Source organism: Ylistrum balloti, unplaced genomic scaffold, assembly GCF_031769215.1.
Source record: "Ylistrum balloti isolate Yb309-2 unplaced genomic scaffold, AGI_CSIRO_Ybal_v1 Utg369834, whole genome shotgun sequence".
Classification (NCBI taxonomy): domain Eukaryota; kingdom Metazoa; phylum Mollusca; class Bivalvia; order Pectinida; family Pectinidae; genus Ylistrum; species Ylistrum balloti.
The window spans coordinates 1-252414 of NW_026781995.1; the positions used below are offsets into that span (position 1 = coordinate 1).

Sequence of the window (252414 nt, forward strand, 5' to 3'; positions counted from 1 at the left end):
CTCACAGAGATCCTGGCCTCACTTCTGTAAAAGGACAAAAATCGACCCTGTACACATCTCAAAGAGATCCTGACCTCATTTCTGCAAAATGACAATGTCGACTCTGTACACATCTCATAGAGATCCTGACCTCACTTCTGTAAAAGGACAAAGTCGACCCTGTACACATCATAAAGAGATCCTGACCTCACTTCTGTAAAAGGACAACGATCGACCCTGTACACATCTCAAAGAGATCCTGGCCTCACTTCTGTAAAAGGACAACGATAGACCCTGTACACATCTCACAGAGATCCTGGCCTCACTTCTGTAAAAGGACAACGATCGACGCCGTACAAAACTCTCAGAGATCCTGACCTCACTTCTGTAAAAGGACAATGACCGACCCTATACACATCTCACAGAGATCCTGACCTCTATACTGTAAAAGACAACGATCGACCCTGTACACATCTCACAGAGATCCTGACCTCACTTCTGTAAAAGGACAAAGTCGACCCTGTACACATCTCACAGAGATCCTGACCTCACTTCTGTAAAAGGACAAAGATCGACCCTGTACACATTTCACTGAGATCCTGACCTCTATACTGTAAAAGGACAAAGATCGACCCGTACAAAACTCTCAGAGATCCTGACCTCACTTCTGTAAAAGGACAAAGTCTGACCCTGTACACATCTCACAGAGATCCTGGCCTCACTTCTGTAAAAGGACAAAGTCGACCCTGTACAAAACTCTCAGAGATCCTGACCTCACTTCTGTAAAAGGACAAAGTCCACCCTGTACACATCTCACAGAGATCCTGACCTCACTTCTGTAAAAGGACAAATTCGACCCTGTACACATCTCACAGAGATCCTGACCTCACTTCTGTAAAAGGACAAAGATCGACCCTGTACACATCTCACAGAGATCCTGACCTCACTTCTGTAAAAGGACAAAGTCCACCCTGTACACATCTCACAGAGATCCTGACCTCACTTCTGTAAAAGGACAAAGTCGACCCTGTACACATCTCAAAGAGATCCTGGCCTCACTTCTGTGTATCTCACAGAGACTGACCTCATACTGTTAAAGGACAACGATCGACCCTGTACACATCTCACAAAGATCCTGACCTCACTTCTGTAAAAGGACAAACATCGACCCTGTACAAAACTCTCAGAGATCCTGACCTCTATACTGTAAAAGGACAACGATCGACCCTGTACACATCTCACAGAGATCCTGACCTCACTTTTGTAAAAGGACAAAGTCGACCCTGTACACATCTCACATAGATGCTGACCTCACTTCTGCAAAAGGACATAGATCGACCCTGTACACATCTCACAGAGATCCTGGCCTCACTTCTGTAAAAGGACAACGATCGACGCCGTACAAAACTCTCAGAGATCCTGACCTCACTTCTGTAAAAGGACAATGACCGACCCTATACACATCTCACAGAGATCCTGACCTCTATACTGTAAAAGGACAACGATCGACCCTGTACACATCTCACAAAGATCCTGGCCTCACCTCTGTAAAAGGACAACGATCGACCCTGTACACATCTCATCGACCCAGAGATCCTGATCCTCACTTCTGTAAAAGGACTGTAAAAGGACAAAGTCGACCCTGTACACATCTCACAGAGATCCTGGCCTCACTTCTGTAAAAGGACAAAGATCAACGCCGTACAAAACTCTCAGAGATCCTGACCTCACTTCTGTAAAAGGACAAAGTCGACCCTGTACACATCTCACAGAGATCCTGACCTCACTTCTGTAAAAGGACAAATTCGACCCTGTACACATCTCACAGAGATCCTGACCTCACTTCTGTAAAAGGACAAAGATCGACGACGTACAAAACTCTCAGAGATCCTGACCTCACTTCTGTAAAAGGACAACGATCGACCCTGTACACATCTCTCAGAGATCCTGGCCTCACTTCTGTAAAAGGACAATGATCGACCCTGTACACATCTCAAAGAGATACTGGCCTCACTTCTGTAAAAGGACAACGATAGACCCTGTACACATCTCACAGAGATCTTGGCCTCACTTCCGTAAAAGGACAACGATCGACCCTGTACACATCTCACAGAGATCCTGGCCTCACTTCTGTAAAAGGACAACGATTGACGCTGTACAAATCTCACAGAGATCCTGACCTCACTTCTGTAAAAGGACAAAGATCGACGACGTACAAAACTCTCAGAGATCCTGACCTCTATACTGTAAAAGGACAACGATCGACCCTGTACAAATCTCACAGAGATCCTGACCTCACTTCTGTAAAAGGACAAAGATCGACCCTGTACAAAACTCTCAGAGATCCTGACCTCTATACTGTAAAAGGACAACGATCGACCCTGTACACATCTCACAAAGATCCTGGCCTCACTTCTGTAAAAGGACAAAGTCGACCCTGTACACATCTCAAAGAGATCCTGACCTCATTTCTGCAAAATGACAATGTCGACTCTGTACACATCTCACAGAGATCCTGACCTCACTTCTGTAAAAGGACAAAGATCGACGACGTACAAAACTCTCAGAGATCCTGACCTCACTTCTGTAAAAGGACAACGATCGACCCTGTACACATCTCTCAGAGATCCTGGCCTCACCTCTGTAAAAGGACAACGATCGACCCTGTACACATCTCACAGAGATCCTGGCCTCACTTCTGTAAAAGGACAAAAATCGACCCTGTACACATCTCAAAGAGATCCTGACCTCATTTCTGCAAAATGACAATGTCGACTCTGTACACATCTCATAGAGATCCTGACCTCACTTCTGTAAAAGGACAAAGTCGACCCTGTACACATCATAAAGAGATCCTGACCTCACTTCTGTAAAAGGACAACGATCGACCCTGTACACATCTCAAAGAGATCCTGGCCTCACTTCTGTAAAAGGACAACGATAGACCCTGTACACATCTCACAGAGATCCTGGCCTCACTTCTGTAAAAGGACAACGATCGACGCCGTACAAAACTCTCAGAGATCCTGACCTCACTTCTGTAAAAGGACAACGATCGACCCTGTACACATCTCTCAGAGATCCTGACCTCACTTCTGTAAAAGGACAACGATCGACCCTGTACACATCTCACAGAGATCCTGGCCTCACTTCTGTAAAAGGACAAAGATCGACCCTGTACACATCTCAAAGAGATCCTTTCCACACTTCTGTAAAAGGAACAAAAACTCGACCCTGTACACATCTCAAAGAGATCCTGACCTCACTTCTGTAAAAGGACAAAGTACGACCATGTCCAATAAACTCTCAGAGATCCTGACCTCACTTCTGTAAAAGGACAACGATCGACCCTGTACACATCTCACAGAGATCCTGACCTCACTTCTGTAAAAGGACAAAGTCGACCCTGTACACATCTCACAGAGATCCTGACCTCACTTCTGTAAAAGGACAAAGATCGACCCTGTACACATTTCACTGAGATCCTGACCTCTATACTGTAAAAGGACAAAGATCGACGCCGTACAAAAACTCTCAGAGATCCTGACCTCACTTCTGTAAAAGGACAAAGTCGACCCTGTACACATCTCACAGAGATCCTGGCCTCACTTCTGTAAAAGGACAAAGTCGACCCTGTACAAAACTCTCAGAGATCCTGACCTCACTTCTGTAAAAGGACAAAGTCCACCCTGTACACATCTCACAGAGATCCTGACCTCACTTCTGTAAAAGGACAAAGTCCACCCTGTACACATCTCACAATGATCCTGACCTCACTTCTGAAAAAGGACAACGATCGACCCTGTACACATCTCACAGATATCCTGACCTCACTTCTGCAAAAGGACAAAGATCGACCCTGTACACATCTCACAGAGATCCTGACCTCACTTCTGTAAAAGGACAAAGTCGACCCTGTACACATCTCAAAGAGATCCTGGCCTCACTTCTGTAAAAGGACAACGATTGACGCTGTACAAATCTCACAGAGATCCTGACCTCTATACTGTTAAAGGACAACGATCGACCCTGTACACATCTCACAAAGATCCTGACCTCACTTCTGTAAAAGGACAAAGATCGACGCTGTACACATCTCAAAGAGATCCTGACCTCACTACTGTAAAAGGACAACGATCGACCCTGTACACATCTCACGACCTCACTTTTGTGTACACATCTCACAGAGATCCTGACCTCACTTCTGTAAAAGGACAAAGATCGACCCTGTACACATCTCACAGAGATCCTGGCCTCACTTCTGTAAAAGGACAACGATCGACGCCGTACAAAACTCTCAGAGATCCTGACCTCACTTCTGTAAAAGGACAATGACCGACCCTATACACATCTCACAGAGATCCTGACCTCACTTCTGTAAAAGACAACGATCGACCCTGTACACATCTCACAGAGATCCTGACCTCACTTCTGTAAAAGGACAAAGTCGACCCTGTACACATCTCACAGAGATCCTGACCTCACTTCTGTAAAAGGACAAAGATCGACCCTGTACACATTTCACTGAGATCCTGACCTCTATACTGTAAAAGGACAAAGATCGACGCCGTACAAAACTCTCAGAGATCCTGACCTCACTTCTGTAAAAGGACAAAGTCGACCCTGTACACATCTCACAGAGATCCTGGCCTCACTTCTGTAAAAGGACAAAGTCGACCCTGTACAAAACTCTCAGAGATCCTGACCTCACTTCTGTAAAAGGACAAAGTCCACCCTGTACACATCTCACAGAGATCCTGACCTCACTTCTGTAAAAGGACAAAGTCCACCCTGTACACATCTCACAAAGATCCTGACCTCACTTCTGAAAAAGGACAACGATCGACCCTGTACACATCTCACAGATATCCTGACCTCACTTCTGCAAAAGGACAAAGATCGACCCTGTACACATCTCACAGAGATCCTGACCTCACTTCTGTAAAAGGACAAAGTCGACCCTGTACACATCTCAAAGAGATCCTGGCCTCACTTCTGTAAAAGGACAACGATTGACGCTGTACAAATCTCACAGAGATCCTGACCTCTATACTGTTAAAGGACAACGATCGACCCTGTACACATCTCACAAAGATCCTGACCTCACTTCTGTAAAAGGACAAACATCGACCCTGTACAAAACTCTTAGAGATCCTGACCTCTATACTGTAAAAGGACAACGATCGACCCTGTACACATCTCACAGAGATCCTGACCTCACTTTTGTAAAAGGACAAAGTCGACCCTGTACACATCTCACATAGATGCTGACCTCACTTCTGCAAAAGGACAAAGATCGACCCTGTACACATCTCACAGAGATCCTGACCTCACTTCTGTAAAAGGACAAAGTCGACCCTGTACACATCTCACAGAGATCCTGACCTCACTTTTGTAAAAGGACAACGATCGACCCTGTACAAATCTCACAGAGATCCTGACCTCACTTCTGTAAAAGGACAACGATCGACCCTGTACACATCTCACAGAGATCCTGGCCTCACCTCTGCAAAAGGACAAAGATCGACCCTGTACACATCTCTCAGAGATCCTGACCTCACTTCTGTAAAAGGACAAAGTCGACCCTGTACAAAACTCTCAGAGATCCTGACCTCACTTCTGTAAAAGGACAAAGTCGACCCTGTACCCTGTACACATCTCACAGAGATTCTGCCTTCTCGTCTATAATAACAATTTAACTCAGTGTGTTGTCATCGTTAGTTCTTTCTTCTGTCTGTATGGGAGGCCGCCAGATTGTTAACCTCAATGTTGGAAGCCAAGAAGTTTCACTTTTCTTTTTCAGTTAACAGTATTAAATGAACATGTTTGGACAATAACAGACTGTAGTCTTCGGTTACATTGTTTCACACGAAATTCTGTTAAAAGGATTCGTATTTGGTGAAAGTCATCCGCCTTGGTAGCATGTCAAAAGGTGCCCTGTGTTGCGCTCGGTTTTATTGATTTTATTCCGGAATCAAACACTACATGTATTTTGAAATAGTGTCAAACGCACAGCGTTACTGAAATCATGGTCCTATTTCTAGTTTTAAACCCGAGATGAAGAAAAGAATAACGACACCGAATATTTACTTGGCCAAGAGAGGTGTCACATATATAGATGAATTGTGATAAATAAATTATCGCCTTAATAAGTCCTTATGTACGAACAAAGTGATTGATTCTAACCAGATAAAACATTGGTGTTAGATGACGTTATATCCCATATGTAACAACATTACTAATATGTATAACGTTTGCGAGGTAAAAACCACTGCATGCAACTCATAAAATGGTAGATAATTCGAGAAGTGTTTTTTCAGTTATCCTTTAAAACTTGGGTCAGTTTCTGCCAGTTTATCGACTGCTTTTGACGTTCTCTCACACATTGCCAAAATACGTCCAATCACTCTCAACCGGTGATAAATCTAATTATTTAAATGGCCAATCTAACGCTATTTTGCTGTGGTGAGTGAAGTTTACTGACGCGACTACTATGGTGAAGTTTGTTGACGCGACTGTTGTGGTCACGTTTGCTGACGCGACTGTTGTAGTAAAATTTGCTGACGCGACTGCTATGGTGAAGTTTGTTGACGCGACTGTTGTGGTCACGTTTGCTGACGCGACTGTTGTAGTAAAATTTGCTGACGCGACTGCTGTGGTGAAGTCTGCTGACGCGACTGTTGTAGTAAAATTTGCTGACGCGACTGCTGTGGTGGAGATTGCTGACGCGACTGCTATGGTCACGTTTGCTGACGCGACTGCTGTGGTGAAGTTTGCTGACGCGACTGTTGTGGTCACGTTTGCTGACGCGACTGTTGTAGTAAAATTTGCTGACGCGACTGCTGTGGTGAAGTCTGCTGACGCGACTGTTGTAGTAAAATTTGCTGACGCGACTGCTGTGGTGGAGATTGCTGACGCGACTGCTATGGTCACGTTTGCTGACGCGACTGCTGTGGTGAAGTTTGCTGACGCGACTGCTGTGGTGAAGTTTGCTGATGCGACTGTTGTGGTAAAGTTTGCTGACGCGACTGTTGTGGCAAAGTTTGCTGACGCGATCGTTGTTGTGGGGTTTGCTGACGCATTATTTATTTGTTTATTTATTCATTTCAAGCGAAGATTCATGTGCAGAAAACCATTTCCTTTCATAGTCTTTCACGGTTGAATGATTTTTGTAACCCTAATGGATTTTTAATGTAAACTACTGTCATATGCTTATTCTGTGAAAACGATATTTTATTTTTATTCCTCCAGGTACTCGCCAAAAGACCTTTTTTTATTCTTTTTATTCTCTTGAATATAATCTTGGACCTACGTAGTAAATACAGGTTTTATGATATATATTCAGCCAAATTTCGTATCTATAAATGCAGAGGACGGTCATACAGGCTGTACTTTGATTCGGGAACTTAAATCTGGTTTTACGGCTTGGGATGTTTAAAACTATTCGATATAAAAGGTTTATGCTCAAAGATGTCGAACAAATGTTGTTTTTTTTTACCTGAAATCTTTTAGTCAGACTCAGAGTTAGGGACAGTTGAACCTTAATACCAGTACAGTATTGTATAAGTACAGAAGGGGGTATTGATATCTTTCAACACTGGCACCAAAATCGCAACATTTTATAACGGAAAAATCTAAATCCAAAACATGTCAAAAGGACCCCTCCCCCTCCACATCCCCCTCCCTAAAAAATCCGTTTGTCCGACTGTGGGGAAGTATAGTTAGAGTTAACGATGAAAGATTATTATCGCTATTTCTTAGGGGAATGTTAAACTTTATTTAATTAAAACGCAGTTACTAAAATATCCACAGAGACTTGTCGCAACGGGAATTTTCTGTTATAAGACAAAGTTTTGTCTAAATATGGTATTGAAATTCTAACTCAACTGTCGTGTGACCTTTCTGGGTTTACCTTCAGTGTATTGATGGACGGATCTTCTTTTGTTTTCTGTAGTAATTAATACATGGTTCTATAACATGCAGATTTGGAAGGTACAGATGCACGATCTTCGCTATTTTTAGTCTAATCGTGTTGTGAACTCCTGAAAGAAGGCACTGTTTTTTTTTTATATCTGATCATAGATTTTCACTATTACCTGCGTGGAGTAAGCTAAAGTGAGAAAATTGGTTAGATTTAGTCTGGTGAAATAGTAATGTATAAATATATATCTAAATATACACGTGTTAACAGCTACGTACACGCCACTATGTAATAAATACTATTACTTATATGTCCTTTCTATAAGTAACATACCGACTTGTTAACCATACGCTAATGTGATTGTATCTGTCGTCACAAAAACACACCTTCCTAATGTAACACAATATCTGATCAATCTCTTTCTCACCTTCCTCTTCACCTACTGCTCTACCTTCACCACCTCCTTTACCTTCACCACATCCTCTACCTTCACCACCTCCTTTACCTCCACGACCTCCTCTGCCTCCACCACCTCCTCTACCTTCACCACCTCCTCTACCTTCACCATCTCCTCTACATCCACCACTTCCTTTACCTTTACAGCCTCCTCTACCTTTACCACCTCCTCTGCCTTCACCACATCCTCTACCTCCACCTCCTCCTCTACCTCCACCACCTCCTCTACCTCTACCACCTCCTCTACCTTCACCACATCCTCTACCTCCACCACCTCCTCTACCTCCACCACCTCCTCTACCTTCACTACATCCTCTACCTTCACTACATCCTCTACCTTCGCAGCCTCCTTACCTCCACCACCTCCTTTACCTTTACAGCCTCCTCTACCTTTACCACATCCTCTACCTTCACCACATCCTCTATCTCCACCACCTCCTCCTCCACCACCTCCTCTACGTTCACCACATCCTCTACCTTCACTACATCCTCTACCTCCACCACCTCCTCCTTCTACCTCCACCACCTCCTTACCTCCTCTACTTCCATGACCTCCTCTACATCAACCACCTCCTTTACCTTTACAGCCTCCTCTACCTTTACCACCTCCTCTACCTTCATAGCCTCCTTACCTCCACCACCTCCTCTACCTTCACCACATCCTCTACCTCCACCACCTCCTCCCTCTACCTCCACCACCTCCTCTACCTTCACTACATCCTCTACCTTCACAGCCTCCTTACCTACACCACCTCCTCTACGTTCACCACCTCCTCTACCTTCACCATCTCCTCTACATCCACCACTTCCTTTACCTTTACTTCCTCTTCACCTACTGCTCTACCTTCACCACCTCCTTTACCTTCACCACATCCTCTACCTTCACCACCTCCTTTACCTCCACGACCTCCTCTGCCTCCACCACCTCCTCTACCTTCACCACCTCCTCTACGTTCACCACCTCCTCTACCTTCACCATCTCCTCTACATCCACCACTTCCTTTACCTTTACAGCCTCCTCTACCTTTACCACCTCCTCTGCCTTCACCACATCCTCTACCTCCACCTCCTCCTCTACCTCCACCACCTTCTCTACCTCTACCACCTCCTCTACCTTCACCACATCCTCTACCTCCACCACCTCCTCTACCTCCACCACCTCCTCTACCTTCACTACATCCTCTACCTTCACTACATCCTCTACCTTCGCAGCCTCCTTACCTCCACCACCTCCTTTACCTTTACAGCCTCCTCTACCTTTACCACATCCTCTACCTTCACCACATCCTCTATCTCCACCACCTCCTCCTCCACCACCTCCTCTACGTTCACCACATCCTCTACCTTCACTACATCCTCTACCTCCACCACCTCCTCCTTCTACCTCCACCACCTCCTTACCTCCTCTACTTCCATGACCTCCTCTACATCAACCACCTCCTTTACCTTTACAGCCTCCTCTACCTTTACCACCTCCTCTACCTTCATAGCCTCCTTACCTCCACCACCTCCTCTACCTTCACCACATCCTCTACCTCCACCACCTCCTCCCTCTACCTCCACCACCTCCTCTACCTTCACTACATCCTCTACCTTCACAGCCTCCTTACCTACACCACCTCCTCTACCTCCACGACCTCCTCTACCTCCACCACCTCCTCTACCTTCACCACCTCCTCTACCTTCATCACCTCCTCTACCTTCACCACATCCTCTACCTCTACCACATCCTCTACCTCCACAACCTCCTCTACCTCCACCACCTCTTCTACCTTCACTACATCCTCTACCTTCACAGCCTCTTACCTCCACCACCTCCTCTACCTTCACCACCTCCTCTACCTTCACCACCTCCTCTACCTTCACCACATCCTCTACCTCTACCACATCCTCTACCTCCACAACCTCCTCTACCTCCACAACCTCCTCTACCTCCACCACCTCTTCTACCTTCACTACATCATCTACCTTCACCACTTCCTCTACATTCACCGCCTGCTCTACCCTCACCACCTCCTCTACCTCCACCACATCCTCTACATATATATACTTAACAAAAATAGAAAGGTTAACATGTTTCCTGGGCGAATACCTGTAAATGATTGAAAACAAAATGACGTTTGTGCAATATTAGAAAATGGTAATGTTTTACATTACAAAATCCAAGGGCGTTACCAAAATCATTCAAGCGTGAAAGTCTGTATTAACGAAAGAGCTGCACGAGGTTTTCTGCGACTAACTTGTATCTTCGCTTGAATTTCATAAACATTCAAACTGACAACTGTTCGTTAGATCCTTAGGACTTAGAAATCACCGAATCTTGCTATCTATCAACTGTATCATTATGCCCCGGCTGTCACAAGTACAGAGAGAAAGGGCTGTAGGCATGATCCAGGCTGGGGAGTCTCGCCGTCGAGTTGCACAGCATTTTGGTTGCAGTGTTAAGACAATTTGCCACTTGGTAAGTCGTTTAAACCAAACTGGGTCAACATCCGATCGTCACCGAAGCGGCCGACCCCGTAAAACGACCGCCAGGGATGACCGTCGTATACGATTGATACACTTGCGCAATCGATTCGTAACCGCAGTAGAGACTACAAGGACATTGTTTGGGCGTCGGGTGTCTCCCCAAACAGTCCGCAACAGGTTGAGGGCCTACCAATTGAAAGCGCGGCGTCCCTACACTGGACCCAATTTGTTGCGACGTCACCGTAATAATCGGCGTAACTGGACCCGTGTTCAGCGTCGTTGGGCCTTACGACAATGGAACAATGTTCTGTTTTCAGATGAGTCCAGGTTTTGTCTGCAACACGGTGACGGAAGGCGCAGAGTGTGGAGGCGACGAGGGAAGCGTTTTGCGAACTGCTGCGTTGCAGAACGGGACCGCTTTGGCGGCGGAAGTGCAATGGTTTGGGGTGGTATTTGTGGGGGACTCGTACCAGGCTTGTTGTGTTAAATGGCAATTTAACCGGCATTCGATATCGGGACGAAATTTTAAGACCAGTGGTTCTGCCATTCTTAAGACGCCATGGCGTTGGCGCCATTTTTCAACAGGATAACGCACCAGCGCACACCAGTCGTGTCAGCAGAACTTTCTTGCAGCAGAATAACGTACAGGTGTTAGATTGGCAATCTAAATCACCTGATTTGTCACCGATTGAGCATGTCTGGGACGTTCTTGGGCAACGCGTGAGAGAACGCCAAAATCAGCCGTAAAACTTGCAGGAGCTGGCTCAAGCCTTGATCGCTGAATGGAACAACATCTCTCCTCGAATTATCCGCCGGTTTACGAGTTCCATGCGACGACGCTGCAATGCTGTTTACTTCGCAAACGGTGGCCATACCCGTTACTAATGTTGTTACCTTTGAAATTGACCCCAACGTCCTTTACAGTCGAATAAAATCAACTGAACGCAAAGTTTTATAATGAACCATGACTGTAGTTTTATCAGAATTGATCAATTACTTTATTCGTACATGATTGGTAAGGATTTATGAAGGGGTTTAGAGGATGAGAATACACATAGGGTCAATTCATTTTGAAATTGATTGGGCACTCTGAGATGTTCAGAATTAAGAACTTTAGTGAAAGGCATTAAAAACATTTCGATTGAAACATAATATCTTACGATTACTGACAAAACACATTGAGTATTTACAAATACATGAACAAATTAGTATTTGAAAAAAAGATGAAACACCCAAAACATAATTGTGTTTTTATATTTTTTATATTTTTAATAAAGACTTTCTTCGATACAAACACGATTCGACATACTCCACAATGTAAGAAATAAAGGAACGCGTTTGCAAGTTTTGTTGTGTAAGAAACATGTACCATTTATGAAAATAAATCACATAATTTTCTGTTTAACGGGAAGTACCATTCAGGCCACGAAGTTACAATATAATCAGTCATTGTTGCTATATTAGTGATATATTTTATAGTATAAGCAACAAAGAGAAAACTAAAAGAATGTTTCACGTGCCATTTATAGTTATATTATCATTTCTTTTTGACAGATTCCAAGCGCAGGCTGCGGTCAGTTGCAGTACGGGGTTATCCCTCACGTGGAACGGACAAAGCTTGAAGAGTTATCCTTCTTTAATTAAAGTCCAAGTCAAATAACGACGAGGAGATAATACAACAACGGTGATAAGTTAGTGAAAAAGGTTTACATGTATAAGACTGTAAAATTATCTTCTAATATCTTCTGTCAGTGTAGTTGGTTACAATAGAAAATATTGATTGTTAGACGTATTCATTCTAAAAGTCTAAATTACTTCTCTCTAGGTGTAACATACGTGTGATATTTAAACTATTATACAAGAGGATGATAGTAAAGATATAATTGTAATGTTGATAAGGTTTAAGAAAACTGAAATATACCTAAGTTTACAGATTATTTTTACATTTGTAAAATTGTGATTTATAATAACTGTAATAAGAATAAGAAATCAGAAGAAAAAAACAAACAAAAAACAAAATAAAACAAAATAAAACAAAAATGGATAAAAACGAGAAAAAGTGTTGGTTACTTATGGGTCAGAAGCGTTTTAGTTTAAGTACGCACCGGAAAAATCTTTTGAAGCCTGTTATCTAGTTCTCTCGCGACTTTATTATTTATCTATGTTGTATCCGGATTTCTTGTCATTTCCTAGTTATTGTTTATCTTTAGTTATAAACATCCGGTGAGAAATGGACAACGTAAGCGAACTGATACGATGCATTGATTTTGCTGCCGTAAAGCACAAAGATCAAAGAAGGAAAGATGAAGAGCAGACACCATATATTAACCATCCCATAGGTGTGATTTTTTGTATGATTTTAATCTGTAGTAATGAACCTACCCAATTAACTCCATACTCACCAGTCTAAGTTACACCGTTATACAGGTTTGACACAACTCCGCATATGGGTATAATAGGCCTGTATTGAGGGATAATTACTGCTTTGAGTGACCAATTAGTAACTCAAGTTCAGGGTGATTGAAATAGAAATACAGATAATTCCTTTTAAAAATTGCAACTAAAAAGGCGTCATCTTATTAACATGACTCAAAAACCAGGTAGGTGGAATTAATGCAGGTTATGACAAGGGGCTGATAGGAGGCCATTACTGGCTGTGTTAGATAGTCTAGACACCAAGAAAGAATTACTAAGGACCATAGTTCAGCTTAAAACCAACCCCAGATTTGACGGCATCAGACAGGGCCATGACATGGCCCAGGCAGAAAGGCTAAGGAGAGATACAAAAAAGTTTGGAAAGAATCCAGGACCACAGCTATTTACAAAATAGGAGACAAGAGGCAAACTGGACACCACAGACCAGTTAGTTATACAAGTGTTATATGTAATATATGCTATAAAAATGTTTGTACTCGAGTGATTGGGCAATTGTCAAAGAACAACTTGTTAAGTCTAAGGCAGTTTGGTTTTATCAGAGGAAGATCAATTGTATTACAATAACTAAAGGTCATTGATTAGTAGACAGCAATACTGGATGAAAGTGGTAGTGTAGAATGTTGTGAACAAGGACTTCCAGAAAGCCTTTGACACTGTTCCCCACCGGAGGCTAATAGGGAAACAGGATACATATAGAATATCATTGATGGATAAAAATGGATGAAGGGGTTCCTGACAGACAAGAAACAACAAGTGTCAGTGAATGGTCAAACAACAGGATGGCGGCAAGTCACTATCAGTGTACCACAGGGGAGTGTCCTTGGTCCTACTCTCTTTGTGTTATATATTAATGACTAACCGGATATAGTAGAATCTGTTACATGGCTCTTGGCTGATGATACCAAATTGTACACTGACATTCGCGATGGGAAGAATCTGCAGGTGGAGTTGGATAACTTACAACAATGGTCAGATGAGGTTTTACCTGGATAAATGCCATGTAATGTGATTTGGGAGGGATACAAGACAAGGCCAAGATCTTCTCAGGTTTTACCTGGATAAATGTCATGTAATGAGAGTTGGGAGGGATACAAGACAAGGCCAAGATCTTCTCAGGTTTTACCTGGATAAATGTCATGTAATGAGAGTTGGGAGGGATACAAACAAGACCAAGATCTTCTCAGGTTTTACCTGGATAAATGTCATGTAATAAGAGTTGGGAGGGATACAAGACAAGGCCAAGATCTTCTCAGGTTTTACCTGGATAAATGCCATGTAATGAGAGTTGGGAGGGATACAAACAAGACCAAGATCTTCTCAGGTTTTACCTGGATAAATGTCATGTAATGAGAGTTGGGAGGGATACAAGACAAGGCCAAGATCTTCTCAGGTTTTACCTGGATAAATGCCATGTAATGAGAGTTGGGAGGGATACAAGACAAGGCCAAGATCTTCTCAGGTTTTACCTGGATAAATGTCATGTAATGAGAGTTGGGAGGGATACAAGACAAGGCCAAGATCTTCTCAGGTTTCACCCGAATAAATACCATGTATTGAGAGTTGGGAGGGATACAAACAAGACCAAGATCTTCTCAGGTTTTACCTGGATAAATGCCATATATTGTGATTTGGGAAGGATACAAACAAGAACAAGTTCTTTTCAGGTTTTACCTGGATAAATGCCATGTAATGAGAGTTGGGAGAGATACAAACAAAACCAAGATCTTCTCAGGTTTTATCTGGATAAATGTCATGTATTGAGAGTTGGGAGGGATACAAACAAGGCCAAGATCTTCTCAGGTTTTACCTGGATAAAAAAATAAATCAATGCCATGTATTGAGAGTTGGGAGGGATACAAGACAAGGCCAAGTTCTTCTCAGGTTTTACCTGGATAAATGTCATGTAATGAGAGTTGGGAGGGATACAAGACAAGGCCAAGATCTTCTCAGGTTTCACCCGAATAAATACCATGTATTGAGAGTTGGGAGGGATACAAACAAAACCAAGATCTTCTCAGGTTTTACCTGGATAAATGCCATATATTGTGATTTGGGAAGGATACAAACAAGAACAAGTTCTTTTCAGGTTTTACCTGGATAAATGCCATGTAATGAGAGTTGGGAGAGATACAAACAAGACCAAGATCTTCTCAGGTTTTACCTGGATAAATGCCATATATTGTGATTTGGGAAGGATACAAACAAGAACAAGTTCTTCTCAGGTTTTACCTGGATAAATGCCATGTAATGAGAGTTGGTAGGGATACAAACAAGGCTAAGATCTCCTCAGGTTTTACCTGGATAAAAAAATAAATCAATGCCATGTATTGAGAGTTGGGAGGGATACAAGACAAGGCCAAGTTCTTCTCAGGTTTTACCTGGATAAATGCCATGTAATGAGAGTTGGTAGGGATACAAACAAGGCCAAACTATGTCTATATAAAGACACAGAAGGAAGTAGAATCAGAGTGCAGTGAAATGAGAAGAAAGAGACCTCTACAACAAGAATGGACCAAAACATCTTTTGCAGGGAACCAGAACAAAAGAGCTGAAAGGGATTAACAATTACAGTTGAGAAGTCAAGATCTAGGCTCAACAGCAGGAAGTACTCGTTCACACAGAAAGCTGTTAACAACTGGAACTTTGCCTGAGGATGCGGTCCAATCTTCAACTTTAAATTTCTTTGAGACCTTGCTGGACAAGCTCTGGAAATCAGAAGACAGGATGTTCAGTGTACTTTTTGACAACACAAGCATTACATCATCCAGGGGTGACTACATAAATCATAAAAGACAGGAGTTGGATCTGAGTATAGAGGTCTAATGGCCAGCATTCAGAATCTACTAAGTAAGACCGTATTTTGATTGTATGTCCATTTTGCAGATAATCTACCATCAGTATTTCAGAAAACCAAGGCCATAAGCTTTCAAGCTGATGGAACAGTCTTTGCCTATTTTGACCGGGGGTGAACAAGGGTGCTTCCATTGTTTAAACTGTTGTTTGGTCTCTGGGGTGAAATGATGGAGCCATGTTTCATTCATAGTCACAAACCTCTGCAGAAAGTTAGCTGGATCTGCCTCTAAAAGGTTCAGATTAGCATGCAACAAAATCCACCTGGTGTTCTTCTGATCAACTGTCAGAAGTCATGATACCAAATAGGCTGAGAGCTTTCTCATTGCAAGATCTTCTGTAAGAATGGAATGTGCTCTTTCCTTTGAAATCCCAACTGTACTGGCTATATATCTCTTTGTAACTCGCCTGTCAGCCGTAACAATATGATGGACTTATTGACCATTTCTAGGGTTGCAACAGTGACATGCCTTCCAGGACGGGCGTCATCCCCAAGGCTGTGCCTACCATGCTAAAATTCAACCACCCACCTTTTCACTGTAGCGTATGAAGGGGCATCATTCCCTAGTGTTGGTACCATATCAGTATGGCTATCTTTAGATGCTAGACCTTTCTTATGGAAAAAATTGAATAACTATTTTTGTAAAAAAGTACAATGTCGCATTGGTTATTGGGTCATGTAAAAAAATATGATGCCTTTTTTGTTGCAAATAGAACTTTGTGTTTCTATTTCAAAACACCCAGCATTGGAGTAACTAATTTATTACTCAAAGCAGAACATGTAATTGCAGGACTATAACCCATATTAAGTTGTTAAAAGCTTAAAGTTAGATAACCAGCATGGTGCTTTACTGGGTGTGCATAAAAGTCAGAGTAATTAAAATAGAAATATATTGAAAATATCTTGTGATTTGAGACTAAATACACCGGATCTCCAGTGTGTTCTCTTATTCCTTTTATGGACATGTTGTTTAACATACAAAGGTCAAGGGTCACGTCAAGTGTCATGAAGTTTTATTTAAAGTCACATATGGTAAACAGTAAAACACTAACATTGTAGTGCTATCATTGTGGCAAACATGACTATAAAACATTGTACTATATATATGACAATGATGTTCACTTCTTATGTAATGAAGAAATATCACAGACACAAAGAGTTATCTAGGAGTTACGTGATTAATAATGGGCACTTGTATATCACATAAATGTTACAATAGAAAAAGTTAAAACACTATCAAAGTGTAAGTAACATATATGCTTATAAAGCAAATTATGAAAATTGACATAATTTACACTAATGTAGTGTGCATTAAAAGTAGACCATCAGGTCATGAGAAATTAAAAAAAAAAACATAAAATAATAGAATGATTCAAAATAGATACCAAAAGTAGCGAAAAAAAACCCACCTAAATGTACTTAATGTATAGACTTTCAAAGGGGAGTAACTTGCATAGCATTTTGTGTCCAGAGGACAGAAACAGACCTGGGTATCCCAGCTAGGGACTAGTAACGTCAGCCCATTCACTGGTCCCAGTCTGATGCTGCCTGCCACCTAAGTAGCTGCTGATGAAGTCAACAGCTTCCCATGTAACAGGTTATGTGGAATGCAGTCCAAAGCCTTGGACAGTTCCATTAGAATTACACCAACATGTTGATGGTTGTCCAAGGCCCTCCTCCAGTCTTCAAGGGCTTGAGCAGGACAGACTGCCATAACCAGTCCTGAAAGTTGACAGAAATTAACTAAAAATAGGTTTAAAAATTCACGAAGATGATTATACATGATCCTTTCAAATGTTTTTTAGCAAAGGAGGTAAAATACTGACAGGTTTAAAATTGCTTTTCTACAAAGGATTGTTTTTCTTAAAAATCTCTAAAATCTGTGTTTTTTTCAGTTCATCAGGAAAGTAACAAACTGAGCATGTCGATTAAAAAGTGATGTTATGACAGGTGTAAAAGATTCTGTACCAGCTTTTTAAATCTTAGCCGAGATACCATCAACACCGGTAGCTTTTTTCACATTAAATGCTGAGAACAGCTTTCTTACCTCCTTCTCATCTACACATTTATAGTTAAAAACATCTGTGTCATTACATGTCCATATTTCATCCTTGATTTGTACAACACTTGGGTTTTTTTTCTTTATAATAACCACAACAAATGATAGTCACAATAACATACCATTTCAGTTCAAGTTTATTTAGTTAAAAAAAAAGTACAAAAAATAATTGTATTACACATGACTTGTAGATGTGTGACAGACCATAAACCAAAATCATATATATTTATATGTTGTCAGTATAAACTATATTTTGGAAACTATGAAATGAAATATATTTCTATATTGTAAGGCCTCAGACCATTTACAATTCATTAAACTTAACTTACACAATTAACCATTGTGAAATCATGCATAGGGGAATTTATCTACTTACACCATATACTCGCCTGTCTAACAGAAACAAAGGTTGTGAAAACTGATTAATGATTTTTTCACATTCAGCTTATGATAAAGATATTTCAGCTGTGAAAAAGAAAATGCCTTCATGTATAATTATGTTTGAAAATGCTTTTGACTTGTGAAAATCATTTGACTGTAAGGTGTAGGGGTTTCATTGCATTTTCTCAAATCTTAAGGATGTTGATAATTTTATAGAAATGTCAAGTAGGACAGGTCAGACCCTAGTAAGTATAAATCTATCTCTGTATTATTCATGGACAACAATGACGATAATGCAGCAAGTGATGAACACTGAATGATGTGTGGTAAGATTTTCAGTGGCTGGAAGTTGAAATACACATGGCTGAATGGTAATGTGTAGTCTGAAGGGTTTTGGCTATCTATAATGTTTTATTTTTAGCTTGAAGAGTGTATGTTGTGTAGCCTGTATTTGTTTTCTAATCTCTAAGATAATAGGTCCATTTACCAGCATCTGCAATATTTTTATTACTAGATATGTTACAGTATCAGTTTTTATCACCCAGTGAAATCATTAGTGTGTTGATGTATTTTATTGATAGGCGTGGCAAAAATATTGACTGACGAGGCAGGAATTACAGACATTGCTGTGATCCAGGTTAGTGTGGTGTTCAGCGAGGAATTTTGTAGTAATACACAAAGCCAAAATTGTACTTTGTATGAATGCAGTGCCCACTAGCTCCCCTACTGTTAAACGTGTAATTTGTGATAAACACATTATATTGATATGGAAACATAATTCATATCCTGCAACTTTAATAACTTATATCTGATGCTATATCCTATGACATTACTTATATCTGATGCTATATCCTATGACATTACTTATATCTGATGCTATATCCTATGACTTTACCTATATCTGATGCTATATCCTATGACTTTACTTACCTATATCTGATGCTATATCTTATGACTTTACCTATATCTGATGCTATATCCTATGACTTTACTTATATCTGATGCTATATCCTATGACTTTACTTATATCTGATGCTATATCCTATGACTTTACTTACTTATATCTGATGCTATATCCTATGACTTTACTTATATCTGATGCTATATCCTAGGACTTTACTTACCTATATCTGATGCTATATCCTATGACTTTACTTATATCTGATGCTATATCCTATGACTTTACTTATATCTGATGCTATATCCTATGACATTACTTATATCTGATGCTATATCCAATGACATTACTTATATCTGATGCTATATCCTATGACTTTACTTACCTATATCTGATGCTATATCCTATGACTTTACTTATATCTGATGCTATATCCTATGACTTTACTTATATCTGATGCTATATCCTATGACTTTACTTACCTATATCTGATGCTATATCCTATGACATTACTTATATCTGATGCTATATCCTATGACTTTACTTACTTATATCTGATGCTATATCCTATGACTTTACTTACCTATATCTGATGCTATATCCTATGACATTACCTATATCTGATGCTATATCCTATGACTTTACTTATATCTGATGCTATATCCTATGACTTTACTTACCTATATCTAATGCTATATCCTATGACATTACTTATATCTGATGCTATACCCTATGATTTACTTACCTATATCTGATGCTATACCCTATGATTTACTTACCTATATCTGATGCTATATCCTATGATATTACTTATATCTGATGCTATATCCTATGACTTTACTTACCTATATCTAATGCTATATCCTATGACATTACTTATATCTGATGCTATATCCTATGACTTTACTTACTTATATCTGATGCTATATCCTATGACATTATTTACTTATATCTGATGCTATATCCTATGACATTACCTATATCTGATGCTATATCCTATGAATTTACTTATATCTAATGCTATATCCTATGACATTACTTATATCTGATGCTATATCCTATGACTTTACTTACCTATATCTGATGCTATATCCTATGACTTTACCTATATCTAATGCTATATCCTATGACTTTACTTACTTATATCTGATGCTATATCCTATGACTTTACCTATATCTAATGCTATATCCTATGACTTTACTTACTTATATCTGATGCTATATCCTATGACTTTACCTATATCTAATGCTATATCCTATGACTTTACTTATATCTGATGCTATATCCTATGACTTTACTTACTTATATCTGATGCTATATCCTATGACTTTACCTATATCTAATGCTATATCCTATGACTTTACTTACTTATATCTGATGCTATATCCTATGATTTTACCTATATCTAATGCTATATCCTATGACATTACTTATATCTGATGCTATATCCTATGACTTTACTTACCTATATCTGATGCTATATCCTATGACTTTACTTACTTATATCTGATGCTATATCCTATGACTTTACCTATATCTAATGCTATATCCTATGACTTTACTTATATCTGATGCTATATCCTATGACTTTACTTATATCTGATGCTATACCCTATGATTTACTTACCTATATCTGATGCTATATCCTATGACTTTACTTACCTATATCTAATGCTATATCCTATGACTTTACTTATATCTGATGCTATATCCTATGACTTTACTTATATCTGATGCTATATCCTATGACTTTACTTACCTATATCTAATACTATATCCTATGACTTTACTTACCTATATCTGATGCTATATCCTATGACATTACTTATATCTGATGCTATACCCTATGATTTACTTACCTATATCTGATGTTATATCCTATGACTTTACTTACCTCTATCTGATGCTATACCCTATGAATTTACTTTTATCTGATGCTATACCCTATGATTTACTTACCTATATCTGATGCTATATCCTATGACTTTACTTACCTATATCTAATGCTATATCCTATGACTTTACTTATATCTGATGCTATATCCTATTACTTTACCTATATCTGATGCTATATCCTATGACTTTTCCTATATCTGATGTTATATCCTATGACTTTACTTACCTATATCTGATGCTATATCCTATGACTTTACTTACCTATATCTGATGCTATACCCTATGAATTTACTTTTATCTGATGCTATACCCTATGACTTTACTTACCTATATCTAATGCTATATCTTTTGACTTTACTTTTATCTGATGGTATATCCTATGACTTTACTTACCTTTATCCTATTACTTCACTTACTACACCTACAACAGAATTTTCTCCCTTGTTATAGGCAGCATTACTACATGATACAGTTGAGGACACTGATACCTCGTTTGATGAACTGAACCAACATTTCGGCCCAGAAGTTTGTGGTAAGATAAAACATTTTGGTTTGTTATCAGGTTATGTTACCATTAAGCAATGTATTTTTTTTATTTTAACTATCTCCTGTTTTGTTACAGCTCTCTTTTACAAGGTGATTATAGATAATCAGTTGAAGTCACTGTCTATAGAGACAGTAACTAATACTGACTCTAAATTCCAGTCAGTTTGAATTGCTTGAATTCATGATTTTCGTAGTTTTTTATACTCAAAGAAAGTGGGTGTTTGAAATTGGTTTTCAGTTCCTGTGGTCAAAGGTTAAGGTTACTGTTACTATAGATAAAGAATCTATTGAGTTGATTACTCTCATACTTTGTTCATTGGTTCTTAAAAGGAAGTGCTATTTTTGGATTGCTTTTCAGGTTCAGAGGTCAGCAAGATTCTTGGGTTATGTACAGATACCCAGCGTTTTTATGACCTGCAATGTTAAAAAGATAATTGCCTGAAATCAAATGAGAAGTGGCTTGACTAGAGGCCTAAATCACCATGTCAAAGGTCAAGGTCAAGTTTTGAATATCATACTGGCAAATATTTTGTTATGACATTATGAAACAAAGTTGACCAGAATTAAGTCAGCTGAACACAGGTCAAAGGTACAATGTTAAGGTCATGATCACTTTATCAAATATTTTCTTAAAATATTATGAAGCATTGTTGATAATGAGAAGTTGCTTGACCAGAGTAAAGGTCACAGGGTTTAATGTCAAGGTCAACAATTATATATTTTTGCTGTAAATACTTTCATGTGACATTTTGAACCAGAACTATCAGATAAAACAAATTACAGCGCAATCATTCAGATGTTAATGTCAACATTCTATTTCTTTAAAGTGAAAAAATATATATATACATCTGTATTAAAACTGTTTGTTTATTCAATAGGCAAATCAACTTTCCTTAAGTTAGAAAAAAACTTGTTCAAATGAGTGTGATTAAAACCTGATTATTGATTACAGGTCTTGTTAAGGAAGTTACTGATGACAAAACATTACCAAAGATGGAAAGAAAACAGCAGCAAATCAACCATGCACCTCACACTAGTTATAAAGCCAAGTTAGTAAAGTTAGCAGATAAAATATACAACTTACGTGACCTCCGTAGGTGTACGCCATGTGGATGGACTAATGAACGTGTACACGAGTATTTTGTGTGGTCCTCAAAGGTAGTGGCTGGACTTCGAGGTACAAACAAGAAAATGGAGAATTTGTTGGACGATATATTCAAGGAGAGAGATATAATGCTATAATGCTTTATTATTTTATTTCAATTTTCTCTTTTTATTTAGGGTTTATATTTACCACAACAGCTGGGTTTTATTCAACACCAAAGGCATCAACTTATCTTCCCAACTGTTGTATACACATCCATTTTATTCCATGTGTATGTTTTGATGATATGATACACTTAGATTGAGAGGGCACTGAATGCACTCAGGGAAATTAAAACACACAATATTTTGTGATGATTTGATTTTTATTTGTGTTTTCTTTCCTTCTTTATACCACCAGAAACAAAGTTAGTATACTGGATTAACCTTACCCTCTGCCCGTCTATCGTTAATAAACTTTTTCCAGATGAGGATGTGCTCAGTTTACAACAGATTTAAAAGTAAAATTTTGGGAATGGCCAGTAAAATATTGAAATGTTGCCCCCTAACTGATTCTACATTCCACCATATCGTTTTTTAGAGAGTTAACCTTTATATAGCCATTTTCCGAGGATCCCATTCATTGATTTGAGATTTGGTTCACACCTTCCTTAAACTGCCATTTAACATGTAATACAGGATTTTTCCTTGTTTTTTTTCTGCAAGTTGGTTGCCATGGTAACTTTAAACAGGTTTTTCAATAAATGGCTATTACTCCTTGGTTATTCAAAAGATTTTATTAACTAATTAAAACCTATAGTAGGATAATTAGGTGTTTCAGAACTTTCGTTAATTTGTTACTTTTTTTTCATGGAGTTTTGACAAATTTTATATATAGAGGTCAGTTGAGTCTGGGGGGAGGGGGAGTTGTTATCCTCAGGATAGCAATTCTAGTTTTGCTTTGAAGATAAAAGTCCAATTTAATTATTGTTATCAATGTCGATCTGCTACAATGTCTCAATGTATTTCGGAAATTTTCATTGCATCAATATGAGTTTTTCACTAGAGTGATTACACCTGAATTGATGACATCATCAAAACATGTGTGGGTACAGAACTTCAAAATACTTCCTTTATTATGGTAAAAACCAGTCACACACACTCTCGTTGATTATTGTCCGAAACACAAGAGTGAACAAATAGCATAAACCACAAACATTTCTTGTTTACTCTATTTACCATTGGTTATTTACATATTAATTGTTTTATGTATATACAAGTGGAAAAATATCACATCAATATATACCAGTAGATGTTACTGTTTGTTTTGTTTGATAAAGGAAGATCAGTATGGTAAGTGTCAAATTTATTAGATAAACTACACCACAGCTTATTTAGTGTAAAACGTACATTGTAGATATAGAAAGTGGTCGACATATACCTTAATATGACAACAGCTTGCTAAATATGGAGTGCAGAATTGATAAAGTATTTATAAGTAGATTTGTTTATTGGGTGTAATCAATTCATCAAGATTCGATAAAGAAAATTACTTAATAAACATATATGTTGCTTGCCAGTACATTTTTTACCAAAGACAGATATTTATGTACATTAGGTTTATGTTATGTTGGGTTCATCAGTTTGATTTACACTTTTAGTTACTTGTTTCCAACTTACTTGTGATATTTAATAAATCTATATACTTGTATACATTTAAATGTATAAATACACATCATGTCTACTCTCACATTTCCAGCTAAATATCAGAGTATAACCTGCTTTAACAATGATCTTATTAAAACAAGTTCCAAAATGGTGTTTTTTACTTATTATTATTATAATGAAAGTTTCTATCAGTATACAAGAGATATGAAATACTACTAGTCTGTATTGTTATAAATATTAACAAAAAACCAGGTTTCAACCAGACATTTTGGTTTTTGCTTTTTCGTAAAATTACGACAGCATTTGGTAGAGTTATGCCCCTTTCTGTAGATATTCTGTATGGAATATTGTCAAGTAGATCTAATAATGTACTGAGGCAATATTTCTCAAGCTTGGCATGTTACATCCCTATGATGTATAGTAGTGCCCGTTTCACTTTTCATCTAAACTTTATCAAATGCTACAGTTAATTAAAGGTGTTCCTTAACTGTTACCATGGAAACACTTCGGATTGGTTGAAACTTAAGATATTATTTGATTTAGTTGAAAATTGGTATAAAAGGATTTAGGTGGATGATAAATACAATGATAACATTTTCGAAAAAAAATGTTTCCATTTGGTTGCTATGGTGACCATTAAAGGCCTCTTGGAGGAATCTTGTTGGGACAACCCCGCCAAAACTATTGTTGATTTGGGAGCGGGGGTATTAGTCGCCGCCATCCTGGCGACACTTCTAGTTATCGCTGTTTCTACAAAAGATAATTGTTCAAATTTCTTATCATTAATAGCAAAAACAGAGGAGAGAAAAGAAGGGAAAATATTCAACGTTCAAAGAACAAATAAAGATCAAACAATGGTTGTCGCCAATATTTCTAAGGAATCTCTTGTTTGTTTTTGTTTATGATTGTGAACTACACTGGAGCGTCCGTACGAGAAAACAGAAATAGACAGAGGATGAAATTGTAAAACATATAGAACATCAGGTTAACGATATCTTCATCGAGTATGATGGTAAGATCTTCCAGTAGATATTGACATACATATGGGAACAAAATATTCCTCTTTCTTGACAGATTTTCCCCTATACGAGGCTGACTTTATCGAAGAACTTTTCGAGTCCTTCAATTTTGTTTCCATTGATGACGTCTTGTCTTTAAATGACACAAATATTATTGGCCTTGTCAATCGTATATATCACAAGAATTGGAAATCAGGGACATGACAGACTTTTACATCAGCCGTTTATCTCGATCTCTTCCAACAACGTAACCAACACGGACAACATTCTGCAAAGCTGTGTGCTCTCAATTAAAGTATTGTGAATTTTCCATTTTTGGAGAGCAATCTTCCCCGATCTATTTTATTTCCATGTCGCATTTGATTCGATACTCAAGAACTTCTCAACATGATTTTCTTGCAAGATGTCGATAACTAAGACACCAACTCACAACACAGAATTTTGATAGATGCAGCTTGATGAAGCTTTAGAAGAAACAATAAGGTTGTTATAATAAACATACCGGGACATATTCGTTTTCCTTTTGCGATATGAAGTTGGAAGTGTTTGATGCGTAAAAGATGCCTGGTAGTTTATCGGTGTTCTCATTTGACAACGTGGAATTAGTTTGCCGGGTGATTTCCTTTTGTGATATGAAACACGATACACATTTTGAGAACGTTACATGGATCGGCCTAGATTTATATGGTGGGTGTTGGTGTGCTCAATTAAAGGTTAAAAACAACCAACAACAACACAAGTTTAATGTAACAGTTATAAAAAAACATGGTATATTGATGTCGAAAGGAGTTTGAAACATCTATACATGGAAAAATAAATCATTTATATAAACAAACGGGGTAGTTGCAAAGAGGAAACTTTGCTCGATCATTATTGCATCTACAAGGAAATAAGTAGGTGACACAATTCAGCCGAGAGAGTCCTACAATTGACAGTACCAGGCAATTGAAACTGTGGAGAGACACACGAACATAAACAACAAAATCCCCGACCAGTTGATCGTTTTGTTATCTGTAATGGCGGTGTCTCGTTTTTGGTATATCCGTCTGGCCTTCACACCGTCCACCTCCAAAGTCTGTATCAACAGGAATGAAAACAAACATGAAAATACGATCCTACATGTAGATGTAATAAAAAAATAATATGAATACTAACTGATTTGTTTGGGAATATAAAATTAAAACGTAAAATTGTAAAAAGACGGGCACCTGTGGGACATGATTACAAACCTATCGTCCCATTTGGTAGTAAAAAAGGGTGACAATTACACATCTTTAGTCCCGCTCAGTGCGGTAAAGGCGAGGCACTTTTACATATGGAATATGAGAGTTGTTTTGTTTCTTGAAAGGTACACAGTACAATAAATAAAATATTTCGAGATGTCAAAATTACACCATATGAGAAACACCTGTTCCTGCTTTAAGAGGGGTTATTATGAGATGTGAAGCGATAATGTTCACTAGCATTAATCAGTTCTGAAACATTTTGGTTGATGAAATAAGTTCGCTTATCTACTGACCCTTCTATACAATAGGTGTTAAATACTATCTTTGTCACACAGCTATCTAGGTTCTGTACAATAGGTGTTATATACGATCTTTGTCACATAGCTATCTAGGTTCTGTACAATAGGTGTTATATACGATCTTTGTCACACAGCTATCTAGGTTCTTTACAATATGTGTTATATACGATCTTTGTCACACAGCTATCTAGGTTCTGTACAATAGGTGTTATATACTATCTTTGTCACACAGCTGTCTAGGTTCTGTACAATAGGTGTTATATACGATCTTTGTCACATAGCTATCTAGGTTCTGTACAATAGGTGTTAAATACTATCTTTGTCACACAGCTATCTAGGTTCTATACAATAGGTGTTAGATACGATCTTTGTCACATAGCTATCTAGGTTCTGTACAATAGGTGTTATATACGATCTTTGTCACATAGCTATCTAGGTCCTGTACAATAGGTGTTAAATACTATCTTTGTCACACAGCTATCTAGGTTCTGTACAATAGGTGTTAAATACGATCTTTGTCACACAGCTATCTAGGTTCTGTACAATGGGTGTTAGATACGATCTTTGTCACACAGCTAATGGGGCGTGGTTCTATGGATCAGTTGGGGTAGAGTCGTTGATTATCACGCCGGAGACCTGGGTTCAGGGTATTCGATTGAAAAGTGTTTTTTCTCTTTTGTTTCACACAAAAAAATGCTTTGGTGGCGTTCATTTAAAAGCGCGTGTATTTATAAGTTGGCAAACACTAAAACAAAGCTAGCGTGTAAATAGGAGTACAAACCATAATCATAGTCTGGTCGTCAAATTCCCGCGTAATCTTGGCGAAGGGAGGGTCTAACTGATGTAACACAAGTTTTCCATTCTCCATGACGACGGAGGTCTGTCGGAATAAAATCAACCAATCATTCGGAGAACGATAGTGAGTAAAAGGGGACATAACAATTCATAGTGAAAGTCATCCTCGATACTCCAGGAGTTACGAGGATACTCCAGGAGTTACGAATACTACATCCTCGATACTCCAGGGGTTACGATCACTACATCCTCGATACTCCGGAGGTTATCGTGAGTATCGTGAATGTATAGTTATCGAAACCCCTGGAGTATCGAGGATGTAGTGATCGTAACCCCTGGAGTATCGAGAACGTAGTGATCGTAATCTCCGGAGTATCGAGGATGTAGTGATCGTAACCCCAGGAGTATTGAGGATGTAGTTATCGTAACCCCTGGAGTATCGTGAATGTATAGTTATCGTAACCTCCGGAGTATCGAGGATGTACAAAGTGAAAGTGATCGTAACCCCAGGAGTATCGACGATGTAGTGATCGTAACCTCTTGAGTATCGAGGATGTAGTGATCGTAACCCCTGGAGTATCGAGAATGTAGTGATCGTAACCCCTGGAGTATCGAGGATGTAGTGATCGTAACCCATGGAGTATCGAGGATGGACAATGATATAACTACTGCATAAAAGGAGAAATGAAAAGCCGGGGAAGGCTTTGCGGAAATAAGGTATTTGACAGTAATACAACAGAACAAGCAGTAACAGACCGTCCTCTGCGTAATGTATGAGTTAATGTGTTTAACTTCTTCAATCACGAACTATAACAACGAACACTTTTCATTCCACGCGGATTTTAAGTATTAGATGAACTCACGCGAATATTGCGTCCGTCATACGTCAACCACGTGCATTCCTTTCCCTCGGTAAACTGCACGTCTGTCTCTCGGAGGAGCGAAGAGGTCAATATAGACCAGTGCCCGCTGGCGACACGAATTTTCTGGCAGGGACAAATTAGTGAGCTGAGCAATCTCTTTACCCACGACACACCTATAACAATTGAAGATACATTTGTTAATGATTATGCATTCAACAAAACCAGTATATAAACGGTTTTATATACCGAACATATGGAGGGCTGTTATTGTATCGAAGTTGGTGATGATTGTGATTCTGTTTAGATATACTCATAATATAAGTAAGTAGTTTGTGAAATTCTATACGTGATTACTCCTATTTAGATATCCAGCTTGGTGTATGCTTTTCCTTGACTGAAATATAGCGTTGTCGTTCCGAAATAACCTATATCTTCTACTTGAAATTATCTTCTTTACATGTAGATATGGTGCAAGGTCTTCCAACAAATGATGTCCAATCCGTGGGAACAAACTGCTCCTCTAATGATTGACTTGACCTTGTTTTGTTCGTGATTGACCTTGTTTTGTTCGTGATTGACCTTGTTTTGTTCGTGATTGACTTGACCTTGTTTTGTTCGTGATTGACCTTGTTTTGTTCGTGATTAACCTTGTTTTGTTCGTGATTGACCTTGTTTTGTTCGTGATTTACCTTGTTTTGTTCGTGATTGACCTTGTTTTGTTCGTAATTGACCTTGTTTTGTTCGTGATTGACCTTGTTTTGTTCGTGATTGACCTTGTTTTGTTCGTGATTGACCTTGTTTTGTTCGTGATTGACCTTGTTTTGTTCGTGATTGACCTTGTTTTGTTCGTGATTAACCTTGTTTTGTTCGTGATTGACCTTGTTTTGTTCGTGATTGACCTTGTTTTGTTCGTGATTGACCTTGTTTTGTTCGTAATTGACCTTGTTTTGTTCGTGATTGACCTTGTTTTGTTCGTGATTGACCTTGTTTTGTTCGTGATTGACCTTGTTTTGTTCGTGATTGACCTTGTTTTGTTCGTGATTGACCTTGTTTTGTTCGTGATTGACTTTGTTTCGTTCGTGATTGACCTTGTTTTGTTCGTGATTGACTTTGTTTCGTTCGTGATTGACCTTGTTTTGTTCGTGATTGACTTTGTTTTGTTCGTGATTGACCTTGTTTTGTTCGTGATTGACCTTGTTTTGTTCGTGATTGACTTGACCTTGTTTTGTTCGTGATTGACCTTGTTTCGTTCGTGATTGACCTTGTTTTGTTCGTGATTGACTTTGTTTCGTTCGTGATTGACCTTGTTTTGTTCGTGATTGACCTTGTTTTGTTCGTGATTGACCTTGTTTTGTTCGTGATTGACTTTGTTTTGTTCGTGATTGACCTTGTTTTGTTCGTGATTGACTTGACCTTGTTTTGTTCGTGATTGACCTTGTTTCGTTCGTGATTGACCTTGTTTTGTTCGTGATTGACTTTGTTTCGTTCGTGATTGACCTTGTTTTGTTCGTGATTGACTTTGTTTTGTTCGTGATTGACCTTGTTTTGTTCGTGATTGACCTTGTTTTGTTCGTGATTGACTTTGTTTCGTTCGTGATTGACCTTGTTTTGTTCGTGATTGACCTTGTTTTGTTCGTGATTGACCTTGTTTTGTTCGTGATTGACTTTGTTTCGTTCGTGATTGACCTTGTTTTGTTCGTGATTGACCTTGTTTTGTTCGTGATTGACCTTGTTTTGTTCGTGATTGACTTGACCTTGTTTTGTTCGTGATTGACTTTGTTTTGTTCGTGATTGACCTTGTTTTGATCGTGATTGACCTTGTTTTGATCGTGATTGACCTTGTTTTGTTCGTGATTGACCTTGTTTTGATCGTGATTGACCTTGTTTTGTTCGTGATTGACCGTGTTTTGTCGTGATTGACTTGATCTTGTTTATTTTGTTTTTTGTTTGGATTAAGATTACATTAACATGTCAATGATATGTTGTTCTAGTAATACAACAGACTTTGTTATCACCAACGTATAACTAAGTAGTGTCTGATACATGGAATTTATAGAATAACCTTTATCTTTTGTAAAAGAAATCCTTCGGATTTCCATGTACAAAGTTGCACTCTTTTTGAACGTTATACGAGTAAGCGTTGAACGGTTGTGATATGGCCTTATTGATCGCTAGGATCACAGGGACTTGGTACGAACCCACTGTCAATATGTTTTACTGCAACAAAGTTTTTAAATACAGTGTCTGGTATGTCGTTTTCGGCTTGGCATAATTTATTATGTACTGTTATTTTACGGTAATGCATGTATATGTTATTGTTTGATTGTAACACGCTCTCGTCACCAATAAGTACATCAATGACAGCCGAAATCGCAATAGCAACGGTTGTGGCGGTATATAGTACCTATGACTTTGTCTACACATAATGTCGTTTGGTGTTGTCATGTCTCGTACAGTGTATAAACTCCATATTAGCATCACGATGGTCATTTACTTGAACAAAAACCGCCATCTTTCCTTTTTGGTCGCGGTAGTTTATGCCGTACCTGGGTCGGCCCGGCATTTAAAGGATTATATTGAATAATTTCTTTCCCGAGAACGAAAAAATAAAATAAATTTCGCATTTGATATAAAAAAAAAGAAACAATATAGATAAAATTACCAATATAAACAGGGATGTTAATCATACGTCCCTGATATCAACAATTCATTCATTCAAAGTGCCCATTTATTAAACATTGAAAACACCATTTTGATGTGTATATGCTATTTCTACAAGGTACGAGAAAGACCATCCTGCAGGTGTCCATTGAATTACCTGTAACAGTATAGTAAGTTACCTGTAACAGTACAGTAAGTTACCTGTAACAGTCCGGTAAGTTACCTGCAACAGTACAGTATGTTACCTGTAACAGTCCGGTAAGTTACCTGCAACAGTACAGTAAGTTACCTGTAACAGGACAGTAAGTTACCTGTAACAGTCCGGTAAGTTACCTGCAACAGTACAGTAAGTTACCTGTAACAGGACAGTAAGTTACCTGTAACAACAGTACAGTCAGTTACCTGTAACAGGACAGTAAGTTACCTGTAACAGTCCGGTAAGTTACCTGTAACAGTACAGTCAGTTACCTGTAACAGGACAGTAAGTTACCTGTAACAGTCCGGTAAGTTACCTGTAACAGTACAGTATGTTACCTGTAACAGTACAGTAAGTTACCTGTAACAGGACAGTATGTTACCTGTAACAGTCCGGTAAGTTACCTGCAACAGTACAGTAAGTTACCTGTAACAGGACAGTAAGTTACCTGTAACAACAGTACAGTCAGTTACCTGTAACAGGACAGTAAGTTACCTGTAACAGTCCGGTAAGTTACCTGTAACAGTACAGTATGTTACCTGTAACAGGACAGTAAGTTACCTGTAACAGTCCGGTAAGTTACCTGTAACAGTACAGTAAGTTACCTGTAACAGGACAGTAAGTTACCTGTAACAACAGTACAGTCAGTTACCTGTAACAGTCCAGTAAGTTACCTGTAACAGTCCGGTAAGTTACCTGTAACAGTACAGTATGTTACCTGTAACAGTCCGGTAAGTTACCTGCAACAGTACAGTAAGTTACCTGTAACAGGACAGTAAGTTACCTGTAACAACAGTACAGTCAGTTACCTGTAACAGTCCAGTAAGTTACCTGTAACAGTCCGGTAAGTTACCTGTAACAGTACAGTAAGTTACCTGTAACAGTCCGGTAAGTTACCTGTAACAGTACAGTAACAGTACAGTAAGTTACCTGTAACAGTACAGTAAGTTACTTTTAACAGACAGACAATTTCTTTATTTCCTCCATGCAGAGATCACATATCATGTCCTATTATACAATTAATTAACACGTTTCATTTTAATAAAATTATAAATGGAATTAAGTGGTAATATATTAAACAATCATTACTGCAAATGTTGACGTCATCAGATATCTAAGAGATGTCAGTTCGCAAGAAGAATGTTTAATTCACAAAGCATGTGTTCTACACATCGTGCGACTCCAGCAATGCAATCCTCCCATTCATCGTCTTCCATCTCTACTATCCCTCTGCTCCCTAGTAGAAACAAATACTGATCATCTTCATCTAACAAATCAAATTTGACATAATTGTTTACTGTTATCGTATTTACAATATGGTCAAGAAGCATATCTCTACTACTGAATAAGGCTGGGCATTGGATAAGAAGATGCTGTGTAGTGTTTGCTGTTGATTTTTGACATAGTTTACAAATTACACACTCTGTCACTGTCCTATAAGAGCTTAACAAGCTCAGCAATTGCCCATGTCAGCTTTGGAAACTTTAAGCTAAGCTTCCACAGAGGATTCGCGCCTATATGAGGATATATACGTCTATAATGTTCCAGAAGCACACTGTTATAACACATATTCCACCACTGACTGAAAAAATACTTTTCGGTAACGTTCTTGATAAAACGCTTCCATTGCCCCGCGCTGCATTTCAGTGAAGAAAATACAAATTCCATAAAGAATGAATGTATACCAAATTTTAGCATTGTCTCCGATACATCTGTGATAAAACTAGCTTTGTGGGATGTGTATTGTCCAAACACGAAGCTACGTAATCGAACAATAAATAAGGTTTTCCAAATTAACTCACAGCTAGCATTATTCCAGAAAAATAGTTTGCATTTTTTAACCTCACACTAAACATCTGTTTGCCCAAGAGCCCTTGTAGTTATTGCTGATGACGATGTCTTTTCGAAACCCTGACATTTCCTCGCAGCGTATTATTGCGTACGTTCTAATTCTACCATTGATGACGTGACTGGTGCTGCCCACAGTTCACATCCGTGCAGCATAACTGGTAGAATAACTGAGTTGATAATTCTTAGACTACGTAGTGGGTTGATGCCATTCTGGTGCATCCCAATATCTATAAGGCTATTAACAATTGCACGCCCCTTTCCGCACGAATTTACGATATGCTTGTCGGGTTTAAGGTTGGAACATAATGTTATTCCCGCGTATACTTTTGATGTGTCCCAGAATATTGGAGTATTTCCTAAACAACACTGAACCCCTGGTTCCTTTGGAAGACGTTTCCGACAGGTAAACAGCATCAATGATGACTTTAATGAATTGTAGTTGAGTCTCCAAGTTTTTGCATAATCATGTACAATGTCTAACTGCAATTGTAGATTCCGGATTGAAGCTGCCAATAGTAAGGTATCGTCTGCTAAGAAAACACAAGGGATATGTAGATTTTGAATGCTAAGTCCAAGAGCGCTTACCTCTAACTTAGTTGCTAAGTTATTAATCATGACGAGGAATAGCCATGCAGACTGAGTCCTTCCCTGACCGACCCCTTGTTCAACAGGGTACTCCTCGCTCTTTTGTCCATTGTATAATACACAAGCTGTCACTCCATGAAACTAATCTTTTAGTCCTCCAGAATTTTCCGTTAAAGCCTAATTTGTATACCTTGTACAGCAGTCCCTGTATCCAGACGCTGTTAAAGGCTTTTGCATTGTCAAGAAACGCTGCAAAAACTTTAGAGTTATGTTCCAGATAATGACATATCGACTACTTTACAGTAAAAGTGGCTGTTATACTGCCACATTGAGGCCGGAATCCTTGTTGAAATTTGTGCAGAAATTTAATTTTTGAACGACGCTTCACTATTCGTCTTTACAGAATCTTCTCAAGAAGCTTTTGCAGTGCTGATGTTAAAGTAATTCTCTGTAATTATTCATGTCCAGTCGATCTTTTTTCCCTCCTTTGAATAGTGTTATAACAATTCTCTTTTTAAAATGCCTTGGGTAAACCTCCAGATCAAAAATAGCTTTGAAGAGCATAACTACCACGTTTTTATAACACAATCCCTCCATGACGGATATGTTCTATAACAATGTTGTCGTGTCCACCTGCTTTTCCATTTTTCATATCTCTGATCGCTTTATCCAACTCATCCACTTCTACGCTATTCATGCAAACCGTATTCTGATTAGCGAAACGTTGCTCATACATTCCATCGATGCTGCGTTCGACCTCGTCTTTGAGTATGGCATCAAAGCGATGTTTTATCCCCGGCTTTGCTAAATCTTCATAGTGTTCTTTCCATGCTTTCCTGTTGGAAATTCCCGATTTGCTCTTTTGTTCACACTGTTAGAGTTAAAGGAGTGTCCTGTTGTATCCAGTAAGCACGATATCACCGCATAGTAGCATGGAGATCCTTAACATTGCTGTAGTTCCAGTAGGGCTTAAGGAATGGACGATATCGCTTGAGTGTCAACGAAGCATTCGCAGCCTCACGAATTGCTGCCTCAGTATATTGTAATAATGATTCCAGCTGTTCAGCATTCATTCTAGATCTCTTGTAATCAAGCATTCTTCCCAGTGTCTCATTTAGCCTGGTCACGTATACCATCTTCTCTTCGTCGGTTGCCTTTCTCCAATTAAGTGCTCGTGACATTTTAGATTGTTGGTGAAGGGAAAACAATATATCATCAGAAATTGTAACTGGCACATGATCTGATACATTAAGGAAGTGGTCATCATGTATCACAAGATCTCACCAAATCACGCTTACTGCTTTCGACGAGAATATGACCAATAAGAGAATGATTCAGACCATCGTTGGACACAAACGTAAAGTCACCACCTTTAGACCATTCTTGTGAGTTAGCTGATACGAGTTGCTACTCATCAATAAAAGTTTCCAGTAAAGTGCCTCTTTCGTTAGCGTGCATATGATTTTTAATACCAAACTTCTTTGAAATGTGTCCATTTAGGTCACCGAGTATGATAATCTCCCCTTGCTCATGATATCGGTCGAACAAATCGGAAAGACATTCGAGGGTGTATTTGTATTCGCAAATTGGACGATTTGTAGATGGTAGGAGAACTCCGATCACATATAAATATGATTTATCTTGAAGTTGCACGGATACACCAATTACTCGATCTCTGCCCTCACTTAAAAGTGGTGACACCATCAGATGGTTCTTCCAGAGAATTGCTACACCTCCACAGCCACGATGTTGTAATCTTTGCTCAATATCTTGCACCATGCGATCATCAGACCCACAAAATGCCTTTTAATTGACATCGATACTCGCTAAGAAGCTTAACTGTTCTGGGGGTAACCAATGTTCAGTTATAACAGCTAAGTCTATATCCTTTAAAACCTCTGACAGAAGAGGTGTCGCATACATAACGCCTCCTGTATTCCAGGTTAGAAGATTCACAAACAGAACGAGAAGTAGCGAATAGCACGGGCGTATGAAGTAATTGTTTACCTCCATGATGAGCGTTTATTTGCGAATCTTTCCTTCGTGTGATCCTCCCATTAGCGGATGAGAACATTCTCCGGCCAGAAATCAGGATCTGTTGCTAGAGCAAAATGTTGCTCGAGTATATCGAGTTTTGCCGTGTAGGTCAGATTTTTTGGATTATCCCAATATTTCAGGATACACCTCTGCTGGCTGCATAGGAGACAACGGAACTGATTACGTCCTCCTGTGGTGCGTTAGCAGTAATTCTTATACAATAGGATATTTTATGAACGCAGCATTGAATAGCCTCTGACATAATCATTCCTTTTTACTTTTGGTTTACGTATAACGCCACGAAATTCGTTACGCGATTCCGCCGTTCCAACACCAAGTTGTTGTTTAGTGTTATAGCCATGAAAAGTTACTTGTCGCTTAGCCATGTGTGTATCACATTGTGCCATGTCTGTATCACATTGTGCCATGTCTTTTACAGTTACTGACATCACACTTCTGGAGTCCTTACTATTTTGCTTTTCCTCGTTTCTAACTACATTGTCAAATGTCACAAATTTAGTGCGTACAAACAGCTAGATGGAATTGCTGCTACACCGCCGACGTCCTCAGCCGAGGCCATCCTTTCGACCCCTTACTCGGTACACTCTCGGGATGGGGGGTCCACAGTGGTGTTCAGTCACTGCGCGTCGGTGGTGGGTGTCCAGCTACTCTTGTCCCTCTTCATCCAAACCCAACAGGATGCCCTCTCTGCTGCCTGGGTGAGCCGCTGCACAACTATTTTGTGATACGGAGCTACTGTTGACATCGCCTCCATGTACGGTTATAACGCTTGTATCATCCTCATCAATAACGCATTCTTCGTCATTATTGGTGTGGCGAGTACCTGATGATACCTTAAGCGAGCATAATGTACCGCGTATGAAAGTGGACTACTTGCTATAGCCTGATCAATAGACTGATTCATACTATTCTCTTCTCTGTTGAAGTAAGCGTGCTTCCAATAACTAGATTGTTTTGTCCTTCGCTATAACCCTTTCTTTGAACTCTTTAACCTCTAATCGTAACTCACGTAATTCCTCTGTGTGCTTCTTAGTTAGGAAATGTTGCTGCTCTAGAATATCTTCTCTCACCAACAATAAGTACGAGTAAGTCAGCACTTACTCCTTCCAGTTCTATTTGTCTCTGCTTTTCCCTTCCGATTTCACTTGACTTCGCTCACGTGTGACTTGCGCTAGCTGTACTTCCATTACCTATTGTGGCTGTATCATGGAAGAAGTCTTTTATTGTTTCATTGCTACCGTTTGTAAGAGTCACGTCGCATATGGATTGTGAGCGGTCCATGTAACACAAAACAATTTTAGGGTCTGCCAGACTAGCTTGTCTTGTTTCTTTTAATACACAATATATTAGTGTATATTATGTCAATTTTTATGTTTTGCTATGTTAACATATATGTAAATTACACACTGATAGTGTCTTAACTTCAGCATTTAGTGATCCTGTGTGAGATAAAAGAATCCATTTTAATCTGTTTCTTTAAATATTATATCTAGGTCTAAACTAACTGTGATATGTTGATTTTGATCTCGTTATGTACATAGTATTTATATAACTGCACTGTGATATTGTTAATCTTATACCTATGTTTGTCGCAAGAATAGCACTACAGTGCTAATGTGTATCCTGTTTGTAATATGAAAATAAAACTTCTTGACTCTTGACTCTTGTCTAGTCCGCCAGCGATTTCGTTCAAAATGACAATCTCAGGTAGGCGCAATAGAGCGTGACCCGTGCGTTACCGGAGTTTCTCATCACAGCTAAATGCCTATAACCAATGATTATATATATATCGTATATATCGTATGCTACAACGGTCAATTCCAATTCCAAACAAACCTTTCAGCTGAATAAAGTATATCAGAGTACATCAAAGTCTACCTTTTCACAGCCACTTCAATCCATGAACAAATCCTCACTACCTCGCTCAGTCACAACACTGCCCAGTCAAGTAAACCACACATATTTCAGACTCTATCACGGAACACCGATTACGCGATCTACCTGTGTTCACGCCATCTTGTCTGACAATTTCTCTGTCTTCTCCTTCATTTATGTAATTAATTAAAAACATTGTTTATAAGTCAGAATAAAGTTACAGTATGTTGTATTTACTCACCCATGTATTTACAATACTGTCCGAAGTTTTCCGATCGGATAAGTTTCCATGTTCCTTTTGCAAAGTGGTCCGTTCCCTCCATGAATGAAATGTCCTGTCCTGTTCTAGCAGCAGTAAGTAGTGTGTGAAGCCTCATCGAAATCTTTATGTTTATAAACTGAATAAGGGGCTTTAGTAACGGTATCCCGTACGGGCAATCACATACTGTACAAGGTAAAGGATGTACATGACGCCGATGTGTGCTGTGTGATAATGGGTTAGTGTGTATGTATATACTTGACTTCCCTTCAGTGCAACAAGATGGAAGATGGGGGTATTATCTGTTAAACAACTTTTCTGACCGGTTGCTTTGAATAAAATTTGGTGTATTGTTTTATATCAATATTCTAGAATTTGGCCGTTAATGGTCAAGAGAAACATTTGCCAACGTGACAGGTCTTCAATAGATCTTCGTTTCCGGCCTAACTTCACCTGTTTTATTGGAACCAATAAATTTGTGTTGTTTTATATTAGTGCGACATCAGTTCAATCTTGGTCAAACTCTGTCAATCTTTGCCAGAGCTACGAGACTTTTAGTAAAAACATCAGGTCTCCCACGTCGTTTGGCTGACACAAGTACATACTATAGGCGCATTTTGCTGTCCTTGACATGAAGAGTGTGTCCCATAGTCTCCTTATCAATAAGTAGCATTTACTTATTTAGTACACGCATTCCTAAAGTGTTTCTTATCACTCAGTTGTACCACATCTGTTCACCAACATCATCAATTATTGCAAAAATGAAGTTGAGCTGAATCTGCTAGCCTCGGATTTGCTTAATCTTCTTGAATGACTTCCCCACGTGACATATTGTTTCTCAAACATATCTTGTTAATTTTAGAAAATGACTTTTGGTCCTTCGTTTATAGTGTAAACAACTGCAAGCTACACTTTCCTACATACTACTTATCACATTCCGCTTTAGATCGGTCCGTGTGTCCGTCCACCAGCCAACAATATCTATCACATTGACAGGTTCTCATTTAAAGATGACCACAATTGAAGCCTAAATGTATCTAAAAATGTTTGCATTGCTAGTCTCTTATCTTTTTTCGCTCCCAATAAAAGGTTGAGATTCAATAATAACAAGGAAATTACCAAATTACAAAGCGTTACAAATTACGAGCGTGTTACATTTTTGTTATCATTTCTGATACTACGGAGTCATAGTTCATTGTGTGTATCAATCTATAAATAATGCCATGAACAATATCTGTTGTTTAACTTGTGGACAAAAGAAACACAGGTTTATTTTCGATTGTTGTTATTATTTACATGATTCATTGATGATTAGTACATTGTTTGGGTTTCTCGATCATTACTGAATAAATTTTGATGTGTTTGCTGTCCTATCACAGACGACGTTCGCGTGGATAGCATTAAAACAATGGTGCCCAACACCCTGCGCCGTTCCTGCTCCTAATCAGTAGCGTGTGTGCCCACCTCTGGCTTCAGTCACGGCTCTCACTCTCCTTAACATTAACCCCACCAAGGTGTTTATTGTCCTTTGAGGAATATTATTCCACTCCCATACCACAACAGACCCTCCCCCTGAACATATCGCTTTCTGTTATGCAGATGTCAGAATATCGCTTACCACGACGTCGATTGACCTATTGTCCATCTGACCAGTAAACAAGCGTCTTCAATGGGCCAAACAAATCCGATTAGGTGCATGTGCAAGCAGCCACTGCATTTGACGTTGGCGTCGCTTCTGCGTAAGTGGCGGATCAGTATGGGACGTCGTGTCCTGAAATGAAACTCTCGCAACTGATTCGTAGCCGATCTTGGACATACTGGCCGATTATGAGTCCGACAACTTGGCGTGTCGTCTCCATCGACGTCTGAAGTCGGTTACTGAGGAGCGACAGACGCATGCCTCCATTTTGACGTCGCGACGTATGGGCGGGCGTCCGCTCCTGTGACGGTCACCCAATTTCCCTGTAGCTCTGAGACGTCCAGCTAAACGGGATATTATTGTCTCATGTACACCATATTACGGTACTACACGATGTTGCGAATGCCCCTGCATTGTCAGAGCTATGGCCCTTCCACTATCACCTTCACTCAGAGTCGTGGCATTTCGCTCTACCATCGCTTCTCAAAGAAATGTTTTTAGCTGATCAGTACTGTTCCAATGTTCGATTTGTAATAATTTACCACCACATATGGTGCAGGAGTAACCCGCTTTCTTGAAACATCTGCTGAAAGCATACAATGTCGAGCGGGAACATGGTCGGCTAAATTTTAACTGAGAACATTTTCATAGAGCACAGAAGTAGCTCAGTGTCATATTTAATTAAATTTCGTCACACATCTAAAAGTTCTATTTTTTCCTCATATCATTCCGGTATGAATATACCATCACCTCTAGTCCCAGAGTGACGTTAAATCTTGTCGACAGCCACGTGGTTTCTTGCGATAATGTTCGCTCTGATGTCACCTATAGATATTGATCGAGCTTTATCAGCCCATATCTAGAATATTTCCGAAACTATTTTACTTGAATTAAAAACAAGACTTGAAAGCAGTGGTTTTATCATATATATTTGATTTACACAAACAAGTGTGACCAGTACTTAGCCAACTAATAAAGGTGCACACGGCCCTCTGCTGGCTATGGTGAGGGAATTGTGCATACATCTCACCTGTTCATATTCACACCTGTAATTAAAAAGGACAACTTTCATGCACACACTATGTGACAGAGTTTTGTGAATACAGTTAGTTTGTCTTTATTGGTATTATTAGCCGGAACCGCCATTATATCATCAACTTTACCGCGTTAATTATCTTAAGATAATTTTAGTTTGCTTGAAAACACTACCCATTTATTCCTACTCCCGTACCTCACTATTGTGTAGTAATGTACATAAAAAGCCAGCTGTATTTGTCTTATTGGAAAGTGATCAGACGAAAATGACATACAAAGTGAAACAACTAAGTATAAGTCATTGTTATCTTAGAATAAAGATTGCCACGCCTGTTTAAGGTTACCTGTTTAAGGTTACAAGCCAACTGATACAAGCTATGTTGTATCACAGGAAAACTCCCTGATTTCCACACCTATCAAAATGATTGACGCCTCAGAGGAAATGAAGATATTGCCGATATCGCAATTTGTTAGGACTGTATAGGGTTTACAATTAAAGACCGGATGTACAGTTTGGTAGACGGAACAACATCCTGGCATTTGAAAAAATTCCAAATTTGTTTTTACTCGTACATTGTGTAATTAAAGATTTAGAGTTAGATACGGTAAAGTTAAGATGTTTCGTCCTTCTAGGACTTGTCAGTAATTCTAAGGGCCTAAATTTTGTAACGAAGGAGGAATACCCGAATGAATCAAATAAATGCTTTTTATCTATTTATATTTTTTATCTATTTATTTTTTTTATCTGGCAGTTTTAGACAAATGTGCCGTACGTGTGTATATTACCAGGTTCAGTGTAAAACAGTGATTTTTATTTATATCACTACCTGACAACAGTACCAAGCTTGCTATAGTCAGTACAATCAAAACCATGCTTCTTTGAAGGAGCTAAAGACTTAAAAATCAGTCCAACATTTCTCTGTGTCATTAAGTGGACAGATATGACTGTATCTCTGCTTCCATTGAGTTTGATTGCTACATCTGTATTTCTCGAAAAGACCTCTGTTTCCCACTAGGTAACAGATTACATGACTGTATCTGTTTCCCACTAGGTAACTACAGTCCATTGGGAGTTTGATTGCTAGGTAACAGATTACAGTCCTACTGGCAGATATTTAACTCTACTATGGGAGAAAGACCTCTGTTTCCCACTAGGTAACAGACTACAGTCCTACTATGGGAGATATTGACCTCTGTTTCCCACTAGGTAACAGATTACAGTCCTACTATGGCAGATATTGACCTCTGTTTCCCACTAGGTAACAGATTACAGTCCTACTATGGGAGATATTGACCTCTGTTTCCCACTAGGTAACAGATTACAGTCCTACTATGGGAGATATTGACCTCTGTTTCCCACTAGGTAACAGATTACAGTCCTACAGACCTCTGTTTCCCACTAGGTAACAGATTACAGTCCTACTATGGGAGATAATGACCTCTGTTTCCCACTAGGTAACAGATTACAGTCCTACTATGGGAGATATTGACTGTTTCCCACTAGGTAACAGATTACAGTCCTACTATGGGAGATATTGACCTCTGTTTCCCACTAGGTAACAGATTACAGTCCTACTATGGAGATATTGATCCCTACTAGGTAACAGATTACAGTCCTACTATGGGAGATATTGACCTCTGTTTCCCACTAGGTAACAGATTACAGTCCTACTATGGGAGATATTGACCTCTGTTTCCCACTAGGTAACAGATTACAGTCCTACTATGGGAGATATTGACCTCTGTTTCCCACTAGGTAACAGATTACAGTCCTACTATGGGAGATATTGACCTCTGTTTCCCACTAGGTAACAGATTACAGTCCTACTATGGGAGATATTGACCTCTGTTTCCCACTAGGTAACAGATTACAGTCCTACTATGGGAGATATTGACCTCTGTTTCCCACTAGGTAACAGATTACAGTCCTACTACTAGGTAACAGATTACAGTCCTACTATGGGAGATATTGTTCTTTATTTCCCACTAGGTAACAGATTACAGTCCTACTATGGGAGATATTGACCTCTGTTTCCCACTAGGTAACAGATTACAGTCCTACTATGGGAGATATTGACCTCTGTTTCCCACTAGGTAACAGATTACAGTCCTACTATGGGAGATATTGACCTCTGTTTCCCACTAGGTAACAGATTACAGTCCTACTATGGGAGATATTGACCTCTGTTTCCCACTAGGTAACAGATTACAGTCCTACTATGGGAGATATTGACCTCTGTTTCCCACTAGGTAACAGATTACAGTCCTACTATGGGAGATATTGACCTCTGTTTCCCACTAGGTAACAGATTACAGTCCTACTATGGGAGACCTCTGTTTCCCACTAGGTAACAGATTACAGTCCTACTATGGGAGATATTGACCTCTGTTTCCCACTAGGTAACAGATTACAGTCCTACTATGGGAGATATTGACCTCTGTTTCCCACTAGGTAACAGATTACAGTCCTACTATGGGAGATATTGACCTCTGTTTCCCACTAGGTAACAGATTACAGTCCTACTATGGGAGATATTGACCTCTGTTTCCCACTAGGTAACAGATTACAGTCCTACTATGGGAGATATTGACCTCTGTTTCCCACTAGGTAACAGATTACAGTCCTACTATGGGAGATATTGACCTCTGTTTCCCACTAGGTAACAGATTACAGTCCTACTATGGGAGATATTGACCTCTGTTTCCCACTAGGTAACAGATTACAGTCCTACTATGGCAGATATTGACCTCTGTTTCCCACTAGGTAACAGATTACAGTTGACCTCTGTTTCCCACTAGGGATTACAGTCCTACAGATATTGACCTCTGTTTCCCACTAGGTAACAGATTACAGTCCTACTATGGGAGACATTGACCTCTGTTTCCCACTAGGTAACAGATTACAGTCCTACTATGGGAGATATTGACCTCTGTTTCCCACTAGGTAACAGATTACAGTCCTACTATGGGAGATATTGACCTCTGTTTCCCACTAGGTAACAGATTACAGTCCTACTATGGGAGATATTGACCTCTGTTTCCCACTAGGTAACAGATTACAGTCCTACTATGGGAGATATTGACCTCTGTTTCCCACTAGGTAACAGATTACAGTCCTACTATGGGAGATATTGACCTCTGTTTCCCACTAGGTAACAGATTACAGTCCTACTATGGGAGATATTGACCTCTGTTTCCCACTAGGTAACAGATTACAGTCCTACTATGGGGGATATTGACCTCTGTTTCCCACTAGGTAACAGATTACAGTCCTACTATGGCTGTTTCCCACTAGGTAACAGATTACAGTCCTACTATGGGAGATATTGACCTCCGTTTCCCACTAGGTAACAGATTACAGTCCTACTATGGGAGATATTGACCTCTGTTTCCCACTAGGTAACAGATTACAGTCCTACTGTGGGAGATACTGACCTCTGTTTCCCACTAGGTAACAGATTACAGTCCTACTATGGGAGATATTGACCTCTGTTTCCCACTAGGTAACAGATTACAGTCCTACTATGGGAGATATTGACCTCTGTTTCCCACTAGGTAACAGATTACAGTCCTACTATGGGAGACATTGACCTCTGTTTCCCACTAGGTAACAGATTACAGTCCTACTGTGGCAGATATTGACCTCTGTTTCCCACTAGGTAACAGATTACAGTCCTACTGTGGGAGATACTGACCTCTGTTTCCCACTAGGTAACAGATTACAGTCCTACTATGGGAGATATTGACCTCTGTTTCCCACTAGGTAACAGATTACAGTCCTACTATGGGAGATATTGACCTCTGTTTCCCACTAGGTAACAGATTACAGTCCTACTGTGGGAGATACTGACCTCTGTTTCCCACTAGGTAACAGATTACAGATATTGACCTCTGTTTCCCACTAGGTAACAGATTACAGTCCTACTATGGGAGATATTGACCTCTGTTTCCCACTAGGTAACAGATTACAGTCCTACTATGGGAGATATTGACCTCTGTTTCCCACTAGGTAACAGATTACAGTCTAGGTAACAGATTACAGTCCTACTATGGGAGATATTGACCTCCGTTTCCCACTAGGTAACAGATTACAGTCCTACTATGGGAGATATTGACCTCTGTTTCCCACTAGGTAACAGATTACAGTCCTACTATGGGAGATATTGACCTCTGTTTCCCACTAGGTAACAGATTACAGTCCTACTATGGGAGATATTGACCTCTGTTTCCCACTAGGTAACAGATTACAGTCCTACTATGGGAGATATTGACCTCTATGGGAGTGATTCCCACTAGGTAACAGATTACAGTCCTACTATGGGAGATATTGACCTCTGTTTCCCACTAGGTAACAGATTACAGTCCTACTATGGGAGATATTGACCTCTGTTTCCCACTAGGTAACAGACTACAGTCCTACTATGGGAGATATTGACCTCTGATTCCCACTAGGTAACAGATTAAAGTCCTACTATGGGGGATATTGACAAATACATAAACAATATTCAAAAGAGGAGATTTCCGTCACAGCAATGGGAATCAGTTGAATGTTATTATTTGAAAAAAAATTCTGTTTCATCTTTTTATTGATGTTCAAACTGTTTAACCAGAAAATCGGATGAACCGTTAAACAAGCCCCTTTTCTGTGAATTTTACATAATTTTCCTCGTTCTCTGTTTCCTGTTATGATTTAGACCCATTACTGGTATAGATTTTTAAGTGTGTCGGTATTCCGGTTGAGACAAAACATCCTACACTTTGGATTCCCTAAATTCTCTCAACAATGACAGTGTTTCATTGTTTATTGTTAACCCTCAAATTAGGCCCATTTAGTGCATTACGGGTTTAGGCATCGCTAATTGTTTAACCCTCTATCTAAACCCAGTTAGTCCACTACGATGGGTTTAGACATCACTAACTGTTTAACCCTCAAACTAAACCCAGTTAGTGCACTACGATCGGTTTAGACATCACTTACTGTTTAACCCTCCATCTAAACCCAGTTAGTCCACTACGATGCGTTTAGACATCACTAACTGTTTAACCCTCAAACTAAACCCAGTTAGTGCACTACGATGCGTTTAGACATCACTAACCGTTATACCCTCAAACTAAACCCAGTTGGTGCACAACGATGGATTAAGGCATCACTAACTGTTTAACCCTCTATCTAAACCCAGTTAGTGCACTACGATGGGTTTAGGCATGACTTACTCTTGATAATTGTCTACCTCCTCTTTTCTCCAGAACCCCCAAATACGATTTTTGTTGCTGTTGTCACATGTACAATCTAGTATAGTTGGGGGAAAAAGTGGAAATGCTTGGTTTACACTATTTAATTGCTTTGTTTTATCTTTCCGTCATTTTATGAATAATAACTATCGATCTGTTGTGAATTATATATATATGATCAATGATCTGTTGTGAATCGTGGATATATATATATATATATGATCAATGATCTGTTGTGAATCGTGGATATATATATATCAATGATCTGTTGTGAATCGTGGATATATATATATATATATATATGATCAATGATCTGTTGTGAATCGTGGATATATATATATATGATCAATGATCTGTTGTGAATCGTGGATATATATTTATATATATATGATCAATGATCTGTTGTGAATCGTGGATATATATATATATATATATATATATATATATGATCTGTTGTGAATCGTGTATGTATATATATATATATATATGATCAATGATCTGTTGTGAATCGTGGATATATATATATATGATCAATGATCTGTTGTGAATCGTGGATATATATATATATGATCAAGGATCTGTTGTGAATCGTGGATATATATATATGATCAAGTGAATCGTGTATATATATATATGATCAATGATCTGTTGTGAATCGTGGATATATATATATATATATATATGATCAATGATCTGTTGTGAATCGTGGATATATATATATATGATCAATGATCTGTTGTGAATCGTGAATATATATTTATATATATATGATCAATGATCTGTTGTGAATCGTGGATATATATATATATATATATATATATATGATCAATGATCTGTTGTGAATCGTGTATGTATATATATATATATATATGATCAATGATCTGTTGTGAATCGTGGATATATATATATATGATCAATGATCTGTTGTGAATCGTGGATATATATATATATGATCAAGGATCTGTTGTGAATCGTGGATATATATATATGATCAAGTGAATCGTGGATATATATATATGATCAATGATCTGTTGTGAATCGTGGATATATATATATATATATATATGATCAATGATCTGTTGTGAATCGTGGATATATATATATATGATCAATGATCTGTTGTGAATCGTGGATATATATATATATATATATGAAGGATCTGTTGTGAATCGTGATATATATATATATATATATATATATATGATCAAGTGAATCGTGGATATATATATATATATGATCAATGATCTGTTGTGAATCGATATATATATATATATATATATATATATATATATATGATCAATGATCTGTTGTAAATCGTGGATATATATATATATATGATCAATGAAGTAATAAAGACAGTACGGAAAACAGTTATAAACTCAAGAACAGTAAATGTAGGTGTCTCGATAATCCCTTTATCTCATCAGGTCTAAATCTAGATCTGAGTCTCATCAGATCTAAATCTAGATCTGAATCTCATCAGCTCTAAATCTAGGTTTTTAATACATTGTGTTGTACCAATTAAATGACTAACCTTTTCCCGAAGGTAATATTTCAAATTTAATTACGATTTTCGAAATTTCCGAAATGAACAAAAATGATCCAGAATGTTAGTATAACGTGTGTGTTACATAAAGAACCTGCTTTGTGTTCTCTGTTTAAAGAAAATGTGAAGATATCAAATCTGACATGCGTGGTGTATTCGATATAGAATTCTAACAAATGCTAGCATTATGGTATGTCTTGTATATCAAATGCGGACAAAGATAATCTCGCGGGTTTCCATAACGATCTACTTTTGGCTGTGGTGTAGGAGCAAGCAAGCTTTACGTACCAGGACACAAGTTACGGAAATGCGTATAGCCCAAACGGAATCATGAACTTCTAAACATTTGTATAGATGCATCAAGTGTCCACTTGACTTAACAGAGGATGTTTCCTTATAGAACCACAAACTCACTGGTATGAGTGTTTACAGCTAAACTACCACTATCGCTCTAGCAGGACATCCGCCTTTTTTGTAGGTCAAATAGATATCGTCTATTACAACATTACATCATTACAACACGAAAACGGAACAACCAAGCTCAGTAAAGTCAACATGAGAACGACAAAACCATAGCACAGAATGGTGGTCTTCAATCTCACACATTGTCCGTCCATTCGCAGTCATATAGAAATGTTGATATTTGATCATTTTATAAAATATGAGCAGGAAAAATAATGAACAAAACCAATGCATCATCCGGTTCAGAAAATAAGTAGGTAATGCATAAACAAACATTGTGTAAACTTACTCGTTCATGTAAGTCACACCGTTAGAGCCGCACACTGGATCATAATCCTCCGCGCATCGGTGTGTGCCCATATCCTCGCACATGAAATGCAGCAGAAGTATTTCTCCAGCAGTTAGATTGCTGGAAAGATGACTTTCGCCGTTGCACGAACCGTCATGGGCCACATGTATTTGATTGTTCAAGCAATGGGACTTCGTGAACTCGCACCTAAAATTATTTGTATGTGTATGCTTCTAAACATTTGTTCCAAACTTAAATTGGCATTCGCACAAATTGTATGCTTATTTATTTTATCCACAGTAATCATTGTCACAGGTTGTGATACATGAACATTTTTTCGACATGATATATATATGTACATTTTTCAAGATCAGTCATTTCAAAATCAGACAGATTTCTTAATCATGAGCACACTAACGACTTCCGCTTCCGGTGTGATATAAACTTACTTGTTGTAATAGGTGTAGTTGTCCGTGCCACACATCAGATGTTCGCCGTAAGGATAACAAGCTCTGTGCCTGATTGTCATACAATACCAACCAGACCGTGTTTGTAATTCATCAAAAGTGAATGCTGTAGACAAAATGGTAAAGCTTTTATCCGCTCGGCAGTGCGGTGATGGTGCCATGAATAGTTAATGGAATAACAAAATGGACACATTGGTATTGGCATGCATTGTGTATGGTATCCAAGGAGTACTTACGGTATTTTCAGTAAATACGGAAACACGGACTTAACTTAAGAATATGTCACCATTGCTGGTTTACTGTTTACAGAAATATTGTTCAAATAACTTCAAAAATACCTGAAATATTGAAAGCCTCTTAAAATAACAAAAACGCCTTTGACTGTATCTTTTTACCACATAAATATTCCTCGATGTTTTATCAGTCAAATGTAAACATGTAATCGGGGGTGTACCGAATGTAAACATGTAATCGGGAGTGTAACAAATGTACACATGAAATCTGTAGTGTACCAAATGTATACATGTAATCGGAAGTGTAACAAATGTACACATGTAATCTGTAGTGTACCAAATGTACACATGTAATCGGGAGTGTACCAAATGTACACATGTAATCGGAAGTGTACTGAATATACACATGTAATCGGGAGTATACCGAATGTACACATATAATCGGGAGTGTACCGAATGTAAATATGTAAGCGGGAGTACCGAATGTACACATGTAATCGGGAGTGTACCGAATGTACACATGTTATCTGTAGTGTACCGAATGTACAAATGTAATCGGGAGTGTACCAAATGTACATATGTAATCGGGAGTGTACCAAATGTACACATGTAATCGGGAGTGAAACAAATGTACACATGTATTCGGAAGTGTACCGAATGTAAACATGTAGTCGGGAGTGTACCAAATGTACACATGTAATCCGGAGTGTACCGAATGTACAAATGTAATCGTGAGTGTACCAAATCTACATATGTAATCTGTAGTGAACAGAATATACACATGTTATCTGTAGTTTACAGAATGTGCACATGTAATCGGGAGTGTACCGAACGTACATGTAATCGGGAGTGCACTAAATGTGCACATGTAATTTGTAGTGTACCGAAAGTACACATGAAATCGGGAGTGTACCGAATGTAAACATGTAGTCAGGCGTGTACCGAATGTACACATGTAATCGGGAGTGTACCGAATGTACACATGTAATGGGGATTGAACCGAATGCACACATGTAATCGGGAGTGTACCGAATGTGCACATGTAATTTGTAGTGTACTAAATGTACACATGTAATCGGGAGTGTACCGAACGTACACATGTAATCGAGAGTGTACCGAATGTATACATGTAATCGGGAGTGTACCGAATGTAAACATGTAGTCGGGAGTGTACCAAATGTACACATGTAATCCGGAGTGTACCGAATGTACAAATGTAATCATGAGTGTACCAAATCTACATATGTAATCTGTAGTGAACAGAATATACACATGTTATCTGTAGTTTACAGAATGTGCACATGTAATCGGGAGTGTACCGAACGTACATGTAATCGGGAGTGCACTAAATGTGCACATGTAATTTGTAGTGTACCGAATGTACACATGAAATCGGGAGTGTACCGAATGTAAACATGTAGTCAGGCGTGTACCGAATGTGCACATGTAATTTGTAGTGTACTAAATGTACACATGTAATCGGGAGTGTACCGAATGTATACATGTAATCGGGAGTGTACCGAATGTAAACATGTAGTCGGGAGTGTACCAAATGTACACATGTAATCCGGAGTGTACCGAATGTACAAATGTAATCGTGAGTGTACCAAATCTACATATGTAATCTGTAGTGAACAGAATATACACATGTTATCTGTAGTTTACAGAATGTGCACATGTAATCGGGAGTGTACCGAACGTACATGTAATCGGGAGTGTACCTAATGTACATATGTAATCGGGAGTGTACCAAATGTATACATGTAATCGGGAGTGTACCAAATGTACACATGTACTCTGTAGTTTACAGAATGTGCACATGTAATCGGGAGTGTACCGAACGTACACATGTAATCGGGAGTATGCCAAATGTATACATGTACTCTGTAGTTTACAGAATGTGCACATGTAATCGGGAGTGTACCGAACGTACACATGTAATCGGTAGTGTGCCAAATGTATACATGTCATCGGGAATGTAACAAATGTACATATGTAATCGGGGTGTAACAAATGTACATTTGTAATCGGGAGTGTAACAAATGTACATATGTAATCGGGAGTGTAACAAATGTACACATGTAATCGGGAGTGAAACAAAAGTACGCATGTAATCTGTATTGTACCGAATATACACATTTAGTCGTGAGTGTAACAAATGTATACATGTAATCGGGAGTGTACCAAATGTGCACATGTAATTTGTAGTGTACCGAACGTACACACGTAATCGGGAGTGTACCGAACGTACACATGTAATCGGGAGTGTACCGAATGTAAACACGTAATCGGGAGTGTACCGAAAGTAAACATGTAATCGGGAGTGTACCGAATGTAAACACGTAATCGGGAGTGTACCTAAAGTAAACATGTAATTACATGTGTACATTCGGTACATTCCCGATTATATGTGTACGTTCGGTACACTCCCGATTACATGTGTACATTTGGTACACTACAAATTACATGTGCACATTTGGTACACTCCCGATTACATGTGCACATTCTGTAAACTACAGAGTACATGTGTACATTCGGTACACTTCCGATTACATGTGTACGTTCGGTAAACTCCCGATTACGTGTGTACGTTCGGTACACTCCCGATTACATGTGCACATTCTGTTCACTACAGATTACATATGTAGATTTGGTACACTCACGATTAAATGTACATTTGTAATCGGGAGTGTACCGAATGTACACATGTAATCGGGAGTGTACCGAATGTAAACATGTAATCGGGAGTGTACCGAATGTAAACATGTAATCGGGAGTGTACCAAATGTACACATGTAATCGGGAATGTACCGAAAGTAAACATGTAATCGGGAGTGTACCAAATGTACATATGTAATCGGGAGTGTACCAAATGTATACATGTAATCGGGAGTGTACCGAATGTACACATGTACTCTGTAGTTTACAGAATGTGCACATGTAATCGGGAGTGTACCAAATGTGCACATGTAATTTGTAGTGTACCAAATGTACACATGTAATCGAGAGTGTACCGAACGTACACACGTAATCGGGAGTGTACCGAACGTCCACATGTAATCAAGAGTGTACCTAATGTATACATGTAATTTGACGTGTACCGAATGTACACATGTAATTGGGAGTGTACCAAATGTACACATGTAATCGGGAGTGTACCGAATGTGCACATGTAATCGGGAGTGTACCGAATGTACACATGTAATCGGGAGTGTACCAAATGTATACATGTAATCGGGAGTGTAACAAATGTATACATGTAATCGGGAGTGTACCAAATGTTCATACTAGTATTCTTTTCCTGAGTTCCTATCTACACTTTAACATACCGCTATATCCCGTTTGAGATATGTTTGTGCCGGAGAATTGATAGTGTGTTATCTATGACTTAATGAACTCTACACTGAATACTAAACAATGTAATCAATTTTGATTTTTAACAATACATTGTTAAAATAAATACATTTACAAAAGCTAAGGATTTGAAATATGGTTCAATTCAATGACGAGAGTCCGAGAATGATGAAATTGTAAAGACGACATTTCCGCCATGGAGACAATTACAGAGGTGAACGGATCTTACTTATAACCCAGGGATTAAATCACTGAACAATCTCGTTAAAACATTCTCTTCATGAAATACTTCATTACCAATTTTTATTTCCAAGGGTATCTGAGCATTTTTCATTGGGTTGTTGTCGTTGTTTTTTTGTGTAAGGGATTGATAAATTGGTCGTAAATTAGTGAATTTGGACATGAAAATAAAATACTTTGTTGTACATGTTGCCATAAAGATTATATAAGGAAGATTCGTTTTCTAAACATTTCATTTTGGTAAATTAAATATATATCTACAGAATTAATTAATATTACATTGAAAACGTACTGATAAGATCATTGTAAATACACACACTGTTTTAAATTCCATTGACTCACTATGGTAAACATTTCACAAATTGTACCTACCGGATACGGCAACAAACATGAGTAAAAAGGGACCAAACATCTTGTGTATGTTGATTGGCTCAGTGTCGTCAGACCTAGTGTCTCTTATCAATGAATGGATGTCTTTGTACTTAGTAGTAAACTAATACAGTAGCTTCACGATCTTCTATAGCTGTTAGACCTTATCGGTAAGTTCACCTATCTAAACCACATTTACAAGTATTATACAACTAATGTCAAACTTGTGTTATAAGACCAACTGAATTCTGACCTAATATCTATTGTTACAATATTATTCCATTGCAGGTCACGGACTTTTTCATTGATTGAAAACTCGATCACATAGTACCATCGTCTAACAACAGCTGACTGGTTTGCAGTATTTTCTGCTAGTGAACCATTAGACACATGTCAGTATATTTGATATGTAGTAGGACGAGGCCGTGTGATTTCCTCATCAGTGACATGATGTGACTAGACAGCGTGCTTTACATGAGAGCTTGATAGTTCCCGTGTGACTAGACAGCGTGCTTTATGTGAGAGCTTGATACTTCCCGTGTGACTAGACAGCGTGCTTTACATGAGAGCTTGATAGTTCCCGTGTGACTAGACAGCGTGATTTATGTGAGAGCTTGATACTTCCCGTGTGACTAGACAGCGTGCTTTATATGAGAGCTTGATAGTTCCCGTGTGACTAGACAGCGTGATTTATGTGAGAGCTTGATAGTTCCCGTGTGACTAGACAGCGTGATTTATGTGAGAGCTTGATACTTCCCGTGTGACTAGACAGCGTGCTTTATGTGAGAGCTTGATAGTTCCCCTGTGACTAGACAGCGTGATTTATGTGAGAGCTTGATAGTTCCCGTGTGACTAGACAGCGTGTTTTATATGAAAGCTTGATACTTCCCGTGTGACTAGACAGCGTGCTTTACATGAGAGCTTGATAGTTCCCGTGTGACTAGACAGCGTGCTTTATATGAAAGCTTGATAGTTCTCGTGTGACTAGACAGCATGCTTTACATGAGAGCTTGATAGTTCCCGTGTGACTAGACAGCGTGTTTTATATGAAAGCTTGATAGTTCCCGTGTGACTAGACAGCGTGCTTTATATGAGAGCTTGATAGTTCCCATGTGACTAGACAGCGTGCTTTATATGAGAGCTTGATAGTTCCCGTGTGACTAGACAGTGTGCTTTATATGAGAGCTTGATAGTTCCCATGCGACAAATATGAGAACTTGATAGTTCCCATGTGACTGATATGAGACCTTGGTATTTCCAATGTGACTAATATGACAACTTGATAATTCCCATGCGAATAATATGAGAAATTGATAGTTCCCATGTGACTGATATGAGAGTTTGATATTTCCCATGTGACTAGACAGATTTCTAGTAAGCATAGACAGTGCGTTTTATAATTCCAAAAAGCCTTTACAATCCAAATGAGCTTAGATAGTGCGCTGCATAATCCCAAACACCTTAGATAGTGCGCTTTATAATCCCAAATACCTTAGATAGTGCGCTTTATAGATAGTGCGCTTTATAATCCCAAATACCTTAGATAGTGCGCTTTATAATCCCAAATACCTTAGATAGTGCGCTTTATAATCCCAAATACCTTAGATAGTGCGCTTTATAGTTCCCATAAGACTTTCAACATGTAATAGGCACTTAGTTTCCGTAAGAACAGCTAATGGATGTGTTTAGTTTCCATCACACTTAATAGTGCGTTTCATTATTGATACGCGCCGCCAGCGAAACTTAATATCTATTTACATTCCGATATTCTAGTCCTGGGTATCACAATTGTTAACACTCGTGGCTGCGACCTATGATAGAGGGTTGTACCGTACGAGCTATCGGGATGTCATCTTATCTCCATTAGCAGGTTGTCTGTTATTTCATAATCCAGCAGCGGTATATGAGAGGAAGAAGACACGAGTGACTGCCCTTACACAAACAACTCACAAAAGCTACAACGATCCAGTAAATACATGGCTTTATTAAACAAACAGTTATTTCAACAATAAGGTGTCTTAAGCTCATTTTAAACGTCATACTGATAATTAATCGTTTTCCTTGTTTAGGAGATTCTGACGCAAAACGAAAATGGCCGTGTATATCGCGTTAATGATGTGTAAGTATACGAAAATTGTACAGCAGTAAGTAGAACGTTTTATACAACTTTAGAGCTAGATACAAGCCGAACAATGTGTGAAGAATTAATACTGCAGTCGGTTTTTATATATCAAATATCCGTTAAGTTTGTAGATACTGTTAAAAAGTAATCATAAAACTGACAACATATTCGTTGATTTTTGTGGTAAACATACCAACTGACTTCATCATTGAAACAAGCAAGAAACCCTGTGTTTATCACTTTATTGCTCATGTTTCATCTTTTTTGAGATTGAGTAAGGATGTTGTTTTTAAACGTCCTTTCAGGTTTTTAGGCTAAACGTACTCAGTACGCATAGCCTATTGCGACGGCCTTTCAGACAAAATTTACCGATCCTGGCCTTCTCATTGGCTGAAATATCGAAAGAGTTAAAGCCCTCTAGCGGCATTTTTTGCGTAAATAATGCCCGCGATCTTTCAAATCGCTATTTTAAAAGCATCCAAAATTAGTTTATTTTTTTAATAACAATACGATTACTATATATTTCAAAAAAGAAGCACGGTGTGGTTGAACTATTGATAATTTTTTAACAATATATTTTACGGAATTCTCGACATGACGTAAGCGTACAGAACACTGTACGTGCGAGTTGATAAGAAGCTAGTCTGGGGGCCTAGTTTGAATTATCAACTAACAACACTATTGTAAACAAGCAAAACTTACAAGCAGAACATCAATTTTGTTTTAATCCTTGTCGTTGTGGCAAGATCGTCTTAATATATAACATCACTTTACCTCATTAGACGTCACCGAATTGGACTGTTCGTCCCACGCGCACACCCGCCGATATAACATTTTTTCAGGTTTTTCACACCCACCGCCATGACACTTTTTCAAGTTTTTGAAGATAAAAAGTTAGCGCTTCGTAGGCAAGTTACATATGGTGCTCATGATTTATGAATAATATATTTTTAATACTGTACTGATCATGATGTTGACTCTGTTATAACTTATATTTTTTGTCTTTTAGTTTTATTTGATGAAGGTTGTTTGTGCTGATTTCTCAAGGTTTGTTAATGTGTATCAAAGTTCCTTGAAATGAAAATATTCCTTCAAACAAAGCGCGTATAAAAAAAACCCCAAAATATTCATGTTTATAATTATCAATTAACTAGAACGAAATATTTCCATAACATATTTATTCATTTAGTGTGTCATGGTGACATTATCTAGTGCGTTGGAGATCAGAAATAGTAGTAGCTATAGTGAAAATATTGTAAATTTTGTATATATATGGAAGTCTGGTTTAATCTCAAAGAACTATGTCTTTATAGACATAATTACTGGAAGAAAAGTCTAACCATGATACTTTAAGGAAGATAGGCATGTAAATACATTTAATGTAATTACTTACACTTTAATCTATCTGAAATGCTGTGTACACCTTATTTACTTACCTCAACCACAAATATAATTATAATAAGTAAGGACTATTACTTTGCAATACAATCAAAATAAAGAAGTAGGTATAAAGTCCTTCCGATTTGTCTAAATCCTCATATTGATAGGATAGTAATTGCAACATCTTGGATATTCCAAAGGTTCTATTTAGTCAACTTCATCATAGAGCTATTTATCATTTGGCTTGTTGGCGATAAATATATGGTTGTGTGTATTTTGTTATTCTTTTTTACCTATTTTAATTTGTTCACATTATTGTCGTCAAATTTGAAATAAGAATTAAAGAAGATATAAAATCGCTTAAAATTAAGAAAAATAGCCTCTGGTTCTCTTATTTTAGTAATTTTTGCATTCCAAAGTGTAGGAGTATGGGGAAAGTAATATAGCTTAGCGGTTATTTGTGAACATTTTTCAAAATGTTTAGCCTCTCAGTACTTTCAGTACTTTGATTTTTTATTGATAACGTTAGTTTGATCTTGCTAGTGGCAGTGGCGGTTATCGGCTGTAGCGGTCAGTCCAACAGTACCCCGTACTGTCGCTTCATCTCCCAGGTCAGTTGTCAGAGTAAGGGCAGAAACAATTTGTGTGGGACGGATGGAATCACATACCAAAATACGTAAGTTAAACTGACATGTGTTTCTTATGAACTGTAGATAGATAGGTGTTACTTTCCGTCTGACTCTTTGATCGTGTTGCCTATCGTTTTGTTTTGGCTTCTGTCGTGTATCTTATAAACAACTCGTCATATTGCTGTCGGTACGAAAAGATCACTGAAACAATGCCTTTTGTCCCCATATTTATATTTATTTCGATTAATTGACATAAATATATGATGTTGTAGATGTTATTTACTGAAAGCTCGCTGCCTCAAATCAACAGTCCAGGTAGCTCATTCAGGACCCTGTCCTACGTCCTCCTCTGTCCTAACTGGGATGGGCGTGGTCTCCATTTCAAACATAGCGCTTGATGTTTTCTGTCTGGATCTATTCAAACACTCTTGTGATAGTGAGGAACGCCAGAACGTTTGTGGAACGGATGGAACGACATACGTTAACCTGTGAGTTGGCTGTATACCTTAATCATTGTCTTTGTTTGGGGTGTACCTTGATGTACAATTAGCATAAACTTCCTCTGATTCATCAATGACGTGGATATCTAATTTCTAGTGATATCATATCTGCAATTTGAGAGCCGGGGCAAATCCAATACAATTACGACAGAGACTGCCGGATATTGCATTTTCATCCTTTAGATAATGATATGTATTTTCCCCCGAGATCCTGATGGCGACCAAAGTGTTTTGTTCCGATACTCGACACTAAATGCTACAGACATGTTGTGAACAAGTCATGGCAGATAATAGTGTAGTGGAAAAACCATTGCAAAATGTAATTTTACTATGAAGTTCACGTGACAAAATTAGGGAAATACCCGTTTTAAACCCCGTGTACCTAAACCTGTTTGTGTGAAAATTTCCATTCTTTACGGTCGGTTGCTACCATCACTTTTGTTCCAGGTCATTGAAACACCTCGGACGGGTTTTGCCGTGTTTGTGTTTTATAATATATATGTGTGTGTACAGTCACCGCATAAAACGATTGTCATTGTCAGAAATCCTAAAAACTGTCCAATCTGGAGGATTTAAGTAATATCTGTATCACGTTGTCTATCGTACGTGGAGTAATGAACATCTTTACTGAACCAGCTTGAAAGTGTAAGGTAAGAATGTTTACACTGATAACATAATTGTCAGCCTTTGTTGACTGATCGAGTGTTGACATGTATATTTTATTCACTAGTATGTTATACAGTTTTCGTGCTTGTTTTTATTTGTGTTCGTTCAACTCATTGTGAATATGTGTTCACCAGTTAGAAAGATAATATTTGTGGCCAGCTGTATGTGATTTAATATTTGTGGCCAGCTGTATGTGATTTAATATTTGTGGCCAGCTGTATGTGATTTAATATTTGTGGCCAGCTGTATGTGATTTAATAGTTATGCCCAGCTGTATGTGATTTAATATTTGTGGCCAGCTGTATGTGATTTAATATTTGTGGCCAGCTGTATGTGATTTAATATTTGTGGCCAGCTGTATGTGATTTAATATTTGTGGCCAGCTGTATGTGATTTAATATTTGTGGCCAGCTGTATGTGATTTAATAGTTATGCCCAGCTGTATGTGATTTAATATTTGTGGCCAGCTGTATGTGATTTAATATTTGTGGCCAGCTGTATGTGATTTAATATTTGTGGCCAGCTGTATGTGATTTAATATTTGTGGCCAGCTGTATGTGATTTAATATTTGTGGCCAGCTGTATGTGATTTAATAGTTATGCCCAGCTGTATGTGATTTAATATTTGTGGCCAGCTGTATGTGATTTAATATTTGTGCCCAGCTGTATATGATTTAATATTTGTGCCCAGCTGTATGTGATTTAATAGTTATGCCCAGCTGTATGTGATTTAATATTTGTGCCCAACTGTATGTGATTTAATATTTGTGACCAGTTGTATGTGATTTAATAGTTATGCCCAGCTGTATGTGATTTAATATTTGTGGCCAGCTGTATGTGATTTAATATTTGTGGCCAGCTGTATGTGATTTAATATTTGTGCCCAGCTGTATGTGATTTAATATTTGTGGCCAGCTGTATGTGATTTAATAGTTATGCCCAGCTGTATGTGATTTAATATTGGTGCCCAACTGTATGTGATTTAATATTTGTGGCCAGCTGTATGTGATTTAATATTTGTGGCCAGCTGTATGTGATTTAATATTTGTGGCCAGCTGTATGTGATTTAATATTTGTGCCCAGCTGTATGTGATTTAATATTTGTGGCCAGCTGTATGTGATTTAATAGTTATGCCCAGCTGTATGTGATTTAATATTTGTGCCCAACTGTATGTGATTTAATATTTGTGACCAGTTGTATGTGATTTAATAGTTATGCCCAGCTGTATGTGATTTAATATTTGTGGCCAGCTGTTTGTGATTTAATATTTGTGGCCAGCTGTATGTGATTTAATATTTGTGGCCAGCTGTATGTGATTTAATATTTGTGGCCAGCTGTATGTGATTTAATAGTTATGCCCAGCTGTATGTGATTTAATATTGGTGCCCAACTGTATGTGATTTAATATTTGTGGCCAGTTGTATGTGATTTAATAGTTATGCCCAGCTGTATGTGATTTAATATTTGTGGCCAGCTGTATGTGATTTAATATTTGTGGCCAGCTGTATGTGATTTAATATTTGTGCCCAGCTGTATGTGATTTAATATTTGTGCCCAGCTGTATGTGATTTAATAGTTATGCCCAGCTGTATGTGATTTAATATTTGTGCCCAGCTGTATGTGATTTAATATTTGTGCCCAGCTGTATGTGATTTAATATTTGTGGCCAGCTGTATGTGATTTAATATTTGTGGCCAGCTGTATGTGATTTAATATTTGTGGCCAGCTGTATGTGATTTAATATTTGTGGCCAGCTGTATGTGATTTAATATTTGTGGCCAGCTGTATGTGATTTAATATTTGTGGCCAGCTGTATGTGATTTAATAATTATGCCCAGCTGTATGTGATTTAATATTGGTGCCCAGGTGTATGTGATTTAATATTTGTGGCCAGCTGTAAGTACATTCGTGAACCGCAGTTCTTATATGTTAGTGTATTCACTTCGAAAGATGTCTTTTTATAGTCATACAATGTACACAATAAAATTATAAGGGGACATAACTAAAGCTTTTGTATCGACTACAGACAATCACGATCTGTGAAAGTGGTTAACATCACCCCAAATATTTCGGTTCCTGGTTGGTTTGCTCCGTTTTAGTCTTCTTCCGCCATGATTAATCAAACGACTTGTTCCTTAAAGATGATACTGTGATGAGAGTCAAATGACTAGAATATAAGATATCTTACTGGATACGTCGACATGCATCGTAGACGCCTAAGTGAAACATACACACAAAACTGACAATGCATGTTAAAAAGAATTAATTTTGAAAAAAAAAATCCGTTTCCCAAAAGCATCTCAAAAAGAATATATCAAGTGTCAGCTTTAATCTTCCTCAAGTTACTGTAATTTCAAATGTTTAAGGTATTTTTTTCTCAGATATATATTTGTACACAATCTCTGTTTCCTTACAGATTGCTTTGAGATGGATTCCACCGAGAGTGAGCGTCTGTCCGTACTCTTGTCAACATATTTAGACAGATATTGCACAGGGACAAAGGATGATGTTGATATTAGGCAAAAAACACAGATAGTAATGGAACAGGCATTCCAGTATTCTAATGTCGAGATACAAAGGTTTTACGGTGGAAGTCGAGCTGAAGGATTCTACTTAGCTAATTCAGATTATGACAGAATGTTAATCGACAAAACGGTCGAGGTATTAATCCAACCCCGTCAGTACTTTCCTACAAAAACACGACAAACATTTTTGTACATGAGAGATTCAGACTGTCGACCTGGTTACGTAAATTTTATGCTTCGTCAGTTAGGAGAGGTACCAAGTGATCCGTTACTAAATTCTTTGGTAGAAACCGAGGACGGATATTTCGTTTCAAGCGATATCTATCGCGAACAACTTGTTTCAGCAATGACTGCAAAAGTTGGGAGTTTGTTCAAGTCCAATGGTCCTAGCTGTACGACTAACTCCTCGTCATACAATGCTGATGTGGTGTTTTGTTTCCCTTGTAAAGGTTGGCCCACAGCGGCGCAGGAATGGGTGACCCGTACACGACAGTATGGTTGGCCACACCAAACTTTGATTGACCGGATTGTACGCGATGGTTGTCATGTTGTTCCAGTGGGCGACAAAACTTTGGACACCTTGTTACATTGGAGAATATCGTTCATATCAGCAGAGAGAATGTTAGTTCACTCTTTCAGTCATATTCAATTCAAAGTTTACTTTTTACTAAAATATTTCTTACAACAACTAAAAGTAACACTAAAGCAGATGATTGGTGATGATGACATTCTGTGCTCCTATTTTCTTAAGACTGTCCTTTTTCATGCCATTGAAAATTCTAAGGACACACTCTGGCAAGACAAAAACATTTTCAATTGTTTCTGGCTTTGCTTCAACATTCTAATAGCTTGGGTCAAGGCAGGGTATTGTCCTAACTACTTCATCCCAACAAACAACATGTTCTTGAGAAAGATCCATGGACATCACCAACAACGACTAGTAGAAATCTTAAATCATTATCAAAGGTTGAAGTGGGGCTGTCTTAAAGTTGGACATTTTTTTCGTCCTACAATTATGGATTATCTATGTCATCAACCAATCCAAGACAAACTTGTACAGCCCGAACCCGTTTCGGAAGTTGTCCTCCGCCGGGACCAGAGCATTGTGCAATATTTGCGTACGTTGCATTTCCCAGAAAGGAGGTCTCTGAAAATAGTTTTAGGAATGTTCAACTTGTTATTAAAATCAACGTCAGAGTATGATGAAGTGCTGTCGTACTACTATGCCATGCATGTCCTGTACGACCTCTCTATAGAGCATGCGTATCCAAATCACACAACTGCTATTGGCAACAAGACTAGGTACAGGAGCCTGAAGAAAGCAAAACATTGGATAATACCAAGGACTTCCATTGGCACAGAGGTGCTATATTTAGCGACGTTCTTCTTCCGGATGGGGAATTTCCAAAAAGCCCTCGAAATCACCAGACAAGTTATTGATTTAGCGTCACACTTCTGGGATGAAAAAGAAACAATGACACCAGAACATGAAGCAGAGTACATAGAAGGATATTGCGGTTCAGAAAGTCCTTTCATATTCAAGCTGAGAAAATTATTTACAGCTTGTATTTCGTTTGAGTTTGAACAAAAACATTTCTGTCTTCCACATCTTCGACCAGAAATATCGCAACAACATGTTAAGTTGCTAATCCCTCCATTACCATACGCTATCTTTTTGTCCTTTATGTGCAACCACGAACTAAAAGACATCAACGAACGCGACAGAGCACTTCGCGAGCTTCTGATAGTCAAGTATGGTGGTATGCAAGGAGGACAAAAGTACTGGATAGTGCATAATCTCCTAGGGATCTGCTATGAAACTTTAGGTGACATACAAAAGGCCATCAAGAGCTACGAAAAATCTGCACAAATGAAGACAGATATCTACGAGTTGAACCCAGCTAAAGAAAGGATGGATGCCTTACGACAGAGATGTTAATCTCTGAACTTCTGCTGCATACTCTATAGCAGCGATTTGAAGGATGTCATGTGGCGTTTAAGCTTAAATGTATGACAATTAGAAAAAATAAATGAACATTCTTATACAAGTCATATTTAGTATTAAAGTCCTACTAACAGAAACAAAAGACTAGCATAAATAGTCCTGGATCACTGAAGAAAAACTTTTCTTTTTGTTTGAGTGTTGTATCGAATGCGTTATTTATGTTATCATTATTTACAATATAAAAGTTATCTATCGCCTCTTTTGAGGTTTATCCTGATGTCACTTTCTCACCAAAGTTCCGTAACAACATTGTTCTTCTTCCCGTCCTAATACACCATGTCCATTGGTTGTCTTCCTTAGCCTTGTTATATTCTGATGAGGAACTGGGCGAGTTTTCGTCCAAATATACTTCGTCAAGCAGTACATTTTTGTATATCCAAATCGATTTTCATATGCTTTAAACATGTTTGGCTGTGTATTGCTTTCCAGTGACTGGTTTATTCATGTATGTTTTTAACCTCGAGCGGTCCCCAGAAAATCTTCCTCCAATAGTTATTTTTATCGTTCTCATGAATAAGAATATTCTTCGTTCTTGCCAGAATCTATAAGATTAAATCAAATTGAACGAACAACCTATTTCAGGAACTTTAATTTAATAGGCATTAAACTGAATTACATGTATCTGACTTTTGATTTTTTACTCTTCAATTTAAAAATGTAGCACTAGCTTATGGGAATTATTCTAAAACGTGAAAATATTACTTGGATAACTGATATTTTAACCGTACTTTAAAATGTCAATGACCTGCTTATCACATTGAGAACGTAACATGACTTGGGTGTGAGTGTAATCACATGGCAGTTGTCGTTGATGAAACAACAAGCACCTATCCTGAGAACCAATCTGTTTTTTGTAAAATCTTCAATTTTCTTGCGATATTTATCTTTGTTGATTCTGAGGGTACTCTTCATCCACAAATACATATGTCCACGGGCTGTCATGACAAGAAAAAGTAACTTTATTTATCCATTTTTATCTACGAATCAAATGTCTGCAAAGTATTCATTTCTAAAACGCCATGAAAACTGAACCCCACAAAAATATGACTTTACAGTAGTATAATTGACCTTGTATTGGTGTAAATATTTCGGGTATACACACCGGTTTACATTGCGCTTGGCCTGGCTCTAATCGACCTGATTCATGTGGATGTCCAATACAGATAATCATGGCTCAGTGTGTTCGTCATCACTAGTTTTATTTTTGGGAGTCCCCTCTTCCGTATACTTATAGAACTTTTTTTCGGCAGTGGCTTATTTTGGCTCTTTTTGCCGTGAGAAAAAGTCAAATCATATTAAATTTAGTTTTTACTTTTGATGGCTACGAGTAAATATTTCGATTTGGATACCAAATGGTGAAATTTCCACCAGCAAATAACCCTTTTTGGCATTTTGTTATTCATGCATATGCAAATAATCTTAATTCATTTTTTTACTTCCAGATGTGAGTTTGACAAAGGTAGATGCATGCACAAGGAACTACGTATTGTCAAATTTGGGTCTTGCTGATGCATATTTTTCTGAATACAAAACATTTACACTGTTTTTTCTTCTGTTTTCTTTGCCAAATGATAATAATGAAAAACCAATGATACCGTATGATAGCCGATAGATTACAAGTTATCATATAGAATGTAAGCCACAAAACCTATCACATAAACGACAGATTGATAATGGAGGACGTAAAATAAATTGGTAAAGAATTGTACCAGACAATAAATTGGTAATGTGTTGTACCTTAAGATCAATTGGTAAGGAATTGTACCAGGCAATAAATTAGAAATGTGTTGTATCTTAAGATAAATTGGTAAGGAATTGTACCAGCAATAAATTGGAAATGTGTTGTACCTTAAGATCAATTGGTAACGAATTGTACCAGCAATAAATTGGAAATGTGTTGTACCTTAAGATCAATTGGTAACGAATTGTACCAGCAATAAATTGGAAATGTGTTGTACCTTAAGATCAATTGGTAACGAATTGTACCAGCAATAAATTGGAAATGTGTTGTACCTTAAGATCAATTGGTAAGGAATTGTACCAGCAATAAATTGGAAATGTGTTGTACCTTAAGATCAATTGGTAAGGAATTGTACCAGCAATAAATTGGAAATGTGTTGTACCTTAAGATCAATTGGTAAGGAATTGTACCAGCAATAAATTGGAAATGTGTTGTACCTTAAGATCAATTGGTAAGGAATTGTACCAGCAATAAATTGGAAATGTGTTGTACCTTAAGATCAATTGGTAAGGAATTGTACCAGCAATAAATTGGAAATGTGTTGTACCTTAAGATCAATTGGTAAGGAATTGTACCAGCAATAAATTGGAAATGTGTTGTACCTTAAGATCAATTGGTAACGAATTGTACCAGACAATAAATTGGAAATGTGTTGTACCTTAAGATCAATTGGTAAGGAATTGTACCAGCAATAAATTGGAAATGTGTTGTACCTTAAGATAAATTGGTAACGAATTGTACCAGCAATAAATTGGAAATGTGTTGTACCTTAAGATCAATTGGTAAGGAATTGTACCAGCAATAAATTGGAAATGTGTTGTACCTTAAGATCAATTGGTAAGGAATTGTACCAGCAATAAATTGGAAATGTGTTGTACCTTAAGATCAATTGGTAAGGAATTGTACCAGCAATAAATTGGAAATGTGTTGTACCTTAAGATCAATTGGTAACGAATTGTACCAGCAATAAATTGGAAATGTGTTGTACCTTAAGATCAATTGGTAAGGAATTGTACCAGACAATAAATTGGAAATGTGTTGTACCTTAAGATCAATTGGTAACGAATTGTACCAGACAATAAATTGGAAATGTGTTGTACCTTAAGATCAATTGGTAACGAATTGTACCAGCAATAAATTGGAAATGTGTTGTACCTTAAGATCAATTGGTAAGGAATTGTACCAGCAATAAATTGGAAATGTGTTGTACCTTAAGATCAATTGGTAACGAATTGTACCAGACAATAAATTGGAAATGTGTTGTACCTTAAGATCAATTGGTAAGGAATTGTACCAGCAATAAATTGGAAATGTGTTGTACCTTAAGATCAATTGGTAAGGAATTGTACCAGCAATAAATTGGAAATGTGTTGTACCTTAAGATCAATTGGTAAGGAATTGTACCAGCAATAAATTGGAAATGTGTTGTACCTTAAGATCAATTGGTAAGGAATTGTACCAGCAATAAATTGGAAATGTGTTGTACCTTAAGATCAATTGGTAAGGAATCAACCCTAACGAAAACAAGAAGATCTTATAGATGATACTTTTGTATGTGGACAGTTGACAAATGTTTTGACAAATTTCTAGCAGACAGGAGTTGATCTAGGATTTCAGACAGACAAAGTGTTCAGAAAAAAGTCATTGATTTGGAAATTTGTTGAAGAACATCATAATTGAAAATATATTGATAACTTCAAAGTACATTATTATAAAATATGACGTGGTTCAATGTGAATATCCCTTAACTTCAACAAAAAATATAATAAAGGTTTTGATTGTTTGCTATAAGGTTGTAAAACACCTCACTATTCTCCATACATTTGTCTGTAGCTAAACAATCCTGCTGCAATATCACATTACATAGGTACAAATGGCATGTCTGACATTCATACATCACAATCAAACAGATGCTTGAAGATTACAAGATATTCTCTGAAAACAAAATCAGATCTGTAAATTGGTCATTTTTCAATTACAATAGTTACATCTAGCCAAAATAGAACTTTGAACATTTTGATAATTCATATATGTTTCAAATATTTCCATCTAAGTAATTTGGTAATTGCTACACTTGTGTTTCATCAAGATGAATGGTGTTTGATTCACTGAGACAGGTATGTTCAGGGCATATTTATCTTCAAGGATACCCTTTGCAGGTTATCATCCTAACAATCAAGAAAAAATAATAGAACTTCATCAAATTTCAGGTTTATACAAAGTATTCATATGAACAAATCAGGAATGTATTCAGCCAATACATGAAGGGACATCTATATTTCATTTATTCCTGTGTCTGTGCAGCAGTGAAGGCAACTTTATGGCTGTGACGATGAGATATGTGGTAGTGGTGATTTCGTCGTAACAGTGGGTCCACTGGGTCTGTGTCACCAGGATCATCATACATTGTGGTTATCAGTCTTTTAGTTTGTGGTTTTTTATGTTTCAAATCCCTTGTCTTCAGCAATTTCTCACCCCTATATCTGTAAACAGAAATCAGAATATGTTAAAATATTCATATTACCGAAATATGTGAAATGTTAATGATTTACTATTTCATTCTGAAAGTTAATGCAAAATTATCTCCCTTTTCATCTCTTTATCATTTCAGACATTTCATTACATATCACATCTATACTTTCTTACAAAAAAATAAATCATTGATTTTTCTAATGAACTGACCTAACTGTGACATTATTCTATTGACAGAAATAATCAAATAATAACATAAATAATTCACATTTCTTCAATAGAATAACAATTATTCACTTATTCAACTCCTCTGAATATCTATAGCTGTAGTCTGATCTACAAATTATGCCACAAGATTAATAGTTTAAAAAAAATGAAAAATTACTACAGAATTCGTCCTGTACTGAGAACAAATCAATACAGACGTAGAAACCTTTAATAAATAAATCCATCTATTACATCACAACCCTTATTTCTACATTTAGGCAGACTGCTAGTGATACTTATAAACAGTCTGAGAGATCCTGATGGTAACAGTCAAAACTGTGCACAGAGAGCTTACATATGTATTATTTTGACAACTGTATAATCACTAATTTTCATAAGGGATCAATTTTTCTTGATTCAGTCAGTGCTCATATTCTATGAATTCATTTGTCCATGAACTGTATATAATGAGTATAAGTGGATTTATTGAGCTATCCCCAAAACCAAATGACCATAAAAGTGTATACTACCAGGAAATTTGGGCCCCTGCCTCTTCCAAAAATTCATGATTTTAAACTACTCCACATTCTAAATGATTAACAAAAAAAATTCAAACACACACTAAACCTTGAAGCTCTACAAGTTAAATTGTGAAAAATGAATAAAAGGACACAGTGATGTGTTGCCAATAAATATACAAATGTATTTAATTGCCTGAAACTTACCCAAATCCTGTTTTATCCCTAGATGTTTGACCTTCTGATTCCAGAGCATCTGCCATCCCTTTTACAGTGCATCCAAGGCCTTCACCTTCACTCCAACCCTGTTGTGTTAGAATTTTACGACCAAATCCTTTCGTGTGTTGTTCAAACTTTCCAATTTTCAATGCCTCACTACTTTGGTGTTTTGAATTAGAAGGTCGTTTTTTAGCAATACCAGCACTAAATCTGTCTGTGTTTTCCTCACCATCTCGCCGACGTGTTTCCTGACGCATGGTTAGGTAATCTCTTGCATCTTTATCTCCAACCCCTTCCTCATAGTATACACTCATATCAACATCCAGATCATCTGTTGTCTGTTCATCAAAATCTGAGGAAACAAATTTTAATTTCAATACTGGAAGCAATATATTAGTAATGTCATCTGTTTTCATTGATGAATGTAGTTCTAGTGAAAAATTCACCTTCCTGGTTCTACTTCCTATTAAAATATTTTTGTCCTGTAAAAAGCTCAGCTCAACAACATATTACTTCAGATTCAAAGTCGGGGCATCTATTTATTACAGGGCAACAAAATGTCATTTGTTGAAAATGTTACCAAATACCAACAAATATAAATTGGCTGATTCTCTGACAAAAGTTTTATTGGTATTAAACTTAAGTGAAATGTTTTTGTGGCATCAATGGTGATGGATCCAAATTCTTTTTTGGCAATCCAACTACCAATAGATAATCAGATTATGAGTGTCTCTCATGATCAGCAAAAGTGTGAGTCAAACACTGAAAATTTCTATTTTTCCAAATATCACTTCTATATCTTACACTTGTAGCTCCTATTGTCAATTTTCTTCTGTGTGTGACTTACCTCCTTCCTGCTGTTTCCAGTACTGAGCGTCGGTATAAAAGACAAGACCACTGCCACCTTTCTCCCATTTCAGCTCTATTTCCTCTTCATACAGCCGCTCTGAATTTCTCTCCTGATTAGACGGGTCATCATACATGGCCTCATGGCGCTCCCACTCTTCACAGGTATCATTGTCCTGATGATGAAATAAATCACTAGAGGTTTTAGGCTACCTAACTGCATAATGTTTCTCTTTACTTTCTTTTTTTGAGCTCCACAGACAGTTTACCTGTAGTTTGCATTTAACAATAATACATACAAATGAACAATTATTCTGACACTATGTCGAGGTCAAAGAGCAAGACATCTATCATAGTTACCAAGTTTTATCTAGGGAAGAGATAACTTACACAGATTACAGAGATGCATGCACTATAATGGTACTCACAACATGGATGCAGCATCATCATTTGATGCCTATAACAACATCACAGTTGGATATTCATCAATTTTGACACAGATTTCACGGGCTATTTATCATGACGATCACACAATGTATAAGTTATGATCATATCTTCCAATATGTTAATATTTCATCTGTAGGTATTGGAGAAAAAAATCAAACATGGGTCTGTTCTTTGAAATAGAAGATCTCGGCCCCCTTGTAAGAGTTTGACTATTCAGGGTTGAGATCTAACAATGTTGACCTGTCATACTATTACACGAGGGTTGAGATAGTCATGTCCACAGATCAGACCCTTGTAAGCACAATGCCATGAATGTGGTTTGAATAGTGGGATACCAAACAAATATGATATAAAATGGTAATTCTAGTGCAATATATCATATCTCCATACATGTTCATATAAACATAAAATGTTCAATAACAGTACAATTGTTATATTACTTAACTGTTATTTGACCAATTTTACATATGAATTTCAATAAACCATGTTTAACCTTATAAGTGCCCTGTATATGTTCACTTAAAAAATAAACAGGCTGGAGTAGGTATATGGGATGCAGAAAAATTTAAAAAGAGCAAATCTTATGGATGATGAGAGAACTATATTCTACCTTTTGACAGGCTTTAACTTGGTATAGCTAGCATCATTTCCAGAAAAAATTTTTTCCTTATTTGGCCAAATGCAGGTTGTACACATATGAAATGAAATGATTAAAATTAGTACATGCATGATTCATCTACAAATTCAGTATTGTGAAATTCTTGAAGTTTATGTCACATGATGTATATAAAACATTAAAGTGTGTACTCCTCGTTCACACTTACATCATCAGAGTCCCTGTCTTCTTTTTCAATCAAATTCTCTTCAATTTTTAATTCAAATCTTCTCTTTGTCTCTGGGTCCTGTCTAAACTTGTCTTTTGAACTTTCTTTTTCTTTGTTAAAATCACGGTTTGGATTCTGTGATGAATCTTGGTCTGTTGACTTGTCTGTTTCACTTTCATCTGAGTAAGAGTTTTCAGTTGGTATCTTATAACCTTTGGATGATTTGACCTCTGGTGTTTCCTCTTCTTCCTGGGTTTGATGACCAACATCAACAGCTTTGCCATCATAATTAAAAGGAACATTTCCATACCTTTTGTTTGATCTTGTCTTTGGAAATGACAATCCAAGATTTTTTATAATGACTGGTGGCAGACGACATTGTTTGATATATTCCAGGAAGACTGAAGTAGGAGTCCCAACATTTCCATTTGGCATAATATCAGGGGGATGTAACTCCTTCATCTGATCAAGGTCACTAATAGTAAACTGTTCTCTGTCATGTGGAACACATTTCTGTTCTGCTCTTGTTTTGTATTTGTTGCTTCCACCTGGAACATAACAAAGCAATTTCTTTGACAAATAAAAATACATTTCTGTACATCAAAATTCCTTTTTGTGTATCAGTAACTTTTGTAAGCATTTTTAAATGAGAGTCCTGAACACCATTTCCAAAATTCTGATGAGCCCTATTACTAAAGATTTAGTAGGTCCTCAAAATTTGGCAAAGCCATCAGGAGAGTTATGATCATGAGCCCAGGACTCAAAAGTCTGAGTCAAAAAAAAATTATTTATTTTTAAGCTTTGGAAGTTTATTAATTTATTTATCTAAAATGTATTTATTTATTTATTATGCTTCCAGAAAGAATAAAAATTTGTGATTTCATTGGCAAATTTGTAAATTATATTTTAATACACATCTTTACATGTCAAACATCTTATATCTGATAATAACCTATCAATTCATCCTCAGATGCCAATGTTTTGTTGAAGTGTCTCATGTGAATAAAATCCACTACTGGGCTCTCCATTTGCCAGATTTGGGGCCGAATTCCCAATGCAAAATAGTATCTTTTTTTCCCAATGTAGACCCACAAGTTTTCCAAATTCTAAGGAAAACACAATTTTTTCCCCAATTCTAAGGGCCCCAGTCCCAAAATTGGGTGTGAGAGCCCTGCACTATGAATGAAAGGCAACGCCTCCTCACAATTTTTTGGCTGCGGAAGTCCAAACTTGCAGGTCTCATATTGAAAAATATTATATCTTATACAATATCACGTTTGATGACAAATTTCCGATTTTTTAAGATAACAAGTTGAAGATTGAGACAGTTGGTGTTACAAGAAAGAAGTTTACTGAGAAATAAGGCTCATTTGAGAAGAAAGTATAAAAATATAAAAACTTTAATCTAACCCTTTAAAAAAGGTGCACTTATAAACATAGATATCATAGGGTCACATTAAGCTAACTCAAGCATCTCTGTGATTTTGTGATATCATCAGATACGGAAGTGCACTGATTATATAACATGTCTGATACACATGTCAATCATTTCAGGTGAGTGAATCAAAGGTCATACCCGTGGATATTTTTTTCAGAAAATACTGGTATTTCAACGATCAGTTTTTAAATAAATCTTATGGTATGAATGCATCTCAAGTCATTTATGTATTTCTTTGGGGCAATTCATCGACATAGCGTAGATAGTGAGAAATGATGGGGTCCACGAAATTTGTATTGATTTCTTACAAGCAAACATAACAAAAAATAAAGTATATATCTCTAATATTAACATACATACTACTTTTTTTTGTTTTTTTTAAGGTTTTTTAGTTTTATATATATATATCTCAACTACGTAGAAGTGTCTATGGATGAATCATTGGATAAATCATTGGATATTTGTCTGGTCGTTACCTATATTCTGCTCAGTTGTTCTGATTTTAGAAATAAAACATAAAGCAGGCATGACATCCCCTTTCCTATCCAGCCAGTGTCGTTTGTGATACATCTTCATGAATTCGTTGAATCGGTTTCCATTAATTTTGACGACACAACAAAACGTTCCTAAACGTCTTTCCTCACGGGTGGTTGAATTCGATGTTTCGGTGGTTCTAGACTCTGGTCTATGTTTGAAATGGAAACATTTAAACCCACTTGTCTCTAAAAACTGTGAGAAGTAGTTTCTGAGGTCGGAAGAATGGTAAGAAGAAGGTATATTGTTGATAATAGCGTAAACACAGTCCTTATTTGCTTTGGTACTCTCCATTTTGGATCTGTGTCAACCGCGCGTTTGACTATGATCAAATGGTCATGACTAAACCTAAAACCCACACGTCCTCGGGAGGGAAACCGGCAACATATTTCTAGTGAGGGTTCGGTAAGTATTTCATTAAACCACTCTTCCAATAATCCAGGATCACTTAAATTTATTCCACCACGTAAGACACAAAAACAGCGCTACGAATCCTATTGTTATCATGGGTTTTAAATCTATTGGTTGTACCGGAGTTACTGCCCTTTGTTTCACAATGTGAGCACAGCGATATTAATAAGTTCGTCGCACATTACAGTTTGAGTGGAATGTTGAAAAAAAACATACAGAAAAGCACTTCTATTACCAAGCATTGTCAGCTTAACCTCTGCCAGTGAGACATCATACAGTGTATATATGTACAATATACAATCAGAGACATATGTAACACACATATATATATGATATATACGTCTCTGATACAATGATTCATTCAGTCACCAGGAACATACTCAGTACTAAGTGGGATTCCGCAGGGGAGTGTACTTGGCCCTATACTTTTCGTCATATAGGTAAATGATCTATCAGAAGTAACAAAATCTCCAACATACCTATTTTTGGATGATACCAAACTATACCGGCATGTCAAAGGCACAGAGGTTATCCATATTTTGCAGAATGATTTAGATAAGCTTCAAAATTGGTCGTACAAATGGCTGTTAAAATTTCACTCAAATCAGTGTAAAATTCTATCCATCAAATCAAATGAAAAGAGAAATTATTTCATTTCTGGATCAGAAGCAGAAAAGTTACAATTAGAAAATACAACAAATGAGAAAGACCTCGACAAGATTATTGATGAACATTTAGATTTCATATACAAGGAATTGTTAACAAGGGGGATAGAACGGCGGGATTAATCAGACCAACGTTTGTATGTGTAGATGATACAATGTTTAAATTGTTATTCAAAGCTTTGATACGACCCCACCTTGAATACGCAGCAAGCGTATTGAATCCACACCATTTTTTATATTATTGAAAACGTCCAAAAGAGGGCTACAAAGTTAATACCTGGGTTCAAGAATTTATCTTATAAAGAATGTCTGGAAAGACTGGATCTTCTGACTCTGGAACATCGAAGGATGAGAGGAGACATGATAAACACTTTTAAAGTTATGAACAATATGTATGATAAGAGAGCTACTGAAAATATATTTGAGATGTGTACCACAACCACATCAAGAGGACATTCTCAAAAACTGTATAAAAAGCATTCGCGATTAGACATTAGAAAAACATTTCTTTAGTCAACAAACTGTAAATTTGTGGAAAAACTTGCCCCAGCACGTTATTAATGCTACTACAGCCAGTCAGTTCGAAATTTTATTTGATGAACATTATAAATTAAATCAAATTGTTATTGTTTAATGAATTCACGGAATAGCACCAGAAGTAATATTAACACAATTTTTTTCATAAATTGTTAAATATTGATATGGACATAGAGGCTAGCAAGCCTGCGTCCATCATGTATCGTAATAAATCGTAAGAAATTTCCATGTTTAGCAAGGACACAAGCAACACATTTTCAAAGAATTAATATTTTTATATGAGTTTGTGTTGTTTAAATACAACACTGTAAATATACCAAGGTTTCATTAGCTATTGTCTTGTATTTTTCTTATATTCTTCACATATCTTTGTAGAAATGTTAATTATGTTTACGGGTATACATGTGTTCCTTTTATGAACACTATAATCTAATACACAGGTTTCATCGTAATGTTGGAGAATTTTTAATTGATATCTGGAACATTCAGAACAATTCAATCATGTGAAAAGGTTGGTACTGACTCTGTTACATGTATGTTTAATGCTCATAAATTTCATTTCAGCACCAAAAGATGGACTTCAGCATAAAGATTTTAATGCAGTTGACTAGATGAGTAACTTCAAGCACACAGAAAGGAATCAAGATGGCAGAAGCCATTGAAAGATTCTTTGGAGTTTACCTCTTGTACAATGTGAATCCAAAGTTCAAGGGCAGGACTTACATCGGCTACACAGTCAATCCCAATCGAAGAATACAGCAACATAACAAGGGAAAACATGCAGGCGGGGCGTGGCGGACGCATGGACGGGGGCCATGGTACGATCTAATTTGTCAATTTATTAAGGATTGATGTATGAAAAGTTTGAACCATTTGTGGATGTACCAACTGCAAGTTTTAATAGAGAAAATAGAATTGTTATTAGATATTTCAAGTAGTTAGCAACTCTTTTATATAAATGTGTCATTCAAATAAAAATGTTTGGTGGTCCAATACTTATCATGTACTAGTTTTAGCTCACCATCATCAGCTGGTGGGCTATTCATGTCACCTTACAAAAATGGTCCTTCATTTTGCTGTTCATCTGTCTATCCATCCATCCATCCATCCATCTGTAAACAATTTTTGTAATCTATATTTCTTGAAAAGAAACTCGATGGATCTCAAATTTCATATGTAGGTTTCCCTTGGTCCCTTGTTGTGTCCAATTGATTATGGGTCTGATCAGAAAAACAGAATGTCCGATGGGCGCCTATCTTGGATTTCGACTTTGAAAGATTGTTAATGCTATTCCTTAACAACTACAGTGTAGATCTTTCTCAAATTTTATGTGTATTTTTCTCTTGATCCCTAGTTGTGCCTGTTTGATTTTGGTACTGATCAAAAACAAAATGGCTGATGGGCAGCCATCTTTGATTTCGCCTGGTAAAGATTGTTATCCCTATTTCTTAAGAAGTACTGAATAGATCTCTCTCAAATCTCTTAGGTATGCGCCCTTTCGACATCACTTGTGCCTGTTTGATTTTGGGACTGATCAAAAGAAACAAAATGGCTTCCAAGCAAAGGAGACAATTTTTGATTTGGCAGGTAAAGATTATCATAGCTTTTTCTGCAAAGGAATGTTTAAGTTTCTTATCATTAATAATAAGAGCAAAATTTGGGAAGAGAAAAGAAATAAAAAGATCTAACTTTCCATGAGCAAACAATGGTGGGTGCCAAGAGCTCTCTGGGATCTCTGCTTCTATTTAATTTGTCTTGAAACTAATTTTCCTCCAATTTAATGTTTTCAGGGAAATGGTCCTGATCATCCATGGATTCCCAAATGACATATCTGCACTCCGGGTACGATACATCTATATGTTAAACTGTTTAATTCTTTTCTATTTCTCAAAGTAACATACAATATATTTAATACAAATTAGATACAAGATACAAATGTCTATAAGATGGATGTAATACGTTACTGATCATATGTTCACCGATATAAATTACCATCATGGCTGCCGCCTTGTTTACATCAGACTCGAATCACATTGTTATCATTATTGCTAACTTTAAAATACTATTATATGTCTCCTTCAGTTTGAGTGGGCATGGCAAAATCCACAGAAATCTCGTCGATTGCGACACCTGGTAGGAAAGAAGAAAAAAGAGACTCCTTTCTTGTACCGTTTTCGTATTGTTTCTGAAATGCTTCGTCTAGGACCCTGGAATCGTTTCGCGTTAACAATACGTTGGCTAAAACAAAGCTATGTACAGGATTTTGCTCCAGATTGCAGACCCCCAATTCATATGCCGATAGCTTATGGTCCGGTGAGGATAAAAACATTGTGTAAGGACAAGACAGGCAAAAGGAAGAGATGTCGTAAACAGTCTAGTGATAGCAGCCCGGAGAAACAATCCGCCGAGTCAAAACAACCTGATATTGGCCATTTGGTGCTTCCTAGTCATAAGAGATGTTCAGTTTGTTTCAAACGTTTACAGGTAAGTGTAACTCACTTTCAAAGCTGGAAAAAGTCCTTTTGAGTTACAAATTTTGTATGAGTTCCAATACTGCCAGATATAGTGGAGTCGCAAAATTTGTAAATTCTACTGGAAAAGCATGAGTCCAGGACTGAAAAATTACTGAAATGAGTCAAGAGCAAAAACACTCTTCTCACTAGAAAATCATATGTATTCATTTGGAATTTTATTGCAGTTTATATATGTAGCCAGGCAGCTAAAAATGTTTGTTTTACCTGTACAGTCAACTGAAATTATCTCACAGATAAGATTTGGATTCAGACGAGGTATCTACATATGACTGGATGTACAAATGTGTAGTTAAATATACATATTTATGTCCATCTTGTAGAGTTACACTTTTACATGTATATATATATATAAAGAAGTAAGCAAAATGTTTGTGATTTTATTAATTTTATGCTGTCATAAGGGTTACTATGCCTGTTTCTATGTATCCTCGTATTGATGTTCGGATACCTCCCGGTAGGAAATAGGATCATTGTAAGATGCTGATACTCTACATGGTTCTTTGGGTGGCAAATGTTACAGAGAGAAACTATAGCAAAATCTTTTCTTTTTATACTTAATATCCGTCATTTCTAGGACTTCTTCAGACTAAGGTTAAAGTTCTAAGGTCATTTTATGATAGTTTTTAGAAGCTGATTTACAGAGTGAAAATAGATTTTGGATAAAGATGCTAACACTTTGCATAGAGGTTTTTAGGTCATCTGACCCGAAGGGTCCGATGACCTATAGTCATCATGCTTCGTCCGTCGTCGTCCGCCGTCCGTAAACTTTTCATTCAAACGACTTCTTCTCAAATACTAGAAGGTCTAGGGGGCTAATACTTGGCACAGAGGATACTGGCATGGAGCTCTACCAAGGTTGTTCAAATGAATGACCTTGACCCACTTTAAAGGTCACAGGGGTCAAATATGTTAAAATCTTTAAACAACTTCTTCTCATTAACCAAAAGGCTCAGAGTGTAGATATTGGGCCTGTGACATGCTGGGATGAAGGACTACCAAGTTTGTTCAAATGAATGACCTTGACCCACTTTAAAGGTCACATGGGTCAAATATGTTAAAATCTTTAAACAACTTCTTCTCAATAACCAAAAGGCTCAGATTGCTGATATTGTGCCTGTGGCATGCTGGGATGAAGGGCTATCAAGTTTGTTTAAATGAATGACCTTGAACAACTTTCAAGGTCACAGGGGTCAAATATGTCAAAATCTTTAAATAACTTCTTCTCAAATACTAGAAGGCCTAGGGGGCTAATACTTGGCCCATAGCATGCTGGCATGGAGCCCTACAAAGTTTGTTTAAATGAATGACCTTGGCCCACGTTCAAGGTCACAGGGGTCAAATATGTTAAAATATACAAAGGACTTCATCTCAATAAGCAAAAGTCTATGAGTGCTGATATTGGGTCTGTAGTATGCTGGGAGGAAAGGCTACCAAGTTTATTTAAATGAATGACCTTGAACAACTTTCAAGGTCGCAGGGGTCAAATATATCAAAATCTTTAAATAACTTCTTCTCAAATACTAGAAGGCCTAGGGGGCTAATACTTGGCCCATAGCATGCTGGCATGGAGCCCTACAAAGTTTGTTCAAATGAATGACCTTGGCCCACTTTCAAGGTCACAGGGGTCAAATATGTTAAAATATACAAAGGACTTCATCTCAATAAGCAAAAGTCTATGAGTGCCGATATTGGGTCTGTAGCATGCTGGGAGGAAAGGCTACCAAGTTTATTCAAATGAATGACCTCAACCCACTTTCAAGGTCACAGGGGTCAAATATGTTAAAATATACAACGACTTCTTCTCAACAAGCAAAAGTCCATGAGTGCTGATATTGGGCCTGTAAGATGCTTGGAGGAGAGGCTACCAAGTTTGTTCAAATGAATGACCTCAACCCACTTTCTAGGTTTGGCTTGCTTTTTGTCAGATGACCGTTAAGGCCCATGGGCCTCTTGTTTAGGGATCAAACATGGCTGCTGTTGATTCAAATAGTGAAAATAGATTAATGAGACAAGGGACATGTTTTGATTGAGTAATACTCAATATAGTTGTTGTACATTTGTTACTGATAGAGATATATGTAAGTTTACTCTGTACCCTCAGGTCAAAATCCCCATTGTCTTTGTCCATCACATTGTCATTGTGTACTTATGTCATTCTACATCTAGAAACAGTTCAGTTCAGATTATTTGACAGTACAAACATTTTTGGATCAAATTTAGATTGAATTTTTTAATCAGAATTCCTGTTTACACAATTTTTCATGAACAAAAATAGTAAAGTTTATTAAGGTTTTAAGACATACATAAAAAACAGTTTCATTAATTTTTTTTTACAGTTATAGATATTTCACCCTTGTTGAGATAATGAAAATGTAATTGTGCAGGCTTACATGGTAGCCTTAGGAAATACTCTATAACAGCCCTGGAAGTTTTGTTTCCCTTATTCGTATGTAAACAAGAAACAAAACAAAAATCATTATGTTCAAAAATTGAAATAATTTGCCAAGTCCATCTTCACCACAAAACTAAATAATATGAACATGCTCCAGAGTGATGTTGTGTTTTTAACAGACATTACGTAATCATTCAAAGTCCAAAATCAGTCATAGTAAAGTCAACACCAGGTGCTAAGTCCAGAAGAAGTTCAATGACAAGGAAGACTTTTTTCAGGCTTTGTTGATCCCCACACATAGACATATCATTGGCATCTATACCTTGGAAGACACACTGGATACTGACTTGCATCAGCCTAGAAATAAAATTAAAAATAGGAATTAAAATTAAAAAATAGGAATTGAAATTAAAAAATAGGAAACAAAATTTTCAAAAAAGAAACAAAATTAAAAGATAGGAAACAAAATTAGAAATAGGAATTAGATTTAAAAATAGGAAACAAAATTTAAAAAAAATAGGAAACAAAATTAAAAATAGGAATTAAAATTAAAAAATAGGAAACAAAATTAAAAAATAGGAATTAAAATTAAAAAATAGGAATTCAGTGAAATTAGTCATTAAATTATGATGTTCATTACAATATCTCTGAAGTGAGGGAATATTTGAACAAACAGTTAAAACAGGGGTTCCTTATTTAATACGTAAGTTAAAGTGAAGGGACATTATGCATTCTTAACTTTCAATTATGATGGATGAGATGATTTGATGTTTGCATCAGAAAATTAGTGATCTCACTGGATGAAAAGTTCTGTAATTCTTCATGATACTAATTCTTAAGTTTAGAAGAAGGAATTTCAACCTACTTTGGAGTGAATCAGCCAGCAACCAAAGAATTTTTGTGTTGTATAAACTAATTAAATTTCACGAATCTCTTTAACAGCGCAGATGAATGTTGGGTGTGTGGGATCACCCCGGCTACATCTAAAGTTACTGACATAGTATTCAGAAATATCCATTTGACATGTGACAAAGTTGCAATCCCACCTATATTTCTTCTTTTTATATGTATTCATCAAAATGCCAAAAGCAATGTATTCAATACGTATGAATTTGAACAGAACTCTCAGTGACGTTTTTCAATTCATCAAATTTATAGTGTATAACATATTTCATTGTGATGTATTACTTCATTTTGTTCAAGAGGAGTTATCACAATTCTTACATTTTCACAAACTGTTTTTACTGAAAAAAAAAGAATGAGAGTTTTTGACCTTCTGTACATTTCTGATCCTTCCTCCAAATCCTTGTCCCTGCTTACTACGAGAAATGGACACGTGAGGATTATGTCGATCAGATTCTCCATACAAGCCCCTGTCCAGGACGACATCACCACTGGCTCTAAGTTGGATGTTACTGAAGGATAAAACTAGTATATAGTGCCCCTGTATATTCCACATTCTTACTATAGGAAATTTTTTAGGAGCAGATCTTGAAAATTAATTAACAGATCTTTTGAGTGCTACATAATTTACATATTCTCTATTCTATTTCTGGATTTAACATGATATACTGAAAGAATGATAGTAATCACAACCTCGGAAAAAAGGATTGATTGAGCAATCAGTCATATCAGACATTAAACTTTAACAACTAAAAATAGAGTCGACGTCAGTTCCAGGTGTGAGGGTTGATCAGTGGGATGCTGTGTTTTGGGTACAGATACCAGAAAGTATGCCGGGTGATGAAGTAAAATACCAAAATTAATAAAGGTAGATTCAATCACAACATACCAAAGTGTCACCAATTAGTGGGTAATTTGATATGACTGACTTGTTTCACCTCTAAGAGTGAGGCTTCATCAGGACTAAAGGATTGAAGCCTCCTGCTTAGAGGTGAGATTAGTCGGCCGTAATAAATAACCATCTAATTGGTGTCACTTGGGTATGTTGTGATGGAATCTATCGTTATTAAATTAAACTTTAGGAACAATTTTTGGGAAGTGTTCAAACAAGACAATCTAATCCTCATATTATTTGTTAATCTGATATACTGTAATAATGTAGTATGATGAGCTAGTGTTTCACCTTTGTGAAATTTATCATATTTAGACAGGGTCTGCTTAATTTTCATGTTATCCCTGTTATATAGAAGCAGTTCGCAGATAAAAGATTTATCTGGAAATTGGATACCCAAGGCAACAGTTATAAAATCAGAAAATACTATGGTTGTAACATTTTCTAATGGTTGCCTGTCGACAGAGGAGTTGTGACTTAACAATGGTACACAACAGATATGTAGTTACAATGCAGATCAATAAGAAGACATGAAGTTAACTTACAGTTGGTAAAGAAGGCTGTCATATTCCCATCCCTTGTACATAAACCACCGTACACGTTCAGCGAGTCCATCATTTCTAAATTGTTGAAACATGTTGTAGCTGGGATGTTTTGTGTCAGAGTTGAAGCAGCAACAGCAACATTTCTGTTTATGAATTGAAGGAACTTTCAATGTACAGACAGCATGGCATATATAATTCAGAACATCCTGTGAATGAAAATCTGTTTCCTTAAGTGTTTATTGAATTTAGTCTCAAACTCCTTGTCTCTGTGTAAATCTTTCTTTTCTTCATGTTGTACCCCAGTTTTATGTAATTTGAGTTTGGATTATGATTATGTTGACATGTTGGTATTTTCCTCTTTTGATTGATTTCCCATATTTTTGTGGAGTTTGTCAAACCACAGACTTAGATATAATATATCTTAGCCAATTACCAAATACACTCCCCAGTCAAACCACAGACTTAGATATAATATATCTTAGCCAATTACCAAATACACTCCCCAGTCAAACCACAGACTTAGATATAATATATCTTAGCCAATTACCAAATACACTCCCCAGTCAAACCACAGACTTAGATATAATATATCTTAGCCAATTACCAAATACACTCCCCAGTCAAACCACAGACTTAGATATAATATATCTTAGCCAATTACCAAATACACTCCCCAGTCAAACCACAGACTTAGATATAATATATCTTAGCCAATTACCAAATACACTCCCCAGTCAAACCACAGACTTAGATATAATATATCTTAGCCAATTACCAAATACACTCCCCAGTCAAACCACAGACTTAGATATAATATATCTTAGCCAATTACCAAATACACTCCCCAGTCAAACCACAGACTTAGATATAATATATCTTAGCCAATTACCAAATACATTCCCCAGTAATTTTGATGGTGTTAGTCGAACCCTTGTCTCTTATCTCGGTGGATTCAGTGTAAATAACACGGTGGATTTGATCAGTAAACATTCATAGTACTCGTTTACGGATATATGACCTAAGGTTATTGAGCTAACTAAAGAGGTAAATTAATAAAAGCTATTGTCTAGTTTCTATCCTTTTGATGTTGATTTATATGCAAAACAAATACTTTGAAATATGTCTGTCATCAAAATCACATATGAATTTTCATTTTTTCTTGAGAAATTCTTCATTTCCATAAATTATTACGACAAATTATAACCAACTTCAATTAAAAGCTTCCAATACGTATACATGTATGTTACATACCTGCAGACCTCCTGAGATTCAGTGTGTAGAATTTCCCTTGTTATTGGGCTTTGTTCGAAAAGTCTAGCAACAAAGATGTCAACTTGGGGAAGGATTACTCTCTGTAGCATTTGTTTTAATTGTCGAAAAGAGTTGCATATTTGGCCGACACTTTGACGACGGAACCCTAACTCTGACAGTGACTGCTGGGAGTATCCTGTGGTACCAGTGTATAGGCAGGTTACAGCAAATACCACTATAAACACACAGAAATGTTATCTATGTAGCTGTTTCTATAATCTGTGATATTGATTTACTTAATCATCAACATTCATATCATTAGACACATGAATGACATGTTTAAGCGCTTGTTTGGTGATCTGTTAATTGATAACAGGAAACACATATTTTCTTAATCCAATTACACTTAGATTTAATATACAATACATAATATTGTAAAAATAATAGTTTCAAGAAGAACATTTGAGGGTTTGGGGGTTAGAAAGACGTTACAGTGCGTTAAAAGACTGCAAAAAACACTAAAGTAAATGCTGTGGTTGAATTAAGTCAAAGTAATGAATGAGACTACAATAGATCAGTGATGTGTTCTTAAAGCATTGAAATATAGAAGCGACTTAGCAAATACTGAAGTTTACCGAAGTAGATGTTAACAAAGCCACTTAGCAAATACTGAAGTTGATGAAAATAGATGTTAACAAGGCCACTTGGCAAATACTGAAGTTGGTGGAAATAGATGTTAACAAGGCAACTTAGCAAATACTGAAGTTGGTGGAAATAGATGTTAACAAGGCAACTTAGTAAATACTGAAGTTGGTGAAAACAGATGTTAACAAGGCAACTTAGCAAATACTGAAGTTGGTGAAAATAGATGTTAACAAGGCAACTTAGCAAATACTGAAATTGGTGGAAATAGATGTTAACAAAGCGACTTAGTAAATACTGAAGTTGGTGAAAATAGATGTTAACAAGGCAACTTAGCAAATACTGAAGTTGGTGGAAATGGATGTTAACATGGCGACTTAGCAAATACTGAAATTGGTGGAAATAGATGTTAACAAAGCGACTTAGTAAATACTGAAGTTGGTGAAAACAGATGTTAACAAGGCAACTTAGCAAATACTGAAGTTGGTGGAAATGGATGTTAACATGGCGACTCAGCAAATACTGAAATTGGTGGAAATAGATGTTAACAAAGCGACTTAGTAAATACTGAAGTTGGTGAAAATAGATGTTAACAAGGCAACTTAGCAAATACTGAAGTTGGTGGAAATAGATGTTAACAAGGCAACTTAGTAAATACTGAAGTTGGTGAAAACAGATGTTAACAAGGCAACTTAGTAAATACTGAAGTTGGTGAAAACAGATGTTAACAAGGCAACTTAGCAAATACTGAAGTTGGTGGAAATGGATGTTAACATGGCGACTTAGCAAATACTGAAATTGGTGGAAATAGATGTTAACAAAGCGACTTAGTAAATACTGAAGTTGGTGAAAATAGATGTTAACAAGGCAACTTAGTAAATACTGAAGTTGGTGGAAATAGATGTTAACAAAGCGACTTAGTAAATACTGAAGTTGGTGGAAATAGATGTTAACATGGCAACTTAGCAAATACTGAAATTGGTGGAAATAGATGTTAACATGGCAACTTGGCAAATACTGAAGTTTGCCGAAGTAGAGGTTAACAAGGCAACTTAGTAAATACTGAAGTTGGTGGAAATAGATGTTAACAAAGCGACTTAGTAAATACTGAAGTTGGTGGAAATAGATGTTAACAAGGCAACTTAGCAAATACTGAAGTTGGTGGAAATAGATGTTAACAAAGCGACTTAGTAAATACTGAAGTTGGTGGAAATAGATGTTAACAAGGCAACTTAGTAAATACTGAAGTTGGTGGAAATAGATGTTAACAAAGCGACTTAGTAAATACTGAAGTTGGTGGAAATAGATGTTAACAAGGCAACTTAGTAAATACTGAAGTTGGTGGAAATAGATGTTAACAAGGCAACTTAGTAAATACTGAAGTTGGTGGAAATAGATGTTAACAAGGCAAGTTAGTAAATACTGAAGTTGGTGAAAATAGATGTTAACAAGGCAACTTAGCAAATACTGAAGTTGGTGGAAATGGATGTTAACATGGCGACTTAGCAAATACTGAAATTGGTGGAAATAGATGTTAACAAAGCGACTTAGTAAATACTGAAGTTGGTGGAAATAGATGTTAACATGGCGACTTAGCAAATACTGAAATTGGTGGAAATAAATGTTAACATGGCGACTTAGCAAATACTGAAGTTGGTGGAAATAGATGTTAACATGGCGACTTAGCAAATACTGAAATTGGTGGAAATAGATGTTAACATGGCAACTTGGCAAATACTGAAATTGGTGGAAATAGATGTTAACATGGCAACTTGGCAAATACTGAAATTGGTGGAAATAGATGTTAACATGGCAACTTGGCAAATACTAAAGTTGGTGGTTATTGATTTGTAGGCTATGGCTGGAGTCTCAGACAGATACCTCGATGTTCATAGGAGTTCTATTTAGTCAGATTAGCAGGCAATCAGAGAACTGAACAATACTATCTTGATTCCATGGTTTCTTATTGTGTTAGAATCACTAGCAGAACAATGTTGATGTCCCTATTTTATATTTGCTAAAAGTAGGAAAAGTACTTGTGAGTATAAAAGTTTAGTCAGTTACGCCTGAACGGGTACAATTATTTCATTTTACAAAAATTTCATCATAGATATATGTACCATGACTAGAAAATATATCATTGTAAACAACATGATATTACGACTTAATATGAGAAGTGAATCATGGTTATATATATTGTGTTGTAGTGGATGACTGGTTTTGTGATACTTCTGAGTCATCTGCTTACAAGCAATTATTTTCCACAGATGAATTATCACTTTAAAAATGTCTGATAAATTTTATTTAACATTCCATAAATGCTGACAAGAGCTATTAAAATCAAATTTGTTTAACTCATTTTAGAGATGCAATTTTGTAAGTCGAAGAAGTAATTATAAAATCCATGTAGGATTGAAATAGAATACAATGGTTAGTAGTACACACACAGTATCCATATCTAATGATAATAATATTAATTGGATTTATTTATGCTTGATAGCATGTTGAACATATAGCTTGTCTTACACATGGTCATGATAAAATGTAGATGACACAATATTTACAAAACACTGCAATAAATTTGATGAAAGTTGCTCGTTGGGTACACTTAGGTCATTTTACATCTAAGTTTTGTCAGTGTGTTTATAGTATAATTATACAAATGAGACATAAATCATATTTACTCACCAAAACTGGTTGTGAATCCCATGTCTGATTATAAATAACTCTGATATAGGTTAATGTTCACTTTGAGTATGTGATGTTTTAGACCTACAAGTATGGTTGTAATTTATCTACAATGAGTAATGAAGCAGCTGAATTGGTGTTCGTCTCTCCTTGTAACTGTGTATATGAATACATCACAAATTTTCAACTGGTTGATGAACTGACGTATCAGTAAATCCACTAAACACTGAAATGTCAAATTTCTAATTATATACAAATGGTTTGGATTAATTTAGGCCACAGATAGCAGAACAGTTTGGTCATTACTCTCTGTCACATCTGCATCGCGAACAATTATATAACACATTTAAAAGATGATATAAATGTCAGGTTTAGTTTGCTGTGCAGATGTGGAATCATCCTAGTATTTTTTGTGTGATCAGAGTCATCCAAATGATAAATATAGAAATGTCACTTTGGCACCAACAGATGTTGGAGATCGTGTTATTATTCTAGAAGTAATTACAGTTATGTGACACATGCAAAGTCAGGACAGATAATGACCTGTAAAATTGACTATGATATTGTAGTGCTAACACACAAACGCAAAGGTAATCAAAGTTTTCATTGATAATTAAAACTTCTGGATCATTAATATATATATGAATGTCAGCGTTGTGGAGAATATTCGTCACCACACCAATATTCTTCTAGGATGACTGCATTAAATAACATCACACCGCTGTCAGTCTGTGCATGGCACCACGCCGCTGTCAGTCTGCGCATGGCACCACCCCGCTGTCAATCTGCACATGGCACCACCCTGCTGTCAGTCTGCGCATGGCACCACGCCACTGTCAGTCTGCGCATGGCACCACGCCACTGTCAGTCTGCGCATGGCACCACACCGATGTCAGTCTGCACATGGCACCACGCCGCTGTCAGTCTGCGCATGGCACCACCCCACTGTCAGTCTGCGCATGGCATTACTAAGGATTCTGTTAGGAAATAGCCCATTAAGCTTACAACAAAGCAAGCATCAGTATATTGTTTTGAAATTTTGTAGCAATTATTTACTGCCTTAAGCTTGAAATCATGTTAACAGAATACTTGTTAATGCTAGTTTACTTGTACTTTATTTTCTGGATGTTAAGAGTTATGTCCCCTTGCTTGTGAACATTTATGATGGACTACATACATAATAAATACATATATCCTCCCTTTTTTTCACCAATTTCTTCCTGTAATTTATGGTCTTGTAGTGTTATCAATTCTATGATGTGTTTTTTATTCTCATTCTTTATTATTCTATCATTACACATACATACCAGTTTGCCATCTAGAAAACTACCTTCTCCATTGTCGTTGACATCACCAAGAAAGATCTGGATGATTATGAATTTCCTGCAATGTGAACTATTTTTTTGTTGAAAAGGACCTCTTGTCATTCTATAGAAATTCCTTCAAATATTACACCTGTTTTTGCATGGTATATATGAATAGAACAGATAGAGATGTTCAGTGACACAGTGGTAACAAACTCGTCTTTCACTTAGACGTGCGACGTTCGATTCCTGTATCAGACATGAAAAGTATGAGGTGGGTTTCCCCGGGTACTCCAGTTTCCTATCACAGTTAGACCCCTTACGAGTTTACATCTGGGACAACAAGAGTGATTAACATAAGTTGGAAAAACTTGTTTCACAATTGTTTTAAAGAAAATAATGTTTTAAAAATATAGAACAGCCATCAGTCTGTCATATCCTACTTTGTGTTATTGTTTCAGGGTGATGACACAACAGTGAGCTGCATCCATCCCAAATGTTCGATGATTTCACATATCGTGTGTTTATCTGAAAGGTTTCTGGTTGAGTCTAAAGAAGAGACAAAAGAAATGATTCCGGTGGAAGGAAAATGCCCAACCTGTAAACAGTTGATGTTGTGGGGAGATATCATTAGATTTAAGATGGGCTGCTACCAGAATCTGGAGGAGGTAAGCTATGTTTTGTAGAATGTATGATTTTGTTTGACCAAGGTTTACATGGCGGATGTCTTCGATGTAGCTGAAGACGCTTAACTTACTCTTCTGGAACACCTGGTCTTATTCTCCTTATACTTTTTCAGGTGTTTCTGTGTAAATCTTTCTTTTGTTGACGTTTTACCCTAGTTTTATGGAATTTAAGTTTGGATTAGGATTATGTTGTTATGTTTGTATTTTCTTGATGTGTTTTGTGCCATTGAATGATACTTGATGTATACAACAATAATGAAAAGCTATGCATTACCTTTTTTGCAAATCCTGGAATATATTTCTTCACAACATGGTAACATATTCAAATACAGATGACTGCTAATTAATATATTGATATATTGATATTTCTATATTATAGTGTGCAAGTGACCAAGACCAAAACTCCACAGATGAAGATGTTTGAAATGATGTGTTTTTTGTGGGGGATAAATTCTCCACCAGCTAGCCATCGCGATGCCTGTATGATGGTAGAGAGATCGACCATTAGGTGAACCGTCACAACGGGCTAACTATAGCTGTAATCATGATTTCAAGTTACGCGGACTGATAACACTGATAACTATTAACAGTCCTGTAATGGAGGTACTGATGAACATTCACTTTGTGTATACTTTGGTAACCCTGTACATATGCAGTCAAAGTCTGTAAATCCTGTTAAAAGATTCAATGTTTTGTATAATATTTTTATCAGGGTTCAATACAACTCTTACTATTAAGATTATGTGAAATAAGTGACAGGATTACTTAAATGAAGTGTTGGTCACATTGGATTGACTAAAAGGACCCAAAATTCAAAATAATTCATACAACCCATGTGTACTCGTTTCTTACATCTTTACACGATATAGCATTGAATGCCACTTCAGGTCATGATCCTACAAGAGTAGGACGGGTCCAAATAGAAGGTGAAGAATGTGTCTATAAATACAGCATGTTTAGTCTGAACTGATTCTGTTAATAAATCTTAAGATTCACTAGAATTTTTATCAGAGAGGTGGACCTAAATCTTATAGTATCAATCCTTCATCACATAATCAACAAATGGACAAAACTCCAGCAACAGGTTGTAGGTATTTTAATCAGGTTCCATTGGATGAGCTGCATTGAGATCACAATACTAGTATCATATAAAATACAACATAATTTTGATATCAGACTTTACAATAAGAATACAGTATGTTAACATCGATTCAGATCAAATAGTAATTATCATAATAAATTTGTATTGAAATATCCAGCAATAATAACCAGAACTTTAGTGTTGTGTGGACATAACGGGGATACGGCTGGACATAACAGGGATACGGCTGGACATAACAGGGATACGGCTGGACATAACAGGGATATGGCTGGACATAACGCGGGGATATTGCTGGACATAACAGGGGGATACGGCTGGAAATAACACGGGATAAGGCTGGATATAACAGGGGGATACAACTGGAAATAACAGGGGGATACGGCTGGACATAACAAGGGGATAAGGCTGGATATAACAGGGGGATACAACTGGAAATAACAGGGGGATACGGCTGGACATAACAAGGGGATAAGGCTGGACATAACGTGGATACGGCTGGACATAACAGGGGATACGGCTGGATATAACAGGAGGATAAGGCTGGACATAACAGGGGGATAAGGCTGGACATAACGGGGGGATACGGCTGGACATAACGGGGGGATACGGCTGGACATAACGGGGGGATAAGGCTGGACATAACGGGGATACGTCTGGATATAACAGGAGGATAAGGCTGGACATAATGGGGGGATACGGCTGGACATAACGGGGGGATACGGCTGGACATAACGGGGGGATAAGGCTGGACATAACGGGGATACGTCTGGATATAACAGGAGGATAAGGCTGGACATAATGGGGGGATACGGCTGGACATAACGGGGGGATAAGGCTGGACATAATGGGTATACGGCTGGATATAACAGGAGGATCAGGCTGGACATAACGGGGGGATAAGGCTGGACATAACGGGGGGATAAGGCTGGACATAACGGGGGGATAAGGCTGGACATAACGGGGATACGTCTGGATATAACAGGAGGATAAGGCTGGACATAATGGGGGGATACGGCTGGACATAACGGGGGGATAAGGCTGGACATAACGGGGGGATACGTCTGGACATAACGGGGGGATAAGGCTGGACATAACGGGGGGATAAGGCTGGACATAACGGGGGGATACGGCTGGACATAATGGGGGATAAGGCTGGACATAACGGGGATACGGCTGGATATAACAGGAGGATAAGGCTGGACATAACGGGGGGATAAGTCTTGACATAACGGGGGGATAAGGCTGGACATAACGGGGGGATAAGGCTGGACATAACGGGGGGATAAGGCTGGAAATAACAGGGGATAAGGCTGGACATAACAGGGATACGACTGGACATAACGGGGATACGGCTGGATATAACAGGGGGTCATGGCTGGACATAACAGGGGGATACAGCTGGACATAACGGGGGGATACGGCTGGACATAACAGAGGGATATGGAGGCGGCAGCAGTATAGTCCAAACAAATCCGTTTTACTGTCCATACTAGGCATTTATATAAACATGAACACATACATATTTTTATAGATTAGACAGATATAATACATATTTTATTTCAAACTATTCTGTTTCATTTATCACAGCTAATAAAAATACAAGTGCCGCATTTGATGAAATTATAAACCAATGCAGATATGGTAATGAAATCTATTACTTTGTAAAGAATTTTTTTACGTTTTTCATTATCAAATACCGGGTAAGTAAAATTTAATGTTAAATGTCAGTTGGTGATGTTTATAAGAACATCAAATACGGCTTATATGTATTATGTTGGCACAGATTGAATTTATATATATAATGTTGACACGTGAAAAAAAAAACTATTATGCAGGTCTCTGCAAATATTTGTCAGCCACATTTTGCAGACACTGGTTCTATTTAAACACAATATTTACAATCAATTAAATCGCGTTGAAACTGTTTAATGTCCGATATAGTTAGTTACAATTCCTTAATGCTTTATAACCGATGAAGGAAAATATAACTAGAAAGGTCGACATACCTAGCAGTATGAAAATCACCAGAATTTTGAAAAACTGAAATATCACAATGCGCAATGATGAAAAACATCACTCCAGTTTATAGAGTTTCAACATTATCTGTGTTAATGACACAGACTTGAGTATTATCCTCTAGCATTTTACTACCCTTAAGGATGGTGTCCTGAATGTGTCAAATATTCATCAACAGCATAGGTAATACAATTGTGTATACAATTTTCAACAGCTAAATCATTACACTGGATGAAGTGATGAGTCCATATATGCAAAACCAGAAGTACGTATAAATTTATGTAATAAAGGTGTTACAGTATGTTACAGACTTTATGTGACTAATGATATGAATGATTCACAGAAAAACCTGATCCAGGGAATTTAATAGTCGTCTAGTTTGTAAATGATATATATATATAAAAAACAAAAACAAAAAAAATATGGAAATTTTTGAATTGGAAAAAAAATTGGCAGTGAAAGTGCAAGTCGGCTTAAAAATGAGAGTAATTTCTTCCTTTTCTGACATTGAAATAAACGTGGGATAGGAAAATGAAAGAAAAAATATGAGAGGTACCGTTTTATAACATTGCAATGGTTTTTGTTAAAGACCCCATTTATCACAAAATCACAATTTTACGTTTGTTTTTATGGATTATACGAACAAATAGAGAACAATGTTCTATTTTGATAATTTAGTATATAATTCGGACAATTATCTCAAATAGGTATGCTTTAAAACAAACGCCTTAAAGAAGCTTGTTCACTAATACATCATATAGATATATTCCTAAATGACGATTAAAGAAGTCACAGCCACCTTTCATTTCAGCGTAAATGCTGCAGTTATCTCCAAGTTAGGTTAGCATTTTCATAATATGATGCTTACCAAGGTTTAAATTACGCATGTAGTGAATTGTATTTCTCTAATCTGTTCAATTAACTACTGTTCATATTTGCTTACATTTTCAAAACCTGTTTCCCTACTGAAGGACACAGGCTTCAGACCTCGCTTGACTAGTTTGCCTCGTTAACCTCACCGCGGTGGATATCATTTGCCGTGAAGGAGGTCGTCTGTTCTCTGTCCTGGCGCTCTGTATGCGTGCTGACAATCTCACCAGGTCCGGAGTCTTACACGTCATCCGTCGGATATCCTCTTTAATGAGATGCTTTTCGCAAGATCTGCTCGAATCTGGTACGTGTTGTCGACTAGGAAAGCGTTCAATCAAATCTTTAACTGGGTCAGAAAGTTCTAAGATAAGACAAAGGACCAAAATTCGCCCATCCTCACACCCAACAACCACTGTTGTATCATCAGCACCTACAGTTAAACAAGTTGCCCGTCCATGCACGAACATGTGACCTTTCAAAAACCCATCATAAGAACGTGTCACAATAACTTCCCTGTAATTGGATGAAAGTCCAACAACATATCTTCCATCCAATGCCAAGCGTGCAGTGTTTGGAGCGAACTCCGTTTCTGACCGACATTTTGTCATGTAATTACTCCCGCTGTAAACGTTCGTCTTATCATCGAGAACAACGCTAAACTTGGAAGAAAATTGTATGTGGTTAATGTCGGTGGTTGGTTCAAGGAAAGATGGAATATGTTTGAGACAAACCTCTTTCTCAACGTTGTATAGCAATGCTCCCTTTTCAATGGTCTGTGGTCTGACAATACCCAACGTGGCGTCGAACGTGTAGCTCTCCACATTATTTCCATAAATGAGAAAGACATTGTCATTCTCAACGGGAAAAGCGTCAAGAAACTGTGATGTTTCGTTTGCGTCCGGTAAAGCATTCTGAACTCTTAGGAATATACACTCATTCCCATCATTTGAGAGATCTCTGACAAGAAGGCGTATTTCATGCCAGCGAACCGACTCCATAAAAGATTCCGGACTCTCTTTCTTCATACAGGTCTGCACGACACACATGAAATAGTTGGTCATATCTGTGGTTAGAATTTTTGGATCAGAAACAAATTCCGTGTTTTTTGGAAAGTCAAGAGATGCACTGCTGCCCGAGTCTGGTTGAAGAAGGACAAGGTTGTAGACGTTTTCTGTCCAGTCGAATTGTGAATATTTGTGACAAGCGGTCATCAAACATAGCTGGCTGTTCTTACTGAAAACTACAAACCTATTATTCTGAAGGTGATATACCTTCCTGTTGGCTGCCATGTCCCAGAGAATGTCATCTCTTAAAGTCTTCCACTCAGCATTGTCATCATCTTGGTCTGGTGTTCGATATGCACGGGTGAGTATGTACCGACCGTTTGGTGAAAATGATACTTCTTTGATTTGGTCTTCTGATTCTAGACTATGTTGAATAATATCTGTTACTCGACCGTCGTCCATGCTCATCACCTTCGCCTCAGGCACTCGACTTTCATATGCCACTACCTGTCCAGATTCAGATGAGACGGCTAAACCTATCACAGGGCCTGGAAAAACCTCGTTGGAATGGAGAATGTCTGAATCTAAGTTGTCTAAATTCCAAACCTGAAACGAATTATCTTCCAGAAGACTGACGCACTTGTTCACCGCTTCTGATGTGAACATCTTTGTGATGGGAGACACAGACGCCTGAAGAACACGAAGTGGCTCGCCATTATGGGCGCACCAAACTGCAAGATACGTGTAACGTGATGCCACTATAAGTTCATCATCAGGTGTAAATCCAGCTCCAGTGTATTGAGACAATGGATCAACAAATATTCCGTTTGGGAGTTGTTGATACTTTCTGATGATCTTCTCCGTATCAACATTCACTTGGTGCAAGCATTTTGCAGATCGCACCAGTAAGTATTTCTCGGTGTGTGAAAGAATGCACTCTTTTGTCTCAAGATCCGTAAGAATACAGTTAGTTTTGTATTTCCTATTGAAAATATCAAAGAATACAGATTCAACCATCTTGCTCCGGGTGAGGACAAAACATGTGAGAGACTTACTGATAAAGATAATATCCTGTGGGACGTCACTTGTTTGTGCCACGCATCGTCTCTCCATAAGAGGTAATTCATACAGTATCAACGTTCTCCCGGAGTTAAATGTTAAATGAGTATCATTAGGATTGATTGCAACCGCGTGCGTATGGAAGCTGAACTTGTGCAGAAGGACGCACCTTGTCAGATCAATGACGTATGGACCTGCTCCTTTTTCTATTGCAAACACCAGATACTTGTTGGACACTTCCAGGTCAGACATGGTACCAAGTCCATATTCAACTTTTCCGTGCAATTCCCCACAGTCTGACTTAAAGATTTTGACTGAGCGATCGTTTTGGAAAACGTTCAGGTATTTGCCGTTTCTTGTTGGGTGAATTTCTCCTACTGGCATCATCATGTCTGGGCGTGGATCACCTCGCGATAATTCCCACACCCTAACCCTTGAGCTGTAATAAGGTTTCGCCGTCAACAGAATGCCATCCTCGCTTGAGAATACATCGATATCTACTGGACAATACACGTTTCCGCCTACGTCGCATTCGTACTGCAGCGGACCACCCGGGGCACTGTATATCTGACATTTGGGCACCAATGGACATAACCTCTGTTCTGCAAGGTCGCATTGACGTATAAGCTGTTTGATGTACGGATAGGTCTTGATGTGTGGAATCAGTCGTCCACTTAACTCAACTCCTAACGCGTTTAAATCCATCTCCAGGGCTGATCCTGACATTCTTAGAGCATCACCAACCAACGCTGTCTGTCTGTCCTCAAACATGTCGATGTCTGTCAACAGCTGTTGCAACGAAGATGACTTGATGCGGTAATACAAATGATCGAAGTTGCAGAAAGTTTGTTCGCGAAGGTCGTCATATCGTTCGCTCTTCATTAAACTGTATGGAAGCTGTGTCATCTTACGATGATTGTATCGTTCATCCACTTCTGACGTCCCAAATAAGTGAGGTTGCTTTGGGAGTAATCGACACGCTTCACTCTCGGAGTTGGCAATATTCCGTTTCGTCAAGATCACCGATGGATAGTGGAATGGTTTTTTCCTTGCTCCACTCCACTTCCCCATGTAGTAATCAGCAATGTTTGAATGAAGCTGCTTTGAGAATTTCTCGTCGCTGAGATAGCGGTTTTCTGCCACACATGAAAATAAGGGACATTTCCAAAACATGACTAAAATGCCATCCATCTCTCGTTCTTCGATATAGCCGTCTAGTTCGTGTTTGATGACACTGAATAGCCTCGGAAGGAATCGTCTAATAGGTGGGTGCCATTCTACGTATAAATTACTTAAGAGCACATCGTCGACTGAAAGTATATCGAGAAGTTCGTTCTCACTAAGTCCTGCCTTCGAAGCCGTGATATAGCCTAACACTGTGGATACAAGAGTTAGACCATGCTTCTGCTCCAGTCGATCTAACATGGACTCCACGATCTCCTCGACACAAGATCCCAAGAGTGTGTTATTTGGGTCATCGAACGACCTCCATCGACAAACCTCACTGGAGACCAATGTGACATACAATGGCAGTGTAGACTCTTTAAAGGCATCCTTTATTGTTTTCCATTGGTCGTACGTCACTGCGAGTTCGCGGGCATTCATCAGGAGTTTGACGATATCCTCACAGTCCGTGGAACTGAATGGTGTTAGTTCGTAGATATTTGTGGGACATTTATTTGTTAAACGTTGTAAGGTGTCCTTGCTTTCCATACTTGTGGTGACAACAATTTTAATGTTGGCTGCTACACGAGAAGGGAGCCATTCCAGTTTGTGTCCATTATCACATGTAGACAAAACGTCCAACGAATCTAACAGAATAATGATCATACCCCCAAACTCGCCACGTTGAAGTAGATCAATAAAATAGAGCTTTAACGTCTTATAATCACTAGGGACTTCATGACGATATTTCCCCATGGCGAAAGCAAGTTGGTGACACACAGAGAATAACAACTGCTGAGCTGACAGCGTCTTCTGAGTTTTCCCTAAAAATCTACAGATGATGGATGTTCTCATAGCTAGATCGTTGTTCTGTATCGCAACGTTGATGTCTAAGGCGATTTTTGCCATGACTGATGACTTTCCACTCCCAGCTTCGCCGGTGATGATTAAAGGCTGGTCTGTTTCCGACAGCAAATACTCTTTGACGGCAGCTAGGATATCCGTGCGACCATGAAAGTTAGGACACATTTTAGTTGCAATATTATAGTGTTGTAACACTTCGTTGTAAAGTTCATCTTCTACTAAAGGGTCCCGTTTCTCCATTGCTCTGTCGACTAGCGTTTTCACAGAGGTGAACATTTTTCTAGATAAAGTTTGCAGATATTGCTCCCGTTTTGGATTTTTCAAACCATTTCCTGTCCATTCGATTTCAGTTTCAGTAATATTAGCACTAGGAAGAAGATATTTCAATGTTGATTTGAGGTCATCAAGTTCCTGTACACTTGCAGTATCAACTTCATTGGTGATCGGATCAATATCTATGTATTCGCTATTGGCAGTGTCTTTCATTATCTTGTCCGTATTGCTGAAATTCCTAATATAAATCAAGCTTTTATCTGCTCTGCATTCAGATGACAGTTCGTAAAGCCCTTCCATGTGTAAATCTGAAAAAGTAAGAGAAATCAATCACCTAAATAAAAGTTTCATTTTGCTGTCAGACTTTGTTGACAGTCCGTAATGTTTTTATGGCGTGATTTCAAACTCGACTAAAATGGACTGATTGTAATTATAGAGTACTCTGTAGATTATTGTAGAAGTTATACCTGAAGCTTGGTATTTCTGATAGGCTGTCTCGTTGATTGATTTTTCCTTAAGACACAGATCTGCCCCGGTCGTTAGTAAATGTTGTAACCTAGCCAAAGTGTCGGCGCTGGCAGGGATGGTACATCCTACAAGGAAAAAACGACAGTTATTATACATGTGATGTCGTTACCTTCAATTATATATAGCATCATTAAAGCACATTATCCATCACAACTATGCACTGTATTGATGATTTTCTTTGTAATTTAATCCGATCATTTCTATTTTTTTATAAGCAGATATTCAAATGCACATGAATTCAAAGGATGTTTTGGCATACGTGCCAAACGACAGCTGATTAGGGTTGGAAGGAGTAAAAAAGAATGGATTTTAAAAGTAAATTTTCAGACATAGTTAATTAGCAAAGGGACTAATGGCTCAACACTCAATCAATATTTGTATTATGCATGCCTGTGTATGGTGAAGGACATACATTTATATTGACGTCATACATAATGTTGTCAATGAGTTATGGGAAGAGTCGTTGTCAATGAGTTATGGGAAGAGTCGTTGTCAATGAGTTATGGGAAGAGTCGTTGTCAATGAGTTATGGGAAGAGTTGTTGTCAATGAGTTATGGAAAGAGTCGTTGTCAATGAGTTATGGGAAGAGTCGTTGGAAGAGTCGTTGTCAATGAGTTATGGGAAGAGTCGTTGTCAATGAGTTATGGGAAGAGTCGTTGTCAATGAGTTATGGGAAGAGTCGTTGTCAATGAGTTATGGGAAGAGTCGTTGTCAATGCGTTATGGGAAGAGTCGAAATGTGGCACATTTGACAATATCATTGTCACATCAAAACAAAGCAGTTTCCTTTACGGTCTCACTGGGTTTCCAGTACTGTTGTATTGAGGCGACAAATGTAAATATAATTTGATATTGATGTTAACTTACCCATGACGTCGACAGGGTCGGTTAAACGACGTAATACTGGTGTGACGTTTCTATCCTCTCTGTAGTACGTCTCCAACAGAGTGACGTCATGGCCGTTGTTGACCAAAGCCTCGTAGATTCTCTCGAACTCTGACCCGGGTATCTCTTCAGGAGGAAGATAACGTCTGTGCTTTTGACCAACCAACCCCTGTATAGAAATAATTAACATCAGTAAAACCGAGAATAGAAAATGATTTTATTCAACACATCTGTAACCTGTAAGAATCAGGAAGAAAAAGAGAAGTGAAGTGACCCACGGTTATTCTTTTAACTAATTAGTAATATATTGATAACGAATATATGTTCTTGACCAGATCATCGGTCTTTTTCTTTTGACAAGCAGACAACTTCTCTGGCTTATACTTGAGATCGACATTAACAAAACAGTATAACGAAGATAGAGAGGTGTACAATGATGAAGATTACATACCAAGAAGACTGGTCCCATGGAGGTTTGCCGGCAATGACGAATTTCACGAAGACAGATATTTTCAGTTGGCATGGGAACCATACCTTCTGTGTTAGCTCCCCACTTCAGGTCAACAGCCTGCGTGTAAAACAAAATGGCAATTTTCAATATGAATGATTATCATAGTCAATCCACCTAAAAAAATCCCTACATTATGTCTTTTTTATACATTCTCACTATTTCCCCAACTCCTACTGTGTTAATTATATTGGAAGCGGCTTTACCTGGAAGTCGACACCATACTGATCTCGGCAATATTCGCGCAGATCAGGATACACGTGCAGCATGAACGCTGTCCTCTCAGCCTCCGTATCTGTAACATAATGAACTCTTGTTATGTTCGTTTCCTTAACAACCGCGTGATAACAAAGGCAGAAACACGATATCCATCTTGTAACATGAACATGAAATATTGTACTCATTTTCTATGTGACAATTTACTGTGGACAGTTAGCGTTGTCAATAGCACAAATATCATTGTAAAGACGATAGCTTTTAAGAAACTTGCTAATCTATTATATATTCCCAGATTTAAGGACGTACCATATCCGGCGGAACTGACGTAAAGCCTGACAGTTTTCGGAGAGAGTTTGGGGATGTCAGCCACAGGCAGACCACCCATCAACAACTTTCCTACTGTTTCCCTCTGTTCTTTTTCGAGGTGATCGTAGCGGAGCGGGGCCTCCAATATCGCCCGCTTCTGATGAGTCTGATCACTCTCAATAACATCATCGAGATGGCGGTACCGGAAGTGACATTCCGAACCTTCATTGGAAGGACAAAAAAAATCTATTATTGACAAATATCTATCTTAAGTTTCATTATCACAAGACGTTGTCTGTTGATAGTGGTAGCCATTTAAATGTCTTTTTTAAACATCATCTCTAACAAATATCACTCGCACCAATTCATCACATTTTTATAACGGGGACAAAGAGTAAATTATTATCTATTTATATTCGTGTTGTTTGGTACCGATATTGAAACTGTTTATTGTTTTATCTGTTCTCATTTGATGACAGGCTGTTCTCGGTGAATATATTTATTACAAATTTGCTGCATGCTAAATCTGCTCGTCCTCTCTGTGGTCCGCTCATTTAAATACTTGGTCCTATTTTAGATTGTTGATACAGGACGAGATAGGTACATAGATGTGTACCGAAGTTTCTGTGACAAACGGTAAACAATAACGACTTGAAGTACAATCACACCCAGACCATCAGATCTTAACACCTTGTTGACGTTTGGCAGTGATAACACTTTCTCCTTTACTCTCGTCCGTATTGAACGAAGACAAATATTTGGTTTAGGCGAGACTATATCAAATCACATACCTGAGGCGTTTAACACCAACTTGGTGATATGGATTAGATTGTATGCTCAACGGTCATAGATGATTTTTTATTTAATTCAAAAGGCTTTGCACGGATTGGAATAGATCCATTTCCTCTTTGTTGGAGTTAAAAAACTTGCTTTCAGATAATTCTGTGACCTTTGGCCTTGCACGTGTATGTACGATACTGGCTACAATATGCATGTCTATCAGAATCTTTAAATATATGACAAGTATGTTGTTAAAACCGTCATTATTTGACAAACGAAATAATTTATCAGAAAAGGGAGAAGTTTTACAGATTTGTTTTACGTTACTTCCTTCAATTTGTTAACTTCACATATCACAGGGCGTATAAAAACCACACATTAAAATAGCCCAGTTATATTGTACAGAAATATCTATCTTTCACTTAAGGATAACAATATATTCTTAATATACATCTGGACTGCAAACTCTTCATAAGTCACACGTGTATCTATTTATAGCCTGTGCGTAATGAAATGTGATGCAGTGTACTGTTTCTAAGGGAAGACAAAATATAAACATTAAACAAATTAATCAAAAAAACAAAATTCAAACCGTCTATAAAATGATTTTGGAATTTGGTAAATATCTAAGATCACTTCTTTAAATATATTCGGGCACATTAGGTCATTTAAGCAATGAATGATATCACAAGGCACTGTATATATATCGGCCGGGAGTCTGGCCAATCCATTTGTTTTGTGCAATATAATTAAATACACATGAAGGTGTTTTGTGTACATATTTTATGAATTCTTATCAAAATGTTGACATTGTATATGTAACACAGAACTTATTCCAGTCTAAGAGGTTTTAGTATGGGGTGCATGTATCAATAACGATACATTCACCATAGAAAATTTAAATCTATTTCGATAATGCTGAATCATGTTTACCTACAACATCACATATAACAATACACAATTGTTTCCTAAATATTTACTTTATTGATTTTAAATTTACTCGTTCTTGGTAAAGAAAAAATAGGTATTGTTCTCCAAAAGCTATAAACATATTATGTTATAGTCACCGTAGATTTTACAGGGCGGAAAGCGTTCAGATTTCTTTATATTACCCGACCTCGTGATACTTATCCAGGCAGCTGTGTGAACCTGAAACAGGTCTTTGTTGGTGACATTAATACAATATTGTTATAATGGATTCGAGGAAATGAACTACTTTCATTAACATAAGAATGGAGATTTGTAACCTCTGACTTTGTCCTACTTTTTTTCACACGCATGTTCTAGGTATGATGCACTTCTCTAATCATGACTTTTGTTTACACCACTACAACATTTTAAGGTCATCGCCCCCTTGCCGCTATGGTCAAGCACCGACTTAACATTCAGTAGTAAGTCGTCGGTGTAAATATCAACTTTATTCAAAAAGGAAATACGTTGCTGCTTGGTCGGAATACTTACCTTAAAAGATTACAAGATAAAAATATCATGTTCAGATAAATCTCCTATTGTTTTATCCGTATTTCAATTTTCAATAATTGTTTTCAAAGTATATCCTACTAGTTTGATATTATCATGTGAAGTTCATCGTTCGAACAATTCGTAATTTGTAATATTCGCTGTTTCTATGTCCTCTTGTAAGTGTGTATGAGAGACTTATTAAAAATCTTGAATAAACAGTTAAGCTACACATACACCAGATAAATTACATATATCAAAACAACAAATATCCCAGCCTGCGAAAAGATTACTAGAAACCACACATTAACAGATGAAAGCCATATAACTAACTTTGCCTAGTACTTGATGTTCCATTTGTTTGGGGTTTTTTTGTTCATATTTAATATATGTATGAAAGCTTCTTCTTTTATCAAAATATAACTTTAATGAAAAAGGAATTATTCGTTATTACTTATGTACATTTTCTTTTTTTCTGTCCTTTCCTCCATCTTTTCTTATCGCTCTCTCTCTCTCTCTCTCTCACTCTCTCTAGAAACAGTACAAAGCAACATTTTTTCAACTCTTGAAATCATGAATCTGCCTTGCTTCAGTTACATGCCATGTATAAGATTATAAGTATATGCTAAAATATATGATTTCTCGTTTATTTAAAAATACAGAATATTCAAAATGTGATTTCTCTTGTACTGCTGTAAAAAATTCAAAAATAAAAAAGAAAATACAAAAAAGTATCTATTTTAATTTCAGAAAATAAAAAGTAAGCTAGGTACCAGAATAGAGAATAGTTGACTAGGATTAAAGTTTTTACTACTGACTAAGAAAAGATCACTTCGGTCAGCTATTAACTGTTTGTAATATCGCCTCAATATTCATTTAAATAAGATGCCAATAAATATCGGACATATAGCTGTTATCAAAATCAGACGTCAGTGTGATTTTGATATTCAGCCGTGTGACCAATGATTTCTATTAACAAATAATATCTGACACCTTTCTAAATATATATACATAACTGGAAACATATATGGTTTACTGGGTGGGGGGGGGGGGCATGCACTGATTCCTGTCATACAATATATGTTGTAATGTCGTGATAATGCTGTATTCGTTACTTCTAAAGAACTATAAAGCATTATTAAACACGTAATCTATCTAATCCCACTTAATCCTGGGTAAGCGGGTTATCGCTACAAACAGATTATGTTCGTCCAGATCCACGACAAACTTAGAAACCAATCAAGCGGTAAATTATATCTCACCATGAAATCAATTGATTTTATTATTGATTTCTTATCTACTTCATATTTAATCAACCCTGAAAATGTCAAAATTTGAATCGCCTTAGACTGCTTATTACACCAGACATAAACTTATACACAGCACAGGTTATTTACTACACAGGTAAACCTAATTCTACCTCGACAAATATCTGTCTGGAGGGGTTTAGATTTTTTCAGCATAAAAAGTTTCGTATATCAGAAGTTTGCTCAGTTCTTTCACAGGTGATAATTCAAATCATCAAACATATCAATATGTTGTTTATCGTGGATTTCTACGGCACAGTACGTCAGTTTATATCACACAAAACACGACAGGTCATATAACTAAAGGTAGCATATGTACCATGGTCATAAATTGGTAGTGCGTTAAAAACAAATTGGCGTGTTCACAAGCTGATCACTGTCAAGATGTACTCCAATTGGGTAATAACATCAAATTTTCAATAAAGATATGAAACCTAGAACAAACGTTCTAATACTGTAATACAATACTGTATAATAATCAACACAGACAATAAGAAAAGATGCTGGATGTGAATGGTTGGCGGTAACAGGTACAGAATGCCGATTTTAGTGTTTAACAATAGATAGTTATCAGATTTTAGATCATCATAGGAAGCTACTTCATTCTGGTCTATATTTGGGAAACATGTCAGAGTGTTTATCCTATCACAGACAGGACAAACGCTAAATTTCAGCAACACCTTTCAAAATCGCCATTTCACAGTTAGCATCTGATAGGAAAACTGTATTTGAATGGTCAATGGATTCATTAACAAATCTATGACGTATAAAAAAGCCAATGATAGTGTTAATGCCCTAGCAACTCTTAATTATATAAAAACAATACTTTGTTCTATAAGGGAAATGATTTTGTAACAAATTGCAGATTAATGGACAAAACCGCGGAGATGTCTACTTGACAAAGAGGCTGTATCGACATGTTAATTGAGATCACCCTAAGGACTAAGGCGTACCCATAGTTATATTCTATATTTCTATACAGAAGGTCAGTTTCTCTTTATCCCAGTCCTCCGAGTCTATAGACAGGAATCAATGTGAGCAAACACGGTTGCTGGTGCCATTATGATGTCGTGAGGATAAAGAATACAAAACAAAAATACAAATAGCAGAAACAAAAACAAAACAAAACATGTTACATAAAAAAAAAAACAAATACCTGTACCAGAACGACACAAACAAAAACGACCTGTTCCTGTCATTTTGGTGGATAAGCTTATGTCGGATTGACAAATATCGATTAGGACTTCGTGGTGGGATAGATATATAAAACATGCACGTGTACATGAACTGATTAATCATATCTATGTTATACCTACCGCTAACATAGGTATATCGATATGTAATTAACAACAGTTAGACGTATCGACCCTGTGTATCAGATCACGGGCCAAGGAAGGATAGTAGACAAGGCGACCCTATTGTAGGTATCAGACCCTACTGATTAATGAGGAGATATATAATTTATAATTAGCAGTAAATAATTGTGCATATACCACACACACAAAACTGTGATAATGCTGAATAATCCTCGGTCCGGTACAGCCTTAGTAGACCGTTAGGTCTATATAACCCCCGGACCGGCACAGCCTTAGATAGTCAGTTAGGTCTATATAACCCCCGGACCGATACAGCCTTAGTAAACAGTTAGGTCTATATAACTACCGGACCGATACAGCCTTAGTAGACCGTTAGGTCTATATAACCCCCGGACCGGTACAGCCTTAGATAGTCAGTTAGGTCTATATAACCCCCGGACCGGTACAGCCTTAGTAAACAGTTAGGTCTATATAACTACCGGACCGATACAGCCTTAGATAGTCAGTTAGGTCTATATAACCCTCGGACCGGTACAGCCTTAGTAGACCGTTAGGTCTATATAACCCCCGGACCGGTACAGCATTAGTAGACAGTTAGGTCTATATAACTACCGGACCGGTACAACCTTAGTAGACAGTTAGGTCTATATAACTCCCGGACCGATACAGCCTTAGTAGACAGTTAGGTCTATATAACCCCCGGACCGGTACAGCCTTAATAGACAGTTAGGTCTATATAACCCCCGGACCGATACAGCCTTAGTAGACAGTTATATCTATATAACAGTTAGCATCTGATAGGAAAACTGTATTTGAATGGTCAATGGATTCATTAACAAATCTATGACGTATAAATAAGCCAATGATAGTGTTAATGCCCTAGCAACTCTTAATTATATAAAAACAATACTTTGTTCTATAAGGGAAATGATTTTGTAACAAATTGCAGATTAATGGACAAAACCGCGGAGATGTCTACTTGACAAAGAGGCTGTATCGACATGTTAATTGAGATCACCCTAAGGACTAAGGCGTACCCATAGTTATATTCTATATTTCTATACAGAAGGTCAGTTTCTCTTTATCCCAGTCCTCCGAGTCTATAGACAGGAATCAATGTGAGCAAACACGGTTGCTGGTGCCATTACTCTGTCGTGAGGATAAAGAATACAAAACAAAAATACAAATAGCAGAAACAAAAACAAAACAAAACATGTTACATAAACAAACAAATACCTGTACCAGAACGATACAAACAAAAACGACCTGTTCCTGTCATTTTGGTGGATAAGCTTATGTCGGATTGACAAATATCGATTAGGACTTCGTGGTGGGATAGATATATAAAACATGCACGTGTACATGAACTGATTAATCATATCTATGTTATACCTACCGCTAACATAGGTATATCGATATGTAATTAACAACAGTTAGACGTATCGACCCTGTGTATCAGATCACGGGCCAAGGAAGGATAGTAGACAAGGCGACCCTATTGTAGGTATCAGACCCTACTGATTAATGAGGAGATATATAATTTATAATTAGCAGTAAATAATTGTGCATATACCACACACACAAAACTGTGATAATGCTGAATAATCCTCGGTCCGGTACAGCCTTAGTAGACCGTTAGGTCTATATAACCCCCGGACCGGCACAGCCTTAGATAGTCAGTTAGGTCTATATAACCCCCGGACCGATACAGCCTTAGTAAACAGTTAGGTCTATATAACTACCGGACCGATACAGCCTTAGTAGACCGTTAGGTCTATATAACCCCCGGACCGGTACAGCCTTAGATAGTCAGTTAGGTCTATATAACCCCCGGACCGGTACAGCCTTAGTAAACAGTTAGGTCTATATAACTACCGGACCGATACAGCCTTAGATAGTCAGTTAGGTCTATATAACCCTCGGACCGGTACAGCCTTAGTAGACCGTTAGGTCTACATAACCCCCGGACCGGTACAGACTTAGTAGACAGTTAGGTCTATATAACTCCCGGACCGATACAGCCTTAGTAGACAGTTAGGTCTAGATAACTCCCGGACCGATACAGCCTTAGTAGACAGTTAGGTCTATATAACCCCGGACCGGTACAGCCTTAATAGACAGTTAGGTCTATATAACCCCCGGACCGATACAGCCTTAGTAGACAGTTATATCTATATAACTTCCGGACCGATACAGCCTTAGTAGACAGTTATATCTATATAACTTCCGGACCGGTACAGCCTTAAAAGACAGTTAGTCTTTATTAACCTTTATCATATAATAATACAAATATGCTTCCTTTAGCTGCTTTTTACGAAAATCTTATGCCGTCATAACCTATTATCATGTCTACTATTATACGTGTAGATTCGTGTCTTTACTAGAAAGCTGGAGATCGCCGCGACCAGTCGATTACTCGAGAAAGACAATTTTCAGACATCACTTATTGTAATAAGTGCATACCATGTGTATGTTTCAATATTAATTGATTTTTCGAATTAAATGTTGAGAACTTTTCTTCTATAATTATACATACATTTTCAGTAACACAGTAACAACATCATCATCTGGTTGGTATTTTTTACTAGCCAATCCCCTACTAGTGCATAAGGGGATATCGGCTCGATAATTTCATTAAAATCCCCATGTGTCTAGGATTATACCCTTCGATTTTACGACAAAAGATCTATATTTTCATGACAAATGACCGTATTTAGAAATCAAGGTCCACACCTATCGTTGTAAAAGACATTAGGCTTGGAAGACAGTGCCTTCAAACTTTGATTTCAAAGTCTGACAAAACCGCCCATGTATTGACGATGAAGAAATCCTTCACCCTGCTGGTGTAGTGGCTGACCTTGGTGACCTTTACTGGTGATCTACAAGGATACAGATAAGCCACATAGGTCGCTGTTGGATTGCAAACATTCATAAACATCTAAGAGACTTCTCTTGAATGAGGCTTTGAAAAATCTCCCGTCTTAGGCCGAAATCGGTATCAGCGCACCAAAGTACAGATGGTTTTGTAGAGGTTTTATGTGATTAAAACGTCATTCCGATAAACCTACTGTTTATACTTACAAGGTAATGTCTGCCCTAACTATGGTATAGAATCATTTTAAACTACTTTACAAGATTGAACAAAAACGCACAAGTGAATAGCACCTATCAATGTGACAACGGATCACATTACTAAATGGTTAAATTAATAAAAGGCTTTTTCAATTATCTACATAGGCAAAATATTTCAAATTGGTGGATTTCAATGATTCAAATATGTCCTTTTTAAAAAGAATAAAAATAGATAAATTAAAAGACGACACATAATCACACTTAAGCCAATGCTAAATATATCATACTTGGAAGATCGTACAAAAGACACACAGGGGAAGAGGACCTTTTAATACAAATTTAGAGTTAGGAACAGTAGAGTCAAACGTTAAATTAAACTGCATCGTACAGCTGTTCCGTACTGACCTAATTTTATCGACAGGGCCAATAAGAAAAATCCAAAATATATCATATGTCTTAATAAGTTGATGAAATCATGCAAGGCTTCAATAACTAAACCATACAGAACCCTACATCAATGGTCGGCCATGGTAAGTGTTATTTTTCAGATATAAATTACACCTAGGGTCAGCCATGGTAAGTGTTATTTGTCAGATATAAACTACACCTAGGGTCAGCCATGGTAAGTGTTATTTGTCAGATATAAACTACACCTAGGACCAGCCATGGTAAGTGTTATTTGTCAGATATAAACTACACCTAGGGTCAGCCATGGTAAGTGTTATTTGTCAGATATAAACTACACCTAGGGTCAGCCATGGTAAGTGTTATTTGTCATATATAAACTACACCTAGGGTCAGCCATGGTAAGTGTTATTTGTCAGATATAAACTACACCTAGGGTCAGCCATGGTAAGTGTTATTTGTCAGATATAAACTACACCTAGGACCAGCCATGGTAAGTGTTATTTGTCATATATAAACTACACCTAGGGTCAGCCATGGTAAGTGTTATTTGTCAGATATAAACTACACCTAGGGTCAGCCATGGTAAGTGTTATTTGTCAGATATAAACTACACCTAGGGTCAGCCATGGTAAGTGTTATTTGTCAGATATAAACTACACCTAGGGTCAGCCATGGTAAGTGTTATTTGTCAGATATAAACAGACATATCTCAAAATGAAATATCTGTATATATCGTTTATACTGGGTATATCTGTGTACAATATATGTCGTAAATAAAAGGCGTTCCTCTATCATTGTAAGATAATGTCTTAAGACGATATTTTCCTTTCGATGATAAATATTGTGATGACTTGCCATTTACACTTCTACACAAGCGTCAACAGTTCATACACTTTTCACATTACGTTTCAATGTACGCGTTATTCTCGTGTTTTTAATTGTTTAGTATAAACATTCTCAGAGAAGATAAAGGTCCAACTGGAACTTGTGATCAAGTGAAGGAAAGATGACGTCACAGCATATTGGTCTTGTTGTGACATTAATGAACAATAGAACTTTGAATTCATACAGAAACATCAAACACACGAATACAATGTCGAATGCTTTAAGCGTACTGGTAGTTCTAAGGCAATAATTAACCATATACACAGAGAAAATCGGACCAAGTTCTGTTGACATGTTTTGATAACTATTTAATACATTGGTTCGTTCTCAGCATAAAATTTGGGATGAAAGTAAAACTTGTAAAATCGTGTCTTAATCGTCCTTTCTGATTTTAATCACACGAGACGGTTGTAAACCCTTTCATTTCCTACTCGTAAAATACATTAAAATTACTGTGTGCGCTGAGTAGAAATTAATATATGAGTATTAAACTTTTGACGTAAATATTTATATGTACCTCTCAGAGGCGTAGCAATAATGTATGCTTGTATGCTTAAACATACACTCGAATTCCATTGAGATATATTTGCCCTACTTTTTTAACCTTACTGCGCCCCTAGACCCCCTTAACCGGGGCTTCGCCCTTGGATCCTCTCTTGAAAGCATACGCTCCTAAAAATGTTTTGCTACGCCACTGCCTCTGGTTCTGTCATTGAAGAGATCTGATGAATTCCAACATTTCTGTTTTATGACATGCAATACATACAGTATGACTATACTTCTCACAGTGAGATAAACCTAACCAATGTCGATAGTTACACGTGGTGATTGAGAGTGAGAAAGAGCCACTGGCTTTGTCATTACGTATACTATCACAAATACGCGATGTTTCGTTACAGCCCTGAGTTTTATAAGAAACAAAACTGATTTAAATGTGGAGAGAGACGTAAGTCATCCACTTGGAAGTTTATCTGGTTTATTCATTTGCGTCAAGTAAATAAAAACATTAATTTAATCATTCGCGCTTGGTCAAGTCTATTGTGCTCATCAAGTATCTAGTTAATTTTCGATTATTCGCCCCGCCCACCTTACTTCCAGACGACTGTTTTATTCCGTCCTTCCGCATATCTGTGTATCAAAGCTAGTAAGCTAACTACTACTTACAGTGTCCGTCGACGCCATCTGTCGCAAAAATCACAGTCGAATTGTTTGTTTGTACCCTTTCGGACAACATCTCGACGAGTTTTTCGGCACGATCTGTTATCCTCTATATATTCTTAGACCCTCAAAGAGTACTTCCTGGTAGTGACCAAGTCACGACAAAGTTGGACTTCAACAATATCCCAAACCGCCATACTGTTCTGCGTTGTAGAATACCTACACGCACCGTTTTAATACCGCGATAAGGTCCGAGTTTAGCACCAACAGTAGTATCCTTACACATTTATTGACTTCCTTCACGCATTAGAAAGTCAATAGGGTAAACTCATTCACACACGTATGCAAACATTTCAAACTAAAGCAGACTTATATCGACCAACTTTAGCAGCCTCGCCAGTGCACTGATAAAACTGTCATACAAAAACTATTTTTTATTAAAAAATATAAAACACCCACATGTTTTTATAAATCTGTTTAGAAACGAATTGTCCCGGAGATCAATAGTGATATGGGTTGATTACGAACATGTGATAACGTTAGACATTCAACAAACAGACAGAAAAGATTTCTCTGAAAAGCAATTTTCATTTCGATAAGCAGTGTTTGACATTTGGCATAATGAGGGTGCACCATACGAGTTTTACGAATTGTGGGAAAAAACTTTCTTTATGACGACACTTGTATTTGATAACTCGACCTTCGTCGATGTCGACTTTCCATTACCGTACACAATTTTGCCTTGTTTGGATATTCTCTTATTTAAACCAATGCACAGCACACAACTTCATTAAGTAAACAAAATGTTTAGAGTGTATTATAATATGTCAATCCCTATATCATTGAGCGACATTCATCAAGAAAATTTTATTCAAACGTGAATAATAAATGTTTGTATACAGATGTCAGGTTTGGAGGATCGCGTACATATATTCAATGTCTGCCAACGTTTAGAATGTAGTCAGTAGTATTCTATCAACTATACAGAGTCCATTGCTGGTGGCTTTTAAATGGTACCTAGAAGTTGATTTCGGTATAATTTGTCACAATGACAAACACCGGGCTACAAGAGTATATCACACTACACCTTGATTTACATTAATCTGTAATCAAGTCAGTCAGATTATTTTTTCCGGACCGTCAGGTATTAAATACTGTCAGTCCAAACGTGGGAACCACAGAACTATTAGCTGAACACAGGGGCTGTCTATATCATACACAAGGATTGGTTGAAACTTCGAACCATCAGGAGATGTTCATCTTCAATATTAACCTGCATTGGTTTTCATTCCAGTTTCAACGACACCGTCACCCTGTGCTTCAGGCTCGGAATGACTGGACCATAACAATACATTAACTAGGATGGCTAACGAGTGTGACGGTATTGGTTTACAGTTAAACAGGAATACATTTTATTGTCAGTACTAAATAACTATAAAAATCAATAACGTGTTTATCATGAGTTTTCGATAAAATCGAACCAGTAGAAATACAATTTAAAAGACGAAGAGGTGTTTATTGAGGTTGTACGGTAATAGTGATCAGTTTATGATGTAAATATTACAAACCGGAGATTAATTTAAAAGATGGTTGGACACGATCTCCATAAACAAACTTCTGTACAATACACCACTTAACCAGTAATGGCGAAAAGTCAACAACAGATCTAGATGAACTGTTAGTCTCAACTCTTTTGATCATGGACTCGCCCTGTTGCGATAATACCGATATACAATGGTATATGTTCAAGGAGTTTAAAGTGTGTTAATAATGAAATAACATACGTAACGCAAAAGGTATTTCAAACTCGTCAACTAGATCGTTTTATAATTTAGATTCCACGTTTGTCATGGTATATTTGGTCTGTGTTACATTTGTCAATATACAGCTTTTCTATAAGTGTTCTCCTTGCACCCTCGGAGGTATTGTAAATAAAAATGTGCAATAACGTTTGTTTGTATAGTTTTATTGTACATTTAAATGTGAATGATCCGGAGATTGGACGGCCTGTGTTCTGTATATTATATACTCTAAACCTATCTCAATACCAATCACGGATTTATTCTCGATAAACTCGTGCCTAACATTAACGACAATTTTGTGATAATTAGCGTGTAAATGACGGATGGGTAATGCACACATTTACTTATCAAACGGCAATTACACTTTTCGTTGTTTCCTAACTCTTATCATCTACATTTTTTACATTTTTATACAATTGTCTACAACTTAAAACGACTATTTTAAGTAGCTTCGGTTTTTTTTCGCCGCTCCGATTTATCATGAATTAGTCAATTAATCAATCAATTCAGACATGATTAACGGTTCAAATAACGTGGTAGATAACGGATTTACACACACGTCTGATATTGTATATTTTTATACTTAACTAATCTATCAAGTAAACCAGCAGTGTATATTGAATCATCATTAATATGAAATGACAGTCAGAAAAAAATTCTGTCCAAACATAACATACGAGAGTTTTAGTTGTCCGCATCCCTTATTTACTTCTAATGTAACTTTTGTCATTTACATAAAACAAAGCATGGCGACACAACAATGCATTAACTATATCGGGCACCTGACATAATCTGATTTAACTGGGATTTTGATTAGTATATAGTCTGTAATTTCATGCTTTTCACAAAATTCACGAATATCATTAGATAAATCATCTAGGACTTATCATCGACATTTATCTTTAATGAAAACCTTGCGTTGCTGTCATCATTTATCATCTTCTATCACCTAATGAGATATTTCAAAATCCAACTGTACTTCGGCTCAAATAAATCTAAATTGAATTTCAATTTAATGTTGGTTATTTAAGAGTTTAATGTTTATATATGTTTCAGCATGCCTCTGAAAGATTTCACAAAATAGGTGAAACGTTTTGAAGATGCTAATGTATATTTGTGATTAAATTCTATTTTTAAAAAAAATGTAACCTAAATTATTGTTTAAACAAATAATTAAGTAATGCACATGAACACACATATATTAATATCAGTTTATAATTTCATTTCAAGAATATAAAAAATTAAAATATTAGAATGAGCTTAATATACTGTATATTGTAAATAATTGATTACTCTCATAATCCTGTCATGCCATGAATTCGTATATCTAGTAAACATATTAACAAAAGCAAAGTAATTAATGTAATGGTTTAATTAAACATCGTAATCATAAACATTATTAATCGAATTTCACAAACTTTCCTAATACACTTTAATACATTATTACAACTTTTTTCTGAATGCATAAAATTAATATGTAAATAATTACATACCGTCATCTGAAACGCCATTCATCTTCATCTCTTATTATATATATCTCCCGCCTGTGTTACATTGTGCCTTCTCTTCTGTAACACCGATACACTGACAACTATCCGCTATCTATGCCCCGTCGCGGGTTACCAAGGACGCACAAATTCCAACATGGCTGCCTCTTCAAAGGATTTAACTACAATAGGTGTACATTAAAAGCTGTAACAGGCATTCTGTTTGAACAGTGAGGCTCTCTAGAACAACAAATCGGTAATATTGTCAATGCTTCCATTGATGGTGCCCATACTTTCTGTATATTAGTCCTAATATAGATAAATGCTTGAGAGATATATGGTTTCAAAATCTATATCTACGTTTGTGGGGTCGCGGCAGTGGGAATACTGAGGACTAAACACTATTGAAACCCGTTCGAGCTCGACGGTTTAGATTTTAAATGACACAATAAGCGGATGAAATTTCAGTCAGGTCAGTTTTACATTTTAAGTATAACACCTATCTACAAACCGTGAGGTATGAACCGAGTACATTGTATATGTTTTATTGGTACAGTTATATACTACACTGTACCGGTGTACCTGTGTAGATACGGTATAAACATTAATGAGTTGATCAGATACAGTGGTAAACGATAGATACAATGGTCAACCATAATCATCTTTAGATTTGTAACTTCTAGTAAAACATGAGGTGATCGAGAAAAAAACACAAATTCGTAACATCAAAATGAAAACAGTTCAATAAATGTTTATTAGTTTTTACCTATTTTTCGTCAGTACAGTAAATATCTATTCAAAACAAATTTACAATATGCAAAACCGTAAAATATATAATTACAACCACACCAAAAGTTATCTCATGTTACATTCAGTACAGTGTAGAGACGTCTCACATCACATTCAGTAGTACAGTGTAGAGACGTCTCACATTACATTCAGTAGTACAGTGTAGAGAGACGTCTCACATAACATTCAGTAGTACAGTGTAGAGAGACGTCTCACATTACATTCAGTAGTACAGTGTACAGTGTAGAGACGTCCCACATTACATTCAGTAGTACAGTGTAGAGACGTCTCACATTACATTCAGTAGTACAGTGTAGAGACGTCTCACATTACATTCAGTAGTACAGTGTAGAGACGTCTCACATTACATTCAGTAGTACAGTGTAGAGACGTCTCACATTACATTCAGTAGTACAGTGTAGAGACGTCTCACATTACATTCAGTAGTACAGTGTAGAGAGACGTCTCACATTACATTCAGTAGTACAGTGTAGAGAGACGTCTCACATTACATTCAGTAGTACAGTGTAGAGAGACGTCTCACATTACATTCAGTAGTACAGTGTAGAGACGTCTCACATTACATTCAGTAGTACAGTGTAGAGAGTCGTCTCACATTACATTCAGTAGTACAGTGTAGAGAGACGTCTCACATTACATTCAGTAGTACAGTGTAGAGACGTCTCACATTACATTCAGTAGTACAGTGTAGAGACGTCTCACATTACATTCAGTAGTACAGTGTAGAGACGTCTCACATTACATTCAGTAGTACAGTGTAGAGACGTCTCACATTACATTCAGTAGTACAGTGTAGAGAGTCGTCTCACATTACATTCAGTAGTACAGTGTAGAGACGTCTCACATTACATTCAGTAGTACAGTGTAGAGACGTCTCACATTACATTCAATAGTACAGTGTAGAGACGTCTCACATCACATTCAGTAGTACAGTGTAGAGAGACGTCTCACATTACATTCAGTAGTACTGTGTAGAGAGTCGTCTCACATTACATTCAGTACAGTGTAGAGACGTCTCACATTACATTCAGTAGTACAGTGTAGAGAGACGTCTCACATTACATTCAGTAGTACAGTGTAGAGACGTCTCACATTACATTCAATAGTACAGTGTAGAGACGTCTCACATTACATTCAGTAGTACAGTGTAGAGACGTCTCACATTACATTCAGTAGTACAGTGTAGAGACGTCTCACATTACATTCAGTAGTACAGTGTAGAGAGACGTCTCACATTACATTCAGTAGTACAGTGTAGAGAGACGTCTCACATTACATTCAGTAGTACTGTGTAGAGAGTCGTCTCACATTACAATCAGTACAGTGTAGAGACGTCTCACATTACATTCAGTAGTACTGTGTAGAGAGTCGTCTCACATTACATTCAGTACAGTGTAGAGAGACGTCTCACATTACATTCAGTAGTACAGTGTAGAGAGTCGTCTCACATTACATTCAGTAGTACAGTGTAGAGAGACGTCTCACATTACATTCAGTAGTACAGTGTAGAGAGACGTCTCACATTACATTCAGTAGTACAGTGTAGAGAGACGTCTCACATTACATTCAGTAGTACAGTGTAGAGAGACGTCTCACATTACATTCAGTAGTACAGTGTAGATAGTCGTCTCACATTACATTCAGTAGTACAGTGTAGAGACGTCTCACATTACATTCAATAGTACAGTGTAGAGACGTCTCACATTACATTCAGTAGTACAGTGTAGAGAGACGTCTCACATTACATTCAGTAGTACAGTGTAGAGAGTCGTCTCACATTACATTCAGTAGTACAGTGTAGAGAGACGTCTCACATTACATTCAGTAGTACAGTGTAGAGAGACGTCTCACATTACATTCAGTAGTACAGTGTAGAGAGTCGTCTCACATTACATTCAGTAGTACAGTGTAGAGACGTCTCACATTACATTCAATAGTACAGTGTAGAGAGAGGTCTCACATTACATTCAGTAGTACAGTGTAGAGAGACGTCTCACATTACATTCAGTAGTACAGTGTAGAGAGAGGTCTCACATTACATTCAGTAGTACAGTGTAGAGAGACGTCTCACATTACATTCAGTAGTACAGTGTAGAGAGTCGTCTCACATTACATTCAGTAGTACAGTGTAGAGAGACGTCTCACATTACATTCAGTAGTACAGTGTATAGAGACGTCTCACATCACATTCAGTAGTAGAGTGTAGAGAGACGTCTCACATCACATTCAGTAGTACAGTGTAGAGAGACGTCTCACATTACATTCAGTAGTACAGTGTAGAGAGACGTCTCACATTACATTCAGTAGTACAGTGTAGAGAGACGTCTCACATAACATTCAGTAGTACAGTGTAGAGAGACGTCTCACATTACATTCAGTAGTACAGTGTAGAGATACGTCTCACATTACATTCAGTAGTACAGTGTAGAGAGAGGTCTCACATTACATTCAGTAGTACAGTATAGAGAGACGTCTCACATTACATTCAGTAGTACAGTGTAGACAGATGTCTCACATTACATTCAGTATTACAGTGTTTAGAGACGTCTCACATCACATTCAGTAGTACAGTGTAGAGATACGTCTCACATAACATTCAGTAGTACAGTGTAGAGAGACGTCTCACATCACATTCACTATTTCAGTGTAGAGAGACGTCTCACTTTACATTCTTTTTGGAAATGAAATTGAAGTGTGTTGCTTATAAAAGACCGTCTTTGAAGGTATTTTTAAAAATTCAATTTGCAGCATCTTTGAATAGAGGACTTTAAGAACTGTCTGCCTTTACTATAGCGTTAAATTAAATACAGTTTTACCAGGAAGGCCTGTTCTGAGTCCTGTACATAGCTTGTACTACTTTTAGTATGTATATTACCTTTATATATATATGTGTCAGCTGGGTATATATGGTACTATTACAGAGGACACATCTCATAACACCCCGGTAGATTACATTACAACAGACTATATATATCTATTAGCACATAATTTGGTTATATACAACAGTCAACAGTTGTTTTAATTACGTTATTTACTAAATAGTTCTGTAATTATGTCACAGAACAATGCCTTTATCAGAGAAGACAATAGCTGTAATTATAATAAATTCTTTACATGTTGTACTTTAATGTCAGTGGAATTTGCAGTTGTATGAACAATATCTTATATTGTTATTGACTTATAAAACTACAATTACACACCTGTCGTTTTACATACGTCGTCCACACACGAACATGCTTCTTATTTATTTTACTACTTCTTCCGAAATACTATTTCGTTTTAACGAAAAATCGTTTCGATTTTTGTATGTGTTGTGTTTGTCAGTAAACGTGCCCTTTACATATACATTACAATATAAGTAAATAGTTCGTATGTCATTATATGATAATAAATAACACTTGTAACCTGTCATTGTAATACAAATTAAAAATAAAATCAGTGTATAATTTGATTAGTTACAATCACTGGTGCAACTAACACAATGAAACTGTGTGGAAAGGGCTTTATAGAAGTTGTAAAACTCGTGCCCAATCCTATTGCTACTTATGTTTAAATAAAATAACGAAAATATAGTTACAATATTAACACATGTATATTATAGGTAAACACGAATGTTCTACCGCATACTGCTGATAATGGGTGTTACGATAAATAACGATATATACAAACAAGTAACTACCATGAACGTCATATTGGTAACCTGACTCTGAAGACACCTTAGTCTTATCTCTTTCCTCTCAACAATATTTTAGCAATAAGTTTATTTTGGCCACGCAAATATCAAAAGATGTGGTTTATTCGCGAGACATGACCGAGTGTTGTCCCTTTATGGTCACAAACACTTGTATTCCTGCAGAAAAAGGGACGCAACTCTGGTCACTCTATCAAATAGTATTTATAGTTGCACCATCTCGTAAAGTAAATGCGAAAGGGAAAATGATTTATATATTCATTTGTTTTCTATTTTGAGATCCACGAACCTTCATGATAGAAAATCGAGAAAATGTATTCATGATTTATCATACTATATATCATGATCACTAGGAACTCTTACCTTTTTAATTTAAAATCAATATTATACATCAATAAAACATTATTAAAATGATAAATTATACCAGAAGAGTACAGGTGTAAACGGAGAACATTTTAAAATTCAATTCAATGCAAAGTAAATTCTTTACAAATAAACACGTAATAGACAGCGATTTACAATTTTCAGTCTAATCATTAAACATTATGTACCCAAGAACCATGTCAGGCCTTCACTTCAATTTTAACTCGAATCATCTCCGCGAGGTTTTAAGTCACTCTACAATGTACCACATATCTGGTATACAGTGTACCACATATCTGGTATACAATGTACTACATATCTGGTATACAATGTACCACATATCTGGTATACAATGTACCACATATCTGGTATACAATGTACTACATATCTGGTATACAGTGTACTACATATCTGGTATACAGTGTACTACATATCTGGTATACAGTGTACCACATATCTGGTATACAGTGTACCACATATCTGGTATACAGTGTACCACATATCTGGTATACAGTGTACCACATATCTGGTATACAGTGTACCACATACCTGGTATACAGTGTACCACATATCTGGTATACATTGTACCACATATATGGTATACAGTGTACCACATATCTGGTATACAGTGTACCACATATCTGGTATACAGTGTACCACATATCTGGTATACAGTGTACCACATATCTGGTATACAATGTACCACATATCTGGTATACAATGTACTACATATATACAATATACCACATATCTGGTATACAGTGTACTACATATCTGGTATACAGTGTACTATATATCTGTCCCATGTACCATATATCTGGTATACAATGTACCACATATCTGGTATACAGTGTACTATATATCTGGTATGTACTACATATCTGGTATACAGTATACTATATATCTGGTATACAATGTACCATATATCTGGTATACAATGTACCACATATCTGGTATACAATGTACCACATATCTGGTATACAATGTACCACATATCTGGTATACAATGTACTATATATCTGGTATACAGTGTACTACATATCTGGTATACAATCTACTATATATCTGGTATACAGTGTACTACATATCTGGTATACAATGTACCACATATCTGGTATACGATGTACTATATATCTGGTACTACATATCTGGTATACAATGTACCACATATCTGGTATACAATGTACTATATATCTGGTATACAATGTACTAGATATCTGGTATACAATGTACTACATATCTGGTATACAGTGTACTACATATCTGGTATACAATGTACACATATCTGGTATACAATGTACCACATATCTGGTATACCATGTACTACATATATACAATATACCACATATCTGGTATACAATGTACTACATATATACAATGTACCACATATCTGGTATACAATGTACCACATATCTGGTATACAATGTACCACATATCTGGTATACAATGTACCACATATCTGGTATACAATGTAACACATATGTGGTATACAATGTACTATATATCTGGTATACAGTGTACTACATATCTGGTATACAATGTACTACATATCTGGTATACAATGTAATACATATCTGGTATACAATGTAATACATATCTGGTATACAGTGTACCACATATCTGGTATACAATGTACTACATATCTAGTATACAATGTACCACATATCTGGTATAAAGTGTACTACATATCTGGTATACAATGTACCACATATCTGGTATACAATATACTACATCAGATATAAGATAAGATGTCGGATATGCAATCTCTGATATAATGGAGGTAAGGCTGATATTGCTGCTGTAATAAGTTGGATTTCTATACTCTTACTTCCTGGTCATTCTGTTAAATTCACAACTTTCAGCGGTATATGTGGAGACAAAAAAATCGGTAAAAATCAGAGATCATGGTATTGTCTAATGTTATTACTGAATGTTAAGTACAATAAGGATTAACCTGGTAGGACTTTCCGCTAAACTAAACGAAAACCAGGAAAATGCCAACAGAATCTATAACGCACTGTTCGTTGGAGCATACAAAATAAACAAGAATCTATTTTAAAATAGATTCGTACGTGTTAAAACGATCCGATAGGTGAAGTAATTGAAATGAAATCTTTAAATGATTAGCTATCCTGTTTGTGTTGTGACATGCCAACATTTCATACATATAGCTATCCTGTTTGTGGTATATCAACACTTCATACATATAGCTATAATGTTTGTGGTATGTCAACACTTCATACACATAGCTATCCTGTTTGTGTTGTGACATGTCAACACTTCATACATATAGCTATTCTGTTTGTGGTATGTCAACACTTCATACATATAGCTACCCTGTTTGTGTTGTGACATGTCAACACTTCATACATATAGCTATTCTGTTTGTGGTATGTCAACACTTCATACATATAGCTACCCTGTTTGTGTTGTGACATGTCAACACTTCATACACATAGCTATCCTGTTTGTGTTGTGACATGTCAACACTTCATACATATAGCTATTCTGTTTGTGGTATGTCAACACTTCATACATATAGCTACCCTGTTTGTGTTGTGGTATGTCAACACTTCATACATATAGCTATTCTGTTTGTGGTATGTCAACACTTCATACATATAGCTATTCTGTTTGTGGTATGTCAACACTTCATACATATAGCTATCCTGTTTGTGTTGTGACATGTCAACACTTCATACATATAGCTATCCTGTTTGTGGTATGTCAACACTTCATACATATAGCTATCCTGTTTGTGTTGTGACATGTCAACAGTTCATACATATAGCTATCCTGTTTGTGTTGTGACATGTCAACACTTCATACATATAGCTATTCTGTTTGTGGTATGTCAACACTTCATACATATAGCTATCCTGTTTGTGTTGTGACATGTCAACACTTCATACATATAGCTATCCTGTTTGTGGTATGTCAACACTTCATACATATAGCTATCCTGTTTGTGTTGTGACATGTCAACAGTTCATACATATAGCTATCCTGTTTGTGTTGTGACATGTCAACACTTCATACATATAGCTATTCTGTTTGTGGTATGTCAACACTTCATACATATAGCTATCCTGTTTGTGTTGTGACATGTCAACACTTCATACATATAGCTATCCTGTTTGTGGTATGTCAACACTTCATACATATAGCTATCCTGTTTGTGTTGTGACATGTCAACACTTCATACATATAGCTATCCTGTTTGTGGTATGTCAACACTTCATACATATAGCTATCCTGTTTGTGTTGTGGTATGTCAACACTTCATACATATAGCTATCCTGTTTGTGTTGTGACATGTCAACACTTCATACATATAGCTACCCTGTTTGTGTTGTGGTATGTCAACACTTCACTTGTCAACACTTCACATATAGCTATCCTGTTTGTGTTGTGACATGTCAACACTTCATACATATAGCTATCCTGTTTGTGTTTTGACATGTCAACACTTCATACATATAGCTATTCTGTTTGTGGTATGTCAACACTTCATACATAGAGCTACCCTGTTTGTGTTGTGACATGTCAACACTTCATACATATAGCTATCCTGTTTGTGACATGTCAACATTTTATACACATAGGATTCCTCGTCACAAACCGATATAGAAGTAGAAAGAAGGATTTACTGATACAAATTAAATACATTGTAAAATATAACTTCACTCTGCATCGTTAATCTAAAGTTATTGAGAAAGTGTTTAATAATAGATCATCACACAATTACTGTATGGTCGGTAAATCATGGCTTATAATGCTGTACTTGTGATTTTAAATTATTAATGAAACGTGAAAACACATCATCATATAACAACAGTAATACCGATTGTCCATTAACAAAGTCCGCCTCGGGATATGTTTCCTCTCGTTCAGACATGAATAATGTAGCAAAATAAGGCTAGCTTATATGTTGCACGTAGTCACACATGTTTATAGTAAAATCACGGTAGTCTTGTCTTTTAGAGTCATCTTCGTCATGGTAACGGTAAAGGTGGTCGTGGAAATCGACAACAGCCACCCATCAAACGGACGATCTGACGCACGAGGTAATTGATAAAGCACGTCGTAAATTTCCGCGGTGTCATAATTACTGAAGCAGTGACACCATGAATACGTCCGGTGTACACTGGTGCCGTTCTCTCTGTGTATGTGTCCTACCCTACATACATATGATGTCCAAAATTCTCTGAGTTGATACCATTACACTTCCTAGTTATTAAAGTATTGCGTGTCGTAAACTTTTTGTTTTGTTCCATTCTATATTGTTATATTAACGACATGGGAAGATTATTACAAGAAAAGGTTAGCGTCATGTTGATGGCTACCTCACTGAACAACACATGGAAGGTCCGCCACATGCTATCTGGAGCTATCAGAGTAGCGTCTTGTCCAAAAATGCAAGTAGTTCAGCAAAACGCAAAACCTGGTCCGTTTCTAATCTTCCAAATTTAACTCTTAGCTGCCATTACTTTACGCCTCCTGACCTGGGTCTCTGTGTTCTGAAAACAAAGTTCCCTACAGATAATCAACATACATTGTATTACAATAAACAACATACATTATCATTGGTATGCCTTGTGGTATAGTACGATGCTCGTTAGTATGCCTTGTGGTATAGTACGATGCTCGTTAGTATGCCTTGTGGTATAGTACGATGCTCGTTAGTATGCCTTGTGGTACAGTTCGATGCTCGTTAGTATGTCTTGTGGTATAGTACGATGTTTCATAGCATGCCTTGTGGTATAGTACGATGTTTCATAGCATGCCTTGTGGTATAGTACGATGCTGGTTAGTATGCCTTCTGGTGTAATTCGATGCTGTTAAGTATGCCTTGTGGTATAGTACGATGCTGGTTAGTATGCCTTCTGGTGTAATTCGATGCTGTTAAGTATGCCTTGTGGTATAGTTCGATGCTCGTTAGCTGTCATTCTCATCATTCAAGTAAACATATCAAAGTCTATACTGCTGACATCTGTTAACTACCTAAACATATCAGAGTCTATACTTCTGTCGTCTGTTAACCTACCTAAACATATCAGAGTCTATACTGCTGACGCCTGTTAACTACCTAAACATATCAGAGTCTGTACTGCTGTCGTCTGTTAACTACCTAAACATATTAGAGTCTGTACTGCTGTCGTCTGTTAACTACCTAAACATATCAGAGTCTGTACTGCTGTCGTCTGTTAACTACCTAAACATATCAGAGTCTGTACTGCTGTCGTCTGTTAACCTACCTAAACATATCAGAGTCTTTACTGCTGTCGTCTGTTAACCTACCTAAACATATCAGAGTCTGTACTGCTGTCGTCTGTTAACCTACCTAAACATATCAGAGTCTGTACTGCTGTCGTCTGTTAACTACCTAAACATATCAGAGTTTCTACTGCTGTCGTCTGTTAACCTACCTAAACATATCAGAGTCTGTACTGCTGTCGTCTGTTAACCTACCTAAACATATCAGAGTCTTTACTGCTGTCGTCTGTTAACCTACCTAAACATATCAGAGTCTATACTGCTGTCGTCTGTTAACCTACCTAACATATCAGAGTTTCTACTGCTGACGTCTGTTAACCTACCTAAACATATCAGAGTTTCTACTGCTGACGTCTGTTAACCTACCTAAACATATCAGAGTCTGTACTGCTGTCGTCTGTTAACCTACCTAACATATCAGAGTCTATACTGCTGTCGTCTGTTAACCTACCTAAACATATCAGAGTCTATACTGCTGTCGTCTGTTAACCTACCTAAACATATCAGAGTCTATACTGCTGTCGTCTGTTAACTACCTAAACATATCAGAGTCTGTACTGCTGTCGTCTGTTAACCTACCTAAACATATCAGAGTTTCTACTGCTGTCGTCTGTTAACTACCTAAACATATCAGAGTCTGTACTGCTGTCGTCTGTTAACCTACCTAAACATATCAGAGTTTCTACTGCTGACGTCTGTTAACTACCTAAACATATCAGAGTCTGTACTGATGTCGTCTGTTAACTACCTAAACATATCAGAGTTTTTACTGCTGACGTCTGTTAACTACCTAAACATATCAGAGTCTGTAATGCTGTCGTCTGTTAACCTACCTAAACATATCAAAGTCTTTACTGCTGTCGTCTGTTAACCTACCTAACATATCAGAGTCTATACTTCTGTCGTCTGTTAACCTACCTAACATATCAGAGTCTGTACTGCTGTCGTTTGTTAACCTACCTAAACATATCAGAGTCTGTACTGCTGTCGTCTGTTAACCTACCTAAACATATCAGATTCTGTACTGCTGTCGTCTGTTAACTACCTAAACATATCAGAGTCTATACTTCTGTCGTCTGTTAACCTACCTAACATATCAGAGTTTCTACTGCTGTTGTCTGTTAACCTACCTAAACATATCAGAGTCTGTACTGCTGTCGTCTGTTAACCTACCTAAACATATTAGAGTTTCTACTGCTGACGTCTGTTAACTACCTAAACATATCAGAGTCTGTAATGCTGACATCTGTTAACCTACCTAAACATATCAGAGTTTCTACTGCTGACGTCTGTTAACTACCTAAACAAATCAGAGTCTGTAATGCTGACATCTGTTAACCTACCTAAACATATCAGAGTTTCTACTGCTGACGTCTGTTAACCTACCTAAACATATCAGAGTCTTTACTGCTGTCGTCTGTTAACTACCTAAACATATCAAAGTTTCTACTGCTGTCGTCTGTTAACCTAAACATATCAAAGTCTATACTGCTGACGTCTGTTAACCTAAACATATCAGATTCTTTACTGCTAACGTCTGTTAACCTACCTAAACATTTATATTCGGTAACTAGGAAAAGATACTAATACCATTGTTACAGAATGTTTTTACCTGGACAATAAAGAGAAGGAAAAACAAAACAAACAGAAGTAAAATAGAACACCTCTTACTCTTTAATCAGTTTTTCCGTTGAAACCTTGCCACATGGGACGAATGGTACAGTAAAGCCGACAAAAAGCCGATTAGGAAAAGCATGTTAATTCTATTAGATACCTGAAGAGTACAAAGTACTCTCAGTTACTTAACTACCATATCACACTAACTGACGGACCCGAATTGCCAGTCTTTGGAACGGTTATCTAATTGTTTACAATATAGGAAAACTGGGCAAAATCATGTTTACATTGTTATTCGTTTACAAAGATATTGTCCGAATTCTGCGCGATGACCAGAACTATTGATTCTGTAATAACTAGCGTGTTTAGGGCAATGTCCAGTCATCACAAAACACGTGTTTCACTGCGTGATATTACAAGTCCTTTGTCAAAGTCCTTTGGGAACATTTAAACAAAAAAAGATTTTTTCGTTATCAGTATTGTAAAGAGATCCATAGAAATTTATTGATTTGGTGAAGAAAAAATAATGAAAAGGCTTTAATAGGTAGCTGTGGACACAATGGTTCATTGCCGTATGAAATATGCAGGTTAATGAAGGCTGTTTTATTCCCGTGTGTAGAGTAGGTAAAACAGTGGATGTATTTAAATGCTTTAGAATGAAACAGGCGTGACATGTATTACAGACCTGAAATAACAATGTACAAAAAATCATATCGATTTTTTAAATACAGTGTGCGCTCAATGTTGAAATATTATCTTTGTTGAAAGTATAAACTCTGTGACGCGCTAATGTCTGATCGGAGTTTGAGTCGATATCAGACAGAGCTCCTGGCGACAAATGATAAATATCGGTTAACTGTTGAATATTCTATGGCGAAACTGATGAACTATATAGTTGAGACCATGTCGACTGATTGTTTACTATTGATTGTTAGGTAGTTAAAATGTTTATTGCTATCTTTTACAACATAGCTAACACTGATTGTTGATATTTCCTTCACACAGGTTAAAACCCCGGATAGCCGACCATTGTAAAATCGGTTTACGTTATTCTATGCACATAACAATGCCCAGCAGTGTAGGATCTCGGCAGTGTTGTTACTGTCAGCGACAGGGCAGGCCGTTCAATATGCAGAATACCTGACATTATGTAAAACATTTTGGCGCGTGCTATCTCCATTGTAGGAAGATGAGGCAGAGACCAGGTAAAACGTTCCATCCAGGCAAAGAAAATGGTTCAAACTCTAACCTCAGAACTAAGAAAGCGAAACATCACAGTACTTCTGAAGACTATGGAAGTCATACTGAAGACGGATATATATTTCCAAATTTGTCGCCATGGATACTTTATGCCGTTACCTTGGTGATTCGTGTAACATACATAAACCGGAAATCTAACTGGTGGATTTATCATCCGGATGAGATTTTCCAATCTATTGAAGGTAAGAAAGAACGTAGTTTCTTAAATAAACATCGATGTGTTTCTGCAGTCCAGCCTAACCTCACAGAAATCCTTCAACGGCAGTATGTTGTATGTCTTAAGTCTAACAATAGTCTGTTATATCTATTTTTCATTTACTAGCAACTTTTTTTTAAAATTTTGTGATGTTGAATTTCATTAAGTTTGTAACATCTGTTCTACATTATCAAAAAACGACGTTGAAACATTAAATATATAACTTAATCGAAGAGATGCCCCTTGCTACTGACAGCTAACAGACATTAATGGAATATTACGATCACGGACCACAGGCTTTTCGTTATGGGACACAGATTTCTTGCTCTGTAACTGAACGCCTGATGCTATATCATGGCCACAATTTATCTACAGCCTGACATCAGGTTTATACTTCCTGAAGCCTACACTAAGCCATCTGTCACGTGATTTATGTAAATAATTAATGAGGAGAAAGAAGTAATTAATACGGTTTGTTTGTGTTCCCGTGTGCTTATCAACGTACCATGTCGTTTTAATCAGGCCAAGTCACAGATTTTAACATACGTAAGTCGGTTCATGATTTTGTTGCAGAGATAATCAAATGCGTCTTTCTATATGTCAAACAGACTTGTATACATTCTATTTTTTGTAACCTAAACCTATCGTCGTGTTGAAATTAGCCTACACTTGTAGAGATGATACTTAAATGAGGCTAAACGTTTAAGGAACAGGCTGGTATATTTAGGGTTAATAAGTAATGTGTAATACACACTTGGTGCTGAATATCGTGACACAGCGGTAGTTGTTGTATATCTGTACAAGTGATATCGAGGTATGTGTTAGCTTTCTGACTTTTCTTTCACAAAAACAGACCAGCCTTATCGAATATCTGTAGTTACTCATATATACAAGTCATTCCTCGTTATGGTATATTTACGTCCGATTCACATGTACAATAATTCGGATCTACGTGAGTGAACTTGACTATTCATATATATATATATATCTGGTCGTAAAATACCACGGAAACCCTAAACTCACACCGGTAACTTATAATTGCCAAATATACTGTACACTGCTTTGTTATGCCAAAATTAATGTTCTCTTATGAACTCAGTAGTGACAAGCATGTCTTTATTAAAACCCCCAACAAAATATTAGTATTCTAATATCATACCGATGAAACCTTTTTAAAGTTTTTAAACCCCCAATAAAGTGACCTAGATTGACAAGAGACGCCTAAATGAATTCTCTTTCCCTTAACTTTCTAACTAATACAATGCTCCAAATCCATATTAATGAACTCTCTAACCACCCGACCGTGATGTGTAACACGTGCGGGCTTTCAAATTCTCATCAATCACTGAAAAAAATACACATCCTCACAGCTTATCAGTATTAGTAAAACCTAACTCAGTTTCAAAACTAGATTCTTGTACTACCCACTAAATAAACACTTAAGCATTTTGCTATTCAGCAATGCAACCGCAAATCTCTAGCTTATTTTTTGTATTAACTCCTGTACCTAAACCTCGTAACCTCTAACCGTAACACATAACATACATAACCCGATAACCTATTACATTAACCACTACGAACAACTGTATCCAAACATTGTAGACTCTTAACCATGTAATCTTTTGCTCCAATAATTATAAATCATGGTATTTAAACCAAATTTACCTCTGACAAAACGTAATACCTTCTAGCTATACCCTTTAGTTAATACTCATGTAAATAACGAAAACTAGTAACGTCTAACGAATCCCAACAACCTCTGATGAATGAGGCCCATACGCTTTTAACCAAACCCTTTCGACCTCTTACGAAACCCACTAACTTTTAACCGAGCCCCGTGGCCTCTTACAAAACCCACTAACTTTCAACCGAGCCCCGTGGCCTCTTACGAAACCTACTAACTTTTAACCAACCCCCGTGTTCTCTTACGAAACCCACTAACTTTTAAGCGAACCTTATGACCTCAAACGAAACCCTAACATCTCGTCAAAAGTCAGTGTTCTGATGTACTGCAATCTCTAACCCTCCCTAATAAATACCGTAAATCTTAGTGATATACCATACACTAAAGAACGCCTTAATCAAGAAGACAATCTATAATTAGTGCCCTTACCCCCATTTACTCCATAACCCCTAACCTGTCTCTATGTCCCATTGATTACTCTCACTTGTTACCGAGTTTTAAAGCAATTACAATGTGCATTAAGTTTGTTCAAATACGCTTTCAGCGATAGTCATCTTCGTTCAATGAATGTGTTATTTTTAGATTTCCAATTTACGTTTTTGTCATGAAACTTGTGAAAAATAAACATTGTGGCACCAGTGTGTGTGACCAAATAAAATTGCTCATTGATAAGTTGAAATTAACATTGTTTGTACTTTGTATAGGTTTAAAGCTACAATAAGATCGAAATGGCGTTTACATTGGCACCAGTTAGTAACACTAATGACGACACAATAGGACAGACAGCAGTACAAATGACATATATCATTTCTTTGTGTTGCTTTTCAAAACAGTATACTAATCTTGTGTATACCTGCAGGAAGACAATTAAATGGTCAGGAAATATTGTTTATGTAGAAAAAGTAAATGTTTGTACAAGTCTTTACTGTTAAGTATACCATAACATCTGTTGATATCTTTCTCCCTATTAATTTTATATAAGAAAAATCCAATATATGTACTTGCACACCGCTATTGCAGTAGTGAATTCGTATGACGATACAAAATGTACCTTGTCGTTGTTTTTGGAGACTTAATTGATTTTAATTGGTCGTATGTGATCCTGCTGATTAATTAATATGTCGTTTTAAAATATACAAACATGTAGTCTTTTTTCCACTTTTCCCCGTTGTATCTTAATTCCCTTTGCCGTTATGATTTTTCTACATTTAGATGATTTGGATTGACCCAGATTTATATGATATATATCGTTGCTGAGTGAGGAGACGCTTACTCTGTCGTAACACCTGGTCTTAACCGTACTTGTTCATTTCGTCTACTTTGAGATTGAATTAAAACTCTGTTAGCGATATAGCTTTATGCTATGATACCTTTTTCAATCTTTACCAGGTACTTTGCTACTTGGAAACAATTCGAAAACAAGTCTTTAACATATTGGTGACCGTATGTAAACTCTAAATGGCCACTCTTCTCTACTTGAGATCGAGATAACTGTGTTAAGATTTTCTTCTCTAGTAAAATGATTATAATATATCAATTCATACCGCACCACGGAAGAATAATCAACAACGAAATCATGACTATTAATTATGTATTTTTGATTTATCTGTCGGACATTACCACTGATGATACATCCTTTCACACACTGATTTACACCTAGGATAGAAAATATATTCTAATGTACGGTTTTGAATTATTTACGATGCAAATTCCTCATGTTCTATTATACAACACATAAATATACACAGCTGATCAGAGAATTCACACTACGACGTCCAATATCACATTGTATGTCATAAAACGGTAATATAATCCGTAATTTCGAAGTCAAACTGATTACAATCTTATCCACGTGGTGTATTATTTACCGACTGAATATTGTCCAGGTTATAAGACAGCTTGAATTACCGTGTAATACATACTTATATTGATATATCATCGTGTTTTAAATCATATTATGTATCACTATCGTGTCACTGTTAATTTTAACTACATCACTGACTCGTTAGCATGATCAAAATTTCATAATGAAATGACTTTGCTAATTACTGGACAATTGTTGCATAAGCTGCGTCAAAATAGATAATAGTATTCTATTACGGAAGGAATTTAACCATATTTCAGAGCGATAGGCAAATTAATATCTTCGACATGACAGTTATGATATTTGCTACAAAATATTACAGAAGGTTTATGTTGACTACAGATATACGAGTCCCTTCACACGATTGATTTGGTTAGATGCAAGTTCATTCTTATTTATATCGACTTCTTTTAAGACCCTAGAACATGTTTCTGTTTCACAAACATGAATTTTTGTGTATTTAATGTGTACGTGAGTCACGCGCCACTGATCTAATCAATATCAGCAGCATTTGAAGTCATTCGTTATGTTTGTTGAAGTCGCGCGATCATTTTTAATTACTGAATGTAAGATATGGAACATGTATTTTACTCGTCTATACACGCACTCGTCAATATTGCCACACAAAAAGTACAAAGGATACAGGAATATATTTATTTCATTGTGTCTTTTGTTACGATATATCCCAGTATAGCTAACCTTCGTTATCAACTCACCTGGCCAGAAGGGCTAATCGTCATGGACGACTGAATGGATTTTGACCAAATTTGGTCAGAAGCATCCTTCGGAGAAGCAAACGTATTTTGCATAAATGGTGTGGCCCGGCCCCCAGGGCTTGCGGGGCAGGGCAAAAAAAAGGTGACATTTTGAAAGGTCTCTAAAAACCGATGGATTTTGCCCAATTTCGGTCTAAAGTATGTTTGGGTGAATGGAAAACAAATTTTGATTTTGCCTAAATTTAGTCTATAGCATATTAAGGTGTAAGGGGAATCAACACTGTATAAATTATGGGTCCTGACCCCGAGGGTAGGAGAGGAGGAACTTAATTGAGGAAATGTGTTAATCTTTGAAACAGTTGACGTACCCACCCCATGACCATATATAGGGATGATGTACATCATGAGATAAACATCTTCATGATGTAATGGTAATCACACATGCTTATTACAGCTGTAAGAATAACCCTAGTCTGTAGTCGACATAAATGTCTAAAAGGTGTTTTCAAAACCTGTCCAAATTATACAATGTCCTTACGAGGTGCAAACTAAGCTATAAAAACAGAGCAACGTTACAGTTTCAGTAAGAGACTTGATACGGAACAAAAAGAATGATATTAAGTTACCTGATCAATAGTGTTACGTTGTGGGAAAACATAACACCATCGAGTTTGGTAATGAGATTGATATCATGCTGCAAGTAAATAGAGTTTAATACTGAAGTGACTATTATTTTCATAATATACGGAAAACAGACGGTTTTGGTAAAGAGGTGACTACAACTGTAAACATTCAGTTAAATATCGTTGTTTTATAGTTAAGTGACAATTATCTGTTGATATAGATAGATATTGTTAAGTTTGGAAGTGAAAACATTATTGTCATATTATAGGCAAATATGATCTAGTTTGGAAATGAGGTGACAATTATTGTCATACTAGAGTTAGATATTACCCTGCTTGGAGAAAGGCGACCATTTTGTCATACTATAGGTAAGATTTGTGAAGATTGGGAGTATAGAAGCCGTGCATTCTCATATCGTTGGTCAAGGTTATACTTTTGAGAATATTACTGAGTTTAGAAACGAGGTGACTATCAATATCGTGAACAGTAGACTAATATTTTGGTGTTAACGTCAGGTAAATGATGTTTGCTACTTATTGTAATTCTACAACTGTTTGTCAGCGTCTAATATCACTTCTATGTTAAAACGATGTTCCTACCCAGACAGGTTTGCTAACTCTCTGCCTGCTCGGCCAATGGTAACGTTTTCGGTGTTTATCAAAGTCATAGATGAAGGTATTGAAGTAAATCATATTTTAAGTAAGTCAAAATAGTAAGGTTTGATGACGTAGTTTAATGTTTTCAAAAGGTCGGTGATAGGTGACATAAAGTTCGTTTAATTACCAATTATATGTCAACACTAATTTCCAACTCATTATACGCCGTGGTTGGCGATTAGTTCTTGCCGACGGTACAACATTTGAGAATGACGCAAAAGTTAAAAAAAAAATGTTTTGTTGTGATTGAGAGAGCAAATATAGTATTGTCTTTGTCGTGACACTTTTTTAAAATTATCATTATTTGTTTGTTAAATTAAAGTACCTGTGGTACCGGGGAGTGAGTAGAAGAAGTATCCAGACATTGTACCATTAACAGGTGATTGACCCATATCAATATACTATTGTTTCACCGTACATAAGAGATATCCGATTGCATTCCAGTTTTACATTCTAGTTGACCACAAAGAATTGGTTCTTACAATACAACTGTGTTTCAAACCTTTATATAAAGATATCACAACATACAGGTATTGTGCTATACCTTTGTAAAACAGGTCACAACAATAGCCTTAGTAAAGCGTAGTATTTGCTTCCACTATTAAATGGTTTCACCCGAGAGTACTTTGGCGTGATAAATCAGATTTAGGTGCCGAATCCTTTTTAGAACGATTTAAATGCTTCGGTCATTTAACATTCCATTTCTTCAGTATTTACACATTGTCAATAATTAAAAAGCCTTATCAAGTGGACCGAAACATCAAGTCGTTGTCATTTACTGTGTATTTGCATGGAGTGGCGATCTGAATGAAAGTCGTATACTTTTTATGTTATTTTGATTATAACTTTTCTCTCTGTCCAAACCTGTATATCTCGGTCAGTGTAAATGTTCTAACTGCTAATTATAGGTAGGATGTCTTGCTTAATCTAAAAGGTGGTCCATCCGAAGTCAATTGCTAACTCTTGTTTATATACCTAGTTACAAAGTTTTCCCGTGTTTAGTAAAAACAGCCAAGGAGATGTCAACTCTGTCCCATTTATAAGATTTCCAGACCATGGCGGTATTCTAAAACATACACTGTATATAAAGATCAAACAGATCTTTTTGTCACGTGAACAAATTCAAATAATGCAAATGACTCATGTTGTTGCGACTGCCGACAGAAACGACGAAAATCGTTGTAAGGAATACTATCTATAGGTCGATCTCTTACTAATTTCTCTTCTCCTTACTATGCTAACATATCTAGACCCACATGTCAGATCCTGTTGATGTGACTGCAGACGACAGTTATACCCCGGTATCTTAATATTCAGCTTTTGCACTAAGGCCAGTCCTCGCTTGCCGGTGTTTTTTAAATAAGATTGTTCCAATATGTACATGTAAACATGCTCCTGTATCACATCAAAAGAACACTATAACACGTGAAAGCTTCTTACTTTCTCGTGCTCTAACACTTCACATTGGGAACGTCTTGGACCGTGAATAGGAAAGATATTGACAATATAATTAACATAGGGATAGCTGTGCTATTTAACGTCAAACGTCACTTGTCAATATAGGGAACGTTACAAGTTTGGTTGACAATGTGGGACCCCAACATCGATTATGGAATGTAATAGGATACATGTTTGTTATTAAATCAATATCCTCCGAGAACGGTGAACATACAGGTTTACACTTAACACCAAAAACATATTCACAAACTAATTTTCACCTGTCATCACCATTATTTATCTAGGCCTAGCGGCGTTAGATAAGCACGGCCGCTGGTCTGTGTCGCTAGTGTGACGATTTCTCTGTATATTTTATAATAAAGAATAAAAGCGGAGATATATATTGTTTAACGCATGCATTACAGTAAAACTTGCCGCGCAAGTCATACAATGAATGATACTGTGGCTCTTTACGTGTGGTTCGTCTCCTGAACTGCAATATCATACGTCTCCTGAACAACAGAGTTAACGAAACATGGTAGTCTGAATGTCAGTAAGACAAGTCCGCTACAAAGAAATCATTTTGTAAAACACCGTCCCATTTGATCATTACAACGCTTGATTTTTAAATTGAAAACTACGGTAAGTGGCACAAATTATACCAATGATGTAAGGTTTACATTTTGGGCGGTCACACAATTTAACAAACCAAGTTTCGATTCTCAAAGGTAAAGCACAGGAGTAGTTTATCCAATAAGTACACCTTTGATTTGTCTACAAGAAAATTAATTCAGATTTAAAGATCATGTGAATTGTTGTTTGAAAATAAAGTTAAAAGTGTTTTGCCTTCGTTTACGTAGCTGCCGAAACAGAAACTCTATCCCGTGAACTGATTCTATCTAATTGAACATGATCGTACTCAGAGACCCCGTTATTTACCAATACATTTCGTCTTACTTTCAGGTACAATTTGTCCAAGTAATCAGGGATCCATTTTTTCCGCGGCGAAGATTATGGAGAATGGCCCTTTTAATTTAAGTTATTTATTACATCTGCCAATGACTCCGTGTTTCTAAAGTAGACTGTATCACGAAATCCAAGTACATATACGACATTGATATATCAGGAGATAAAATAAAACGTTTCCATTTATTTAATTATTTACCCCATACATATACGTATTATAGTTATATATCTCGGTGTCTGTTTCCGTGATTTGTGACAAATTTACTTCTGTAGTTGATCGACATACCTCAGACGGTTACCAAAACAAAATTTGGATCTATAAGTGATAATTTGCCATGTACAGTTGAGGAGAGTTTGACATACCAGTAGATACTTGTTGGTAAATCTTGAAATCCACCATGGCAGTGAATACACAAATGTTAGTTTTTCCATGATATCCCACCCTTCACATGAACCCTCCAAGAAAATATAACATTATATAGTCAAAAGTGTGTATATAGTTGTACTACGTTAAACTTACATTACCAAAAGTAAAGTTTTACTATTACTCATTATTCAAGTAATGAAAGGCCTAAAAGGCCTGTCAGTCAAATAAACTGATACAAGTAAAATTTGGACAAAATCGTTTTTACGAGTTTTGGATGAATATAAAATGACAGAGGGAAAATTTATACAAGTTTTAATACTTTGCTAACATTTTCATGTTTTCGATCCTCTAGTGGTGTGCGGCTGGATAGTCTTATTTTATCTGTCGTTCAATGACTGTCGTATCAATTCCAAATTAACCAGTACATATCCATGAATTTGAAAGCAATGAGAACTGCAGCCAGATTAACACTTTTACAAAGTATCTAGGTATCTAAGAGTGTGTACTGGATTCCGGAACCGCTTTATGGTGGTACAGACAAGAAAATGGTACTGGATTTCACTTCCACTTACCTTATGGTTAAGAAGCCTTTTGGAGCAGGCATTCTAACTGTGATCCTTATTGGTAGAAAAACAACCTTCCGTTTGCTCTTATCGCCATTGTGGATTCGCTAACAAAACAACAGTTTCCTTCACTGCTCCGGAGTGCTTGAAGAACCCATTCAATATGCAATGTTGGGAATCAGATGATCAGAGTTGTTTTGCTGTCATACATATAGTGATGACGTAGTCATCCCCAGAAGAGAATACATTTTTCTATAAGTGATCATGATGTAATCTCTGGACCATACAATTCAAGTAACTCTAAGATTAGATTCCTTTTTGTTTCAGTGTGGGATTGCTACCTTTTTGACCTTGACCAACGAAGAATATTGTAGGATATGAAGTGGCATCATACCCTAGTGTTGTTACCATATCAGTATGGATATCCTTAGGTGATAGACCTTTCTTATGCAAATATTGAATCACTGCTTTTTCAGCGATTTTGTCCATTTTGCAAAAGTCAGTTGCCTTGTTTACTTTAGAATGCTACTTCTTCGACATAAACCGACGAAATGACAACAGTCTTTGGATACACAGCTTTAAATAGTCAGGAAATAGTAGAGCTGAAAAAGGATATCCTTGTTTAACTTCTTCAATTACAAGGCAGAGAACTTATCAATCAGCCTTAGTATATAAAAACCTTCATCATCTTTTCCCTTGGCGCTATTCTATTTTGATCTTTTCCCATATCGAAACCATGGACAGCTTTCTACCAACCTGTATGATAAACATAATCATTTCAATTTTCCTTTGGTGAAATATCCATTTCTAGATAGCAACATTCCTGAATCCCCAACCTAAGGTGTTAACATGATTCAACATTTTAGGGCCTGTTCCCATTATCACGATTTTTGTACAAGAAGTCGTCAACTGACGGACAAACTCGTAATACAGGGTCTCAACTGATGCAGGTTGAAGAAAATTATAGGGATTCTTTTACGGTTGCCAGAGTAATCTCATTGATGTCATATTTCGCTGTACAATATGAAGCTGAACGTGTGTTATGCTCATACGTTTGCCTGTTGGTTCCGTTGCCGTATACACTGTTCTCATTTGAGAACGTGGCATTGCTTACTTGGACTCACAAAGGTTTACAAGGCGGGTGTCGTCACTAGAGCAAGAGACGCTTACTCATCCGGAACACCTTGTGTAACCTCCGTCTCCATGTAAATCTTTCTTTGTTCATATTTTGCACTAGTTTATTTAAGTTCAGTATTTATAATGTTGACATATTGATATTTTCTTGTTTTTCGTCACATATGTTATGTTATTATGACCACCAGGTTAATTCTGGTAATATCTAGGATAACCATGAAACGATGGTTTCTGTTACAGAAATAATATTCACTACCATGTTAAGTAATAAAAAGAGTTACACCAACTGTGAAAAAAATCACCAAAATACAAAGTCATGCTTACTCTAAGAAATGATTGAACACGTCATCATCTGTGTGTAAAATCATAGCGGACGGGAGATGAAAGCAGAGCCGGTGAACACAATCTCTGGACATTTAAATAAACGCGGTGAATGTTTCATTTGGTTGTCATGTCGCGAACATGGTGTGAGACTGGCAAAGCATTGCTGAACTTGGTTCTCTAAGTTTATTATTTAGATCAATTGGTATCGCATCTTTAAAATAATACATATTGTTCAGGCACTGAATCAATATTGAATATTTGTAAAACTCCTACACAAAATGTATTCATTCATTTTATTAAGTATAAAAAAAATCATCAGCATACAACTGTGCAAGTCCTACGGGTTCTTCGAACTAACATTTGTATAATATAAAATTTAGATTTTGCATCACGCTGTATGAGAAAATGCGCCTGGGAAAAACCGCACTGCATCACAAGTTTTGTAATTCTATAGGGATAACTGTAAGAAATGTATATATATTTAGCTGAGAGACTACGTAACAGGTGCGAGATCACACCTGCGCGTGGACACTCAATAAAAATGTCTATCGGCTCGTGCTCTCGTATTGTACATTTCTGTTGTCCTATAAACCATGTATACATTCATATTATCTGACGAACGGAGGTTTACTTTTTAAAGATGCGGTCCCCATGTCTTAAACTTTATGTAAATCTAATAATACCTGTAATTATCATGCCGAGACATCCCCAGTTATCTCACCAAGTTATCTCTGTGGTCTCATCATTCTGTACGTTTGTTACTAAGGGTAGCCCAAGGGATCTTGTGATCTCATCATTCTGTACGTTTGTTACTAAGAGTAGCCCAAGGGATCTTGTGATCTCATCATTCTGTACGTTTGTTACTAAGGGCAGCCCAAGGGATCTTGTGATCTCATCATTTCGTACGTTTGTTACTGAGGGTAGCCCAAGAGATCCTTGTGATATCATATTCCAAAAACTTCCGGTCATATCATTTTTGACATATTTCAAGACGTTTTGTTTATTGTCATATTGTGGGATTTCGTCATAGAGAATCTGTGTTTACACTTATACATGTCATCATACATATCATTACATGGACGTGTATTCAAAAGGTTTTACATGGAGACACTTTCAGATATCCTGACACTCTCTAGTTCCTTAAGAATCTACCATCATTTGTTTTTTATCTGTTAAAACTTTGCGGTTACAATGCCGAGTTTAAGTCGGAAATGCTGTATCCCAAGGAATGATAGAAAAGGTGAAATATTAGGTGCATGCCCTTGGGTATAGAGGTGGGGGATGTTTGGAATTTAACGTGTCGTATTTCACTTATAAAATATCAGTTATGTGTCAATTCGTGTGCTATATTTTGTCATTCATTTGATGGTCATACTAACATTTTTGCAATATATTGAAATTCACATGTGTCAAGTTTCATTTCATTTTTTCCAGTTGGATATTCGGAGGCTTCGGGCCATGGTTTTCGCACTTACGAGTACCTCCCTCCTCCAAGAAATGTCTCCACTTCCGTTGAAGAACAGGAAGTTAGGAACGGGATGTTCAGTATGCGTTCCTTCGTGTTCCCGCTCATTTATACGTGTGTTTACCAAATGGCGGCTGTAGTGGGATATGATTATAATCCATATTTGGTAAGTATGACTCGAACACAAAGAATATAGGCATTTACGTATTTAGTTAAATAGTTAACGAAAAGCGATATCAGTGACTGTTGTATTTAGTCTAGAAAGAGGCAAATAAAAAGTTTTCTTTGGGATGACAAAAGGAAGACTAAATGTATCGACTTGTATCCAGTGAGAAATTATGGACATACATCGACCACGTTTAACTATATTTTTCAAAACAAGTCCCGAACTGTTCGTAAACATTGCTCCAAGCAGGCATTTGAAAAATGCAGACATCTCAGTTTACAAGTAAAGTTTAAGGAATCGTATTTGGATTGTGTGAGTAATGAGTAGTTATGTAGGCTGATTTCATTACCATTGACCTTACTGGTCCGATTGCAATCCTGGTGAAATTTCATCATAATCATTTTTTAAATACTGGTACGTTTCTGACAACAAGCAGTGCCATGTAAAGGTATTTGATATATTTGTCATACGTAAGGTAATATATATATATGTGTGTGTGTGTGTGTGTGTGTGTGTGTGTGTGTGTGTGTGTGTGTGTATTTAACTGTTACCTATTAATATCAATATGCAACATTTGCTCTAATTTGCTGAATTTTAAAGATATATGTATACATAGATACATGGATATGAAACATTGAACTATCTTTTTTTCAGTTAGGAAGACTTTTCCATGTCACCATTACGACGTTACTTCCGGTGTCTGTGTTCAACTTTTCCAGGATCATATATAAAAACCCGGATGTTGCATGGTTAGCAGCTATTTTCGTTTCATTTTCACAAATTTTGACGGTGTTAGGCACACATACCCTGGTCAATGGTTTCCTGTCGCCCTTTCTGTTTTATGCATTATCAATAATTCTGCAATGTATTATATTTTCACGAAAAGAAGATTCTATAGAGGCAAAACACGCCGACCATTCAAATGGTATTATAACAAATGGACACACATTGAATTGTGTAGAAAATGCCACATCTCCGAGTAAGGTGATAAAATCACATCAAAACGGACACTCCCGAATGGAAAAGGGATCGTCGAAACTTGTCGAAAATGGAAAATGTGAAAATGGATTTATTAAATCTACTAATAAATCATTTAAAGAAAAATCTTTCAGTGACGAACAAGATAGCAGATATTGTGTTCAGCATTTAAGTGTTATGAAACTAACCGGAAGTGGATTTATGTTAGGTGTCGTCTGCTATATTAGAATCGACATCGCGTTATTTGGCGTGGTGATCGTTTCTCTTATTTCTATTGAATGTTTGTACGAAAAGTTTTCAATTGTATGGACACTGTTGACAAAATTCCTTCATTCGTTTTCTGGCTTTGTCTCAGGAGTCTGTCTGGGGGGTTTCGTTGATAAACTTGTGTACGGAACATGGTTCTTATCGCCATTGCAGTGGTATAATGTCAATCTCCAAACAAACATCCCAAGCATCTTGTTTGGAACGAGCAGCTTTGATGTTTACATCGAAGAAATATTTCTCGAGAACTGGTTCACGGCTTTGTTCTTTTCTACGTCCGCTATTGCTGTTTGTGTTTTAGCAGTGAAGCAGACCGACCGAGTAGATTGGAGAGAAAAGAGACACACTCTAGCGTTATGTGCTGCTTGTCTTATATTGTTCTGTGCATATTCCATGGTTGAGCATAAGGAAGTGAGATTTCTCCACAACTTCATCGTCCTCATGTTGACGACGTCGGCGTTTTCGTTTCACTTTGTCATAAGTTGTGTGTTTCATTTGTCTGATCGTACGTCACATTGTGTGTTTTATTTATTAATTGTTTCTTACGTCATCAATTCCTATTTTACGTTCCCGTCTATAAATCATAACCCGAACACGTTGAAAACTAAGAGAATGAAGGAGTCAGCGGAAGTCAACGCATGTTTGGAATATATTTCCCGACAATCAGACGTCTCGGGAGTTTTCGTTGACGTCAGTCTTTACCAAACTGCAGGCCTCTCCATCATCAAACACAACGTTCCACTAGTCATGCTTATTCATAATGAGTATCACGAGTATCCAAATGTTTCGTCATCACCTCTTGATAAACCAGGAATTCGCGTGATAAATAGATTCTCTGACTTCATACACTCCTCAAATATTGTATACATAACAAAGCATCTTCTCAACAGCATGTCCTACCGTTATATTGTAACAAGTCGTATTCGGGAAAAATCCTTCGGAAAAATTGGTTTTAAGACAGTATTTTCATTCGGAACACATTCTGTTCTTCATAGAGTTTTAACTAGTCGAGAAAGAGAACTTGCACAAAAATATGCAATGAGTTTATCGGACGGCGACAACGCTACTGTATTGGAATATGAAGCTAGTTGGTTATTCACGGCTGGTCTGTATTCTAAGTCCATTCATCGTGCCGAGAGTGCTCTGCAAGTGAGTGACCAGCGAATTCGACCATTTCAAATCATCGGGTTGTCATATGTCAGACTAAACCAATGGGCGGAAGCGCGAGAGATAGAACAGCGTTGCTTCAAACGCCATGGGGAAGTAAAGTGTCGGAAACCACAATCGAGACTTGTCATTCACCAAGAGTACATACCGTTTGACGAAGCAAACTCTCACTAGCTGTCTTAGTAGAAAAGATATACTTCTTACAGGTTATTGTAGTGTTGACGAACCCAACACTCCAGTAACTACTGGAGTCGGAGATACAAGCTGTTTGATGAACCCAACACTGCAGTAACTACTGTAGTCGGAGATACAAGCCGTTTGATGAGCCCAACACTCCAGTGACTACTGTAGTCGGAGATACAAGCCGTTTGATGAACCCAACACTCCAGTAACTACTGGAGTCGGAGTTGATGAACCCAACACTGCAGTAACTACTGTAGTCGGAGTTGATGAACCCAACACTCCAGTAACTACTGTAGTCGGAGTTGATGAACCCAACACTGCAGTAACTACTCTAGTCGGAGATACAAGCCGTTTGATGAACCCAACACTCCAGTGACTACTGTAGTCGGAGTTGATGAACCCAACACTCCAGTGACTACTGGAGTCGGAGTTGAAGAACCCAACACTGCAGTAACTACTGTAGTCGGAGATACAAGCCGTTTGATGAACCCAACACTCCAGTAACTACTGGAGTCGGAGTTGATGAACCAAACACTCCAGTAACTACTGTAGTCGGAGATACAAGCCGTTTGATGAACCCAACACTCCAGTGACTACTGTAGTCGGAGTTGATGAACCCAACACTCCAGTGACTACTGGAGTCGGAGTTGATGAACCCAACACTCCAGTAACTACTGTAGTCGGAGTTGATGAACCCAACACTCCAGTAACTACTGGAGTCGGAGTTGATGAACCCAACACTCCAGTAACTACTGTAGTCGGAGATACAAGCCGTTTGATGAACCCAACACTCCAGTGACTACTGTAGTCGGAGTTGATGAACCCAACACTCCAGTGACTACTGGAGTCGGAGTTGATGAACCCAACACTCCAGTAACTACAGTAGTCGGAGGATGAACCCAACACTCCAGTAACTACGTTTGATGAACCCAACACTGCAGTAACTACTCCAGTACAACGTTTGATACTCCAGTGACTACTGTAGTCGGAGTTGATGAACCCAACACTCCAGTGACTACTGGAGTCGGAGTTGATGAACCCAACACTCCAGTAACTACTGTAGTCGGAGACACAAGCCGTTTGATGAACCCAACACTCCAGTAACTACTGGAGTCGGAGTTGAAGAACCCAACACTCCAGTGACTGCTGTAGTCGGAGATACAAGCCGTTTGATGAACCCAACACTCCAGTAACTACTGGAGTCGGAGTTGATGAACTAAACACTCCAGTAACTACTGTAGTCGGAGATACAAGCCGTTTGATGAACCCAACACTCCAGTAACTACTGGAGTCGGAGTTGATGAACCAAACACTTCAGTAACTACCGTAGTCGGAGATACAAGCTGGTTGATGAACTCATCTCTCAACGCTGTTGTATCATGTACAGCTTTAATTTATGTTATTTATTCACATGTCTACCACTATGGTAACTATTTTAATTTTAAGTTCACATAATGTTATAATTTATCAGTATAAGGTGCTATGTTCTTCCGTTTTTAATATTACTGGTAAAATATCATAAACAGATGTATATGGTATCAAACTTATTTAATTCAATATTAACAATATTTGTTAATTTATTTTATTTACCGGGTTTACATCCGCTATTTCGACCTTTCAACAGATGTGAAAGAGTCAGAACTTATTTGTGTTTTTGTAACTTGAAATGGCAAATTAATTACCGATACTGTATCGATATTAACTGGTTATATTTTTATCTCTTTGTGCAATGGCAAAATAATTCGCTGTTTTTTTTTCGAATTGAGATAACCGTGTCATTAATATCGAGAGATAAAGTCGTTTCGAAAGCATGATTGCATTGTTTAGCAATTTTATAGTCTACTGAGCAACCAATCAAAAACGAAGGATACTTTAGTGCAGACACTGGGCTTCTACAATGTATAGATTCGACCAAAGTTAATATTTTTAGCACTATGCACGATTTGATAATCAATCACTTTAAATAGTTTTTAACAGTTACTTATGCTATTGATTTTTACTTTCTTTTGTGGAGATGACTAGTACCGAACCATCTTTATAACCTAACTTTGAGATCAACATACTGTTGAAGAGTAATGTGATTCAAGGACTCAAAATCCAGGACAAGGCACGTGTTTTTAATCCATGATTTATTTACAAGAAGCGTCAATAAGAAGGATATGACTCATGTCGCACAACTTTCATAAAAAATGCAAGGAACCAAAGTTGGGGACAAAGATTTAAAACAAATCCTTTAACACAATGCATAGGACAAAAACTAAATATATTTGAAGGGGAACATTGTTGAAAATTCTGTTAAAAGTCATGGCGTTGGAATGTATAAGTCGAGACATTTAAAACAATTTAAGTGTTAATTATACAGGTACTTTATTCAACATTGTCCTTCCCAATTCCAGAGGAATCAGATATCGGGTATAGGTCAAAGCCCTGGTGTCATATCATTTTTCACAGATCACATAATTATATACTTTTCATAATAAACATTTTGAAAACACATGGTACATGTCATATCCCACATTCGTCCTTGAGAAATCTGCACGATTTTACGTATGTTTTAAAATGTTGTTCCACTAGTATTGTTTTCATATTTGTTTATATTTATATTATCAAAATTTAAAGAAACAAATGTATTAAGGTTCTAACTGAAATTACAGTGTCAAAACATTAACAACACTACAATGTAAGTCAGAATAAAAAAATACATATAAAAAATATTGTTGTTGAATTCATCATTTCAGTGTGTGGCAGTACGAAGGCTATGTTTGTGTAATAATCTCATCAGGTTGAACCGTCCCAAACCATTTAACCATGTCAATGTGTCTGTTCCTTGTGTCTAAAACAATAACTTTTGTAGACAAACTGTAGATGATCTATTGGGGGTTTAAACCAATATCAGATATCATTTTACAAACACTATTACACCCTCATTTAAATCACCTGGAACACTATGGCACACATGTATTACACAAGAATACATTGTACAGTTTAGATCTACACGAGATGTCGTGACCCTGGTCTGTGTTGTTACCGATTTCAAAAATTAAAACCTTTATAATCAAGATCGTTTGGCCACAAGACAGGGGACGTAACTCTTATTTAAATAACGAAAATACTCAATTTCTGATTCTGACCTAAGTTTGCAGGTAATGAAAAAAATCAGAGGTGTAACTATTGTGTGAGTGATAAAATAGTAAAAAAAAAACATAGCTAATTAGTTAATTGATCAGTAGTTAAAAGTATCGTAGATATTAGTCCAGAGGTTAATAATTGTTTTAGAAAAAATAAAACTAAAATATAGAAAGTATAGAATTTAGAATTATACGTGTACGTACAACGGAAGCTGGATAATAATAAACCCTAAACAGACCCTCCCAGAAGCCAAACATAAAAGTTCTGAGTACATAAAGATAGAGAATTTGCTATTTACTCTCGTGTATCCTTGCTCCCTTTACTTTCTCTGCATCATCCAGTGTTTTCGATCTCCAAGGGCTCGTCTGTGATGCTAAGAACCTACCTTTTCAAACATTGATGCTAAGACCAATATCACTGAAGCGTTAGAAACACACAATGTTACAAATGATTTATTTTGAGTACAAGACATCCCTATACTAGACATAAAATTGTACATGGCAGTAATTTTAGATTAACATCTCGGTGTAAAATACAAGCTGTACTAAGGGTATTGTATATTAAATTAAAGCATTTCCATGAAAGTCGGCAAACAATGCAACGCAAATTACTTTACCAGAAATCAGGTTCCCAACCAAACGTCTTGAATGTGGAGCTAACATATCATACATTCAAGAGAATTCGTGTCATTAAAAGCAATAGGTTAAATGTAGTGAGTTGTGTCCCTGAAAAGCCTAGTCAGCTTCCTCCTTCTATATCTGTTTTAAATTGCCAGTAATTTGCCTATTTTGCTTGGAAAATTTTGCTTAATTAATCATCTTTCCCCTCGAGTTGAGATCCATCTATCTAACCTCCGAGGGGTTGAAATATTCTTCTTATTCCCAAAAACTAAGCCAAACCCAAAAACAAGCAATTGTGCCCTCTATAATTCTAAACATAAAAAAAAATGCTCAATCTAAATGCGGATATAGGAATTTACTATTGACACAGGTGAAGAAACACAATTTAACAATTGCTTTTAATCACTTCATTAAGAAAAGGGTGTTTCTCATGATATTTACATTCTCCTTGATAAAATGCTTCAACAGGTACCAGACTTCTCGAGAATGTTACAACAAACTAATTGTGCTTGATGCATATTAGAGGTTACTTTGTAACAAAGGATAACGCTATTGAGATCGATTTGTGTCATCACCAGTTTAAGTTTTCGTCACGTTGTACAACACAAGTACCAACGTTATACCAATACTGAAGTAGACAAGTCATCAACTGCATTTAGTCAAGACAGAAGAGAAACCTACTGTAGGAAGTAGGTCAAAGAAAACGCACGTGCAAGAAGGGTGAGGTGGTACCAAAACATGAAAATGAAAGCGCTAAATGCTAGATATTTCAATAAAATTGTTCCAGTTTTTAACGTTATAGTTTGAGACAACAGAGAAAACATCTTCGAATTACTTAATTTTTGGTGTACCACCTACTTATGGTCGGTGAGTAGAAAATCTTCATTAGCGCTTATTAAAAAACGGCAGAAGCCGAGAATTATCTGCTAAAGGTGGGACTTTGAAGTATTTCCTCTACTTCCCCTATTGGGCCTTGCCAAAGCTGGTCAGGACCCACTGCATATCCAAACCTGATTCCCCTTCACCCAAGAATACTTCGGATCCTTCCGACCAGGTGAGCTAAAAATGGAGAACAACGAATCTGTACATGAAAATTATGAGACGTATAATTTAGATACAGGTTTATTCAACAATTACAAAGTAAGCTTAAAACAAATAGTCAATATTAAATTTCAAAAATGGGTTACAAAAATATCAATAATGCCTTAACATTATGGCAGTGAAGATCTACAAAGAATGACACAAATACACTGTACAATCAATGTAGCCAAGAGAGCACCATATACATCATTTAAATCTACCATACAAAAGATGACTACCACTTTCTTACTCAATCTTTATCACCTCCAAACAAGGTAAATTTGAGACAATCAAAATCTACCTCTCCACACCACACAACAACAGTAACTGAAGAGAGAAGAATCCGAAGGTCACCTCCCACTGAACCTACCAGAATATTCCCGTTTACGGAGGTCACAATGACTCTATCTCTGTTTTTAAATCTCCGGCAAAATAAACCTTATTTATTATTTTTTTAACTTAAACGTTTAAGACATAAGGCTTGAGCTCAAAATTCATGCTTGAGCATGAATACGGGCCCAGATGTCGAGTGTTGGTGCCAGTGAGAACTTTACCGATTCCTCTCTGTTGTTACATTTCAGTTCCAATTCTCCTTTGCTTTCACCTTGCAATCATCTTTTTCTCATCTGTTCACACACACAAGTCCTCTTCTTGATTCAAACATTTGACAGTATGAAAAGGGAATATAAGAGAATGCAAGTTTAATATGTAATGAGTTATTTGTTGATGCTACACAAAAATGAGAGACCGGAGACAAAAGTGTCAGGATCAATGTTCTACTGAACCTCCAGTATGTTGGAAAGGAAAACACAGGCAGCAGTCTTTGTACTGAAAAGAGAAGTGTTAACGGTACAAGTTGGAGCCCCGAAACTTCTCATGGGCAGAGGGAGATTTCAGCATCTGAAGGATATAATCCACCGATGTTACATAGGTGACTAAAAGAAAGAATAATCTGGTAATTTGCAAGTTTGGTCATTTGAAATTTTAGTGAAACTCAAAGAGTATATTGTTGTAATCCATATGAATAAGTCCTCAATACTGGGAGATATAAAATGTTAAAGTGTTTGTTTTGAGAAGTTGTGGATACCGGGAGATATAAAATGTTAAAGTGTTTGTTTTGAGAAGTTAAAGTGTTTGTTTTGAGAAGTTGTGGATACTGGGAGATATAAAATGTTAAAGTGTTTGTTTTGAGAAGTTGTGGATACTGGGAGATATAAAATGTTAAAGTGTTTGTTTTGAGAAGTTGTGGATACTGGGAGATATAAAATGTTAAAGTGTTTGTTTTGAGAAGTTGTGGATACTGGAAGATATAAAATGTTAAAGTGTTTGTTTTGAGAAGTTGTGGATACTGGGAGATATAAAATGTTAAAGTGTTTGTTTTGAGAAGTTGTGGATACTGGAAGATATAAAATGTTAAAGTGTTTGTTTTGAGAAGTTGTGGATACTGGGAGATATAAAATGTTAAAGTGTTTGTTTTGAGAAGTTGTGGATACTGGAAGATATAAAATGTTAAAGTGTTTGTTTTGAGAAGTTGTGGATACTGGGAGATATAAAATGTTAAAGTGTTTGTTTTGAGAAGTTGTGGATACTGGGAGATATAAAATGTTAAAGTGTTTGTTTTGAGAAGTTGTGGATACTGGGAGATATAAAATGTTAAAGTGTTTGTTTTGAGAAGTTGTGGATACTGGGAGATATAAAATGTTAAAGTGTTTGTTTTGAGAAGTTGTGGATACTGGAAGATATAAAATGTTAAAGTGTTTGTTTTGAGAAGTTGTGGATACTGGATATAAAATGTTAAATGAGATATAAAATGTTAAGTTGTGGATACTGGGAGATATAAAATGTTAAAGTGTTTGTTTTGAGAAGTTGTGGATACTGGGAGATATAAAGTAAGGACTACGACAACAAGCTCAAAGTCTCAAAATAGAAGATTCTATTCCCATCATAAATGGACGGACTTGAATGGACAAATGTCAAGACTGTGGAGAATAGTGGCATGTTGTGAAAAGATGTAGGTTCCAAAATGTTTCATGTATAACTTGTGGTAGAAAGGGTAACATAATAACTATATGTAGACACAATCATGACTAAATAGTAGTAGATACGCCTGCCTGTGGGGCACAAATATAGCAATCTTATAAACACAGGTGGATGCCCGCCTGTAGGGCACAGATATAGCAATCTTATAAACACAGGTGGATGCCCGCCTGTGGGGCACAGATATAGCAATCTTATAAACACAGGTGGACGCCCGCCTGTAGGGCACAGATATAGCAATCTTATAAACACAGGTGGACGCCCGCCTGTAGGGCACAGATATAGCAATCTTATAAACACAGGTGGACGCCCGCCTGAAGGGCACAAATATAGCAATCTTATAAACACAGGTGGACGCCAGCCTGTAGGGCACAGATATAGCAATCTTATAAATACAGGTGGACGCCCGCCTGTAGGGCACAGATATAGCAATCTTATAAACACAGGTGGACGCCCGCCTGTAGGGCACAGATATGGCAATCTTATAAACACAGGTGGACGCCAGCCTGTAGGGCACAGATATAGCAATCTTATAAACACAGGTGGACGCCCGCCTGTAGGGCACAGATATAGCAATCTTATAAACACAGGTGGACGCCCGCCTGTAGGGCACAAATATAGCAATCTTATAAACACAGGTGGATGCCAGCCTGTAGGGCACAGATATAGCAATCATATAAATAGGTGGACACCAGCCTGTAGGGCACAGATATAGCAATCTTATAAACACAGGTGGACGCCCGCCTGTAGGGCACAGATATCTTATAAACACAGGTGGACGCCAGCCTGTAGGGCACAGATATAGCAATCTTATAAATACAGGTGGACGCCCGCCTGTGGGGCACAGATATAGCAATCTTATAAACACAGGTGGACGCCCGCCTGTAGGGCACAGATATAGCAAGCAATCTTGGTAGTATTGTTAAAACTGCAGACTGGATATAAAAAATATTAGGTACCTGTAAGGTTAGAAAATAAAATAATTAAACTCACATATTCCTATTTCATACCATCACATATTTCAACCATTTTACTTCTCCTTTATTCATACATTCACACTCGGACATTTGATTATTACCTGAACACATGGGGTGGTATCTAATAGCAATGTCTAATAGCAATGTCTAATAGCAATGTCTCTAATCTAATACCAAAAGCTGTAAAATAAGTCTACAAACACTGTAAATCAACATTCCATCAACATGTTGCTGGACAGTATAAATCAGCATCATGTCAATCTACATATGTAACTACAAATTTTATCAACAGCTACAAACAATAATTCTACATCTCATCAATCCACATTCTACCGACAGCTACAAACAATAATTCTTTATCTCCTTAATCTACATTCTACCGACAGCTACAAAAAATAATTCTATATCTCCTTAATCCACATTCTACTGACAGCTACAAACAATAATTCTATATCTCATCAATCCACATTCTACTGACAGCTACAAACAATAATTCTACATCTCATCAATCCACATTCTACTGACAGCTACAAAAAATAATTCTACATCTCATCAATCCACATTCTACCGACAGCTACAAAAAATAATTCTACATCTCATCAATCCACATTCTACTGACAGCTACAAAAAATAATTCTACATCTCATCAATCCACATTCTACTGACAGCTACAAACAATAATTCTATATCTCATCAATCCACATTCTACTGACAGCTACAAACAATAATTCTACATCTCATCAATCCACATTCTACTGACAGCTACAAACAATAATTCTACATCTCATCAATCTACATTTTATCAACAGCTAAAAACCATAATTCTACGTTCCATCAAGGAAAATCTTTTCAATCTAAAAACTAAATTCTATCAACTGAAACATTGTATTACTGAACAGTAAAATATTCCAACAAACCATATACTTTAATGCATAAGTTTGTACTGCACCACGTGATATTTCTATGTCAGTTAAAAATGTTTTGTTTCCACCTCTCTACAAATATATAATGTAATAACAAAAAAAAACCACAAGATTTTAGAAGCAATTTGGATCGAGCGACATCCCATCATTACATACAGGAGGATATCAAAGTACACTGGTGAATCATTTCTACCTAATGTACTTTCTATTAAAAAATAACAAAAACAAGAAAACTAAACAAACAGACATTTTAAAAACTCGCACTTTTAACCTTGATACAAGCAGAGTTATCCTTTTATCAAATAAATGCTCAGCTCCAGATAGGCAACAGGATTAAAGAATTTACAGTTGTAATGATTTCTTGTCCTTTGACTGATGACCAAGATCTTACCTTGATTCTACGACAAATTTCAAAGGTTATCTGTGACATATATAAGGGAATATGTCTGCAAACCTGCCCTGAAGATTTTTGATTGTTATCTTTAATATATATATCAAAGCTACATATTTGGAATAATTTGAAAAGCTGTTTCTCCCAAAGTGCTTCAGATCAAGGACTGAAAATTCAGAACTTAATGAGATACAATTACATAAGTTTAGTGATAAATCATTGGTCATGAAAAGTAGTAATGATGGTCTCACCAGTATTTCTACCTATAATTGTCGTGATTCTCATTACAGGCATTGTCAGATTGTTCTAAATTGTGAGAAAATTATCTACTTTCTGTATTAAATGATGTACTAGAAAAGTTATTGGTAAAATGTGTTAAGACATGAAACTTTTGAAGAAGTAAACCTAATGATGAAGTTGACATAACAGCTGATTTACTTGATGACTAGGTCTTTAGAAGGAAAACTTAAAAGGCTGTATGTTGCAGGGGACAGTACCCTTTTTAGGTTGTAGATGTCCTTCAATCAACACACATGGAACGTAAGCATGGCAATACTAAAGCTGATGTAAATCTATCAATTCACACCCTGAATCTTTCACACAACAATGCCGTCTATCTTTGTACACATAATTTTTTTCTCTTTCCTTTTATTTTCAAGATGCCTACATCGAAACTTAATATTTGGGTGAAAAAATCATTGTCATGAAACATCAGTAAGTATTGTACTGTCAGTGGAAGCAATGCTGGTTTATCAGATTTAGTGGGTCTGTTTAGGGAACTTTGATTCATGATTAAAACAGCCTTTACATCAGTAATTCATCCAAAAAGTCTTTTTTATATATATAGGCTATTAACTTGACATAACTATGTGTGTAAATTACACTCTTTCAAAAGTGAAAAGCATCAGGATTGTGTACAGGAGTTACCTCCCTTCCGTACACATCCGTCATATATACTTGGAAAGGAGTCGTCATAAACACCAACAAATTTAAGTCAAGTTAACATACCTCTTACTCTTATATTATATATTATAACAGCAAAATGTTAAATTTGTAATGTGATTCTGAACAAATGAAAAATTTACTTCAAAGCTTTTTTTATTTCTTTAACAATTTCTTCTGACTCTGGAAACTTCAATTTTCTTGGTGGACCTTTCTTGAGACCTGTCCAAACCAGGACTTCTGAAAAAACAATACACAATAATAATTGACTAGTTATTAATAAGAACTACTGCTATATTAGAACAATGACAATGCAACATTTGCTAAGCAGTGCATTTCTGTGGGTATATACATATTCAAAAAATAAAATATTAAATATTTTATCCATCCACAGAAATTATACTTTTATGAGGTAAAACAAAACTTGTATACACCCCAAAATTAAGCCTTGATATGTAGTAACAAGCATGGCTTGCACTGCAGAATGGGGCTGAAGTGGCAGAAATTTAGTAAACCAAGAAATTTTACAGCATTACTTTACCAGAGTTATCTTCTTTGAATAAAGTGCATTCAAAAGCTCCTCGTCTTGGTTTGTCCGGGTTGTAATCCACCTGTAGGTCTGCCCCAAATGATTCACGCAGGTCTTCAGCCAAGGCGACAGCTCTGCGTTTGTACACCTGTCAGGATTTACTGAATCAGAAATTGTATTTCAATTAGTCCTATACAATGTCACCTGAAAAAAAAAGTCTTTTGTTTTTCCCTTTCTTATTTTTATAAATTATCAACATCATTGCCACTAACAGCTGTGAATCATACCTTCTATATCTACCCGGCAATAAGCTCACTCATATGTGCTGCTCATTACAACATTCATTATATAACACAGAACAATATCAATGTCCTGTGTGGTACCATGAAGTCTAATCTGTTAAGAAAACTCTCTTTTAATCAAATTTAAAAAGAAATGATGTTGACTTCAATAATATTTATACAATTCTTTTATCTATATTTCCTTAATTTCTACTTTCACTCATTCTCAAGATAAATTCAGTCATTATTGATTTTATAATCTTGTTATAGTTGATCAATCAAAATTATGGTGTAGACTTTTAAACAATTATCATTCTTCAAATATTCGCAAACATCATAAATATGCATCAACATATACATATTCGGTGACATTTTGTTGTGTAAGTTGGGAAAAGATTTAAAATAATGTGGTCATTCATCAATGTACAGACCGATTGCTATTGTCACGGGATCACGGATGTATGCACATGGATTGTTAGAGATGTAGGTGTGGTAGGTACGAGAGTTATCTTTCTTCTCTAAATCAATTCAGTTATATAAACTATTTATATAGGTCTAGTGGGGATGAACGCTAGAACTTCGGTACTATGAAATGTTTTGAGATGGTCTGCATTCTATAAATAATTTATAATAGATTGCTCTAGTCCCTGTCTTGGGGCCCCACCATTCATTCTTCATTCTCGGAAGATTTATCTAATAGTAAATCTGTTGTACGTAAAATATCTAAAACATCTCAATATAGAGTTCTATATCAACGACATTTCCGTACCAGTGTTCGATTGCGATCCTCATCTGGCCTCCTGCGTGCTCCTCTTTGCTCTTCTTCGGCTTCTTCTGTGGTGAATTTTCGTCGGCGGCAAGGGCTGCCGACCCTCTCTTCTTCCTCGGCGGCATGATCAAACGCTTTTTCGCGTGTGAAATGTGTTTAATGGCTTCCTTCTGATTCCAAGAATACGATTATCAATGCTGATCAACGTGACACTTTGCCAAAACTATATCATCAAAGTCTTGAGTGCTCACGAGAGGAATCGTCCCTGAGCTGCAATAACATAACAATACTTTCGGATGCAAGAGCACTTACGTTAGTTGTGGTATACAGAAACGAAACCTTCCGAAAATCTCATAGCCACGTGACAAAAAAGTGCGGGAAAATATTTTCCATGAGAGGTATCTGAAGGGAAAATTGGTAAAGAGGTTCGACGCTCAGCTGGACCCCAAATCAACTTTTTTTCCAATGTGAATATTTTTCATAAATCGGTAAACAGTGTTGAAAAATATCAAAACAATATTCCTAACGCAACCAAAAAATAATTCCTCCCACTTTTAACGGGGTAGGATTAACATGCGAGCTTGCTAATTCGTCAGAGTCATCTCACTACTGTATTTTCTTCATTTTGTATTTGTTAAACATAATTGTTGTATAAATGTGTGTCTTAACAAAAGCATTCTAGTAAATGAACTACATCAATGTAACAAAACCAAGAGTAAATACATATTTCGTACCTATCTGAGATGGAACAATGATAACTAGTAGGAGGGGGTCCGATTGAGTGGTTACGATTTCTCTATTCAGTATCTCCATAAGACTATCTGTTGTCAAAATATGCATTAATCACTCGACAAGGAGGATAGAAGTGGATATTAAAATAGGGAAAAAACCTAAATCGGAAAACAAAAAACCCATAAAATGACACATCTGGAGTCGATGAAATATTGAATTGCATTTGCATGTCTTCCCAAAAGTTATTCGGTGCAGGTTGGGTGTGACTTGTATACTCCAGTAAGTGAAAACAAAACACACACATTCTGTTATTGTTGATGCGTGGAATTTCATTCAAATGAAGGCAATGATTGCTCACTAATTTAATATCATATTTACATATTATTGTGTCTTGTAGATGTACTGATACAGGACTTGTAGTTTTGTCAATGATTTCATCTGTATTTATACACTGTGTAATTATTGTTTACATCTGTATACATGTATTTATACACTGTAATTATTGTTAACATCTGTATACATGTATTTATACACTGTGTAATTATTGTTTACATCTGTATACATGTATTTATACACTGTGTAATTATTGTTTACATCTGTATACATGTATTTATACACTGTGTAATTATTGTTTACATCTGTATACATGTATTTATACACTGTGTGTAATTATTGTCTACATCTGTATACATGTATTTATACACTGTGTGTATATTGTCTACATCTGTATACATGTATTTATACACTGTGTAATTATTGTTTACATCTGTATACATGTATTTATACACTGTGTAATTATTGTTTACATCTGTATACATGTATTTATACACTGTGTAATTATTGTTTACATCTGTATACATGTATTTATACACTGTGTAATTATTGTTTACATCTGTATACATGTATTTATACACTGTGTGTAATTATTGTCTACATCTGTATACATATATTTATACACTGTGTAATTATTGTTTACATCTGTATACATGTATTTATACACTGTGTGTAATTATTGTTTACATCTGTATACATGTATTTATACACTATGTGTAATTATTGTCTACATCTGTATACATGTATTTATACACTGTGTAATTATTGTTTACATCTGTATACATGTATTTATACACTGTGTGTAATTATTGTTTACATCTGTATACATGTATTTTACACTGTAATTATTGTTTACATCTGTATACATGTATTTATACACTGTGTGTAATTATTGTTTACATCTGTATACATGTATTTATACACTGTGTAATTATTGTTTACATCTGTATACATGTATTTATACACTGTGTAATTATTGTTTACATCTGTATACATGTATTTATACATTGTGTAATTATTGTTTACATCTGTATACATGTATTTATACACTGTGTAATTATTGTTTACATCTGTATACATGTATTTATACACTGTGTAATTATTGTTTACATCTGTATACATGTATTTATACACTGTGTAATTATTGTTTACATCTGTATACATGTATTTATACACTGTGTAATTATTGTCTACATCTGTATACATGTATTTATACATTGTGTAATTATTGTCTACATCTGTATACATGTATTTATACACTGTGTGTAATTATTGTCTACATCTGTATACATGTATTTATACATTGTGTAATTATTGTTTACATCTGTATACATGTATTTATACATTGTGTAATTATTGTTTACATCTGTATACATGTATTTATACATTGTGTAATTATTGTTTACATCTGTATACATGTATTTATACACTGTGCAATTATTGTTTACATCTGTATACATGTATTTATACAGTGTGTAGATATTGATTACCGCAGTACATGCTTTTCGCTGTAGTTGGTTGAATTTTACTTCACTATATACACCATAAAATAAACGGAAGTAAATCGAGGTTCAGCGCTTCGTTATCTCAATGGATAATTAACATGACATATCGAGAACATTATGGTATTCTTACATTGGATGTCGATGTATTTTACACGTGATGTAAACTTATTATGTAATGTACAAAACTCCGTCACAGGTACTTCATACAAGCATCATCGATTGAATTCATGGTGTTGATTTCTATACAGAAAGTGGAATTGATTCATCGACAGAAAAAAATTATGAAAATTGTATATCAATTAAACATAGCATTTCAACACAGTATAAACAGCATAGGGAATATTATACATGTTACTAAATAAACGTAGTCGATTTCATCTACATCTCTTAGAGAATTTTGTGTGATACTCTTCTAACAGGTTTCTTTTAAACAATATTTAGAATTTTACCTCAACTTATCATTAAGCTTCACAGAGTAAGTTACAAGAGTATCTCGGAAAACATGGTATGAAAGCACCAGGCAAGGAATGAAGTAAATTCATTTCACAACATCGAACAAAACAAGACAGCATGAAAAAAAAACAGGACATCAATTCATTAAAATATATTGAACAAAACAGGACATCAATTCATTAACATACATTGAACAAAACAAGACATCAGTTTATCAAAATACATTGAACGAAACACGACATCAATTCATTACAATACATTGAACAGTATTGGACATAGTGCAATCAAACACGCCGAACATTACAGGACATAAAAGTATTAGGACTTTTCGACAGATCGATACAAATATTACAGCGAAACCTGACATTGAACAAAAACCATCCCGACTGTACAAGGCATCTTATTTGCAGCACATCATCATAATATCGACGGTTAAAATTTGATGAAAATTTCGTTACATCGGACAATCGTAGATATATCAAAATTATATCCAGTACAGGATATGGCGTCACTATAACAGAGCTCAGCGATATATCAAAATGATATACAGTACAGGATATGACGTCACTATAACATAGCTCAGAGATATATCTATATGATTGCAGTACAGGTTATGACGTCACTATAACAGAGCTCAGAGATATATCAAAATTATATACAGCACAGGATATGACGTCACTATAACAGAGCTCAGAGCGGATACTATAGATAATTACTTCTAACACTTTGGTATCCACAGTAAATAGTCTTGCTGTTTCCATATCACATATTATTTCCGGTCTTATTGAAAAGCTTGGAACAACAAAGGTGTATTATTCTCGTAAGATATGAAACGAACTCCATTATTTCTTTTCCATCATTGAAAATAGATACAGTAATTATATGACTTTCACACTGCCTCTCTCATAAATTCGTTTGTCCATACAACTACTGGTTTGTCCCAGAGGTGACTTTTGTGAAACGTGTAAATCGCGCTCACGACGCACGGCTTCGCCGGCGTTGCCAAATTTTTTCACTTCCGGCCCTAGAAATCGAGCTCCTCCGCAATTTCGTCCTCCTCGTCTGATTTCCAACCGTCGTCCATCACAACTCCCTTGTCTAAAAGCTTGTTCTGAAGTTGTTTACACCTAAAACAATATCAATAGCAGATATAAAGTACCGACAATATATACGAGGAGAGTTGGTTATGATCTTGATCCTTCCGTAAGACCGATCCCTATTGGTCCAACAAATCATTCAATCAGGCTGGCTGAGCATGTTGTACCTACCGTGCCTTGTACCTCCGTCTTGTTAGGTCCACTTTCTCGTGTTGTTTAACACTGCTATAATACGGAGTTTGATTATGTAACTACCGTGCCCTGTATCTCCGTCTTGTTAGGTCTACTTTCTCATGTTATCTAACACTGCTATAATACGGAGTTTGATTATATACCTACCGTGCCTTGTATCTCCGTCTTGCTAGGTCCACTTTCTCGTGTTGTTTAACACTGCTATAATACGGAGTTTGATTATATACCTACCGTGCCCTGTATCTCCGTCTTGTTAGGTCCACTTTCTCGTGTTGTTTAACACTGCTATAATACGGAGTTTGATTATGTAACTACCGTGCCCTGTATCTCCGTCTTGTTAGGTCCACTTTCTCATGTTATCTAACACTGCTATAATACGGAGTTTGATTATATACCTACCGTGCCCTGTATCTCCGTCTTGCTAGGTCCACTTTCTCGAGTTGTCTAACACTGCTATAATACGGAGTTTGATTATGTACCTACCGTGCCCTGTATCTCCGTCTTGCTAGGTCCACTTTCTCGTGTTGTTTAACACTGCTATAATACGGAGTTTGATTATATACCTACCGTGCCCTGTATCTCCGTCTTGCTAGGTCCACTTTCTCGTGTTGTTTAACACTGCTATAATACGGAGTTTGATTATATACCTACCGTGCCCTGTATCTCCGTCTTGCTAGGTCCACTTTCTCGTGTTGTTTAACACTGCTATAATACGGAGTTTGATTATATACCTACCGTGCCCTGTATCTCCGTCTTGCTAGGTCCACTTTCTCGTGTTGTTTAACACTGCTATAATACGGAGTTTGATTATATACCTACCGTGCCCTGTATCTCCGTCTTGCTCCACTTTCTCGTGTTGTTTAACACCTATAATACGGAGTTTGATTATATACCTACCGTGCCCTGTATCTCCGTCTTGCTAGGTCCACTTTCTCGTGTTTAACACTGCTATAATACGGAGTTTATTATAAACAAAAACTGCACAGCCCTGTATCTCCGTCTTGCTAGGTCCACTTTCTCGAGTTGTTTAACACTGCTATAATACGGAGTTTGATTATATACCTACCGTGCCCTGTATCTCCGTCTTGCTAGGTCCACTTTCTCGTGTTGTTTAACACTGCTATAATACGGAGTTTGATTATAATTGAATTGAATTGAATTGAATTTCTTTATTTCCTCCAACGCATGAAGATCAATTCAAAACATAAACGATAATATAAATATACATGGACATAATTTAATATGTTGTGATCTCCAGAAGGAAAGTATATCTGACATTTAACTGTTCATTGTTTTAGTCTATGAGGTTAGAAATTTTGCAATTTTGTTAAATATTACTGAATTACACTACAGGCGGTGTAGCCAATGCACTAGCGCTGGTTTCATTTTATATAACATTAGCATCTTCCAGTGTTGACTAACTTCCAACATATCATCATCTCCCCCAAGAAGGAAGTTTATAAGCCTATCATCATCATTCAATATACACTCTGTACAACCGGAAGTAAATTTACAATACTTGTTTGTAGTCTATCTCTTTCATCAAAATATATACGACAGTCGATTACTAGATGTTTCACAATATCATCCACATTTTGCTTTCACAGATACATTTTGTGATAGGTAGTGCTCCAAGTTTCACAAGAAATCCAAATTCTCTGCACATATCATCTAATTCAAAACACAGCAACCAGAGTTTGTGCGGGGCGATTCTTGGATGTATGGTTTATACCTTAACATACGCTGTTTCCATTCAAGTTATCTCAGATACTGTTTTGTTCACAATATATTTCCAAGCAATTTTAGTAGGAAAGCAGCCGTATTTGATAAAACTATTCAGATATTCTTCAAGTCCGTATCTATAAACCGTAGTAATCAGTGTTCGAAAGATATCCGTGCATTCATCCAAAAATAAGCAATATTCCAATGTTAAAATTAAACAACTGTTTGTGTATTTTGGTGAAATCTGTCAAACACAGTCTTCCAAAAAACAATAATCGGTACTTATCTATGTAATGTTTTAGCCTACAAATACCAAGGGTTTCAATGGCGGGGAACTTTTGTCAAATCCTTGAAGGATTCGACAGCACTTCCGCTGGGTTACCTCAAGTTTGTCCAAACTTCTCTACTTCTCCCCAAGTCTCACACGCATACATGCCAGCGGGTAAGATGACACGTTTCCAGACAAGAGAAGACGCTATCGGATTAACACGAAGACCCATATCTCGAAGAGAATGAAATGATCTTTGTAGTTTGTGACAAACCCTGTCCAGGCATTTATTTACAGGATTAGTATTAGATATGACAGTTCCTGCGTATATCACACTCTCCTTTGTTTCTATTGTATTTCCTCCCATAGAAAAGTCATATTTTGCAGACTGATTTCGGTTATTGAATACGATGATAGCACTCTTGGACGCGTTATATTTCAATTGCCATTTAAAGGCATACATTCTTGAAATTTCGATTAAGTTTTGTAAGCCGTTCTTACTAGAGGATATCAGACAGGTGTCATCAGCAAGTAAGATACCAGGTATATATCCACAATGTTTATGCCACAGTTTGTTCCACATATAGCCTTCATCAATCCGTCAATATACAGTTTAAACATAGGACCGACACCGCGCGTCACGTGTCGAAGTCGCTTAGTTCTCCCTTTAGTCTAACACATACTTTTGTTTGCATGTAAGAGCTGAAGATAATTTTCCACAATACCAAGTTCATATATTTTATAGCCATACCCTGTCAAACGCCTTCTGTTATCTAAAAAAGCGATGTAGAGCGATGATTTCCTTTCGGTATAAAAGGATACTATTTCTTTTAACGTGAAGATTGCTAGCCCCCATGTTTTTTCTAAATCCAAACTGTAGAGAATGTGGAAAATCAACTTTGTTGTGTATAATCCATTTCTCTATCCTTTCCAGAAGTACTTTTTCAAATAACTTACCGATGGAAGATGTCAGAGTTATTCCGCGGTAACTTGTTGGGTCTGACGGATTTTTATTCTCACCTTTGAAAATTGGTATTACTATTCCCTCCTTAAACCTTTGTGGAACACATTCCATTGACAATACAATATTGAATATAACGCACAGTGATTTGTTTAACACTGCTATAATACGGAGCCCTGTATCTCCGTCTTGCTAGGTCCACTTTCTCGTGTTGTTTAACACTGCTATAATACGGAGTTTGATTATATACCTACCGTGCCCTGTATCTCCGTCTTGCTAGGTCCACTTTCTCGAGTTGTTTAACACTGCTATAATACGGAGTTTGATTATATACCTACCGTGCCCTGTATCTCCGTCTTGCTAGGTCCACTTTCTCGTGTTGTTTAACACTGCTATAATACGGAGTTTGATTATATACCTACCGTGCCCTGTATCTCCGTCTTGCTAGGTCCACTTTCTCGTGTTTAACACTGCTATAATACGGAGTTTGATTATATACCTACCGTGCCCTGTATCTCCGTCTTGCTAGGTCCACTTTCTCGAGTTGCTTCGTCTTCGTCTTAAGTTCATTTTCCACACTGATTACATCGGCAAGGGACTTCGTTACACTGCAGTAAATATACATATAAAATAAAAACATATTGTTAGATGTTAATCATATACTACCAGTTTCCCAACTATACTCGTGCTAGCGATTAGAATCTGTTCTCGTTATTTAGCGCCTTTATAGGTAAGATTTACGTTTATGTCTGAATAACACCACGCTTTCTACAACCAATAGATACTTCCTAACGGTTTCGGTACAAGGAGCCGGTACATTCCCCTAACACAAGGAACCGGTACATTCCTCTAATACAAGGAGTCAGCGTAGTCTGTCTGTAGTACAGTCTACCACTCACCTGTCTGTAGTACAATCTACCATTCATATGTCTGTAGTACAACCTAACACTCACCTGTCTGTAGTACAGTCTACCACTCACCTGTCTGTAGTACAATCTACCATTCATATGTCTGTAGTACAACCTACCACTCACCTGTCTGTAGTACAATCTACAACTCACCTGTCTGTAGTACAATCTACCACTCACCTGTCTGTGGTACAATCTACCACTCACCTGTCTGTAGTACAATCTACAACTCACCTGTCTGTAGTACAATCTAACACTCACCTGTCTGTAGTTAAATCTACACTCACCTGTCTGTAGTACAATCTACCACTCACCTGTCTGTAGTACAATCTACCACTCACCTGCCTGTAGTACAATCTACCACTCACCTGTCTGTAGTTAAATCTACACTCACCTGTCTGTAGTACAATCTACCACTCACCTGTCTGTAGTACAGTCTACCACTCACCTGTCTGTAGTACAATCTACCATTCATATGTCTGTAGTACAACCTACCACTCACCTGTCTGTAGTACAATCTACAACTCACCTGTCTGTAGTACAATCTACCACTCACCTGTCTGTAGTTAAATCTACACTCACCTGTCTGTAGTACAATCTACCACTCACCTGTCTGTAGCACAATCTACCACTCACCTGTCTGTAGTACACTCTACCACTCACTTGTCTGTAGTACAATCTACACTCACCTGTCTGTAGTACAATCTACCACTCACCTGTCTGTCTGTAGTACACTCTACCACTCACTTGTCTGTAGTACAATCTACCACTCACCTGTCTGTAGTACAATCTACCACTCACCTGCCTGTAGTACAATCTACCACTCACCTGTCTGTAGTTAAATCTACACTCACCTGTCTGTAGTACAATCTACCACTCACCTGTCTGTAGTACAGTCTACCACTCACCTGTCTGTAGTACAATCTACCATTCATATGTCTGTAGTACAACCTACCACTCACCTGTCTGTAGTACAATCTACCACTCACCTGTCTGTAGTACAATCTACCACTCACCTGTCTGTAGTACACTCTACCACTCACTTGTCTGTAGTACAATCTACACTCACCTGTCTGTAGTACAATCTACCACTCCCCTGTCTGTAGTACACTCTACCACTCACTTGTCTGTAGTACAATCTACACTCACCTGTCTGTAGTACAATCTACCACTCACCTGTCTGTAGTACAATCTACCACTCACCTGTCTGTAGTACAATCTACAACTCACCTGTCTGTAGTACAATCTATCACTCACCTGTCTGTAGTACAATCTATCACTCACCTGTCTGTGGTACAATCTACCACTCACCTGTCTGTAGTGCAATCTACCACTCACCTGTGTGTAGTACAATCTACACTCACCTGTCTGTAGTACAGTCTACAACTCACCTGTCTGTAGTACAATCTACCACTCACCTGTCTGTAGTACAATCTATCACTCACCTGTCTGTAGTACAATCTACCACTCACATGTCTGTAGTACAATCTACCACTCACCTGTCTGTAGTACAATCTAACACTCACCTGTCTGTAGTACAATCTACCACTCACCTGTCTGTAGTACACTCACCTGTCTGTAGTACAATCTATCACTCATCTGTCTGTAGTACAATCTACCACTCACATGTCTGTAGTACAATCTACCACTCACCTGTCTGTAGTACAATCTAACACTCACCTGTCTGTAGTACAATCTACCACTCACCTGTCTGTAGTACACTCACCTGTCTGTAGTACAATCTACCACTCATCTGTCTGTAGTACAATCTAACACTCACCTTTCTGTCTCCGACTTTCCCACCCTAGGGTATTCGTTCGTGCTCTTCTTCCTGAGATACTCCTCCAACTTGTCTATAGTCATACGTAACGTTTCACACCTGTGGAAGTATTGATTATTTTAAGTTTGTAATTCGGTATACTTAATAGATTTGCGGCGATTGTCTACCTTAACACTGAGATGAATTAGTGTAAGAAGGCTTGATCACTGATTACGTCTATACTAAGTACTAAGTACTGTGCGAAAGTTAAAAGATTTACAAAGACACAAGTGGAAGACATCTTCCTATATAGATTAAGATACAGTAAAACTAGTTAATGAATTCAACTTCGTCACGTGGAGCACATTGATTGTACTTTCCACACAGCATGACAAATTGACAGTGTTTAAGATACATGTAGTTACCTTTCCTCGGCTATCTCCCTTTCACGTGCCTCAGACTCCTGTAGACTGGTTTTTTCCTGGAGAGCCAATTGAAGACGTTCCATTTTGACGAGAGTGTCTTTGTACCTGAAATACAATACCACGTGACTTTAGATGTTCTACATACAAATCAGTGTGATGTTCCAGATAATTTGTCAGAATTTACTCTTCATGGTATCTATTCCGCTTCTATGGAACTCAAAGTATAAACTATTCTCCTGGCTCTACTGTCTGTAAATTATAGCCCCAGATTTAGGCAGAAGGCTGAGGAGCATAAACTAATCTCCTGGCTGTACTGTCTGTAAATTATAGCCCCATATTTAGGCAGAAGGCTGAGGAGCATAAACTAATCTCCTGGCTGTACTGTCTGTAAATTATAGTCTCAGATTTAGGCAGAAGGTGAGAAGTATAAACCAATCTCCTGGCTCTACTGCTTGTAAATTATAGTCCCAGATTTAGGCAGAAGGTGAGGAGTATAAACTAATCTCCTGGCTGTAATGCCTGTAAATTATAGCCACAGATTTAGGCAGAAAGCTGAGGAGTATAAACTAATTTCCTGGCCCTACTGTCTGTAAATTATAATCCCAGATTTAGGCAGAAGGTGAGAAGAAAGAATATATAGAATCTCGCCGTGTTACATTTAACATCTGTTATGTTCAAATATAAATATTTCCATTTCTTTCTGTTTTACACAGATGATCAGCGATCCATTCAAGTATATCCTGGTCGATTTAAGATCTCCTGATTTTGTTTGACAATTTTAATATGATCGATATCAAATGTTATCTTTAAAGAACATACGACATCAAAATGTTCTCTTTGGACGACAGTTTCAGCCCGATCATCCGGGCCTTTTGTAGCTGAGTTTAGCATCGCACACAGTCTCAAATATTGGCACTAATATTTAGTTCATAGTTTATTGTAGTTAGCTATACAGCAATATGATACACGAAAATCATCACTGTCAGGCGTTGACAGACTACCACCCGATGACATAACGGTTAAAAGTGTCGGTGTAGTAATTTGGACATTCCCGGAATTCACTAATTATAACTGAATGTATTTAGACAATCCTTAACTTTATTAAAGTGTGTGATAACAACATCAGTGAATACTCGGATCTTATCCATAGTATCAGTTTATAATAATGTACGTGAAATTAGCGTGCTGACCCCGACGTTGACCTTATAGGCCTAAATATAGCTACCTTTCTTCTGCCTCTTTTCGAGCCTTGACCTCCTTCTCCATTTGGCCAACCTTGACCATCAGGTCGTGTTGTGCTTGATTCCATCTGCAGTGTAAAAAAGGATACATACTATTTGTAAAATGGATACAAATCAGTATAGATTTATGTCTGGTAAGATCATGAACGTTTGTTGACGGGTAAGTGAAAGACACTGGGTATGTGGATTGACAGACAGTGCCGATGGAAATTCCAAATGTTTTGTTTGTTCATACATTGACAATATGACTTACTTGTCGTCATTCTTGTTGGGCGTGACACTCCGGTTGGCTGTGTAGTTCGGTGACAGCCGGTGGGGGTCCCTGCAACAGATCCTTAACTCATTATATGTATACGCTGTTCATTAAACTATACCATGAAAACGAGGGTCACCTGACCAAGAAATGATAGCTGAAGTCGTTTGATTTTGTAAGTACGATCAGTGATTTGCTTGATGTCTTAATAAATAAAAAGAAAATGCATTCTGCTGTCAAATCTCTTAAAAGTGGCAAATCGGCTGGTCATGATGGAATTTTTAATGAATATATGAAATCAACAATTAATATTTTGCTACCTTTGTCATCCTCAATACTCCAGGGGTTACGATCACTATTACTCTGTGCAGAGTAGAAGGTGATCGTAATCCCTGGAATATCGAGGATGCTATCTTTGTATGTTGTTTTAACAAAAGCTTTGATTCCGGTATTTTCCTGATTCTTGGTCAAACGGAGCTTTCATACCGATATACAAAAAGAGAGGATGCATGTCTACCTGCAAATCCTCCATTACAGTACTTCGCTGTATAGGTAATCTGTTCACCACTGTCTTAAACATTCGTCTAACATGTTTTGTTGAAAATAGCGAAATTTTATCAGAAACACAAACTGGTTTCAAAAAGTATACTCTGTATCAGACTATTTATTGACTTTGTGTGCTGTTAAGAAATCGTACAATAAACTTTATCGTACGTTTATAGACTTTACTAAAGCCTTTGACCAGTTCTGGCGATCTGGACTCTGCCTTCAGCTTATAGAATCTGGTATCTCAAAAAAATGTTTTAATCTTATTGTACAAATGTATCCAAATATCATGTGTGAATCACAATGGTTATGTTTCCGTATACTTTTACTGTTATTCTGTTGTATAGCAAGGTGAAAATCTGTGCCCTTTTCTGTTTGTCATTTTTCTGAATTAGCTTGAAGTATAATATATACCCATAATGGAAATAGTGTTGTTATAAGTGATTTAAACGGAATACATGAAAGTTCTAGTTCTGTTATACACAGATGATACTGTTATTTTTGCAGAAAAAGCCGCAGAAAGGCAGAAATCACTGTCAGATTTTCGAAGGTACTGTATACAATGGAAGTTGTCAGTAAACTTTGCGCTCAAGATATCGTAGATTACCGAATTTGTAGTTATTTGATAATGTTATTGGAATTTCTGATTGCTATAAATAACTTGAGTTCCTTTTCATTTTTAATGAAACTAGTTTCAGTCACGGTTGACTGTCTCAAAATAACAACAGTCAATACACAAAGAATTGACATTTTCCTTACGACTTACAAATCAGCATATTGCGACGCCATTGCCGATAGAGAGAATATCCTGTATACAAACAAATTATATAGTAAAAACGAAGTAGATGTATGGTTTACTTACTTATGAAGGGTTTGTCTAGTTTTAAGTGTTATACTGGGTTTTAAATACTTCTAAACGACTTTGGAGAAACCAGTTCGAGCTGCAAGAAGTACCTCGTAATATCAGTGGCCTCTCACGCCACGCAGTGAGGTTAAACAACGACAGAAACGTTACAGTATAAACAGTTTCGTCTTTTATTTGATTCATAATCAACTATTAAGCTTTGATATAAGCAGGCTTTATATATATGACTGTGGGTTTAGATATTTGACTACAGATTATTCAGTACACTGGCACCGTCATCGATCGATCGCGTATTTTTATTTAAATACTGTTCACTTGAGAGAGTAAACAACGTAAATAATGCATTAATATATATCTTAATACAGGTAAAGTATAGGCCACACTGATTTGTGTGCTGATAAAATCAAGCTTGTCCATAACATTATTTAAATCTCTCATTGGTAATCTGACTTTCACGCAACCTGCTAATACGTTAGACGTCACTAAGAAATTTATTCCTACATGTATGTATTACTAAACAGTGCTATGTGCACGTGACGGTAACGTGTTCAACATGGTCAGTTTTAAATACAGTTTAAAGTTAACAATCATTATTTATTATATTGTACCCTCTAAAAGTTCAGAGCTTTTTATTGCAGTTGTTAATTTCCTTTTTACTTCTATACACAAATAATAGGATTATCGTAAAGGCAACTGTCCGTTTGTCTTAATGTTATAAATAGTTTGTCGTGCATTAAAAAGTCTATAGGGCCTGTCTGCTTCTTAATGACAAAATATACAATCTTTAGGGACAAGTTTTTTCCATCAAAAACATCTTGTAACTATTGTAAACAGGTACATGTGTACGATTATCATCAGTTGTCTGTAAACACCATTAGGTCGTCCAATGTCCCTGTTCATCCTACCCGAGCCCCAGTCACCGTAACGTCATGTTATGATTATCGCTAATAGTCAGTGATTTGTCTGGTGTAGGTGACCGTGTAGTCATCAAAACATCACCCTCGAATCTCCTGTGAGTTTTGCTGTAAGAATTGCTATTCTGTTGACATATTAACACAAATGAAATGTTCTGAAATATCCAAACTAACTGGCCGGCGATTCCACTACAGGTATATACCGATATATATATATATATATATATATTGGCAAGTATATACAACATGCAACTTAATCAATACAGGTAGTATACTTACGGTGTAGATGTCTTTCTGTTGAACATCCTCTCATTGATTCGATAAACCCAAAAACAAGACAATAATATCCTTTCGGAGGTACATGTCAGTACCTGGTCAAGACATGGCTAAGTACTACACCACACGCGGTACTGACTATAGATTATAAGTACCCAGGTAAAACACGTCAACAAATACAAGTACACAACCTGTTTTCTTACGGTAAGTGTTCTACAGACAGGTACGTCATTAAAACCCTAAAATACACTACAGACGTCTACCATACCGTACAAGGCCACACGTTTATATAAAAATGGACTTAGTTATATCTAAATCCGTGTTCTGTATCTTGCAAATAGATTTGATAAACGATAAAAAACAACAACAAAGATACAACAAATCAACAAAATTATGTCTATAAATCAACAAAATAATTAAAAAAAAAAATAAAAATACCCTACAGTCGGACCTTGAATTTTAATCAAACAAGACAGATTTATAGGTGTCCTCCATATAATCTCTCATCGTCACTTGGGTAGAGGTTAACAGGTGTCGGCACTCACTAGGGTAGAGGTTAACAGGTGTCGGCACTCACTAGGGTAGAGGTTAACAGGTGTCGACATTCACTAGGGTAGAGGTTGACAAGTGTCGACACAAGGGTAGAGGTTAACAGGTGTCGGCACTCACTAGGGTAGAGGGTAACAGGTGTCGACACTCACTAGGGTAGAGGTTAACAGGTGTCGACACTCACTAGGGTAGAGGTTAACAGGTGTCGGCACTCACTAGGGTAGATGTTAACAGGTGTCGACACTCACTAGGGTAGAGGTTAACAGGTGTCGGCACTCACTAGGGTAGATGTTAACAGGTGTCGGCACTCACTAGGGTAGAGGTTAACAGGTGTCGACACTCACTAGGGTAGAGGTTAACAGGTGTCGGCACTCACTTGGGTAGAGGTTAACAGGTGTCGACACTCACTAGGGTAGAGGTTAATAGGTGTCGGCACTCACTAGGGTAGAGGTTAACAGGTGTCGGCACTCACTAGGGTAGAGGTTAACATGTGTCGACACTCACTAGGGTAGAGGTTAACAGGTGTCGGCACTCATTTGGGTAGATGTTAACAGGTGTCGGCACTCACTAGGGTAGATGTTGACAAGTGTCGACACAAGGGTAGAGGTTAACAGGTGTCGACACTCACTAGGGTAGAGGTTAACAGGTGTCGGCACTCACTAGGGTAGAGGTTAACAGGTGTCGGCACTCACTAGGGTAGATGTTAACAGGTGTCGGCACTCACTAGGGTAGAGGTTGACAGGTGTCGACATTCACTAGGGTAGAGGTTAACAGGTGTCGACACTCACTAAGGTAGACGTTAACAGGTGTCGACACAAGGGTAGAGGTTAATAGGTGTCGGCACTCACTAGTGTAGAGGTTAACAGGTGTCGACATTCACTAGGGTAGAGGTTAACAAGTGTCGACACAAGGGTAGAGGTTAACAGGTGTCGACACTCACTAGGGTAGAGGTTAACAGGTGTCGGCACTCACTAGGGTAGAGGTTAACAGGTGTCGACACTCACTAGGGTAGAGGTTAACAGGTGTCGGCACTCACTTGGGTAGATGTTAAGAGGTGTCGACACTCACTAGGGTAGATGTTAACATGTGTCGACACTCACTAGGGTAGAGGCTAACAAATGTCGACACTCACTTGGGTAGAGGTTAACAGGTGTCGACATAAGGGTAGAAGTTAACAGGTGTCGACACTCACTAGGGTAGAGGTTAACAAATGTCGACACTCACAAGGGTAGAGGTTAACAGGTGTCGACACTCACTAGGGTAGATGTTAACAGGTGTCGGCCAGATCGGTTAATGTATTATAAACCCTTCTAGCGCCTCCATAGAAGTTAAACATATCTATTCCTACAAGGAATATCTATACTCTAACACGGCAATGTCAATATTTACCTGCACATTATGATTGATTTTATTCATGTATTCATTGATTTTTTCTATCTTTGGATGTATTTCAATTGATTACTGTGTAACACAGGGACATGAGATTTTGTTACAGCCTAGGTGTATAAGTCTTGTGATATATTTCAATTGATTACTGTGTAACACAGGGACATGAGATTTTGTGACAGCCTAGGTGTATAAGTCTTGTGATATATTTCAATTGATTACTGTGTAACACAGGGACATGAGATTTTGTTACAGCCTAGGTGTATAAGTCTTGTGATATATTTCAATTGATTACTGTGTAACACAGGGACATGAGATTTTGTTACAGCCTAGGTGTATAAGTCTTGTGATATATTTCAATTGATTACTGTGTAACACAGGGACATGAGATTTTGTTACAGCCTAGGTGTATAAGTCTTGTGATATATTTCAATTGATTACTGTGTAACACAGGGACATGAGATTTTGTGACAGCCTAGGTGTAAAAGTCTTGTGATATATTGTAATTGATTACTGTGTAACACTTGAGAATTTAGTACAACCTATGTGTAGAAATCGTACGAAATAAGTAAAGCTGGTAAGTATAAACTAGAAGTTTAAAAGATAAAATGATTAGACGTTTTTGAGGTTAAATCAGTATTTTGATTGGTTTATCTTCTTGTTACTTTACGTTCCATTAGGAACCAGGGTCTTTAAAGGACGTACCCAGTTTGGGTAATATTCGGTAAAAATGATACTCCTCTGTGGTGTTTATAAGGAGATGGATGGAAAGCTCGTCATGTCGAAGAACTGGCCCAGTTAACTGATTCTTGCATGATAAATAAGTAAGTGGTCAGAAATACTCATGGTATCATTGGAATGATCGATATTTTTCTTTCAGTTGCATCTACGTAGGGTTTTACTAGTGATTGCATACAGGTTGTAGTTTCCCGGCCTTCTTAAATGATTATCTTTGTTGATCTCTACCGCACACAGACGATCCTTCAGTAATAACTTCATATGACGTAACTTATATTCCTCGAATAAAAGAGATGTAAGGAAAAGGTTTTTCCTAAATTCCATATGTGAATTCCATTTAGTGCTCAGTTGTACCCTTTGAATTTTTGAAGAAGTAACAAAATGGCTGTCAGGTGACCATCTTGGATTTTGACGATGAAAGCCGGCTGTTATCGATATTTCTTGGGACGTCTTGAATGGATTTTCTCAGTTTCATATGTATGTTTCCTTTGGTTCCTACATGTAGTTGTATGATCGTCTTGGATTAACAGTTAAAGACTATTCTCGATATTCTTGAGAGGAATGTTTAAATTCTATATAGTTAAGAGCAAAAACAGAGGGAAGAAGAGAAAAGACAGAGGAAGGAACAAAGATCAAACAATGGTGGGCGACAAGATCCCATTAGGATCTCTTGTTGATATAAATTACGGCATTACAACATTTAATCGTTTTCTATTGAAACTAATTAATGATGTTTGCGTTATACTGCGATAATTTAGAAACTGTTGTAATTTTGATAATGTCGGTATTTGATACTACTATTTGTCACCATCAACTCGGATTCGTTGTGTGTTGAACGTTTTTACTGGTACCCCTGGTTTAGGAATGAAACCACCTCACATCAGCGACCGTCGGGTCGTGTCAGTACTTCACATCAGTAGCTGTATGTGGCGCCTGGACTCCCGAGGACTTTCAGAGCGACGTGGCTAATCTATGGTTCTGCCTAGCACCCAGGTGTATCCCTAGTTTTATTACCCTACACACTCACTCTTGAACGACTTCCTCGCCTGTAACACCTGGACACGTACACGTCTCAAGACAACACCATATAAGGACAGACACTGACAATACCTAACACCAAATCAGGACATACACGTAAATGCACGGGCAGTAACGAATACAAATTAAACAGAACGTTTACAGACACTTACTCCTATTTACCCTGTGACATATTACTTAATACAACTCATATATAGCTGTGATCTCATTGTCATGCCTATTACTCATCCTCTTAAAAAATGGCTTCTTTAATGTAGTTTTTATCCCACCAGCATCAGATGGTGGACTTTCCAATTCGTTCTTTGTCCAAGGACCGCCGTCCGTCCATAAACATTTTTCTCTCTCTATTTTCAGAGAAGTACTAGATGGATTCCACATGTACGCTTGTACAAGACTACTAGAAAATTAAAATGGCTGACAGGCTACCAATTTGTCTTCCCCAGTTTGTTTTCGTTATTTCTTGAGAAATGCTGGAGTCTGGATGGACACGTTTCTTTTTATAAGTTTATTTCCTCTGGTCCTTAGAGCTTATAGCAATAACAAATGGCCGATAGATAGCCATTTTGGTAATTATAATTCAGTGTTTTGCCGTTTATTGAAGTGATGCCCTCGTTTACTGATGTTACCAGTGGATTAATTTACCTTAAATTTAAATATTTAAACATTTAACCAATAACAGATAATTAAAGATAGCATAGAAAAAAATGTGGGTGTGATCCAACTTATAAAGCACTAATAACGATTATAAACCATGGCGTATCCCTCTCTGATTTCTTGTTTTATTTGTTCTGAAAGCGTCGTTTCGCTATTTTTATCGAATCCGCAAAATAATTTGCACTGTTATGGTATATCCGTAAATTATAATTACCAATCACATTGGCGCGTGTGAAATGAAAGTGGATATATAAGTTCTTCTTTCATGGCAACCTCTTCCAGTTTATAAGTCTTCATATCAAAGGTAGGTCCGAACGATTGAGAAGGTATGTTATAGAAACGATAAACGAAATGAACAAAAGCGTGAAGGTTGCTGATGTTTTGTGTGTTTCGAAGTTTACAAGCAATTTTTTGTAAACACCGTAACAATTGATCGTAGGAGAATGGTCTGAACAGATTATGTTCCACTCAGTCAAAGCACTGTCACATCAATATTCATATTTACTAAACTGTTTATTATTTATTATTCATAAACAAATATTACGTGCTTCTTACTTTGCCACCTCGTCTGGTGCAATTTGTAGCTTCTTAGGAGTTATTTAATTCTGTGTCAGACTGATTTAATTCTGTGTTATAGTTATTTGATTCTATTTTAATGCTATGAACAGTAGAAGTCTATGATAGCTCAGGAGGTGGAGAGTGGAAGCACATACAGGTCATGGTGTAAGGTGCAGAGTACTGTCGGGTTTCTCTGTTGATACATTATTACTGTTATCTGTATTGGTGTATCATATATTCCCAGCTAGAGTATAAATAATTAAATTGAATACTCCAACATAACTATGTATTTTACAGCTTTGTCAACTTATCGGACACAATTTCTAAAAGTGATGATTTATATTAATTAATTATTTGTATTCACAAATTATTAAACATTCTCGTACATGAAACACTGATTTGATTTTCACATTTGACAGCGAAATAAATATGTACATATTAGATGGTTTATACTGCAAAATAGTAAGTAATGTGACAGTTTTCCATACTTAGATTATAACTATCATTAGAATGGTTGCAATACAGAAACAGCAATGGTTGTATTGCACACAAACAAGGCAATATATATTCACATGATATAAACGCCAGAATACCTAAGGAGACAGAGTGACATCGGATTTCTCCTGACCATCCTATTGATTGATACACATTGAGACTCGGAGGTCTGTTGTCCCCTCATTTATGTCCCATCCAACATATTCCATGGTTCATTTAAAACACATGTATACATTGAAGCTGGTTGTGCTCTTAGTGGGGAGAGTTGCTGCTATAATAGTACTTCTGCTATCGGCAAATGCCATCAAACTTTCCCTAAAATTAAATTTCCAAATATAGCAATATTCATATGCAAAGGACAATGATTATTATTCTCTTTATTGCCTCCAGAGATGAAGATTACAGAAGAATGTTGAACATATATACAAAGCGTACGATACATATATAAATGATTACAGAATATGAATAACATAGATACACACTTTATGCTTTAGGAGTAGGCATATCAAGTGCAAATTAAGCGAAAGGGGGTATTTTAAGGTATACCCAAAGAGTTTCAAAATACAATTTTCTGACACAAATCAGGTAAATTATAATGAATTGTTAAGTCACATGACTCCTACAAAATGTACATGGACTATTTGTTATCCTTATCATTATATATATTAATTATAATATAGTTTACACATCTTGAACACACAAATACAGGATTTTATCCTGAATTCAATCAGCTCTTCTGCACTAATTTGATAGTTTACATTTCCTCCAATCAATATATGTAATAACTGAAGGTCTGGGAGAGAGTGTAAATAAACACTAAACAGTATATCTGTGGTATTAATTATTCAGCACCACAGTTGGTCCCTCAACTCGGAAGTATAAATACACTAGCACTAGATGTGTCATAGGGTCTTGATATAGAAACCCACATTTGTGACATAATTCCATGGTAGTCAAGCTATGAATGGTTACCACTATTTTCATTATGTAATGTATATATTTTCTGTATTGAGGAAATCAAAGTGCTAACTTCCATAAAATACTAGGTTTGGGTTGGTTATGTATTTCTCTAAACCTTGTAAAATCATCATCAAACTTCATACGTTCCTTTAGATTGTACTCTTCATATTTCATTACAGCATTATATACTGTTGTTTTCCAATGGCTTTTCTTTCGAAAAATTCCAGTTTCTACAAAAGTATCTAGATTTTGAAGCAGTGAATACTTTTTTAATATTTTGACTATGTCTGGGATGAAACCGATCTGGTATGGTCTTCCTAGTCGAAACAAAAATAGTCTGGTAATGAAAACTTTATAAACAAAAGACATTGTTTTCAATCTACACAATCTTCCGAAAAATAACAACTTTCTAATGTCTATATATGCTTCGATAGAGGTCCAACCAAGTAAAGATGTACACATATCTGTTCTGGTTCTCTTTTCAAACCCTTGAATAGATTTAACAATAAACTGTTGCGCCCTTTCTAGCATTATTATTTCGGTTTTTGTCAATTGCCAAAGCTCACATCCGTATAAGGCTGATGGATAAACTTTAATTTTGATAAGCTTCGCCACTGTTAAAGGGTTTAGAGCACAAGGATGTGCACCAGAACGAACAAGGGACATCGTACCCGATCTTAACTTATTACATGCACGTGCTGTTCTCTCGAATGAGTTCTGTTTAAAGTTTAATAAGATACCAACATGTGTAATGCCATCAGTCTGTGGTATAATACAATTGTACAGATAAAGCTCATTATACACAGTGCAAGTTCTACTATTTGGGTTTGTGAAGGTAACAATTTTGCTTTTTACAGCAGAGAATGAAAAACACCATCTTTTACTATAATTTTCACTTATTGATATCATTTTCTGAAGACTTCTAAGACTCGTACTGACCAAACAGATGTCGTCTGCTTGAGTAGGAACATTAACATTTAAATCAACAATTACTGCTCCTAGGCCAGAATTCTCTATTTCATTTAGTAAATCGTTAATAAATACTAGGTACATTTTGGCAGACAATGCCCCTCCCTGTAATATTCCACGTTCCATTTTGAGCATGGAGGATTTTAACCCATTGAATAAAACACAACTTTCAACATTTGTATACATACATTTTAGTAAAATCCACGTCTTCGCATTTAATCCTAATTCATAAATTTTGTACAATAGTCCAGCATGCCACACAGTGTCGAACGCTTTGTTACTATCTAAGAAAGCAACATGGACGTTGGAACCATATTCAATATTGTGACTTATACATTCTTGAAGACTGAATGATATGCATAGACTACACAAATCTTTTTGATAGGCAGACTGTTGTCTATTTGGAAATACACGGGAATTTAAAACTCGTTGGATTCTTTGTGCTAAAACCATTTCAAACATTTTAAAAAATACAGGTAATAATGTGATCCCCCTGTAGCTGTTGGGGTCTTCTTTCTTTTTACCTTGACCTTTATACAATGTTATAATAATGCCTTTTTTCCAGTCTTTTGGAATGTATTCGTTTTTTATGACATTATTAAATAAGGTGGCGATATATTCAAAAAGTACTGTTCCACCATGTTTAATGTGTTCGTTACTATACCGTCCCACCCTCCTGCTTTTTTAGATTTGAGACCTCTAGACACCAAGGCAATTTCTGAAATGGTAATGCATTCGTTCAGGTATATGTCTACCTCATTATGAACTTTCTTTTCAATTTCGTTCACGCGGTTTATGATTTCTCTTTGGAACGTGTTGTCCAATTCTTCATTTGGTTTATCATGGAAGAAATTTTCGAAATGTGTCGCCCACGCTTCGACGATATTTTTGGGGTCTCGTAAAATTACATTGTTGTATTTCATTTCAGTCTGAAGTGTTTTGCTTTTACAAGATTTACCTTTGTATAAATGCCAGAATAAATTCTGGTCAAGTTCACTGGATTTTTCTATTTCATTAAATTGTTCAGACATATACCTATTAAATGCATCATGAAGTTTTCTTCTGAAAGAAGTTTTGCTCTCTTTATACTGCAGAAAACTATGAGAGAAATTTCTAGGTTTTCCTTCATTTAGCCATTTTTGCCCTTTAATTTGCACCGAAGTGTGCATTTCTGACAATTATTTAGACCAATATGGTTTTCAATAGCTTTTGTACTTTTTTATAGGCAAGGTAGAGTTGGAGGATTGCAATATAGCTGAAACAATATCTTTGGAGAACTGGTCTATGCATTCGTTAGACATTTGTCCGGCAGGCAATTCTATTAACTTTAAATTATTTCCCAACTCCAGCATATAATTATTAATATTACCGTTATGCAGGACTTTTTTCCAGTTATATTTCACAAAATTTGATGTATTTGATGCATTACACCGATATAGCAACAGTGAGACCTTTATAGAACATACAATAGGGCTGTGCTCAGACACATTCATAGCTTCATCATCTAGTACTTCACATGAATCAACTAAGTCAATCTTATTTGACTGGACAAGAACATGGTCAATACAAGTACAGTTACCCGTCTGAGGCCAAAATGTATAAACAGGTCCCTTGCAGTCTGATTGTACGTTGGCAGACAGTAGGTTCATTCTATCTAAAAATGATCGGAAAATTGTGGATCTCTCGTCATCTTTAAATTGGTACCGGGGACCCTTAATTTTAACATTTAAGTCACCTATAACTATCACTAGTCCTTGTTCCGAATAAACAGAGACAAGCGATTCTAATTGGTCTATGTGGTCAGTGAACATTTCAATAGGTCTCGAGGAGGCTGGCATATAAGCCAGAAAACAATATATATGCTCCCCATTCTGAGTTTGAATCTCAATTCCAATAACTCTCGGACTATCCACGGGGATTTCTTGAACAATTAGCGATTTGTCTTTGTACAGAATACCAACACCACCTCTAATACTACATCTGTAACGTAGTGGGTCAATTTCATAGACTGGTTTTGCTATATAAGAGTAACCGCTACTTTTAAAAGTATCAAAAAAGGACATGCTATATTTTCTCAACCAGTGTTCGGAGACACCGCATATATCAATGCTGTGTGTATTGAGACAATTAAGAAGATACGGCGTGCCAGCCATTATCCCCTCGATGTTCCAACACATAATGTTCAGTTTTTCAGCCACGCCCATTCTCAGTTAGAAATACTTCGCGAGGTAGCCACGGGCGTACATATATGCCTTCTGGCCAGAAAGACCGGTTTCCAACAAAACATTTGCCGTCATCTACCACGTTTCGTTGTGCCGAGGCTGTTCGTTTGTAGTCCCTTTCGAAATATCGAAGAAAAGTAACTTTGACATTTTTTCGCTCGAGGTATTGTCGCATCAGCTCCTCTGATGAAGTGGCCTTATTGATACCATGCACATAGAATCTTTGGACTCTACTACGATTCACAGGTTTAAATCCACCAAACTGTTCGCGCTGTATGTTACATACTGATGAAGGGCAGTGGACTTGTATTGGTTTTGGTTTATCATTTGTCTGTTCAATCCTGGTATTATCGGTTGTAGATTTTTCTAGTGGAGAAATTTTCGGCACTGATGAAGAGCAGTGAACTGGTATAGGTTTTGTCTCCTCGTTTATCCGTTTGTCTGTCGTACCATCACTTGCAAATTTGCTGATAGTGTCACTTTTCCTTTGCTTGTTGCTGCTGGTGTCGTCTAACACATGAAATCTGTTTGACAGATTAAGTGTCGGCTATGTTGCTTTGTTGTCCCTCGACTTGCCTTGTGTCGTAACTGTGCTAAAATTAAATTTCCAAATATAGCAATATTCATATACAAAGGACAATGATGATGGACTCTTCAAAAAGCCATCATATGTGGCCCATCCTTCATTTAGCAGTTTTTCCTGTCTGTCTGATGTGCATCACCCATTAATGTTGCTCTTCAGTATTTTACCTTTGAAAATACACTACTTTTACTTCAGAGTGTTAATTTCATCATTCCCTACCTGGTATTGGTCTCATACATATATAGTTGATATATGTAGCCCCCAACATCACAATCACATTTTGATTTCTTATGCATTTTATGTAAGGTCATGTGATAAACTTTAACATCAACATCAACTTTAGCAAAGTGCAACCTATAATGATATAATTGTGATGCCAAATTTATATTACCGGAAAGAGCATTGCTAAAAACATCCAAAAAGTACTGTCCATCTGATTGTTTTTTATGATTCAATTTTAAAAGAACAATTTAACCAAGCAATGAGGTAATTAGGTATTGGCAATATCTGCATGAAAATGAGTTATTTTTTGAAATTATCATTAGAATTATTCTAATGGGCACTGTAATTCAGATATTTGGATGTATTCTGTGTAACACATGTGCTTTCATTTCCATATAGGATACAAGGTTGCACATTTGAAAAATAGACATTAATGTTACTCAAAAGGACTGGAACTCTTTTGTGTTAATTGTACATGCATCGTTGACAAAGATTGTAACAACATATAAATGTTGTGTTCAGTTACAAAAATCCTCTGAAATTTGTTCCAAAAAGGCACAAGGATGCTGTATAGATGTTTAGATGTTAGAAATATGCTCTCAATTCAAGTATACAAAACAACCTGCGGTACAGATTCCAAATATTGCTCTCGGGATATCAACTGCATTAAACAGAAGTAGGTATCCTATGTATCCTTACCGAGACAGGGCAGTTAACATCTTGGTATGGTTTTACTGTTGTTCAACATTTAACACAACACATATAGGTATCTGTACGAAACAGTTGTTCATCTTTGACTCTGTCTTCCAAACAATAATGATGAAAAATAATATTCTTTGTATAATAATACAACTCATCATCCCGTTCTCGAAAACTGCCGCATCGTAAACATGATGTCATTGATTCAGGTACTTATTACATTGTATACTTTGTATGAATACGGTAATGTGCAAAGTTTCAGGGAGCAACATTAACACACATGCCTGCTTGATGATAATTAGTGATATATTAATTATTAATTGTCCCACACAAATGGGTTTACTATGAATATTAGTTTTACCTGAACTCACACACTTGATGATGGACTAATATGCTGTGATTTTTTGATAGTGTCCCGCTGTTTCAATCATGTTGGATAGCGACAGTAGTGAGGAAAATACTCCAGTGAAGAAAACAAATCCAAACAGGCGTCGAAGAGGACTTGCCAGTAGACTTAAACTGCTTAGTTCTGAAATTTCTAATGACTTGACAACGCAAGAAACAGCGATATATTCCACCCAAGTGAACAAATGTTTCAGCTCAAAATCTGGCTCCATTTCATTAAATCCAGAGCTGATTGCAAAAGAAGTTTCAAATGATTCAGGTAGAGTAAGAATTTTACCATCATCATTAACAATAAAAAGGCAATAAAATTTCACTTATTGGAATGGTTCACTTTGATATGTTAGAGATATTTTACTGTAGATTCTTACCTTAGATTTATCGTGTTATGTGGTAGATTGTGATTTATATAGTCATTAAAACATATTAATTGTATTTGGCAGTAGAACATACACGATTTATGTAATATATGTAGATTGATTGATAAGTTTGAATTTTTCACATTTTCCTCAAAGGTTGTTGGTATAAACTGCGTAGTATATTTGACAGCATTAGTTTTGAACACAGAGATCTGATAGGCACAGGTTTCAGCACTTTCAAAGCAGTACATTAAAATCTGTCTTATAATCTTGATACACAGATGTAGAAGAAGAGACAGGTTCCATTTTGTCTTGCAAACAGAGGAAGATATCCCCAAGGCAGACCCGAGATTTAGATGATGACGTTGTCCTATTGGATGATGACGACGACGTTATTTCATGGTAATGTCGTATTGAATAATACATGCATGCCATTTGAAAGAAAGAAATCAAAATTACATATTATAGGGAAATCGTGATGAGATTTCTTGTTTTTTCTCCTTTTCCCAAATTCAGCTTTGACAGATGTGGTGCATGTCCATATGGGAAAATGTGGTCGGAATTTGCAAAAAAAAAACCCAATTAATGATAATTGAATTAGATGGAGAGACTTTTTTCAACCAATGATATAATAGAACTTAACATTTACACCAGAGCTCAGAAAGCATTGAATGGGCATGCAGTGAAGAGTAGCCAAGTGATGGTCCAAGGATAAGGGTAGTGAGTGTGACAGTGAAACAATTGTTGTAGAAATGAGGAAACATCCCTGACTAAATCCAAGTTGACTGGTAAAAAAAAATCTATTTACAACAATTGCAGAATTAGTTACCCAACTTTTACTGATCATGCCTGTTTGCCAGAATTGAAGCAGGTGAGATGTTTTATTAAGGGAGGGAATCATAATACTAGGCTATATCCCTAGTGGTCAGGCAGGTAGTCCCTTACTTTTTCATATCTGTTTGGGGAAATGCACCGCTGACATCTTGTGGGTGAAAGGTGAGTGCTTAACACTTAACAAGTGGGTTCTGAAGGGGGAAATTGTGATAGTGATGTGACAAATGTTTTAAATATGAAAACTGAGAAAATTTTAAACTGTTATAATCAATATGAAATGATCTTTTGAAAATAAATTGCATTGACAGTAAACATGTTTACAGTCTTTTCACTGTTGTCAACACAAATTACTCCTATCATCCCAACTGGAATTTGTCATCAGCTATATATACTTTACATCTGGTGTCTATTTAGAGAAGTTTCCCAAACAATTGAAGAGGTGTAACTCTGTCTATTGAGAGAGCATCTAGATGTAATTGGGTTGTTAAAATCATCTCCATTCAATTTCTTATAACATGTTATGACTTTAATGTCTGTTAAAAGAAAGAAGGCAAATATAAAATGGTGCTTTCACTGTTTATCATTACAAGTACATATTGTCAGAGTGCAGGTTTAATGTCTTAGATTTTAAGAAAGAAACCAAAAAAATATGAAATTTTCTTCTGTATTTTTGCTAATTTTGCTAACCATATCAAAGGTTAGTGTGTTTTTAAAGTATGTGAGACATAGACATTGTTGTACTGATCAAACTGACAACTAACCTCTCTGCATAGCACTCCTCCTGTTAACACAACTGATGCTGAACAGCTACAATCACCCTCACCGCCACCAGGGCCTCCTTCACCTCCAAGGACTACAATACAGGTACAGCAAGCCAGAAGGAAGCCACGTATGACTAAGGCTGTGAAGAAAGCCCTTAGGTAAGGCTTTGTTACTGGCTGAATGTTACTTAATTCTAGTCCCACACTTTTTGTTGAATAATTTTCTGATCTTGCACATTTATTGATGGCGGATTGCCTTGCAGTTGTTTACATTAGGATGTTTTAATTAATGATGCTTTAATGTGTCATCTTTTTCATTGTCAAAATTTGTTTATGAGATTTTGGATGTCCTAATAGATTGTTTTGTATCAGTATTTTGGGGTTGATGCTGTATGTTGCTACAAACATTATGATATTGACTATTTTCTGTTGATTTAATATATATGGTGTAAAATTGAATATGCATCTATGGGACACCAAACATGATTTAAAATGGTTGATCAACAATACCATTTCAATTGACAGATATTCGAAGCTAAACATAGAAACATTTAAAATTTACAAGTGTTTCTCACTCATAATAAAAAGAGTCTTGAAAGCAATTAAGTCATTGAGGTTTGTAGAATTTTTCAGTGATATGTCAGATGCACAAGAAAATACGTTCTGTGTATACTTGAATATTATTTGACATTGTGATGAAAACTTGCAGGGTGGAGGTGCAGTCCAGTTGAGCAGACAATTTCACCATGATCAGAATTTATAGATTACTGACCTGGTATTTAGATTCAGAAGAACTGGAAAGGTTGAATGTTTAGACATTTAGTCACGAACTTGCTGGATTGTGGAGTTGAGAAACGAATAGAAAGAAAGGTTATAATCATGTTCTCTCTGTTTGCACATTAATTTATCATCAATAAACATACGGCAGCTGTTGGGGTAGATGGTGTTTATAGACACAATAGATTTGACAATAGATAACATACAAAAGCAAGACTTTGTTATGGAAGGGATGATGACATGCTTCAAATTTTGATTCATAATCATACCTTAATTCATGTGTGTATTTGTACAAACTCCTTAATTGGTGACATATATTGCAGGTGTGTATTGTTGGGGGTATGATGATACCATAATGATTACGAGACAAATCTTCGGTGCAACTACGTTTAGAAAATGCTGTATGACCTAAGTCATTGACTAAAGAGATACTCACAATCCATAGAAAATGAACAGATTTGTGCCAAAAAATTGTTAAGTCAACTTATTGAGATATGACTACTTCAACTCCAACACTTATACCTTAGAACACATATATGTGTAATAATTATTGTAAAAATCAGTTCATAATGTTATATACAACACATGCTTCTTTTTTTTTATAAATATGAACTTTAAAATTTAAAAAACTGTTGAAATAAATCTTCTTAAACACTCTTGTGCTTAGAATGGACAAGACAGAAGTAAACTGGATCTTATGGAAATAGGAAAATATGCAAAAAACAACTCACATTGTGTATTTAACAACAGTTGTGAAAAAGTTCCAACTTATACTGATCACTGTTGTTGGTCTGGATGGAAGTGTACAAGGGTCTTACCAAGGAAAGAAACTGGAGTACCCGGGGAAAACCCACGTGGTTGTGTAGATATCATACCTGTTTACATCCATTATTCGAATTGCATCCTGAATGTCTAGGTGAAAGATGAGTGCATTGTCACTGAATCACCTGATGACCTACCCCTCCCCCTCAGGGTTCACTTAGAAATTGAATGACAACTTTGAATAAGGTGTTGCTGTAATGGTGAATCCTCTTGTTGTAAGTGATGACGTTGTCTATATCTGTACTGGTGAAGTTTCTATGACTTGTGTAAATGTATATATATGTATTACAGCAACCTTTCCCAGACAAAGACTCAGCTCCATGTCAACAGTGTTCTCCAGGAGAGCGAGTTAAACACAAGTGATATTGTGATCTGTACAGATATCGATCTGGATGAGAAACTCACCCTCAAAGTGAGACACGGGACAGACACTCACAGACTTCCTGTTATGGAGGTAAGTTAGTGGTCACTGACTCCCATCATCAAACATAATTAACTGGTTACGCTACCATTAGCTGACAATGACATCCACACTACCATTGACTGACATTGATATCCACACTACCATTAGCTGACAATGACATCCACACTACCATTGACTGACATTGACATCCACACTACCATTAGCTGACAATGACATCCACACTACCATTGACTGACATTGACATCCATACTACCATTAGCTGGCATTAACATCCACACTACCATTAGCTGACAATGACATCCACACTACCATTGACTGACATTGACATCCACACTACCATTAGCTGGCATTAACATCCACACTACCTTTAGCTGACAATGACATCCACACTACCATTGACTGACATTGATATCCACACTACCATTAGCTGACAATGACATCCACACTACCATTGACTGACATTGACATCCACACTACCATTAGCTGACAATGACATCCACACTACCATTGACTGACATTGACATCCATACTACCATTAGCTGGCATTAACATCCACACTACCATTAGCTGACAATGACATCCACACTACCATTGACTGACATTGACATCCACACTACCATTAGCTGGCATTAACATCCACACTACCTTTAGCTGACAATGACATCCACACTACCATTGACTGACATTGATATCCACACTACCATTAGCTGACAGTGACATCCACACTACCATTGACTGACATTGACATCCACACTACCATTAGCTGACAATGACATCCACACTACCATTGACTGACATTGACATCCATACTACCATTAGCTGGCATTAACATCCACACTACCATTAGCTGACAATGACATCCACACTACCATTGACTGACATTGACATCCACACTACCATTAGCTGGCATTAACATCCACACTACCTTTAGCTGACAATGACATCCACACTACCATTGACTGACATTGATATCCACACTACCATTAGCTGACAATGACATCCACACTACCATTGACTGACATTGACATCCACACTACCATTAGCTGACAATGACATCCACACTACCATTGACTGACATTGACATCCATACTACCATTAGCTGGCATTAACATCCACACTACCATTAGCTGACAATGACATCCACACTACCATTGACTGACATTGACATCCACACTACCATTAGCTGGCATTAACATCCACACTACCTTTAGCTGACAATGACATCCACACTACCATTGACTGACATTGATATCCACACTACCATTAGCTGACAGTGACATCCACACTACCATTGACTGACATTGACATCCACACTACCATTGACTGACATTGACATCCACACTACCATTGACTGACATTGACATCCACACTACCATTGACTGACATTGACATCCAAACTACCATTGACTGACATTGACATCCACACTACCATATATTACCATTGACATCCACACTACCATATATTACCATTGACATCCACACTACCATTGACTGACATTGACATCCACACTACCATTGACTGACATTGACATCCACACTACCATTAGCTGACAATGACATCCACACTACCATTGGCTGATATTAGCATTCACATTCCTATACAAAGCGGGTTTGCTGTTAAAAGATAGATCGGACTGATATTGTAATAAACATGGCGATAGATTGCTGTTAAGATCCAGTTTCGGTGTAAAAACGACATTTGGATGAGTGTAGTTATTAATAGCAACTTGAATGTTTTTCAGATTAACTTCTAATTTTATATAGGTAGAAATAACAGTTATGGTCCGATCAGTGATATAATGCTGGTGTTGTCATTTAATATTGCTCATAACAACACCTTTTCCCTGTGGGGATGTAGATAACAATATTTTAATTAAAATGAGTGAAAGGATTACATTAATTACACTTGTTAAACTCATAAAACTTAGATTTACTGATTTTGAAATTACATAATTAGAAATGTTGTCTTGTTTCAGAGTGATTTCTTCAAAACAATATTGACAAATTTATCAGAAAGACTTCAGGTAGCTGAGAGTCAAATATTATTGATGCATAATGATGTAACAATATCTGGAGAAGACACCCCCAGAAGTCTTGGATTAACGATGGCTGACATTATAGGTAAGTATTATACCTTAACTAAGGCATTTTATTACATATATGTGGTGTTAATCTATGTACTTTTATAATAATTTTTAGTATGACTCGTTGTGAAGTCGGTAGAAACAATAAACTGAAAGTCACTTCAAGGTAGACATGGATAACCATATTTTCTCTAATATAGAAAGGATGTGACATTCATTGGTTTCAAACAAACTTTGTGAAAATTTAACATTTTGACTCAAGTTGACAGTGAATTTTCAGCCCTGTTTCATTTCGTCATAATGACTTACCTGCTGTAGGAAGTCCTGGATGTGGCAACAAAATCTTTGTCTTTTATACAAAATCTGGTTTAAGGATGAATCCTGCATTTCTGATGAAAAAATTCTGGGTCATGACTGAGGCTCCCATGTTTAACAGGGATGCCTGTCTTATCAAGTATTAACATGTGATGGTGTTGCATGTTTACAACTGAAGCCTCAGTATTTTATAGTGACACTGGACTGTATTTCAGTATTAACATGTGATGGTGTTGAATGTTTACAACTGAAGCCCCAATGTTTAACATAGGTACTTGACTGTATTTCAGTTCTTACGTGCATGTTTTTGATTTTCAGACTGTCACGTCAATAGAGAGGAATGGACAGTTCCGTCCACAGAATTCAATGACAGTCTTGAAGATACAAACTTGATCACGCTTTTCATTCAGAGCAGAAATGATCGCCACAAAATGGAGTTCAAGATTGACAAGGTCAGTCACTTGAGAGTGAGATTTATAGCATCTCTGTGAAGCTTTTGTTGCAAAAGAATTAGTCCATAACCAGTTTTGAATTATATAGGAAGTGCATTGAATGTTATTTTGTAAAGGAAGAAAGTATATTTCTATGTGTTTTGTATCATTTTTGTTTCAGACTTCACCTTTAGATGTGTTAATCAGACAATATGCATCAAAAACAGACCGTGATCCTTCAAAATTGAGGCTAATGTTTGATGGTGAAAATCTGGATTTAAGAGACTCAGCCGAAAATCTGGAGATAGAAGATGGCTACACTTTAGATCTCATCATAAAGTGATATTGTTGGAAAGATATACTACAGACAAACATATGGATGATCATGACTACCACTGAATCAAGTGTTCATACAGATTCCCTGAGTACAGACAAACATATGGATGATCAAGACTACCACTGTATCAAGTGTTCATACAGATTCCCTGAGTACAGACAAACATATGGATGATAACGACTACCACTGTATCAAGTGTTCATACAGACTCCCTGAGTACAGACAAACACATGGATGATCACAACTACCACTGTACCAAATGTTCATACAGACTCCCTGAGTACAGACAAACACATGGATGATCACAACTAACTTTGTACCAAATGTTCATACAGACTCCCTGAATACAGACAAACACATGGATGATCACGACTATCACTGTACCAAATGTTCATACCCACTCTCTGACTGAAGACAAACATGTAGATGATCATGACTACCACTGTATGAACTGTTCATACCCACTCTCTGACTGAAGAAAACATGTAGATGATCACGACTATCACTGTATGAACTGTTCATACCCACTCTCTGACTGAAGACAAACATGTAGATGATCAGCACTACCATTGTATGAACTGTTCATACCCACTCTCTGACTGAAGACAAACATGTAGATGATCATGACTACCATTGTATGAACTGTTCATACCCACTCTCTGACTGAAGACAAACATGTAGATGATCATGACTACCACTGTATGAACTGTTCATACCCACTCTCTGACTGAAGACAAACATGTAGATGATCATGACTACCACTGTATGAACTGTTCATACCCACTCTCTGACTGAAGACAAACATGTAGATGATCATGACTACCACTGTATGAACTGTTCATACCCACTCTCTGACTACAGACAAACATGTAGATGATCACGACTGCCACTGTGTAAACTATTTACACTGACTTGCTTACTACCTCAGTTAAATAGGCAGCCAATACCTGCTCATGGATCTTTTTTCATGATGGTGATGTAGTGTTGGAGATTTCTGCTGCTTCATCTATAAATAGAACGGTCTTTATATCAGTGATGTAGTGTTGGAGATATCAGCTGCTTCATCTATAAATAGAACGGTCTTTATATCAGTGATGTAGTGTTGGAGATATCAGCTGCTTCATCTATAAATAGAACGGTCTTTATATCAGTGATGTGGTGTTGGAGATTTCTGCTGCTTCATCTATAAATAGAACGGTCTTTATATCAGTGATGTAGTGTTGGAGATATCAGCTGCTTCATCTATATACAGAATAGTCTTTATATCTGAAAATTGACAGATCATTTCTTGATATGAATATTTGAAAGTTGTAGTTTGGCAGATGGAAAAAAATGAATTTTATAAAATTTAGTTGATTTCATCCAAATATGTACATGTATATATACATTTTTTGGACTTATGTAGGTATATGTTTCTAGTGTAAAAATACAATCTACAACTCCCACTATAAACCTATAGGTTATTCCAAGAAATAGAACATCACTTAAAGGATTAGACAACTCTTGAACTCCCAACGATTTCACTGTTAACCAAACATATAAAAAAAACTCGGTAAATTTAACATTGAAAACAACACAATACCATGGCATACATTCATTTACATAATTAGCAAATTTTTACAGTGACATTCAGAAAGTTCATGAAATTATTTGTTTACATCTTACTTATTCATTATATCATGCTTACTTCAAGTACTTATATTAACACTTATTTACATAATTCAGCAAATTTTTACAGTGACATTCATAAACTGAACCTCTGACTTACTAGTCTTCCACTCAACTTATCAAGCTGAAGAGTAAGTTCCCTTTAGCTGTGCTGTATATTCCGGCTCGTATTTTACCAGGATTACGTTCTCCCCTTCCAGAAAATAAAATCTCCTCAGGTTTCCAGGGGTTACAGTGATGCATGTGACACTAATGCCAAGCATTTTTACATGAGTGACATGTAACAGAGGTGATAATTAATTTCAGTACCTCCACTGCCATTTGACAGTGGGACTCCTACCTTACTAGTCTTAAGCACATTGAGCTAAAGAGAAGTTCTCTCTAGTTGAGTTGTATATTGTGGCTAGTATTCTACAAGGATTACACATTGGTTGTATAATTTGTTCTCTCTCATACTCTAGAAAAAAACATTGATATCAATCAATAGTGGTTTTCTTTCATGTTTCAAATTCTTAAAATTTTCTTCATGCCCTGAAATTTGTTGCTTTTGTCTATCTCATTACATTTTAAAAATGTCCTGGAAGACATTCTTAGATTCCTGTTTTGGCACGATGGGTGATAAAATAAGAATTCTGGAGTTTGCATTACATTGATTACATTGTGTAGGACTGCAGAATCTACCAAATTGATATTTCATAGAGTCTAGTTTATACATAGCCAGTCTAACTACTTCACTAAGATATTACGTTTACAAATTGCTGGTAGTCTAAGCATGTATGTGTAAAAATATAAGTTACTATTTTTTCTGATGTTAACAGAGTGTGTTTGTTATATATCCTGTTGTACATTTCTTTGATACACTTTTATATAAACATGCACTTCGTAATCTACATCTGTCATCTGATGAAAAACCATTCTATTGTAATATTGCTCTCCTTTCACCAGTATGGAAAGAAAATTCTGTAGAATGAAATGATTTGTTGTTATAATAAAGTTTCAGAAGTAAACGAGGATTCATACAATTATTGTTTTCAACAACAATGACACTTCCAAACTATGTACATGTTGACTGGGTACTGTGTTCTGCATTGTATGATCAAACATTATACTACCTAGTACCTACAGCATTTTGCTTTCAGACGAAAAATTTTATAATTGACATTTTTTTGGTCAACTGTCATGCTGTCAGTGAAAGATGCACGGCGTGGCACAACAGATTCTTTAAAATCCTACTTCTGTAGGAATGATTAGATTTTGCACAAATTTAGTCTGAAGCATCCTCCGACAAAGTGGAATTTGTTTTGTATAAAGAGTGGGTGTTGGCCTTCTGGAGCTTTAGGGGTGGGGCCCAATAAGGGAAATAGAAGAAATTTTTGAAATCCTTCTCCTCCTATAGGCATGCTTGGATTTTGTCACAATTGTAGCTGAAGCATGCTTGGTTGAAAGAGAATTTATCTTTTCATAAACAGTGGGTCTCAGCCCTCTGGGGCTTGAGGGGTGGGGCCAAGAAATGGAAATAGAGCAAATTCTTCAAAATTCTTCTGTTGGAATTGACGACAGCCTTGATGAAGAGTACTTAGTGTTGTACAAACAGTGTGTCTAACCCATTGTTGGAGGAGGGGCGGACCTATCAAGGGGAAATAGATGCAAGTGCTTTGAATACTCTTCCTTAAGCTTAGGTTAATTAGTTTCAGTAAACTAAACCAGGTGAACCATAGAGGTGCTGTGGACTTTTGGCAATTTTTAACCTATGATCACCAGATGGTTGGCTGTTCAAATGGCTCTCATTCATTGCATCACAATATATATATTCAAAAGGAAGCCCTTGGCATCCATTCCTATGTCAATTGCGTTTAACATAAATATTTACCAGAAAACAGGTAACCAACCATGAAAATAAATATTTGATATAGAGTAGGATGCGACTATGGTGTAACATTAATCACAGAAATCTTAAAATTTGTTAAGTCTGTAACATACAGACTTTTATTGAATACTTTAAGTAGCTATTTTACTGGGATCTAATCTTTTAGTTTTTTCCAGTGATGGGATAAATCTGCAAAAAGGATATATTAAAAATAAAACAATAATTAATGACTTTTACAAAATCCTGAATGTCATAACCTCAGTGTCTCCTACTACACCCAAAAGAGGAGGTAATAATTACGATAGTAGACTCAAAGGTGAGGACAACTTATCGCTATAGTGTTTCGTCCATCATCATCCTCTGTTCACAAACATATTCACGTCTTTTTACCACTAATAATGTTTCGAAACCAGCATCCTTGGGGCACGACAGATCAAAAGCACTGATTTCAGTGTTTCTTTATACGTCTCCAGGTCCATACAAAAAACTTGTAATTTTGTAATTAATCAAGTGGTATGGTAGTACCTTTTACTGTGGCAGTTTTAATATTTCTTATATATCATAGAAACAATCAAATTTTCTATAGCAGATATTGATTAAAAAACAATCATCATTATGCTTATATGTTGAAATTCTGTCACAGGCTATATTACCCAAATTACGAATGGCCCAAAATATATATGTTGACAATATCCGAAATATTGCTCGCATAACTCAGTGTGGGATGTTCAGGGGGGACTTACATCCACTACATTTTGTCACAGACAAAATCACGTACCAGTCACTTCCTGAATCATGGGTAGGCACCCTGTATGGTTCTCAGTACGAGACAGCTACCAGTTACTTTCTATATCGTGGGTAGGCGTCCTGTATGGTTCTCAGTATGAGACAGCTACCAGTTACTTTCTATATCGTGGGTAGGCACCCTGTATGGTTCTCAGTATGAGACAGCTACCAGTTACTTTCTATATCGTGGGTAGGCACCCTGTATGGTTCTCAGTATGAGACAGCTACCAGTTACTTTCTATATCGTGGGTAGGCGCCCTGTATGGTTCTCAGTATGAGACAGCTACCAGTTACTTTCTATATCGTGGGTAGGCGCCCTGTATGGTTCTCAGTATGAGACAGCTACCAGTTACTTTCTGTTTCGTGGGTAGGTGCCCTGTATGGTTCTCTCAGCTCAGTATGAGACAGCTACCAGTTACTTTCTATATCGTGGGTAGGCACCCTGTGTGGTTCTCAGTATGAGACAGCTACCAGTTACTTTCTGTTTCGTGGGTAGGTGCCCTGTATGGCTCTCTCAGCTCAGTATGAGACAGCTACCAGTTACTTTCTATATTGTGGGTAGGTGCCCTGTATGGTTCTCAGTATGAGACAGTTACCAGTTACTCTCTATATCGTGGGTAGGCACCCTGTATGGTTCACAGTAAGAAAAAGTTATCAGTTACTTGCTGTGGATTTTCGGTCTGACTCTATGGTTCTGACCTAACACCACCCTCCCTCCAGGGAGGCAATGGAAGGGGGTATCATAGCAGCAAAATGTTAAAAAATTTCAAAGATCTTTTCAACTACCAAAATGTCATCCCTTCCCAAAGAATACTGCTAAACAACATACAAATGACAGGAATTTGACCTCTAAATCCTTCTGAAATCATCATCATTGAAACTGTATTTCAGAATTATAGTGATGGTTTAAATTGTAGTCTAACCATCATTACAGCTGTTACACTTGTGTTTTACTGGTGAAGCCAGATTGACGATGCAGTGGGTCTCTTGTTGTTCCTACTGTCACTACTGCTGTTACGCTTGTGTTTAATGGTGAAGCCAGATTGACGATGCAGTGTGTCTCTTGTTGTCCATACTGTCACTACTGCTGTTACGCTTGTGTTTAATGGTGATGCCAGATTGACAAGGCCGTGGGTCTCTTGTTGTCCCTACTGTCACTACTGCTGTTACGCTTGTGTTTTACTGGTGAAGCCAGATTGACGATGTGGGTCTCTTGTTGTTCCTACTGTCACTACTGCTGTTACACTTGTGTTTTACTGGTGAAGCCAGATTGATGATGCAGTGTGTCTCTTGTTGTCCCTACTGTCACTACTGCTGTTACGCTTGTGTTTTAATAGTTAAGCCAGATTGACAAGACCGTGGGTCTCTTGTTTGAGAAACTTAGTTTTGAGGTTAATCCGTTTAATTGTGAATGAAAACTAGATTAGAATTATTGATATGGGATGTCAGCTAATATTCCCGTTTTATATTTACATCAGATTTACCATGTAGTTATCTTATTTTTGTTAACAAGAGGATTTCTTTGACAGATGTTACAACAAAAACATCTTTTATCAATAGTCATGTGACCGGTAAAGCACCAAGTGTGTAAAAATGACCCACCCTTTGTGAGACTAGATCAACATAGAGGTATGTTTGTTGATCCAATCCCTAAGACCATTAAGCTTTTTTCCTGTACAGGTAATGTTGGAAGTCGCCCATAAACCTATTGAATAAGTTGACTTTTTTCTGTTAGAAGAAATAAATGAGGCATAAATGATGTTTCATTTTTCTATTGGCGAACATTTGATAGTTAGTTGTTTATATCACTTGACAACTCTCATAAATATTAACCATTTTCCTTATTTGTAGACAAGTTTACATTTGATCAGAATGTTTCTGTATTGGATGTTTTGGCGTGGGAAGATGTTGAGGATAAGATTTCCAAGAAACACAAGGTAATATAATACAGGTAAATGGACTGTAGACAAAATCCTATTATGATATTTAATGTATAAGATAATGTTTTTGCGTTTCCTTTCCGTCTCGTAGACTTGAGGTATAAATCACTGTCACTGTTGCTGGCCGAGGTTTTCATCTTGTTTAACTTAACCAAGGCCGTATAATCTTCAGTTATGCATCCCTGCCTATAGCTTAGGGTTAGACTGAAACACACTAAAATCCTTAAAACTCTTCAGACATGGCATAACCTTTAGTTCCAAACAACTGTGAATGAGGGGAAAATTGTATCCAGTTTCCTGAACAAGTTTTTGACTGTATACTCTAAACTTCTTGGCAAAAATATTACTCTAAAATCAGTATGTTGATTTTGTTGATGTTTTATTTGCTGGCGATGCCCAAAAGTACCAGTACCCTGAGGCATATTTACTTAGATGATTGACATATATCTATATACAGATCAGTATCGAGGATCAGATCATCAAAAGTCACTTGGAACATTACTTCAGGTTTGTTATTATGGTTCGTGTAAAATGGAAAGTAGTCAACCTTATACTAAATGCATATATAATTAGTCTGATTCTAAAGAAATCAAACTTGGTTAGAATTTGTTAAGACGTTTTGGATAAAAGTTTGATGTTATGCACATATTGATCTTTGCTGATAACCAGGGTGTGGCCAAAAATCAAATACTCCCTTTGGATGGAAAAGTCTTAAAATACAATTTTCTGTCCTTAAACAAATAGCTTTTCTCATTTTCATTTTTCTACACCACACTTTCATTCCAGTTTTTTCAGTGTGTGAGTTCACTCATGCGACTGTTCAGGCCCCTAAGCCTCGTGTTAAGAAATTTCGTTCCCCCACTTGGGCCCCGCTCATCCCCTCTCAGGGAGCCAATGTGCATAATTTAAATAGAACTGATTCCCCATCACCCAAGAATACTTCAGACCAGATTTGGGCAAAATCCATTCATTCCTATAGGAGGAGAAGGATATTAAAGAACTTGCAAAATTCCCCGTTTGGGCCCCGCCCCTCAAACACCTGGGAGCTGAGAACCAATATTTATGCAAACTTGGTTCCCCTTCCTTCAAGTAAAAAGTTGACAGACGATGCATAGACAACAGACGCCACACCATGGCATAAACTCACCGGTCCTTTAGACTAGGTAAGCTAAAACTTAACCAGCGTAGTTGTTCTGACGGATTGGTGTGTATTCAGAGTGAAAGACATCTCATAACACACAAATGCCACACTTTAACATACCTGACACATGGTATAAATCATTCTCTAATCAATATGCTGTACTTCAGAATCAATATCAAAAGCAAGTAAACATTATTTAAAAACATAACTAAAATTATTTAAAAACCAAAACCAGAAAATACAAAACCAGAAAATCCTTACCTACCAATCTTTTTTCAGACCTATTTGGTAGACTGCTGGACTGGAGTGATCCATTTAGGACAATACAATGTGATAGTACATTGAAGTATGCCTAGTACTTTGTCTTAACTCCACAGAAACGATATACTGTCATCTTCATCACACAGACGACCATTGTCTTTGTTAATGTCTATGGTTGAGATATGACAGTTTAAGACCCCAAAGTACCAATTTCTCGTAGGTTTTCAACTGTGATATCGGAGGACATTTTGATCTTATTTACTTTTCGGTTCGATCTTATTTGTGGTTTAATCTTGTTCACGGTTAGATCTTATTTGTGGTTTAATCTTGTTCTTTGATCTTATTTGTGGTTTAATCTTGTTTTCACGGTTAGATCTTATTTGTGGTTTAATCTTGTTGTCGGTTTGATCTTATTTGTGGTTTAATCTTGTTCACGGTTAGATCTTATTTGTGGTTTAATCTTGTTGTCGGTTTGATCTTATTCTCAGTTTGATCTTGTTCACGGTTAGATCTTATTTGTGGTTTAATCTTGTTCACGGTTAGATCTTATTTGTGGTTTAATCTTGTTCACGGTTAGATCTTATTTGTGGTTTAATCTTGTTCACGGTTAGATCTTATTTGTGGTTTAATCTTGTTGTCGGTTTGATCTTATTCTCAGTTTGATCTTATTCTCGGTTTGATGTTGTTCTTGGTTTGATCTTCTTCTCGGTTTGATCTTCTTCTCGGTTTGATCTTCTTCTCGGTTTGATCTTGTTCATGGTGTGATCTTATTTATTGTTTGATCTTGTTCTCGGTTTAATCTTGTTCACGGTTTGATCTTGTTCATGGTGTGATCTTATTTATTGTTTGATCTTGTTCACGGTTTGATCTTGTTCACGGTTTGATCTTGATCATGGTGTGATCTTATTTATTGTTTGATCTTGTTCACGGTTTGATCTTGTTCATGGTGTGATCTTATTTATAGTTTAATCTTGTTCTCGGTTTAATCTTGTTCACGGTTTGATCTTGTTCACGGTTTGATCTTGTTCATGGTGTGATCTTATTTATTGTTTGATCTTGTTCACGGTTTGATCTTGTTCATGGTGTGATCTTATTTATTGTTTGATCTTGTTCTCGGTTTGATCATGTTCTTTGATCTTATTTATATTTTAATCATGTTCTCGGTTTGATCTTGTTCACGGTTTGATCTTGTTCTCGGTTTGATCTTGTTCTCGGTTTGATCTTGTTCACGGTTTGATCTTGTTCTCGGTTTGATCTTGTTCACGGTTTGATCATGTTCTTTGATCTTATTTATATTTTAATCTTGTTCTCGGTTTGATCTTGTTCACGGTTTGATCTTATTTATTATTTAATCTTGTTCTCGGTTTGATCTTGTTCACGGTTGGTTAGCTCGACCAATGTAGTGATGTCTATGTATACTGTAATTGAGTTGATGCATCATTTGTACATCAAAGCATATATTGATTTGAAAGGTAGCCATTAACAGACCATATAATAATTATCCAATCTGGAACAGTAACGATACCATCTTGGTCACCCATACAAAACCTATCTATTCAACACGAGATTGTGATAACTTACAGTGCCAGCCATTCTGTGGTATTAGTGACAATAGTTGCCTACATCATCATGTGTTTTATTAGGATTTTCACTGTTTTTACAGCAGTACTAATTAACTTCGCCAGAGCAGGTTTGTTTATCAGTAAAATCACACTTAACTTGTTATCAAACAGAGCAGGTTTGTTCATCAGTAAAATCACACTTAACTTGTTATCAAACAGAGCAGGTTTGTTCATCAGTAAAATCACACTTAACTTGTTACCCAACAGAGCAGGTTTGTTCATCAGTAAAATCACACGTCACTTGAAATTCAACAGAGCAGGTTTGTTCATCAGTAAAATCACACATAACTTGTTATTCAACAAAGCAGGTTTGTTTATCAGTAAAATCACACGTCACTTGTTATTCAACAAAGCAGGTTTGTTTATCAGTAAAATCACACGTCACTTGTTACCCAACAGAGCAGGTTTGTTTATCAGTAAAATCACACGTCACTTGTTATTCAACATAGCAGGTTTGTTCATCAGTAATATCACACGTAACCTGTTATTCACCAGAGCAGGTTTGTTCATCAGTAATATCACACGTAACTTGTTATTCACCAGAGTAGGTTTGTTCATCTGTAATATCACACGTAACCTGTTATCCACCAGAGCAGGTTTGTTCATCAGTAATATCACAAATAACGTTTTATCCACCAGAGCAGGTTTGTTCATCAGTAATATCACACGTAACCTGTTATCCACCAGAGCAGGTTTGTTCATCAGTAATATCACACGTAACCTGTTATCCACCAGAGCAGATTTGTTCATCAATAATATCACATGTAACCTGTTATTCACCACAGCAGGTTTGTTCATCAGTAATATCACACGTAACTTGTTATTCACCAGAGCAGGTTTGTTATTCACCACAGCAGGTTTGTTCATCAGTAATATCACACGTAACCTGTTATTCACCACAGCAGGTTTGTTCATCAGTAATATCACACGTAACCTGTTATTCACCACAGCAGGTTTGTTCATCAGTAATATCACACAACCTGTAACTGTTATTCACCAGAGCAGGTTTGTTCATCAGTAATATCACACGTAACCTGTTATTCACCACAGCAGGTTTGTTCATCAGTAATATTCCAAGTAACCTGTTATTCACCACAGCAGGTTTGTTCATCAGTAATATCACACGTAACCTGTTATTCACCACAGCAGGTTTGTTCATCAGTAATATCACACGTAACCTGTTATCTACCAGAACAGGTTTATTCATCAGTAATATTCCAAGTAACTTGTTATTCACCAGAGTAGGTTTGTTCATCAGTAATATCACACGTAACCTGTTATTCACCACAGCAGGTTTGTTCATCAGTAATATCACACGTAACCTGTTATTCACCAGAGCAGGTTTGTTCATCAGTAATATCACACGTAACCTGTTATTCACCACAGCAGGTTTGTTCATCAGTAATATCACACGTAACTGTTATTACCACCAGGTTTGTTTATCAGTAATATCACACGTAACCTGTTATTCACCACAGCAGGTTTGTTCATCAGTAATATCACACGTAACCTGTTATTCACCAGAGCAGGTTTGTTCATCAGTAATATCACACGTAACCTGTTATCCACCAGAGCAGGTTTGTTCATCAGTAATATCACACGTAACCTGTTATTCACCACAGCAGGTTTGTTCATCAGTAATATCACACGTAACCTGTTATTCACCACAGCAGGTTTGTTGATCAGTAATATCACACGTAACCTGTTATTCACCAGAGTAGGTTTGTTCATCAGTAATATCACACATAACCTGTTATCCACCAGAGCAGATTTGTTGATCAGTAATATCACACGTAACCTGTTATTCACCAGAGTAGGTTTGTTCATCTGTAATATCACACGTAACCTGTTATTCACCAGAGCAGGTTTGTTCATCAGTAATATCACACGTAACCTGTTATTCACCAGAGCAGGTTTGTTCATCAGTAATATTCCAAGTAACTTGTTATTCACCAGAGTAGGTTTGTTCATCAGTAATATCACACGTAACCTGTTATCTACCAGAGCAGGTTTGTTCATCAGTAATATCACACGTAACCTGTTATTCACCACAGCAGGTTTGTTCATCAGTAATATCACACGTAACCTGTTATTCACCACAGCAGGTTTGTTCATCAGTAATATCACACGTAACCTGTTATTCACCAGAGCAGGTTTGTTCATCAGTAATATCACACGTAATATTCAGCAGGTTTGTTCATCTGTAATATCACACGTAACCTGTTATTCACCAGAGCAGGTTTGTTCATCAGTAATATCACACGTAACCTGTTATTCACCACAGCAGGTTTGTTCATCAGTAATATCACACGTAACCTGTTATTCACCAGAGCAGGTTTGTTCATCAGTAATATCACACGTAACCTGTTATTCACCAGAGCAGGTTTGTTCATCAGTAATATCACACGTAACCTGTTATTCACCAGAGTAGGTTTGTTCATCAGTAATATCACACGTAACCTGTTATTCACCAGAGCAGGTTTGTTCATCAGTAATATCACACGTAACCTGTTATTCACCACAGCAGGTTTGTTCATCAGTAATATCACACGTAACCTGTTATTCACCACAGCAGGTTTGTTCATCAGTAATATCACACTGTAACCAGGTTTGTTATATCACCAGACTTGTTATTCACCAGGTTTGTTCATCAGTAATATCACACGTAACCTGTTATTCACCACAGCAGGTTTGTTCATCAGTAATATATCACACGTAACCTGTTATTCACCACAGCAGGTTTGTTCATCAGTAATATCACACGTAACCTGTTATTCACCACAGCAGGTTTGTTCATCAGTAATATCACACGTAACCTGTTATTCACCAGAGTAGGTTTGTTCATCAGTAATATCACACGTAACCTGTTATTCACCACAGCAGGTTTGTTCATCAGTAATATCACACGTAACCTGTTATTCACCACAGCAGGTTTGTTCATCAGTAATATCACACGTAATATCACACATAACCTGTTATCCACCAGAGCAGGTTTGTTCATCAGTAATATCACACGTAACCTGTTATTCACCAGAGCAGGTTTGTTCATCAGTAATATCACAAGTAACTTGTTATTCACCACAGCAGGTTTGTTCATCAGTAATATCACACGTAACCTGTTATTCACCACAGCAGGTTTGTTCATCAGTAATATCACACGTAACCTGTTATTCACCACAGCAGGTTTGTTCATCAGTAATATCACACGTAACCTGTTATTCACCACAGCAGGTTTGTTCATCAGTAATATCACACGTAACCTGTTATTCACCACAGCAGGTTTGTTCATCAGTAATATCACACGTAACCTGTTATTCACCACAGCAGGTTTGTTCATCAGTAATATCACACGTAACCTGTTATTCACCACAGCAGGTTTGTTCATCAGTAATATCACACGTAACCTGTTATTCACCACAGCAGGTTTGTTCATCAGTAATATCACACGTAACTTGTTATTCACCAGAGCAGGTTTGTTCATCAGTAATATCACAGCAGGTTTGTTCATCAGTAATATCACACGTAACCTGTTATTCACCACAGCAGGTTTGTAATATCACAAAAAAACTTGTTATTCACCAGTAATGTTCATCAGTAATGGTAACCTTGTTATTCACCAGAGCAGGTTCATTTCACTATTATGGTGGGGAGGCTTCACATTACCATTACCGCGAAAAAAGTTAATTAGTAAGAAAATTAAGGATAGTGATAGAAAAAAATTAAGTGAATAAACATCAGTTAAAAACAAAATATAAAAAGGATTTACTTTATCTGGGGGCGGGGGCGGTGGGGGCCATTTCTCCATGCTCCATCAGTAATATATTATATTTCTCATACATAATTTTATCAAAATTGTATGTAACTTTTTCAGGTAATTTCATGTTTAATACTTCAATTCAATTTACCTCCCTTGTTCTGTGATTATACGTCAGAGAAACATATGAGATATAACACTTGGTACAGTAGCCATGGGAATTCAGTGTCTTCTGTATGAGAGTGGAATATCAATTTAACACTGTCTTATTCCAGATGGTTAAGCTGACTGTATTGCATTATTTATCGATAATAATACTCGGATTTCTTTACAAAGATGGTGTTTTTTTTGTTAATTTAGAGCCTACTACTACAACTACAGCAATTGATATAACAACAATAGTAATGACAACTACAACTCCAGCAGAAGTGACAACTCCAGCCGAAGAAGTGACAACTCCAGCAAAAGAAGTGACAACTCCAGCAGAAGTAGTGACTACTCTAGCAGAAGTAGTGACAATTCCAGCAAAAGGAGTGACAATTCCAGCAAAAGGAGTGACAATTCCAGCAAAAGGAGTGACAATTCAAGCTAAAGAAGTGACAACTCAAGCAAAAGGAGTGACAACTCCAGCAAAAGGAGTGACAACTCAAGCAAAAGGAGTGACAATTCAAGCTAAAGAAGTGTCAACTACACCAGGAGTAGTGACAACTCTAGCAAAAGAAGTGACAACTCAAGCAAAAGAAGTGACAACTCAAGCAAAAATAGTGAAAACTCCAGCAAAAGAAGTGACAATTCCAGCAGAAGTGACAAAACCAGCAAAAGAAGTGACAACTCCAGCAAAAGTAGTGACAACTCCAGCAGAAAAAGTGACAATTCCAGCAAAAGAAGTGACAATTCAAGCAGAAGTGACAAAACCAGCAAAAGAAGTGACAACTCAAGCAAAAGAAGTGACAACTCAAGCAAAAGAAGTGATAATTCCAGCAGAAGTGACAAAACCAGCAAAAGAAGTGACAACTCCAGCAAAAGTAGTGACAACTCCAGCAGAAAAAGTGACAATTCCAGCAAAAGAAGTGACAATTCAAGCAGAAGTGACAAAACCAGCAAAAGAAGTGACAACTCAAGCAAAAGAAGTGACAAAACCAGCAAAAGAAGTGACAACTCCAGCAAAAGAAGTGACAACTCAAGCAAAAGAAGTGACAACTCCAGCAAAAGAAGTGACAACTCTAGCAGAAGTAGTGACAACTCCGGCAGAAGTAGTGACAATTCCAGCAAAAGGAGTGACAATTCCAGGAAAAGGAGTGACAACTCAAGCAAAAGGAGTGACAACTCCAGCAAAAGGAGTGACAACTCAAGCAAAAGGAGTGACAACTCAAGCAAAAGAAGTGACAACTACACCAGGAGTAGTGACAACTCCAGCAAAAGAAGAGACAACTCAAGCAAAAATAGTGAAAACTCCAGCAAAAGAAGTGACAATTCCAGCAAAAGAAGTGACAACTCTAGCAAAAGAAGTGACAACTACACCAGGAGTAGTGACAACTCCAACAAAAGAAGTGACAACTCCACCAGAAGAAGTGACAACTCAAGCAAAAGAAGTGACAACTCCACCAGAAGTAGTGACAACTCAAGCAAAAGAAGTGACAACTACACCAGCAAAAGAAGTGACAACTCCAGCAGAAGTAGTGACAATTCCAGCAAAAGAAGTGACAACTACACCAGGAGTAGTGACAACTCCAACAAAAGAAGTGACAACTCCACCAGAAGAAGTGACAACTCAAGCAAAAGAAGTGACAACTCCACCAGAAGTAGTGACAACTCAAGCAAAAGAAGTGACAACTACACCAGGAGTAGTGACAACTCCAGCAGAAGTAGTGACAATTCCAGCAAAAGAAGTGACAACTACACCAGGAGTAGTGACAACTCCAACAAAAGAAGTGACAACTCCACCAGAAGAAGTGACAACTCAAGCAAAAGAAGTGACAACTCCACCAGAAGTAGTGACAACTCAAGCAAAAGAAGTGACAACTACACCAGGAGTAGTGACAACTCCAGCAGAAGTAGTGACATTTCCAGCAAAAGAAGTGACAACTACACCAGGTGTAGTGACAACTCCAACAAAAGAAGTGACAACTCCACCAGAAGAAGAGACAACTCCAGCAGAAGAAGTAACAACTCCAGCAGAAGTGACAACGACACCAGAAGTAGGAACCTCACCAACCACTGAAATTGAGTCTTCAGCAACCCAGAATATCACATGCTCCTGTGTTTGTGTCCAGTTTCATCATAAAACTTCAGCAAACTGTCCTTCAGGTGATGTCTCTTGTTTGGTAGCAGCAATAAAGAATGAGTTGGCCGTTGACAAACAAACCTTGTCATCAACTATAAGGAAAAAAACGAGTGCCAATGACTCTAGGACATCAGCTAAAGCTATTGGGATGATTGGTACAGTCATGCTTGTTGTGCTTGTACTCCTGATAATTTTGGCTGACTTTGTAAAGCTGTGTAGATAACTGTGGCCAATACAAGACAAAACTATCATACTTTGATATGACAAAAAGGATATATATCATCGTGCTTCGTCCGTCGTTGTGCGCCATCCATCATGCATATTTTTTCTTTAAAACCCTACACCTTTTTCATTCCTGGATGGATTTCAACGAAATTTTTTGGTCTGATGCATCATTGGGTGAGGGTTATCATTACTTAAAATTATGATTTTAATTTGATCCCTAAGGGTTGAGGAACAGGGCCCCAAAGGGGGAGGTGTTGAAAGTAGATTTATAATCTTACTCCTCATTTCTTCCTGGTTTGATTTCAACAAGCTTTGGCCTGATTCATCATTTAGAGTAGTCAACTATTTCTGAAATTTAGAAATTTGGTTCAACCGCTACGGACTAGGGGGCAAGGCCCCAAAAGGGAAAATAAGACAATGTTTTGCTTCAAAAAGGCTCTTCTTTTAATGCTTGAATGGATTTCAATCAAATTTGGTCTGAAACATCATTGAAAGTGGTGAATAATTTCCTAAATTCAGAAAGTTGATCAGACCCCAAGTGACTTTGGGATGGGGCTCCAAAAGGGAAAGTTAGGCAATAGGTCTGGAACATCATTGAGAGTGGAGAATCAATTCTTAGATTCGCAAAATTGATTCAACACCTAGGGACCTGGGAGCGGGGCCCCAAATGAGAAAGTCAGACAAGATTTTGCTTCAAAATGCTACTCTCTCAATGTTTGTATAGATTTCAACCATATTCAGTCTAAAACATCATGGAGAGTAGGGAATCATTTCTGAAATTCGATCCCTAGTTAATAGGAATGACACTGACCCATTTTCAAGGTTACGGGGTCAAATGTGTTGAAATGCCTAAGCAACTTCTTCCAAATAACGGAAAGGTTAAGGCTCTTGATATTGGGCCTGTAGCTTGCTTTTCCAACAGGCAATATGTCAGGAGTAATGGCACTTATGTAACGCATGTATAAAGAATATGATTTCAAGTTTACAGAAAAAGCCTTGATGACCCAACAATGGCTTCTTTGTAAACTGTAGAGTAGTTGAGCAATTTATTTTAGGCTTATTTTGCCTCTTTCATATATAGGTCTTTATAGTCAGATGATCAATAGCATACATGGGCCTTTTGTTTCATATTCAGGGGAGTGTAGAGGATTTTAACATTTCTGTATCATATCATTTACTGTGTGGTTAACAAGGGGAGTGTAGAGGATTTTAACATTTCTGTATCATATCATTTACTGTGTGGTTAACCAGGGGAGTGTTGAGGATTTTAACATTTCTGTATCATATCACTTACTGTGTGGTTAACCAGGGAAGTGTAGAGGATTTTAACATTTCTGTATCATATCATTTACTGTGTGGTTAACCAGGGGAGTGTTGAGGATTTTAACATTTCTGTATCATATCATTTACTGTGTGGTTAACCAGGGGAGTGTTGAGGATTTTAACATTTCTGTATCATATCACTTACTGTGTTGTTAACCAGGGGAGTGTAGAGGATTTTAACATTTCTGTATCATATCATTTACTGTGTGGTTAACCAGGGGAGTGTAGAGGATTTTAACATTTCTGTGTAGAGGATTTTAACATTTCTGTATATCATTTACTGTGTGGTTAACCAGGGGAGTGTAGAGGATTTTAACATTTCTGTATCATATCATTTACTGTGTTGTTAACCAAGGGAGTGTGGATGATTTTAACATTTCTGTATCATATCACTGTGTTGTTAACCAGGGGAGTGTAGAGGATTTTAACATTTCTGTATCATATCATTTACTGTGTGGTTAACCAGGGGAGTGTAGAGGATTTTAACATTTCTGTATATCATTTACTGTGTGGTTAACCAGGGGAGTGTAGAGGATTTTAACATTTCTGTATCATATCATTTACTGTGTGGTTAACCAGGGGAGTGTAGAGGATTTTAACATTTCTGTATCATATCATTTACTGTGTTGTTAACCAGGGGAGTGTAGAGGATTTTAACATTTCTGTATCATATCATTTACTGTGTTGTTAACCAGGGGAGTGTAGAGGATTTTAACATTTCTGTATCATATCATTTACTGTGTTGTTAACCAGGGGAGTGTAGAGGATTTTAACATTTCTGTATCATATCACTGTGTTGTTAATCAGGGGAGTGTAGAGGATTTTAACATTTCTGTATCATATCATTTACTATGTGGTTAACCAGGGGAGTGTAGAGGATTTTAACATTTCTGTATCATATCATTTACTGTGTGGTTAACCAGGGGAGTGTTATATATTTAAAGGATTTCTCCCTTCAAGGAGCCACATTATCCCCACATCCTGCTGTCCAAACAGATCTATGTACATAGTTAATAAGGAGCCACATTATCCCCACATCCTGCTGTCCAAACAGATCTATGTACATAGTTAATAAGGAGCCACATTATCCCCACATCCTGCTGTCCGAACAGATCTATGTACGTAGTTAATGATTTGATGTAGTCCTCTTGTGTAACTCACGGTTTGGTATTGTCCATGCACATCTTATTGCAGCCTGTGGAAAACTTTCAGGTAGTGAATTTCTGACTTGAATACTAAAAATGAAATATCCCAATAGCAAGAGACAATTAAGGGTGCTAGCTTGCTAACTTTTTAAGTTACTGTTACCAAGAATTCTGACTGAATGATCGAACATTTTTTTTCCTAAATTGTAAGTACTCAAAAGTATCATTTTGCTCTACTTTTATATTTAAAAGAAACTTGGCTGAATTCATGTCCAGTAGCCCAATGTAACAGTTCCATTCCTTCATTTAGCTGAAATAATCACAGTTTGTGTGACCAATTTCTACTACAATAAAGAAGCTATTCTGAAGTTGAATTGACCTCTTCTGTACTTATAAGTGTTGTTTATTTCTGCAGTTGGGGTATAATGACCTGTTCTGTATCTATGTCTACAGTTGGGGTGTAATGACCTGTTCTGTATCTATGTCTACAGTTGGGGTGTAATGACCTGTTCTGTATCTATGTCTACAGTTGGGGTGTAATGACCTGTTCTGTATCTATGTCTACAGTTGGGGTGTAATGACCTGTTCTGTATCTATGTCTACAGTTGGGGTGTAATGACCTGTTCTGTATCTATGTCTACAGTTGGGGTGTAATGACCTGTTCTGTATCTATGTCTACAGTTGGGGTGTAATGACCTGTTCTGTATCTATGTCTACAGTTGGGGTGTAATGATCTGTTCTGTATATGTCTACAGTTGGGGTGTAATGACCTGTTCTGTATCTATGTCTACAGTTGGGGTGTAATGACCTGTTCTGTATCTATGTCTACAGTTGGGGTGTAATGACCTGTTCTGTTCTGTATCTGTATGTCTACAGTTGGGGTGTAATGATCTGTTCTGTATATGTCTACAGTTGGGGTGTAATGACCTGTTCTGTATCTATGTCTACAGTTGGGGTGTAATGACCTGTTCTGTATATGTCTACAGTTGGGGTGTAATGACCTGTTCTGTATCTATGTCTACAGTTGGGGTGTAATGACCTGTTCTGTATCTATGTCTACAGTTGGGGTGTAATGACCTGTTCTGTATCTATGTCTACAGTTGGGGTGTAATGACCTGTTCTGTATCTATGTCTACAGTTGGGGTGTAATGACCTGTTCTGTATCTATGTCTACAGTTGGGGGTAATGTGTAATGACCTGTTCTGTATCTGTCTACAGTTGGGGTGTAATGACCTGTTCTGTATCTATGTCTACAGTTGGGGTGTAATGACCTGTTCTGTATCTATGTCTACAGTTGGGGTGTAATGATCTGTTCTGTATCTGTCTACAGTTGGGGTGTAATGACCTGACCTGTATCTATGTCTACAGTTGGGGTGTAATGACCTGTTCTGTATCTATGTCTACAGTTGGGGTGTAATGACCTGTTCTGTATCTATGTCTACAGTTGGGGTGTAATGACCTGTTCTGTATCTATGTCTACAGTTGGGGTGTAATGACCTGTTCTGTATCTGTCTACAGTTGGGGTGTAATGACCTGTTCTGTATCTATGTCTACAGTTGGGGTGTAATGACCTGTTCTGTATCTATGTCTACAGTTGGGGTGTAATGACCTGGTTTGTATCTATGTCTACAGTTGGGGTGTAATGACCTGTTCTGTATCTATGTCTACAGTTGGGGTGTAATGACCTGTTCTGTATCTATGTCTACAGTTGGGGTGTAATGACCTGTTCTGTATCTGTCTACAGTTGGGGTGTAATGACCTGGTTTGTATCTGTCTATAGTTGGGGTATAATGACCTGTTCTGTATCTATGTCTACAGTTGGAGTGTAATGACCTGTTCTGTATCTATGTCTACAGTTGGGGTGTAATGACCTGTTCTGTATCTATGTCTACAGTTGGGGTGTAATGACCTGTTCTGTATCTATGTCTACAGTTGGGGTGTAATGACCTGTTCTGTATCTATGTCTACAGTTGGGGTGTAATGATCTTTAGTGAAATGCCACTAAATAATTGACAAAAACTGACAATTTCAGAAATACATGGAGACATTGTAAGTCATTACGAATTATACCTAGAAATTCAATTGGTTTGTTATCTTCAAAGCAAAAAGATTGTAAGAAATCTATAGAAAATATCAAGTAGTTTAACTTAGTATTTCCAGTTTTGTTTTTATAAAGTTTAACCTAGTATGTTCCAGTTTTGTTTTTATAACGTTTAACCTAGTATGTTCCAGTTTTGTTTTTATAACGTTTAACCTAGTACGTTCCAGTTTTGTTTTTATAATGTTTAACCTAGTATGGTCTAGTTTTGTTTTTATAACGTTTAACCTAGTATGTTCCAGTTTTGTTTTTACAACGTTTAACCTAGTATGTTCCAGTTTTGTTTTTACAACGTTTAACCTAGTATGTTCCAGTTTTGTTTTTATAACGTTTAACCTAGTATGTTCCAGTTTTGTTTTTATAACGTTTAACCTAGTATGTTCCAGTTTTGTTTTTATAAAGTTTAACCTAGTATGTTCTAGTTTTGTTTTTATAACGTTTAACCTAGTATGTTCCAGTTTTGTTTTTATAAAGTTTAACCTAGTATGGTCTAGTTTTGTTTTTACAACATTTAACCTAGTATGTTCTAGTTTTGTTTTTATAATGTTTAACCTAGTATGTTCCAGTTTTGTTTTTACAACGTTTAACCTAGTATGTTCCAGTTTTGTTTTTATAACGTTTAACCTAGTATGTTCCAGTTTTGTTTTTATAATGTTTAACCTAGCATGGTCCAGTTTTGTTTTTATAAAGTTTGACTTAGTTGAGTACAGGAGATCTATATTTAGTGTGTTTAGTCTTTTCCCCTCCTCGCTCTTAACTGCATAAAATTGGAAAACTCCTTTATGTAGGAGTGATAATAACCTAAACCGCCAAATTCTAGATAGTCACTTGTTTGTCAGTTTGGTTTTCTGATTAGCCCCAAAATGAAGAAGGTACAAATAGGGACCAAGGGGAACCTACATCTGAAATGTGAGAAAGCTCCATCAAGATTATCTACCCAAAGACACAGCAATAAAAACTTACACTGACAAAATCGAAGATGACACAACAAGGGACCAAGGGAAACCTGTATATAAAATGTAAGATCCATCCAGCACTTCTCAAGAAGTATTCATAACAATCTTTCCTAGTCAAAATCAACAATAGCCACCTGTTAGCCATTTTGTTTTTTGGATCAGTTCCGAAATGAGACAGTGAGTAATTAGGAATGAAGGAAAACCTACATATGAAATATGATGCGGTACTTTGTAAGAAAATAGCAATGACAAACTTTCAAAATCCATGATGGTCGCCTGTTCGTCGTTGATTTTTTAAAAATAAATTCTCAAAATAGAAGAATGCAAAAATAAGGACAGATTGGATCTGTATGTGCAATATGAAAATATCCATCCAGTAAGAAAAAGTGATAATAAGAATTGTTTAAGAAAAGACAGATGCCAGACCATAAATTAATGGTGATTTGAACAGCACACCATCTAATGGAGAAAAAAAAAAAAAAAAAAAAGGAAGAAAGTATTGAGATTTATTGCTTGTGAATCACACAAGATGTATCAACATAATTAATAACAAAACATATCTCTACCAATAATAAGGAAACACTATGTTCTCGTAAAACTATTTCCGTACACTAATGTTTTTCTGTTAATCTATAAAATGGTATCTTTATGTTACAGATGTTTTATTATAAACCTGTCTCTACATAGGTTCTTTTCTATAAAACTGTGTCTGCACATTTGCTATTGGATGTATATCATATATACATCACAAAAAAAAGGCAGAGAATATAAACTGAAAATAAATAAAACTAGTACAAATAAAACACCTAAATTTACAGATAATAAAAAATAATTATTGAAGTACATATATATACATACAACAACTTTTGTTTGCTACAGATAGTCACAATTGATACCATAAAAATTAACACTCATCAGATTACACTATTACAGTTCCAGAAGGTGCAGGATAATATATAGAGCAAATGTGATTTATATTGATCTATACTTACAGTGGAACCTCTGTAATACGGACAGACCTATATTTACAGTGTAACCTCTGTAATATGGACAGACCTATATTTACAGTGGAATCTCTGTAATATGGACAGACCTATATTTACAGTGGAACCTCTGTAATATGGACAGACCTATATTTACAGTGGAACCTCTGTAATACAGACATAACTTTATTTACAGTGGAACCTCTGTAATATGGACATGCCTATATTTACAGTGGAACCTCTGTAATATAGACAGACCTAACTTTACAGTGGAACCTCTGTAATATGGACAGACCTATATTTACAGTGGAACCTCTGTAATATAGACAGACCTATATTTACAGCGGAATATTTGTAATATGGACATGCCTATATTTACAGTGGAATCTCTGTAATATGGAGACCTATATTTACAGTGTAACCTCTGTAATATGGACATGCCTATATTTACAGTGGAACCTCTGTAATATGGACAGATCTATACTTACAGTGGAACCTCTGTAATATGGACATGCCTATATTTACAGTGGAATCTCTGTAATATGGACAGACCTATATTTACAGCGTAACATTTGTAATATGGACATGCCTATATTTACAGTGGAATCTCTGTAATATGGAGACCTATATTTACAGTGTAACCTCTGTAATATGGACATGCCTATATTTACAGTGGAACCTCTGTAATATAGACAGACCTAACTTTACAGTGGAACCTCTGTAATATGGACAGACCTATATTTACAGTGGAACCTCTGTAATATAGACAGACCTATATTTACAGCGGAATATTTGTAATATGGACATGCCTATATTTACAGTGGAATCTCTGTAATATGGAGACCTATATTTACAGTGTAACCTCTGTAATATGGACATGCCTATATTTACAGTGGAACCTCTGTAATATGGACAGATCTATACTTACAGTGGAACCTCTGTAATATGGACATGCCTATATTTACAGTGGAATCTCTGTAATATGGACAGACCTATATTTACAGCGTAACATTTGTAATATGGACATGCCTATATTTACAGTGGAATCTCTGTAATATGGAGACCTATATTTACAGTGTAACCTCTGTAATATGGACATGCCTATATTTACAGTGGAACCTCTGTAATATGGACAGATCTATACTTACAGTGGAACCTCTGTAATATGGACATGCCTATATTTACAGTGGAACGTCTGTAATATGGACAGACCTATATTTACAGTGGAACCTCTGTAATATGGACAGACCTATATTTACAGTGGAACCTCTGTAATATGGACAGACCTATATTTACAGTTGAACCTCTGAAAAATGGACATGCGTATATTTACAGTGGAACCTCTGTAATATGGACCTACCCATATTTATGATGGAATACCTGTAATAAGGAAACACCTACGTTAATGTTAGAACCTCTATAATATGGACATTGCTGGTACATGTCCCATCATGTTTATACTGAATGGAGCCAGTATTTCACAAAGCTAAATATTGCATCATAGTTCAGATTCTGACTTTGAGGTTTTTGGTAAAATTTTGTGTCCAATATGAAACAACCATACCGATGACTGGTGTTTTCTCCACGGCGTCTCTAACAATGTTTAGCCATTTGCTTGAAATAGGTATTTGATGTTAACTGTGATAATTCATGAAAAGTACAAGTATGTTTTATTTACAGGTAAATCTTGACTAACATTTTGAAATATCATTGTAGAAATCACACTGATGAAATGTTCAAACATCTTACATGTATCTGATCAGGAATGTATAACAGCCACTAAAAAAATGTAAACTAGATATCATCATCTATAATGTTTACCTATCAGAAATGTTACTGGTATACTATGATGTTTACCTATCAGAAATGTTACTGGTATACTATGATGTTTACCTATCAGAAATGTTACTGGTATACTATGATGTTTACCTATCAGAAATGTTACTGGTATACTATGATGTTTACCTATCAGAAATGTTACTGGTATACATAATGTCCAGGGGCTAAAAAGTTCAATACATCACAAAATCAGTAATAAAAACTTTGATGATGATAAAAGTCTGTTAAGTTAGACAAATCCTAACGAACAATGTCCCATTATTGAAAACAAAGAGAGCACAGGAGCTCAGTTATGTACCCCCCCCCCCCCCCCCCAACCCAAAATCAGGAGATAAATTGTACATAAAATTTTCAATCGCGAAGTTTGGTCTAGGACCTTATAACTTGGACATTTGGTCACCAAAATCTGTTAAGATCAGAAAAGAATTTCACATCGGGAGATAATTTGTACATAAAATTTTCAATCGTGAAGTTTGGTCTAGGACCTTAAAACTTGGATGATGTTGTGAAGATGAACTAAATCTGTTTTGGGGTTCATGATGACGTTTGTAACTAACCGCTGAGTGATAACTACAAATAAAACACTGTAAGGATATGGAAGTATTATGCAAGGATACCATTATTGAAGTAATTCATGTGAACAGACAATGTAAATAAATTTGGCAGGGCATATCATAATTTGCACTAAATGGTCAAAACATCGGTAAAACAATGATAAACATGATTATTTCACAAAAATTCCATGGCACATTCTTCTGATGACTTAAGAACTACAAGGTGTTAATACTGATATCAAAATTATTGTAAAGACAAGTTTCTCAATTCTGAACGTAAAGTCCAGGTTTTCAGGTACCCCATCAAACACTCAAATTCAATTTCATGGACATCAAAGTTTCAATGACCACAGTATAATCCATATGCTGTAGAAAGGTTCAAGATCATAAATCTGATCCGTAGGTTGTACAACTTTCAACGCTAGTTGCTGTGGAAACTGAAGACACTGACGAGATGTCACTCATGTTACTGTCGAGAGATGAGCCAGACAGTTGTCTTCGCATGTGAGAGGTGCCCATAGTATTACCTCTCCGTGGACTAGCATATCGTCCCTTCCCTTTGTTTACAGCCAAACTGTAAGAGATCAACAGGAAAAGTAACTATAAAAACTGTATGATAGGGTGAGCATGTCTTCTATAAAAACTCTAGGATAAGGTGAGCATGTATTCTATAAAAACTAAAGGATATGGTGAGCATGTATTATATAAAAACTCCAGGTTATGGTGAGCATGTATTATATATCAACTCTAGGATATGGTAAGCATGTATTATATAAAAACTGTATGATAGGGTTAGCATGTATTCTATATAAACTCTAAAATAGAGCGAGCATGTATTATATAAAAACTCTAGGATAGGGTGAGCTATTTTTTTGTGAGCGTTACCAGAATGTGACCAACAGTACACTGGATATAATGTGGGGAAGGATCATTTTAAATGGTGAAATTTGCAAATGATAACACAAACCTGTTAGAAGGCAGTTCCTACTGTGACATACCTGTGGTCATACCTGTACTGTTCTGACTACAGTAATAACAGTTTTGGTTCCTACTGTGACATACCTGTGGTCTACAGTAAGAACAGTTTCGGTTCCTACTGTGACATACCTGTGGTCTACAGTAATAAGTCTTTTACATGTTTTACCTACTAACCTGTATTTGTTCTCTTTATTTTCCTCATAGTAGTTGATGTTCATTCCATCGTTTCCTCGGAGACACACCAGCTTTGTTCCCTCACAGTCACTTGTTGATACATACACCCCTCCAACTCTGATGGCTCGGCCAAGGTACCGCGGACAATGCATGTCTAGGATGGTTTGTTTTCCTCTGTGAAACATGGTAACAAACTCATAAACCAACATCATAATCCAGGGTATCATAAACTGAAGAATGAGCTCATGGATATTGTTAATGACGAGGAGGAGTATGTGACGAGTCTCTGATAAATGTGACATTGATATGTATGTGGAGTATGTGACGAGTCTCTGATAAATGTGACATTGATATGTATGTGGAGTATGTGACGAGTCTCTGATAAATGTGACATTGATATGTATGTGGAGTATGTGACGAGTCTCTGATAAATGTGACATTGATATGTATGTGGAGTATGTGACGAGTCTCTGATAAATGTGACATTGATATGTATGTGGAGTATGTGACGAGTCTCTGATAAATGTGACATTGATATGTATGTGGAGTATGTGACGAGTCTCTGATAAATGTGACATTGATATGTATGTGGAGTATGTGACGAGTCTCTGATAAATGTGTAAATGTGACATTGATATGTATGTGAGTATGTGACGAGTCTCTGGTAAATGTGACATTGATATGTGTATGTGATTGATATGTATGTGGAGTATGTCTCTGATAAATGTGACATTGATATGTATGTGGAGTATGTGACATTGATATGTATGTGAGTATGTGAGTCTCTGATAAATGTGACATTGATATGTATGTGGAGTATGTGACGAGTCTCTGATAAATGTGACATTGATATGTATGTGGAGTATGTGACGAGTCTCTGGTAAATGTGACATTGATATGTATGTGGAGTATGTGACGAGTCTCTGATAAATGTGACATTGATATGTATGTGGAGTATGTGACGAGTCTCTGATAAATGTGACATTGATATGTATGTGGAGTATGTGACGAGTCTCTGATAAATGTGACATTGATATGTATGTGGAGTATGTGACGAGTCTCTGGTAAATGTGACATTGATATGTATGTGGAGTATGTGACGAGTCTCTGGTAAATGTGACATTGATATGTATGTGGAGTATGTGACGAGTCTCTGATAAATGTGACATTGATATGTATGTGGAGTATGAGACGAGTCTCCATGCAAAATGGATGAAAATTACAAAAATAATTTGGGTGTATGAAATAAAAATCCAGAAAATAAAATCAGCTGAGAGATAAGACAGTACAAATCCGGAAATTAGGTAAGATGATTGTGTGTACCTTGTTTCATTTTTATCTGCAGGAACTGTAATACCCTGGACACTATTGAAGTAGATGATGTACAGAAATGGTTCGCTGTAACCTGTGGAAAGAAAATGTAACAGTAGTTTTTCAATGCCTTCACTACGAATTAGACCCAAGACCTCTGACTTTCTTGTCTAATGAATGAAATGGAAAGGTGTTCTTCCTTGTGAGGTCAGTAGGAATTAAATAGTAGTATACCGAATGAAATAATCCCTAACAGAAGGAATATATCCTCTAATTTTCCAAGAATAATAGCAATACTTGTGAATGCAAAAACAAGTATCTTTGTCCTTGAGGTATTTTAGCATGTAACCTAAACTGTATATCAACGGAGATGGCTAAACAAACTGGCTGACAACTTGTTTTGTGTAAGTCACATATGTTTTTCTACCAAGGTTCATGTATAAAACCAGCAGGAGGCCAGTAGCAGCTGCAAGTAACAGGTAGTTAACCTGCTTGGCTCGGCCAGACGACATATCGTGTCAGCTGCTGACATAAAACAAATATTTAGCTGGCAAGGAATGGTGCCAGAACACTAACATTCCTCAGTGAGACGATACTCAGACACAAGAGGAGTTGCAGGGATGGAAACTCACTCCAATATTGGACTGCCTGCAGAAACTGTCCTACATTTTGCAAAAGCCCTACAAGCACAAAGCCAGTGGTGCTTGTCCAGAATGTTGTGACATGTCCTTAAGAGATACATAGGTAGATTTAAACCTCACAATATTGGTTATTATTTATACTCTCATAACAGACAATGTTTTACCAAATGCTAAGGGAAGACAACTCCATTTCCAATCCTTGGGTCGGCTCCTTCTTCCTTTTATGTCAACAAAAACACCGAATTCTGAAACAGGCATTCAAAACATGAGATAATATATTATAGAATTGATATGATATTGCTGCACATAAAAAACATAATACTTTCTTTTGTAAAGAATTCTATACTTTTACTTTTATAATAGATATTTAAACCCAGAACCATTTATAAAATTATTCAGTTACCCGGGGTACAAATCAGGACATTACCATGGAAAGAGATGACATATGGAAAACATTACCGTGAAAACAGAGGAGGAATTCCAGAGGTAGTCCCTCGGGTGACACCTTCACAACATTTATTGGGAAGCTCTTGTGTATAGCTGCTCCAAATGCAGCAAAAGCAAGCGAGTTGTCCTTCTTATCCACAAATTCTGCCATTTAAATCAAAATCCAATTTCATGATAAATATTCATATTTAAAATTATCTCTGCCCTTACATAAAAAGAAAAAGTAACCCTGACCAAAGTTTTAATATATATCTACATATGAATATGTGAATTTGAAATTATTACCATAGACTAACTACACTTCTGATTTGTATCCTTTAAAATGACATACTCTCAAGTTTAAGGCTTTCTAACATATAGACCTTTGTACATAAAACCGTGTATCTATCTGAAGGTTAGAGAAGAACTGATGTCAATTTGGTTATACATAGAGATTTCATTATAAAGTAATGAGGGGTTGTAGAATACATTACCTGTCAGGGTTGGATGTTCGAGGTCAATGCGATAGAACTTGTCTGTCCCCACAATTACAAAGTCATTTGATATACACATACAGCTGCATGGTTCTGACGTCATCAGCTCCTGTAAAATTCAGGAATTCAGGAATATAATGTATACATTATATAATTATTAAACTATTAGTGTAGATACTATCTTGTCACAGAGTGAAGTCCTACTACACAGCAGGATCAACATTTATTCAGTTTTTCCATGTCCTAAATCGAAGGTAATATTATTCACTTTACTGGATTTAGACCCTCAGTAACACTGAGACACAAAACATACCACCAAGAGCTATATTTCAATATGATACATACAAAACAATTGTCATTTAGATTTCATTTTTGTGTATGGAGGTTTTACAATATATTATTGTAATTAACCAATCAAGATTTGTGTTACATCTCAAATGAATTCATGGTTTGCACAAAGAGATATCACATTTCCAAGACTTTTCTAGAACTTTTCCAGGATTTTTTAGAGATGGGAATCAAGTATTCTTGCTCAATTTTATGTGAGGTAATCACTACATTTCTGTGGTTTTATGTAGGATGTAACAATTGCAAAACAGAAAACAGGTATGACTCAAGATTTTATCACAACACTATTGAGATTTGTTTCTATAAACATTTCAAAACAAATGTATAATGTATTCAATTTTCATTTCAACACCTGGACTTTTCCAAGCTTAACACTGAATTCCAAGACTTTACCAAGCTTAAAACTGAATTCCAAGACTTTTTCAAGCTTAAAACTGAATTCCAAGACTTTACCAAGCTTAACACTGAATTCCAAGACTTTACCAAGCTTAACACTGAATTCCAAGACTTTACCAAGCTTAACACTGAATTCCAAGACTTTACCAAGCTTAACACTGAATTCCAAGACTTTACCAAGCTTAACACTGAATTCCAAGACCTTTCCAAGCTTAACACTGAATTCCAAGACTTTACCAAGCTTAACACTGAATTCCAAGACCTTTCCAAGCTTAACACTGAATTCCAAGACCTTTCCAAGCTTAACAATGAATTCCAAGACTTTACCAAGCTTAACACTGAATTCCAAGACTTTACCAAGCTTAACACTGAATTCCAAGACTTTACCAAGCTTAACACTGAATTCCAAGACTTTACCAAGCTTAACACTGAATTCCAAGACTTTACCAAGCTTAACACTGAATTCCAAGACTTTACCAAGCTTAACACTGAATTCCAAGACCTTTCCAAGCTTAACACTGAATTCCAAGACTTTTCCAAGCTGAAATTCAAGGACTTTTCATTTCTGTATGAACAATGACAATGGTATGAGGTAAAATATCAGACCTTTCTAACACAGAATGCACGGAGATCTGTGTTGTATTTTAGTATGACGACACGGTCCACCATTCCCACACACATATACAACGTGTCGTGGTGTCGCTTCACCTCCAACACTGTACAACCGAACATTCCCTCCACCTCGTCATAGTGAATGGGTGGTGACTCGTTTCCTGTGGCTTGATCTAACTTAATCTTTATCAACTTTTTATCTACCCATACCACTCGTCTGTTTTTACCTGCAAATAAGATCAATAATTCATTTATTCGTCTGTTTTTACCTGTAAATAAGATCAATAATTCATGTACAAGTCTGTTTTTACCTGTAAATAAGACAAATTATTCATGTATTCATCTGTTTTTATCTGTAAATAAGACAAGTTATTCATGTACAAGTCTGTTTTTACCTGTGAATAAGACAAATTATTCATGTATTCATCTGTTTTTATCTGTAAATAAGACAAGTTATTCATGTACAAGTCTGTTTTTACCTGTGAATAAGACAAATTATTCATGTATTCATCTGTTTTTATCTGTAAATAAGACAAGTTATTCATGTACGAGTCTGTTTTTACCTGTGAATAAGACAAATTATTCATGTATTCATCTGTTTTTATCTGTAAATAAGACAAGTTATTCATGTACAAGTCTGTTTTTACCTGTAAATAAGACAAATTATTCATGTATTCGTCTGTTTTTACCTGTAAATAAGACAAGTTATTCATATACAAGTCTGTTTTTACCTGTAAATAAGACAAATTATTCATGTATTCGTCTGTTTTTACCTGTAACTAAGATCAATAATTCATGTACAAGTCTGTTTTTACCTGTTTTTACAGGACAAATAATTCATGTATGTCTCTATATATTGTGTGATTACTTCATATTTAATATTAATTGACATTATTGTCTTGACATGAGACTATGTAACTACATGACTACAATGCATATGGTTACATAATACTGTGAAAATCACCTGATACAGTACTGCAGTTGAAAAGGTATTAACATGCAGGAGACACAATGCTTGGTGCAGCAATATAACACCTGGTCTAAAATGTATTCAAGTTGTTCAAGCACAATCCGTGGGAGAATATAAATAATTTCCTTACCCTGTTTCAGTTTGTGTACAACAGTAAACAACTGAATGATAACTTGTCTTACCTATCACCATGATAACCATGCCCACCGCACTGATAATCTCTATCTGATGGACACTTTTGAAGCCAGTTAACTTCGTCAATGTTGATGGCTTGCCTATTTGCATGCTGACTGCATACAATCCCTCATCAGCTCCCAACAGCAGCAACTGAAACAGAGTATATAAAATTTATATATCCTGGAAACATGTCCAAGTGCAGAACATGATATCACAATACTTAGATCAGGATGTGACAGTGCTGAGACACTGTGATCAAGGAATACTTTACTGATTGAGAATATTACCTGCTTGGAGAAAACTTTGGTACAGTTCAAATCCAGTCGTTTCTCACCCATCAACTCCATTATCACTGTAGTTTGTAATTTCTGTAAAGAGAATAAATTGAGAAACTGAGAGAACAATGTTATAGAAGAAAGTATCTGGTTCTATCCATCATCCTCCTACAGTAAGAGTTGTGTGTCTCAATCCAGGCTAACATAACTAAGTATCTGGTTCTATCAATCATCCTCCTACAGTAAGAGTTGTGTCTCAATCCAGGCTAACATAACTAAGTATCTGATTCTATCAATCATCCTCCTGCAGTAATAGATGTGGGTCTCAATCCAGGCTAACATAACTAAGTATCTGCTTCTATCAATCATTCTCCTACAGTAAAAGATGTGTGTTTCAATCCAGGCTAACATAACTAAGTGTCTGATTCTATCAATCATTCTCCTACAGTAAGAATTGTGTGTCTCAATCCAGGCTAACATAACTAAGTATCTGGTTCTATCAATCATTCTCCTACAGTAAGAATTGTGTGTCTCAATCCAGGCTAACATAACTAAGTATCTGATTCTATCAATCATCCTCATACAGTAATAGTTGTGTGTCTCAATCCAGGCTGACATAACTAAGTATCTGGTTCTATCAATCATCCTCCTACAGTAATAGTTGTGTGTCTCAATCCAGGCTGACATAACTAAGTATCTGATTCTATCAATCATCCTCATACAGTAATAGTTGTGTGTCTCAATCCAGGCTGACATAACTAAGTATCTGGTTCTATCAATCATCCTCCTACAGTAATAGTTGTGTGTCTCAATCCAGGCTGACATAACTAAGCATCTGATTCTATCAATCATTCATTACTGTTTGAAGTTCTACCTGTCTTTTCACACCGTCATTTTTCTGAAAGTTTTTCACTGCGCCTTCGAAACATGCGACCCACTTGGACTTTTCTGAGAAGTTCATAGCCATCAGGTATAAAACTCTGCAAAAGGAAAGAGAAACACACTTTAACACATAATAAAGCTATATCTAGTGATGTCACAACCCTATTGTGACTAGTGGAGTGAGAGTGAGCTGTCTTTTCTCATGGAGTTATCTTTCCTTGGATAATTTGTTATTCTACAAGACATGTATGTCTCTGCTTCTATATCACTAGAATCTGATTCAGATAAGTGTAGGACTTAATCATATGATTCTATAGTGTAAATATGAACAAAATCTCAAGATATAAAATTGATTCATCACAGAATGTAACAAAATGCGACCTGACAGATAAAAATGGGTAACACCTGCCTTCCTGCTATGACTGTTCCAGATGCCTGTTAACATACCTGCCAGGCCAACATGTGGTCAGTGGTTCATGCTCCACCTTGATAACATGGCTAAGGTCTGTGAGGGCAGTATTGGGAAGCTCTGCTGCACTGATGGCACTGTGTACTGTCACATCCGTCTCCTGAGGATTCAGCTGGAAGGAATCTACAGGATTGGCGTCTTTTTCGTTGTTGTATAACATAAGGATGTTGTCTTCCAGCGACGCCCACTTCTTCTCCCATCCCTGTGTCCCTGTACTATAACAGAGAAACCACAAACTTGTGAAAGGAAATCGGTTAGAATTATCATCTGATATATTTTTTAATATAGTTCATCAATTACATAATTTGCTGTGTGTTCAATATTCATAGAAAGTGAATATATTCTCCATTGCAATAATATCTTCTTTTTTAAAACTTTTAAACTAAAATATCTAGAAATTGCATTAGTATGAATATAACTGGCGATAGGCATCTTAATTATACAAAATATGAATTTTGGTTTTGCAAAAATGCAAAGAAAGTATTAAGGTTCTGGCAATTGATTGTGAAAACATATGATCATTCTTTGCACCACATGAGATTAAACCATCTGATAATCAATTAATTTTAATTATCATCCCATCACTACCACAAATCCTTGAGAGGGTCCGTAATAGCTTGTAATATTGAAGATTCTGTATGTATATGTATTGTACATGGATATTAAGTAGAAGTCCTTTGTATGTAAGTGTATAATACCTGGGTTTTTTGTGGAAACCCTATGTGTTTGTGTATAGTACCTGGGTGTCTAGAGGAAACCATATGTGTTTGTGTATAGTACCTGGGTGTCTAGAGGAAACCCTATGTATGTTTGTGTATAGTACTTTGGTGTCTAGAGGAAACCATATGTGTTTGTGTATAGTACCTGGGTGTCTAGAGTAAACCATGTGTATGTTTGTGTATAGTACTTGGGTGTCTAGAGTAAACCATGTGTATGTTTGTGTATAGTACTTGGGTGTCTAAAGGAAACCCTATGTATGTTTGTGTATATTACTTGGGTGTCTAGAGGAAACCCTATGTATGTTTGTGTACAGCAGTGATATGAGGTAGTATATATTTAATCAATACCTGGGTACTTTCAGGAATCCCTTCATGTGTATAGGTCGATCATCCTTACACAGAGATACCTTTCTGTTGACTGGAGTGTCATCATCACGGCTCATTATTTCCTGGAAATGTTGAACATATTCTGTAGGGAGGCCACACGTGGCAGGAGCCGCTGACAGACACTTTGGGTGGCACACCATGTGACACTCTGAAAGGATATATGTTCATGACATTATCATTGCTAAAGCAATCTCATAATTACTTTCTATACAGCAGGGATCCTAAGAGCTATGAAATAAAGACAAAACATGAAATAAAACTTTGCATGTGTTATTAATGAATAGTCATTATCTTCAAAATTTTGTCAAAAAGCTTTTTTCATGGTTATTGATGAAAAAGTTTGTTATCACAAAAGAATTCTTAAGTAGAAAGTTAGTTCTGTCACTTATCTGACACTTCAACACTTCATTTTCTGTCACAAGGGAAAAGCTGTTGTTTTATAGTTTTATATCTACAAACTATTTCCCTCCATACAAGCTTTTGTCACCTGATTGAAAGTATTAGATATGAAAATATTTGCTCTACTTTTAATCCATGCACTGGGAATTCCCTGTTAATAGCACAATTACGATGACAAACCTTGACACTTGGATGCCTGTTTGACAAAAGGTACACTGCCGAGACACACAGCACACTTTGTGGCACGTGTATTGAGCCCGGTGACGAAGCGGTGTGGAATGTTATGGTGCATCCTCTGACTAGGTGTCTGGGGCAGGCGGTAGGAGTACATACTGCTAGCTCTCTTAACACTGGGGGTCAGGAGATTGACAGGGGCAGAGTGAGCTGAAGGTGACCTGACTAAAGCTGCCACAGCAGCCCTGTCATTTGGTGTCAGGGTTTCATTCTCCTTCAGCGATCCAACCAACTTAAGCACTGAAAATACAACACACTTAACATGTATTGAATCTTGCTTTTGCTGATTTCATGGGGAGATGAATCAAGCTGCTCTTAGGACAAATTCAACACATGTTTTTGTCTCAAGAGCAAATCAATTCATCATGCTTATAATTAACTTAAGACATTTTTTTCATGTTATATATTTATATTTTAGACACTAGGATATGTGGAAGAAAGATGACTAAACTGAGTCCTACAGTCATCTCCCACGTTATATATATATATATTTTAGACACTAGGATATGTGGAAGAAAGATATCTAAACAGTCCTACAGTCGTCTCCATATATATATAAACAACATAATCAAATTATAATAACTGATTTTGTCAATATATTTTAGACACTAGGATATGTGGAAGAAAGATATCTAAACAGTCCTACAGTCGTCTCCCACATTATATATTTATATTTTAGACACTAGGATATGTCAGTCCTACAGTCGTCTCCCACGTTATATATTTATATTTTAGACACTAGGATATGTGGAAGAAAGATGACTAAACTGAGTCCTACAGTCATCTCCCACGTTATATATATATATTTTAGACACTAGGATATGTGGAAGAAAGATATCTAAACAGTCCTACAGTCGTCTCCCATGTTATATATATATATATTTTAGACACTAGGATATGTGGAAGAAAGATATCTAAACAGTCCTACAGTCGTCTCCCACGTTATATATATATATTTTAGACACTAGGATATGTGGAAGAAAGATATCTAAACAGTCCTACAGTCGTCTCCCACGTTATATATATATATATTTTAGACACTAGGATATGTGGAAGAAAGATATCTAAACAGTCCTACAGTCGTCTCCCACGTTATATATTTATATTTTAGACACTAGGATATGTGGAAGAAAGATATCTAAACAGTCCTACAGTCGTCTCCCACGTTATATATATATATATTTTAGACACTAGGATATGTGGAAGAAAGATATCTAAACAGTCCTACAGTCATCTCCCACGTTATATATATATATTTTAGACACTTGGATATGTGGAAGAAAGATATCTAAACAGTCCTACAGTCGTCTCCCACGTTATATATTTATATTTTAGACACTTGGATATGTGGAAGAAAGATATCTAAACAGTCCTACAGTCGTCTCCCACGTTATATATATATATTTTAGACACTTGGATATGTGGAAGAAAGATATCTAAACAGTCCTACAGTCGTCTCCCACGTTATATATATATATTTTAGACACTTGGATATGTGGAAGAAAGATATCTAAACAGTCCTACAGTCGTCTCCCACGTTATATATATATATTTTAGACACTTGGATATGTGGAAGAAAGATATCTAAACAGTCCTACAGTCATCTCCCACGTTATATATATATATTTTAGACACTAGGATATGTGGAAGAAAGATAACTAAACAGTCCTACAGTCGTCTCCCACGTTATATATTTATATTTTAGACACTTGGATATGTGGAAGAAAGATATCTAAACAGTCCTACAGTCGTCTCCCACGTTATATATTTATATTTTAGACACTTGGATATGTGGAAGAAAGATGACTAAACTGAGTCCTACAGTCGTCTCCCACGTATATATATATATATTTTAGACACTAGGATATGTGGAAGAAAGATATCTAAACAGTCCTACAGTCGTCTCCCACGTTATATATTTATATTTTAGACACTAGGATATGTGGAAGAAAGATATCTAAACAGTCCTACAGTCGTCTCCCACGTTATATATTTATATTTTAGACACTAGGATATGTGGAAGAAAGATATCTAAACAGTCCTACAGTCGTCTCCCATGTTATATATATATATTTTAGACACTAGGATATGTGGAAGAAAGAGAAAGTCTCCCACGTTATATATATATATATTTTAGACACTAAGATATGTGGAAGAAAGATAACTATACAGTCCTACAGTCGTCTCCCACGTTATATATATATATTTTAGACACTAGAATATGTGGAAGAAAGATATCTAAACAGTCCTACAGTCGTCTCCCACGTTATATATATATATTTTAGACACTAGGATATGTGGAAGAAAGATATCTAAACAGTCCTACAGTCGTCTCCCACGTTATATATTTTAGACACTAGGATATGTGGAAGAAAGATATCTAAACAGTCCTACAGTCGTCTCCCATGTTATATATATATATTTTAGACACTAGGATATGTGGAAGAAAGATATCTAAACAGTCCTACAGTCGTCTCCCACGTTATATATTTATATTTTAGACACTAGGATATGTGGAAGAAAGATATCTAAACAGTCCTACAGTCATCTCCCACGTATATATATATATATTTTAGACAAGGATATGTGGAAGCTAAAAACAGTCGTCTCCCACGTTATATATTTATATTTTCAATGTGATTTAATTCTTACTATCAATATTATATTTTACAAATCTGGAGCCAATTTCTTGTTTATAAAAACAATTTATTTAAAGTTTAGCATCAAATGCACAAGATTTATCCCGCCGTACAGAATCTGTAAAGGATGCATTCATTCACCCATTTTATTATTAATATTAATCTAATCAAATTCCTGGACAAATGAAACAGGCTAAATTTGATTGTTTCACTGCGATCAACTTCAGTAGAAACTGAAATATAAATTGATAAATCAAAATAGAAACCTTCTGGAGTATCATATATAACAAATATCTGTAAAAATAATATATAACAGTTCTGTGTAGGATTATATATAACAGGTCTGTGTAGGATTATATACAACAGTTCTGTGTAGGATTATATATAACAGTTCTGTGTAGGATTATATATAACAGTTCTGTGTAGGATTATATACAACAGTTCTGTGTAGGATTCTATATAACAGTTCTGTGTAGGATAATATATAACAGTTCTGTGTAGGATTCTATATAACAGTTCTGTGTAGGATTATATATAACAGTTCTGTGTAGGATTATATATAACAGTTCTGTGTAGGATTATATATAACAGGTCTGTGTAGGGTTATATATAACAGTTCTGTGTAGGATTATATATAACAGTTCTGTGTAGGATTATATATAACAGTTCTGTGTAGGATTATATATAGCAGTTCTGTGTAGGATTATATATAACAGTTCTGTGTAGAATTATATATAACAGTTCTGTGTAGGATTATATATAACAGTTCTGTGTAGGATTATATATAACAGTTCTGTGTAGGATTATATACAACAGTTCTGTGTAGGATTATATATTACAGTTCTGTGTAGGATTATATATAGCAGTTATGTGTAATATTATACAGGACCTTTCTCTAAAACATTTTGAGCAAAAGATCTAAATGCAGAATTTTTTAAGGAAATGTTTTTCGTTAGAGGCGAGGCATTCTCTCATTTTTATTTGCTGTACAGAACTCTTCCACTGAAAATGCTTAAATTAGCACAAGGAACCAAACCTGTCCACCCATAACCACAAAATACTGATAAGCAGATATACTTCAGCATTACAAAGACACCGCAGATAATACAAGAGTATAGTTTGTCCTGAGTACACGAGATAATTACCCCTACCTGACTGTTTTTTCTCCGGAGCTCCAACAGGTGTGGTGTTCTGTTCACACCCTGATAGAAGGTAATAAACCATGTTGGATGTTATATTTATAAATCACAGACCCTTGTAGTAGAGCTCCACCTAATATACAGTCTTTACATAAGCTTTTTTTAAAGTTTTTTTTTTTTTGCCATTTTTTAAGTTTCAAGACACCACAAGTCTCCATAACTTATAAACCTCATAAAAATGTATTTCAGCTTTCCTAAACCAACTAATTTCTCTTTTGAAACACCCAAAGAAAACATGAAATTCTCTTACCAAGCAAACATAAAGCTGGGTCCAATCCTAGTTTATAACTTAAACTAATTTCTTCCTAACTGTATTTCTATCCTACATTAATTACATATTTTAATTGGTGTACCATTCTGTCATTTTTGTCAATTTGACATAACACTGAGACATTCTATATATATATATGGATGGGAAGGACTGTTATTTCATGAAAAAGTCATCAGTATCATTAATTTCTTTGCACAGCCTGATTTATCACTACAGTAATTCTACTAATCAACACAATGTATACAGTTGTGGCATTAAACTTTCCAATCCACTGATACAGAATGACCACTGCCATCAAACTGACTATATAAACTACCGGTTTCATTATACCATACTTACATTCATTAGCCTGTGTAAACTTTTCCTGTCTCAGTTTCTCGTTCTGCTCCTGAAGCTTATTGCAGCGCTTTCGTTCCTGGTCAAGTGCTGACTGTAGATCAAGGAAAGGTATTGGATTTCCAGGGCTAACTACATCCTTAGATTTACCACTTCCAAACAGCTTACTGCCCGACTACAACAAACAGTGACACAATTACCACTCCCAAACAGTTTACTGCCTACTGCCCGACTACAACAAACAGTGATACAATTACCACCCCCAAACAGTTTACTGCCCGACTACAACAAACATTGACACAATTATCACTCCCAAACAGCTTACTGCCCGACTACAACAAACAGTGACACAATTACCACTCCCAAACAGTTTACTGCCCAACTACAACAGACAATGACACAATTACCACTCCCAAACAGCTTACTGCCCGACTACAACAGACAGTGACACAATTACCACCCCCAAACAGCTTACTGTTCGACTACAACAAACTGTGATACAATTATCACTCCCAAACAGCTTACTGCCCGACTACAACAAACAGTGACACAATTACCACTCCCAAACAGCTTACTGCCCGACTACAACAAACAGTGACACAATTACCACTCCCAAACAGCTTAGTGCAAAACTACAACAAATGTGAAACATTTAGCATTTCTAATATGCTTATACACAAATAAACTAGCAATAAAAAAATTTACTAATTTAATACAAAATGATTTTATGACTCATGGAACATTTTTATCAAAACTAACCTTCTTCTTCTTGGAAGCATTGTTCTCTGCCCACAGAGCATGAAGATAGTCAATAAGCTTCATCTGCTGGCCTATTGTGCTCTCAAATTTATATTTCTCCAGGAAATGTACACCCTAAATCAACACAATGCCAAAAGATCATCAGCAGATAATGGAGCGATGATCAGAAATAAATGATAAACTAATTGTTTCATCTCAACTGATGCAATGATCAATTAATATATTTCATAATCAATTATTGGAACCATAATAATTTGTAACATTTTAACTGAATTTTGATATTATACATAAAAAATGTCAATTACCAGAACATTTTTTAAACGAAAGTTTGATGGGAATTTGAGGCTTAATATTTCAAACATGCCAAAATATGTCCTGAACATGTTAATCACCAATAGGCATACAGGTATGGGCACTTAATGTAGAATTATTTTGAAACATTGATGGAGATCTGACCTGCAGAGCATCTGTGAAGTTTTCTAGGTCCACCTTCTCACCAAAGATGAGCTCAAATTTATCCATGGCCTCGTCCAGATTGTGTTTCAGCTTTAGATTCTTGGTCCTTAGATCCTGACATTCTGTCATTACCGTGGATATCTGTGAAAATCCGATCAAAAGTCACTTGTCAAAACATCAAAACAAATCGTTTTTGTAGTATTAAGTTGATGTGTAAAATTACAAACTTTGCCAATACATTTAGTTTTCTATTTGTATTGCTTATGTATTGCTTACTGTGTTAATTTCCATCCCAAGAATATTTTGTTTACACAATTAAATAATACTGCTTTTTATTACCATCATTACAATATATTAAGAAAATGCTTTTTTCATTCAGTTATCCCAATTGTTTGGAAAATTAGATTGATTTCAGATTTTGCTTTGAATTAATTTTATGCTAGAGTTACCTCCTCTTTGAGAGCTCTTTTCTCATCCAGGTCAGTCTCCAGGTTACGTTTTTGTGAATCAGCTACACATTTGAGCTGCATGTTATGTTCCTTCAGCTCTGACACCTGAACAGAATCAAATTGATTGACTATAGTGTTAAGCTGAAGTAGGTAAAAAATCAAAATGTGTATTAAAAAAACCTAACTGAACAATGATTCAAGTAGTGAATCAAAGCTGTTGAACTTGATTCTCCATGTTTTGTGGTGCATTGTATCTCCTTTGGAAAAATGTCTAGAGCACAGTCTGTAATATACTATAATAGTATCTAGTCATGGCTGAAAACCTGGTTTAAACCATGTATAAGTTCTATAGACTAACCTGAGATTCAGTTTTCAAACCGGCCCTCTGTATCTCCCAAATTTTATGGTTAAGAGACTCAATTTCAGCCTTGTGAGCCGCCTTCATGGACGTCATCTGCTGTTTCATGGTTGCCACCTTCTCACTGGCTGTATGTCTGTAAGTGTATTGGTAACATACAAATGCCACACATTCACAATTATAAAGTATAAAACACCAGAAAAAATGATATGAATTACAATACATACATGTACTGTAAAAAAGTAATTTTCTAGGGGTTCTATTGGAATAATAAAATAAAATTGTTAAAAAATAGATTCTTTACAGAAAAAATAAAACCTATAAAAAAGTTTATTGTGAAGATTTCTATGAAATATCTATTGAACATTGGGTAAATTGATTTGAAAAAAAGGAAAAAACAACAAAACAAAACAAAACTTTATTCCAATATTGACAGAGGGATATGATTACTGTCATTTAGAGGGGATTAGGGTGTAGAGTGTTTAGTTTACAAATTCATTTTGTAGAAGTTGGAGATATGTTATTCACTAACAGTGCTAAAGATGTTTACAAATTTTGCTAAATAGAATTTCTTAAACATAAGGTCAACCAAAAAAGAAAGGTTTTGGAGAGGAAAGAGTGATCTTGGCACCAGTCATCCATTATGATATAATCTTTTATCACATTTTTTATAGTTGGATCTTTTCTGTTCTATCCTTTTATTTGAACTTTATGATGTCTTGTATTGACAGTATCAAAATAAGAAGTCAAGCAGCCAATAGTATAGTTATATAACAGGCATTTATAAACGTGTTGATAGAGAACTGATCAACCAATATCTGAAGGTTACTCAGATCAATAATTTCTGTAATAAATAAGGCTTACTTTGCTTGCTCTAAGGCGTGTAGTCTGTGTGAGGTTCCCTCTATTTCTTCCTCTCTTTCCACCACTGCTGTCTCAAATGTTTTCCTGGAAAATGAAGTAAATAATCTGTATTATTATATTATTGACAAATCTAAACATTAAATGCTGATCTATCGTGAGGTTTTGTACAGGTATTTAAATTAAGATAGTGCAATAGGTTAAAATACATTTTGAGACAAGACTACAAATCTATTTTCATATTTGGTAAGATGCTGTTGAAATTTGAAAATTCCTCGGTATAACCTCTAAAACTATTGAAGTATAATAATAATAATTCCTTGATGACACTGACCTAATCTTATTCCATTCTCCCTGCTGGCGTTCATGTTCCTCACTCAAAGCCTCAAGGTCCTGTAGCTGTTCTTCTAGCTCGCTACATACTGTCTGAAGCTTAGCTACTTTCTACAACAGTAAAATACACACCACATGAACTATGTTACATAAGTGCTTTCTACAACAGTAAAATATACACTACATGATCAATCTGTTACTTAAGTGCTTTCTACAACCGTAACTCGCCAACTGTCAGTAACTTAACTACTTTCTACCACAGTAAGATATTTATTAAATAAACACAAAGTGCACAAATCATCCATGTTTATGAACAAACTTGATCCAGTGCCAATACAAAGTGTGTGATTAATCTGACAACCATGAAAAAAAAAAAATCAAAATTTAAGTATGAAAAATAATAAAGGGCAATAACTCCTAATTTATGCAAAAGAGAGTGATGGTTCCGGTGCTCTACACTTCTCCTTGTTGAGATATATCTACCTATAAAGTTTTATGTTTTATAGTTTTTGTGTTATGCTCTGAACAAAATTATGACAGATGGAAAAAGCGGCAACTATATGCTCTTCCTTCAGGGAGCATAAAAAACCTTACAAAGGAACATCCTGTCTTCCACAACTAAGGAAAGCTAACTTCTTTTACTATAAAGTATAACTTCAATATCTTTACCTTTAGTCCAATGTGGTTTAGAGGTACAAAATAACAAGTAATGTATGTTTGTTTACTACATATGCCTTTGAAAATACCAACACTATATAAATTAGCATGCCCCTTTTATGATCTACAAACCCAAATTTGTTAATGAATGGACAGCAGTCCACGCGAGATGCTGCCGGTCCGTCGGACATGTGTGGTAAAATTTGCATCGGTCCAGTAAAGATTTGCACAAGTCCGGACCGAATATCCAGTACAGATTTTCTACTTAATAGACTGCCGACCTTTATCAAACAAGCGTTTGACTCGGTTGATTTTAGACAAGTGTTTAAGCGTGCTTGTGATCGTGACTTGATATCCAAAAATGTTGCAATTTATTGAAGGCGCAGTGCCTGTTAGGCAAAAAAAACCTCAAATAACGGAGACAGAAAGAGCGATATAGAAGCTTGAAGCTAGCAGGAAGTATGAGTACAAACGAGCTCCTCATAAAATAAGTAAAAAATGGAAAGAAGATCGACAGTGGTTAGAGTTAGATATGGAGCAGAACACTAAAATGTAGAGATGTATCTTTTTATTTTAATAGATATTGCATGTCTTAATCAATGATTAAAATTACAAGGAATTTAATCTACATGTCTTCTCTTATCTTTTAATAATAAATATAATAATTTGCACCAAGACGTTTTTGGTCTAGTAAAATTTTTAACTTTACCAAAACGGAATGTCTGGTGAAAGTGAGTCTGGTCCGGTAAACTTTTGCCCTTCACCAGACCGAATGTCCTGTAAAAAATATCACATTTCGCGTGGACTGGGACAGTATATATTTCTATATGGACATAAATCACTCTTCATACAACAGTGAATTCTACAATATACCTGTACTTCTAGCTCACACTGATGTTCCTTCTGGATCATTTCATCCCGTATCATCTGTTTCTCCATGTTGATGGAACTCTTCTCTTTTTGGAGGGAGGATATTCTGTCTTCCATTTCCTGTAGACATACCACATATTTGTAACCAAGATGACAATGTAATTGTTCTACTACAGGTAATGGTGAAAATGTTCTAAAACTACGTGAAAAATATTTTACATTTTACTTCTGTTGGCGTTTCCATGTATTGCTAATTTTATCCAGGAAGTGGTACATGCCAAGTATTAGCCTATTCTATTTCTATATTTACTTCTTTACTGTAGAATTTACAATTTAATTGTCCTGTTAAAAACACAACCCTTGATATACTGGAATTGTTGCTGGATAAGTTTGTAGCTGAGTTAAACTGGCACGTATATATGAATGTAGTGTAAAATCTTACATACCTTATACTGTCTCGTAGATTTCTCAGCCTGTGATTTCAGTAGCTTAAGTTCTTGTTCAAGGTCAATGATATTCTACAAAATGCAAGGTCACCAGGTTCAGTATCGGAGAAGTTGAATGCATTGCCTAAGTTAATGGGGGAAAATGCAATGATACAAAAAATGTATTGGCAATATAAAAAGATGAACCTTACCTCTGACCTGTGGAGCTTGAGTTGAAGGTCACGGATCTCCGACTCATACCTCTCCTTGTTGTTACGTTCCTGTCTCTCACTAGCAGCCAGAAGTGAGCGTGCTTCACTGAGGGCCAGATTGGCATCGTGTAGTTCTCGTCTCAACTCTACAATAATCTGGTCATGTTTCTCCTTCTCCTGTTTAAACATACAATTCCATTTCTGTCACACTTTCCAAATACAATTCCATCTTTTCACTATACAGAGTTATCTCCTCTTATGACCAGGTATTGATTGTGATGTAACCAATTTGCAATAAAAAAATATACTTTTATCACACAAACTAGTGATGTTAAAAATTAATACCTACTCACAAGAACACATAACTCTACATTACAACACAAATCAGTAAATTGGAAGTTGTTGTCATAAACAGTACTGAGCCACTAATACCCATCATAAATGGTGTGATGCTTGTGTCAATATTGATGATTTAGTTCAGTTATGACATGGAAGACCTACACACAATGATAAGCTGACCTTTCCTCTAATGAGCGAGACAAGAAAGATTTATCTTTCCCAAAGATACATGGGAATATAGGTGACTGAAATTTAGGAGAAAATAAACTAATCACATGACTGTGATGTGTAGGAGAAAATTTCAAAAAACTTTCTGCTTAACTCATATGACAGAAAATTAAGCCAAAACATCTACATTATTTCCCTTGAACACCATCAAATTTCAACTACACATGCCACCATCTAATACCATTTCATTCTGACATCACAACATTTTTATCAAATCTTATGGCTGAACATGCTAGATATAGATAATACAGGAAAGAAGTTTTAAACTATAAGTGTGAAATACAAGTGTTTAGAGACCAGACATTTCTTACCTTGGTGAACTTCTCCTCCATAATGTGTACCTTCTGTTTGCTACCAGAAGTCTCGTGTTGTTTAGACTCCGTCTCTATCTGGAGCTCTCTCATCTTCACCTCCAGAGATTTTTTTTCTAGCCTCAGTCGATCTACATCCTCCATCAGAGTCTGTATGCGGTTCTCACGTTCCTTTGATGCTTTTAGTTCCCCCTCCAGACTCTTCACCTTAATCTCCAACTGTTCCACCTTTTCCTGATGACCTTTGACCTTTGTTTCCAGGTAATTGTTAGTTTGCCGAATATCTTCAGCATCTGCGATTTTGTTCCAGCGTTTTGTTGCTAGGATTTTCTGCTCCTCTAATTCTTTTTCAACACTCTGAAGCTACAGAAGGATTATTGAAACCTTAGAAAAATAATTACCGATACTACAAACTCAGCTTGAACAGAAGGTAAATTATCCTTTAAATATCTTAGGAATATTTATCTAAATATGAATGTAAGTTGTCACAAAATTATACACAATAACTATACATATCATACATAAAACAAATGAAGCGATCCTTAACTTTAATGGTCGATGTGACAACATTTTTTCAAATTCTTCAGCAGTCTTATCAATAATAAGATCATAATTCACATCACTAACTAAGTAATAACTTTAAGATAAAATACTGTCTGAACAGATGTTTCATCTACTTCTGATATTCTGGTTCAAGAGCATATGTCTACTAGCAACATAAGAGTATAAGTACAAAAGTCATGCAATATTAAGAATTAAAATTCAACTAGATCTGATTTCCTACTAAACCTTACCTTGATAGTGAGAGCATCTCTCTCCTTACACACTGCGGTTAGCTCGTTCAGTTTGCTTGTCTCTTTTTGTAAGTCTTCATTTCTCCTCTGAAGACCCTCTTTCTCATTTCTGAGTACGATTACCTCCCTTGCCTGGGATTCTGCCTCCTTTAAACGTTTGTTAAGGCTCTCCACCTTTTCCTCTAACTTCTTGACTGAGTGTTCCAGGGTTTCTTTGTCATCAGTGAGTCGTCTTACCTTCTGTGAAAGATCAAACTTTTCCTCTTTACACTTATTCAGTTGGTCCTTAGTTTCAATAAGATGTGACGATTTGCTTTCACACTCTTCTTTGACGCGGGACAGCTCAGATTTCCCAACATCTAAGTGACACAACTGGAGCTTGAGAGAGTCAATTTCAGATTTCTTTTCATCTTTCTCTTTCTCTAAATTTTTCTTTTCTTCTTCCAGTCCTTTCATTTTATCATTGGCAATTTTCAGTCTGCATAACAGCATGAAATAAAAAAATTGTATCATCATCAGTTACATGGGTACAAGAAAGGACGAAGCTTCAATTTCTGTTCAATGAATTACAAAAATAAACATTTCCTATAACAGTATATAAAGAATCTTTCATCAGTTTTCCATTCACCTAAAGTTTTTAAAACAAGACTTAAAAAATTTCCACTTCAATGATCAGTGACCCATTGATGAGCATGAAAATTGATGAGTTTCTATCACAAATATTCATGGTTTAGATTTTTTAGATTCTAAGAACCTTAGACTTTCTGGTTTTAAGCTTAAACCTTCTGGTTTTCAGATTTCATTCTGTGGACAGATCAGAAGGTAAATGAAATTATACCATGTTATAAGGATGTCATGTAATATACTGAAACAAGGAAATCTAGCCAACCACGGCTCCTTTAGGTGTGACTACGTGTGTTTGTAACCTTAGCCAACCACAGCTCACTTAGGTGTGACTACGTGTGTTTGTAACCTTAGCCAACCACAGCTCACTTAGGTGTGACTACGTGTGTTTGTAACCTTAGCCAACCACAGCTCACTTAGGTGTGACTACGTGTGTTTGTAACCTTAGCCAACCACAGCTCACTTAGGTGTGACTACGTGTGTTTTGTAACATTAGCCAACCACAGCTCACTTAGGTGTGACTACGTGTGTTTTGTAACATTAGCCAACCACAGCTCACTTAGGTGTGACTACGTGTGTTTGTTACCTTAGCCAATCACAGCTCACTTAGGTGTGATTACGTGTGTTTGTAACCTTAGCCAACCACGGCTCACTTAGGTGTGACTACGTGTGTTTGTTACCTTAGCCAATCACGGCTCACTTAGGTGTGACTACGTGTGTTTGTTACCTTAGCCAATCACAGCTCACTTAGGTGTGACTACGTGTGTTTGTTACCCTAGCCAACCACGGCTCACTTAGGTGTGACGTGTGTTTGTAACCTTAGCCAACCACAGCTCACTTAGGTGTGATTACATATGTTTGTAACCTTAGCCAATCACAGCTCACTTAGGTGTGACTATGGGTGTTTTGTAACATTAGCCAACCACAGCTCACTTAGGTGTGACTATGTGTGTTTGTTACCTTAGCCAATCACAGCTCACTTAGGTGTGATTACGTGTGTTTGTAACTTTAGCCAACCACGGCTCACTTAGGTGTGACTACATGTGTTTGTTACCTTAGCCAACCACGGCTCACTTAGGTGTGACTACCTGTGTTTGTTACCTTAGCCAATCACAGCTCACTTAGGTGTGACTACGTGTGTTTGTTACCCTAGCCAACCACGGCTCACTTAGGTGTGACTACCTGTGTTTGTTACCTTAGCCAATCACAGCTCACTTAGGTGTGACTACGTGTGTTTGTTACCCTAGCCAACCACGGCTCACTTAGGTGTGACGTGTGTTTGTTACCTTAGCGAATCACAGCTCAATTAGGTGTGACTATGTGTGTTTGTAACCTTAGCCAACCACAGCTCAATAGGTGTGACTACGTGTGTTTGTAACCTTAGCCAATCACAGCTCACTTAGGTGTGATTATATGTGTTTGTAACCTTAGCCAACGACAGCTCACTTAGGTGTGATTACATGTGTTTGTAACCTTAGCCAATCACAGCTCACTTAGGTGTGATTACATGTGTTTGTAACATTAGCCAATCACAGCTCACTTAGGTGTGATTATATGTGTTTGTAACCTTAGCCAACCACAGCTCACTTAGGTGTGATTATATGTGTTTGTAACATTAGCCAACCACAGCTCACTTAGTTGTGACTACGTGTGTTTGTTACCTTAGCCAACCACAGCTCAATTAGGTGTGACTACATGTGCTTGTAACCTTAGCCAACCACAGCTCACTTAGGTGTGACTACGTGTGTTTGTAACCTTAGCCAACCACAGCTCACTTAGGTGTGACTACGTGTTTGTTACCTTAGCCAATCACAGCTCACTTAGGTGTGATTATATGTGTTTGTAACATTAGCCAACCACAGCTCACTTAGTTGTGATTACGTGTGTTTGTAACCTTAGCCAACCACAGCTCAATTAGGTGTGACTACATGTGCTTGTAACCTTAGCCAACCACAGCTCACTTAGGTGTGACTACGTGTGTTTGTAACCTTAGCCAATCACAGCTCACTGTGTGACTACATGTGTTTGTAACCTTAGCTAACCACAGCTCACTTAGGTGTGACTACGTGTGTTTGTAACCTTAGCCAATCACAGCTCACTTAGGTGTGACTACGTGTGTTTGTAACCTTAGCCAATCACAGCTCACCTAGGTGATTACGTGTGTTTTGTAACATTAGCCAACCACAGCTCACTAAGGTGTGATTATGTGTGTTTGTAACCTTAGCCAACCACAGCTCACTTAGTTGTGACTACGTGTGTTTTGTAACATTAGCCAACCACAGCTCACTAAGGTGTGATTACGTGTGTTTGTAACCTTAGCCAACCACAGCTCACTTAGGTGTGACTACGTGTGTTTGTAACCTTAGCCAACCACAGCTCACTTAGGTGTGACTACGTGTGTTTGTAACATTAGCCAACCACAGCTCAATTAGGTGTGACTACATGTGTTTGTAACCATAGCCAACCACAGCTCACTTAGGTGTGACTACGTGTGTTTGTTACCTTAGCCAATCACAGCTCACTTAGGTGTGATTACGTGTGTTTGTAACCTTAGCCAATCACAGCTCACCTAGGTGTGATTACGTGTGTTTGTAACATTAGCCAACCACAGCTCACTTAGGTGTGACTACGTGTGTTTGTAACCTTAGCCAACCACAGCTCACTTAGGTGTGACTACGTGTGTTTGTAACCTTAGCCAACCACAGCTCAATTAGGTGTGACTACGTGTGTTTGTAACCTTAGCCAACCACAGCTCACTTAGGTGTGACTACATGTGTTTGTAACCTTAGCCAACCACAGCTCAATTAGGTGTGACTACGTGTGTTTGTAACCTTAGCCAACCACAGCTCACTTAGGTGTGACTACGTGTGTTTGTAACCTTAGCCAATCACAGCTCACTTAGGTGTGATTACATGTGTACTTGTGAATTATGTTGATGATTCGACACTTATTACAGGATCATCATGTCATAAAATACTGTTTAATATGTTTTGTTTTGCCATTTTGAGTTTAAATCAGAATATTTTATTTTATCCTTGACATATTTTGCCAGTGAAGGACATGAACTAGTGATAAAATATATATAAAAATATCTTCATCAAATTTCACTAATCCCAAGGGAAAATTAGATTCTGGTGAAAAAACCGGTTATATGTTATAAACATATTTCAATGAAACTCACTTGAAACTATCAAATTCTATTACCTGGAAGTTAATTAATTTGTTCATCTGCACAAAAGCAGGACTTTTACCTGATATCAGCATGCTCCTTGTTACGCAGTCTGACTTCCACCTCCCTGTCACGGGAGTCAGTGAGTTGTCTTTCCAGTCGCTCCAGACGTGATGTCATCCGTGAAATGGTCTGCGTAACATGAGTATGAACCTGGTGATCACCAGACACAACAGTGTTAGACTAGCATGCACTACAAGCTACACTGATAGCTACACAGGATAGAGGACAAACAGAGGAAACAGAGGACAGATCAGACAGACACTGTATACCAATGGGATTAGTGGTGGCTGGGTAGTGAGACAATGGGATTAGTGGTGGCTGGGTAGTGAGACAATGGGATTAGTGGTGGCTGGGTAGTGAGACAATGGGATTAGTGGTGGTTGGGTAGTGAGACAATGGGATTAGTGGTGGTTGGATAGTGGGACAATGGGATGAGTGGTGGCTTAGTGCATGGACAATGGGATTAGTGGTGGTTGGGTAGTGAGACAATGGGATTAGTGGTGGTTGGGTAGTGGGACAATGGGATTAGTGGTGGTTGGGTAGCGAGACAATGGGATTAGTGGTGGTTGGGTAGTGAGACAATGGGATTAGTGGTGGTTGGGTAGTGAGACAATGGGATTAGTGGTGGTTGGGTAGTGAGACAATGGGATTAGTGGTGGTTGGGTAGTGAGACAATGGGATTAGTGGTGGTTGGGTAGTGAGACAATGGGATTAGTGGTGACTAGGTAGTGGGACAATGGATTAGTGGTGGCTGGGTTGTGAGACAATGGGATTAGTGGTGACTGGGTAGTGGGACAATGGGATTAGTGGTGGTTGGGTAGTGAGACAATGGGATTAGTGGTGGCTGGGTAGTGAGACAATGGGATTAGTGGTGGTTGGGTAGTGAGACAATGGGATTAGTGGTGGCTGGGTAGTGAGACAATGGGATTAGTGGTGGTTGGGTAGTGAGACAATGGGATTAGTGGTGGCTGGGTAGTGAGACAATGGGATTAGTGGTGGTTGGGTAGTGAGACAATGGGATTTGATGTTACTTGATTGTAGGATGACCACATCATTGGTAGCTTGAGACAGACTACCAGATAAGGGTTGGCCTAACGATGAGACAAGCCAATTTGTAATAGATAAGTGAATAAGATTGATTGTAACCATGCAAAAAGACACAAACTATATATCCTAATGGATTAGAAAAGAAATGGAAATTATAAGTTAGTCTTAATATTCACAATAACAGATTTTTAATCAATCACTTTAGTTGCTTTTGTGTAACACAATTGAAACAGTCATGGAGGCATGGAATTATTCCATCATATATTAGGACACTTGTATCTGATGTTAAAAATATAACATGTTAAGTGTGTGAATAATATTTACGTAAATTAATGTGTGCATCAACCTTGATGTATGCAGAAATTCTGAGACTTAGAAGACAGTCAGCCATTAAGTTTCTGACAGGTATTTCTAGCCCCCTCAAACTAAACATGTGAACAATTCTACAGTTGTTTTGGTCTAGATCTCAGCCTGACACTTTCAAAGCAGATTCTGCTGATGCAACTGTTTCAACCTTTTACAGAAAGCAACTAGACTTAAAACAATTTTTTCTATTTTCAAATGAATTATCTTAACAACATGCAAAACATAACTAACAAATAGTGATTAATAAATGAAACAATCTGAAGACAAAACATATTTAAATCAAAATTTCTAATTTATGTTTAATTACAGTAGATGATTTTCTCACATGGTTAATCATTAAATGTTGTCGAGAGTAAGTGTTCCTTGGTAGATACATGACAGTTTTGCTTTTTCTCCATTACCAGTGAAACGTTTCATCTCAATCTGTAGTACCAGTAGAGAACTGATGTAAACATATACTCTTAAATCACTAACTTTCATTGACTTATTGGATACTTTAAACCAAAAATTTACACAAATCATTAATGGTAAAACTGGTCATGACTTTTACTGGTATCAGAAGATATCTGAATATTATTCATCTATGCAAGTGCCCAATTTTCTCCTCCTGAAAAGGCAGGAAATTTAAGCCTCACAAAAATACATAATCTTTACAGTAGTCTCATCTGGTAGTACTGATGGATACTTATAAAAAATAAACATCAACACAAGGTTAAATGTAGGGTAAACAACAAAGAATAAAGGTAAAGAGAAAACAAAGCAGCAAAGCCTACAACAGCCAAAGCACTACATGCCATGTTATTCGTACCCTTTCAAGCTCTGCAACCTTGAAGGTTTTGTTATCCACCTCCTCCTGGAATTTTATCACATCAGCAAGAAGGCGCCTCCTTTCTGTACGCAAGAGCTCAACATCTGCTTCTAGGTCCTTCAACCCCAAACACTCTACATGAGCTAATGTCTTATTTACCATTTCTGTCACTGATAAATTTTCTGTATTTTCATATATCATGCTTAAACTTATCTTCATTTCAATCATTCAAAATATACACTGATTTTTTCTAGTTGTACCTGTAACTCCTACAGCATGCATGTTCTTGAGTTATTGATGCTCTGATTTACACAAAGTGCTTAGCAAATTATACATATTTTCATGTGGTAAATTGAGCAGCATGTGCAAAGGCATGATTTGATATTATACTTAAGGATCTGAAATATCATGATGATAACATATAAGTATGCAAGAATGAGTAATCAGCGATAGCAGACATTACTTGTTACTATTTAGCTGATGTGGTGATAACTTATTACATGAAATAGTTATGAAACAATATTTCAGTCTATAACAGTAAGACATCTATCCCAGAACTCCAGGCATTGTTCGCATGTACCACTCAAAGAATTTAACTGATAATTTACTTTGAAGTAATAGGCAGGCAAGTGAGCAGTAGATTGAAGCGATTTATTTCAGAGTCCTGGGGTCAAGAGAATGCTTTAGTGGAATAGCCCCTGGTAAGAAGAAATTGTATTTCTACCTAGCTTTTCCAATATAATAAATATAGAATCTTGAGTCCATTATATGTGTAGGTAATGAAACAAGAACTTTTCATTCTAGAGAGCCTCTGGCTAGATAAAATAAGAAGGATGTCAGATATATCATGAGCTGCATATGAAACAAAAACAAAATGAAGATCATTCTTACCACAAGCAGAGATCAATCTATGAGTTATATTCACAAGTACTTCAAAACTTTAGCACTAAACCTATGGATCCCACATCCATTGATTTTGTAGATTTATCACGGTATATGTTCCATTAATGTTACACATATCACAGAAAACATTGCTTCACCTATCACATCTTCACTCCACAGTGATGTTCTCCATTTTGATATCGTAATGTAATCTATGAATTTGTGAGTGATGTTGTTATATTTTTAATGACTGACATCACAATAGGTTATGTTACAGATGTGTAATACACAAAAAATGAAGTATAGTGACTAAATAACATGGCAATCATCTGACAATGATATGTTAATCATAAACACTTTAGAAGCCTGTACAGCTCTGCAACAGTTATCTACCTTGACTCTCTTCTCTACCATGGAGGTATGTTTAGCCTTTTCATCTTCATCCTGATTTGCTTGTTTAACATTCTCACTCAGATCCTGGCAAAGTGAAAAAGAATTGGCATTACCTATTTGGCTACATAACTGAACATTTTAGCAAAAGCCTTGTGACAGTTAAAAGCATTACCATAGTATTCTGTCCACAGCAATACAAATGCCAGGTAAATAAGCAATCAAATCAGAAATGGCGGCAGGGACAAATTGATTCGGCCTCTTTTTCGACAGATGATCTAATTTTGGCCTTGTGGTCACAAACAGGAAGTGTAGGACAGCTCTTGTGCTTTAATACAGACCAAAATGAAAAAGGAGGGTTCTATTCATGAATTCAGAATAATCAATTGACAATATCTACACTGCTCTCCAAATTGTGGAAAAATTGAAGTCGTGATTGTTTGATTTTGCATACAACAGAACACCGAACCTAAGTCATAGTAAGTACTTTAACATGTAATTCATATGCATGATATTGAACTAATGACAAGAAAACAGTATGAACACCCAGAATATTATCAAACATACCGAAGCATGAAAGATGCAGTGACTTTTAAGTGTAATGTGAACATCACAAAAGCACTTGAAAACTTCCATTTCTGTATTAGTGATTTTTGGGACTAAAACATTGGAGTCTTGGCTTTTCCTGTTAGATTCCCTCTAATTTTAACAACTCACTTCATTCATACTTTTGAGACTGGACTTTTGGAAATATTGCTCTGGACTCACCAGAATAGAATATAATCCTAACAAAAATTACTGCTATACAGAAAAAAACCATGACACAAAAACATTGCTGAAGTCAATGTAACATGATTTCTTGGTTGCAGAGACCTATTTTTGTAAGTGATAATGAGTTGAGTTTTAATATGCAGGACCAAACAATTGTTGATGAACTACACAACTGAGTCTATTTCCTACCTGTAGTCTCTGCTTCAGCTGCTTAACTTCCTCCTGGTAGAACCGCACCTGATGAGAAAGGCCATGTTTGGATTTCTCTGATGACTTCAGCTCCTGTATAAGTGAATCCATCTCTCGCTGTGACTGCTAATAAAGACAAAGGAAGAGAAATAATGAGATCATCATTTGTTAGAGCAAAGTTTCATTCATCAGAACATAGAGGCTAAGCGTGTCCAATGGTCTTCAAAAAAACAAAATCAAGCTCTAACCCACAAATATTTAAATCTGCAAACTTTAATATAACCCATGTTACATATACATCAGGATTTTTTCAGGCCCTGGGTACCTGAATTTTAACACTCAGGTCCTCAACCCAATGTGAAACGTACCTGTGTCTAGTGGGGCTCCTAACCGAGGAAATACTAAAATAAACTCTGTGTGAAGAATGCTACAGGGACAATATTATTGTATTCCAGGTACACAATTTCAAACCTATCCTTACACATGATCTATAATACTTAACTTACGTCTATGGTATCTTGTAAGTTGATTCCAGGTACACAATTTCCAACCTATCCTTATACATGATCTATAATACTTAACTTACGTCTATCGTATCTTGTAAGTTGTTCTCTTTCTCTCTCCACTCTTCTGCCTGAATGTCCAGCATTTTTACACGCTCTTCCAGCTCCTGTAACACAAATCAGTTATAAGATATGACTTCATATATGAGTATATCACTGGTCAGGAAGTTTTGTCAAATGTGCTTGAATGACTAGATTTTTAAGGTTAGGAATAGATAAGAGCTGCGTAAGGTAACTAATGCACTTTTATTTTTAATGGTTAACACGTATTAAAAGTGGTCCGATAAGTTAGCTAGTCACAAACCACAGTATGACGGGTCACATAAGTTAGCTAGTCACAAACCACAGTATGACAAGTCACATAAGTTAGCTAGTCACAAACCACAGTATGACAGGTCACATAAGTTAGCTAGTCACAAACCACAGTATGACGGGTCACATAAGTTAGCTAGTCACAAACCACAGTATGACGGGTCACATAAGTTAGCTAGTCACAAACCACAGTATGACGGGTCACATAAGTTAGCTAGTCACAAACCACAGTATGACGGGTCACATAAGTTAGCTAGTCACAAACCACAGTATGACGGGTCACATAAGTTAGCTAGTCACAAACCACAGTATGACGGGTCACATAAGTTAGCTAGTCACAAACCACAGTATGACAAGTCACATAAGTTAGCTAGTCACAAACCACAGTATGACGGGTCACATAAGTTAGCTAGTCACAAACCACAGTATGACAGGTCACATAAGTTAGCTAGTCACAAACCACAGTATGACAGGTCACATAAGTTAGCTAGTCACAAACCACAGTATGACAGGTCACATAAGTTAGCTAGTCACAAACCACAGTATGACAGGTCACATAACCAAAAGTGATTTCATGCCAGATAATCAAAACAACAAATCAGTCACAAAAGAGTTCATACCTCAATTCTTCTTTTTCTATTTTCAGAGTCTTTACTTTCCTGCATTGGACACGACTTCAGCCAAACCCGCAATTCCTGTAAATAAATATCTCAGTAAACAATAACTGACTTACAGATAAGATTTAAGTAAAAGAAGAAAAAAGAAAAGGAAAAAAAAGAAAGGACAAAATCATCAGGATCCCCCGGCCCTGTTCATTACATATATTACATTTAAAGTGACTACTATATCTTGAACACTTACCTCTCCAGGCATATTCACAAATAAATATATGATATTGCAAACACTGATCTAGAAATGACTTTAAATTCACAAAGGATGAGCTATTACAGACCAGGGATCTGATTTTGATAATCAAATCAACATGAGTCATCCATTTATTTTCAAACTGCAAAGGATTTGAATTCAAGATTGGGTGCCAACACATACATGTGTGAAAATAAATTCCATGATTTTCTTATTTCAAACATTGTCTGATTAGAGATAGGATCATAACAGGCTACCATTTTGTCTATGAGGCCACCTCCATCTACACGTCGGAGAAGTTCTTGCTCTCTCTCCAAGAAGTCCTTCTCCTGTAGCTGGTATGCTTCTAACAGATCCTCCAGCTCCTATAACACATCAAAACAATGCTGGTTAGTGTGTAATCAACTGTACGGGGTCATGGTTATCATCCCCTGCATACACTAGTGTTTGGATAATGATAAAAGAAAAATTATGAGAAGAATTTCTCTTGTGTATTACTAACTTGAATCTTCCTATTAAGATCCAAAACTTCAACGTTTTTTTCTTCCATTTTCATCCTCCATGCCTCATTTCGTTTCTCCATGTTTGAAACATCGCGCTTCATACCATCAACAGACTTCCGTTGCTCCTGTAACAAGAAGACATTTATCCAGTTGTGAGTGGTATCATAATCTCCACTACAATCAAAACAGAAACACTGACAATTACCAGGAGCATCAACAAAAATAAATACTTTTCCTATAAATATATCACCAACCACTTTCACTGACATTGCCAATGCTATAAGGAACCCTAACCTCCCTCACAAATTTTAAGGCAGGGTCATATACATCTAACATTGTTCCATCTATAAAGGTTTCGTAAAGATTGGTGTAAAACATCACAAGGGAAAGATACAGTAAATAACTGTTTTTAAACACATATTCTCAACACAATTTAACAGGGTAATTGTGAGATAAAAGTTACAATCACTTCTTGACATCATTCTCTCGGCATGCATAAAAGTCAATTCAAGTGAACAGTAAAGCTGGACCTTCAGTTATAAAACCAAACTGGAAAGTCAGTCAAACTACTTGTCAACTTAAATTTTCTAACTTTGCTTTCAGATGGCCCTTTATGATATCCAGAGTTAACACTTGGCTTAGACACCACATTTGGCACAGCTTTGGTTAAACATGAGGTAACACCTTAGATGGCCCTTTATGATATCCAGAGTTAACACTTGGCTAGGACACCATATTTGGCACAGCTTTGGTTAAACATGAGGTAACACCTTAGATGGCCCTTTATGATATCCAGAGTTAACACTTGGCTAGGACACCATATTTGGCACAGCTTTGGTTAAACATGAGGTAACACCTTAGATGGCCCTTTATGATATCCAGAGTTAACACTTGGCTAGGACACCATATTTGGCACAGCTTTGGTTAAACATTACATCTTACCTTATCTAGTTTTCGTTGCAGCTTGGACATTTGCTCTTGTTGATTTTCAAGCTGCTCCCTGCATAATGCCAGTTGTTTTTCTCGGCTCCTGAGTTTTGAACGCAGGTTACAATTTTCCTGCTCAAGTTCAACAACAACGTCCTGAATCTCTTCCATCTCTGACCTAAAACACAGCAATTTAAAAGTAGGACATCAATTTCAGTTAAAATCTCAACAAATGAACATTTATAAGCACTGCATAAGAAAGGCAGGGTTGGAGATGCTTCATTACATAATTCAATCATCTGAGAAGACATTTAAAACCATACTGGTGCTGGCTTAAAACAAAACCTAACAACACTTTAAAGTTATTCATTTCAACTAAGATAGACAGATAGACTCTGAGAAATATAACTGTGATAAATGAATTCAGACTCATGGGGACTATACACTTGGTAATCTTCCCCTTGCAACCTATCAAGTAAATTCTGACATGAAAACTGGAATGGATACTTATGTCCATCTTGAACTGAAGACTGATATGCAAAGCGGAGGAAAAAGTGTCCAGTGGCACTGACAGTCACCTGAGAGAGGCAATATTGAATATAAAGTTTATAGGACAAGTAACTTTTAAGTGTCAAGAAAACCAAATTGTGACAATAATGACGGTAGGACTTAAATGATATCTTTTAAGCCCTTGGTGTCAACCTGTGTCAATTTAAACATCCTATTAAAACTATCACCCTATACTTACCAAGTTCTTACAAATAAAAAAAACCAATAACAATATTATGGTCAAAAACCTTATTTTCCAATAAAAGTACTTTACTCTCTCCCCAGGAAGACATATGAAACACTGGGGCTATGAAATTCATTCTTTTGGTAAAGCACATTAAGACACCTCAATCAATGAAGAGCATTCTATCATACCTGGATGTTGAGAAGAAGTTTTTGAAATTTAAATCAATCACATTTCTTTTGGCCCTGCCGATCTGTCCAGAGGGGCCAGCCAGAATCATTATGTGCCATTAAAACCTCAACCTTTGCTCATAACTCTAACGAAGTTTGAAATATTTCAAATGGAAATTAAACAAATTATGCTCAAAAATCTATTTTACCATCTCCCGAGGGAAAATGAGACCCTGGGGTCATGAAATTCAGAGTTTTGGTAAAGCATCTTAAGAGGCTTCCAACCATGAAGAGCAATGAATACTACCATATCTGAGTGTTAAGAAGATTTTCAAAATTTGAGTAAATATGACCCCTTTTGATCCGTCCCCTCAGGTCCCTAGGGGGTAGGACTGTATTATTCACTATTTTGGTTCATCTTTGGACTAGAAAAGTTTCTGCAAAATTTCACTGAAATCAGTTCTAGAATTTTTGAGAAGACATGGAAAATGTTAAAAGTTAACCGCCAAACAAGAAGAGACATAAAATGATTGCAATAACTCACCATAAGACTTTGTCCTAGGTGATCTAAAAACATCATTCAGTGATTGCATTGATTCATTAAATTGTCTCCCCTTGATGTGACTGTGAAGCCTTAATGTTATATTTATACGATTATCATTGCTTTCTACATGTAGAACTAAATTACAGTACTAATCCTCAGTATAGATTCTCTGTATGAGTTTCTTCCCCTAGTGAGTATATGAAAATGTACCTGTGGATCTCTGCCTCTATTTGCTTGGCCTCTGTCTGCATATCTTTTAAGTCAACATACAGATTTTCTGCCTTCAGCTCCAGATGGTCTCTTTCTTGGAGGGCCACCTCCAGCTGCTCCTTCAAATCCTGTCACAATAAATTTCAAAGAAAGTGAATTTCAACTCATCGTCTAACATTTGGAGGTACCTCTAGATTGTCTTCTCTTTGTAACATCTTACACTGACTTGATGGATACTGTATGTTTCTCCTATATTTCGTCAAACAGATCTCTACAGATCTCTGTCAAAATTCCCTTACATCAATTACAGAACAGCTCTCTGTCAAAATTCCCTAACATCATTTCCAAAACAGATCTCAAAATGCACTGACATCCCATATAAAAAAGATCTTCCTATTCAACTCTATTGAAATTTCTAACAATCCTTACAGTAAATCTCTTTAGGTTGGTAAAATCTACACTACAACATCACTTGTTAAAGACCTTAATTTAAAACCTCTCTACATAAGTTCTCTTTCCTCCTTAAGTCACTTATCCATGAATTCTCAAGAAATAACAATAACAAAAATTACGAAGAAAAAGATATCCAATGTCCAAGAGGTAAGGCTGGTAAGTCTGGTATCACTCCACAGCGGATTCCCTGAGGGAATACCGAGTCCGGTACCAAAGGATAGGTTAAAAAATTGGTAAGCAGGTCCTGCTTACCGATTTAATAACAAAAATTGTTAACTGAGGAAAGTAAGATAGACCACAGGTGATTTTATTTATTGAAAAGCTGCTAACATTGTAAAGCATTTCATCATGATGTTGTAACAAAGACATTACAGCCATCACCTGATGATGGCCCCAGGACTTGAAATGTTAGTGATAATGTCAGTAATTTATAAGCTTATAATCTTATATCTCTCTACATATATCCCTTTCCCCTGTAGCCAAAAGCTCCCCTCCCCACCCCTTCTTAAGCCTTGTGTCTAAGATTTCTTATCCCCACCTATTTCTAAGACCCTCACCTGAGATCTCTCTACATATCTTTGAAGGTCCGTCTGAAGTCCTTCATTCTCTATATTCAGTCTAGACAGCTCATCATCTTTCTCCTGACTCCTGAATCTAAGACGCTCCATTTCTGCTTTCAGTCGGCACTCCGACTCCTCCAGCTTGTGACAGTTCTCTTTCATTGTCTTTAGTTCTGCGACCTTTACAGTTAGAGTGACTTGAAGGTCAGCATGTCCCTGTAAAGTCTTCGCTGGGACATAGTATTCTGTCCCAGTTGAGGAAAAGTCTGACGAGTCAGATGAACTACCACATTGAACACTGAAAATATCAAGAATACAGTTGTTTATGTTACTATACAAATTCTTATTGTAATCATAGTTATTACCAAAAATCCTCTACACTATCCATGTAGTCACCAATTGCAAACATTAGAGGCTATGTTTAGAGTTGTCAACCTCATTATAAATTTACAGCCATTGTTTTTACAATATATACAAAGGTATTCTGTCAAAACTTTCAATCTGTGCTACCTTTGGGGCTGAGTGTCTTGTTGCTGTTTTCTTATGTAAGTAAAGCCAAGGAAGGGCAGGTCTTTTCCTGTAAATTCTTGGGGCTTCTGGAAATCTTCAAAAGTAGGTTGGTACCGCACTCTCTCCAGTTCCTCAAAGTTAGAGGTATCGTCCAGACAAGAAAGGTGGGGCACAAATGGAGGTTTTTCTGTTAAACAAACCAAATCTGTTCCATCAACAAGTATCAATTATTTCTACATAAGACTACAATTCATTGAACCATGAAATCTGTTCCATCAACAGGTATGAATTATTTCTGCACTGACTACCATTCAATGAACCATACACATTTATGTTAATGAAAGGTTTACTTCATGTTGAGAAGCAAACTTCAATATCTACATATAATACATACAATGTAATAAATTTAACTATTGGATAAGAACAACATATAGATAATGTCCCTTTACAAAGAATTCCATTATTGTGTCCTGTGAATTCTCATAAAAAAGCACAAACATGTTTCTCCTCATTTAAAAAAACAAACAATACGGAGTTATCAGTTTGTTTACAAAGTAAGGATGGATCTACTGATCTTAATTTAGACATACTTAATTCAGTGACACGTAAAAAGTCAAAACCAACCTTACTGTTATGTTTAACTCTAAGAGAGCTAAGGGCTTCCTGATTCTACAGAGTAGTAATGTGATCGGTTATAATCGATTATCTAATTCTTTAACCTCATCTGATGTGATGATCAATGGTAATTTTTCATAATCGGTTCCTTAGTATTTTCTTATGTTTTAGAAAAACTAAGTTCATATCAAGTGTAATAATTATGCCAATTTCCAATAACATTCATTCTGATGCAAATTCTAGATGAAGGCTGAAAGTTACATAAAGAAAAATATTATATTGATGAAGAATGCTTTAACATTCTTTGAATTTTGAACATACAGCCAGACAATCTTGTAATCGATTAACCACATCATAAAGTCTATCCGAGTATGCCTTAAGCTCATTCCCAGCATTACCTTGTCTAATTTCATCCCAGTTGATAGAGCTGAAGAACTTGTGTTTGGTAATTCCCTTGAAGCTGAGACGCTCTTCCTTATCTGTGAGGAGACTTCGGATTAGGTTCACAGCCGAAGATGACACTTTGGGTTCTTCGGGAAATTTCAAGCATTTCTGTGAATACACAAATCAAGAGATGTTGTCAAGGAAATCAATTGGATATTCACAGTCAGTATCATGCAACTCTCGACCAAACCATCTGGACAACAGAACTATCTTTTTATAGAACAATGTAATGAAAATGGTCCTTTTTTATGCAGAATCTTCAATTTGAACTAAGGTGTTCCATTTTATAAAGATCTTCAACTTGAGAACTCAGTAAGAAGCTCACTATGAAGGTCAACTGTTATAGGATTTTTAAACATTTTGGGAATTAGTCTTTATGTCATATCAGTTTGGAAACAAAAATTTGTCTAACTGCAGTTCAAATTTTCATAAACTGCAAATTTAGTGACTTCAACAAAAAATCACTTTCATTTACAATGGAGCCAATTTCTAGCCCTAAATCATCCTCGGAGAATGCCCTATGTTGATATCTAGCCTCTGTTTAAACAGGTCATAAGAGAAATCTAGTCTAGCACAGATAATGAGTCCCTCATCTCACCTTAAAGTTCATGATATTGGAGTATGTAATGACCATCGAACCCCCTTTGTCTGTGAAGGGAGTCTTGCCAAATAACATTTCATAGAGACAGATCCCGAGGGACCACCAATCCACCTCCACACCATTGTTACTTTGGCGCTGCTCATTGTTCATTGTGATCAACAACTCTGGAGACACATAATCTGGAGTCCCTACTGGCATTTGCGAAGACACCTAGTTGGCAAAGGAAAGGTTCAGTCATGAGAGTTAACATTTCTAACACAATAAATAATAAGAGTTAAAGGGGAAAGGGGGAAGAAGGAGAAAGAAAGTCTTTGAGCTTTCAATTTTAAATATTATGGAACAGAAATATTACAGTAAAAAGTTCTTTTTCAGAAGCGAGATAATAATTTGTAGATAGGTGACTACATACCTGTCCATCAGACGATAATTTGGCAGCTGACCCAAAGTCTGCTAATTTAACGTGGCCCAAGCAATCAAGCAGTATATTCTCTGGCTTGATATCCCTTCAACAAACAATCAATCATATAAGTACACTTTCAGTCATGACACAAAATTCAAATATATATAAGAGCTGTTCAATTTCATATGCAATATCTTTCATCTACTGTTAGTTACAACAGCTTTTTGGTTTTTTTTATTCATGCTGTTAAAAAACGTCATAACCAAACATAAAAACAACATCTCATTAAAAAAGAATCATTTTGTATCTTGAAAGCTTTTCTTGCCTTTTTGAAGTATTGTGTTCTTAATGTTCTTAAAAATGATTTACATGCTAACTTAAAAAAAACTTTGATTTCCAAGTTATTGATTTTGAAAAAAAACAATTTAATGTTTAATATTTCAAATGTTAAATGTTGACACAATCTTTAACAGAGAAATCCTGACAAAATAGAGATTTAAAACCAACTCACATAACACAGCACAGCATCATGCTTTTACCAGGTAAGTACTTACCTGTGAACATATCCCATGTTATGTAAAGCATCCACCGACAAAGTCATCTCTGCCAAGTAGAATCTGGCCATCGATTCCTCAAATATATCATCATGTCTGAAACAACAATCACACAGATTATAAAATCACAATGATCAGAGACCCCAGCTTCAACCTCAGTCAAAAAATCTATAAAAACTCAAAATTAATGAATAGTAATTACCTGGACAACAGAGTGAGAAGGTCACCTCCAGCATGAAAGTCCATGACAAGATGGAGGTTTAGAGAGTCCTGGAATGCATAGTGAAGACGAGTGATCCAGGGACTGGTGGCCTTTGCCATGATGTCTCTTTCTTCTTCATAAAACGAAATCTAAAGAAAACAAAATTCAGAAACTCATGTTCTTTGTTATTTATAATTTTCAGTAGCCTATGATCCTGAAACATTTTCCTATATTCAATACATTATGAGTAATATAATTAATGGAAACAAGTCAAAATTAGGTGATTAGAATATCTATTAAGGCATTGACTTTTCACTGAACATGTCCTTGTGCTACTTTTTATTTACCTCCTGCTGTGCCAAAGTTTCATTTTTACGCAGGATCTTCATGGCATACACAGTATCTGTGCTTTTTTCCCTCACTACCAGGACTTCTCCAAAGTGTCCTCGTCCAATGGCATCCTTCACCTCAAAATCTGTTGCCTTGATACGTAGTTTCTTAATCTCACATATTGTCTTGCCATCTACAAAAATGCAGTTTTTATTTACAGCTTACAGTGACATAAACAAGACCTGGAATGTCCATTAACACTTATATCTTTGTGTTTGAGGCAGTCTCTTTACATCTTGGAAGGGACGGGCAGGGGAAATAAAATAATTGCTTCTTTGGACTGCATAAGCTGAATAAATCAATATTGTACAGACTGGTATTAGGAAAAACTTACATATCAAGAGACTTAATCAACAGATAAGGAATTCCTTTTTTCAAAATTATTAATTAATCTCTTCATGTGCATATTTCAGTGAAAACCAACTATTAGATGATACACTTTATATACCTATGCAATAATGAAAAAAATCAGTAAAAAATTGTTCTATCGTGATGTCACTTCAAAAACCATCAAAGAAAAACACTGTAATTGGATTTGGTTGTAAAGTATTGGCGAGAATTATAATTTACAAACATAACTGTGCAAGACATACAATTTATGCATACAACATGCCAGTTTAAATGTTTTTCAAACTTACATTTTTTGACAAATGCTGCCACATGTTTGTTTTGCTTGACAAACTCGTGCCCACATTCTTCATACAGTGTAATGAGGGCATCTAAAAGTCCCTCTTTGGTGACAAGTGAAGTGTGGATCTCTGACGTCGCGACATTGCCTTGTATCAGGTCATCCAACACACGAATGCGATGACAAATTGAATCCAGACTCATCTCCATTTCGACATTTGATGCCACCTCATGTCCGAAATTTCAATAACCCTAATAAAACAATAAAAACAATGAAATATCTTCAAGCTTTTATAATGGTAGGAAAATAAGCATTTAGTTTTTGTCTACTGAACAAGAAATCATATTTATTTTGTTAGCTTTCAATAACATCTCAGATCCAAGACATTATCTTTTACATGTAAAACAATGAAAACCCTAGTTTATCCAATATCATGAACACTTTCAATGGCTGTTTTTAGAGGAAAAAACAACATATCCAGGACTTTTTTAAGCCAATAATGGACCCACATTCCTCTCATGCAAGCAAAATTTTCAATTTACTCCTGAAAATTTACTAATTTTCTTCCAAAACTGAGGTAAAAAATCAAACCAGAGAAAAAAAATTCCTTGCATTTTTTGGATTTATATATCTGAATAGAATACCACTATGGTGTCTGATTACCAACATTTCAAATACTACACCTATTGGACTACAGCTCAATTTTGTCAAATTACTTTCTGTCACAAAATTTTGTATACATTGAAACAATTGTTGTTTACATCAAAATTAATACTATAAATAAATGTGATTCTGTAAATTGTTTTGTCATCAATCATTATTGTTTGCAGCTTATTTTATTTTGATAAGTATCAATGGCCATTTCTTTAAAATAAATGTACCGAACTTGTGTGACCAAAATCTTATTAATTTTTACTTCTGTAAAAAGTTTTGGTCGCTTTGATTGAAAAATTGCTGCTCGGTTTTTACCTCTATATATCATTTGTAACCAATAGAACTTAATTGTTTATTGAGTGAATGCCTCTTTATCATTTAAAAATTCAAATTCGTTCCCAGTGAGGTACGATACTGTCATCAAATGTTATTCAACTTAAACATCAATTAATGCTGACTTGAATGGATTTTACATCTTATAATTTCTTACAAAAAAAATCTATGCAAATCGATAAATAAATCTATGTACCGTAAGTGTGTGAAATATATTCAGTTTTATTCTAAATACTGAACGTAAAATTGAAGTTGTCCTGTGAGGAAAGACTTGTGATCCTCGCCTATACATCTATCAAGTTAGCATAGCACAAATAGTAAACAAGAGTAACAGCATTAAGATAGGGAGGTCGGCGACGGTCATTTACAGGCTTATTACGTTCTGTTGGAGCAAAAAACCCCATTTTTTCGGGTTTTTCACACTAAAATTAAAATATCAAATAAGCGTAGTTGGGGGATAGAAATATATCAAAATAAAGTTCAAGACTTCTATTTTCTTATTTTGGTAATTATTTTGTAATAAGATATAAATTCCTACCATTGCATGGAGTTCGAAGTGAAGTCGTTTCCAAAAATTCGGCCGCCATGTTGATTTATGTGTCAACAAGTGTGCCAAGTTCAGAATTAAATCCGCTGGCTATTACTGGACCAATTTTTACCATTAATGGCTTAAAATTTAGGAAATATAGTCTAGTTTTTGAAACTGAGTGATCTCTTTTGAAAAAGTATAGGGATCACACTGTAAAAAATATAAATTTGCAAAACAGTGTTTTTTTACCGTGATATCACTTCGCCGCGAACAGGGATCACTTGGATTATGGTAGCCTGGACCTTCATCTAGCGATTGGTAACCAAGGTTTCAACAAAATAACAAGAGCAGCCAGCGGAAATCATTGGATATTTGAATGACTTTTGCCACAATGTTTTGTTTGTATGAGTTATCGAACTTTGCTGCTGCTGCAGGCCGGGTGCAAATCCTCCCGACCCGGTAAACAAAATTGACCAATGGGACATCAGTATGTCCATTCGGAACATTTTGGGGTTTTTATGTTAAATATCAAAGGAAACATTCGATTTTCTTTAGGATTTATATAAAAGTATGTTTTAGAACAAAAGAAAAAAGGGGGGGGGGGGGGGAATAGTTGCTGTGGTTAAGAAAAATATGTTTGGGGGTATAACAAAAACATTTTCTGAACACAGAACCATACTTTACTTTTCTTAATCTTTTAAGTCACAAATACAAATTATTTTCCATGAAATAAATGAATGAACATTTGATGAGAAAACAATTTTCTCTGTAAAATATCATGATTATACTCCCTCTCAACTAGCCCATTCTTCTTAACTCAGAAAGTTGATTTTGGTCTATATCTTGGTTGTTAAATTCCTTCTGAATGTAAGAACTGCCCTTCTTTATCAATGCAAGGGGGTATTGTTGAAGTGAAAGAAAGTTGTTTTATTTATTTTGTTGAAATTCTTTATATTTTTAATTGTTTTGCTAATTTATGACACTTTTTAAAATCTCTTTTATTTATTTAAGTTTTATTTTACCTTATTTTGGTTTCTTTTTAAGTTGTCAAATTTTTCAGAGGAAGAATAATAATTGTGATTTATTTTATTTAATTTTTAATCTAAATAAATCTTTTTCTAAAAAAAAAAAAATTATTTTGATTTATTTTCTTTTTAGTTTGTTTACACGCTCTGATATACTGATTTTCATTTTATTTTTGGTAAGTGTGATAAGTTTTATTTACAATCCAATACACTTTTTTATTTGCAGTTTGATAAGTATGTGATGATTGTTTTTACTTTTTTTTCAATACTATCAATGAATTAATTAGATAACAATTTTTATGACCGTTAAATTTTAACATTGATGTTAAAAATAACTTATGCTAGATAATGACAGATTTACCTATTTTTTGTGCTTTTATCTTAATCTTAAGGATAAACTTATAAAGACAAGAATAACCGTGTTTCAACTCTTAAGGCTTATAAAAGGTGAACTAATATCAACAGGAACATTTTTTCTCAAATGATATTGTTTGTAGGAGTAAAAAAAAAATTGGGGGGGGGGGTTCACCTTCTGAGAATGTTTGATTTTGGGGTAGGGCTAGGTTTTTATAGAAATACTTGGTGCTGTTAATAGATAGAGGTACAAATATGTGCTAGTTGCATTCTACATATTTCTATCTTTAAAATGATACCTTATACACCATACAATAGTTTATATTCTTCTCGCATTTCATGATTAAACACAAATTTCAGGTTTTATCCAAAATTTTCAAAACGTAGAAAAACAACCTTAAATGTTGCAAAAAATTGTTGTTTTGAGTTAAAACTTGATCATTTGTATGTAGAAATAAGCATTCTTATATAAATTGTCATT

General features: G+C 36.7%; 11 protein-coding genes and 2 pseudogenes across 11 annotated transcripts; 6 read left to right on the plus strand and 7 right to left on the minus strand.

Moving 5' to 3' along the window:
* Positions 1 to 13055: 13055 nt before the first annotated feature.
* LOC132545256 (guanosine-3',5'-bis(diphosphate) 3'-pyrophosphohydrolase MESH1-like) lies at positions 13056 to 24752 on the plus strand. The gene is made up of 4 exons (XM_060208930.1): positions 13056 to 13164; positions 19134 to 19189; positions 21798 to 21879; positions 22846 to 24752. The coding sequence occupies exons 1-4, from the start codon at positions 13056 to 13058 to the stop codon at positions 23133 to 23135; spliced, it is 537 nt and encodes a 178-aa protein (XP_060064913.1). The 3' UTR covers positions 23136 to 24752.
* A 1716-nt stretch (positions 24753 to 26468) lies between these two features.
* Positions 26469 to 38438, minus strand: LOC132545259 (sodium/calcium exchanger regulatory protein 1-like). The gene is made up of 4 exons (XM_060208933.1): positions 38314 to 38438; positions 28847 to 29019; positions 27970 to 28068; positions 26469 to 26738 (listed from the first exon to the last, which is right to left on the minus strand). The coding sequence occupies exons 1-4, from the start codon at positions 38393 to 38395 to the stop codon at positions 26586 to 26588; spliced, it is 507 nt and encodes a 168-aa protein (XP_060064916.1). The 5' UTR covers positions 38396 to 38438; the 3' UTR covers positions 26469 to 26585.
* Positions 38439 to 40931: 2493 nt separating this feature from the next.
* On the minus strand, positions 40932 to 53240 carry LOC132545246 (four-domain proteases inhibitor-like). The gene is made up of 4 exons (XM_060208922.1): positions 53201 to 53240; positions 48984 to 49107; positions 48535 to 48741; positions 40932 to 41016 (listed from the first exon to the last, which is right to left on the minus strand). Exons 1-4 carry the CDS (start codon positions 53238 to 53240, stop codon positions 40932 to 40934), a joined length of 456 nt encoding a protein of 151 aa, XP_060064905.1.
* Positions 53241 to 55288: 2048 nt separating this feature from the next.
* Positions 55289 to 62959, plus strand: LOC132545252 (uncharacterized). The gene is made up of 4 exons (XM_060208927.1): positions 55289 to 55316; positions 57243 to 57375; positions 57601 to 57816; positions 60877 to 62959. Exons 1-4 carry the CDS (start codon positions 55289 to 55291, stop codon positions 62957 to 62959), a joined length of 2460 nt encoding a protein of 819 aa, XP_060064910.1.
* Positions 62960 to 66766: 3807 nt separating this feature from the next.
* On the minus strand, positions 66767 to 72565 carry LOC132545257 (G patch domain-containing protein 3-like). Its single transcript, XM_060208931.1, has 5 exons — positions 72214 to 72565; positions 70300 to 70847; positions 69030 to 69204; positions 68171 to 68534; positions 66767 to 67249 (listed from the first exon to the last, which is right to left on the minus strand). Exons 1-5 carry the CDS (start codon positions 72563 to 72565, stop codon positions 67051 to 67053), a joined length of 1638 nt encoding a protein of 545 aa, XP_060064914.1. The 3' UTR covers positions 66767 to 67050.
* A 33-nt stretch (positions 72566 to 72598) lies between these two features.
* Positions 72599 to 88551, plus strand: LOC132545248 (structure-specific endonuclease subunit slx1-like). The gene is made up of 6 exons (XM_060208924.1): positions 72599 to 72676; positions 74449 to 74702; positions 75675 to 75726; positions 75967 to 76368; positions 87497 to 87703; positions 88101 to 88551. The coding sequence occupies exons 2-6, from the start codon at positions 74530 to 74532 to the stop codon at positions 88143 to 88145; spliced, it is 879 nt and encodes a 292-aa protein (XP_060064907.1). The 5' UTR covers positions 72599 to 72676; positions 74449 to 74529; the 3' UTR covers positions 88146 to 88551.
* On the minus strand, positions 78688 to 85842 carry LOC132545249 (uncharacterized). The gene is made up of 5 exons (XM_060208925.1): positions 85732 to 85842; positions 82402 to 82636; positions 81151 to 81293; positions 80084 to 80225; positions 78688 to 79167 (listed from the first exon to the last, which is right to left on the minus strand). The coding sequence occupies exons 1-5, from the start codon at positions 85751 to 85753 to the stop codon at positions 79005 to 79007; spliced, it is 705 nt and encodes a 234-aa protein (XP_060064908.1). The 5' UTR covers positions 85754 to 85842; the 3' UTR covers positions 78688 to 79004.
* Positions 88552 to 91801: 3250 nt separating the features above from the next.
* On the minus strand, positions 91802 to 112226 carry LOC132545253 (NACHT and WD repeat domain-containing protein 2-like). The gene is made up of 7 exons (XM_060208928.1): positions 112199 to 112226; positions 98520 to 98741; positions 98201 to 98289; positions 97938 to 98054; positions 97469 to 97655; positions 96541 to 96666; positions 91802 to 96381 (listed from the first exon to the last, which is right to left on the minus strand). The coding sequence occupies exons 1-7, from the start codon at positions 112224 to 112226 to the stop codon at positions 91802 to 91804; spliced, it is 5349 nt and encodes a 1782-aa protein (XP_060064911.1).
* A 12913-nt stretch (positions 112227 to 125139) lies between these two features.
* On the plus strand, positions 125140 to 139955 carry LOC132545254 (uncharacterized; annotated as a pseudogene).
* A 15734-nt stretch (positions 139956 to 155689) lies between these two features.
* LOC132545247 (calponin homology domain-containing protein DDB_G0272472-like) lies at positions 155690 to 166121 on the minus strand. Its single transcript, XM_060208923.1, has 7 exons — positions 166096 to 166121; positions 163492 to 163560; positions 163223 to 163306; positions 161998 to 162102; positions 161594 to 161692; positions 159409 to 159513; positions 155690 to 155792 (listed from the first exon to the last, which is right to left on the minus strand). Exons 1-7 carry the CDS (start codon positions 166119 to 166121, stop codon positions 155690 to 155692), a joined length of 591 nt encoding a protein of 196 aa, XP_060064906.1.
* A 4579-nt stretch (positions 166122 to 170700) lies between these two features.
* LOC132545250 (NFATC2-interacting protein-like) lies at positions 170701 to 187386 on the plus strand. The gene is made up of 8 exons (XM_060208926.1): positions 170701 to 170761; positions 177577 to 177829; positions 178208 to 178328; positions 179534 to 179680; positions 181412 to 181574; positions 183521 to 183665; positions 184262 to 184395; positions 184556 to 187386. Exons 2-8 carry the CDS (start codon positions 177595 to 177597, stop codon positions 184715 to 184717), a joined length of 1107 nt encoding a protein of 368 aa, XP_060064909.1. The 5' UTR covers positions 170701 to 170761; positions 177577 to 177594; the 3' UTR covers positions 184718 to 187386.
* A 10194-nt stretch (positions 187387 to 197580) lies between these two features.
* On the plus strand, positions 197581 to 199971 carry LOC132545255 (serine-rich adhesin for platelets-like; annotated as a pseudogene).
* Positions 199972 to 208996: 9025 nt separating this feature from the next.
* Positions 208997 to 249247, minus strand: LOC132545258 (citron Rho-interacting kinase-like). Its single transcript, XM_060208932.1, has 45 exons — positions 249049 to 249247; positions 248368 to 248543; positions 248021 to 248169; positions 247819 to 247914; positions 247274 to 247367; positions 246862 to 247074; positions 246218 to 246371; positions 245205 to 245391; positions 244692 to 244992; positions 243682 to 243809; positions 242040 to 242202; positions 241097 to 241222; positions 240852 to 240959; positions 240351 to 240425; positions 239442 to 239525; positions 238856 to 238981; positions 237899 to 237982; positions 236624 to 236740; positions 234422 to 234552; positions 230547 to 231024; positions 229753 to 230115; positions 228875 to 229051; positions 228684 to 228755; positions 228241 to 228357; positions 226712 to 226821; positions 226381 to 226464; positions 225517 to 225652; positions 225159 to 225263; positions 224710 to 224850; positions 224254 to 224367; positions 223498 to 223669; positions 222840 to 222890; positions 218996 to 219289; positions 218378 to 218564; positions 217289 to 217525; positions 216834 to 216939; positions 215972 to 216052; positions 215690 to 215834; positions 214532 to 214764; positions 213182 to 213290; positions 212721 to 212852; positions 212426 to 212506; positions 211633 to 211714; positions 210310 to 210483; positions 208997 to 209731 (listed from the first exon to the last, which is right to left on the minus strand). The coding sequence occupies exons 1-45, from the start codon at positions 249245 to 249247 to the stop codon at positions 209542 to 209544; spliced, it is 6882 nt and encodes a 2293-aa protein (XP_060064915.1). The 3' UTR covers positions 208997 to 209541.
* Positions 249248 to 252414: the final 3167 nt, after the last annotated feature.

What these genes read in the sequence shown, in the direction of transcription:
- LOC132545257 (XM_060208931.1), bottom strand. Translation starts at nt 72,565, where the DNA reads ATGGAGAGTACCAAAGCAAATAAGGACTGTGTTTACGCTATTATCAAC. An exon ending in AACAACTGAGCAGAATATAG is followed by an intron (nt 70,848 to 72,213) that starts GTAACGACCAGA and finishes GTTATGTTCCAG; the next exon opens with GTGGAAGCAACAAATACAAA. An exon ending in AGGGATAAAACAGGATTTGG is followed by an intron (nt 67,250 to 68,170) that starts GTAAGTTTCAGG and finishes TTCTGTTTACAG; the next exon opens with ATATAGGGGTGAGAAATTGC.
- LOC132545258 (XM_060208932.1), bottom strand. Translation starts at nt 249,247, where the DNA reads ATGGAGATGAGTCTGGATTCAATTTGTCATCGCATTCGTGTGTTGGAT. An exon ending in TGGTAGAGAAGAGAGTCAAG is followed by an intron (nt 236,741 to 237,898) that starts GTAGATAACTGT and finishes TTGGGGTTGAAG; the next exon opens with GACCTAGAAGCAGATGTTGA. An exon ending in GCAGATAAAAATGAAACAAG is followed by an intron (nt 210,484 to 211,632) that starts GTACACACAATC and finishes CATGTTTCACAG; the next exon opens with AGGAAAACAAACCATCCTAG.
- LOC132545259 (XM_060208933.1), bottom strand. Translation starts at nt 38,395, where the DNA reads ATGGAGGGAACGGACCACTTTGCAAAAGGAACATGGAAACTTATCCGA. An exon ending in ACAGTATTGTAAATACATGG is followed by an intron (nt 29,020 to 38,313) that starts GTGAGTAAATAC and finishes CAATTGTTATAG; the next exon opens with GTGTGTCGTGGGTAAAGAGA. An exon ending in ATGACGGACGCAATATTCGC is followed by an intron (nt 28,069 to 28,846) that starts GTGAGTTCATCT and finishes TTATTCCGACAG; the next exon opens with ACCTCCGTCGTCATGGAGAA.
- LOC132545252 (XM_060208927.1), top strand. Translation starts at nt 55,289, where the DNA reads ATGGCCGTGTATATCGCGTTAATGATGT. An exon ending in GTATATCGCGTTAATGATGT is followed by an intron (nt 55,317 to 57,242) that starts GTAAGTATACGA and finishes TGATCTTGCTAG; the next exon opens with TGGCAGTGGCGGTTATCGGC. An exon ending in GGAACGACATACGTTAACCT is followed by an intron (nt 57,817 to 60,876) that starts GTGAGTTGGCTG and finishes TTTTTTTCTCAG; the next exon opens with ATATATATTTGTACACAATC.
- LOC132545249 (XM_060208925.1), bottom strand. Translation starts at nt 85,753, where the DNA reads ATGGGATTCACAACCAGTTTTG. An exon ending in GGGATTCACAACCAGTTTTG is followed by an intron (nt 82,637 to 85,731) that starts GTGAGTAAATAT and finishes GTGTGTTTATAG; the next exon opens with TGGTATTTGCTGTAACCTGC. An exon ending in GACAGCCTTCTTTACCAACT is followed by an intron (nt 80,226 to 81,150) that starts GTAAGTTAACTT and finishes TTTATCCTTCAG; the next exon opens with TAACATCCAACTTAGAGCCA.
- LOC132545256 (XM_060208930.1), top strand. Translation starts at nt 13,056, where the DNA reads ATGGACAACGTAAGCGAACTGATACGATGCATTGATTTTGCTGCCGTA. An exon ending in ATATATTAACCATCCCATAG is followed by an intron (nt 13,165 to 19,133) that starts GTGTGATTTTTT and finishes TTTTATTGATAG; the next exon opens with GCGTGGCAAAAATATTGACT. An exon ending in CAGACATTGCTGTGATCCAG is followed by an intron (nt 19,190 to 21,797) that starts GTTAGTGTGGTG and finishes CCCTTGTTATAG; the next exon opens with GCAGCATTACTACATGATAC.
- LOC132545250 (XM_060208926.1), top strand. Translation starts at nt 177,595, where the DNA reads ATGTTGGATAGCGACAGTAGTGAGGAAAATACTCCAGTGAAGAAAACA. An exon ending in ACAGACTTCCTGTTATGGAG is followed by an intron (nt 181,575 to 183,520) that starts GTAAGTTAGTGG and finishes GTCTTGTTTCAG; the next exon opens with AGTGATTTCTTCAAAACAAT. An exon ending in AACGATGGCTGACATTATAG is followed by an intron (nt 183,666 to 184,261) that starts GTAAGTATTATA and finishes TTTGATTTTCAG; the next exon opens with ACTGTCACGTCAATAGAGAG.
- LOC132545247 (XM_060208923.1), bottom strand. Translation starts at nt 166,121, where the DNA reads ATGTTCAACAGAAAGACATCTACACC. An exon ending in CCCAACAAGAATGACGACAA is followed by an intron (nt 163,307 to 163,491) that starts GTAAGTCATATT and finishes TTTACACTGCAG; the next exon opens with ATGGAATCAAGCACAACACG. An exon ending in AGACGGAGATACAGGGCACG is followed by an intron (nt 155,793 to 159,408) that starts GTAGGTATATAA and finishes ATATTGTTTTAG; the next exon opens with GTGTAAACAACTTCAGAACA.
- LOC132545246 (XM_060208922.1), bottom strand. Translation starts at nt 53,240, where the DNA reads ATGTTTGGTCCCTTTTTACTCATGTTTGTTGCCGTATCCG. An exon ending in AACTACACCTATTACAACAA is followed by an intron (nt 48,742 to 48,983) that starts GTAAGTTTATAT and finishes AAATAATTTTAG; the next exon opens with GTGCGAGTTCACGAAGTCCC. An exon ending in GGTGTGACTTACATGAACGA is followed by an intron (nt 41,017 to 48,534) that starts GTAAGTTTACAC and finishes TTTTAATTACAG; the next exon opens with GTGTGAATATGAACAGGTGA.
- LOC132545253 (XM_060208928.1), bottom strand. Translation starts at nt 112,226, where the DNA reads ATGAAGATGAATGGCGTTTCAGATGACG. An exon ending in CCATGGGACCAGTCTTCTTG is followed by an intron (nt 97,656 to 97,937) that starts GTATGTAATCTT and finishes ATTTCTATACAG; the next exon opens with GGGTTGGTTGGTCAAAAGCA. An exon ending in TCAGAAATACCAAGCTTCAG is followed by an intron (nt 96,382 to 96,540) that starts GTATAACTTCTA and finishes TTACTTTTTCAG; the next exon opens with ATTTACACATGGAAGGGCTT.
- LOC132545248 (XM_060208924.1), top strand. Translation starts at nt 74,530, where the DNA reads ATGGCAGAAGCCATTGAAAGATTCTTTGGAGTTTACCTCTTGTACAAT. An exon ending in ATGACATATCTGCACTCCGG is followed by an intron (nt 75,727 to 75,966) that starts GTACGATACATC and finishes TGTCTCCTTCAG; the next exon opens with TTTGAGTGGGCATGGCAAAA. An exon ending in TTTGTTTCAAACGTTTACAG is followed by an intron (nt 76,369 to 87,496) that starts GTAAGTGTAACT and finishes TTATTGTTTCAG; the next exon opens with GGTGATGACACAACAGTGAG.